This window comes from Chiloscyllium punctatum, chromosome 32 (genome assembly GCF_047496795.1).
Source record: "Chiloscyllium punctatum isolate Juve2018m chromosome 32, sChiPun1.3, whole genome shotgun sequence".
In the NCBI taxonomy this organism is placed as follows: Eukaryota; Metazoa; Chordata; class Chondrichthyes; order Orectolobiformes; family Hemiscylliidae; genus Chiloscyllium; species Chiloscyllium punctatum.
Genome location: NC_092770.1, coordinates 21,685,816 through 21,974,173, shown reverse-complemented (window position 1 = coordinate 21,974,173; position 288,358 = coordinate 21,685,816). Strand labels below are relative to the sequence as shown.

At 44.5% G+C, this 288,358-nt stretch overlaps 1 protein-coding gene and 1 long non-coding RNA gene across 6 annotated transcripts; one reads left to right on the top strand and one right to left on the bottom strand.

Moving 5' to 3' along the window:
• Window positions 1-84,063: 84,063 nt before the first annotated feature.
• Window positions 84,064-284,635, bottom strand: chst11 (carbohydrate (chondroitin 4) sulfotransferase 11). Of its 5 annotated transcripts, none has more exons than XM_072551880.1 (4): window positions 284,346-284,635; window positions 211,273-211,358; window positions 129,247-129,291; window positions 84,064-88,867 (listed from the first exon to the last, which is right to left on the bottom strand). In XM_072551880.1, exons 1-4 carry the CDS (start codon window positions 284,446-284,448, stop codon window positions 88,013-88,015), a joined length of 1,089 nt encoding a protein of 362 aa, XP_072407981.1. In that variant the 5' UTR covers window positions 284,449-284,635; the 3' UTR covers window positions 84,064-88,012. The 5 variants fall into 5 exon arrangements, with proteins under 5 accessions (XP_072407981.1, XP_072407980.1, XP_072407984.1 ...); XM_072551879.1 differs by having other exon boundaries at window positions 284,331-284,634; XM_072551883.1 differs by lacking the exons at window positions 211,273-211,358; window positions 284,346-284,635 and adding an exon at window positions 171,979-172,035.
• Window positions 92,098-96,481, top strand: LOC140458313 (uncharacterized). Its single transcript, XR_011953472.1, has 2 exons — window positions 92,098-92,533; window positions 96,150-96,481. It is a non-coding gene; the product is annotated as an uncharacterized lncRNA (long non-coding RNA).
• Window positions 284,636-288,358: the final 3,723 nt, after the last annotated feature.

Here is a 288,358-nt window from a genome sequence, read left to right as displayed (position 1 = left end):
GAATCATTGGCAGTTTGACTGGTTTATCCTCCCGGGCTGGGATGTTGTGAAACTTGAAAGGGTTCAGAAAAGACTTACAAGGATGTTGCCAGGATTGGAGGATTTGAGCTATAAGGAGGGGCTGAATAGGCTGGGGCTGTTTTCCCTGGAGTATTGGAGGCTGAGGGGTGACCTTATAGAGGTTTATAAAATCATGAGGGGCCTGGATAGAATAAATAGATAAGGTCTTTTTCCCTGGGGTGAGGGAGTCCAGAACTAGAGGGCATAGGTTTAGGGCGAGAGGGGAAATATATAAAAGGGACCCAAGGGGCAACTTTTTCACACAGAGGGTGGTACATGTATGGAATGAGCTGCCAGAGGAAGTGGTGGAGGCTGGTTCAATTACAGCATTTAAAAGGTACTTGGATGGGTATATGAATAGGAAGGGTTTGGAGGGATATGGGCCATGTGCTGGCACATGGGACTAAATTGGGTTGGGATATCTGGTCAGCATGGACGAGTTGGGCCGAAGGGTCTGTTTCCGTGCTGTACATCTCTATGACTCTATGATCAGTGTGGGGATGAGAGGTCTTTTGCAGCCTGGGAAAGGGAGATGGGAGAAGACCACTGGACCTGCTAAGTATAAGGTTCTGCTGCTCAGACTGAGCGGTGCTGTCAGAAACCCACCAAAAAGAAGATCCAGCATTGCTCTGGGCTGTTAGACCCTGAGCGATTGTTCGTTAAGGGGGGGATGGGGGTTGGAGAGGGAGAGGTATTTGCAGGTGGGGTGAAATAGGGGCACCAATTCAGGGATAGTGTAGGTTAAGTGCATTAGTTAGAAGTAAGCATAGGGTAGGGGAATGGGTCTGTGTGGGTATCTCTTCGGAGGGTCAGTGTGGACTTTTTGGGCTGAAGGGCCTGTTTCCATACTGTAGGGAATCTAATTCTAAAAAAATTCAAATGCCTTCTCTTCTGAGGGGAAGCTGAAGGCAATGTTGAGAATGTAGATTCTGAAAATGGAGGGCTAAACAAACAGGCCCTCCTGCTGGATTGATAGATACAGATATGCATCCATTAAGAAGGTCCTGCTCATCTTCCATCACATGGAGGCAGGAGCTGAGGGAAGGAAGGTTCGACTGGATTCCTATACACATTGGGATTCTGATAGTCCCACATGCTACAAAGATCAACCTACTGGCAGCTTGGTGAATAGGGCTCTAACTGGCCACTTATCGTGTCAGCTGAGATGGGGATCTGAAAACTACCCAGCATGGTAACATACCCTGCTCAACCTCATCACTCATGTCACAAGTACCTGAAAGGGCTCAGTCCACCCTGGTTGGAGAAAGCAGCTCGGAAATGTGGAGAACAGGCACAGCTAGCTCTCTCACGCTGCCATCATTGAGAAAATCCACAAATAGTTTCTTTTCCCCACTAACTGCCATGCTCAGATGTCATCTTGAAACAATGAACAGAATGCAAGATTTTACTGGTAGAGGATTCATCTTTCTCTCTCCTTCAATTTGACCTTGGCTGGAGTCTCTGTAATTCTGTAATGGGCTCCTGTGGTCTCGGTAATGGGTCTCCACCACTGCCACAATTATAACTGCTGTGCCCCTAGCTGTAGCCATAGGCCTGGTATGCCCGGGTTCCATCCCTCCTGTTCCCCATCTGACCCTCCAGTCAACAAGGTCCAGTGCTGTCTCTTTCACTGACTCTTCCAGTGCCCAGGCCTAGCTGCAGACTTGGAGCCAGGAAGTCTGGGCCAGGGGAGTCAGCCTAAAGCCTGCTCCTCACTTGCCCGGAGACCCCAGGTATACAAACATATGGCCCAACCAATTAGCTCCCTCTTTTCACGCTTTAGAAACATATATAGGTTTCCCATTCTATCCAAAAGTAGAGTGTTCCTATGAAACCTTTCGTAAGCCCAAATGGCGTAAAGTGGAGAAGCAATCAAACACTATTTTCACTTTTCCCCTTTTCTCATAAAAGCGAAAATCTTCTTTGGGTTTCTTTCAGTTAGTGAAAACAGGTAGAAATGTAGGTCTTTCATAAAAATGAAACAGCATAAAGCGAACTTTCGAAAAGTGGGGGATAACTGTAGTGACTCTTTCTTCAAGTTGGTTTCTTGCTTCCTAATCCTGATCAGTGCAAGACGAAAAGTTTCAACCTCCTACCTCCTTTTGGTAATGTTGAAACCATATCTTTGTAACTGGGATATATACAGTTACCAAATGTTCATCCATGTGCAATTGTATGGGTTCCAGACACACACACACACACGCAGACACACACACACACACACACGCAGACACAAACACACACACACACACACACACACACACACACACACACACACACTCCAGCAGATAAAGCCAAGGGAAGGCACATTGGCATTTCAGAAAGAGACCCTCCCCACACCTGAGATTATGGGACCCTGACCATCAGAGGATGGGCACCAAGGTCAGGGCAGGCAGAGGGTATAGCAGTCAACAGGCTGGATACTGGGGCTACTGCCAGGTACTGTGATAGGAAAAGAAAGATTACAAAGTAGGAGATGCTTGAACATGGTACAGATGTACAGATGACACAGCCTTGTAAATATGTTTTATCTTACTTTATTTGCGTTGTTGCATCTTCACAGATTACTCCAATAGTTAGATGCATTGCAGCTTGATCCTGATCGGTTTTGGATAGTTTGGGCCCATTTATTGAGATACACCATCAATGTTGGCATCTCCAATTTTCCCGCAACTTAGGCATCATGTGCAAAAGCGGGCAACTTGAAATGTAGCTGGGATCCCAGCAGATAGTGTGTGCCCTGTAGCGGGGAACCCAGCAGACAGTGTTCGCCCTGGAGCTGGGAACCCAGCAGACAGTGTTCGCCCTGTAGCTGGGATCCCAGCAGACAGTGTTCGCCCTGTAGCTGGGATCTCAGCAGACAGTGTTTGCCCTGTAGCCGGGAACCCAGCAGACAGTGTTCGCCCTGTAGCTGGGATCCGCAGACAGTGTTCACCCTGTATTTGGCATAGCCACATTTGGTGAGCCATCTTGGTTCCCCCTGCCCCGTCCCGCTCTACATCCTTGAAGCAAAAGTACAGTTTTCCTTGTTGCCCCATCGCTGGCAACCCTGCCCCTACTGGAAGATCCAATCCATTGTCTCGGATTTGAGTCAGGACTGTGTGGACTCTCGGGAACGGCTGGATAGATGCTGCCCACTCAACAACATTGTGGTAAAAACAAGGGGGCCTCTGGGTTCCCACTCTAATCTACACTCAACAACATTGTTGGCCTGTTACGGGGAAAGCTAGCTGCATTTGGGGGTTTTATTCTCTCCAAAAGATGGGAGCCCACTCACATCGAACAGCAACCCCCAGCACCTACTGGTCAAACAGAGGGAGATGGTTGGTATGGGGAAGAGTGTCTCTGATAGGAGAGAATGAGGTCGGCAGATGCTGGAGTGTGGCGTTGGAAAAGCACAGCAGGTCAGGCGGCATCCAAGGAGCAGGAAAATCGACATTTCGGACAAAAGCCCTTCAGAATGACTCCTGATGAAGGGCTTTTGCCCGAAAGGTCGATTTTCCTGCTCCTCGGATGCTGCCTGACCTGCTGTGCTTTTCCAGCATCACTCTAATCTAGACTCTAATCTCCAGCATCTGCAGACCTCATTTTCACCTATATGTAAATATAGTCTTATACAAGTAAAAAACGTTTTTGGTTTGTTTGCTGGATAGAGTCAAAGCCTAATGTTTATTTCTTCATACTCTACTGTACAGAACCGAACTGCTCTCGTGACGATGTATTTAAAAACATTTTTGAGTAAAGGGTAGTTTTGAAATTAAAAGAAAAATCTAGCTGATGATTCTCACTGTATCTAAATTACAATGACTGCACTTTATCAACTGTAAAGCTCCTCCAGATATTCTGTCTAACTGCACATTCCCCTCAAGAGGAGAGGAGAGAGTGAAGTCAGCACCAGGAAGCAGGAACTGGACAATGCAACATTTTTTCTTCAACTTCACACAAGGCACGTGGGAATAGGACTAATGAGGTCAAAAAGCTTTGGGCAGCACAGTGGCTCAGTGGTTAGCATTGCTACCTCACAGTACCAGGGACCCTGGTTCAATTCCCACCTTGGGTAGCACCACCTTGGAGTTTGCATGTTCTCCTTGTGTCTGTGTGGGTTTCCTCTGGGTGCTCCGATTTTGCCCATAGTCCAAAGATGTGCAGGTTAGGGTGAATTGGTCATGCTAAATTGCCCATGAATCTGGGCGCATTAGTCATAGGAAAATATAGGGTAGGCGAATGGGTCTGGGTGGGTTACTCTTCAGAGGGTTGGTGTAGACTTGTTGGGCCAAATGGCCTGTTTCCATACTGGATGGAATCTAATCTAAATCGTTTTTTCTTTGACAAATATATGACATGATGTTAGCAAATAACAGAATTGTTACAACTCAGAAAGTGGGCATTCGGCCCATCAATTCGACGACCTGACTTTACCCAAATATCCCTGCACACCCTTTCTAGCTAAATAAGCCCCCAATCCCCTCTTGAATGCCTGAATTGAACCTGTCTCCACTACATTTCCAGGGAGTGGCATTCCAGATGCTGACTACTCGCTGTGTGAAATAATATTTTCTCACATCACCCTAGATTTCTCCATCTATGCCCCTTATTCTCGTTAATTTTAAAAGAACTTAGACAGCAGCTTCCTATCTACTCTGAGTCAAAACGTGTGGCGCTGGAAAAGCACGGCAGGTCAGGCAGCATCTGAGGAGCAGGAGAGTTGACATTTCAGGCATTAGCTCTTCACCAGGCTTATGCCCGACACATCGACTCTCCTGCTCCTTGGACGCTGCCTGACCTGCCGTGCTTTTCCAGCGCCACACGTTTTGACTCTGATCTCCAGCATCTGCAATCCTCACTCTCTCCTATCCACTCTGTCCACCCTGCTTGTGATTTTCAGAACCTCTCTCAAATTCCTCTCAGCCTTTTGCTCTCCGAGGGGAACAGTCCTAAAGGACAGCAAGATCAAACTTACTTTATTGTGGCCTTCTGCTTTACACCCTCTTTATAAATGAAAATGTCTTTGTGAAGCACTTGTTGAAAGTGACGGTGTCCTCCGAAGAGAGCAAAGGGAACCTTGCAATGTGCAGTCTGTCTTGCTGCATTCCTCAAAACAGCAGCAGCTCACCTCAGAGAGAGTTTATTGACTGTCAGGGCTCCTAAAAAGTTTTGAGGGCTTGAATAGTACAAAACTGAGCTTTTCCATTATCTTCTTGTCAGAAAGGTGATCGAAGTGAAAAAAAAATCCGAAGAACTGTGGGCACTGGAAATCGGGAACAAAAACAGAAATAGCTGGAGAAACTCAAGAGGTCTGGCAGCTTCTGTGGAGAGAAATCAGAGTGAACGTTTTGGGTCCAGTGACCCTTCTACAGAACTGAGATGAGTGAAGTGAAACAGGTTTACATTGACAAAGAAAAATGTCACTGGCCTAAGATAGATTTGAGGGAAAGGGCAAAAGGCCATTCTGCCCATCAAGCTGAGGTCCAGGAGTGAGGTGAGAGTGACTGACTTTGTAGTTGACCAAGGCTGACATCAAGGAGCCCTAGCAAAAGTGGAGCCAATAGGAATCAAGGGGAAAAACGTTCACTGGTTGGGGTCATATTTGGCATGAAGGAAGATAATTGTAGTTGTAGGGAATCAGACATCTCAGCTCCTGACCATCTCTGCAGGAGTTCCTCAGGATAGTGTCCTCAGCCCAACCATCTTCAGCTGCTTCAGCAATGACCTTCCCTCCATCACAAATGGCGATGATCACCAATGATGGCACAATGTTCCGCATCATTCACAACCCCTCAGATACTGAAGCAGTCTGTGTTCAAATGCACCAAGGTCTGGAAAATATCCAGGCTCAGGCTGACAAGTGGCGAGTAACATTCATGACATACAGTGCTAGGCTCTGGTCATCTCCAACAAAAGAGAGGATCTAACCATTGTCCCTTGACATTTAATGGTATCATCATTACTGAATCTCCCACTGTCAACATTGACCAGAAACGGAGTTGGACTAGCTATTTAAGTACTGTGGCTATAAGAGCAGGTCAAAGGTTCAAAATACTGCAATCAGTAACTCACCTCCTGACTCCCCAAAGCCTGTCCATCGTCTTCAGAGCTCAAATCAGGAGTGTGACAGAATTCTCCCAACCTGCCTAGATGGGCGCAGCTCCAACAACACTCAAGAAGCTTGACAACATTCAAGATAAAGCAGCCTACTTGATTGGCACCACATCCATTCCCTCCACCACGGATGTTCTGTAGCATCAGTGTGTATTACCTACAAGATGCACTGCAGCAATTCAATAAGGCTCCTTTGACTCCACCTTCCAAACCCATGAACATTGCCATCCAGTGGGACAAGGGCAGCAGATACATGAGGTCATCACCCCTTACAAATTCCCCTTTAAGGCACTCACTATCCTGACTTGGAAATATATCGCCGTTGCTGCACTATGGTTGGATCTAAGTCAGGGGATTCCCTTCCTAATGGCATCGTGGGTCAACCCACAGCATGTAGACTGCAGTGGTTCAAGAAGGCAGCTCACCCCCACCAAGGGCAATTAGGGATGGGCAATAAATGCTGACCCAGCCAGTGACCTCCCTCACCCAAGTGAACGATTAAAAGAAAAGTAACATTGTGTGAAATAAGGTAGTGCTTCAGAAAATATTTATGTTATCAATGTAAGCAAAAGGGTCTAATTTTAACTCTGGTGGGCTATGACTGAGTTAAAATCTTGGCCACAGAGAACGTCTTGTAAATTCTGCCCCTCTGTCATGTAGCAAGCTATTTATATTCTGCATTGCAATATCTTAATTCAAACAGTAATTTATAAATAATAGTTTCATATTTGTTTTTGATTATATTTGGATTATGTAGATAATTTTGTTTTATTCATTCACATGTTGTAGCCCATTGGCCGGATCACCAATCCTTGGCCATCCTGAAATTCCCTGGAGAGCTGGAGGATGAGCTGCCTTCATAAACTGCTGCAGGGCCATGGGTAGGTAGACACACTCCTGGCTGTTAGGAAGGGATTCCCCCTTGGTGAATAGAACAGAAGAAAAGTTCAAAAGAATATATCTTCAAAACTGAAGGAGTGTCATTCGACCTGAAATGTTAACTCTGCTTTCTGTCTCTTCATGGAAGCTGTCAGACCTGATGAGCTGTTTCAGCAATTTCTGTTCTTGTTTCAGATTTCCAGCATCCACAGTTCTTTGTTTTGAGTAAATTCAGATATTAGTTTGTGACGCAGCAATATAGAAAGCAGTTTGTGTTTTCCATATTCAATCATGTTGCCTGTCATAAACCCTCCACCTCATCTTCTCCTTTCAGAGCCTCTTTAAAGTGCACATCAAGATCAAGCCTTCGAGCGGCCCTCCTTCCACCTCTATCTGTGGCTCTCAATGTCCACTCATTTCTGTGAAGGTAATGATTTAGAAAGAGCAGTTCGATGGACAGACCCTCTACCTAAAGGTGTGATGAGAACACTTACACCACACGGACAGTGATTCAAGAAGGTGGAATGTAGGAATTGGAGTAGGCCCTTCAGCCCATCAAAACTGCCCCACTTTTCAGTACGATCATAGCTGACTGTACATTTCAATGCCTTTCATTCATTGCATCCCCTCAGCCCTGTCCTACACTCGTAATCAGAAATACATAAATCTCTAAAGCATATTCAAAGACTGAGCTTACATCACCTTCTGTGGTAAAGAAATCCAGAGGTTTATACCCTCCGAAGTAAAAACATTGCTTAGTATTTTGCACCTAAAGGGACCTTGCCGTATTTTTTAAATGGTGCCCCCAATTTCTGGACTCCTCCATGAGAGGAAACATCTTCCTTGCATCTGTTCTGTCTACCCATTTAAGTCTTGTGTATTTTTCAATGAGATCACCTGCAGAGTATAGGCTTAGTCTGTCCAATCTCTCTTCATCGGCCAATCCCACCATCCTGGGGATAAACCTGGTGAAGGTGCTCCCTCTTTGGCAATAATGCCTGAGGTAAGGAGACCGAAACTGGACAAAGCACTCCAGGTATGGTCTAACCAAGTTCATACACAGTCGAATACAAAGAACAACAAAGAAGAGCAAAGAAAATTTACAGCCCGGGAACAGCCCTTCGGCCCTCCAAGCCTGAACAGATCCAAATGTACTGTCTAAACCTGTTGGTCAATTCCTAAGCATCTGTATCCCTCTACTCTCCACCGACTCATGCATTTATCCAGACGCATCTTAAATGAATCTACCGTGCCTGCCTCTACCACCTCTGCTGGCAATGCATTCCAAACGCCCACCACCCTCTGTGTGAAGTACTTGCCGCGTGTATCCCCCTTAAACTCCTGCAGTCTTGCGATGAAGACTGACATTCCATTAGCCTTCCTAACAGCTCACGGCACCTGCATGCTAGCCTTCTGTAACTTACCAATAAAGACACCCAAGCCCTTTGGTGCATCTACACTTTCCAACTTTTGCCCATTTAAGAAATACTCTGCACATTTCGCCTGCCATTTCCCCACATTGAGTTAAGATGACAGACTGCCATCTGAAGGACAGTTGGGAATAGACAATAAACACTGCCCACACCAGCAATGCCCCCATCCCATGAAGAAAGTTTTAAATGTCCTTGTATAAGAAAGCAGACAGTTCCTTCACCATAAGTTGCTGGAAATACTCAGCAGGTCAGGCAAAAGTTGTGGAGAAACTGTTGGGTCATACATAACTCTTCAGAACTGTCCCTGAAGAGGAGATTTTTTTTAGATTACTTACAGTGTGGAAACAGGCCCTTCGGCCCAACAAGTCCACACCGAAGCGTAACCCACCCAGACCCATTCCCCTACGGGCAATTTAGCATGGCCAATTCACCTAACCTGCACATTTTTTTTTGGATTGTGGGAGGAAACCGGAGCACACCCACGCAGACACAGGGAGAACGTGCAAACTCCACACAGTCAGTCACCTGAGGCGGGAATTGAACCCAGGTCTCTGGCACTGTGAGGAAACAGTGCTAACCACTGTGCCACCGTGCTGCCCGAAATGTTTGAGAAATGTTATCTGTTTCTCTCTCCATAGTTGCTGCCAGTTCTGCAGACTATTGCCATCACTTTGTTTTTATTCCAGATGTTCAACACTTACCTTTTATTACCCAGTGCATTTGTGATTTCCCTCTACTAAACCATAAAGGGAATTAATTTATTAAGAATTGGACAAAGAATGATGAAGTCTTAAAGGCTGTTAAATCCCAATCACAATTACAAATTCATTACTCATTGAAGAGTCCAGACCTTTTCATATCTTCAGAAGAAAAAAATCTAATTAAGAACTTTTCTGTCAAGGCTTTGGGAGAAGGTAATAGGAGAAAGTAATTATTTTTGAAGCTTTAATTGCCTGACAGTTAATTCACATCAAACACATTTTGAGGTGAGGTTGTAGAAGAGAGATAATAATGATCAATTTTAAGGTTATTTTTATGCATATCTTCCACAGTATTACGATGGCATTGGTGAATTAAGGTTTTAAAATTCTGATCTGGCCAAAGTTGCATATGGCAAAATTGCATATGAACATTTTAGCGTGTTATTTTGCAAAATGCACTCCTGGCAGGCAACAAAGGAACAGCATGAGAAATTGCCCCCACCCCAATCAGATACCCTGCGTGAAGTGTTCCCCCTTTAAACTTTGTACTTTAATCCAGATAACCAAGTGGTGAAGGGTAGAACTGGAACCAATCGATCCACATCTGTCAGCTTTTACTCACAGAGATACAAACTACAAACATGCACCTCTGAACCCAATCAGCACCAGCATCAGTCTGCTCCTGTGGAGTGAAATATAAATGATTCCCCAGTTAATGCACACCATCTGATTAAAATTAAAATGTATAATTAGCTGGAATAAGATTCTCTGGAAAATATTATATTGTGGGCCTTTGCCTGCTGTGAACATTGCCCTTAGGGGCTGAAACGGACTCTGTTATGGTCTTTTGTCTTTGTGGTACCTTTTAAAAGGAGAGTGACTTGTGTGAAAACTGAATGTGTTTTAGGTCATGTTGTTGTTTTGTGAGATTTCAGGCATCTTGTGGTTGCGTCTCTATTGTTACTGTTGTATTGTATTTTGTGTAAATACGAATAATTAAACAAAAGACTTTGGACAGGTTGATCAGAAAATATCTAGCAGGAATAACAGAGGAGCTCTTGTGGCTCGGTGATAATGTCCCAACCTCTGAGCTAGGGGTCCTACATTCAAATCTCACCTGCTCCAGCAGTGCGTAATAACATCTCAAAGCTGTTTGATGTTTAAAAAAAACAATGAGCAACCTAAACCGAGAATGTTGGAAGCACTCAGTAGCTTTGGCAGCATCTTTGGAGACAGGGAATCCGAGTAGATATTTCAGGTCTCTGACCTTTCATCAGAACTGGGTGATGTTTGAAATGTGTTCGATTTTTCTGGGGAGGGTGAGTCAAGGACAAAAGGAAAGTCTGTAACGGAGTGGAAGGCAGGTGTTAAACCTGGGCCAGTGTGAACAGAGACGGGGAAAGAAGAGAAACAAATAATATGTCTAAAACAGGTGTGCAACAAAAAAGGTGTGATGGAATTAACAAATAAATATCAATTGGATTAAAATTAAAAGTTGGCAGCTGCTTAAATAAAGACTTGCTTTATTTACAATTGGACTGAAGCTGAAGGGTGGAATGATGGCTCTATTCCTGATGAAGGGCTTTTGCCTGAAACGTTGATTTTCCTGCTCCTCGGATGGTGCCTGACCGGCTGTGCTTTTCCAGCACCACACTAACCTAGACTCTGATCTCCAGCATCTGCAGTCCTCACTTTCGCCCTGTTGCATCGCAGCACCAGGGACTCAAGTTCAATTCCATGCTCGGGCAACTATCTGTGTGAACTTTGCGCATTCTCCCCGTGTCTGTGTGGGTCCCCTCTGGGTGCTCTGGTTTCCTTCCACAGCCCAAAGATATGCAGGTTATGGTAAATTTCCCATAGTATCCAGGGATGCGTAGGCTAGGTGGATTAGCAATGGGAAATGCAGGGTTATAGGGATGGGGTGAGTCTGGATGGGATGCTCTTTTAATGGGTGGTGTAGACTTGATGGGCTGAATGGCCTGCTTCCACACTATAGGGATTGCCATGTGTCAGTTCACATATGCTGTCAAGGTAGCTATGGTGGATAAAGAGTGGAGCTGGATAAAGCACAGCTGGTCAAGCAGCAGCAGAGGAGAGGCATCGACTTGAAATGTCAACTCCCCTCCTCCTTTGATGCTGCCTGACCAACTGTGCTTTATCCAGCTCCACTCTGACTCTCCAGTACCTGCAGTCCTCACTATCTCCAGGATAGATGTGGTAGCTACAGCTGTGGGAGGACTGTCTGTTGATATGTCCAAGTCGCTGAGACTTCTGGGGTTAATGACTATGATTGGTTTGTGAAACTGGGGGTTTCATCACATAACATGCCCCAGCACCAGCCAGTAGTCAGCCAACATGCCCCACCCTTGAGACACACTGCCTTCTGACACCAATTGGAAAGCAAGATGACTCATTCCCCACTTGATGATGCTCAAATGTGAGTCCAACAACTTTTCCTTTCTCTCTCTCTCTCTCTCTCTCTCCCCTATTCCAAAATCTGGCCAAATGGAATCTTCAAAGAAAAATGAGAAAAATAAAATTTAACATCTCTTTGACTTGTCTTTAAGGTTTTACATAGCAATTTTCCCTGGAGGTGAAGTAAGTTCTTGAAGATTCCAGGCTAATCCCAGTAGGTTAGCAACCCGACTGGTGTGGGTGACCGACAGGAAACAGAGGAGGCAGAAATGGGTCTTTTTCCAAATGGCAGGCAGTGATTAGAGGAGTTCTTCAGGGATGGGGATCAGGCACCAGCTATTCACAACATCCATAGACCACAAGGATGAGAGAACCAAGCACAACATTTCCAAGTTTGCTGACTTCAGAACCGGCTGGGATTGAAAGCAATGTGAGGATGTAGCAAGGAGGCTTCAAGATGATTTCGACAGGTTGAGTGAGTGGACAAACACATGGTAGATGCTGTAAAACGTGGCTCAATGTGAATATATATACTTAAGTGTGACAAACAAAGGAAGTGTATTGTTTAAACAGTGATATATTGGGAAGTGTGAATGTACAATGGGTCCTAGGTGTCTTTGTACACTAGTAAATGAAAATGGACAGGCAGATGCAGAATGTAATTAGGAAGGCCAATGATATATTGGTGTTCATTGCAAGAGGGTTTGAGTTCAGAAGTAAGGACACCTTACTGAATCCCCACAGTGTGGAAGCAGGCCATTCATCCCATTGAGTTCACACCACCCCCTCCAAACAGCATCCCACCCAGACCCACTCCACTATCATATTTCCAATGGCTAATCCTAAGGTTCTTGGTGAGACCAAAGCTGGAGTACTGTATGCAGCCTTTGACTCCCTGCACAAGAGCAGATATACTTGCTGCAGAGGAATGCAGTGGACAGTCACGAGACTGATACCAGGACTGTCCTAGGGGGAGAGATTGGTTTGACTGGGCCTGTATTCACTAGGGTTTTAGAGGGATGGGAGGGGGTTCTGACTGAAACAGGCTAGATACTGGGAGGGCGTTTTCCTTTGTTGAGGAGTCTAGGATTCTGAGGGCCCAGTCTCAGGTAGGACTGAGACGAGGAGTCTCAGAGGGTGATCAAACTGTGGAATTCTCGACCACAGAAGGCTGTTGAAACCACGTCACTGAATATATTGAAGTAACAAATTTAGATATTAAAGGCATCAAGACTATGGAGAGAAAGGGAGAACATGGCATTGAGATAGAGGATTAGCCGTGAATGCTGGAGGAAGCTTGAAGGGCTGAATGGCCTACTCCAGTTCCTAGGTTTACAGTCACTGAGTTCCCCAATGAATCCAAACAGTTATTCAAGTTGAAATATCAATGCCAATCAATTAAGAGACTCACTGGACTCTGTCTCTTGCTTGTCCAACTTTCCAAGTTGTTTTCTAAAGCTAAGTGTTTTACGTAGCAGAGAGAAAATCAAAGTTCCTCAGAGTTCCCAGGCTAGAGCCTGTCAGGGGCAGAAACGTCCAGTGTTTACTGAGTGACATGCTGCACCTTCCAATTCATCGCCTCCTCATAACACTTTAAAAAGGGGAGAGAGTTTATGCTGCAGCTTCAAGGGTTGAAACATTACTGTGATGATTCTGTTAAAATTGGACCCAGTGATCCAGGGATTCCGCAGACCGCTCGGGGAACCAGCGCAATAGCAGTTTTTAACTGTTACAAATTCTGCTGTACAAAGGCTTTCTCCACCTTTTCCTTTCGCTTTCAGATCAATAAATCCTGCTCAGGTTCAACTCCATCAACAAACAGAAGGTGCAGGAGGCTTTAAATCCTTGAACAAATAATTCCGAGCAATGAGGGTACGAATGGAAATGCAGTTTTATACAGCTGAAATGTGTTTGCGCTGCAGAAGAGGAATGTTTAGGTTCACCTCTCCTTTTAATAAATATTTCATTCAAGCGTCCTCTGGCTGTGAATCAGCAGCCCATGACAGAATAGCAAGTGCGAGGCTGTATCAGTCATAGAGAAATACAGCACGGAAATAGACCTTTCAGCCCAACCCCTCCAAAGTTTCCCAAACTAAATTAGTCCCATTTGCCTGCATTTGGCCCTCTATACATTCCCTATTCGTGTACCTGTCCAAATTTAAAAATCGCACAACACCAGGTAAAAGTTCAACAAGTTTAATTGAAAGCACATGAGCCTTCAGAGCGCTGCTCCTTCATCTGATGAAGGAGTGACGCTCCGAAAGCTAGTGTGCTTCCAATTAAACCTGTTAGACTATAACCTGGTGTTGTGCGATTTTTAACTTTGTACACCCCAGTCAAAATTTGATTGACTCCAACTGTAGGAGGTAATGAATTCTGTTCCCAGTCTTGTTAACGAGATCTGTTTGTGTGTTCCTGCACAGAAAGACTATTCCTATTGACCTATGACCTTGGTCCTTGCTGGGATCAATGTTTCTGAGAGGCCAGGTCCTGAGCTTGACTCTTTGGGAGTGACACCTGTCAAACAAGGGTTGAAGGTGTTCAGAGAGGAGGCAGAGAGCTGAGGTAAGATTGAGATCAGTCTTGATCTAACTGAGTATCGGGACTGAAAAATATCCGCCTGTTAACTCTGATGTCCACCAAAGTTTGAAAACTCAACTGCACACCATCTTAGATTCCAGCCTCAGGTGACTGTCTGTGTGAGGTTTGCACACTCTCCCCAGGTCTGTGTTGGTTTCCACCAGGTGTTCTGGTTTCCTCCCACAGTCCAAAGATGTGCAGGTTAGGGTGAATTGGCCATGCTAAATTATCCATAGTGTCCAGGGATGTGTTGGTGAGGTGCATTAGTCAGAGGAAATGTAGAGTAATAGGTTAGGGAAATGGGTTTGGGTAGGATACTCTTCGTAGGGTTGATGTGGACTTGTTGGGGCAAAGGGTATGTTTCCACACTGTAGGGATTCTCTTCTATTGTTAGAGATCTTTTATTTTATTGTCACCTTCACTGGTTTCTTACCAGGCAAGTAAGCCTTATGTTCAGGAATTTGTATACCCTGGACTGTCGAGAGTACTCGCTCAGATGAGGTGAATTGGGGTGCTGCGGAATCTGTGTTGCTGGAAAAGCACAGCAGCTCAATGGTCTGACTGGCTGTGCTTTTCCAGCACCACACTCTCGCCTCTGATCTCCAGCATCTGCAGTCCTCACTTTCTCCTTTGTGCTGTGGAGTCTGTGTGGAACATCAACCCCAGCAAGGCGGGCGGCACGGTGGCACAGTGGTTAGCACTGCTGCCTCACAGCGCCAGAGACCTGGGTTCAATTCCCGCCTCAGGCGACTGACTGTGCGGAGTTTGCACATTCTCCCCGTGTCTGCATGGGTTTCCTCCGGGTGCTCTGGTTTCCTCCCACAGTCCAAAGATGTGCAGGTTAGGTGAATTGGCCATGCTAAATTGCCCATGGTGTTAGGTAAGGGGTAAATGTAGGGGTATGGGTGGGTTGTACTTTGGCGGGTCGGTGTGGATTTGTTGGGCTGAAGGGCCTGTTTCCACACTGTACGTAATCTAATCTAAAGGAGCAGGTCATAGGTCAATACAAATGATCTTTCTGTGCAGGAACACACAAACAGATCTCGTCTCTCCCGTTTGTACTTCACGTTTTATACAAGACCATCTCTTAGGCACCATCCATTATTCATCCTTGTTTTTTTCATTTGATCCGTTCACCTTTCCCTGTCCTCCCACCTCCATGTTCCTCCCCAATCCCCGCTTCATTATAGATGGTTCTTTTGTGAACCCCCTCCATTGCCAGCACATCCTTCCTTAGATAAAGGGCCCAAAACAGCTCACAATATTCCAAATGTGGTCTGACCGCTGCCTTATACAGACTCAGCAGTACATCCCAGCTCTTGTATTTACTTGTGTTTCTTTACTCAGCGTAGTAGGGGTGTGGAACACACCGCCGGCAACTGTAGTAGACTTGCCAACTTTAAGGGCAATTAAATGGGCATTGGTTAAATATATGGATGAAAATGGAATAGTGTAGGTTAGACAGGCTTCAGATTGGTTCCACAGGTCAGTACAACATCGAGGGCTGAAGGGCCTGTACTGCGCTGTAAGGTTCTATGTTCTATGTATTCTAGCCCTCTTGAAATGAATGCTAACATTGCATTGAGAGTGGGAGGGGGGCAGCCTCCTAACGGATTTTGAGAACCTAACATCAAAGCCCCAGCCTCCCATCAGGAAGCTGAATCTTCAGCCTCCTGTCTGACCAGTCCACCCTTAAAAACCCTGTGCAGGTCCAGAACTTTCTGTCGATCGTCTATCTCTGGGAGGACTCGGTTGCCATTTGAAAAACGTTTATCAAGCCACCCCAGCTCTCTCTCTCTTTCCTAGAGGAAAGATCCCCAGCCCGCTCGGTCTTTCAGAATGAATCAGAATATATAACCTAATGATTAACTTAAAAACATAAATAATAATTTACTTAAGCTTAGGCTGGCATAACAAAATGATAATTATATCTCAAAGTTGCTGTCTGCTCGATGTATGGTGTCGGTGCAGCAACATTTAAAAATATTTCCCCAAGCACTTTGCATCCAAGTTTAAAGAAAGGATTGAGTCAGGCACTTGGCACAAAGCCTTGAATGAAAACATACATACATAACTTGTGCTGAATGAAGCAAACCCGTAATTTAATATGCAGCCAGGCTTGTGTCTCTGCCCATATAAATAGTGTAATTTAGACTACACAGTTGCCTATTGATGGAGTGCTGGTGAGTATGTACAATGTGTCTACTTCATGTGTGGATTTTCTTTTTGTATCTTGCATAAATGATCCCTGCAAGAGTTTTGTAACCATTCCCTGCCACTTATTGCACTAAAATCTCCAATTCCAGACAACTTGCTGAATGTATCTCCAAGCTAGTAAGGTCCATTCATTGTTCAATCAACTCTCCATTTCTATCATGTAAAAGTACACGTGACAATAAATTTCTGTTCTATGCTATTCGCTGCCTTGTTTTTTACTGTTGAAAGCTTTCAGAATATAATTTTTAATTAATATATTTTTCATTACTGCTATTGACCATGAGTGCACTTCAGGTTAAGATTTTACGGTCAGTTCTGCTGTAACGCGTGCTTCCTCAACGTGATTGAAGAACTTAGACCGTTATTTGTGGAATGCAAACTTTCCTTACTTGTGTTGGCTTTAATGCGTTTCCAGCCCCAATGGTTTAAATGGTGCTGCTATTATGTGATTTTCTTATAACGCGGGTTTGCACCAGGAACAGAACTATCATGTTGTATCAGAACAGACTGTCCTCAGATTGTGTTCAAATTCAGCTAGTTATTAAGCAGTATTATTCGCTTAATGCTGAACTTTTTGATTAGATTACTTACAGTGTGGAAACAGGCCCTTCGGCCCAACAAGTCCACACCGACCTGCCAAAGCGCGGCCCCTACACCTAACACTACGGGCAATTTAGCATGGCCAATTCACCTAAACCTGCACATGGCCAATTCACCTAAACCTGTAGTTTACTCCTTTATTTTCAAAAACCTATAAGCAAAGCTGTACCTGAGACCCTTGTAGCCAAGATGGTGTTGTAGACGGTGACTTATACACTTTTCACTGTAAAGATTTGAGTAGATGTAACAATAAAGCTAATTGTAATTCTAATATGAAACATCCCAGGAATCCATGCAGTCCAGGCAGCATTTTTGAATACATTTCAAGAAAATATTTGGATTAAATTGATTTTTAAAATATATTTATGAGTGGTATCTCATGTTAAGGATAATGGTCCAACAATCAATGCTTGTCCAGGATAAATTACCTCCATGAGTTAGTTCAAATAGGAAAGCATATTGCAAATGCCATGTAGCAGTCATTAGAGTAAACCAACTGAGGCTGGACGCCTTCTCGCAGAACACTTTGGGGTACATCTCCGGTACACCCACACCAATCAACTCACCGCCAACATTTCAACTCCCCCTCCCACTCCGCCGAGGACATGCAGGTCCTGGACCTCCTCCCTCACCACCCGAGGTCTGGAGGAAGAACGCCTCATCTTCAACCCCAGGGCATCAATGTGCATTTCACCAGTTTCCTCATTTCCCCTCCCCCGACTTTAGCCCAGTTCTTAACTTCCAGCTCAGCACCGCCCTCATGACCTGTCCCACCTGCTAATCCTCCTTCCCACCTATCCACTCCACCCTCCTCTCTGATCTATCCCTTCATCCCCACCCCCATCAACCTATTGTACTCTTTGCTACCTTCTCCCCACCCCTATCCCCCTCCCATTTATCTCTCCACCCTGGAGGCTCCCTGCCTCATTCCTGATGAAGGGCTTTTGCCTGAAACGTCAAGTTTCCTGCTCCTTGGATGCCGCCTGACCTGCTGTGCTTTTCCAGCACCACTCTAATCTAGACTCTGATTTCTTAGTGCTGCAGTTTGCAACCTATAATTATCAGGCAGATTTGCAACAATATATATACACAGCACATAGAGTCCTTAAAATCTTAAAGACAAGGCATACATGCAACTGTAATCTCCTACAGTTTCATTAATGTCATAACTAAGTAAATGTCTGGTGAGTTTCAGTCAACAGCACTCTTGCTGCTGAATTGTTGCATGTTCAAGTTATATTGCAGAGATCTGAGTGCAAGGATTAAGGCAGGGATCCCAGTGTACTGACATCAAGAAATGCTGCCCCTATCACAGATGCTGTCTTTTGTATGAAAAGCACCATCTGTCCCCTCAGTTGGATCCAGGGATTATTACATTAGACTACTTACAGTGTGTAAACAGGCCCTTCGGCCCAACAAGTCCCCACCAACCCAGACCCATTCCCCTACACCTACCAAACACTAGGGGCAATTTAGCATGGCCAATGCACCTAACCTGCACATCTTTGTGACTGTGGGAAGAAACCTGCACAGACACAGGGAGAACGTGCAAACTCCACACAGACAGCCACCTGAGGCAGGAATTGAACCCAGGTCTCTGGCGCTGTGAGACAGCAGTGCTAACCACTGTGCCACCATGCCGCCCACAAATTTTGAAGGTCAGGGGAATTATCCAACACCAGCTTGGCCAATTTTTATCCTAAATCCAACATTTCTGAAGGTAGAAGTTACAGTATCTGGTCAAATGATTGTTGGTGGGAGTTTACTGTGGGTGAATTGGTGCTATGTTCCCCGCCCTTCAACAACAACCTGCTTTCAATGGCATTTCATTGGCTGCAATGTACTTTGGGGTGTCTTGATGTTGTGAACAGTTCTGAATAAATCAAAGTTTTAATTTATTTTATTTACACCTAAAAATTTCCTTGTCACAGACAATGAATGCTTTTAATAAGAATATCTTACCCACTACCTTTGAGTAACCTAATTTTAATGAACTGAAAGTGAAGTCAACAGCAAGGATACAGAATCTTTCAATATTTACACTAGCATTACACTTGTCAGCTTCTGAGTAAATTTGATATTTGCAAGTTAATAAAACGTGTCTATTAATCCATAACAAGACCTTTCATTTTAAGAGCCTCATTGAAGGCCCATAAATGGACACAATTGGTGAAATTAATAGAAATGGGATATGGGCCAGTTTGGTGAGACGTGCCAATTTCCGGACTATCTGACTATCAGAAGGATTAGCATAAATTTAACATGCACTGCATGTGACCTGCACTTGAAATGTTTCGAACTTTCACAGGGAGTGGAGTAATTTTGGGCAAACCTAGTGGAGGCTAGTTTTACCCTTGTTTCTGCTCTATTGCCACCCTCTCCATCACTTCAGTACCTGGTATATGATGGGACCCTCCTTGCTATTGCCACACCCCCCATTGTCCAAGGCAATCTCCCTTATTTATTCATGTGACATAGGTATTGCTGGCCAGGCCAGCATTTATTCCCCATCCCTAATTGCCGAGAGGGCAGTTTAAAGTCAACCATATTGCTGTGGGCCTGGGGACCATACTGGGTGAGGAGAGCAGATTTCCTTCCCTAAAAGACAATCATGAACCCGATGGATTTTTTAAAATGACAATCAACAACAGTTGCACTGTCAGCATTAGACTCTTAACTCTACACATTTGACTTCAACTTCCACCATTTCCATAGAATCCCTTTAGTATGGAAAGGCCATTTGGCCCATCGAGTCCTCCGAAGAGCACCCCACCCTATCATTCCTGATGAAGGACTTTGACCAAACCATTGATTCTCCTGCTCCTCAGATGTTGCCTGACCTGCTGTGCTTTTCCAACGCCACACTTTTCAACTCTGATCTCCAGTCCTCACTTTCTCCTGCATGGCCACTCCACCTGCAAACCTTTGGACTGTGGGAGGAAACTGGAGCACTCAAAGGAAACCCACACAGACATGGGGAGAATATGCAAACTCCACACAGAGAGCTGCCTGAGGCTGGAATCGAACCCACATTCTTGGCACTATAAGGCAGCAATGCTAACCACTGAGCCAATGTGCTGGGACCCCAGAACATTAGATGAATCTCTAGATTTGGATGGTGACGAAATAGACTACAAGCAGGATATGTAAGACCTGGAAAAATGGTGCACTGAGAACAACCTAGCTCTCAATGCTGGTAAAACCAAGGAACTCATTATTGACTTTCGGTGGGATGTTCCTCATGCCCCCCTACACCTTAATAGCACAGAGGTGGAACGAGTGGAGAGTGTCAAGCTCCTGGGAGTGGTCATCCACAACAAACTTTCTTAGACCTTCATGTGGACCCACTGGTTACAAAGGCCCAACAACGTCTCTTCTTCCTCAGGCAGCTGAGGAAATTTGGCATGATGGCGAATACCCTTGCCAACGTTTATAGGTGCACCATCGAGAGCATTCTGTCTGGATGTATCACTACCTGGTATGGCAACTGTACCATTCAAGATCGGAGACAGTTACAGAGAGTGGTGAACTCAGCCCGGACAATCACAAAGGCCAACCTCCCATCTATAGAATCCATCTACCAAGCCCGCTGTCAAGGAAAGGCCGCCAGCATTCTCAAAGATCCATCCCACCCTGGCAATGTTTTTCTACAACCTCTACCATTGGGAAGAAGGTACAGAAGCCTGAAAACACACACCAGCCAGTTTCGAAACAGTTTCTAACCAACTGTTGTTAGAATACTGAATGGACTCACAAACTCTTAACATTTGCCTGTACCTGTGTTTTTGTTTTTGATGCTGTTTACCTATTATTTACTATCTATGCTACTTAACTCTGTGATCTGCCAGTATTGCTCAAGACAAAGATTTTCACTGTGCCTCAGTACACGTGACAATAAATTCAATTCAATTCAATAATGTCTTGCCATCACCTTCCCCGTGTAATGAAGTGCTGATGTTGCTCCCATGATCACCGTTATGCTTTGTCGACCTCACCTGTAATCCTGCAGAGAGTGTGTTTTGGAAAAAGGCGACCAGCTGGGGTGGGGAGGTAGAAGGTGAAACAGATTTGCAACTCCTGTGAAAATTACCACACTTGGGGATTCTAAGCAAATTCGCTCCAGCCACAGAGCAGTTTGAAAATGTCCAGTCGGCAAAACTGGAGAATTGACAGAAATGGGTCTGGGTGGGTTACTCTTTGGAGGGTCAGTGTGGACTGGTTGGGCCGAAGGGTCTGTTTCCACACTGTAGGGAATCTAATCTAATCCAATTATTATAGTTCAATGCAAAGTCAGGAGTTTGTAATGCAGCAAATGAACAAATTCTGGAGTAGAGTGGTGCTGGAAAAGCACAGCAGTTCAGGCAGCATCCGTGGAGCAGGAAAATCGACGCTTCAGGCAAAAGCCCTTATTCAGGACTACAGGCAGAGTGCCTGAAGGGTGGAGAGATAAGTGAACAAATATGAGTTTAATATTAAAATCATTTACTAAGCAACTGCAGTGGGAAATGGATCTGAAGCCAGATGGTGAATTTGGACAGAAAACTTTCTCTTCAGCGTTTATCTGCCATTAGGTCCCAGCAATCTTTTACAAATTTTAAAAAATCAATTTACTGGGACACACCTCTGGAATAGCTGGGATATGAACATGGATCTCCTGGCTCGGAGGGAGGGACACTACCACTGAACAACTGGGGCTCTAATAATTAACTCTGAAGGTCTGACAAGAACTCAAGAACTGTGCAGGGCGAATCAATTATCTTAACCACTCAGCCTTGATCAAAAGGAGTTAATCTCTCTGGATATTCTTTTGATGTTGAAATCAATTGAACCAAGACTGATCAAATTGTCCCAAATCAGCATTATCCTTAAAGGGGCACTGCAACAAAAGCCAAAGCCCAAATGAAACTTAAACTTACAAATTAGATTCCAGTTTGGGAAGCTGATGATGCACCTTAGAGCTGCATACCCATTGGCTGTGGAACTAGTCTCTCATGATGAATGCTCTCAGCAAACAATGCCATTCCCCTATTTTCCCAATATAATGCGCATAACATTAGCACAGTGAGTTGGGTTAAGATCCATTAATTTATAGACAAAGACTTTTCGAAAGAAAGAACTTGCAATTCAGTGACACCTTTCACTGCCCCAGAATGTCCCAGGGCAGCTCACAGCCAATACAGTGTCTTTGCGGAGTATATCACCACCACCAATAAGGAAATTCAACAACAGATTTGTGAACAGCCAGATCCTGCATCAGGCAACATGCTAATAAACAGCTGCTTGGGCAATGTTGTGAGAGGGATAAGTATTGGCCAGGACCCCAGGGAAAACTACCCTGTCCTTCTTTGGGAGGATCGAGTACGTGTCAGATATTATGATTAGTCTGAAATGAGGATGAAATAACGGTTTGTATTCTGGTTATGGGGTGTTAATGATCCTGTGTTGTGTAAGTGCTTTAGGATCCTGGAGCAAGCTTGTAATTAGATTAGATTAGATTAGATTAGATTAGATTAGTTACAGTGTGGAAACAGGCCCTTCGGCCCAATGATGTCCCAGAACTGCTCTCCATGGGGCATAAGTAACAGGGAGGGTGGAGTTAGATAGATCAAAAATGGAAGATCGACAGAGTAATAATACAACAAATAAGATTCGACTCTGGTATAGCTCAGGGGGAGGTGATGGCCCAGTGATATTAATCTGAAACATAACTAATGTTCTGGGGACATGGGTTCAAATCCCACACAGCAGGTGGTGGAAATTGAATTCAATTAAGAATTTACTAATGACCATAAAAACTGTTGTTGATTGTAATAAAAAAACTCTTTGGCTCACTCGTGCCTTTCAGGGAAGGAAATCTGCCATCCTCATCTGGTCTGACCTACAGTGTGACTCCACACCCACAGCAATGTGGTTGACTCTCAGTTGCCCTCTGAAATGGCCTATCAAGCCATTCAGTTGTATCAATTACTACAAAGTCTCAAAGAAATGAAACCAGAAGAATCACCTGGCATCGACCTAGGCACCTGAAAACAGAACAGCAAATATACCCTGGGGCGGCACAGTGGTTAGCACTGCTGCCTCACAGCGCCAGAGACCCAGGTTCAATTCCCGCCTCAGGCGGCTGACTGTGTGGAGTTTGCACATTCTCCCCGTGTTAGTGTGGGTTTCCTCCGGGTGCTCCAGTTTCCTCCCACACTCCAAAAATGTGCAGGTCAAGTGAATTGACCATGCTAAATTGCCTGTAGTGTTAGGTGTAGGGGAATGGGTCTGGGTGGGTTGTGCTTGGGTGGGTTGGTGTGGACTTGTTGAGCGGAAAGGCCTGTTTCCACACTGTAAGTAATCTAAAGTCAGCCTTGTCGGCTTTGCAAAGTCCTCCTTATTAATATCTGGGGGCTAGTGCCAAAATTGGGAGAGCTATCTCACAGACGAGTCAAGCAACAGCCTGACATTAGTTGTAAGTATGATTCCATGCGTGTGACTATGTCCCAGACACCACTATCACTATCTCTGGATATTTTCTCGCCCAGCAGAGGTGGTGGCACAGTGATATACAGTCCTCAATATTGACTCTGAACTCCATGAAGCCTCAAAATTACAATACTATAATTCCAGAAGGCACATGTGACAATTTAATGTTCTTTACTTATCTGAGCATTGGCATTTAGGAGCATTGGAGTAATTTTGTTGATGTGATAGAATGGTGCAGCAGCTTTCGAAGGCTGAATGGCCTCCTGTGGATCCTAATCTGCTATGTTCCTACTCCCAGTCGCTTCCAAGTTTCTACTAATCCAACCACAATGTGCAGAGCCAACGACAATATTACAGCCTTTTCACAGTGGCATATCTATGTTCAGCAACCTAACATTCCAGCTGAACTGAAGCAAAGTCCCCCCTCCTTTCACCTGTTATAATACAGGCAGTGATCCAATTTATTTAGGCAGCTTGTTAACCCTGAATATTCTGGTGCCTCGAGGAACTCCCAGACTGGAACTAGTTTAGGTCATTTATTTTTCACATGTATAACCTAATTCATCCTCCATTGTACGGGTTTAGAGACTCAAGTTTGGTTCAATGGCAATCTCGTTGTTAAGCTTCTGCACAAACAAAATCCCTCAACTGTGCTTTGTTTCACTTGAATAGAAACAGGCTGTTAAGTGTGGAAATCCTGTGGGTAGATTGACACTTACCTCAAAAGCCTGGCATTTGGAAGCGTTGCTGCTATGATATTTTTAGAAGTCAGTCATTAGCTGGAAGAACAATCAGAACACACAATTATTCAGCCCCTGTACATCGCGGAACAGGAATTTTTCACTCCCTATGAGTTTCTGTATGTTTCAGTACTATTTTCATTGCCCTCGGGAATGTTAAGAACTTTCAATGCCCGTGGAGTAAAAGGCATAATTGTGGACTAAATGGCGTGAAGTCAGATTACATATTGGCCTGTTGCTCCCAGGACACAGATTCAGCCCGATTCTGGCCTTGTTGCAGATGGAATTGCATTTCGGAACAGATTCCTTGTGTGAACCAGCTGACGGTGTGAAACTGTGTCTAATTTATCGCCAATCAGCAATCTCACACACTGAGGTCACAGGATGACGGATGTGAGAATTGGAAAATAAAATCTCACCGGGGCCCTCGAGGTTGAGGTGGGGGGAGGGGCAGTTGAGATATTGTTCAGGCGGTGACTTGCACTTATACAGTGTCCTTTACAATCTCAGACCAGACCACCACTGAGATGAATGTGAAGCATTGTTGGAAATGCAATGCTCATATTATGCACAGCGAGATAAAAATGACCAGGTAATCTTCTTTATTGACGTTGGTTGATGGAGAAGTATTGGCCAGGGCATGGATGGAACTCTGTTGTTCAAAGTCTGTTGTGTGATTATTGACACCATTCTGAGAGGGTGGGTGCTGTTTCTGCTCCATGTACCCTGCAAGAGTCCAGCAGTCCTGCACCCCCTCAGTACAACATCAAATAGATTTGTGTTCAACTCTCAGGATTGGACTGGATGTAGGTTTGCTTGCTGAGCTGGAAGGTTCTTTTTCAGATGTTTCGTCACCATACTAGGTAACATCTTCAGTGAGCCTCCGGATGAAGCACTGGTGGTGTAGCCAACTTTCTATTTATGTGTTTGGGTTTCCTTGGGTTGGTGAAGTCATTTCCTAGGGTGGTGTCATTCCCTGTTCTTTTTCTCGGGGGGATGAACATCAGCTAGCCACAAAAAAGACATGACCCTCTCTCACTCGTATCCTTAGATATGGTGAGGAAGGACACCACTTCGACTGGGACAACACATCCATCCTAGGACAAGGCAAACAGAGACACGCACAAGAATTCCTAGAAGCATGGCATTCCAACCTGAACTTTATCAACAAACTTGGACCCCATTTACCACCCCCAATTCTGAAGCAGGGTCACTGCACTTGTTAACTCTGGATGCTACTGGACCTGCTGAAATTCTTCAGCACTCTCTATTTTCATTTCTGATCTCCAGCATCTGCAGTTCGTTAGTTTTTTAGGTAAGGATGGCAGATTTCCTTCCGTAAAGGAAGAAAGGGAGGGTTTTTTTAAAAACTAACAATCAGCAATGTCTAATAGTTGCTATTAATCTTGATCATTATTTCAGATTTTACTGAATTCAAATTTCGCCAGATGCTATTGTAGGATTTGAACCCAGAACATTAACCTCAGGTTCTGGATTACTAGCCCAGAGACATTACCACTACATTACCCCTCTCCCAAGTGAGTTTGTTTTCATCTGTTACTTTTGTCTTTCCCCAGATAGGTGGCATGGTGGCTCAGTGGTTAGCGCTGCTGCCTCGCAGCATCAGGGACCCAGGTTCGATTCCAGCCTCGGGCAACTGTCTGTGTGGAGTTTGTACGTTCTCTCCATTTCTATGTGGGTTTCCTCCGGTTTCCTCCCACAGTCCAAAGATGTGCAGGTCAGGTGAATTGGCCATGCTAAATTGCCCATAGTGATAGGTGCATTAGTAGGGAGTAGGGGAATGGGTCTCGGGGTGGGGGGGTTACTCTTCAGAGGGTCGGTGTGGACTTGTTGGACCGAAGGGCCTGTTTCCACACTGAAGGGAATCTAACCTAATCTACCTGTTCCAGCTCTGTTAGGTGGCTGCATATGAGACCATCTACATGGTTAAACTCTGTGGTAAGTCTGTCCCAGATCCTCTGAAGAAAGGTTTGGGAAGTGAAAGATTTCCCGGCATACAGCAGGTTGCAGAATCCTTGCTGAGCAGCACGTCTTCAGCTGAGACCATCACTTCAAACAAAGTTTGGCGGTGGGGGTGGGGTTCCAAATCTGCACACTCACATACACTTCCTGGTTTGATCAGTCGCACCTGGAAGAATTTCTCAGACAAACCTAGCCAGTTGCAAGCTGTGCTCCATTGTGAGAGAAGGGGACATCTTCCGACAGTGCCAGAGATTCCCTGGAATGTAATGTCCCTTTGGGCAAAGCTTTTTTTTAATTTCAAAAATATACTTTATTCATAAAATATTTTGATGATCTGTACAATTGGTCATGCCATACATATGTAAACATTCCATTTCTTTGCATACAGAGACAGAGTAATCATTCATATATACAGGTCTGTACGATTACTATCCACATATTTAGCTGGGGATCAGCAGAGCCCCCTTACTGCGTCGGCCCCCTGTGCTAAGGCAGGCAGACGTTACACGGTGGTCTTTCCCCCTTTGAGCAAAGCTGCTGATCTGATCAGGATTGGGTGGCCATGTGACTTCAGTCCCACACTAACATAGCCACCTTCTCTTCAGCAGGGACCCCTGTTTTAGCTAAGGGTGATCTAATCTGCATTGTAAATGCTGCTCTCAATAATTCTTGTTTGATGGAGCTCTGGGCTATCATCCTCATCGCTTTACTTTGCAGTGCCCCACAATAGAGCTGCATCACTTTTACACCAAATACAATTCAGAATTCCCTCCCTAATGACATTGTGGGTCTACCGACAGCACAGGGACTGGAGCAGTTCACCACCAGGGCAATTGGGGACACACAATAAATGCTTGCCCAGTTAGCAACACCCATTTATTTTTTTCCTCTATTTGTTATGGGATGAAGGTGTCACTGATCATCATTCAACTCTTAATTCCAGATTTGGTTTTTAATTGAATTCAAATTCCACCATCTACTATGGCAGGATTTGAACCTTGGTCCCCAGGACATCATCTGAGTCACTGGAGTAACAGACCAATGATAATATCGCTAGGCCATTGCCTCTCCTTCAATGTCCCAAGTGAGTGAATACATTGTATAAAAATGTGGACACCTCTGTCTCTCTCTCTCACACACACACACACATGCACACACACAAACACAATGCATATGTTGGAATTGTCTTGATAATGTTTACAACATAATAGTTGAGAGTGTGGTGCTGGAAAAGCACAGCAGGTCAGACAGCATCCGAGGAGCAGGAAAATCGACGTTTCGGGCAAGAGCCCTTCATTAGAGATAAATGGGAGGGGGGGTGGGGCTGGGGGGAAGGAAGCTGGGAATGCGATAGGTAGATAAGGGTGAGGGAGAAGGTGATAGGTCGAAGAGGAGGGTGGAGCCGATAGATGGGATAGGTGATGGACAGGTCAGGAGGGCAGTGCTGAGTTGGAGGCTTGGGACTGGGATAATGTGGAGGGAGGGGAAATGAGGAAGCTGTTGAAATCCACATTTATTCCGAGTAGTTGCAGGGTCCCAAGACGGAATATGAGGCGTTCCATCTCCAGGCGACGGGTGGTAACGGTTTGGCAGTGGAGGAAGCCAGGTCCTGCATGTCCTTGATGGAGTAGGAGGGGGAGTTGAAGTGTTCAGCCACAGGGCAGTGGGGTTGGTGGGTGCGGGTGTCCCAGAGATGTTCTCTGAAACAATCCACATGAAGGCGTCCTGTCTCCCCGATGTAGAGGAGACCACACTGGGTGCAACGGATGCAGCAGATGACATTGGTAGATGTACAGGTGAATTTCTGATGGATATGGAAGGATCCCTTGGGGCCTTGGGGGGGAGGTGAGGAGACTGGTGTGGGCACAGGTTTTGCCCTTCCTGTGGTGGCAGGGAAAGGTGCCAAGAGTGGGGTGTGGGCTGGTGGAGGGCGTGAACCTGATGAGGGAGTCATGGAGGGAATGGTCTCTCTGGAACGCTGGTGGGCTCCAATTGGAGGTGGCGGAAGTGGTGGAGGATGATGTGATGTCTGTGGAGGTGGACAGTGAGGACCGTGGGTGGGGGAGGGGGGGGGGCTCTGTCCTTGTTGCGTTGGGGAGGGGTGGAAATAATAGTGCAAGTGACACTAAATGCTGGGGTTAAATGCTTCTCTGTTTTTGCTATTAATAGGGAATGAGGTTCCTCACAGTACTGCTGAACTCTTGTGGCAGTGCTAGTCCTGAGCCACAAGGTCATTCAGGAGGCTGTTATTGGTGAGCCACAGTTATACCACGAAAGTGAGGATGTTATTCTGAAACCTCTCATTTCTGGTGTATTTTTGAGTTGTGGGTTGCCTTTGTCTGTATCAGTCCTTGTACCCAGTGTTATTTTGGGGAATAGTCTTCCCTTTGACGTCACACTAGCATGGATTACATCAATGGCCACACCAGCACATACATTGTAGAGGTTTGTTTACTTCTCAAATTTGAGGGTTGGACAATTGACCTCCAATTTTACAACCACCTAGTTATCTTCTCGGAAGTTCCCGCTCCCTATCTGACCCTTGCTGAACTCAAGATGACCACGTCCACACACCTGCTTTGAATAATTAAGGCCCTATATTTTGAGTCACTCATATTTTCATTTATAGTTGCTGTGCTTTGTACCCTTTCATTCTCTGACAGCATCCTTGCTCCAGTTCTCTCCCCACTGCTGAAAAGTACATTCCTGCCCTCACACTGTGTCAGAACTGGCTCCTGAAACATTTTGCTTCTGCAGCTTCCTGATTCCGCCATTGACAATCATGATCGGATCCACCTGTTTCACACCCACCTTCCTTCCATAACCCCTTTCCTCATTGGGCTGCACTGACTATCAGAGTTCAAGGGTATCAAGCCTTCTCTCCCTGAAAGATAATTGTCAGTGCACATCACCCCCACCCCTACCCCGGGACTGTCTGTCATGTTCAGTTCTACAATTCTAATTGCCTTTTCAAATGTGTCCTGGAAATCAACATCTTGAGTCAGAGTCAAACCACCTGGAGACGATACCCTCCCCTCCCCTCACCCTATCCCAGTCCCAAGCCACAAACTTGGCACCACTCTCTTGACTTGTCCATCTTTCTTCCCACCTATCTGCTCCGCCTTCCTCTCCGACCTATCACCTTCTCCCCCACCTTAACATTCCCAGCTACCTTCCCCCCCAACCCCACCCCCGTCCCATTTATCTCTCAGCCCCTTTGGCCCACAAGCCTTATTCCTGATGAAGGGTTTATGCCCGATACGTCAATTCTCCTGCTCCTCGGATGCTGCCTGACTGGCCGTGCTTTTCCAGCACTGCACTCTCGACCCATCTTCACCATTCCCCTCAGCCTCTGGTTTCCCTTTCTTTCTGCTTACATTTTATTTGTTCATCATTTTCTGATGGGTAGCATATTGATTATGAGATTGAATGAATAATCTGAGGTCTCACTCTACATCCCTCAAGAGAAGTATTTAAATTCAATCACTTAGTCAATGTAGAGTAAACAAAGCTGCTCTCAATAATGATGACTATGAAACTACTTGATAGTCATGAATAACCCATCTAGTTCACTAATGTCCTTCACGGAGGAAATCTGCCGTCCTGACCTACATATGATTCCAGATCCACTGCAATGTGGATCTTAGCTTCCCTCTGTAAAATCCCAGCAATCCATTCAGTCATATTCAGGAAGGTCACCATTTTCCCAAGGGTATTTAGGGATGGGCAACAAATTCTGACCTTGCCAGTGACACTCAATTCTATGAATGAATAAATAAAAGCAAATGAAGGAATAAGTTTGCACTTAATGGATACTGACTCAACATGGCTTTGTGCGTGGGAAATCATGTCTCACAAAATTGATTGAGTTTTTTGAAGAAGTAACAAAGAGGATTGATGAGGGCAGAGTGGTGGATGTGATCTACATGGACTTCAGTAAGGCGTTTGACAAGGTTCCCCATGGGAGACTGGTTAGCAAGGTTAGACCTCATGGAATACAGGGAGAACTAGTAATTTGGATGCAGACCTGGCTCAAAGGTAGAAGACAGAGGGTAGTGGTGGAGGGTTGTTTTTCAGACTGGAGGCTTGTGAGCAGTGGAGTGCCACAAGGATCGGTGCTGGGTCCATTATTTTTTCTCATTTATATAAATGATATTAGACCATAAGACCATAAGACATAGGAGTGGAAGTAAGGCCATTCGGCCCATCGAGTCCACTCCACCATTCAATCATGGCTGATGGCATTTCAACTCCACTTACCCGCATTCTCCCCGTAGCCCTTAATTCCCCGAGACAACAAGAATCTATCAATCTCTGCCTTGAAGACACTTAGCGTCCCGGCCTCCACTGCACTCTGCGGCAATGAATTCCACAGGCCCACCACTCTTTGGCTGAAGAAATGTCTCCGCATTTCTGTTCTGAATTTACCCCCTCTAGTTCTAAGGTTGTGTCCACGGGTCCTAGTCTCCTCACCTAACGGAAACAATTTCCTAGCATCCACCCTTTCCAAGCCATGTATTATCTTGTACGTCTCTATTAAGTCTCCCCTTAATCTTCTAAACTCCAATGAATACAATCCCAGGATCCTCAGCCGTTCCTCATATGTTAGACCTACCATGCCAGGGATCATCCGTGTGAATCTCTGCTGGACACGTTCCAGTGCCAGTATGTCCTTCCTGAGGTGTGGGGACCAAAACTGGACACAGTACTCCAAATGGGGCCTAACCAGAGCTTTATAAAGTCTCAGTAGCACAATGGTGCTTTTATATTCCAACCCTCTTGAGATAAGTGACAACATTGCATTTGCTTTCTTAATCACAGACTCAACCTGCATGTTGACCTTTAGAGAATCCTCGACTAGCACTCCCAGATCCCTTTGTACTTTGGCTTTATGAATTTTCTCACCGTTTAGAAAGTAGTCTGTGCTTTTATTCTTTTTGCCAAAGTACAAGAACTCGCATTTGTTCACGTTGAATTCCATCAGCCATTTCCTGGACCACTCTCCCAAACTGTCTAGATCCTTCTGCAGCCTCACCACTTCCTCAGTACTACCTGCCTGTCCACCTAACTTCGTATCATCTGCAAACTTTGCTAGAATTTCCCCAGTCCCTTCATCCAGATCATTAATATATAATGCGAACAGCTGTGGCCCCAACACTGAACCCTGTGGGACACCGCTCGTCACCAGCTGCCATTCTGAGAAAGAACCTCTTATCCCAACTCTCTGCCTTCTGTCAGACAGCCAATCCTCAATCCATCCCAGTAGCTCACCTCGAACACTATGGGCCCTCACATTGCTCAGCAGCCTCCCATGCGGCACCTTATCAAAGGCCATTTGGAAGTCTAGATAGACCACATCCACTGGGTTTCCCTGGCCTAACCTACTTGTCACCTCTTCAAAGAATACCAATAGGTTTGTCAGGCATGACCTCCCCTTACTAAATCCATGTTGACTTGTTCTAATCAGACTCTGCTCTTCTAAGAATTTAGAAACCTCATCCTTAATGATGGATTCTAGAATTTTACCAACAACCAAGGTTAGGCTAATTGGCCTATAATTTTCCTTCTTTTGTCTTGATCCTTTCTTGAACAAGGGGGTTACAACAGTGATCTTCCAATCATCCGGGACTTTCCGTGACTCCAGTGACTCTTGAAAGATCTCAACCAATGCCTCCGCTATTTCCTCAGCCACCTCTCTCAGACCTCTAGGATGTATCCCATCGGGGCCAGGAGATTTATCAATTTTAAGACTTTTTAGCTTTTCTAGCACTATCTCTTTTGTAATGACAACCATACTCAACTCAGCTCCCTGACTCCCTTTAATTGTTGGGATATTACTCATGTCTTCCACTGTGAAGACTGACGCAAAGTACTTATTAAGTTCTCCAGCTATTTCCTTATCTCCCATCACTAGGCTTCCTGCATCAGTTTGAAGTGGCCCAATGTCTACTTTTGTCTGTCGTTTGTTTCTTATGTATTGAAAGAAACTTTTACTATCATTTGTAATATTACTGGCTAGCCTACCTTCATATTTGATCCTCTCCTTTCTTATTACTCTCTTTGTTATCCTCTGTTTGTTTTTGTAGCCTTCCCAATCTTCTGATTTCCCAGTACTCTTGGCCACTTTATAGGATCTCTCTTTTTCTTTAATACATTTCCTGACTTCCTTTGTCAGCCATGGCTGTCTAATCCCTCCCTGGATAATCTTTCTTTTCTTGGGGATGAACCTCTGTACAATGTCCTCAATTATACCCACAAACTCCTGCCATTTTTGCTCTACTGTCTTTCCCGCAAGCCTCTGCTTCCAGTCTATTTTTGTCAGTTCCTCTCTCATGCCCTCATAATTACCTTTATTTAACTGTAACACCATTACATCCGATTTTGCCTTCTCTCTTTCAAACTGCAGACTGAACTCTACCATATTATGATCGCTGCTTCCTAAGGGTTCCCTTACTTTAAGATCTTTTATAAAGTCTGATGTGAACATAACAGGTATAGTTAGTAAGTTTGCAGATGACACCAAAATTGGAGGTGTAATAGACAGCGAAGAGGGATACCTCAGATTACAACAGGATCTTGACCAGATGGGCCAATGGACTGAGGAGTAGCAAATGGAGTTTAATTCAGATAAATGCGAGGTCCTGCATTTTGGGAAAGCAAATCTTAACAGGACTTATACACTTAATGGTAAGGTCCTGGGCAGTGGTAGTGAATAAAGAGACCTTGGCGTGCAGGTTCATAGCTTCTTGAAAGTGGAGTCACAGGTAGATAGGATAGTGAAGAAGGTGTTTGGTATGCTTTCCTTTATTGGTCAGAGTATTGAGTACAGGAGTTGGGAGGTCATGTTGCGGCTATACAGGACATTGGTTAGGCCACTGTTGGAATATTGCATGCAAATCTGGTCTCCTTCCTATCGGAAAGATGTTGTGAAACTTGAAAGGGTTCAGAAAAGATTGACAAGGATGTTGCCAGGGTTGGAGGGTTTGAGCTATAGGGAGAGGCTGAACAGGCTGGGGCTGTTTTCCCTGAAGCGTCGGTGGCTGAGGGGTGACCTTATAGAGGTTTATAAAATCACGAAGGGCATGGATAGAGTAAATAGACAAGGTCTTTTCCCTGAGGTGGAGGAGTCCAGAACTAGAGGGCATAGGTTTAGGATGAGAGGGGAAAGATATAAAAGAGACCTAAGGGGCAACGTTTTCATGCAGGGGGTGGTACGTGTATGGAATAAGCTGCCAGAGGAAGTGGTGGAGGCTGGTACATTTGCAACATTTAAGAGGCATTTGGATGTGTATATGAATAGGAAGGATTTGGAGGGATATGGGACAAGTGCTGGCAGGTGGGACTAGATTGGGTTGGGATATCTGGACGGCATGGATGTGTTGGACCAAAGGGTCTGTTTCCGTGTGGTACGTCTCTGTGACTCTATGAGTGGATGTAGTAGAAAATATGAGATGGGCAATAAAAATGATTGAATTTCAGCTCTAATTGCAAAGATAATCAAATCTATTTTCAAAATCGAACCGTTACATACAAATCAATGTTATTTTGTGATCTGCTTTTATAACCCATGCAAAAGTTTTCCTGAAGAAATTAGAGTTATTTAATTTTTTAAGTCTATTTGAGAAACTTTAGTTTCACATGTTATGTCATCAAAGACTAATTAAGACTGTTAATAATGCACCACTGTTTTTGACAGATTCTCACAGGTAGGCATGCGATGTAAACCTGTTCCTGAGTGGTGAGCAGTTGATCTAGATAGCGTTTGGATTTTCCCAGGAATGAAAAGATCTGGTCACAGGATACAGAACCTTGTCCGATGTTAACATTTGCATAGAATGCCTTTTAGCTTAGTACCTTGGTTCAATAGGAATACAAATTGCTTCTTTTGTTGGAGGTTTGTGGATTTAGCTCCTGATGTTTGAATGCATAATCCAGGTTGGCCCAATGGTGTGGTGCTGAGGGAGTGCTGTATTGTCTGAAGCATGGTCTCCCAATTGAAATCGCCATGTGAGGAAGTGAGCCCATGGCAATATTTTGAATAAGAGGCAGGCGAATTCCCTCCGCTATAAAACAAAGAGCCACAGATGTTGAAGGTCTGCTGTTTTCCCAGGAGCGTCAGAGACTAAGGGTGACCTGATAGAAGTTTATAAAATCATGAGGGGCATGGATGGGGTAACTAGCCAAGGTCCTTTCCCTGGGTAAGGGAGCCTAAAACTAGAGGTCATTGGTTTAAGGTGTGAGGGACAAGTTATAAAAGGGACTTTTTTTTCATGCAGAGGGTGGTGCATGGGTGGAAGAAACTCCCAGAAAGTTGGTCTGGTGGGTACGATTCCAACATTTAAAACACATCTGATGGGCAATAGGTAGGGGTTAGAGGGATATGGGTCAATTTCTGGCAAATGGAACTAGATTCATTTCGGATATCCAGTCAGCACAGACGAGTTGGACCGAAGGGTCTGTTTCTGTACTGTACATCTCAATGACTATGACTCTGTGCTGGAAAAACTCAGCAGGTCTGGCAGCATCTGTGCAGAAAAAGCACAGTTAACATGTCGTGTCCAGTGATCCTTCTTCAGAACTGATGGAGGTGAGGAAAAGGTGGGGGAAATAGATTGGGCGGATACAGCTGAGGTGGAGGCAGCCCAGAGAGGGAAGGAAAGGCAGATAGGCGGCAAATGGATGGGCTGATAGAAGGGCTACTGCACTCAAAATGTTAACACTGCTTTCTCTCCACAGATGCTGCCAGACCTGCTGAGTTTCTCCTGCAATTTTTGTTTTTGTTTGAGTGTACAACACATGTCTCACACATCCCCTTGTATTGATAGTCTTCGTCACACCAGATTTGAGTACAAGAGTAGCAAGGTCTTGCTTCAGTTGTGCAGCCATTTGGTTAGACCGTACCTGGTGTGCAGTGTGCATTGTGGTCTCTTTAGCTCAGAAAGTGAGGTGTGACCAAAGTTCACCAGACTTGGTTCTGGGACTGTTCTACGAAGAGATAGCAGGTTCTCTCGAGTTTTGATAAATGAGAGGTGACCTAATCTAGAAAATACTTAAAGAAAGTGACGATCTGACCATTGTAGTTTCAGCAGCAATAATTATTGTAGTGAATCTCAAAGGAGGACTGATTGTGACTTTGATTACACCAATGAGTATTGGAAACCTCAGCTTTGGTTTGAGGAATGCCATTCCGTGTCTGCCTTTCACCAGGCAAGTCCAGGTGATTAGATAAATCATTAATCACAGATACACAAAATAGTGGGCGTGTCACTGAATATTATGGCAAAAGGCTTTGAGAGCAATGAGCTTATACATCCATGAGAGTTTTACAAGGAGAACCAAGATATGTTTCACGTAACACCGCATGTGTATTGCGAAAGACTTCCCTCATTGTTTATCAAACCCTCTCTACCTGAAACACTCTCTCTGCTTCAATACAGTAACTTTACTCCACTAAAATTGTTTCAGTTACGTTTGCACCTAATATAAATCCAGCCAAAGACAGCGATTAGCCAGTTGAGTGAAACTGCAAGGGAGAACTGGCTGCCCCCAAATCCCTAATTGCAGTTAACAATAGGTGGACTGAATGCAGAGAACACACTGTTCACAGTTCTTGTTTTTATCTAATCGAGCTTGCTGTATGCAAGTGAGTATCATTCAGTGGCCCATTCATCCATTTAATCGTGCGCTTGCAAAGATTGGCTTCATTCGAGAGTCTATATCTTCTGGACAGTCTCCCTGAGTGATGGAACTCTGTTTCAAGGCTAATCTAGAGCACATTTATTGTCCTCCACTTTAGTCTGTATGGACTGGGGTTGTTTGCCTTGGAACAGAGGATCCCGAGGGGTGGGGAATATGATTGAGATTTGTCAAATTATAAGGGGCATAGACAGGGTAGACAGGAAGGAACTTTTCCTTGAGGGATCAATGGCCAGGCACACAGATGTCAGGGGGCTGAAGAGGGGATGTGAGGAATTTGTTTATCACCCAGAGGGTAGGGGGAATCTGGAACTCACTTCCTGTAGGAGTGGGAGGGGCAGAAACCCTCATTTCATTTCAGAAATATTTAGAAGTGCCAAGGCTTAAAAGGCTATGGGGCAAGGCATGCAAATGGGATTAAAACATCAGGCTTTTGTTTTTGACCAGCCCAGATTTGATGAGCCAAAGGGCCTTTTTCTGTTCAGTGGGTCTCCATGACTTTAATCCAATGTTGGACTTTTGTTTCACAGCCAGCAATCCATCGACCCCTCCTGTCACCTTGCAAATGTGTTCACTCTGTCTAAAATGGTCTCTGGAATTTTTTGCAATGGAATTCTATGGGCACTGATAGCAGACACCTCACCAATGGAATACTGACACAAAAGAATCTAAATAACTGTGAAGATTTATGATTGATCTACGTGCTTCAATCTCTTGGGAGGTGTTAGGGCTAGTGTTAAAAACAACTTAAATAGATTTCTCTCAGCAAATATCATTTTGGGATCCAGTCATTGGTAATATAACTTGTGGTGAGTGTAACAGGCAGAGGAGGAACAAGTGGCTTGGGATCTGCAGTTTGCAAAATTGTCCATCACATCTCATACCACCTCAGGTCTTATTCTTTTATAGATGAAGGATAGAGATTGATATAGATCAGACCAACCACCTCCAAATATATTAAGAAGCTAGTTTAGTCCCCAATCTTTCTTCTCTTAAAGGTAAATGTCAGGTACTGTATTCCTCATGCAATTCGATTAGTCAAACTACTCAACGTTAGGCAAAACACAATTTATTCAAACACCTGCTTAGACCAATACTGCGTGCAATTCTGGTCTCCCTCCAGTTGGGAGGATAATGTGAAACTTGAAAGGGTTCAGAAAGGATGTTGCCAGGGTTCGAGGGTTTGAGCTACAGGGAGAGGCTGAAAAGGCTGGGGATATTTTCCCTGGAGTGTCGGAGGCTGAGGGGTAACCTTTTTAATGTCTATAAAATCATGAGGGGCATTGATAGGGTAAATAGACAAGGTCTTTTCCCTGGGGTGGGGGAGTCCAGAACTAGATGGAATAGGTTTAGGGTGAGAGGGGAAAGATATAAAAGTGACCTAAGGAGCAACCTTTTCACCCAGAGGGTGGTGGCTATATGCAATAAGCTGCCAGAGGAAGTGGTGAAGGCTGATACAATTGCAACATTTTAAGAGGCATCTGGATGGGCATATGAGTAGGAAGGGATATGGGCCAAATGCTGACAAATGGGACTAGATTAATTTAGGATATCTGGTCAGCATGGATGAGTTGGATCGAAGGATCTATTTCCGTGCTGTATATCTCTAGAACTCTGTGATCGTAGTTAAAATACAACATAAGAAAGAAGAACTTGGAGTAACTTAACTGTATTGGAAAACTTAAGTGAATTGTAGATTATTTTACCTTCAAACTGTAACTGTTCCACTATAGTAACATCTCAGAATCACACCCTTGACAAAAAGGCAAATTCAGAAAACAGATGTCTGTTTGTCTGACATGCAATTCAGTAGTTTAGGAAGAGAACCACCAACTTTTGGCTGTAATCCAGAGGAAAACATAGCTTCCACTTCTTCAAGACTCCAACAGTATCTGCTGAAATCTAAAAATCCCTGGTTCTGTGGATGGGAGCTTGGTCACACCCATTCAGGCTGCTTCTCGTGCTCCAAATTTTTTAAAAAAGCACTCAAGGTTTCACAAGTTGTTTATCTTCCCATCGACTGGAAGGTACCTGCCCTCTATGTGTCTGTAAAAGAAACCAGGACAAAACACATCTCTTGTCACAAGACTGATTGCTGGAATTTTGTTTATTGAGGACTGGTGCAGCACAGTACCTACCTCTCAGCCAGGGGTCCTGGGTTCAACTCCCACTTGCTCCAGAGTTGTGTAATAACATCTTTGACCAGACCAATTAGGAAAACATCAAATCATCATAACTTCTGACTACCAGGATAGGAGATGGTGAACTTGTTGGATCTTCAGGAAGATCTTGTCTTTTGTCTTGCAATCCTCATGTTCCACATTGATACCTTTCATTTCCTAAATCTGACCAATTAGGGATTACAAATTAATGAATGTTGATAAAATGACAAGGCCTGTGTGTATTTATCTGTATCATTGTTGAACTCTCTCACTCTGTCTGCCTCGAGCTCTCTGCACTGACCAACATTAAAAATTTAAACAAAACATTCTTGCATGAAACACACAGGTGGGAACAGAATATATATTTTTATTATCTGGCTGCCCCTCTGTTGGACAAGGGTTTTGCTGCTTAGGATTTCTCTTACACGTTAGAACAGTTTTTACCATCGCCCATTTAACAATCTCACTCAACGAACGCAGCGACTCACATTAATTTTCTTGCACGATTAGCAACAGTTTTCCTGAGATGTGGGCAGTGCTGACAAGGTCAGCCTTTGTTGCCCATCGCTTGGGTTGCCTTCTCAGCCATTTCAGAGACAACCCCATTGCTGTGGTTCTGCAGTCACATGTAGGCCAGTCAAGGTGAGGATGGCAGATTTCCTTCCCTAAAGGACATCAGTAAATCCAACGGGTTTTTGATGTCATGGTCACCATTACTGAGGTTAACTTTTTACTGCAGGTTTGTTAATTGAATTGAAATTCCTCCAACTGCTGTGACAGGATTTGAACTCAGATTTCCAGAGTAAAATCTTTAAAACTAGCCAATCACAGTACCACCACCACCATAGGAAGGATGGTTCAGATAGCTACTGATTGAGTAAATGAGAGATCTCTCTCTCACATACACACACACTCTCAGCGCACACACACACTCATTCTTACACACAGACTTCCTCTCTCTCTTTCAGACATACACAGTCACTCACTCATACATTCTCTCACACACACACACAAACAGACAGGTCTGGTACATTTTCTGTAGAGTCACAACATTGTTGACGAAACAACATAGACAGCTCGGACACAACCTACCTGTCCTGACACCTCTCCTGTCAAAGATGCGTAGGCTTGGCAGCTGATGTATGTGCAATATCTCCCAATAACCGGAATGAGTACAAGACCCAGTGACCTGACAGCATGTGACACTAATCTCAACTCACGCTGGAAGAATAAAACAAAACTCTGAAAATATCAGCTTTGTTGTCTTGTCCTGTGAGTCTACCGAATAACACTGCCATTGAATCTCAAGAGCATCTGGCTTTGGAGCATTTCCAGAGTAAATCCTGCTCAAGTTTGCTTAGAAACTTCTTTCCTCCAAAAGAACTATTTAATTTCAGTGAATCTAGTTGCTAAGAACTTCACTCCCTCTGAACTGATCACTGCTAAATCATTCCTTTCTCTTCTAACACTCTTAAATTCTTCTTGAGAGTAATGTTGCACTAACATCAAGTCTCAGGGTGTCTAGATCTTCCCTGGAGTTTAGAAACATTAATAACCATTTGATCCCTTGAGTTGGTCTAATGCAATGCTTGGCTGATGGGCAGCTCAACTCCAATTAAAAATCCCACCAGTGTGGAAGCAGGCCATTCAGCCCAACAGTCTACACTGAACCTCCAAAGAGCAGTCCATCCACCCTGACCCATCTTATCTCTGTAACACTGCATTTCTCACGGCTAACCTGCACATCTTTGGACTGTGGGAGGAAACCAGAGCACCTGGAGGGAACCCATGCAGACACAGGGGGAATGTGCAGACTCGTGGGCGGCACGGTGGCACAGTGGTTAGCACTGCTGCCTCACAGCGCCTGAGACCCGGGTTCAATTCCCGCCTGACTGTGTGGAGTTTGCACGTTCTCCCCGTGTCTGCGTGGGTTTCCTCCGGGTGCTCCGGTTTCCTCCCACAGTCCAAAGATGTGCAGGCCAGGTGAATTGGCCATGCTAAATTGCCCATAGTGTTAGGTAAGAGGTAAATGTAGATGTAGGGGTATGGGTGGGTTACGCTTTGGCGGGGCGGTGTGGACTTGTTGGGCCGAAGGGCCTGTTTCCACACTGTAAGTAATCTAATCTAATCTAATCCACACAGACAGTGACCTGAGGCTGGAATCGAACCCAGGTCCACTGGCGCTGGGAGGCAGCCGTGCTAACCACTGAGCCACTGTGCCACTCCAAATCGTTCTTGCTCTGTTCATACCCTCAGCTGACAAAAACCTATCAATTTCTGTTTTGAAGTATCTAACAATGGGGGAGTGGATGGTTTGACAGTAATGACTGGAGGAATAAATGCAAATCCCAACAAAGCAGCTAGTAAAGGTTAAACACAATTTTTTTTTAGGAAAATGCTAGAATAGAAAGCTACTCCTGATATTTTTAATCAGCTTGTTCAGATGCATTATAATAAACCTCCAGAGCAAGTGGCACTTGAACCTGGCCCTCTTGGCTCATGATCATTGTGTCACAAGAGCCCTAGAAAGTTGCCCTTAGTAACAATGACCGTGAAAACTATCACTGATTGCTGTAAGAAATAACCACCTGGGTCATTAATGTCCTTTGGAGAAAGGAATCTGTCATCCTCACCCGGACTGACCTTTGTGTGACTCCAGGACCACAGCAGTGTGTTTGGTTTTAGAATGTTCCCGAAAATGCCCACTCACGCTGCTCAAGGACAGTGCCCTCAATCCTGCAGCAAATACAGGTTTTATTGAAAAAACAACAGAGAAGAGAGAGTGCAGAGAGGACAGGGTCAGAGAGGAGAGAGTGCAGATTCCATCTGTCCTGGGTAGGAAAAACACTTCCAAATTTCACTCCGAAATGTTTGGTCCCCGATTTTTGACTATGTCCCCATATTTTTGATTCTTCCAAGAGAAGAACTAATTTCTCTCAATCTACCTTTCTGAATTATTTTAATCCTTCAAAAGGCACGGTGGCACAGTGGTTAGTATTGCTACCTCACAGCGCCAGAGACCTGGATTCAATTCCCGCCTCAGGCGATTGTCTACGTGGAGTTTGCACATTCTCTGCGTGGGTTTCCTCCGGGTGCTCCAGTTTCCTCCCACAGTCCAAAAATGTGCAGGTTAGGTGAATTGACCATGCTAAATTGCCCATAGTGTAGGTGAAGGGGTAAATGTAGAGGAATGGGTCTGGGTGGGTTGCTCTTCGGAGGGTCGGTGTGGACTTGTTGGACCGAAGGGCCTGTTTCCACACTGTGAGTAATCTAATCTCAATCAGATCTCCCCTCAACATCCTATAGTAAAAGAATGACAAACCCTGATCATTTGTGTGTGTATATATCTTATATATATATATCTCAGTGGTTAGCACCACTGCCTCACAGTGCCAGGGACCTGGGTTCCATTCCAGCCTACAGCAATTGTCTGTGAAGTTCACACATTCTCCCCGTGTCTGCGAGGGTTTGCTCCAGTTTCCTCCCACAGTCCAAAGATGTGCAGGTTAGGTGGATTGGCCATGTTATAGTGCCCAGGGATGTGCAGGCTGGGTGGATTAGCCAAAGGAAATGCAAGGGTGCAGGGTTAGGGTAGGTCTGGGTGGGATGCTCTTCAGAGGATCAGTGTGGAGATGGCCTGCTTCCACAGTGTAGGGATTCTATCCCCTAAGCTTTGTATATAGAGGCAAATCAGCTGAGGATTAGTGTGACTTACAATGCATACTGAGAAGGGTTTTTGTCTGTTGTTCTTCTATAATTTACAACAATGACTGGGCAGCTGCTGTTAAGAGCTTATGTGTTCACTACCTTAGGGTCAGGATGAGGGAAACCTGCTAACCCTCAATTTCTCAGTACTAATCCTGGTTTCAATATTTCTAGGAGCATCTTGTGCTGTCCTGAAGGACGAGTGAAAGTATAAAAAAAGCGAAATACTTTGGATGCTGGAGATCGTAAATGCAAATTGGAGAAACTCAGCAGGTCTGACAGCATCTGTGGAGAGAGAGAGAGAGAGAGAGAAAAAAACAGAGTTAACATTTTGAGTCCACTCTGACTCATCTTTGGGACACTCCTTCAGGACACTTCTTCCAGACAAGTCACACCTTATTCCTCACTCCCTACTTTTTGAAAGGAAGAGGAGCTAGTACAGAGGAACTTTGATTAACTTTGATAATTGAATGTCGGATAATCAAATGCCAGATAATACAGTTCAGCCAAGCATCGGGACCTCGCGATCCTGTTCAGATAATCTGAAATTCAGATAATTGATGTTCAGATAATCGAGGTTCCTCTGTATTTCTGTAGCACCCTTCAGGAGGTTACCCAAATCACTTCACATCCAACGAATTGTTTTTGCGATGTTGTCTCTGTTGTCGTATATGAATTGCAGCAGGACATTTGGACACAGTAAGCTCTCATTTTCAAAATAAATTCATTGAGATATTATTAACTAAATGATCTGACATGGGCAAAGCCAATACTGGAACCAACCCTACAAGGAACTATTGGTTAGAAATGTTGGCACCTTTCCTGCAGTGGTTTGTGGCTCAACTAAACATCTTTCTAAATATGGCAGAGGTGGGTGCCACTTCAATTCTGATGAAGGGCTTTTTCCCAAAACGTCGATTCTCCTGTTCCTCGAGTGTTGCCTGACCTGCTGTGTTTTTCCAGCATGACTTTAATCTTAACATCTTTCTAAATATTCTGAGTCACTTTGCACTGAAGAATTAACTAAACCTCCACACAAAGAATAGCTCCTGAGCACGTACCATAAGACCATAAGACCATAAGACATAGGAGTGGAAGTAAGGCCATTCGGCCCATCGAGTCCACTCCGCCATTCAATCATGGCTGATGCGCATTTCAGCTCCACTTGCCAGCGTTCTCCCCGTAGCCCTTAATTCCACGTAAGGAGTTATGTCAGAGTAAAGCCTGGGACCTGACTCTGCAGGTTCCAATGGAGTCATCTCTTATTATTCCCCACCTTCTGTTCTTTAAAGGTCTATTATCATTCATTTCCCTGAGTGAAGACCTGACTGAACTACAGTCAACTTTCCACAATCAAATCTTCGAAACAGTCAGCTTGTGTCTTTCGGATCAATCCGAAAATTTTAAAACAACTGCTTTTCATTTAGAATGGCTGCTCGCCTGACTACATACCACGAATTCTACATTCACCACCCCCCCCGAATGCTATTGGTTTACAATCCTGTGTAGCTGTATCAAAAAGCAGTCATTGTTATGCTTTAACCTTTATGATGGTGTTTATTTCCCACCCGATCCAATGGGATAACCATCTCATCAGAAACCTAGCACCACCAATAGTGTAGCTCTCCTCCTGCACTGCAGGTTTTGCGTACAAGGTTCTAGAGTGGCAAGGCAAGATGGCTGCCACTGCTCCGTGGCTAATGCTGGGCCATACATCTTGTCTTGGTGGGCTCTTTTCTTTAAATATGTTTTCACCTTGCTCCAGAGGTGTGACATAAAATCTCTGAACAGGTTGGTTAGGAAATAAAAAGCAGACCCAAACATCTTGCTGAGATATTTGTATCATCGATAGTCACAGGTGAGGTGCTGGAAGACTGGAGGCTGGCTAACATGGTGCCACTGTTTAAGAAGCGTGGTAAGGACAAGCCAGGGAACTATAGACCAGTGAGCCTGATGTCGGTGGTGGGCAAGTTGTTGGAGGGAATCCTGAGGGACAGGATGTACATGTATTTCGAAAGGCAAGGACTGATTAGGGATAGTTAACATGGCTTTGTGCATGGGAAATCATGTCTCACAAACTTGATTGAGTTTTTTGAAGAAGTAACAAAGAGGATTGATGAGGGCAGAGCAGTAGATGTGATCTACATGGACTTCAGTAAGGCGTTCAACAAGGTTCCCCATGGGAGACTGGTTAGCAAGGTTAGATCTCATGGAATACAGGGAGAACTATCCATTTGGATACAGAACTGGCTCAAAGGTAGAAGACAGAGGGTGGTGGTGGAGGGTGGTTGTTCAGACTGGAGGCCTGTGACCAGTGGAGTGCCACAAGGATCGGTGCTGGGTCCTCTACTTTTTGTCATTTACATAAATGATTTGGATGCGAGCATAAGAGGTACAGTTAGCAAGTTTGCAGATGACACCAAAATTGGAGGTGTAGTGGACAGCGAAGAGGGTTACCTCAGATTACAACAGGATCTTGATCAGGTGAGCCAATGGGCTGAGAAGTGGCAGATGGAGTTTAATTCAGATAAATGCGAGGTGCTGCATTGTGGGAAAGCAAATCTTAGCAGGACTTATACACTTAATGGTAAGGTCCTAGGGAGTGTTGCTGAACAAAGAGACCTTGGAGTGCAGGTTCATAGCTCCTTGAAAGTGGAGTTGCAGGTAGATAGGATAGTGAAGAAGGTGTTTGGTATGCTTTCCTTTATTGGTTAGAGTATTGAGTACAGGAGTTGGGGGGTCATGTTGTGGCTGTACAAGACATTGGTTAGGCCAGTGATTGGTGGTGGGAAAGCCATTGTATGTAAGGGCATGTCCACTTCTCAGCCCATTGGCTCACCTGATCAAGATCCTGTTGTAATCTGAGGTAACCCTCTTCCCAGGGTGGGTTGATAGTTAAAACATGTCATGGTGATTTGGTGGCTGAAAAGCACCATTTGGTTGTGGGTGACAGCACCTCCCAGATATAAAGAGGAAAGATGAAGCAGACCCAGGATTTTTGTGCAGGCTGCTGCTGCCCACCCATTCACTTCTACTCTTTTAGAATATAGAACACAGAACATGGAACAGTACAGCACAGTACAGGCCCTTCAGCCCCTCGATGTTGTGCCAGCCTTTTATCCTACTCTAAAATCAGACTAATCTCCATACCCTAAATTGCCTATCCAAGAGTAGCTTAAATGTCCCAAATGTATCTGACTCTAATAGCACTGCTGGCAGTGCATTCCACACACCAACCACTCTCTGAGTAAAGAACCTATCTCTGACATCTCCCCCGAGACCTTCCTCCAATCACCTTAACATTATGCCCCCTTGTGATAGATATTTCCGCCCTGGGAAAAAAATCACTGGCTATCCACTCTGTCTAGGCCCCTCATCATCTTGTACACCTCTATCAAGTCACCACTCATCCTTCTTCACTCCTTCTGAGCTCCATCAACCTTTCTTCATAAGACATGCCCTCCAGTCCAGGTAGCATCCTGATAAACCTTCTCTGCACCCTGTCTAAAGCTTTTACATAATAAGGTAGCCAGAAGTGAACACAATATTCCAAGTGTGGTCTATAGAGCAGCAGCTTAACCTCACGGTTCTTGAATTCAATTCCCCTGCTAATGAAAGCCAACACACCATACACTTTCTTAACAACCCTATCAATTTGGGTGGCAGATTTGAGGGATCTATGGACATGGACCCAAGGTACCTCTGTTCTTCCACACTGCCAACAATCCTGCTTTTAACCCTCTATTCTGCATTCAAATTTGACCTTCCAAAGTGAATCAATTCACACTTTTCCAGGTTGAACTCCACCTGCCACTTATCAGCCCAGTTCTGCATCTTTTGTCCTGTGTCTGGACATACCTTGATGTGCTTATTTACCGCCAAGTGCTAGGGATCCCCGGTGGAGGGCTCTGAACATGGGAGTGCTCCCTCTTTCTATCAGGAACCTGGGTTGGAGGGTGTTGCACCCAGCAGTCCCTTACGCTCACAAATTGTGGTGGTTTGTGAACTCCCAGCTGTGGAGTCCATGGACTATGGTAATATTGGTCGGGGGTGATTTCCTTCCCTTTTCGGTCATCCATAAAATCATTTGTTGTGTTTTAGATTAGATTAGATTACTTACAGTGTGGAAACAGGCCCTTTGGCCCAACACGTCCACACCAACCCGCCAAAGCGCAACCCACCCAGACCCATTCCCCGACATTTACCCCTGCACCTAACACTACGGGCAATTTAGGATGGCCAATTCACCTGACCTGCAAATTTTTGGACAGTGGAAGGAAACCAGAGCACCCACGCTGACACAGAGAGAACATGCAAACTCCACACAGTCAGTCGCCTAAAGCGGGAATTGAACCCGGGTCTCTGGCGCTGTGAGGCAGCAGTGCTAACCACTGTGCCACTGTTGCGCTTCACCACCACACTTGTGATCTTTGGGCACCTGGTGCAGAGGGTGTGGGCAGGTTGGAAGACCTCCATGTTGGTCTGCTCAAAACTACAAGGCTGGCTATAAACATGTCCAGGCTGTGGACGGGGTCGTCTCTGCTAACTGCCTGCTCCTCTTCTGTGGTTATGTTCATGCGCAGAGCAAGAGCATACGGTGTCCATTGATGCTCTCGATGAGTTTAGAGGGCACCGCAGAGGAAACAGCGCTTTATCTCCTACTCCAACTTCACTTTGATTTTGTCTTTTTGCTCTCCCCTTCAGTTTTGATGGTTCACACTGCCCATAAAGGGATTTGCATGTAATTATCCAATTAGCTACACAGGTGATTTAACTGGAGGCAGAAAATAGTTTGAAACAAAACAAAAGGTCACGGTGAGTTTGTGGTGGGAAGGAAATATTCAATTGAATGTGATATATAAAAAAAACAGGGATGGATCTGGACAGGTGTTTGTTCCCATTCAGACTAACCAAGTAGTGGCTCTATAAATGATGCTCCTTTCCAGGTTTTTGGCTAAGTTATGACAATAACTTAGCCAAAAACTAACAATTTCATATTCATGTCACTTTAGCAGAACACAGAAGAATATCAAGTCTTTTCCCTGGGGTGGGGGAGTCCAGAACCAGAGGACATAGGTATAGGGTGAGAGGGGAAAGATATAAAAGGGTCCTAAGGGGCAATTTTTTCATGCAGAGGATGGTGTGTGTATGGAATAAGCTGCCAGAGGATGTGGTGGAGGCAGGTACAATTGCAATATTTAAAAGGCATCTGGATGGGTATATAAATAGGAAGGGTTTGGAGGGATATGGGCCGGGTGCTGGCAGTTGGGATATCTAGTCAGCATGGACAAGTTGGACCAAAGGGTCTGTTTCCATGCTGTACATCTCTATGACTCTAACTGAATTAATATCTACATTCTAAGCCTAATCTGCTTTGAATCTAGAACCTCCACTGACACACTGACAGACATATGGTTAAGGGATAAAAGAGGAAAAAATAAAATAGTTGTGATTTTCCAGTTTGAAACCCATTTCAATGATGGATACCAGGCTTTCACAAAGTCTTCTGAGGATGGGTTGTATTACATGTATATAGGTCATTTGCTTAAATTCTGAAGTGACCAGTCAGTGCAAACGGCTTCCACGACCTGCTGAGACTGCTACTTATTTCTTACAGACTGGAGTTCTTTTCCCAGAACTTTCAGCAAGTTGGTGACTAGAGAATAACTAGACAGCAAAAGCCAAAAACAGCTTCCAACAACTTCTCATGTAAACCTAGAATCCAATTCCCTCTGAGGCTTCTCTTCATTTCTCAACTTCTGTGTCATCACCCAGCCAGCACCAGTCCTCCAATGATTGACTGATTCACCATCCAATCAGCTGCCAGTCTCTGAGCATGACAACATCTTGGTGCTGAATCATCTACAGAGTTCTTAAATCGCATTACCTTTCCAGGCTGGTTACCAACAGTGAGCATCTCTCTTTTGTTCTCTCTTCTTTCTTTTAAAACACACTGTTGTTGAAAGTTCAATTCTTAACTGCAACTCACAGTTCCAGCCTGAAAAATAAAAGAAAAATAACAATGGTCTCAACTTTTAGTTTCAGTCATAGCTCAGATGGTAGCCATCTTATCTAGGAGTTACCTGTTCAGGAGTTCAGGTCCTACTCCATAAACCTGGGCATAAAATCAAAGCTGATGTTACACTGAAGTACTGAGGGGGTGTTGCATTGTCACAGGTGTGATATTAAACTGGGATCCTGTCTTTCCTCCCAGGTGGGTTCAAAAGCTTCCATGATATTATTGGTAAAAAGAGTGGAGTGGTATCCTTGGCAATATTTATTCCTCACTCAACAGGGAGGAATCTAATTGAGAAGTACATGGACCTGGAGAGCCAGTGAAAAATTAAAACTACCCTTTCCGTGGCCCTCCAAACCAATCAGAGACAGGTTGGATGTTTTTTTTTGTGCTCAATAGCACCACTGGGAAGGTGGTGGCTGCTGTAGGAAGGACAAGCATGGGGTGCCAAGGCTCACTGAACATCACCGAGCAAGTCATTTGGGGAGGAGGCTTATTGGGTTGGGTTGTGCAGAGGGGGCATCACCAGCAAGGTGACTTTCGATAACCTCCATATTCCCTCCCATCCTGATCCTCAGTTCCTTGATCAAGCACTGAGTACCTTTGAGCAAATGATTTCTCACACTGGAGGTGACAAGATGGCCGTAAGGTTTGAGCTGCTGTGCACATTAGATGGCAATGGGCTAGCCTGCAGCTGAGCTACTACCAACCATGGTAGGATGACATCTTTAAGTGGTCATAAATTGATCACTAAAGAGGGTCAACTGGCAGTGGGAGGGCAGGTCAACCATGGGATTTTCCCAGCCCAAAGTTAACCCTGATGAGCCGAGAACACAGTGGGGTTAAGATACAAACACCATCCCACTCCATGACAAGCCCTTCCCACCTCCAAGCATACCAGGTGACAGAGCAGAAAATTCCACCCAACTTCACAAAATGTGTTACCTGGTCTTGATCACATTGCTGATATTACTGGGAGCTTGCTGTGTTCAAATTGACTACCATGTTTCCTGGATTCGAAACGAGGAGATGAACACCAGTAAGGGATGGTCTTTTGTTGTAAAAGTTGGTAAAGAAATGAAAATCGTTTCTTTTATTTCTGCTGGAAGCAAAAGCCGTCTCTGTCTCTTTGGAACAATAATCGAGTCATTTCTCTACATTTGTAGAAATCGTCTGAACCAATAGGTGGTGCTCATGGTAAATGGTACCCTATCCTTCCCCCGCCCCACCCCCCTCCCATGGATACCCCCCACTTTAATTTAGAGAAATGTCATAATTTACTAGCAATTTCATTAGCTATCCCAGCAGCCTAATATTCAACACAATGAGAAAATAATTGCAATCCCAGGAAATATTGACACACGCTCAAAAGATTCCTTTTGTGTAAACCTCCTGAGTTTCCAATGTCAAGATGACTTAATGTAATAATATATTTTAAAAGCATGCAATTAACACACTTATTAAAACCCAAACAAATTGCTCTTTGGTGCTCAAACAGGAAGTGATTGAAAGGAAGTAGAGTTGCAAAAATAAACTCTCTGGGAAAGGAATCCTTTAAAAACATACTGAAAATAAACAATTCTCTGTTAGGATTGGTGGAGGGTGATAGATTGTCTATTTTAATTTTGAAGATGACAGCAATTGTAAGTCAGGCTGGGCTTGAATGTGTAAAGCTATCAGACTGCTGAGGATACAAAATTGTTCAAGTAACATAATCTGTTGAACGCATGCAGACCAGGGAACAAGACATATTAGAATTAGATAGCTCTTTCCTATGAGCTTTTTAAAAGAGAAAACCCTGTTGAAAGAAGAGACATCCAGCTGAGTAACCTGGAGTTGCAGTAATGATTCATGCAACTGAACAAGCTTCTGGGACACACATACAAGTTGACATTTTGTGTCTTCTTATATGCCTCAGGTTTTCAGCTCATTATGTAGGGTGCTTTGTGGACCGTTTGGTTAGCGGTACTTTGGTGCCTTGGTCCTTGTAGGGTGGTGGAGTCAACAAAAGCGGACTTATCGATTAATTACCTGCTTGAATCAACTCCCATTAAAAGAAATACTTAAAACCATTCATGAGTATCATTGGCTCTGCTAAGTTGTCTAACAAAGGCATCAGTTATTGCCCAACCCCAGTGAACTTTGAGAAGGTTGAGTGGAATGGCCCACAGTGTTCGGGGATGTGCAGGCGAGGTGAATTAGCCATGGGAAGTGCAAGGTTATAGGGATAAGGGGGTGGGTCGGAATGGGATGCTGTTTGGAGGCTCTTTGTGGACTTGATGGGTCAAATGGCCTGCTTCCAAGCTGTAGGGATTATATGATTCTAAAGTGGTTGATCCCCTGCAGTCTATATTGTGAAGTTATTCCCACATTGTTGTTGCTAGTGAGTTTTGAGAAGATTTGTAGCTCAGGTTGAGGTTCTGGATGTAGGTTTGCTTGCTGAGCTGGAAAGTTTAATTTCAGACATTTCATCACCATACTAGGTAACGTCATCATAAAAACAAGCAATACTAATGTCATCTATAAAATACCTTGCAAGAACAGTAATAAACACTACATTGGACAAACAAGCAGAAAACTAGCCACCAGGATACATGAACATCAACCAGCCACAAAATGACATATCCTACTCTCACTAGCGTCTTTACAACAGATGAGGAAGGACACCACTTCAACTGGAACAACACATCCATGCTAGGACAAGCCAAACAGAGACACACATGAGAATTCCTAGAAGCATGGCAGTCCAACAGGAACTCTATCAACAAACATATTGACTTGGATCCCATTTACCACCCCCTGAGAAAAATAACAGGAGATGTCATTGCCACCAGAAGTGACATCACCAACCCAAGGAAACCTAAACATATAAATAAAAAGTGGGCCATACCACCAGTGCTTCACTGGAGGCTCACTGATGATGTTACCTAGTATGGTGACGAAACATCTGAAAAGAGACCTTCCAGCTCAGCGAGCAAACTTACATCCAGATTGTTATTGCTATTGATACCTCCTGGATTCAATAACATCAGCTTGCTGTTTATATGAAGGTATGTATAAACCCATGAAAAAGAAGCAGCAGTCAACTATTCAGCCCCTCAAAACCGCTCTGCTGTTCAATACAATCGTGGCTAATCTGTTTGCGTTTTGAATTCCACATTCCTATGTATTGCTGACACCCCTCCTGAACAAGATTCTCTTTTAAAATTATTCAATCACCCATCTCCACTGCCTCCTGAGAGAAAAGAAAATTCTGCTCCCCATCTTAACTAAAAAAAGTCTCTGTGTGAAGGGTTGGCAAGGTAAGGATGTTTTTTTGTTTTTATTCATTTCTTCAATCTCTCCTGGTAATTTAGAGTAGAGGGGCTGGAGGCTAGTGCAGCCGCGTGCTCTTCTTGCAGGATGTGGGAGGTAAGGGTCACCACTGGGGTCCCTGCTGACTTCGCCTATGAGAAGTGCACCCAACACCAACTCCTTACAGACCGTGCTAGGGAACTGGAGCTGGAGCTGGATGAACTTTGGATCATTCGGGAGGCTGAGGGGGTGATAGAGACAAGTTATAGGGAGGTAGTCACGCCTTCATTACAGGACATAGGTAGCTAGGTGACTGTCAGGAGAGGGAAAGGGAATAGGCAGACAGTGCAGGGATCCCCCTTAGCCATTCTTCTCACAATTAAGTGTACCCTTTTGGAAACTGCTGTGGGGGGAATGATCTACCAGGGTAAAGCCACAATGGCAGGTCTCTGGAACTGAGCATGGCTCTGTGACTCAGAAGGGAAGGAGGAAGCATCGGAGAGTGATTATGATAGGAGATTTAATCATGAGAGGAGACTCTGTGGCCACAAACGAGACTTCCAGATGGTGTGTTGCCTCCCAGGTGCCAGGGTCAGGGATGTCTTGCATTGAGTCTACAGGATTTTTAAGGAGGAGGGATAGCAGCTAGAAATTGTGGTACACGTCGGTACCAATGACATCGGTAGGGAAAGGGAGGAGGACCTGAAAAGTGAGTATAGGGAGTTAGGTTGGAAGCTAGAAGGCAGGACGAACAGAGTAGTAATCTCAGGACTGGTACCAGTGCCGCGGGCTAGTGAGGGTAGGAATAGAGAGCGAGTGCAGATGAACATGTGGCTGCAGAGCTAATGTAGGAGGGAGGGCTTCAGATATGTGGATCATTGGGATACCTTCTGGAGAATGTGGGACCTGTACAAGGAGGATGGGTTGCACCTGAACTGGAGGGGCATCAACACCCTGGGTGGGAGGTTTGCTGAGCTCTTCAGGAGGGTTTAAACTAGATTGGCAGCGGGGGGTGGGAACCTGAGCTATATCAGATGAAGGAGTAGGTAGTGAACAGGCAGATACAGCATGCATAGAGTCAGTGGGGAAGGACAGGCACTTGATAAGGCAAAGGTGCAGTCAGTGAGATGGGTTGAAGTGTGTTCTTTTTTAATGCAAGATGTATTGGGAATAAGGATGATGAATTCAGAGCATGGATCAGTACTTGGAACTATGATGTTCTGGCCATTACAGAGACTTGGATATTGTAGGGGCAGGAATGATTGTTGGATGTTTCAGGGTTTAGATGTTTCAAAAGGAATGGGGGTCAGGTAAAAGAGGTAGATGAGTGGCATTACTAATCAGTGATCATATCACAGCTGCAGAAAGGGAGATCATCGAGGAGGGTCTGTCTACAGAGTCAGTATGAGGGGAAGTCAGAAACAGGAGGGGAGCAGTCACTTTATTGGGAATTTTCTGCAGGCCCCCCCAATAGCAACAGAGACATGGAGGAGCAGATAGGAAGGGAGATTTTGGAAATGAGTAGAAGTAACAGGGATAGGAAGTTAACTTCCCTAACATTGATTGGAACCTCTTTAATTCAAATAGTTTTTGTCAGGTATATCCAGGAAGGGTTTGTGACACAATATGTAGATAGGCCGACTAGAGAGGAGGCCATACTGGATTTGGAGCTTGGCAGCGAACCATGTCAGGTGTCAGATCACTCGCCGGGAGAGCATTTCGGTGATAGCGATCACAACTCCCTGACCTTTACTATACTTATGGAGAGGGATAGGAGTAGATGGTATGGGAAACTATTTAACTGGGGTGGGGGAATTATAATACTATTAGGCAGGAACTGGGGCCCCCACATTGGGAACAGATGTTTTCAGGGAAATGTATGGAGATTGTTTAGGGAGCAGGTGTTGGATTGTGTTGGACAGGTTTGCCCCACTGAGGCAAGGAAGGGATGAGAGGGTGAAGGAACCTTGGGTGATAAGGGACGTGGAACATCTATCTAGTCAAGAGGAAGAAGGAAGCTTACTTAAGGTTGAGGAGACAAGGATCAGACAGGGCTCTAGGGGGTTACAAGGTAGCCAGGAAGGAACTGAAGAATGGACTTAGGAGAGCTAGAAGGAGGCACGATAAAGCTTTAACAGGTAGGATTAAGGAAAACCCTTAGTGTGAAACAGGCTGATATGCTCAAACAGGTTGATGTTAAGAAGCATGGTGTTCTGAAAATTTAGAAAAATGTAAGGATAGATAAATCCCCTGGGCCAGATGAGATATACCCAAGGTTGCTTTAGGAAGTGAGGGAAGAAATTGCTGCACTTTTGGTGATGATCTTTGCATCCTACTATGAACTGGGGTAGTATCAGATGATTGGAGGGTGGCAAATGATATCCCCTTGTTCAAGAAAGGGAATAGGGATAGCCATGGGAATTACAGACTATTGGTTTTACATCTGTGGTGTGCAAAGTATTGGAGAGGATTCTGAGAGACAGGATTTATGATTACTTGGAAAACCATAGTTCGATTAGAGGTAGTCAGCATGGCTTTGTGAGGAGCAGTTCATGCCTCACAAACCTTATTGAATTCTTTGAGGATGTGACAAAACACGTCGATGAAGGTCGAGCAGTGGATGCGGTATACATGGATTTTAGCAAGGTGTTTGATAAGGATCCCCATGGTAGGCTCATTCAGAAAGTAAGGAGGCATGGGATATAGGAAACTTGTCTGTCTGGATACAGAATTGGCTGGCCCATAGAAGACAGAGGGTGGTAGTAAATGGAAAATATTCAGCAGAGAGCTTGGTGACCAGTGGTGTTCCACAGGGATCTGTTCAGGGACCTCTGCTCTTTCTGATTAAAAAGTGACTTGGATGAGGAAGTGGGAGGGTAGCTTAGTAAGTTTGCCGATGACACGAAGGTTGGTGGAGTTGTGGATAATGCGAAGGGCTATTGTAGATTGCAACGAGACATTGACAGGATGCAGAACTGGGCTGATAAGTAGCGGGGATGGAGGTCAACCTGGAAAAGTGTGAAGTGATTCACTTTGGAAGGTCAAATTTGAATGCAGATTACTGAGTTAAAGGCAGGAGTCTTGACAGTGTGGAGGAACAGAGGGATCTTGGGGCCCATGTCCAATCATCAAAGTTGCCATTCAAGTTGATCGGGTTGTTAAGAAGGCATATGGTGTTCGTTTTTATGAGCAGGGCATTGAGTTTAAGAGCTGCGAGATCATGCTACAGCTCTATAGAGTCTTGATTAGTCCACACTTGGAATATTATGTTCAGTTCTGGTCACCTCATTATAGAAAAGATGTGGAAGCTTTAGAGATGGTGCAGAGGAGATTTCCCATGATAGAGTAGGATAGAAGGCCGGCACGACATTGAGGGCTGAAGGGCCTGTACTCTGCTCTGCCTGTACTCTAAGTTCTATGTTCTTTCTTAGGACATCCCCTAATGTTTAAGCCCATGAGCCATGAAAGATGAGTACACAAGGACAGCACATAATTGCAAAGGCGAATGGAATGTTAGGTATGTTTAATCAACATATCTAGGGATGCTATAACACATCCTAGGGGCAGAGTGGGACTTGAACCCAGGCTTCCCTGGCTCAAAAGGGACACTACCACAAAAGCACTTCCTAATGGAATGCTGTCCGTTATAGTGAGATGAATTGAAACCGAAGCAGTAAGAATGCCATGCTTCAATTATATACATTGGTGAGGCTACATCTCAAATACTGTCTGCAGTTTTGGTCTCCTAATTTAAGAAAGGATGTAAATGCATTAGACACAATTCAGAGAAGCATTCCTAAATTGAAATGAATGGATTGTCTTATGAAGAAAGATTGGACAGACGAGGCTTTGTTTGGCTCAGAGTATGGAAGGGTGAGAAGTGATTGCACTGTACGAGATTCCGATCTTGATCAGATGACAGTACCAGGGATATTTCCTGGTGGTGAGACCACTTTAGGACAGAGGTGAGGACAATTTCTTTCTGTCAAAGTTTTTGTAATTTGGGAACTTTAGGAAAGAAAGTTTTTAAGGTGGAAAAATAGATTCTTTTGAGTCAGAAGGATGAAAGCTTATTGGGGATAAATGGAAATGCAGAATTTGACCATGACCTTCCAGAAGCTGGTCATTTTAGCACAGTGTCCTGCTCACATTCCCACCTCTCTGTCTGTTTCTGTGAAGCACAAACTGGAGGAACAGCATCTCATGTTCAGACTAGGCACTTAACAACGTTCAGGGCTCAACATTGAGTTCAACACATTCAGATTGTAAACTTACTGCCATTTCTTCTCTGTTAGCTTTGTTTGTTACACTCTCTATCACCATGGCCGCTCTCCCCTCCCCATCCCAGTGGGACTGTCTGTTCTTTCCCGTCTAGCAATTAGATACATCACTGTTCTGCCATTCCCACATTCCAATTACTTAATCCGACTATCAACATACTTCCTCTGCCAGCACTCTACTCTCCACCACTCCTACACCCCAAACTATATCATAAATGCTGTCCCCTCCGCATATTTCTTCAGCTCTGATGAAGACTCATCCAGACTCGAAACGTTAGCTTGCTCTCTCTCCATGGATGCTGTTTGACCCACTGTGATCTCCACCATTTGCTGTTTTCAGCACAAATAGATCAGCCTTGACTTTAATGAATCAAATTGAAATTTTACATTCGGTTTGAGGGTCAGAGGAATGGGTCCAAGACTAGTGTTTTAAACGTAACTAAGGGTAATTATGAGGGCATGAAAACAGGGCTGGGGAAGTGAACTGGCAAATTAGATTATGGGATAGGTCAATAGAGATGCAGAGGGCGTGCAATTCAAGATGGTGCCAACATGGGCAGACTCTTTGTGAGCTCTCTGTAGCAGATCTTATTCTCACATTTCTTACAACCATTCTGCACTTTTAAACCTAAATTGACCTTGCTAATGTTGATCTTGCTTTGCGTACCTCCTGTGCAGCTGTAATCCTGTCTGCCTTGTTCTGTCTAAACACCCTATGACTTTTATGTCATTGTTTGCTATGATCCACCTGTACTGGTCACAAAACAAAGCTTTTCACTGAACTCAGGTGCATGTGACTACAATTAATCAAATCAAATCAAATCAGGTAAATAATTTAAGGGGATATTTCAGACTACATAGAGTAAATACATTCCAATGAGAAAAAAAAGTCCAAGGGAGAATCCAACATCCATAGTTAACTAAAGATGTTAGAGACTGCATCAGACTGAAAGAAAAAGCATATATTTGCTCACAGATAGGTTGCAGGTTAGAAGATTGAATAACATATTGAAAAGAAATAGCAAAAGATTAATAAGTTGAGAAAAATTAGAGTATGAGAGAAAGGTAGCCAGAAATATCAAAACAGATAATAAGTTTTCTGTAGATATTTAGAAAAGAAACAGTTTAAAAAGTTAGTATTGAGATAAAGCAAATGTCGGATTAATAGAAATTGAGTCTGAGGATTTGATGGTGGAGAATATGGGGATGACAGTTAGATCATAGCACAGTACAGCAGAGGAATAGACCCTTTTCCCCACAATGTTATGCCAAACATGACATCAAATTAAACTAATCCCTTCAGCCTGCCCTTAGCCCATCTCCCTCCATTCCTTGCATATTCATGTGTTTATCTAAAATGAATTGAAAGGATATTTATATTAATCTTCACCATTGAGGACACAACAGACACTCTGGAAATTGCTGTAATTCAGGAAATGGAAAGGAGGGAGGAACTCCAGAACCTTACAATGACCAAGGAAGTGGTGCTGAGCAAATTGTTGGAGCTGTGCTCTGACAGGTCAAACAGGTTCTGATGGAGTTCAACCGAGGGTCTTGGAAGAAGTGGCTAGTGAGGTAGTTGATGCATTGAGTCTAACTTTCAAAAACTCCACAGACTGAGGAATAGAATGGGATAGAGTATCTTTTATTGTTACCTGTATTCAAGTTCAGAAGTACAGAAAAATTTACAATGTTGTCTCTTATGGCACAACCTTAGGTACAATGTAGCTAGGTACAAATCCGATATACAAAAGAGGAATTAAAAAAGAAAAGTAGTTGCATTACTTTACAGTGATTCCATTAAAATGGAAGATTGCAAACGTACCTCCTCACTAAAATAAAAGGGAGGGAGGCAGAAAGCAGGGAACTACAGGCTTAACAGCTCTCATAAGGAAATTATGGAGGTTATTATGAAGATTATTAGGTTTGAAGAAATTACTAACAGTGTTATTTATATAAGGTACTTGGAAACAATCGAGTTAATCAGGCAGAGTCAACAAAGTTTTGTGGAAGGAAAGTTATGTTTATTGGACTTGTTTGAGGAAGTAACGCGTGCTGTGGATAGAGGGACGTACTTTCCTTAAATTTCCAGGAGACATTTGATTAGGTGCCATATTAATTTTATTGTGGAAAATAAAAGCTCAGGGTATAGGGGATAACTTATTGGCCAGGTTAAAAGATTGGCTAGCTAACAACAGAAACAGAGTCACTTTAATTTTGTTTGGCAAGGTTTTATAAGTGGGATCACTGATCCACAGCGATCAGTATTGGGCCCTCAACGTTTTACAATTTATACAAAGGACTTAAATGAAGAGATAAAAAGTTTGGTTGCTAAATTGCTGATTACACATATTGGCAGGTAAGGAAGTTGTGGAGAGTATATAAGGAAGTTATACAAAGATATGGAAAAGTTAAATAAATGGGCAAAGGTCTGGTGCATGGTGCCAAATAATATATGAAAGTTTGAAATTGTGTGTTAGGCCCAGGAGGAATGAAAGAGGCATTTATCTAAATAGAGAGAGATTGCAGCGATCTAAGGTACAGACAGATTTGGGTATCCAAATGCAAGAACCACAATAAGCCAATGTACAAGTGCAGCAGATAGTCAGAAAAGCAAATAGAATTGTTACAATGGGAATTAATGCAAAAATAGAGAGGTTTCGCATCAGTTATACACGGTATGGGTGAGACTGCACCTGGAGTACTGTGACCAGTATTGGCTTCCTGATTTAAGGTTCAATCTAAATGCATCGGAAATAGTTCAGAGAAGGTTTACTAGACCAATACCCAGAATGAGCATGTTTTCTTATGAAGAAAACTTGCAGAAGCTAGGCTTGCATTCATTGCAAATAAAAACCGAAAGAACTGTGGATGCTGTTAATCAGAAACAGAAACAAAAAGCTCAGTAGGTCTGGCAGCATCTGTAAAGAGAAGTCAAAATTAACGTTTCGGGTCTGGTGACCCTTCCTCAGAATTGGATGGCACGGTGGCTCAGTGGTTAGCACTGCTGCCTCACAGCGCCAGGGACCTGGGTTCGATTCCACCTTGGGTGATTGTCTGTGTGGAGTTTGCACATTCTCCCCGTGTCTGCGTGGGTTTCCTCCAGGTGCTCCAGTTTCCTCCCATAGTCCAAAGATGTGCAGGTCAGGTGAATTGGCCATGCTCAATTGCCCAGAGTGTTAGGTGTATCAGGCAAGGGCAAATATAGGGTCTAGGTGGGTTACTCTTCAGAGGGTCGGTGTGGACTTGTTGGGCTGAAGGGCCTGTTTCCATACTGTAGGGAATCTAATCTAATCTGGTGTGTGTTTGTGGCATTCAATGCAATTTAGAAGAATATTGAACATGTGATTGAACACTTAATGGTAAGGTCCAAGAGAGTGTTGCTGAACAAAGAGACCTTGGAGTGCAGGTTCATAGCTCCTTGAAAGTTGAGTCGCAGGTAGATAGGATAGTGAGGAAGGTGTTTGGTATGCTTTCCTTTATTGGTCAGAGTATTGAGCACAGGAATTGGGAGGTCATGTTGCGGCTGTACAGGACATTGGTTAGGCCACTGTTGGAATATTGTGTGCAATTCTGGTCTCCTTCCTATCGGAAAGATGTTGTGAAACTTGAAAGGATTCAGAAAAGATTTACAAGGATGTTGCCAGGGTTGGAGGATCTAAGCTACAGGGAGGCTGAACAGGCTGGGACTGTTTTCCCTGGAGCGACAGAGGCTGAGGGGTGACCTTATAGAGGTTTACAAAATTATGAGGGGCATGGATAGGATAAATAGACAAAGTCTTATGCCTGGGGTCGGGGAGTCCAGAACTAGAGGGCATAGGTTTAGGGTGAGAGGGGAAAGATATAAAAGAGACCTAAGGGACAACTTTTTCACATAGAGGGTGGTACGTGTATGGAATGAGCTGCCAGAGGATGTGGTGGAGGCTGGTACAATTGCAACATTCAAGAGGCATTTGGATGGGTATATGAATAAGAAGGGTTTGGAGGGATATGGGCCGGCTGCTGGCAGGTGGGACTATACTGGGTTGGAATACCTGGTCGGCATGGACAGGTTGGACCGAAGGGTCTGTTTCCATGCTGTACGTCTCTATGACTCTATGACTCTATGTAAAATCCTGAGCGGTTTTGACAGGGTGGACATGGAAAGGATATTTCCTCTGTCAGGGATTCTAGAACTAGGGGCCACAGTTAATTATAAGGGCTTGCTTGTTTGAGACAAAGTTGAGGAGAAATTGTTTTCTCTCAGAGACCCATCAGTATTGAATCACACTTCTTTGAAAGGCAGTGGAAACCGAGTCTTTGGATATACTTAAGTAAGAAATCACGAAGCAAGAGGTTATTGGAGGTAGGCAGGGATGTAAAGATGAGGTGACAATCAGATTAGCCATGATCTTTACTTAAAAGGATAGCTCAATGGGCCAAATAGTTTATTCCTGCACCTCACTTCTTTGTTTATATGTACATATAATTATCTCACTCCCATCTGAAAGTTGCATCTGAATCTGCCTCCATCACACCATAGAATCATTGAAGTTGAAGAGTGTGGTGCTGGATGAACCTAACCTGATGAAGGGCTTTTGCCCGAAATGTCAATTCTTCTGCTCCTCGGATGCTGCCTGACCAGCTGTGTCTTTCCACCCTTACTGCTCATCCGTGGACACTCTGAAGCAATTTAGCACAGCCAATCCACCCTAACCTGCTTATCTCTGGACACTACGGGGCAAATTAGCATGGTGAGCCTCCCTCACCTGCCCATCCTTGGACACTACGGGGTAATTTAGCATGGCCACTCCACCCTAACCTGCCCATCATTGGACACTACGGGGTAATTTAACATGGTCACTCCACCCTAACTTGCCCATCCTTGGAGCACCCACAGGCAATGCACTCCAGTTCCTAACAATTTGCTGCATAAAAATGATTTATTTTTATCAAACTGAGGCTGTGGGTTTTTGGCAATTGCTACTCAGAGTCATAGAGTCATAGAGATGTACAGCACGGAAACAGACCCTTCGGTCCAACCCGTCCATGCCGACCAGATAGCCCAACCCAGTATAGTCCCACCTGCCAGTACCTGGCTAATACCCCTCTAAACCCTTCCTATTCATATACCCATCCAGATGCCTTTTAAATGTTGCAGTTGTACCAGCCTCCACCACTTCCACACGCAGCCCATTCCATACACGTACCACCCTCTGTGTAAAAAAGTAGCCCCTTAGGTCTCCTTTATATCTTTCCCCTCTCACCTTAAACCTATGCCCTCTAGTTCTGGACTCCCCCACCCCAGGGAAAAGACCTTGTTTATTTACTCTATCCATGTCCCTCATGATTTTATAAACCTCTATAAGGTCACCCCTCAGCCTCCGATGCCCCAAGGAAAATATCCCCAGCCTATTCAGCCTCTCCCTATAGCTCAAATCCTCCAACCCTGGCAACATCCTTGTAAATCTTTTCTGAACCCTTTCAAGGTTCACAACATCCTTCCAATAAAAAGGAGACCAGAATTGCGCGCAATATTCCAAAAGTGGCCTAACCAATGTCTTACACAGCCGCAACATGACCTCCCAACTCCTGTACTCAATACTTTGACCAATAAAAGAAAGCATACCAAACGCCTTCTTCACTATCCTATCTATCCATGACTCTACTTTCAAAGAGCTATGAACCTGCACTCCAAGGTCTCTTTGTTCAGCAACACTCCCTAGGACCTTACCATTAAATTATAAGTCCTGCTAAGATTTGCTTTCCCAAAATGCAGAACCTTGCATTTATCTAAAATAAACTCAATCTGCCACTCCTCAGCCCATTGGCCAATCTGATCAAGATCCCATTGTAATCTGAGGTAACCTTCTTCACTGTCCACTACACCTCCAATTTTGGTGTCATCTGCAAACTTACTAACTGTACCTCTTATGCTCGCATCCAAATCATTTACGTAAATGATGAAAAGTAGTGGACCCAGCACCGATCCTTGTGGCACTCCACTGGTCACAAGCCTCCAATCTGAAAAACAACCCTCCACCACCAACTCTGTCTTCTACCTTTGAGCCAGTTCTCTATTCAAATGTCTAGTTCTCCATGTATTCCATGAGATCTAACCTTGCTATCCAGTCTCCCATAGGGAACCTTGTTGAACGCCTTAATGAAGTCCATAAAGATCACATCTACTGCTCTGCCATCATCAATCCTCTTTGTTACTTCTTCAAAAAGCTTAATCAAGTTTGTGAGACATGATTTTCCACACACAAAGCCATGTTGACTATCCCTAATCAGTTGCTGGAAAAGCGCAGCAGGTCAGGCAGCATCCAAGGAACAGGAGAATCGACGTTTCGGGCATAAGCCTTTCTTCCTGAAGAAGGGCTTATCCACGAAACATCGATTCTCCTGTTCCTTGGATGCAACCTGACCTGCTGCGCTTTTCCAGCAACACATTTTCAGCTCTGATCTCCAGCATCTGCAGTCCTCACTTTCTCCTCGAAGATTATCCCTAATCAGTCCTTGCCTTTCCAAATACATGTACATCCTGTCCCTCAGGATTCCCTCCAACAACTTGCCCAACCACCAATGTCAGGCTCACCAGTCTATAGTTCCCTGGCTTGTCCTTACCACTGTTCTTAAACAATGGCACCACGTTAGCCAACCTTCAGTCTTCCGGCACCTCACCTGTGACTATCGATGATACAAATATCTCAGCAAGGGGCCCCACAATCACTTCCCTAGCTTCCCACAAAGTTCTAGGATACACCTGATCAAGTCCTGGGGATTTATCCTATTTTATACATTTCAAGACATCCAACACTTCCTTCTCTGTAATATGGACATTTTTCAAGATGTCACCATCTATTTCCCTACATTCTATATCTTCCATGTCCTTACTGATGCAAAATACTTGTTTGGTATCTCCCCACCTCCTGCAGTTCCACACAAAAGCCGCCTTGCTGATCTTTGAGGGGACCTATTCTCTCCCTTGTTACCCTTTTGTCCTTAATATATTTGTAAAATCCCTTTGGATTCTCCTTAATTCTATTTGCCAAAGCTATCTCATGCCCCCTTTTTGCCCTCCTGATTTCCCTCTTAAGTATACTCCTGCTGCTTTTATATTCTTCTAAGGATTCACTCGATCTATCCTGTCTATACCTGACATATGCTTCCTTCTTTTTCTTAACATAACCCTCAATTTCTCTAGTCATCCAGCATTCCCTACACCTACCAGCCTTTCCTTTCACCCTGACAGGAATATACTTTCACTGGATTCTCGTTATCTCATTTCTGAAGGCTTCCCGTTTTCCACCTGTCCCTTTATCTGCGAAAATCTGCCCCCAGTCAGCTTTTTCAAGTTCTTGCCTAATACCGTCAAAATTGGCCTTTCTCCGATTTAGAACTTTAACTTTTAGATCTGGTCTATCCTTTTCCATCACTATTTTAAAACCAATAGAATTATGGTCGCTGGCCCCAAAGTGCTCCCCCACTGGCACCTCAGTCACCTGCCCTGCCTTATTTCCCAAAGTAGGTCAAGTTTTGTACTTTGCCCTTTGCACCTTGACCTTTTCACCAAAGGGAACGGCATTCTTCTGATCTATGCCGTCTGGACCTTTCATGGTTTTGAAAAGCTCTATCAAAATCTCCTCTGCACCTTTTCTTCTGCACTAACTTCAGGTCTACGTTGTTAATAGAAGGTAGTCATGTCACACTCATGTCAGTAAACATCAGCTAATTTTATAAACTATAACCATAAACAGGAGATACTAAGATGGGACACTTCTAGAATCCAATAGGCCCAGCTCCTCCATCCAAGTAATCAAACATCATCATGGTCTTCATGCACATGCTCAGTAGCAATTCTGAGACTCAAGGTATGGTTAACCTTTTACGGTACATCTTCTCCAAGGAGCAAAGCCCAGGCATCTTCTAATAACAGTAAGGCATTTCTACCTCTATTCTTCATTCTCAGGGATTCAGAGTCTCTGGCTGTTGCCCATCCCTCATTGGCTCAGGGGCAGTTAAGAGTCAACCATATTGGTGTAGGTCTGAGCTCACATATAACCCAGACCAGGTAAGAACAGCAGATTTCCTTTCCTGAAAGGCATTAGTGAACCCCTTTTTTTCAACAATTGACAATGGTTATATGGTTGCTATTAAGCCTACTATTTCACTATCTTCTGCAGTGGGATTCAGACACGTGTCCCCAAAACATGGGCCTGGAGTTCTCAATTACCAGTCCAGTGACATTGCCACCACGTTACTACTTCCACTGTGGGTGCTGGACGATCTGAAATAAAAGCAGGAAATACAGGAGAAACAGGAGTTCTGAAGAAGAGCAATATTGGTCTTAAAATGTTATCCTGGTTTCTCTCTCGCTCTCTCTCTCAGTCTCTGCATAAAAGCTTCCAGACAGGCTGAGTTTCTCTAACACTTTCTATGTTCATTTCACCCCCTTCCTATCTACTCAATTAACTGACCTCTGCAATCACACTCAGAAATCATTGCTGAATGCTCTCGAAAGCCTTCAAATCCTTCCAAAAGTGTGCTTCCCGGGATGAGACACAATACCTCAGTTCAGGTTGACGATAGATTTTAAAGGAACTCCAAACAGGAGTCTTCAAAGAGACTTGAAATTATTAACTCTGTTCCTCTCTTTACAGGTGGTGCTGGGTCAGCTGATAAGTTCCAGTACATTCCGTTTGTATTTCAGATGTTCAGTGTCTGTGGTATTTTGCTTGTCCTTGCCAAATCGTCCACGTAGAATCATAGAGATGTGCAGCACGGAAACAATTTGTGAAAGCCAAGTTTCTCAAAAGCCTGTATGAGCACTTTCTGAGTGTGCGATGCAGTTTAGATAACTTGAGCACATATTTCCCAGGTTCCTGCACCCCCTTTTAAAATAAGTACATTTAGAATTTATTCTCTGCAACGTAAAACATTTTGTGATATTTAGACCAATCGGAGCAGAAGTAGCCCATTCAGTCCATTGGGCCTGCTATTCTGTGAGATCATGGCTGATCTGATAAACCTTAACTCCACCTTCCTGCCTTATCCCCATAGCCCTTGATTCCCTGATTAATTAAAAATCTCTCCATCTCAGCCTTAAATACACCTAAAGACCCAGACTCGACAGCTCTTTTGTAAAGAATTCCGCAGATCCCCCAACCTCACAAAAGAAATTCCTCCACGTCTCTGTTTAAATGTGCATCCCTTAATCTGAGATTACATCCTCTGACCCAAAGCTCTCCCACAGAGGGAAACCACTTTTCCACATCTAGCCTGTCAAGTCCTCTAAGAATATTGCATCATTCAATAAGACTATCAAGTTTTGAGAAGGTTTGTAGCTCAGGTTGAGGTTCTGGCTGTAAGTTTGCTCGCTGAGCTGGAAGGTTTGTTTTCAGATGTTTCGTCACCATACTGGGTAACATCATCAGTGAGCCTCCAGTGAAGCTTTCTGGAGACTCTCACTGATGATGTTGCCTAGTATGGTGATGAAACATCTGAAAACGAGCCTGCTAGCTCAGCAAGCAAACCTACATCCAATTCAATAAGAGTTTTCTATATTCCAATGAGTATCGGCCCAACTGACCCAACCTTTCCCCATAAGACAGTCCCTCCTTAACTGTAGACAATCCAGTGAACCTTCTCTGGATTGCTTCCAATGTTTCCTTAGATAATATTCTAAGAAGTATGACAAGGTGCTACATAAATTTAAGTTTTGCTTTTTTTTTCCCCTTTATGCTGCTACAGGATTGTTTCATAAAGACTCTGCCCATGGTTGAGTTACCAATTTACAAATTGCTGGAGATTTCTTTGTTTGATCTCCTGCCTCCTATCAACCTGCCCAGTCAAACAGTTATCTTTTACAACCTCCAGTACCTAGCAAAGAAATCAATGAAAGCCTTCAAAGAAAATTGGAAAACAACATCTAATCACAGTATCCCGAAGATCAATCTTTCATTCCTGCAGACTCGAGAGTAATCCTGGAGTGCTGACGACCCTACAACAACAACATTTTAGCATTTATACAGCATATCTCAAGGTAAGATTTTCCCAGGTATTTTTCACAGTGGTGCTATACAATGAACAGAATGGGTTACATAGGGAGTAATTAGGAGACAGGTGACTGATCGCTTGTCCAAAGAGGTTGGTTTTCAGGAGTGTCCTGAGCATTAAGTGGTACAGATGTGGAGAGGTTCAGGGATGGGTTTCCGGAGCTTCGGGGCTCAGGACAGCTAAAGGGAAGGCTGGCAATCCTCATTGTGGGGGAGTGGGCAGGTCATTCGTCATTGTCGCCTTAGAATCAATACAGGACAGAAAAGGCCCTTTGGCCCATCAGGTCTGTACTTCCAAAAGTCCACTCCTAGTCTCACTTTCCCTCAGCAGATTTGTTTTTTAGACTTAACTGTTATTGTCAGCAGGCCCATAACCTTTTGATGGTTAGGACATTCCAAGTGGTCATCCAAGTACTTCTTCAAGGTTATGAGGTCTCTCACTTCAACTACCCTCCTAGGTCCAGGTCACCCTCTGGGTGAGAAGCTTCACCCTCAAATCCCTCAAAACGTTTCGCTGTATAAGTGTGTCTCTTGTTACTTTCCACTTCAACAAAGGGTAATGGCTGCTTTCTATCCACTTTGCCCGTGACCCTCGTAGTCCTGTACACCTCTGTCAGGCTCACCCTTCTCTGCTCCAAGGTAAACAACCCGAGCTTATCCAGCCTCTCTGGGTTTTTATTTACAAGGTAGCTCTGTTGTGCACAACCCTGGAACGTCTTACAGGCGTGACTCCTGCAGTAAGTTCTCTGACCTGTCAACAGGAGGGGAACGCCTGTCGCACATTTCCGATGTGGAGTGGGCTGGAGGGGGTGCCAGTGAAATCGGAGGGATTGCTTGCTTCCATTCGCTGTTTGAAAACGGCTGCATGCGACATGGCGTACTGACAGAGTGCAGACAATGTTTATTAGCTGCCTGCTCTCAATATCCCGGGTGACTTTTAAATGTGTGCACAGTTCCTGTTGAACAACACTGTACAAAATGGGTGTTCTGTGAACTTCTAAATGCTGAACATTGTAGTTGGAATTAACATCACAGAGCAGAGCTCTGTTAGTACTGCTCTCTGAATAAATGCACCCGTTTATTGCAACTTTCATAACCAGGGCGGTTGGGGGCTGTTGGCAGTGCAGGTAGCTGCTTCTACAAAAGTTAAATTGAACTATTCACAGGGCCCCTAGGCCAAAGAAAATTAAACTGATTGCGCCTAATTGTCAGCGTGTCCTGAATACGTGGCCCAGCAACAACAACAGAACCGTTTCGGAATTAATCCTTTGCCACCATTTTGGCTAATCTCCTCGGCAACTCACTGGTTGACAGGCCTGCCCCTCAGGTGCCAGCTGGTGTAAAGGGTAGGGGAGGCTGAGATCTCCAGGGTGGCAGAGGGCCAGCCAGTACCCAGAGGAATACTCATGCTTCTGTTACCCTTCAAAGACGTAGAGTCATAGAGATGTACAGCACAGAAACGGACTTTGGTCCAACTTGTCCACATCAACCAGATATCCCAATCCAATCCAGTCCCACCTGCCAGCACCCGGCTCATATCCCTCCAAATCCTTTCTCTTCATATACCCATCCAAATGCCTTTTAAATACTGTAGTTGTACCAGCAGCTCATTCCATACACATATTACACTCTGAGTGAAAACGTTGCCCAGTAGGTCTCTTTTATATCTTTCCCCTCTCACTCTAAACCTATGCCCTCTAGTTCTGGACTCCCCCAGGAAAGAGACTTTGTATATTTATCCTATCCATGCCCCTGATGATTTTATAAACCTCTATAAGGTCACCCTTCAGCCTCCAACAGGGAAAACAGCCCCAGTCTGTTCAGCCTCTCCCTGTAGCTCAAATTCTCCAACCCTGGCAACATCCTTGTAAATCTTTTCTGAATCCTTTCAAGTTTCACAACATCCTTCTGATAGGAAGGAGACCAGAATTGCATGCAGTATTCCAACAGTGGCCTAACCAATGTCCTGTACAGCTGCAGCATGACCTTTCAACTCCTGTACTCAATACTCTGACCAATAAAGGAAAGTATACCAAACACCTTCTTCACTATCCTATCTACCTGTGACTCCACTTTCAAGGAACTATGAACCTGCACTCCAAGGTCTCTTTGTTCAGCAACACTCCCTCGGACCTTACCATTAAGTACATAAGTCCTGCGAAGATTTGTTTTCCCAAAATGCAGCACTCACATTTATCTAAATTAAAATCCATCTGCCACTCCTCAACCTATTGGTCCATCTGATCAAGATGTCATAATCTGAGGTAACCTTCTTCACTGTCCACTACACCTCCAATTTTGGTGTCATCTGCAAACTTAACTCTACCTCTTAGACTCGCATCCAAATCATTTATATAAATGACGAAAAGTAGAGGACCCAGCACCGATCCTTATGGCACACCACTGGTCACAGGCCTCCAGTCTGAAAAACAATCTTGGATGTCCTTGATAGAGGCTCTGAAGATGGGTCATACAGGACTCAAACTGTTAACTCTGTCTGTCTGTCTGTCTGTCTGTCTCTCTCTCTCTCTCTATCTCTCGCTCTACTTACACTGCCAGGCCTGCTGAGTTTCTTCAACATTCTCTGTGTTTGTTTCAGATTTCCAGCATCTGCAGTATTTCGCCTTGGGAAAAGGTTGGCCCATCAGAATCTCAAGTGATCCACCCTATGTGGCCATGTCACCTTCTCAACCATCAACGCTCTTAATCATCCCACTTCCACTATCCCACTGGGTCTGACTGCTCCGATGTATGTCCATTCTGAACAGCCTCATCGTAGCTAGAGTTATCGGTGACAATTGTTTCTCTCCCTACTTCCAAACTGGTCCCCCTGGAGATCATCCTGAAGATCCATCCTTGGCCCCCTCCTAATTTTCATTGATGTATTGACCCTTGGTGCATCTCAAAGCACCACGTTAGTCTTTGTACGTACACTGATGATTCGAAGGGCGCCCACATGTCCCGCTGTTTCTCTCGACTCCTCTGCTGTTGCTAAATTATCAGGCTGCTATTCTGACATCCAGTCCTGGATGAGCTGAGGTTTCCTCCAGACAAGTATTGTGAACCCTAAAGCCCTTGTTTTCAGTCTCCTCTTCAAATTCTGATCCCTAGTGTCTAACTTCACCCTGACCCTTGTCAACAGTCTGAGGCTAAACGAGGCTGTTCACAACCTCGTAGTGTGATATTTTGCTGTGAGTTGAGCTTCTAACCTCTTATTCGTGTTCTCACTAAGATGGTCTATGTCCACCCCATTGCTCGATTGCTCTGTCGCACCTCCTCTCCTGCAGTAACCTTCATTCATGTTTTTATTGCCTCTGGATTTGACTATTGTAATGCTCTCCTGACTGTCCACCACGTTCTGTATTCAATAAGCTCAAGGTCATCCTTCTACTGCCCATGTCTTAACCCCCACAAAGTCCTGTTCGCCAATCAGCCCTGTGTTCACTGACCTATATTGGCTCCTGATCGAGCAATGTGTTGATTTTAAAATTCCACCAACACTGGGGAATTAAAAGCCAACCTCAAAGTGTCAGTTCTCTGGCAGCTCAAAGACGTTCAGAGGTATTCAACTAAACAGGGAAAGGATTTACTTTAATCAATTGATGAAGCTTGTTCTATTTATTCATTTATGAGATGTGGGCACCGCTGGCTGAGCCAGCATTTATCGCTCGTCCCTAGTTGCACCTTGAGAAAGTGGTGGGGAGCTGCCTTCTTGAACCACTGCAGTCCATGTCCTGTGGGTTAACCCACAATGCCCTTGGGGAGGGAATTCCAGGATTTTGATCCAACGACAGTGAAGGAATGGCGATATGCTTCCAAGTCAGGATGGTGAGTGGCTTGGAGGGGAACTTGCAAGTGGTGCCCTTGTCCTTCTCGATGGAAATAGGTGTGGGTTTGGAAGGTGCTGTCTAAAGACCTTTGTTGAATTTCTGCAGTGCATCTTGTAGATTGTACACGCTGCTCCTACTGAGCGTTGGTGGTGGAGTGAGTGGATGCTCATGGATATGGTACCAATCAAGTGGTGCTGCTTTGTCCTGGTTGGTGTCAAGTTTCTTGAGTGTTGTTGGAGCTGCACCCATCCAGGCAAGTGGGGAGCATTCCATCACACTTCTTGTAGATAGTGAACAGGCTTTAGGGAGTTATGAGGTAAATTACTCGCCACAGTATTCCTAGCCTCTGACCTGTTCATATAGCTGTTGTGTTTATGCAATAAGTCCATGTTAGCCAGTGACTCAATGTTAACTCCCAGGATGTTGGGTAGTGGGGGATTCGGTGATGGTAATACCTCTGAATATTAAGGGATGGTGGTTAGATTGTCCCTTATTGGAGGTGGTCATTGCTTGGCATTTATGTGGCATAAATGTCCCTTGTCAATTGTTTGCCAAAGCCTGGATCTTGTCCACATCTTGCATTTGTACATGGACTGCTTCAGTATCTGAGGAGTTGTGAATGGTACTGAACATTGTGCAATCATCAGCGAACATCCCCACTCCTGATTTTATGATGGAGGGAAGGTCATGATAAAGCAGCCGATGATGATTGGACCAAGGACACTACCCTGAGGAACTCCTGCAGAGATATCCTGGAGCTGAGATGACTGACTTCCAACAACTGCGACCATCTTCCTTCATGCCAGGTATGATTCCAACCAGCAGAGAGTTTGCCCCCTGATTCCCATTGATTCCAACTTTGTTAGGGCTCCAGGATGCCACATTTTGTCCAATGCAGCCTTGATTTCACTTCCATCTCACCTCTGGAATTCATCTCTTTGTCCATGTTTGGGACAAGGCTGTAATGAGGTCAAGGAGCTGAGTGGCCTTAGCAGAACCCAAACTGAGCGTCGCTGAGCAGGTAATTACTGAGCAGGTGCTGCTTGACAGCATTATTGATAACACTGTCCATCACTTCTTTAATGATTGAGAGTAGACTGACGGGGCAGTAATTGGCTGTTCTGACAAAGTGTTCAACAGGTTAACTCTGTTTCTTTCTCTACAGTTGCTGCCAGACCTGTTGAGTTTCTCCAGCACATTCTGTTTTTCAGTAACTAGTTCTTCTGCTTTTTGTGCACAGGCTTAACTGGACAATTTTCCACGCTGCTGGATTGATGCCAGTGTTGTAGCTGTACGGGAACAGGAGAAAGTGAGGACTGCAGGTGTTGGAGATCAGAGTTCAAGTGTGTGGTGTTGGAAAAGCACAGCCGGTCAGGCAGCATCTGAGGAGCAGCAGAGTCGACGTTTCGAGCATCAGCTTTTTATTCCTGATGACGAGCTTATGTTCGAAGCATCCACTCTCCTCCTCCTCGGATGCTTCCTGACCAGCTGTGCTTTTCCAGCACCAAACGTTTTGACTCTGTACTGGAACAGCTTGGCTGGGGGAGCAGCAGGTTCATGAGCACACACCGTCATTACTGTGGCAGAATGTTGTCAGGGCCTCTAGCCTTTGCAGTATCCAGGGTCCCCAACTGTTTCTTGACATCACGTGGAATTAATCAAATTGGCTGAAGACTGGTATCTGTGATGTTGAGGACCACTGGAGATGCAATCCTCCTACTAGCTTCCACCATCCCATCCTCTGTGATTTTGTTCTCATGGTATCGGCCGTGGTCCATTATTGGTTTTCTCAGGTTGTCTTGATCATTTACTTCAGAGTAGCTTCAAACCATAGCCATGTAGCCTCGACTGGAGTCTCCTAAGGGACTGGATGGATCAATTTTTTTGGAAACCATTTCACAGTCGTAGTTCAATGTTTTTAACAAATCTATGCCAAGAATACATGGGATTACATGGAATACAGCAGCAAGTAACTCACCTCCTGACTCCCCAAAGCCTGTCCACCATCTACAACACTCAACTCAGGAGTATGATGGAATACTCCCCACTTGCCTGGATGGGTGCAGCTCCAACAACACTCACAAAGCTTGACACAATCCAGGACAAAGAAGCCCACTTGATTGGCACCACATCCACATGCATTCACTTCTTCCACCATCAACACTCAGTAGCAGCAGTGTGTACTATCGACAAGATGCACTGCAGAAATTCACTAAAGATTTTCAGACAGCACCTTCCAAACCCACGGTCACATCCATCTTGTAGGACAAGGGCAGCAGATCATTGTCCGCCATTTCTGCCACCTTCAAACAGACCCCACCATTAAGGATATATTTCCCTCCCCATCCCTATCTGCGTTCCAAAGAGACCATTCCCTCCGCGACTCCCTTGTTAGATCCACGCCCACCCACCAACCTTCCCTCCTCTCCCAGCACTTTTCCCTGATACCACAATAGGTATAAAACCTACACCCATACCTCCCCCTTCACCTTCAGCCAAGGTCCCAAAGGATCCTTCCAAATCCAACAGAGATTTTCTTGCATCTCCATATATATCATCTACTGTGTCTGTTGCTCCCGATGTGGTGTCCTGTACATTGGGGAGACAGGACGTCAACTTGCAGAACATTTCAGAGAATATCTCTGGGACACACGCACTAAACAACCGCATCACCCTGTGCCGAACACTTCAACTCCCCCTCCTATTCTGCCGAGGACATGCAAATCCTGGGCCTCCTCCACCGGCAGATTCTAGCCTCATCTTCTGCAGGATCAGTCGATTTCACAAGTTTCCTCATTTCCCCTCCTCCCACCTTATCCCAGATCCAACCTTTCAAATTAGCATCGCGCTCTTGACCTTTCCTACCTGTCCATCTTCCTTCCCACCTATCCGCTCCACCCTCCATTCTGACCTATCACCATCAGCCTCCTCCCTACCTATCACATTCCCAGATACCTTTTCCCAGCCCCATCTCCATCCTAATGATCTCTCAGCCCCCTTGGGCCTCCCCCACATTCCTGACGAAGAGCTTATGCTCCAAACGTCAACTCTCCTGCTCCTCAGATGCTGCCTGACCGGCTGTGCTTTTCCAGCACCACATTTTGACTCTGATCTTCAGCATCTGCAGTCCTCACTTTCTCCTCATTAAACATCTGTCAACCTTCCCCTTAAATTTACTCAATGTGCCAGCATCTACCACACTCTGGGATTGTGAATTCCACAGATTCACGACACATAGAGAGAAGTAATTTCACCTCATCTCTGTTTTAAACCTGCTATCCTTTATCCTAAGACTATGACTTCTCCGCAATTCCATGAGGAAAATTCCATTCTACACCAACGTCGTCAATCCCCTTTAGCATCATATATACCTCAGTTAGATCTCCTCTCATTCCCGTCCACACTGGAGAGTATTGGCCAAAACAGCTCAATCTCTCTTTGTAAGGCAAGCTCTTCATCCCTGGAATCAATCTAGTGAATTACCCACCTCATTTAAGGGACCAGATTTCTCCCAATTGACTTTCAGCTGCTTAGGTATACCAAAGTTGAAACTGGAGTTGGGGTTCAACTAAGTAACCATTTCATATTCACAACTTATACTTCACAAATTCCCCACAAGCAGAAGTATATTTTCTCACTATTGAGACTCTTACTAACACCAGAGACGTTTAGAGTCATGAAGTCACAGAGATGTACAGCATGGAAATAGACCCTTCGGTCCATGCCTACCAGGTATCCTAACTAATCTAGTCCCATTTGCCAGCAGTTGGCCCACATCCCTCTAAAACTTTCCTATTCACATACCCACCCAGATGCCTTTTAAATTTTTTTTACCAGCCTTCACCACTTCCTCTGGCAGCTCATTCCATACATGTACCACCCTCTGCGTGAAAACATTACTCCTTGGGTCCCTTTTATATCTTTCCCCTCTCATCCTAAACCTATGCCCTCTAGTTCTGGACTCCCCCAACCCCAGGGAAAAGTCCTTGTCTATTTACCTAATCCATGCCCCTCATGATTTTATAAACCTCTATCAGGTGACCTCTGATGCTCCAGGGAAAACACCATTTTCTCTCTACTAGAGAAAATAATTCCAATCTGTTCATCCTTTTCTTTTAGTTGTTTTCATACAAGTTCCTTGCCAGTTTTTTCCTGCAACTCCTATAATGTTTCTAAGTCATTTAACAGGGAGAACAGATCCAGATGAATGAGACTCCTGCTAGATCACTGAACTTGATGATACAAGACCATAACACTATAAGAAAGAGGAACAGGAGAAAGCCCTTTGACCCTTAGAGCCTGCTCTTTTCAATAGATCATGGCTGATCCTTTCCTGCCCTATCTCTATCACCCTTGATTCCCAACTGATCAAGAATCTATTTCAGCCTTGAGTATACGCCTTGAATATAAGAGAGTCAATCAACTCAATTGTATTTTATAGCACAATTAATGGTCGACCAACCAACTTGGATCATTAACAGGAACTGGATTTCGGAAGATTGTACTATTTACACGAAAACCTTGCAATGCAAGTGATTACCAGGTGAGCAATGTTCATCCATCCAGAATTACTCTGAAGTCCTTACATTGTTCCACTACTCTGTCTGGGAATCCATTCCATCTGTTTGCCATTTCTTATTTGAAGCAACACTTCATTTCAGCCTTAAATTTGTTAATAGTTTGAATTGCGAACCCCTTGTCCAATTTTGACAATTTAATTCATTTCTCATAACTCTTCCGATCTCTACCATAAAGCTCCAAATGATCACTTTTCAAATACTTTCTTTCCAATTGTCTTCAGTGTTTTATCATATTTAGAAGAGGAGCAATGATCTTGTGACTTTTCTCTGTATTGTCTTTCTTCTTCTTAGAGATATCTACCTTATGTTTATTCTGAACTCATGCTCATCCCTGATCTTAATCCCTCTTACTCACCAATGCATCAAGTACCTTGCTCTTCAACTCTGGACATTATTCCCTGAATTACATTGTTATACATTTGATTTATTTGATTGGTTTAAAGTAATGCAGGGATTACAATGGCTTCTAAGAATGCAGTTGCTTTATTTACAGAGTTCCGTACAGTTTTAAAATTTCTACATCATGCTGCAGCTACTTTCTGTGTGACTGTTTGCTTAACTCGGAGTTAACACCCAGACTTAAACAATCAAACACTGTGAGTACAGATCAACTACCCAGACTAATGTAATCAAAGACAGAATAATTGAACATTACGCTCACCACTTCTCCTACTCTTTTCTCCTCTAAGATGCCCCTCGAAATGTTTTGCAAAACCTCTGGGACTTCTCTTTGACCATACTTGCGGTCACCCATTCCCAATATCACCTTATTTCTGGCCTGGGTCAGATTTCGTTCGATGACATTCACACAAAGTATTTTGAGATGTTTTTACATGTTCGAGGCGTGGTAAATGTAACTTATTCTGTCTCAGCTGATCTATGATGCCACACTTTCCCTGCTTTTCCTTCCTCATCTGAGACTAGAAACAATTTACCAAAAATATATCCATGAGGAAAGCAGCGCTTTAAAAAGATGTGGCCAACAGGGCATTCTTTTAAAATTTCTCCAATAAAACAGAATTATTAGTAGAGTTGAAAATGTTCCCGTAGCCTCTTGTGTGTTGGTGACAGTTTGATAAATGGGGCGATTTTATTAGGAGTCCCAATTAGCCATGTCTTAAATCATTTTTGTCCTCATCTCTTCAGCGTGTTTATTTTTTTAACGGAAATTTAAAAATTAAAACCTAGTCTCCAAATCTGAAAGCCTGGGGTGGTTTGGGAGTTGCAAAAGACTTCAGGGAAAAGGTAGTGTGTTAACAAAGAGGTTTACTTTCCTTTTCTGTGCGACCAGTGTAACACTGGAAAGTTCCAGCTCTTTTTTTTTAAAGCAATGGAAAATTACAGTAACTCTTTAGTGTGTAGATCATTGGTATATACAGAACCCCTTTATAGTATGATACCTGAGACTTGCTGTTCTATGCCTAGTTTGTTTGTCTTCTGGTGTAAAGATTTTCTTGAGGTCTCATGTAACCTAAGATATATTATGTGCTTGCACCTAAGGTTATTGCTCTGCAGTCAAAATATCATTCCCGCTTGGCATGGTGTGTGAAATGTTTTGTGTAATTTTATGTACGGCTGCCCACATTGGAGCAAATATCCGCTGAAACATTCACCTTTGACAAAAAGTCTATTCAAGAGGCTGTCTTCTTAGAGACCTGTTCAATTCAGCCAGTGGGGCAAAAGGGTTAATCCGGGATTGAACATCTCAATGTCAGAACAGGTCCTTTGAGTAGCATCTGAAATGCTGGCATCACCCAAAGCCGAGGGGTCCCTGAAAGGGCTACTTAATTAATCCCCAGCCCCCATCCCAAACCCCGGACGATCCCTGTGCTCCTGCAAGTAGATCGCTGGCTGACTATACATCTGATCTGTTTTAGATCATTAGTGTTGAATATGCATCTAGCACCCTTTCTGGCAGATTCAAACAAGTGTTGAAAACAACTCAATCATCTCTTAAACCTATATATTGTTGGCAATGCAGTAAACCCTCTGGTTCCTGATCCTCCTGCATGTGGAAGCAGTTTCTCTCTACCTTGGATGAAAATGGTTCAGTAACATAGAATCAGCTTAATAAATCATATGTTTCCTATTTGGCCTTTGTGTCCTCCGCATCAGCAAATACAACATTGACCAACCCTTCTCCCACAACCTGGAAGGGATTAAAGCCCTGTTGCAACTACATTTTAAAGGTAGCACCAGATCTATTTGGATGGATTTATCTGATCCTGTACAGTTCTGTGACACTGCTTTCTTAGAAAATGCCATTTATTTAATGGTACCTTCTGCAGTTGTGCATCTCTCATTGGTCTGAATGAACAAGTTTAACACAACAGAATAAAAATTTGAGCACTTCCCATTAAAATCATTGCTAGGACAACTGTTATCCCTGATGCCCACGTGGTACTTATTATCCATTGAGTTGAGAACAAAGAACAATACAGCACAGGAACAGGCCCTTCTGCCTCTAACCCCTGCCTCCCTCCCCTTTACCTGCAGCTCCCCCCACACCCACCCCCAGTCCTGAAGAAGGGTTACACCTGAAACAATGACCTCTCCACCTCCTGATGCTCCCTGGCTTGCTGTGTTCTTCCAGCCTCCTGCTTGTCTACCTTGGTTTCCAGCATCTACAGTTTTATGACTCCTTCAGCCCTCCAAGTCTGCGCCAATGACATTCTGCCCTGACATATGAAAACTGTCTTCATTTGCAGACAAGTGATATGTACTTCACTAATGAAGCACAATGGCTGATTTAGGCCATCCTTTATCAAAGAGGCTTATAAAACTGGCATCATCCTGCTTCATCAAGTAGTCAGTGCTTCAGAGGCATGTTTGGATGCTTTGGAGGGCAGCTTTCGAAGAGGTAGGGCTTTACTGCAGGGCCTCCACAGTGAATTACCCTCAGCTCTATCATCAATGACCTGCCTTCCTTTATCTGACCTTCTGGTTAGAAGGTCACTGGACCAAGTTCCACTCCATAGATTTTATCACAAATTCCAGGCAGACATTCCAACACAGAACTTATGGAGTGCTGTACCTTTAAGCAATGCCATCTTTCAGATAAGGTGTTAAAAACGTTGCCCTTTGTCTCCTATTCCAAGTGTGCTGGAATGTTGGAGCCCAGCAGGGTAGTACTCTCTGGTAGTACTCTCGACCAAGGTTTATTCCTCAGCTGCCGTCACTAAAAAAATCACATTCTGGTCATAATCACATTGCTGTTTATAGGTGCTGTTTATTGTGTGCAAATTGGCTGCAACACTTCCTACATTACAACAGTGGCTACGTCTCAAAAGTGCAACTTTGGTTGTAGAGTACGCTAGAACATTCTGAAGTTGTGAGAGGTGCAATTGTCACTATCCCCTCTGACAAACCTCTGGGCAATGAGAGATGGGCAATAAATGTTGATTTAGCCTGTGATGTCCATAACCTACGAATGGACAAAAAAAAACTCAAAATAGCCCGATTTACCTGAAATAAAGAAATTACAACAAGGTTTTCACTTTTTGTAACTTTTACTTTAATCATGAATCAGAACCGATGGAAATTAAACATGAAGTTACAGGCAAATTATACTTCAAATATAAAGGTAATTTTCACTGTAAATAGGCAATACAACAAAGATAAGTCTTCGATCACAAGAGCCTGCATCTCTCCTCACAGACACATAGATCCATGGCTCAGAACTCAGTGTCGATTGTAAGTTGCAGATGGAACAAGTTTGGGAGTTCCACCTCCTGGCTGATAGGAGGCTGGAGAATTGGAAAGGTTATGGTTCAGTGGCAGTACCTCAGCTGCAAGGTGGAAACAAACAGGAGTGTCTCATCATTTAGAGGTTCAGATTAGGGTGGTTTTGGGGGGGAAAATGCATTTGCCAGAACACTTGTCATAGCATATTTCAAGGGAGTGCAGGAAAGTTCTCCCTGGCATTTTGGCCTGTATTTGTCCGTCCAACATCACACACACTGTGCATTATCTGGGCATATTCCCACTGCAGGCAGTGCAAGCTAGCTGTGTGTGAATTGATTTGGAGATGCCAGTGTTGAACTGGGGTGTACAAAGTTAAAAATCACACAACTGTGAATTGACTACCGACATGTCAAAATGACTTCACTTAAAAAAGTAGCCCATGAGCAGCAAAGCACTTGGGGGCACGCTGGGATTGTGAAATATTCCTCTAGCGGTGATTTTGTTCCATTGTCTGAAACTTAAGCTTTAAAACATTTGCATTATTAGCAAGGCTATGTTGCATTTCGGAATTTGATGGAACGCTGTTTAGTTGTGGCACGTATAGAATCATAGGGCTGGAGTTTGACAACTCAGGCAGGTAGCGTGGGTTGAGAAATTTCCCCAGGCACCAGACGTGCCTCAGTAAAGATTATTTCAATTAGAGTCAGCCCTGCCAGCCCCAGAAGCAGGGAGTAGGCTCTAGTTCAAAGGCTTGCCTAAGTTCGCTAGGTATTTGTCTCAGTTGTTTTGGAAATTGTTCTAAGGTAGCTCAGACACTCATAACCTCTCACCCACATCTCCGTGGCCCCACATACCCTCCATGTCACCCAATCATTGCCAGGGATCCTTATTCCCTCAATGCCAACTCAATGCCAAATCATGTTTCCCACCATCCTGCATGGCACCTCACAGATTCAAATATACCTCTGTACTGGCACGGTGGCACAGTGGTTAGCACTGCTACCTCACAGTGCCAGGGACCCAGGTTCAATTCCTGCCTCAGCCGACTGTCTGTGTGGTGTTTGTACATTGTCTGCGTGGGTGTGCTCCGGTTTCTTCCCACAGTCCAAAAACGTGCAGGTTAGGTGAATTGGCCATGGTAAATTGCCTGTAGTGTTAGGTGAAAGGGTAAATGTAGGGGAATGGATCTGGGTGGGTTGCACTTTGGCAGGTTGGTGTGGACTTGTTGGGCCGAAGAGCCTGTTTCCACACTGTAAATAATCTAGTCTAATCTAAAATACCATTTACCCAGTCCATGCCATGAGTGGACCTTAATTGCCATTTGGAGTTTTAAAAATAACTTTTAACAACTTAATGCAGCAAATGACAAATCCCAGAGGACCCATTTAAAACTTTTAAATCTCCTCAAACAGCTAATGTATTACAAAAGACAAATTTCCACAATATTCTCCATCTCCCTCATCATCCAAGGATTCTTGACTTTGGTTTGTTGACCCTCCACTTTTATTAGAATGTATCCAGCCTGGGCCTCAAATCTCTCATTAAAAATTGTTCCATTACAGATTTTCCTGTCAGTCTTTGCTTTAACTTATCCTGGCCAGATGTCCTCTCATCCTACTGGAGTTAAAAATCACCCAACACCAGGCTAGAGTCCAACAGGTTTATTTGGAAGCACTAGCTTTCGGAGCGCTGCTCCTTCATCAGGTGTTGGGTGATTTTTAACTTTGTCCACCCCAGTCTAATACCGGCATCTCCACGTCATCTGACTGAAGTTAGCTTTCCTCCAATCTAGACGTTCGGTTTTAGATTCTTCCTTGCTCTTCTCCATTATAAGACAACATATTGATTAAGGAAATTCTTCTGTGCACATTTCAAAAGTTCCATCATTTGTGGGCAATGATGATGTAGTGGTTATGTCACTAGGTTAGTAATTCAGACACCCAGGCTAATGGTCATGGGATCATGGGTTGAAATCCTATCACAGCAGCTAAAACTTAATTAATAATTAAAGGTGACCATGTAACTTTCACTGATTGTCATAAAAATATCCAACTAGTTCATCAATGTCCATTAAGGGAAGGAAATCTGCTGCCTTTACCTGGTCTGACGTACATGTAACCTCAGATCCACAGCAATGTGACTGACTTCCAACTGCCCTCTGAGATGGTTTAGTAAGCTACTCAATTCAAGGGCAATTAGGGAGGGATAGGCAGCAAATGTTAGTCTTACCAGCAAGTCCTCCATCTGGAAAAAAAATCTTAACAATATTCCAATTGATATTTGGGCAATTAAAGACCCTCGCTATCACCAAACTTACACATATCTTACACATCCCTCACACCCCTCTCTCATTCATGATTTAGAAGCACTTTAAATCACCACAGTAATGACTCCTCTTGTTTCTCAACTCGAACTAAATGGACTTTGTCCTGATACCTGTTGAATTCTCAGTTTTCAATGCAATGATATCTCTGTTTATTTATAAATGATATAATTTCTCTCAATAGGTATCACAAAAACAGCTGGTCTAGTTATGTTTGAGGGTTCTTGCTGTTTGTTAACTATGTGTCATGTTTCTAACACTATAACAATGACCAATCAATAACCATGAAGCATTTTGGAAGCTCATGAGTTTATGAAAGCTCCAAAACAATACAAATTCATCTTTCTTTCTGCTCTGTAATTATTTTGTACCCATTCTCAATCTTCAGTGATTGATATTTCCAAGATGAATTTGTAGTAAGTACAATAAAAGCTGCACTGTTTCACATTAGTAACACTTCTCTTTAATACCAATCAAACAAATTCAAGGGAAAACAATTGGATAATTGTCACTTGCAAACAGTGTTTAAATAAATTCTTTTAGAATCCCTACAGTGTGGAAACAGGCCATTTGGCCCAACAACACCACACCAACCCTCTGAAGAGTAACCCACCCAGACCCATTCCCCTACCCTAATACTCTACATTTCCTCTTGACTAATGCACCTAACCTACATATCCCTGAACACAATGGACAATTTAGTATGACCAATTCACCTAACCTGGTGCTGTGAGGCAGCAGTGCTAACCACTGAGCCACCGTGCCACCCAGTTTAATTCGAGACTGGGTGATTGATGTCAATACTCATTCTTTATAAGGTAGAACAATATTAGAGACTTAGAGATCGAGAAGACAGAAAAAGGCTCTTCGGACCATCGCATTTGTGCCAGTCAAAACCACCACCAGACTATTCTTGTTCCATCTTCCAACTCTTGGCCCGTAGCCCTGTGTGCTTTGGCATTGCAAGTGCACATCTAAATACTTCTTAACCTTTATGAGGGTTTCTGTCTAGCCCACTCCTACAGGCAGTGAGTAACAGATTCCCACCTCTGCGATCGTGTTTTCTACGATTATCTTTCATACCCTCAACACATTCCAACGGACACAAAGCCAACAAAGTGCTTTTGAAGTGTAGTCACTGATGTAATAACATTTTCCAAATGTTTTTGAAATGGGACTTGAACTCACAATCCTCTGACTCAGAGTGTGGATCTGCCAGAAGTGATTCCTTTGCCAGTAGTCCGTGTTGCAAATTGAAGCAGTGAAGCTCCATTAGGACAGGATCATGTTCAACGGTGATACTTTCACAGTGAACAGCCTTTTGACACCAACTCTGCAGGCTCAGAAGTGAATAGTGGATGCCAGGCTCTGTTGACTCCTGTTGACTGAAGCTGAAGTGGAAAAGTAGGGTGGGCCATTTGCAAGATCGAGTAGTTATCCGAAATGAAACCTCAGTGTCACAGACAGAGTATTGCGGATGTTAGGTTGAATTCTGTGGGCTGCGTTGGATCCCAACACAGACCTTAATTCAAGCTCAGGAACCCCGGAAGTGGCCATGGTGAAGTGTCAGTTGTGATCTTCCCAGAATTGGCCAATTAAGAAGTTGCTTCTGGGCGCCCCGTTCAGTTAAGAATGCGGTGGAGGTTTTGGGGTGGAGGTGTGGGGTGGGGGCGAGGTGTATCAGTGAAGTAGGAGACCCAAGAGGATGGCATGCAATGGGACAGTTGGACACTGCCAAAGCAACAAGGTGACCAGAAGGGCACTTCATAATGGAGTCTTCCTCTGTTTCATTTAGGAAAAAAAAACAAAGAAAAACACTTGTGGCCCAGGTTCCCAGGCCACTCTGTGGAGGGGGAACCCCATGCTATGATGGCTGCGGCTGTCATATCCTGTCCTCCAATGGAATGGCTGCTTCAGCCTGTTGCTGGGAGGCCCCAGCCTTTTTCTAATTAGTCTACCCAGCTACCCGTAGGTCAAGGAATCCTCCTCTGTGTTCCTAACTCCGGAACGATCCCTCATCACATCTCAGAAGCCACCTCAGCAGGAGCCAATGAAAATCCAACTGTGGTCAATCGTACTAAATATTTAGTCGCAGCTACACCTATTTATTCTGGTGGATGTTAATGATTCCAAACAGTGCTCAAACAAGCTCCACATTGAGCTCTGGTCAACACTTATTTTTCAACCAAGGGCAGATCATTCATTCTACCCATTTTGTTGGAGTCTTGCTGTGCACACACCGGCTGCTGCATATCTCTAGAACAGAACAGTAACCACACTTCTCAACAAAATATTTGATGGTGAAGCACATCAGAAAATCCCACAGATGTGAAGAGAACTGTGTAAATCATGGAATTACTCAACACAGGAAGAGGCCATTTGTTCCATTGGGTTTCTGCTGTTCTTTAAAGGAGTTATCCACTTCTCCCCATTGACCTACTCTTTTGGCACAACCCTGAAATGGTATTTTTAATCCAAGAGTGCGTGTGGTTTTGGGTTTTCCTGACACAGATCGTGCAATAGCATCTTCCAAAATTGAGACCCGCCCTTCTCAAAGGACGAGGGCAGCAAATGGATGGAGATTGCAGGGTGGCATTTTCACGGGTGACCACTACTAGCATCTCGTGGTGTTTGTCCACCTCTGCCAGCTGATGGTTGAGAGTTGTTCGAGGTAGTTTGCCACAATCGTCCATTTATTAGAATCATGGAATCCAAAGTAAGGTGGCATAGTGTATCCCACATTGGCTGAGAGGCGGGAAGCAGAGAGGAATGGGAGGAGCTTGTCTCTGTGACCGGAAGTCTGTTTCCAATGCTCAATGAATTGGCCCTTGCAATCTGTGTTGTACATTAATGATTTTCACTTAAACGTAGAGGGTATGATCATGAACTTTGCAGCTGGTATGAAAAAGGGATGAGAAGGGTAATAATAGACTGCAGGAGGCAGATAGCTTCCTGCAATGGCAAATGGAATTTAACTCAGAAAAGTGTGAGGTGACACACTTGGTGAGGATTAATGAGGCAAAGGATTACACAATGAATGTTAGGACCTGGAAAGTACTGAAGACCACAGGGACACTCATGAACATATCCACAGATAGAGAAGATAGGAAGTAGCAGGGCAGGTAGATGAGCAACCAACTGGGCACTTGTCTTTGTGCACTGAGGGATACAATCTAGTGGGAGAAAGTGAGGACTGCAGATGCTGGAGATCAGAGTCAAAGGGTGTGGTGCTGGAAAAGCTCAGCAGGTCAGGCAGCATCCGAGAAACAAGAACATCGACGTTTCGGGCATAAGCTCTTAATCAGGAACATTAAGAGCCAAACTTTTTGACAATAGAATTCAAGTGCAAAGAAGTTATGCTGAAACTTTACAAAATGCTGGTCAAGGTCACAACTAGAGTACTGTGTGTGGTTCTGGTCGCCACATTACAGGAGGCATGTGACTGCACTGGAGAGGGTGCAAAAGAGATTTATCGGCATGTTGCCTGGGCTGGAGGGTCTGAGCAGTGAGTAAAGTTTAGAGTAATGGCTGGGGGTTGTTTCCTAGGGACTAGTGGTAGCAGTTAACACACTTTAGAAAATGTACAAAACAGGCATATTAACTAACATGAAAAGTTATTGCATGATATTGATAAATATTAGTCAGGCATAATTGCTAGAATCTTCGGATCTGGTACAGAAAAAGCAGCTCTCACTCAAAGCTAGAATAAAATTCCTCATCACCTCCCACAGGCAGTGTCAGACATCAGCAGAATGGGTGGAGCCAATGCAACATTGACATTAACTCCTTCAGAACCATTACCTTATACAACAACCACCACCTGCCATTTATCCTCCAGGATACACACCATCCTGACTCGGACTTATATCACCATTCCTTCACTGTCACTTGGTCAAAATCCTAGAATTCCCTCCCTAACAACATTGTGAGTGTACCTTTCTCCCCATGGACTGCTGCAGTTCATGAAGGCAGTTCACCACTACCTTCTCCAGGGCAACTAGTGATGGGCAAGAAATACTGACTCTAATACTGTGAAAGATTTAAAGAGACACAGTTAGGATAACAATTAATTAGCTCTAAGGTAAAAACAATGACTGCAGATGCTGGAAATCAGATTCTGGATTAGTGGTGCTGGAAGAGCACAGCAGTTCAGGCAGCATCCAAGTAGCTTCGAAATCGACGTTTCGGGCAAAAGCCCTTGAAGGGCTTTTGCCCGAAACGTCGATTTCAAAGCTACTTGGATGCTGCCTGAACTGCTGTGCTCTTCCAGCACCACTAATCCAGAATTAATTAGCTCTATCCAGCCTCTGAATCAAGACTTGGCCTGAACTTTATTTCCAGAATAAAACCATATTGTTGTACTGAATCCTCATCAATCAAAGATTAACATAGCCCCTACAGTCATGAATATGTTACTTAACTATTCTGTGTTTGTTTGGTTCCACAATAACTGTGTATCTCCAGTCAAAGCTTTACCTTGATTCTTCTCTCCACTGGAGCCGACTAACCTGCTGAATATTTCCAGCATTTTCTGTATTTGATTTGGTATTTATGAGCATTTGTTTAAACGTTTATGTTTTTGACCTTTTCACTGCCTGTGCAGTAACACACTGTAATCTTAGCATGTTATAATCTCTCAGACCGAACTTCAATGAAACTGTTTCTAAGAAAGAAAAGAGCTTACATTTGTACAGCACCTTTCAGCAGTTCAGGACATCTCAAAGGTAGTGACTGAGGTGTTGCCTTACTAGGAAATGCGGTAGCCAATTTGTACACAGCAAACTCCTTCAAACCACAGTGAAGTAATAATCAGATAATAGTTTTTATGTGTTGTTAATTGAGAGATAAATATTGACCAGGATATCAGTGAGAAATTCCCTGATCTTCTTTTAAATAGTGCTGTGGAAACTTTTACATCCATCTGAGATTCTCTTGGTTTAAAATCTCTGACCACATAGCACTCTCTGAGTCTTACGTTAGGGTGTCCATAGGACCACACCAGCTGGAATTATCTGTTTGGGTCTTGGGAGAGGGTCTTGAATCCACAAGCTTCTACGATGCAGTTGAGAGGATTACCACTGAGCCATGATTGACTCCCCCCCCCCCCCAAATTTCTTTGAGCAGGTTAATCTTCAGAATAAACACGCAAAGCAATTATTTTCATCCCACATTTTAATGAAAGTTATTTAGAAAAAATAATTAATCAGTCTTGATGGAACTTTCATGAGTGACTAAACCAATATGGCACAACAGTTAATAACACACTGTTGGAACCCAGTAAACAAAATCCAGACAAAATAGGCAGGGAGAGATAGACATATAAACAGAAAGATGGATAGGCAGACTGGCCAGATAGAAAGATAAATATACATAAAATGGTAGAGAGATAGGTAGAAAATTAGATAGACAAGCAGATAAAGAGACAGACATAAATGGACTAACAGAGAGAGAAAGAGATACATGGATTAGTTAGATGGATAGATGGATAGATAGATAGATAGATAGATAGATAGATAGATAGATAGATAGATAGATAGATAGATAGATAGATAGATAGATAGATAGATAGATAGATAGATAGATAGATAGATAGACAGACAGACAGACAGATAGATAGATTAGATGGATAGATAGATTAGATTAGATAGAATGAGCAAATTTTAGTCAAGCCTTCTACTATGTCCAAAGCATAAAAGCACTGAAATGCGAAAGAATGATGTCAAGTTACTTGTCCGCATAATGTTTTGTGCATGCAGGTAAGAAAATAGCACTCTATTATAAGAGTAATATCACAAATACTCTTTAAGTTACCTAAAAGCACTGAAGACTCTCTTTGTTAAGCAGGAATATCCAATGACTGTTCTAGATCCCACTGAAGTTCCTTACTTATTATGTCTGCATAAATCCAATAAAAGTCTCAGTGTATAAATACATTACGGCACATGTAGGAGTATCCAACACTTGGCAACCAGGAAGACAAGATTGAAGAAACGAAAAAGAGTGAAGAGAAATGAAAGGAAGTGGAGAGAAAGAGTGCAAATAAGACCAGCCAGAAAATCACCTGCAACAAAATAGGCTCCTGTATGAACCAGTGACTGGAGCCCAAAGCCCATCATCACTCAACATTCTCATTGAAATAGACACACCACAAAATCTTTTCCTAACATAAATAACCAACCAGTTATTAGTGCCATTCTTAACTTAGAGCACCTAAAAATGTTGACGTTAATGAAAAACTACTCAACATACTCATACTGAACTGTACAGTTTGGAACGACAGAACTACAGACGGAGAAGAAAATAAAATAAGTTCACATCACTTTCATTGCAACTCTGCTACTGCTAGTACGTTGTATAACCCTATTGGTCTAAATTTAATATAGTTAAAAGGGGCAGGGGGAGGTGGTGAGGGCCACAAATGTGCAAATGTAACTCTTTGGGGCTTTTCTCCCTATTTCCAGTGATAGCTTCAGTTAAGAAGATTGGCAGATCTCCAGAAGAGCAGTTTAGAGATGTCTTACTGCAAAGATGAAATCACAGTGGGAGTTTGGAAGTTCCGATAATTTATTGAATGGGCAATGAATGCTGGCCTAGCCAGCAATGCCCTCATCATGTGAAAGAGGAAGAAAACTTAGAAAAGCTGCATTAAGGCGCAACGTATAAATCGGCGTTTGCAATTACTAAGTGAGTTATTCTCCCTTCAGTAGGAGATGGATGGAATGGTGAGGTGCAACCGATTTTCTCTGTTGGCAGAACAAAGGGAGATTTTCACAGAAACCCTGGAACTTGAATTTTGAGCTCTGTTTCTCTGTGCAGTCTGCAGTTTGAGAACTGGGACAACTTCCCGATGTTGCGACCTCCACCATTGAAGGAGAGTGCACACCAAGTTCACGGAAACACCAGCACCTCCAAGTTAGAAACCATCCTCATTGGATACATAACTGCCATTCCTCCATTGGCATGGGGTCAAAGTTTGGGAAAGCTGCTCTGAGGGAGCACCATACCCCACATGGACTGCAATGGCTCAGCAGCACTGTCCGCTGCCAAGTCAGATCGAAACGGTCAACAAAGACAGGCCTCGCCCACATCCCCCAAATTAAAAGACACATTAGTACCATCCTTAACACCTGTATGTTTGGTTTCTTTAAATAGATCCAGTGGCTGAGAGAGTTTTAATCGATGGCAGAACCCTTAATGGGACACCATTTTGACAGTTCACTGGGGTAGCAGTGCTGAGTTGTGGGACGATGGAGACAGTTTGTGAATAAAAGGCAACAACTCATCTGAATCTTTCGCGCTTCTTCCCCAGGATTCTTCCGTACGTTTGTAAATCATGCTTCACAGTTTGAAGGAAAGATTGTTTAAATTTTAACACTCACGGATCCTCAACTAGCATTCGAATGTAACAACATAACACACCCACTTGAGCACCGGCGTTGACAACAGCACAACGTGATGCTTGACTCCTTTTGTTTTCCCACAATGCCCTCTTGCACCGCCCCCTCCACCCCTCCCCCAGTGTCACCACGGGAGGGGACTGAGGAGTGTTGGCTGGTGGAAGGGGAGGTTTGGCTGCCCATGGCCATAGTGATAAATCACCTTGCCCTCTGTTTAACTCTCAAACTGGAAGCAACTATTGGCCCTGGGCAACTGGTGGAGATATTCTTGTGGAAAGGGGTAACACAGAAGTGACCCAATGACTGTAGCGAGATCAGCCCCGGGGCTTGGCATCAGAAACCTGGTGTAAGCTTTCTTAAAAGAAAACTAAGCTACAATAGCAGTTTAAATCGCTGAAGTCCCTGCAGCAAGTTTGAAAACATTGGTCAGACAGTGATGGTAACTACCCATTTCTGATTCACATTCAACTCATTAACAACTCAGTCACATCAGAGGGTGCTTGTGTTTTTGAGAGTGAGATATTACGGGTTCCCAGACTGAATCCTGGACAGTTAGGAGTTTCCAGGTTACAAACCACATCCTGATAGGAGATGGCGAAGCCTCTGACACATATGATTTACACACCTATTCAGTGTCTCAGGAAGGGAATCTTTAAACCAGCCATGGTTCCATTTCCCGGCCAAGAGAGCCGTCCTTTCTTACAAAGTTACTTAAATAAATTCCAATTCTTGCTGCTCGCAGCAATGGTGAACATCTTCACTAAAATTACAAAATAAAACAAAAAAAAATGCAATTACAACCAATAAGGACTTAAATAAATCAACAGGCATTCTCATGCCAACTTCAGGTAGCTTGGCATGGAATAGTTAAACATTACAAAATCTAATTTGTAGAGATTGAACAGTTTAGTCTGGAAGGCAGCGCTGATGTTTTGGAAAAACTGAGCTGTCATTTCGTCTGTAGTTCTGGTGGATTTGGCATAGGTGGGGAATTTGATATAGTCTCCCACCCCGGCCAGGTGCAGGATATAGCTTGCATCCTCCTGCAGAGTTTCGTATTTCCCGATAAGGTTGTAGTGGATGTGGCAAGGATGGCACAGTGAGGAGACAGTCTCCCAGTGCTCATTGAAGGGCTCCTCTCTCTGCGTGTACGGGTCAACAAGATAGGCCACAAACTCCTCGAACTTCACGTCGTCGCCCTTGAGCAGGGCCTCCTGGGTTGCGTTCTTCCTCTGCCTCCGGACGATTTTGGTTCCGTACCGTTTGTGGAAGGAGGTGTTGTACCTTCTGGTGAACTTGTTCCTGTACGCTGACACCAGGCGCTCGAAGGGCTCGCGGACAAACATGAACTTCAGGTAGTTTTTCAAGCGGTGGTTAATCTCTGGGATGCTGTACTGGTTGAGCGTCTTCAGGTTAGACGAGACGTGGGCTTCGTTGGCAGGGATTTCCATGGGGTCAGTGTATTTGCCCCTTCCCGTGAGCACCATCATGACCCTCTTCCAGTTTGTACAGGCCACCTTAGGCACGTAGCAGTAGATCATCTCATGGTCCTCATCTACGACCAAGTGTTTCAGGTCATCAGAGGTCAACACTCGCCGTTTCCGACTTCTGGCGCTGTTTGCTTGACATGTCTGAGCAATCTGGTTTCTCCTGATCTGGTGCGTGAGCTCCGTGTTTGAGAATTGATACTGAAATAAAGGAGATTAAACAATTAGCACCAAGTAAGCTCGTGGGCAACACAACATCATTAAGCCATTTTGCAGTCAGTCCTATCATGAGTTTAGAAGCGCAACACACAGGAAAATGTTACTTCACCGAATTGAGATGGCACCAGGTACCTCTCTTTGTTATTCAGACCCTTCTCTTTGACGTAGTGAACAACTGAAATGAACGTTCCATACAGCAGTTCGGGATGAGAATGGGAATCCAACACTGAGGGAGTGGGAGCAGGAGGAGACCAGATCAAAAACAGAGAGCGATGGAGAAATTGAGCAGCATCTGCAGAGGGAGAAACTGAGTTAATCCGTCGCATCCAGAGAGCCTTGCCCAGGACAGATGCTGCTGGATTTCCTGAGTTTCTCCAACATGTGAAAGCTTTTTGGCTCTTCGATTCAAAGCAGAATACTGCAGATGCTGGAAATCTGAAACAAATCCAGAGAATGTCAGAGAAGCTCAACATTAACATCTGAGGAGAGAGAAACTGCATCAGCATTTCGAGTCTAGTAAGAGCCTTTGTCAGTCCCCAGAGCTAACTCTTGCTTCTCTCTTCTTGCCTCCTGCTTTGCTACCTGGGCAGATTCCTCTGAAGAACATCGCACTGTGCTCTGCCCCTGGTATGTGGAGGTTTCAGGGCAGAACAGAATGGGACCACGTTCTTCTTTCTAAAACATCCAGCAAGGTGCGACCTCTGAATTTCCTCACTGTCCTGTTGCTGCGTTTTCATGTTCATTCCCCTTGGCTGGGTCTAGGTTTTGTTGGATTGTGGCTTGTGCCTGGGATGAGTTAACTACATACACTCACACACTAATACACACACACACACACACACACACACACACACACACACACACACACACACACAGGCAGCACAATAGTTAGTTCTGTTTCCTCACACCGCCAGAGACCCGGGTTCAATTCCCACTTCAAGCAATTGTCTGTGTGGAGTTTGCACATTCTCCCTGTCAGTGCGTGGGTTTCCTCTGGGTGCTCTAGTTTCCTCACATAGTCCAAAAACATGCAGGTTAGGTGAATTGGCCATGCTAAATTCCCCATTAGGTGAAGGGGTAAATGTAGGGTCTGGGTGGGTTGCTCTTCGGAGGGTCGGTGTGGACTTGTTGGGCCGAAGGGCCTATTTCCACACTAAGTAATCTAATCTACCCACTCACACACACTTTCACACACAAATACTCATGCACACACAGACATATTCATACAATACACACTCACACACACAGACACATTCATACAACACACACATTCACACAAATACTCACACTCGTGCACTAATACACACACTCACGCACAAATACACTCACACTCATGCACAAATACTCACACACCCACTAATACTCACACTCACACACACTCATGCACTAATACTCACACACACAGACACATTCATACAACACACACACACTCTCATACACACAGAGACACACTTACACAACACACCCAGTCACACTCTCATACACACACACACTCACACGCACATAGATATGATCATTCACTTCGGCACATTCATACAACACACACTCACTCACGCTCTCATACACAGAGACACACTTATGCAACACACAATCACACTTTCATACACATAGACACTCATACAACACACTCACACTCTCATCTACACATACACACTCATACAGAAGCATACTGTCACATGCACTTTTATGTATACACAATGCATTCACATACACACACACTGACACTTTCATCCACACAAACATACTCATACTCATACACACACACACACAAACTCTCATATTAAGACACACACACACACACACAAACTCTCATATTAAGACACACACACATACACTCACACAGACACAAACATATGCACACACATACATACACATAGACACACACACATTCACTAACGCAGTGTGGAGGCGAGGGGATGGAGGTAAGGCAAAGGATCTCAGAGGAGGCAGCAGCTGAGGACACAGCTGCCCATGTTAAGGGTGAGACAGAGAGAAGAGCAGTGTGGGGAGGGAATGGAAGGCATTGCTGGTAAAGTTCTGTGGGATCAGCTGAGGACAGGACCATTGCGCTGGACACTGAAAGAGGGATGGATAGTGTGAGTGACAGGTATAGCAATGTCAAGGAAAACACGTTTGGTGATTTGATTTCAGTTCAGGGTGCGAATGAAATCCTCACTGGAGGCTTTTACAGAAGATAGGATTATGAGCAAGAAATAAGAGGGGAAGCAACCAAGGGACGAATAAGGTTGAGGAAAATCTTTTTCCACTCTCTGCTCAAAGGTGTGTCTGACTCAGCACCATTTATAGGGGGCAAGTCCCAGGTCTGCCCGAACCAGAACCAGGGCTCGACCCCACGTTGTTGGGCATCCATCTAATCTAGACCACACATCTATTCAATCAAGTCAACATCAATGTAACAGGACAGAAAGAAAACAGCTCTGAATATGAGAGATCTTGGATTGGAAAGTATTAATTCTTTACCATATGAAGCTGTTGAGGCTGTTTCATTACGTTCAAGGCTGAGATGGACAGGTTTTTGATCAAACAGGGAATCAAGGATAATGGGGGAAAAGGCAGGGAGGTAGAGTCGAAGGTTTTCTGATCAACCATGATCTCACTGAATGGCAGAGGAGACTCGATGGGCTAAATGGTCTATTTCTTCTCCTATGTCTAATGGTTTTCTGGTTCTCTCGGTCTCTGTTGCTGACAGACCTGTCACGTTTGTCCACCACATTCTGACTTAGTTTCCGTATTAGGGCAGGAATGTTTCTCATCTGGAAAACAGCAGCTTTAACAGACAGCACTCCTTCAGGGGTGTGTTTGCCTGGATAATGCCCTCAAGCTGCGGCAGTTACCTTTGAACGCAGCTCTTCTGACTCGGATGAACCACAGTTGACCCTTATCTTACCAAGGCTCTTTACTAATTGAAAATGGATGAATATCCAGTGAAACATTCATTAATTAGTGCAGAGGAAAGCACAGCAAATGCAGCAGGCAGTGCCTTGTGTATCTGTTTCCAGTGTACACATGTGGCGCTCTCTGGGTTCCTGCTCTGGTGTCAAACGGCGAACCCAGTCGCAATTCCCTACTTGTTGAGAATATTGTTGCTATTGTCCCAGCAGGTAGTTGCAATGTAAAGTCAGCAGGAACCAATTTCCATTTGATTTCCTTTCATGCTGAACAGGGGTTGCCACAAGACTCATTATAAGGCCAGGAGACGGAACTGCACCATGTTAACAACCTCCAGATGTGGCACCTTGCACTGATAGATCAGGCTGTTCGGAGAGTGCAAGTAAAAACGTACACAAAATCAAAATAATTACTTCAAACGTGGCAACACTTTGTTTCAAGCAACTCTTTTGCCTGCCAAAAAGTTTGGACTTTTGAAAAATGGAATCATGTCATTTGACTTTACACCGAGGTTAGAAGGTAGTTTGGAAAATAAAGTGGATTGACGAGAAGGATAATCTCAGCAAAACTGGGTATAATAATAGCTATCCAACAACCTAACAACATCAAACAATCTATATCCAGATCCAGCTGGTTAGATGGAGAGCTGAGGATGTATGTGACTAATGCAGGATGTGAAAGGAGGCTGAATGGAAGGGCTCAAATGGAACATTTTCCCAAAAAACCAAAATCACTTTTGTGAGTATGCAAGTCTTTCCTTGTGCCTTTTTCAGAGCATTCCCAAGGTTCTAACCTCTGTCTAACAATATCCCTAATGAAGGGTGCATCTGCCTGCTCCTTTGTGGTGTTACTAACATGGGATTATTGGAAACATCGCTGTTGGATATGTGGAATAAAATGAAACCGTGCAATATGGCTTCAATCAATTTTGCTTTGTGCAGATGAAGACTGAAGTCAGATATTTGGGCTTAACTGGCAGTCATCAGCATCAATGTGGGCAGCACCGTGGCACAGTGGTTAGCACTGCTGCCTCACAGCGCCAGAGACCCAGGTGGAGTTTGCACATTCTCCCAGTGTCTGTGTGGGTTTCCTCCGGGTGCTCCGGTTTCCTCCCACAATCCAAAAATGTGCAGGTTAGGTGAATTGGCCATACTAAATTGCCTGTAGTGTTAGGTGAAGGGGCGAATGTAGGGGAATGGTTCTGGGTGGGTTGTGCTTCGGTGGGTCAGTGTGGACTAGTTGGGCCGAAGGGCCTGTTTCCACACTGTAAGTAATCTAATATAGTAATCTAATTGCCTCAATATATCCAGTCTTACTCATTTCAGAATTCAATACTGAAATCAAAACACATATCTCAGGATTCTGAACAGGTTGCCACAAAATATAAAGAATTAAAGGCCATCTTAGTTAGGGAATCAGTTCATCAGTTACTTAAGGCTGATGCCCAGAAGTACAGCTTAAAATGCCCTCTCTATTCATGTCAATGTTGGTAACTCTTGATCAAGTTATTATCTTTGTACTCCCTCTGGACATTAATGAATTTGTACAAATACATCAAAGGTGCTGTGCTGTACACCTCTAAACTGCTACCTTTGACCAATTGCCAGTTTTCAGAACCAAAAACAGAAGTTGCTGGAAAAGCTCAGCAGGTCTGACAGCACCAGTGAAGAGAAATCAAAGTTAACATTCTGGGTCCGGTGACCCTTCCGCAGATTGACAGCATCCGCAGTTTTTATTTTGCCAGTTTTCAGGACCGGTTATGAATCATTTTGATTCTGATTAAATGCCGAGGTCACATAACCAATGGAAGCTGGTCACTTGTTTCTGAAGACACAATAGTCCTGATTATCTAACTTCTTTTAAAGAATGAACTTTATCGTGTCTGTAAGCCTGAAGCTCATATCGCCAAGTTATTGCTAAACAATTCTTTTAAAAAAGCAATATTTTTGGGAAAAAACCCTGCTTTACTAAGGAGGTGCCGGTGTTGGACTGGGGTGGACAAAGTTAAAAATCATACAACACCAGGTTATAGTCCAACAGGTTTATTTGGAAGCACTAACTTTTGGAGCGCTGCTCCTTCATCAGGTAGCTGTGGAGCAGGACCATAAGACACAGAATTTATAGCAAAATATTACAGTGTCATGCAACTGAAATGATATATTGAACAAGCTAGATTGCTATTAAGTCTTTCATCTTTTAGAATGGGTTGCAGGTTTCAGTTCATTAATATGTAAATCCCAGAACTTAAAATAAACTTGTTGGACTGAAACCTGGTGTTGTGTAATTTTTAACTTGGTTGAGATTGGCATTCAATTAATTCTTCTTTAATTTACTGAAATTTGTTGTTTCCCTGGAGAGTTGGATGCTGAGGGGTGACCTTATAGAGATTTATAAAATCATGAGGGGCATGTGTAGGGTAAATAGACAAGGAATTTTCACTGGATGGGGGAGTCCAGAACTAGAGGGCACAGGTTTAGGGTGAGAGGGGAAAAATTTAAAAGGGACTTAAGGGGCAACTTTTCCACGCAAAGGGTGGTGCGTGTGTGGAATGAGCTGCCAGAGGAAGTGGTGGAGGCTGGTTCAATTGCAACATTTAAAAGGCATCTGGATGGGTATATGAATAGGAAGGGTTTGGAGGGATATGGGCCGGGTGCTGGAAAATGGGACTAGATTGGGTTGGGATATCTGGTCAGCATGGACTAGTTGGACTGAAGGGTTGTTTCTGTGCTGTACATCTCTCTGACTTTATTTTCCAAACACATGAACAAAGAACAGGTGAACACCACATAGAGCTGGAGGACACCATATAGGCCCCGCCAGGCTGTTCTGCCATTCAATAAGACCCGATTGTAAACTCTACTCTACTTTCCAGCTTGCCCAAAATAACCTCTCACCCCCTTACTTCCGAAGTATCTATCCAACTTTGCCTTAGCAATATTCAAGCACTCTGCTTCCTCTACCAAGAGAAAGGCAAAAAGAAAGTTCTAAAGAATTATGGTTCTCCTTGAGAAAAAAAAGCTTCAAATCTGCCTTGGTAGATGATCCCTTATTCTTAAACAGTGAACCTGAGCTCTCAATTCTTCTACAAGGAGAAACATGGTCTCATACACAGCTTGTCTGGATCCCTCTGGGTCTGAGGTCTATCTTAAAACACACCTCTGATCTTCAGTGAGTCGCAGAAATCATATCAGAAATGGGTGCAGAATTATATTTTGAGACAAAGTGATTCTGTTGATACTGCAACTCTTGTACTAAATCTGTAGGGGGCTAAGTTAGGACATCCGATATTTGATAGTATGGCAACTGATTCTGTTAGGTGTCGCTATCTTAGGTTCTGCCAGTAATCATTACCCTGAACTACCCTGAAAATCAAGATCAATTCAGGAAGACACACTGATCCCTTTTAACAGACAGGGCCATGCTGTCAAGGCAGTGGGAATGGTCAGACTAAAGTTGCACTTGATTGACCGTTAACTTTAATTTTAATAAGAGGCCCCAAACTGCAGTTTAACCTGGTTAACCTCGGTGAAGGGAGAGTTTGATATGATGGTTTGCAGCGTGTCAAGACTGTTATTAAGTTATAACTCATGGTCACAGGATGCAGGGTGTGTACAATAAATCTCTGAGCACAAAAAAGCTTTCAGCTGCACACTCTTTTCTGCTGCTGAGTGGCTCCTCCAAAGTTGTCAGCTGTAGCCCAAAAAAACCGCAGATGCTGGAACCCAAGGTAGACAGGCAGGAGGCTGGAAGAACACAACAAGCCAGGCAGCATCAGGAGGTGGAGAAGTCGATGTTTCGGGTCTAACCTTTCTTCAACAGGACTGAAGAAGGGTTAGACCCAAAATGTGGCCCAGTTGGTAGCACTCTTATCCCTCAATTTCTGGGTTCAAGTCCGACTCCAGGCTTGAATCTAGCTTCAGTCTCTCATGACCAGACTGTGCAACAATTTCATCCCCTGGGCCATCAGACTCCTTAACATTGTATGATCAGACACTATTCCATCTTCGCACAAGTTTGAATTGCTGCTAGAACAATGTTCTATGAATTATCATTCTTTTATTACACTGTAATTTGTACAACACTGTGCCTATTGTTTTGAGGTATCAGGAATTACTATGCCGTCTTGCACTTCTTATGCATTTTATGCTGTGTACGAGTGTTTAGTTTGTGCTGTCTGTGTAGCACCCTTGGTCCTGGAGGAACACTGTCTCATGTCTTTACTGGATCAGTCGTATATGGTAGAAATGACAAATAAAATTTACTCCTGAGTCTTGAGTACTGAGGGAGTGCTACACTGCCAGAGGAGTTGTCTTTCAGATGTGACATTAAACCAAAACCTCGTCTGCCTTTTCAGGTGAACATAAGAGATCCCAAGACATTAGTTTGAAGACAAGCCGAGGAATTCTCTCCACTATCCTGGCCAATATTTCATCCATCCCACAATGAGATCACAAGAACAGATAATCTGGCTACTATCACACTGCTCCTTGTGGGAGCCTGCTGCGTACAAATTATGCTGCACTTTTTACCTTATAACAGCGACTGCACTTCAAAGAAATACAACATTGCCTGCAAAGTCCACAGATCATGAAAGGTGCCATATAAATGTAAGTCTTTCTCTTTGAACTTGAAAACATGTTTTTGCCTCAGTTGTTGGGCTGAAAATAAAGTTTTTTTTTCTTCTGACATTGGCACTGATTCTTTTTATGGTAACAATAATATAAAGGATTACTGGCCAGGCACACCCAGGGAGGAAGACTCTAGTTCACATGGAAGATTCCACCAACAACAATCTGCTTTTATGTGACACCTTTAACATCCTGAAGTGTTTTCTGGGAGTGTTATCAAACAAAACTGACCCCAAGACACACAATGATATTTTATGACTGGTGGCTAACAGCTTTATCACAAAGATAGATTTTACAGAGTGACTGAAGAAGGATAGAGAAACGCAGTTGGGTTTTAGGGAGGGAATTCCAGGACCTGGGACAATTGAATGGCAAGGCCTCGAACGGACACTGGGGGAATACACAGAAGGACAGAATCGCAGCAACACCATGATTTCAGGAGGTTGTGGGGCTACAGAGACGGGGAGGGAATTCAAACACAACAATGAGAATTTTAAGATGACCAAAGTCCTGATGCCCTCCATGGAACTGGACTTGTTTTGTACTTTACATTCGGACCAAAGCTGACTAAATCACATCCTAGAAAAGGCATGCATAGCGCGGCTCTGCTCTCGGCTCAATGAAGCAACTTGTAACTGTTCTATTAGTGAAGGGTGATTAAGCGGTTGGTGATCTTTATAATGAACTTCTCGCTGATGATTAGATTTTAGTGAGAAATAACTTTGTGGCTCCATTAGTGACTCATTGGTTAATGGTGCTTGAATTCTTTGATCTAATATTCATGTTTATTCTAAAATACTGTGGGAAGCACTTCTGTCCTTTAGTGTTGTATTGTTGGATGTAACTTTTGCTCATTCAGAGGATTCTCACACCCATAAAGAACTAATGGTGAGCTGCCCCTTTAATCACTTCAGTCTGTATGCTGTATGTCCACAGTTCAGGAGGGAGGGCCCAGATACCCCCTTGGTGCTGTTAGAGGGAAGGCCCAGATACCCCCTTGGTGCTGTTAGAGGGAGGGCCCAGATACTCCTTGGTGCTGTTAGAGGGAGGGCCCAGATACCCCCTTGGTGCTGTTAGAGGGAGGGCCCAGATACCCCCCTTGGTGCTGTTAGTGGGAGGGCCCAGATACCCCCCTTGGTGCTGTTAGAGGGAAGGCCCAGATACCCCCTTGGTGCTGTTAGAGGGAGGGCCCAGATACTCCTTGGTGCTGTTAGAGGGAGGGCCCAGATACCCCCTTGGTGCTGTTAGAGGGAGGGCCCAGATACCCCCCTTGGTGCTGCTAGTGGGAGGGCCCAGATACCCCCCTTGGTGCTGTTAGAGGGAGGGCCCAGATACCCCCTTGGTGCTGTTAGAGGGAGGGCCCAGATACCCCCCTTGGTGCTGTTACAGGGAGGGCCCAGATACCCCCCTTGGTGCTGTTACAGGGAGTGCCCAGATACCCCCCTTGGTGCTGTTACAGGGAGTGCCCAGATACCCCCCTTGGTGCTGTTACAGGGAGGGCCCAGATACCCCCCTTGGTGCTGTTACAGGGAGGGCCCAGATACCCCCCTTGGTGCTGTTAGTGGGAGGGCCCAGATACCCCCCTTGGTGCTGTTAGAGGGAGGGCCCAGATACCCCCTTGGTGCTGTTAGAGGGAGGGCCCAGATACCCCCCTTGGTGCTGTTACAGGGAGGGCCCAGATACCCCCCTTGGTGCTGTTACAGGGAGTGCCCAGATACCCCCCTTGGTGCTGTTACAGGGAGGGCCCAGATACCCCCCTTGGTGCTGTTACAGGGAGTGCCCAGATACCCCCTTCTTGCTGTTACAGGGAGTGCCCAGATACCCCCCTTGGTGCTGTTACAGGGAGGGCCCAGATACCCCTCTTGGTGCTGTTACAGGGAGTGCCCAGATACCCCCATTGGTGCTGTTACAGGGAGTGCCCAGATACCCCCCTTGGTGCTGTTACAGGGAGTGCCCAGATACCCCCTTCTTGCTGTTACAGGGAGTGCCCAGATACCCCCATTGGTGCTGTTACAGGGAGTGCCCAGATACCCCCCTTGGAGCTGTTACATGGAGTGCCCAGATACCCCCTTCTTGCTGTTACAGGGAGTGCCCAGATACCCCCATTGGTGCTGTTACAGGGAGGGCCCAGATACCCCCCTTGATGCTGTTACAGGGAGTGCCCAGATACCCCCCTTGGTGCTGTTACAGGGAGTGCCCAGATACCCCCTTGGTGCTGTTACAGGGAATGCCCAGATACCCCCCTTGGTGCTGTTACAGGGAGTGCCCAGATACCCCCTTGGTGCTGTTACAGGGAGTGCCCAGATACCCCCATTGGTGCTGTTACAGGGAGGGCCCAGATACCCCCCTTGATGCTGTTACAGGGAGTGCCCAGATACCCCCCTTGGTGCTGTTACAGGGAGTGCCCAGATACCCCCTTGGTGCTGTTACAGGGAGTGCCCAGATACCCCCTTCTTGCTGTTACAGGGAGGGCCCAGATACCCCCTTGGTGCTGTTACAGGGAGGGCCCAGATACCCCCTTGGTGCTGTTACAGGGAGTGCCCAAATACCCCCGTTGGTGCTGTCACAGGGAGTGCCCAGATACCCCCTTGGTGCTGTTACAGGGAGTGCCCAAATACCCCCCTTGGTGATATTACAGGGAGTGCCCAGATACCCCCCTTGGTGATATTACAGGGAGTGCCCAGATACCCCCCTTGGTGATATTACAGGGAGTGCCCAGATACCCCCCTTGGTGATATTACAGGGAGTGCCCAGATACCCCCCTTGGTGATATTACAGGGAGTGCCCAGATACCCCCCTTGGTGATATTACAGGGAGGGCCCAAATACCCCCCTTGGTGCTGTTACAGGGAGGGCCCAGATACCCCCTTGGTGCTGTTACAGGGAATGCCCAGATACCCCCCTTGGTGATATTACAGGGAGGGCCCAAATACCCCCCTTGGTGCTGTTACAGGGAGGGCCCAGATACCCCTGCAGTGCTGTTAAGGAGGGTGCTCCAGGATTTTGACCAGCAACAGCAAAATGCAAATAACTTCCAAGTCAGAATGTGGTATGTCCTTGTTTGCACGTCCTGTGTCCCGTATCTCTCAGTGAGAATGGTCACAGGTTTGGAAGCTGCTGCCAGTGTTCCACTGCAGCTGATCTTATCGATGTACACACCGCGACCATGGTGTTGGGAGTGAAAATATGTATGGCAATCAAGAGGAGTTATTCTGGATCCTTAATTCCAGCCTTCCCTTGAATTGGTAAATGAATATATTCTTCATTCCTTAATTCGATGTTCTTTACTGTCTTTTAAAGCCATGGAGTCATGAGGAGGCTGTTCAGCCCATCAAGTCTGCACTGACCTATATTAACCCCACTTTCCAGCACTTGCTGCATAGCCTTGACTGTAGTGACATTTCAAGGGCTCATCTATGTACTTTTTAAAGATTGTGAGATTTCCAACCTCAATGAAATGTTTGTCTGTTTGTACCCCCTGTTCGTTATTTTTAAAACTAATGAGCAGAAATTTATGCATAAAACTTTTAAATATATAGTTTTCAATGCCTCTATTATTTTTCTATTCAGTCACCAGGACATGGATATTCCATGCAACTTGGAAAACCATCACTGAATCTGCTTTAATCAAGTAGTGCATTACAGAACTTAACAATTCACTGCGTTAAAAATAAAATCTGTTCCCCTCATGTTCTTTAGCCAATTCCTGTACCGGAAATGTGTCTCCTGGTTGCTAATCTTCTTGCTACTGGAAATTCACTTGTTCAATCTTTCTTTCAGACAATGTTTGTTGCCTGCCCCAGTTGCCTTTGAACTGAGTGGCTTTGCTCAATAATTTCAGACATTTTCTCAATGATGACAGGTCGGAATCAACCACATTGCCATGGGTCTGGAGTTACCTATTGATCAGGCCACTGCATCCCCTTCCTTAAAGGACATCAGGGAACCAGATGGATTTTTGTAAGCAATTGACAGCAGTTATTTCGACCCTCATTAGGGAGATTAGCTTTACCACCCCGTGTTCAATTTAATTTCACGGCGAGATTTTAATCCATTAGCCAAGACACTGGAACACTCACCCAGTGACGTTAACCATTAGGACGCCATCTCTTTTTGCTTTAATTATTCTAATCTTCAACCTTTGTTGATTTTGAAAACTTCAATTACATCGTCCCTGGGCTTGTTGTGTGAACAACAGGATGCCAAAGTCAGGATGTCAAGTTGAACTTCACTGTCCCCTCAGAGTTGGAGCTAGGAATATTTATGAGGCTTCACGCAGGGACCTTCTGTGCCCCAGATTGAGGTCATTAACCCACCTCCAGCTTACCTTCCCCTAGGTCATATTCCTGCCTCCTGCAGAGACACTTGTGACATGTAGCAGGGGAATTATTACCCAGGGGGAGATCATAAACATAACTTGTTCAGTCCTCTCCCACAATCTGGTTTTAATGTCTCTCATAAAGTCTTTATTGAAGTCTACCAGAATATATCAAAGTGGGATGGAATGTAATGAAGGTAACATAACAAGGAGGAATCAATCAGATAAAAATTAACTCAATGTGAGCTGTAATATTTCCTCATGGATCTTCGAAATGCTGCAAATGCCTTTTTATTTATCCTCTCATGGCACACTGGCTACAGCTGCTTTTGTTACCCATCCCTAGATGCCCTTGACAAAATGGTGAAGGGTTTGAATTTTGAATTTGGTGGATGTGGTGCCAATCAAGCTTTGTCCTGGATGGTGTCAATCCTCTTGAGGCGAAAGTGGGTGCTGCAGATTAGAGTCGAGGTTAGAGTGGTGCTGGAAAAGCACAGCAGGTCAGGCAGCATCCGAGGAGCAGGAAAATCGACGTTTCAGGCATAAGCCCTTTATGTCAACTATGAATACTAGGGGTTTATAGTAGGCTAAATGTGCCCTTACATTGGCTGGTTAGCTGGAGACAAAGTGGTGATTATACTAAGGAGGATTTGGTCACCCCACCCAACCTTTCATCTGACGATATGTCAGCCAATTAAAATATTCACCTTTCTGCGGGACGTCTGTAAATTCTACTTTAATATGGATTTTTATTTCTCACCGACCCTCAGTGAAGAATCGAGTGGAACTCACATCCAGCAAAAAAATGAGCTGGTGCTTTCCATTGAATGATTGCTACGTGTTTAGCCCGGATTTGGCAGCTGCATAGGGAATACTGTACTATCATCACTGAATAGGTCCAACATTTGGTGTCCAAACTTAATTGACCTTCAAATGCCACAACAGTTCGGTGTGTAGGTGAGCGTTCACATTGCTGTGAATGTGTGGGCCGATCCAGGTAGGAATGGCAGATTCACTTCCCGAATGGACTTCAGTGAACCAGATGGATTTTTGCAACAATCAATGGTAGTTTCAATTCCAGATTTATTAACTGAATAAAAATTCCCACTGACTGATGTGGACAAACTTGAATCAACGCTCCCAAAGCGTTATCTTGATTCTCTAGGTTTCTAGCCAACTGGCATTGCCCTAATGCCCTCTCCCCATCTTACAGGGGTAAGGACTTAGGGGGAGTAAAGGTGAGGTCAGGCAGCATCCGGGGAGCAGGAAAATCGATGTTTCGGGCAGGAGCCCTTCATCCTGATGAAGGGCTCCCGCCCGAAACATCGATTTTCCTGCTCCTTGGATGCTGCCTGACCTGCTGTACTTTTCCAGCACCATTTTAATCAATCCTCTTGAGTGTTGTTGGAGCTGCACCCATCCAGGCAAGTGGGGAGTACTCCGTCACTCTCCTGAATTGTGCCCTTTAGTGCCCAGCTTTAATCGGCCATGAACCTACTGGATGGTGCAGCAAGGTTCTGAATGCCCCGCTCCAATTTCTTTTCTATGTTTCATGACTGTTCAGGATTTCAGCTTTTTAGGTTCTAAGCTCTAGAGTACCTGCCCTAAACTCGTGCAGAAAGCTGGTACAGCCACAATGGTCTGAATGGCCTCGTTCTGTGCTGAAAGAATTCCATGCAATTCTCCCACCCCTCACTCTCCTCCTTCAAGATCCTGAAATCCTACCACATTGACACAGCTTCTGGTTAGCTTCACTAATATCTCATCTGTGGCTCGGTGCCATAGTTTGTTTGATTATGACCTAGCAAAGCACCTTGGGATACTTCATTCAGGGTTAAGGGTTTCATACAAATGCAGGTTGTTGTTATGGTTAAGTTGTAAAATGGGGTGGCCACTTGCCATCGCTGGTTTTATTCTGACATGAAAAGTCAAAGTTTAACAAGCTTTGATTTCAGAAGGTCCCTCATTACCATCCGTGTGTGTGTGTGTGTGTGTGTGTGTGTGTGTGTGTGTGTGTCAGAGTTAGAAAAGGTGCTCTACCCAATTCTGACATAAGACCCAAGAATTGGCACTGTCCTTAGGTTTCAGCAAGATCAGTGTCGCAGCTTGAAAACGCAAAGGAATTAGTGTGAAGGTCATAACGCTGGATGCAGAGAGCAATTAAATATTAAAATGCATCTTAGCAATAACAATCATTTCTACACTAACATCTCAGTCGTGAAACTCAAGTTGAAAAACATCCAGGTCAATTCATCAGTGATTAACTCTGCCTCAAGAATGGGAGGAAAAGGAGGCCATTCAGCCCCATTGGCATGTTCTATCATTTAATTAGATCATAGAACATTGTTTCCACAACCCTTAACATCCCCAATGAACCTCATAATCAAGCTCATTTTTGACATTTTCAACTGACTCCCACTTAGCTGTTGGGAGAGAGGGAGAAAGAAAGAGAGGGAGAGAGAGAGGGAGAGGGAGAGAGAGAGAGGGAGAGAGTTGCAGATTTTGGCCTCCTCTTTATGTGAAGAATTGCTTCCTGACTTCACCCCCTGATGGGCCAGGCTTTGGGGTTAAGGTAAAATCCCCCATTTTTGGGCCTTTCCAACTGGATTAATTTTAAACATCTGAAAATCGCTACCTTTAACATTAAACAGAGAAAGACGTGCACGCTAAATGATGGCAATGCCAGGGAGTGGGGGCTTTACTCCCTGCTCTCAGTGCCAGCATAAAACATTATCAAGTTGGCTTTAAGTTTTAATAATTCAATTTTGGAATGTTAACGTCGCTGCCTGGGCCAGCATTTAATTGATTAAACTACTTACAGTGTGGAAACAGGCCCTTCGGCCCAACAAGTCCACACCAACCCGCTGAAGCGCAACCCACCCAGACCCATTCCCCTACATTTACCCCTTCACCTAATACTACGGGCAATTTAGCATGGCCAATTCACCTAACCTGCACATTTTTGGACAGTGGGAGGAAACCGGAGCACCCGGAGGGGACCCACGCAGACACGGGGAGAATGTGCAAACTCCACACAGTCAGTTGCCTGAGGTGGGAATTGAACCTGGGCCTCTGGCACTGTGAGGCAGCAGTGCTAACCACTGTGCCACCTTGCTGCCCAATTTATTACCCATCCCTAGTTGCCCTTGGGAAGGTGGCCTAGTAAGTGGAGAAGATGGCTACCCCGATAGCACCCTAATTCAGAGGAGTTCTCCCGACTCACTACGCCATCTCTACAGGGGCAATGGTGGTAATGTCTTTGGACTAGCAATCCAGTGGTTCAATTGTTTAGGGATGTGTAGGTTAGGCACATTAGTCGGGTAAATGTAGGATAATAGGGGAGGGGGTGGATGGGTTACTCTTTGGAGGGTTGGTGTGGACTTGTTGGGCCGAAGGGCCTGTTTCCACACTGTAGGAATTCTATGATTCTATGATACTCCGCCCAAATGGGTGCAAATCCCACCACAGCAGTAGCGGGATTTAAACGCAACAACTAAGTTTGGGATATAAAACTTGTTGTCAGTGATGGTGGCCAATATCAATTGTTTTTAAAAGTCTACATGTTCACTAATGCTGGCCATATACATGACTCCAGACCTACAGCAATGAGGCTGTGTTTGAAATAGCCCAAGCTAGCCAAACAGTTCTGCCAGTTACGCTGGGTGACAAATGCTGGCTTTGCCAGTGATGACAATGTTTGCAAGAAAGGATAAAAGCCATTGGACCTTGGAGTGGTGTTAACCCCTTATTCTAATAACTGCTCCTTTGCCCCCCCCTCCCCAATCCTATCCTCTTATCTCTCCTTGATCCTCTCTCTCTCTCAGATCTATCAAGCCCCAGTTGAGATGTGATTTTGTACACATGAATTGAAAGTAGATAGAATAGTGAAGAAGGCATTTGGTATGCTTTCCTTTATTGGTCAGGGGTATTGAGTACAAGAGTTGGCAGGTTATGTTGTGACTGTGCAGGACATTGGTTTGGCCACTGTTGGAATATTGCGTGCAATTCTGATCTCTTTTCTATCGGAAGGATCTTGTGAAACTTGAAAAGGTTCAGAAAAGATTTATAAGGATGTTGCCTGGGTTGGAGGATTTGAGCTATAGGGAGAGGTTGAATAGGCTGGGGCTGTTTTCCCTGGAGTGTCAGAGGCTGAGGGGTGACCTTATAGAGGTTCATAAAATCGTGAGGATAGGGTAGATAGACAAAGTCTTTCCCCTGGGGTGGGGGAGTCCAGAGCTATAGGGCATAGGTTTAGGGTGAGAGGGGAAAGGTATAAAAGAGACCTAAGAGGCAACTTTTTCACGCAGAGGGTGCTGCGTGTGTGGAATGGGCTGCCAGAGGAAGTGGTGGAGGCTGGTACAATTACAGCATTTAAAAGGCATCTGGATGGGTATATGAATAGGAAGGGTTTGGAGGGATATGGGCCGGGTGCTGGCAGGTGGGACTAGATTGGGTTGGGATATCTGGTCGGCGTGGACGGGTTGGACCAAAGGGTCTGTTTCCGTGCTGTATATCTCTATGACTCTATAATTGGTTCCTGGAGCCTGTTCTGCCATTCAATAAGATCCCGACCGGTCTAAGTGGGACTAGTTCAATTGTGAAAACTGGGCAGCATTGGCTGAAGGGCCTGTTCCCATGCTGTAGACATCAACATCTTTAATTGTAACCTCAAATCCAGACCTTTCACCGCCTTGCTTAACTACCAACTCATCTTCAAAATGTTCAACAGCACTGCTTCCACCATCTATTCAGGAAGAGAAAATATTTTATCTCATCTCTGTTCCACATGGGCAAAGCGCTGAGTGTTAAACATTCTCGACTTTGCCATTAGGGGAAACACTCTCTGCACATGTTCCCTGTTGAGACCCTGCACGATCTTGTCTGCATCAATCAAGTCACCTCTTCCTCCTCTAAACTCCAGTAGAATCAGGCTTAGCCAGTCCAGCCTCTCCTGCAAACAAATCAAATTAGCTCCAACACATTGGACTAAGCCAAACATTTCAGATCCAAGCTATTGTTCCCCATTTACACTTATAGAGTCAGAGACAGATATGGCATGGACACAGACCCTTCGATCCAACTTGTCCATGCTGACCAGATACTCTAATCCCATATGCTAGCACTTGGTCCATATCCCTCTAAACCCTTCCTATTCAGTCTGGCTTAAATGCTTTGAAACATAGCTTCAGAGACTAAACATCACACTCAGCTATTCCCTTACTGTTTTATCATAGAATCCCTATGGCGTCGAAACAGACCATTCCACCCATCGCATCCAAACTGACCCTCCGAAGAAGATCCTACGTAGATCCATCCCCCCCAGCCCCTATAACCCTGCATTTCCCACGTCCAATCCAGCTAACTGGCATACCTTTGGACTGTGGGAGGAAACCCACGCAGACACGGGGGGAATGTGCAAACTCCACAGAGACAGTTGCCCAAGGCTGGAATCGAACCTGGGACCCTGGCGCTGTGAGGCAGCAGATGCTAACCACTGAGCCACTGTGAAGGTAGCTGCAGATTACTGAGCTCCATACACGTGCAAAGAGCAGTTTAACTGTGGCCGGTCATTCACAGATGGGCACTTCCTTGAAAGGGAAGTCTCACTATCTGGGCTGATTTTTATTCTAGTCTTCACAGATGATCTGCAGTGAAAACTGTAGCCAGAGAGCTTGTGAGAGAGAGGGAAAGCATTCCCCCATTTGTATTAGTGTGGAGACAGCACTGTTAATGGCCCAACTTCTTTCATTGTGTTGCCTGGTCATGACGTCCTATGAAGTATTGCATAATATCTACTGGTTAGAAACATGCCATTTAACTCAACTGGTCCATTCTAGTTTGACACAGGTCTTCCCCACTGGACCCCATCCATGTCACCTTCCAGCTCTTTCTTTCTGAAGTGTTTACCGAGCAAATACACCTTTCTGTCGGGGAGGATGAAATCACAGGCCCCTCCTGAATTCAGATCCTCACCGTGCCATGTTTACTGTGTTAGTTCCCCCCCCCCGTGAAGACCAGGTGGGTTGATGTGATGATGCCACTGTCACGGTGTTCCATTACTTCCACAGCAACACGTTGACCACCCCCAGCAAGACCAGGTAGAAAATCCCTGCTCTTTAAAAAGCTGGCTACCTCGCTTTGACATTACACGATGTACAGATGTCCCGATGAGCATATCAGGTATTGGGGAAGACGCAGGTGAGGATCAAAATCAAAGCAGCAGCAGGATTTGAGCATTCAATGAGGCTGAGAATGGGGACAGGAAGTCCAGGGTGGCACGGTGGCTCAACGGTTAACACTGCTGCCTCACAGTGCCAGGGACCTGGTTTGATTCCAGCCTGATGTGATTGTGTGGAGTTTGCATGCCCTCCCTGTGTCTGTGTGGGTTTCCTCTGAGTTCTCCGGTTTCCTCCCACAGTCCAAAGATGTGCAGGTCAGGTGAATTGGCCATGCTAAATTGCCCATAGCTTTCAGGGATGTGTAGGCTAGATGCATTAGTCAGGGGGAAGTGTAGAGTAGTAGGAGAATAGGTCTGGGTGGATACTCTTCAGAGGGTCAGTGTGGAATTGTTGGGCCTAATGGCCTCTTTCCACACTGTAGGGATTCTATACATTCCATGTCTGGTATGCAGATCACAGGCAAACCATTGAAAATTATAGTAAGTGCAATAAAATTAAACTTTTCTGCATATACCATGAGTTACTTCAACACGATTTCATCTCCAGAGAGACTCCTTGATCTGCTGAGTATTTCCAGCATTTTCTGCTGTATTCTGCTCCTGTACTGCTTCTTTTTTCTCTGTCAGGTTATCCTCGCCAGTTTGCAATACTTTGTCCTTGGGAAGTTTTAGTAAAAATTCAGTGTGACCATGGGACTCTCAGCCTGATTCACACAGTTGACATTCCTCAGAGAATTGACCTTGACTTATGTAATTGAAGGTTTACTGACATAAGTTGTGCCATATCTTTCCAGATACCCACATGTTCCTTTGTCTAAAGCTGGAAGAAATATTCATTCCGATTGAAGTTGGGAGGCAGAGGGAACGTCCTTGGATTTTATTGGTATTGAACAAGAGCAATCAGTGTAAGTTAATGATTGGAATGAATTTTCACAGAATCCCTACAGTGTGGTAAGCAGCCATTTGGCCCATTTAGTCCCTACTGACCTCTAAAGAGCATATCATCTTGACCCTGCTGCCTACTATATCCCCATTACCTCACATTTCCCATGGCTAACCCACCTAGCCTGGACACTATGGGCAGTTTAGAATGACCAATCCACTGAAACTGCACATCTTTGGACTTTGGGAGGGATTTCTGCAGACACGGGGAGAACGTGTAAACTCCACACAGACAGTCGCCCAAGGCTGGAATCAAACCCGGGTCTCTGGCGCTATGAGGCGGCAGTGCTAACCACTGAGCCGCTGTGCCACCCATGCCATATCAAGAGTGTGACAATTTCACAGAGGCACCAAAGATCTGTGCATGTTGCATGGATCATCATTGAATTGAGTCATAGATTCATACAGTACAGGAGAGGCCTTTCAGCTCAGTTATGTAAGGTTGCAAAGGGATCTTGAGCAATTGGGTCAAAAGGCTGAGGAGTGACAGATGGCTTTTAATTTGGATAAGTGTGCAGTATTGCATTTTGGTAAAACAAACAAGAGCAATATTTATATAGTTAATGGTAGGGCCCTGTGTAGTGTTGTAGAACTGAGAGACCTAGGGATTCAGGTACATAATACTTTGAAATTTGCATCACAGTAGACAGCGTGGTTATGAAGGTGTTTATCACACTTGCCTTCATTGCTCAGATCTTTGAGAATAGTAGCTGGGACGTCATGTTGAGGTTGTACAGGACATGTTACAGTATGCTGAGGACAGTGTGTACTCAGACAAATTAACAACTCACCCTTTCGATCTACTTCTATGGTGCTGATTCATTGGTTTAGGTTTAACTTTCTCTGATTGCACCTATTTGCAATGTAAGTTTAGAATTATGAATTCACAGCTGCTCTGAATTTAAACTGTCACACGTGACTGTGATGCAAACATAAATAAACAGAAACACTGGTGTAAATATTCACAGATCACAGTACTGTTGCTTTCTTCAATGATTCTTTTCCTGGGATATGGATACCACTCCAACTCTAGTTGCCCTTGACAAGGTAGTGGTGAACTGTCTTCTCCCTACAGTCCATTTATTCTAGGTGGATCTGCAATACAGTTAATGAAGGAGTTTCAGGATTTCAACCCAGTGACACTAAAGTAATGGCGATATACTTCCAAGTCAGGATGGTGGATGGCTTGGAGGGGAACTTGCAGGGGGTAGATTCCTATGTATCGGCTACCCTTGTCTTTCCAAGTAGAGGTCACAGGTTTGGAAAGTTTGGTTAAAGAGGCTTGACAGGTTGCTGCAGTGCTCCTTGTAACTGGTACAACTGCTGCTACTGAGTATGGGGTGGTGGAGGGAGTGGATGTGGTCTGAGCTGAATGTGTTGCTGGAAAGGCGCAGCAGGTCAGGCAGCGTCCAAGGAGCAGGAGAATCGACGTTTCGGGCATAAGCCCTTCTTCACTTTCTCCTCAGAGCGGATGTGGTGCCAAGCAAGCAGCTGCCAATGAGAATCGGTGGTGGAGGCTGGTGGTAGAGCCAGACCTGTGAGAGCAGGGGGCGAGCTGGGGAGGCCTGTGAAAGTGGGGAGACTTTGTTCGAGAGCGAGGGCAGCTCACTCTGTCAGAGCCCAACCATGGCAATCCTACCTGGGGTCCCAAACCCTGCTTTGGGTAACCCTAAGTGACATTTACTGACCAAAACTGCAACTGAACTCAGGCCAAGTACGAGGGAAAGTGATGAGTTCAAATAGACAAACAGAGACATTCCTGATGAAGGGCTTATGCCCGAAACGCTGACTCTCCTGCCCCTCAGATGCTGCACGACCTGCTGTGCTTTTCCAGCGCCACACTTTTTGACCCTGACTCTCCAGCATCTGCAGTCCACACTTTTTCCCAAACTGAGACAAGTCACTTAGTATCGTTTATGTTGTCCCACCGGATAGAAAATTCGACAGAAAGAGAAAGATATCCCTTAATAGAGTGCGTGCAACTTTACAGACAATCCAAAACTGTCAGCTTCCTGGCCCACAGCCAAGATGAAAGCAACCCCAATGAGAGTTCCACCTGTACAACACACACATAGTGGAATAGACAAGTGAAATTACACATCAGCCTGATGTACCTGAGCTCAGCACACCCTCAAAAGAAAAGAGCTTTGGGTTTATCTAGCACCTTCCCTGCTCTCAGGAGATCCTGAAGCACTTTCCAGGCAGTGAAATGCCTTTGAAATCTGCTCACTGTTATATTGTAGGAAACACAGCAGCCATTTTGTGCACAGCAAGCTCCCACAAATAGCAGCTGGATAACAAAGAGCTCACTTTGTTTTCTGGGATGTTAATTGAGGGTTGGAGCACAGTGGATAACTCCACATATTCTTCTGTGAAATAGTGCAATGGGATTCTTTTTTGTCCACCCAACAGCTAAGGCAAATTTTAGTCTCACATATGTCTGGACGACAGCACATCTGACAAAGCTTTACTTCTTCAGTATTGTCTTCAGCTCTTTTTAGATTAGATTCCCTACTGTATGGAAACAGGCCTTTCGGCCCAACAAGCCCATACCAACTCTCCAAAAAGTAACCCACCCAGACCCATTCCCCATATTCACCCCCTGAACACTATGGTGTAATTTAGCATGACCAACTCACCTGACCTGCACATCTTTGTGATTGTGGGAGGAAACTTGAGCATCCTGAGGAAACCCATGTAGACACAGAGAGAATGTGCAAATTCCACACACAGTCACCCAAGGCAGGGATTGAACTTGGGTCCCTGGTGCTGTGAGGAAGTAGTGCTACCCACTGAGCCACCGTGCCACCCACAGACCTGGAGTGGGCATTGAATCAATGACCACTACAATAGGAATGGACACAGGGGACAATGAAGCCAAAGGCTAACTCAGAGATGTTGAGACTGCCTTTCTTACTGCCTTTATGTTTTGTAAAATGTCTTCTGCTTCCAAAGCTAACCAAACAATTTCGCTGCCAGTTTGAGTAGATTTTAATCTGGCTTTAATTGTAAAACTGAGCCACTTGAGGGAGAAACTGAATGGCGAGTCAGTCTCACAACTAATCTGACCAAACCCGGAATGGAATCATTCCCAACTTTTTGCTAACCACCACTGCTGGAGGGAGGAAAATGAGAACCATTTCATTGTGCCTGTGTGGATGGAACACAAAGCCCCTTTGCACCAATGATAACTCGAACTTGCTATTTGAGCAAACGACACACAGAACAAAACCAGCTTTCCCCAGTATTCTGAATGCGGTTCCAATCCCACAGGGTCTGAGCATTTTGTGGAATTGTTGAATTGGCATGGATTTTCCTGATGGTTGGGCCCCTAATACTGACAGACCTATTTTGGAGGGATTGAATGTCAGTTGTACCTCTTTGTAGTACAGGCCTTCCTGCAGACGTTGCTGGCTAAATCCTGATTTTGCGCGAAAATGTCAAGCACAGCCTGTTTTACTTCTGTCAATTATCATTTCCATTAAAGTCAGTAGCCTGTCTCACACGATTACGCAAAATCAAGATCCATCTGTCTGATTGGTTAATGTGTGAAATCGGATAAAGGATTTGTGGCTCCAAAGTAGCTCAGACTGGGTAAAGAAGAGGAGATTCCTTGGAAATTTCATAGAATGGAAACTATAGTCCACACCTATCCTCTGAAGAGCTTACCACCCAGACCCAACTCCCTACCCTATCCCTGTAGCCCTGCATTTCCCATGGCTAATCCATCTAGCCTGTATATCCATGGATACTATGGGCAATTTAGCATGGCCAATCCACCCTGACCTGCACATCTTTGGACTGTGGGAATAAACCAGAGCACCTGGAGGAAACCCATGGGGAGAATGTGCAAACTCCCCACAGTTAAAGGATGGAATTAAACCTGGGTCCCTGGTGCTGTGAGGCAGCAGTGCTAACCACGGAGCCACCATGCCACCCCATATCCATCAATTAGATTGCATGCAATCCCCATCTCAACTCCAATGGGGTGCATTGATTAAGCATCCTCAAATTCTTAAGTAAAATAACATCTGTCACAGCAGAAAGTGAGGGCTGCAGATGCTGGAGGTCAGAGTCGGGAGTGTGTTGCTGGAAAAGCACAGCAGGTCAGGCAGCATCCGAGGAGCAGGAGAATTGACGTTTCAGGCATCCTGATGAAGGGCTTACCCTGAAACGTCGATTCTCCTTCTCCTGCTGTGCTTTTCCAGCACCACATTCTCGACATGTATCACAGCTTCACGATTTTCAATTGTCCCCCTGTCCCCCAGTCTCCATTGTCTCTGGGGAGAGAATTTCAGAACTTCACTATTGTTCTTCTTGCTTCACCTTAACAGCCTGTCTCTAATATCAAGATGAACACCACCATGTTCTGGACACTGCCACTCCAGTAAATAGTATTTGTTCTCAAATCAAGTGTGCTCATCCCAATAAACAGCTCTACCACAACAACCCTTGACCTACAAGACTCAGGGGAACCCAACCCTAATCTGAGCAACCTGTCTTTAGAATTTTAAGAAATAAAAAGCAAAATACTGAGGATGCAGGAAATCTGAAATAAAAACAGAGAATGCTGGAGAAACTCAGCAGGTCTGGAGGCAGCTGCGGAGAGAGACAGACAGAAACAGAGTTAATATTTCAGAACTTTGAACACAAGTCATATCGGACTTGAAGCATTAACTCTGCTTCTCTCTCCACAGATACGGACAAATCTGCTGAGTTTCTCCAACACTTTCTGTACATATTTATAGTTTTAATCCTCGACTGAGATTTTGTTCATTTCAGTTGAGCTTCAGAATGTGTTGAGAGTGTGGTGCTGGAAAAGCACAGCAGGTTAGGCAGCATCCGAGGAGCAGGAGAATCGACAAAAGCTTTGCCGGAATGTCAATTCTCCTCCTCCTCGGGTGTGCCTAACCTGCTGTGCTTTTCCAGCACAACACTCTTGACTCTAATCTTGGACATGCGCAGTCCTTACTTTCGCCCTTCAGAATGTGTTGTCAATGCAATGTGCTCCAATAATGTTTTGTAAAGTAACAACTCTTAACATAGTTGCCCACATTGGGTTAATATCGCCCTGTTCCACGTTATACTCATAGACTAATGGGATACATTTATTTCCACTTCTCTCCTGATATATTCTTGGGGATCAGATTCAGGGAACAGGTTATTTCAGGGACAGGAACCCCTTGGTTTTAAAGGGTGTGGTGGATACCAATGGGTCCAGCCAATGATCTGATTTGCACGGAAATTGGTAAGAGTATGGTGAAACCAAGCCAGGAGTGTTTGCACATTAGGAGAAACTTGTGTTTGGTTAGCTAGTTATTCATCAAATTCACTTATCAAGAATGGCTACAGAGATTCGGTCTTTATTTTTTAGGTTAGATTAACTATGAATGCATAGAATAGCAGGCTAGGCTTGAGGGGCAGAGTGGCCTATAGTGCTCCTATTTCTTATTCTTTAAGTTCCTTCATTCCCCTCAGCGCATTCCAACAGAGAATCAGGCAAGACCGGAAGAAAGCTCCCTAGATAGGAAACTCAAATCTGTTTTTGGAGGCGGGGAATTGAGTGAAGAGCTACATTTGTAGGTATTTCTAACTATCCTCTTTGGAGATGTTACAACACACCTCTGAAGCGGATAGGAGCTGAAGACAGGCCTCCTGGCTCAGAGGTGGGGGCACTACAATTGCACCACATGATCTGTTATGGGTGCATTCCTACAAGACTCTGGTCCCTTTCATAACATGGCCAAGATGGTTCTCCTAATCTCCTGTTGTGATGTCCGAGGGGCTGGAACTCTGGGAGAGTGGTACCTCGGAGTCGCTTCAGGGGATCCTGCAACAGTGCCAGCAGCAGAGTCAGAGTTTTCAGGGGACTCGTTTATTTTGCATTGCAAAACAAGAACCTACTTCCTTTTTATGCCAGGCTGAATGCAAAATCGGGTCATTGAGATATAAATCTTTACTGGCAATGCCTATTGGCTGGAAATCAGTTCCCCGGACATTCCTGAATGCAGGCCGTTCTGTGTTCTCACTGCATCCCTCCAACATCAGTGTAGATCTAAACTGTCAAGAGAGGTGCCATCTTTCTGATGAGATGTTAAACTGAGGTTCCTCTCTGATGGATGTAAGAGATGCCAAAACACTATTCCAGAAAACACCACGAGGACTCTCGTTGCTGGCGTCCTGGCCCTTAAACAACATGACAGAAACAGGAAATCTGTACAGGATTACATTGCTAATTGTGGGATCTTACTGTGCACAACCTTGGCTGTTGAGCTTCCTCAACTTAAAAAGTGACTGCACTTCAAAACATTGGCTGTTTGTGTTTTGGGATGTCGTCAGGCCATGTAATAATAGCCAATCTTTTCTGTTTTATTAGTCAAGCAACCCAAAGGGAAGGTGATTGCCTTCGCAGCTTGCTTTAACAATACAAGTGTGATTAGGTTAATGTAGCAGTCATACCATTGCCTTATAAATGTAGTTATTGAGACTATGATCTGCAGCTGGGTATGGTTCACCTTCATTACTGTGAACAGCTCCAAAATCTGATAGCTGTCAAATCACCATGTCTCCACACACACTGACATCGCATTCCTTGCCATTTCTGTAATTACATGTGGAAATTCTGAATGCTTACTGCCAGCTCCTCAATACAACAGGAACTCCAGCACATCAGTTCTGATTTTGCAATTATTCCCCAGTGCGCAATGAAAAACACAGTCCATTCCAAACCACTGCCCTGATGAGATATTAATTTGAACAATTACCCCACACACCCCCACCACTGTCTTACACTGCACCTCCCTTGCACGCACCACTGCAATCCCAAGGCTATATGCACTAAAGCGCTTTACTGTTGATCGCACGAATCACACCTCATTTCTCCAGCGTTGTGAGGGATTTTTACTGACCAGTTACCAGCGTTACAGTGCTACCATTGCAGAGATGGAATAACCGAGTGGTCAACTGGATAACAATGAGACACATGGGCAGAAGTAGGCCATTCAGCCCATTTGGGGGTGTACCAGCCCCAAATTTACTGAACAGAGGAGCCTACTGGAGTGACCTATTTCTGCTGCTCAGAGGTAGGAACACTGGAAAGGAAGCCTTGTCCTGGCAATAATAGAAGAATACATTGTGAAGAAGAAACAGAAAACAAATCAGAATGCTGGATAACTTTAAGATGTGGATTGTTGGAGGTCTGAAGAAAGTCAGGGAAGAAACAAGACAATGTCAAGTGCCCCATGAAAGCTGCGGTGACAATGAACGAACAAATCCTTTGATCCTTTTGGTCTTTGGTTCTGGAATTGCCTTCCTCTCTGCCACTTCCCAACCCACATCCGTAAAACATACTTCTTGGATAAAGCAATGATTCCTTCGGTAATGGCTCAGTGTCAAATTGTGTGTGATGATGTCCTTATGAGGTGTTTTTTCCTGCAATCAGAGACGTTCCCACATGAAGTAAGGGGCACACATTTTAGATGCATTGTGAAGACATGAAGAAAATTGTGTCTTTAAAATTTGTACCACTCATTGGTTTGTGAGTGAGCTGCAAGCTTACTGTGACTCAGGCACAGTGTGCAATTATCAGGATCACTTTGAAGTCCACCGATATACTGCATGTAATAATAGACTCAATTCTTCTTTTGGAGAGGTTACATAATGCCTGATTAAAGTTGGCCTTCCATTCCAGCAGGCCAGTGATAATATTTTGCACAGTCTTACAACAGTAACACACTCTCGGAGCTGGGAAAGTGCCAGTGGGGTGACATAAGACACAAGATTACATAAAACACTGGAGCAACATCAAAAATCGTTTGCCCTAGATTGGCACTAATTGAATGACATCTGATATTGCTGGTCACTGCCAGTCTGTGCTATTTTAATGTGGGAAATGTTTCTCTTTTGTGCCGTGGATGTTTATCAGAGGACAGAAGGTGCTCATCCAGCCCAATGTTCCTAGCATGGCTCTTTGAAGAAAACCACCCAATTAATCACAATCCCCTCCCCTTTCTCGATGTGAATACACTTTGCAGATGTTCCTTCAGACAACTTCAGAGCTACTTCATTAGACATTCTGGTTACCAATGACTCCCAATCACTCCATCCCAGAATTCATGGGATGTCAGGCGACATCAGTTTGTGACAGTCTCTAGAAAAGTAAGACAAAGCTAAAGAGAAAGATTTGCATTTTTATAGCACCTTTCATGACCACCAGATGTCCCAGCAGCTGCAGTATTTTTTGAAGTCTAGTCACCGTTGGAATAGAGGAAACTGCAGCAGCCAAGTTGCACACAGCAAGCTCCCAAACAGCAATGAGATAACGACCACTCTATGACCAGGTCACGTTTTGGTTTTGTGATGCTGATTGAGGGATAAAATTAAGCCAGGACAAAACAGTGGACATGACTCCCTTGATCTTCTTTGCTGTATGTGTATGTGTGTGTGTGTGGGAGTGAGTGTGTTTATGAGAATGAGTGTTGTGCATGAGTATGTGTGTGTTTAAGTGTGTGTATATGAATATGAGTGTGAGTGCATGAGAGTGTGTGTGTATGAATATGAGTGTTGTGCATGGGTGTGTGTGTGAGTGAGTGTGTGTTTGAGCATGTGTATGACAGTGAGCGTGTGTATGAGTGTGTGTGTGTGTATGAGAGCGAGTGTATGTATAAGTGTGTGTGTACGTGTATGAGAATGAGTATGTGTGTGCATGTAAGAGTGTTTCGCCTTACGAAAGATTTCATAGGAACGCTCGACTTTAAGATAGCGGGGGAATACCTGGAGTCAAGTTACTAGCTATCACCAATTTACAGTTTACCTGGGATGTCACTCGTTTGTGCTGCAGCCCTGATTCTGAGCTTCAATTTAGAATAGATTAGATTAGATTCCCTACAGTGTAGAAACAGGCCCTTCGACCCAACCAGTCCACATTGACTCTCTGAAGAGTAACCCACCCAGACCTATCTCCCCTTGATTAATGCACCTAACCCTATGGGCAATTTAGCATGACCAATTCACCTCACCTGCATATTTTTGGACTGTAGGAGGAAACCGGAGCACCTGGAGGAAACCCGCACAGACACGGGGAGAATGTGCAAACTCCACACAGACAGTCGATCGAGGCTGGAATTGAACCTGAGACCCTGGTGCTGTGAGGCAGCACTGCTAACCACTGAGCCACAGTGCTGACCCAATTGCTTGTAAGGATTATGTTTATCCTGTTAAAAATAATCCTTGCAAACAATGAGTCCCAAAACAAAACCAAGTAAGAAGCATCTCTTCCCATATTCCCTCCAAATTCCCGGAAGTCTTGGGCTGTCTCACTCTAAGCTGTGAACCCTCCTTCCGAACCTTACTGTTTGTAGATACTGCAAGGATGTAACTTTGTGTGAGAGATACTTGAACCAGCGGGCACAGTTTAGAAAGAAGGAGTGAATGAGGGGAGCTGAGTAGAAATGTGAGTGTAGCGACTCTGTGGGATTGAGCCTAATTTTCAAACCAAACTCTAAGAACATTGTTAAACTGTATATAAGTTGCAGATCTCCAGCACCGCACAAGAGCTGATGAGAAATCACTTTCTCTAGCAGAAGAGTTAAAGCCAGCGGCTTTCGTTTGAAAGTCATTGGCAGAGATTCTGGAGGTGGGGTCAGGCTGTTGTGGTGGAAGCGAGCTGCACAGATTTCTTTAGCAAGTTGTTAAAATCTGGAACGCACTGCCTGAGAGGAAGCAGGTGTCAGCAGACTCACTGGTGACTTCCAAAAGTAAATTGAAGAAGTATTTCAGGAAGGGAAATCTGGAAGGCCATGAGGATAAATCAATGGATAACTGTTTCAAAAAGCCATCAGAAATTGATGAGCCAAATAGCCACACTTTGTTTCATGCAAGTTTCCACTTTGGCTCTTCGGGTCAGCGTCATAGAGATGTGCAGCACGGAAACAGACCCATCAATCCAACTCGTCCATGCCGACCAGATATCCTAACCTAATCTAGTCCCATTTGCCAGCACTGGCCCGTATCTCTCTAAACCCTTTCTATTCATATACCCATCCAGATGCCTTTTAAATATTGTCATTGTACCAGCCTCCACTTCCTCTAGCAGCTCATTCCATACACGCATCATCCTCTGCATGAAAAAGTTGCCCCTTTGGTCTCTTTTATATCTTTCCCCTCTCACCCTAAATCTATGCCCTCTAGTTCTGGACTCCCCCATCCTAGAGGAAAAAACCTTGCCTATTTACCCCATCCATGCCCCTCATAATTTTATAAACCTCTATAAGGTCACCCCTCAGCCTCTGACGCTCCAGGGAAAACAGCCCCAGCCTATTCAGCTTCTCCCTATCACTCAAACCCTCCAACCCTGGCAACAAGTCTTGTACAGTCTTCAGGACATGAACACTATCTTCCATTTTGCATTCCAGCTGCATACCCACCCCCCACCCTGTGTCTCATTGACTTTGCTGTCAGCAGAGTAGAGCCATTATCTCTTATTCACAACTACCATTTACACCCATTTTGCACCTCAGTCTCTCCTTTATCACCATTAGCAATCCCTTTGTCCTTTGCTCCGGACACCCGCCCAATCTCTTCCTCTTCCCTCCTCCCCCAAAGTCAACAGCATAAAAAACATTATTTTCCAGCCCCTTTCAGTTCTGAAGACGTCATATCAGGCTTGAAGTGTTTACTCTGTTTTGCTCTCCACAAATGCTGCTGGATCTGCTGTGGTTGTCCAGTGTTTTATTTCAACCTTCCTCTGTGAGTCAGATTCCTGGTTTCAATCCACTTGTTACTACACTAATTGGATTGAATTTCAAAGCTTAGCAGGGAGTGTTCTAATCACAATCTGTGGTTTGCAAGTCCAATACTATGATCTCTCCGATGTCAGGGACTTGAATCTTTCTGATCCAAACCAAAGCTAATTGCTAGGTTCCCACTATTATCTAAAGCTAGCTGTGACTTGGCTATGGTCATTGTTTGAGATAGCAACCCATTCGAGGGCAACTTTACACAGTCGAGCTCCTGACCTACTTGGTGATTTTTGATTCCCTCTTCTTTCTTATTTCCTGGCACCTTGAATCACCCAGAAACTGGGTGGCCTTGCTTAGCCATTTCAGAGAGAGTCAACCACAATGCCATGGGCCTGGAGTCACACGTAGGCCAGACCAGGTAAGGATGGCAGATTTCCTTCCCCTTATGGCATGTCACTGTCACACTAGACTGGAACCATTTGGATCAATCCTCCAGTGACTTTACCACCATGGCATCATCCTTTTCCCATGTTTGGGAATTCTGTTGGGAGTTAATGCTGGAAGGACAATTTTGCACAATTCCTCCTCACATCACTGCTCAGAACAAGAGGTTCGAAAGGTACTGGAGTTGTATATTTCATTACCATACTACATAGAAGATTTAGAAAGAAGTGAAAAGAACTGTATTTACGACTCAAGGAAATTCTAAAATGTTTTACGACTAGATATCCTAAATTTATCCTATATTAATGGGGGTGGCACGGTGGCACAGTGGTTAGCACGGCTGCCTCACAGCACCAGAGACGTGGGTTCAATTCCCGCCTCAGGCGAATGACTGTGTGGAATTTGCACATTCTCCCTGTGTCTGCGTGGGTTTCCTCCGGGTGCTCCGGTTTCCTCCCACAGTCCAAAGATGTGCAGGTCAGGGTGAATTGGCCATGCTAAATTGCCCCTAGTGTTAGGTAAGGGGTAGGTGTAGGGGTATGGGTGGGTTGCGCTTCGGCGGGGCGGTGTGGACTTGTTGGGCCGAAGGGCCTGTTACGACACTGTAAGTAATCTAATCTAGTCCCATTTATCAACATTTGGCCCATATCGCTCCAATTCCTTCCTATTCATACACCAATCCAGATGCTTTTTAAATGTTGTTATTGTACCAGCCTCCACCACTTCCTCTGACAGCTTATTCCATAGTTGCCTCTTAGGTCCCTTTTAAATCTTTCCCCTCTCACCTTAAATATGCCCTCTAGTTCTGGACTCCCCCATCCTAGGAAAAAGACCTTTGCTATTCATCCTGTCCATGCCCCTTATGATTTTATACATGATTTCGAGGTGCCAGTGTTGGGACTGGGGTGTACAAAGTTAAAAATCACACAACACCAGGTTATAGTCCAACAGGTCTATTCGGAAGCACTAGCTTTCAGAGTGCTGCTCCTTCATCAGATGGTTGTGGAGGATAAGATTGTAAGGCACAGAATTTATAGCAAAAGTTTACAGAGTGATGCAACCGAAACTTAAAATTTCATTCTAAAAGATGAGAAACAAACAATCCAGGTCTTTTTCAATATATAATTTCAGTTATATCACACTGTAAACTTTTGCTATAAATTCTGTGCCTTACGATCTCATATCTCATACTCCACAACCACCTGATGAAGGAGCAGCGAAGAGGGTTATCTCAGATTACAACAGGATCTGGACCAGATGGGCCAATAGACTGAGAAGTGGCAGATGGAGTTTAATTCAGATAAATGCAAGGTGCTGCATTTTGGAAGAGCAAATCTTAGCAGGACTTATACACTTAATGGTAAGGTCCTAGGGAGTGTTGCTGAACAAAGAGACCTTGGAGTGCAGGTTCATAGCTCCTTGAAAGTGAAGTCGCAGGTAGATAGGATAGTGAAGAAGGTGTTTGGTATGCTTTCCTTTATTGGTCAGAGTATTGAGTACAGGAATTGAGAGGTCATGTTGCGTCTGTACAGGACATTGGTTAGGCCACTGTTGGAATATTGCATGCAATTCTGGTCTCTTTCCTATCGGAAAGATGTTGTGAAACTTGAAAGGGTTCAGAAAAGATTTACAAGGATGTTGTCAGGGATGATGGATCTGAGCTACAGGGAGAGGCTGTACAGGCTGGGGCTGTAGGGTCGCAGGTAGACAGGATAGTGAAGAAGGCGTTTGGTATGCTTTCCTTTATTGGTCAGAGTATTGAGGCTGAACAGGCTGGGGCTGTTTTCCCTGGAGCGTCGGAAGCTGAGGGGTGACCTTATAAAGGTTTACAAAAGTATGAGGGGCATGGATAGGATAAATAGACTAAGTCTTTTCCCTGGGGTCGGGGAGTCCAGAACTAGAGGGCATAGGTTTAGGGTGAGAGCGGAAAGATATAAAAGAGACCTAAGAGGCAACTTTTTCACGCAGAGGGTGGTACGTGTATGGAATGAGCTGCCAGAGGAAGTGGTGGAGGCTAGTACAATTGCAAATTTAAGAGGCATTTGGATGGGTATATGAATAGGAAGGGTTTGGAGGGATATGGGCCGGGTGCTGGTAGGTGGGATTAGATTGGGTTGGGATATCTGGTCGGCATGGATGGGTTGGACCAAAGGATCTGTTTCCATGCTGTACATCTTTATGACTCTTTGACTCTATGACTATAACCTGGTGGTGTGTGGTTTTTAACCATGATTTTATAAACCGCTTTAAGATCTCCTCTCAGCCTCCGACACTCCAGGGAAAATAGGCTCAGCCTATTCAGCCTCTCCCGGTAGCTCAAACCCTCCAACTAGCAACATCTTTGCAAATCTTTTCTCAACCCTTTTAAGCTTATCATCTTTCCTAAAGCAGGTTCTCTTTAGTGATGTTAGCTGGGGGATATATTTTGGCCAGAACTTTTCTTGTTTTGCAATAATGTTACGGGGTCTTTTATGTGAACCTGAGAGGGCAGATGGGAATTCAGTTCAATGCTTTATTGAGAGATGGCACACGGTGCAGTACAGTACTGTCCCTGTGCTGCACCAGAATATCAGCCTCAAGTTTGGGCTCGAGTCAACAAGTTGGGATGATAACCCTGCCCAAGACGGGGGGGCCCCACTTACGCACAGATGGCTGGAGGTGGCAATGTGAGCCGTGGACCCCCAAAGACCAGTAATGTCCACCTGGAGAGCAGGGAAACGGAGACTGGTGGCACCCAGAAAGAAGAACAGGCTGGAGTGGAGGAGGCGGCAGCTCGCGGAGAGACACAGCAGCTGATCCTAGCTCTAGCCGGGCAGATGGAAGAAATGGAGGAGGAGGAGGTAATCAAGCAGGCAGAGGAGTGGATACCTGTTAAAAACAGGAAGAGGAAATCTTGCCAAGCCCCCAAAGCCTCCCAGCAAAAGGGGAAAAGACAGCTGCATGAGGGAGGGACGGCCAGCCCTTCGGAGGGGGAAGATGGACGCAAAGAAGGCCATCACCACCAGAAGAAGAGACAGAGCGCCGTCGGTAAAGAGGAGGGCATTTCCTCCCAACCAGGAAACAACGGACCCCCCGAAGTCCACCCTCCACCCAGTGAGAACCAGGAGGTACCCACTGCCCCACAACTACAGGCAACCGAGAGCTGTGATCCTCTGACAGTCCCATTGTCAGACACAGAACTGGACAGGGAGGACCCTTGCCTTGGCTCAATGACACCAGAGCGGGTAAATGACCCTAGTGAGGAGCTGGATAGCTACCTCAGCCCAGCGAAGGTCCAGCAGTTCGTGCTTACCTTGGGGATGTAGACAGCCACCCCAGAGACAGGACAGTCAAATGGACAATGGTAACCCCATAAACTGGGGATTAAAGAAGTTGCATTTGCTTTCATATAACAGGGCACCCACTCAGTAGGTGGGTTCTGCTGAAGCCACAGCCAAATACCAAGAGACTGGATAGTTAATAAAGGTAACTGTTAATAGGATAACTGTGAATTCGATTAATTCAATTTGTTCTTTGTAATGTTAAGACATGCAAGGTATATAACTATGAACGACATGGAAAATTGTACAAGTACCAGAGATTTATTTACATGAATAAAGTATATTTTGAAATAAAAATAAGTGGACTGCAGCATGTTGAGGAAGCAGCTCACGCCTACCTCCTCAAGGGCAACTAGGGATGGAGCGGCGCCAACATCCCAGGAGAAGAATCATTTGAAAAACAATAGTACTGCAGTTTATGAATATTTACGTCAGTGTTTCTGTTTATTTATGTTTGCATCATATTTATGTGCGACAGTTTAAATTCTGGTCTCCCTGCTAACCGCAAGATTTTATTAAACTTGAGCAGTATCAGAAAAGATTTACAAGGGTGTTGCCAGGGTTGGAGGGTTTGAGCTATAGGGAGAGGTTGAATAGGCTGGGACTGTTTTCCCTGGGGTGTCAGAGGCTGAGAGATTGATAAAAACATGAGGGGCTTGGATAAAGTCTTTTCCTGGGTTAGGAGAGCCCAAACTAAAAGGGCATAGGTTTAAGGTGAGAGAGGAAAGATCTAAAAGGGATTTAAGGGACAAGTCTTTCACGCAGAGGGTGGTGTGTGCATGGAATGAACTGCCAGAGGAAGTGGTGGAGGCTGGTACAATCACGACATTTAAAGGTATCTGGATGGGTATATAAATAGGAAGGGTTTGGAGCGATATGTGCCAAGTGCTGGCAAATGGGACTAGGTTGGGTTGGGATATCTGGTTGGCATCGACAAGTTGGACCGAAGGGTCTGTTTCTGTGCTGTACATCTCTATGTCCCAATGATGAACCGCAGGGTTACTTGGTCGGCTGCTAAGTTATGTATCTGAGGATTGTATCAAAAACTGTACATGTTGCAAAATGGTTAATGATTGCAAAATTCTCTGATAAGTATTCTTCTCTTCCTTCACCTCAACCGCTTTTTCTAAAGAGAAAGGGGTACCCAGAAAACTATCTTCACAGCCACACTCAACTGAACATCAAACTTTATCACACCCACTTGAGGCAAGCACACAGCACAGACAGATGTACACGTTGTACCTAATGTCTCTCACAGCTATGCGGGTAATACTGGTTTCTGTGTGCCACAGGCCTAGGTACAAGAGCTTTAAAATAGCTCTGCACCATCATTATACCAGCTTTAACTCCAGTAGCTTCTGAAGGTGCTATCTCTTTTAACTCAGAGTCCATGCCCAGATGTAACCAATTAATCACAGTATACATAGATTAGTTCCCAGACTTTCATAATCAAACACAGAATGACAGACCATTGCAATGCGAGGGTCTTGTTGTGCAGTGTAGTGTCTAAGTGGTCCAGGTGGTTGTACTAAATATGATTGGGGATGTTCAAAATGTTACCAAGTTCCCACCTTCTCAAGGGCAACTAAGGATGAGCAATAAATGTTGACACAGGCAACAACAGCCACATCCTGAATGAACAGAAAAAGGTGAGGAGGTTCTGAGGAAAGGTCACTCAACCCCAAACGTTAACTCTGATTTCTCTCCACTGATGCTGAGCTTCTCCAGCAATTACAGTTTTTGTAAGAAAAAGGTGAAATTGTGGAATTTTTTACCTCAGTAGAGACAGGGGCAATTGGTCATTTTAAGGCAGAGGTAGATGTATTCTTCACCAACAAGGAAGCTCCAAGGGCATTGGGTTTAGATGGGAAAGCTAGGCCCCAGTTAGAACGGTCTCGAGGAGCTGAATGGTTTAACTCCTGCTCCTCATTCATAAGTTTGCACTTTGATGGAGATTACAGAAAAAACTCCAGGTGAGGCCAAAAACAGACATTTAAAGCTGCGTGCATCTCGACCAGTGTGGATCAGTGTGCAGAGAGGGGAAGCTGAATGGGGCACGGGATGGGATGAGGACACAGCCAGCAGAGCCATGCATGACCACAGGTCAAGTCTATATTGAAAAGTACTTTGACAAACCACTCACAGCGATGCAAGGTAATTCCAGGACATTCATTCCCTCTTTGGCGAAAGTTACATCTGGATTGGGATTGGGGACGAATCAAATATTGGGCACTTAATCCTTTGACAGCCTGATATTGAAGGGGTAATGTGAGTCACCTCTTATGACAGAAATTACTGCAATTACTGTGGTGTGTATCACAAGAAATGGAACGTTAATGATTCAGTGGGTTGTGAAAGTGCAGCCACTTGTGTGCGTAAACCTCATGCGTTATGCAAATGCCATTATATAACAGAACATCCCACCTGTCACATCACTTCCTGTTACACCAATACTTTCTTGACAGTTAAGAAACAAGTTTGCTATCCAACCAACCAAGGTTAACCACCTTCCTGTTGACAAATCTTTCTTAAACTGATTCAAATGGGAGTTGGTAACTCCGTTTTCTTATTGCGATAGACTGGCCTTATCTTCTGTTTCCCCTTCTCAAGGCATTACATTCTTTGTTTCAGCTTTGTGGTTAGGTGCAGCTTCCGACAGTGAAAATGATCTCCGCCTCCACTCTAACTTTTAACTCATTCTCATGCAAAAGAATGACAAAGAATTTATGACACAGAGTTGGGCCTTTGCCAGTGTTAATGGGCAGAACTCCAGGGGGGTCTACGCGGTTTCCATCATAGTTGGCAGGGACTGTATCCCGCCCAATCACAAGAACCCACAACTATTTAATACTCCATCCTTTGTTCTTTTGTTGTTGGTGTGCACTTATAAAACTTATAAGCCTCTAGTAAACTTGAGACTTTATATAAAAACACAACAATAGAACTGTCCAGACCACAGTAGGAAACAAGGGCCCAGAGCAATTTGGCCCTTCAAGCCTGCTCCACCATTCAATATGATCATGGCTGATCATCCAACTCAGTCACCTGTTCCCATTTTCTCCCCCAACCCCTTTGATCCCGTTAGCCCCGAGAACTGTATCTAACTCCTTCTTGAAAACATTCAACATTTTGGTCTCAATTATTTTCTGTGGTAGAGGCTCCAGCTCTCTGGCTGAAGGCATTTATCCTGAACTGTGTGGGTTTCCTCCGGGTGCTCCGGTTTCCTCCCACAATCCAAAGATGTGCAGGTCAGGTGAATTGGCCATGCTAAGTTGCCCGTAGAGTTAGGTACATTAGTCAGAGGGAAATGGGTCTGGGTGGGTTACTCTTTGGAGGGTCAGTGTGGACTTGTTGGGCTGAAGGGCCTGTTTCCACACTGTAGGGAATCTAATCTAATCATTACTAAGCACTGAGGCACTGTGAGCCTATTTTATAGGATGATTAGGGTGGCGAAGAGGAAAGTTTTGAAGAGAGCAATAATAAGGTGATGCCAACAGGAGAAACACTGAGAGCCAACACTCAGTGGGAGTGGGTGACCTTCCTTGCTATATGCAGGTGATGGTTACAATTTACATTGTAAACTCTGTGTTTGTCTTGGTATGGGCCAGTGGTTAACTCAGTGCTCAGTCGGTGCCGAGAAATAAATTAATGCCTCAGGTAAGAGGTCATTTAGTTCATTATACCTAACCTGATGGTCTTCATTGATTGAGGAGTATGGAAAGCTGTTCAATGGGATCATTAATGACAGTGGAGCCTTTCTTAGAAAAGTGGAACACTGTTTTGATCTCCATGCATTGCGCTTCAGCCAAAAGAGCACTTCCACCGTTTGCTTGCATACCCACAACCTGACAGTTCTGCCTCATTGGAGTTCCACTGCACCGTAACTTGTTAACTGATTGTAGTGAGCTAGGCAAGTGTTGGTATTCACTCATCGGGGCTGGCGGTGGGGAAGGTTATCTAAATAATCGACTGTGAGCTAAGAAGCTATCACCTACACTGGTACAAGGCACCACAGACTCTGCCTGCAGCTAAAACCCTGTTTAAATAGGGAAGGGGTTCCGTTAGGATTATCGCAAGGGAAGTCCTAGTGCATCACTGGTAAATTCTGTCGGGCCAAAGGTTGGGACAGTATGCATTGCTTGATAGTGGATTAGAAACTTATTTTACATCACTATTGATCTTGATTTATATTTTAAGCCAATGGAACAGTAGGAACGCATTTTGAATTATTTCACAATTTTAGGATCTACATTGATATAACTGACAATGTGACAGTGGTAAATGCCATGAGCTATTCGATAATATCATTACATGTGACTCCACAAAGTAGGCAATTAGTATGTTGGCCTTCATAGTGAAAGGATATATGTACAGAAGCAGATGGGCCGAATGTCCTAATTTCTGCTCCTGTGTCTTATGGTCCAGAGATGGCTTGCTGCAATTGTACAGGGCCTTGGTGAGACCACCTCTGGAGTATTGTGTGTGGTTTGGGTTCCTAATCTGAGAAGGGATGTTCTAGCTAAGGAGGGAGAGCAACAAAGGTTAACCAGACTGATTCCTGGGATGACAGTGCTAATGTATGAAGAGAGTTTAGATCGGTTAGGACAGTATTCTCCTGAGTTTAGAAGAATATGGGGAGATCTCATAGAAACCTGGAAAATTCTAACAGGATTAGACAGAGTAAACACAGGAAGGATGTTCCCAATAACTGGGGGTCACAGTTCAAGGATATGGGGTAGGCCATTTTGGGGAGAGTGAACCAACTCAGAATGGCACATCCCCCAAAGAAATGGAAGATTGATAAACCATTAGGAGGATTATAGGCCAAATGCAGGCAGGTGGGACTAGTTGAGTTTGAGATTATGGTTGGCACTGACTGGTTGGACCGAAGGGTCTGTTTCTGTGCTGTATGACTCTATGATTGAATAAGACCCAAGGAAGAAATCACATGTCTGCAATCGAAAATCATTGATGTATATCATATATGGGACTAGTGGAGACAATTAGGATGTAAATGACCTTCACAGCTCATACAAAGGCGGCAGGGATTCCATGGATTAGGAATTACAGAATGATGATGCACAGAAGGAGGCTATTTTTGCCAATTGCCCCATACCAAGACTTCTGGTAGATTCTGCTGCATCCCACTCCCCTCTTCATTCTCCCAAGTCCTGCATTTGTGGCCCTGTTTGGCCAGGGTGTCTCAGGATAACAACCATGAGGGTAGAAGTGATCTGAGAATTGATTGAGATTTTCTTGAAGATGTCTTATTATAGGGTGAGAAACAGAATGTGATTTGCCTGTTGTGCCGTATAGCATTCCAGCTGAGGTTTGAGGAGATAGGTCACCATGATCTCGACGGATGGCAGAACAGGCTTGAGGGGCAGAACAGGCTTGAGGGGCTGAATGGCTGACTCCAACTTCTATTTTCTTCATTTAGTAAACAGAGGCAGACAGTTGGAGTAACGCTTGATCTCAAGAATTTAGTATTCACACACATAATAGAACAGAGTGAAGAATATCATGTGACAGCCGTAAAGAAGCTGCACAAAGAGCAGGAGCAACTTTCAACTTGGAATTTGAGAGGCCCAATCAGAAATCTACAGCGGGGAAGAAGCTTATCTTGAATCTGTTGGTTTGTGTGTTTAAACCTTTGTCGTGTCTGTCCCATGGAAGAGGTTGAAAGAGATTAGAACTGGGGTGGGAGAGGTTCTTTGATTACGTTGGCTGTCTTCTTGAGTCATTGAGAAGTATAGATGGAGCCAGTGGATTTGAGTTTGGCTTGTCTGATGGACTAGGCTGTGTTTACAATTCTCTGTACTTTCTTACAGCCCTGGGCAGAGCAGTTGGCCTACCAGGCTGCAATGCATCCAGAAAGAATGCTTTCCACAGTGCATCTGTAAAAATGGTGGTCATGTCATTGGACTAACAATGTTACAGAGTCATGCTCTGGGAACATGGGCTCAAATCCAAACATCGAGCCCTAGAAATCTCACTTCAATCAATAAATCTGGGATTTAAGGTTAGATTCAGTCATGGTGACTGTGGGCTATCATTGATTGTCACAAAGACCAAAATCATTCACCAATATCCTTTAGGGAAGGAAATCCGCTGACCTGACTCAGACTGGTCTACGTACGAGTGTCCAGATCCACAACAATGTGGTTGACTCTGAACTCACCTCTAAAATGGCCTAGTTCAGGCGAAATTAAGGATGAACGTGTCCTACCCTTGCCAGTGACGTCCACTCACCACCAAAGAATAAAACGTCTCCCTCAACTAAAGCTAGCAGACAGGTGGTTAATGTGTTGTCCACCTCACTGCGGCTCGTAGCTTTATGGCTTGCTCTTCTGCATCACGACCAGAAGTGACACCACAATGTCATGCATTCTCAATGAACTGTTGCAGGGGTGTCACTGAGAGATGAACTGAGATATGAATTTTTAATAGAAGAACATGGAGATACAGTAGAGCTGGAATGTTACCTGAAGAGACAGTGGAGGTAGATTCAACAGCAACCTTCAAAAGTAAACCAAATGAACACCAGTTAGCTCGATCCTTGCTGGGAAAATGTTTTGTAAGAGTCTGGAGGAGAGGGTATGACTTTTGAAGTTCTTGCGAAGAGTTAGTAAAGGGACTGCATGGCCTCCTTCTGTGCTGCGTGATTGTGTAAATGCAAGCTCTTAGACTGAATATTTTGTTTAAAAAAGGCAGGAGGAGGACAAGAAGGTATAAATGCTTCTGATTCTGATCTGCATTACCCTGGTCGATACATGTATTTTAATGTTGGACATGGTTGCTGAAGCCAGTATTGGTTTCTATGCTGTGCAGCAGACACTGGAATAGCATAACAGAAAGAAGCAAAACTTAAAATCAAACTCACTGCTCCCACTGGGTCCCCCGCTTTCTCGCTTTGAGCACCAACCACCTGAAATGCACAAAGACACTTTTATTTCTCCCTTGTCCCTGGAAATGACCCCAATTCAACTTCTAAAGGTAGAAGATATTGGTTTTGTTTAGAAGTTGTTTCCACTTAATAACCAATGTTAATAAACACACTCCTGTGCATTGTCTCCTTGGAGGGCTCACTGTCAGTTGAGCACATTACTGGCTGCTTATACTTAAACAGACAGCCTTTGATGAATTATTTCTTAAAGGAGAACCTACCACGTCACTTGGAGCTTTACGATTTGTGCCAAGAGTAAACACACACACATACTTTCTCTCATATAGACACACACTCATACATAAACACACAGATGCAGACTCACATTCTCTTGCACACACTCACACATTTTCACACACACACATGCTCACACATACACACTCATACATACACCCTCTCAAGCACACACTCATATGCCCACACTGTATCACACACATACTGACATGCACACAAACTCACACACAGCCATGTGCACACATCCACTCAAGCACAGACACACCTGTACTCCCATGTAGACACTCATACATACACACACACACTCACACGTACACTCGTTCATAAAGACGTACACACTCTTGTACACACAGACTCACCCATGTATGTACATTTTCTCACACTCTCACATACACTCGTTCAAATGCACACTCACACATACACACACACACTCTCTCTCTCTCTCACACACACACACAAAGTGAAGCAGAAATCGATAAGGCTGTATAAAGCTCCTGTACAGATCCTGAAGTTAGTCCTTCTCAGCTGAGTTGTGCTCCCCTAACCCTTTAAGTCTGTGTATATGGGCTTACTAACTGGGTCCCAAGCCAGAACATACGTAATGTCCCAAAATGATTCTTATACTAATGCGCTTAGTTGACACAACCATTTATTTATCTAAGATCCCCTGCCAGTTCCCAGCATGAGTAACAGCTAAAGGAGACTATGTTTGAGCTCCCACTCCTTGCTGTTGGTTTAAGAGCACTTCAAGGGGGTGAATGTCAGCACAGGATGGAAGTTCATTTCCCCACAAAATGACTCAGCTGAGTCTCTTCAATCAGCTTCGAACCCATGGCCTAAATCCTGAAGCGTCACTGTCTCCGATGTCTGCTTCACCAGAAAGATTAGGGGATGGGGGTGATGGTGAGAGAGACACACAATTCAGGCCAAACTGACTCAGAGCTGAGCCAGGGCTCTGTCTTGACACAAGGTCACAGCTCGCGAGCCAAGTTAAACTTCAGCAGATATTGGATCCTGAATGAGCAGAGGCTGTGCAAGAGGCATTCTGGTACGAATTGTTGCTCAGGGACTCGTGTTCACAGTAAGGATATCCTCTACCATATTATGTGGCACTACCACCGTGCGAAATGGGGACAGACTGCAGGCAGATCTAGCAACGCCAGATTGGGCATCCGTGAGGTGCTGTGGGCCACCAACAGCAGCAGAACTGTAGTCCAGCACAATCTGTAACCTCATGGCCCAGCATATCCCCCACTCAACTGTTCTCACCAAGCCAGGGGATCGATCCTGGTTCAATGGAGAGTGCAATAGGGCATGCAGGAGTAGCAACAGGCATGTTTAAAAATGAGGAGAATGTAAGGACTGCAGATGCTGGAGATCAGAGTCGAGAGTGTGGTGCTGGAAAAGCACAGCAGGTCAGGCAGCATCCCAGGGGCAGGGGGATCCCACCCGAAACGTCGATTCTCCTGCTCCTCAGATGCTGCCTGACCTGCTGTGCTTTTCCAGCACCACACTCTCGACATATTTAAAAATGAAGTAAATGAGACCTGCAGATGTTGTAAATCAGGAACAAAAACTAACATTGCTGGAAAAACTCAGCAGGTCTGGCAGCATCTGTGGAGAGAAATCAGAGTTAACGTTTCAGGTTGAGTGACCCATTCTGAGGAAGGGTCACCCAACCCAAAAGGTTAACTCTGATTTCTCCCCACAGATGCTGCCAGACCTGCTGAGTTTTTCCAGCAATTTCAGTTTTTGTTTGAAAATGTGGTGTCAGCCTATTGAAAGCTATAACTGACGGCTATGTGTGTGCTATAGGCAAGACAAAGCAATTCTAAAACCAATGGATCAGATCCAAGTCCTGCAAGTCCTGTCACATCCAGTTGGGAGTAGAGCTGGACAATTAACCAATTCACTGGAGGAGGAAACTCCACAAATATCCCCATCCTCCATGTACAGGAAGGCCAGCACATTGGCACACAAATACATGGTCGAAGCAATTGCATCCATTTTTAGCCTGAAGTAGCGAGTCGTTGATCCATCTTGGCCTCCTGCAGACCGTGCTTTGGAATTCCAACTCCGGGGTAGAAGAAGAAGTCTCACTGGATTCGAAACGTTAACTCTGTTTCTGTCTCCACAGATGCTGCCAGACCTGCTGAGTTTCTCCAGCAACTTCTGTGTTTGTTTCAGATATCTGCTTTTATAGTATTCTACCCGGATGCATCATAGCAGTTTAGCAACACGTTACGGCAACTGCTCTGCCCAACCCCGCAAGAAATTACAGAAAGTTCTGAACACAGCCCAGTCCATCACACAAACCAGCCTTCCACCCATTGACTCTGTCTACATTTCCCGCTACTTCGGGGAAGCAGCCAACATCATTAAAGATACCTCCCACCCTCTCTTCCAACCTCTTCTCTCAGGTTAAAAGATACAAACGTTTGGATACATGTACCAATAGATTCAAGGACAGCTTCTTTCCCATTGTTATCAGACTCATGAACGGACCACTCATCTATCATAGTTGATCTTTCTCCGCACCTTCCCTGTAGCTGTAACACTATATTCTGCATTCTGTTTTCTTACACTGATATGTACGATATGGTGTGTCTGGGTAGCACGCAAAACAATACTTTCCACTGTATCTTGGTCCATGTGACAATAATAAATCAAATCAAAATATTGTTACCAGATACAGGTACAGTGTGGGAAGATGGATACAGTCACTATCCTAAGGACAGTGTTTGTAAATAATGTATAGTTTTGATACTCTGATCTGACTCGGCCTAAACCTCATGGTTAAGATCAAAATCCAGGTGAAAGCAGAGTGAGACAGAGGGAGCAAGCAGCAGCCATTTTGTCCAATTAACTTGAACTGCCATCTGTATTAAGGTTCCCCTCAGTCTGTTCCTCATAACGTGGCTGGAACAGCTCAGGCACTGTGTGAAAAGAACGATTTGGTTTAACGTAGAAGTGCTGCATTTCCCACACTAAAAATAAGGTCTTATTGTTGAAAGAGATATGTGTACAACTGGTCCTTGCTGTTGCCTGGCAGAACCCTTGGGAAAGTCAGACCTCATGGTGCATTTGGTTAAATAAGCTCCAGCTGCATTACACTAAACAGATGTACACACATACACACACACTCACTCTCTCACACACACACACATTCTCACTCACTCTCTCACACACACTCACTCTCTCTCACTTTCTCACACACACTCTCTCATTCACTCTCTCACTCACACACACACTCTCACTCACTCTCTCACACACACACTCTCACTCATACACACACACTTTCTCATTCACGTATACACACAGACACACACACTCACTCACTCTCTCTCACACACTCACTCTCTCTCACTTGCACACACTCTCACTCACTTTCTCACACACACTCTCTCATTCACTCTCTCACTCACACACACACTCTCACTCACTCTCTCACACACACACTCTCACTCATACACACACACTTTCTCATTCACGTATACACACAGACACACACACTCACTCACTCTCTCTCACACACTCACTCTCTCTCACTTGCACACACTCTCACTCACTTTCTCACACACACTCTCTCATTCACTCTCTCACTCACACACACACTCTCACTCACTCTCTCACACACACACTCTCACTCATACACACACACTTTCTCATTCACGTATACACACAGACACACACACTCACTCACTCTCTCTCACACACACACTCTCACTCACTCTCTCACTCACACACACACTCTCACTCACTCTCTCAATCACACACACTCTCACTCACTCTCTCACTCACACACACTCACTCACTCACACACACACACTCACTCTCTCACTCACACACACACTCTCACTCACACACACACTCTCACTCACAGTCTCACACACACACACACTCTCATTCACACTCACTCACTCTCTCACGCACACACACTCTCACTCACACACACTCTCACTCACTCACACTCTCTCACTATCTCACTCACACACACACTCTCACTCACACACACACTCTCACTCACTCATACACACACTTTCTCACTCACGTATACACACAGACACACACTCTCACTCACTCTCTCACACACACATTCTCACTCACTCTCTCACTCACACACACACTCTCACTCTCACTCGCACACCCTCACTCACTCTCACACACACACACTCTCACTCACCCTCTCACATACTCATTCTCACTCACTCTCTCACACACACTCTCACACTCTCTCACTCGCACACACACTCTCACTCACTCTCTCTCACACACACATTCTCATTCACTCTCTCACACACACTCTCACTCACTCACACACACACACTCTCACTCACACACACTCTCACTCACTCTCTCACTCACACACACACACTCTCACTCACACACACTCTCACTCACTCTCTCACTCACACACACTCTCTCACACACACACACTCTCACACACACACACTCTCACTCACTCATACACACACACTTTTTCACTCATACACACACACTTTCTCACTCATGTATACACACAGACACACACACACACACTCACTCATACACACACACAGACACAGGCACACACCCTCACTCACTCACTCAGACACACACACACACACACACACACAGTCAAAAGCTTTCGTTCATGATATAAATATCCACAGTCCATTACCACATATTATTTCAATGGTTATGTAATCCCCAGCTGCCCTGGTTCATCTGTGGCTGAGCCATCATACATGCCTTTGTTACCTTCAAATCTGACTTATCGAACCCTCGCCTGGGCAGCCTTCCACCTCTCGCCTTCTCTAAACTCGAGCTCATTCCTAAACTGAGGCCCATACCCCAGATTGCACCAAGTCCCATGCACTTACCAACTCCACCTGAGAGCCTGAATGAGCCCTTGTCTGGTCATGCATTCTCAGCCCTGCTTTGGAAATTCCTCCCCCTCCCTCTGGCTGCAACCTGCTCCTGCTCTCCGAGACCTCTTCAATTCCAGCCTCTGGGGCATCCCTCATGTTAACTGGTCGTCCAGCTGGAGTTTCCTCCTCCACCCATGGACTCCAGCAATCCTACTTTCTCAAGGGCAATTAGGGATGGGAAATACATGCTGGTCTCACCAGCAATCCCACAAATGGATATATAAAATAACACTCGCCTCCCCCCCGTCAACTCGCTTTCCTCCTTTAAGATGCTTCTTAAAGGCCAGCTTTTGCTTACCAGACCCAGTAGGATATGATATATAAATCTTGGTTGATAACACACCTGCAAAGCACCTTGAGGCATTTTACTGTATTATAGCTGCCATATAAATACAAGTTGTTGTTGCATCATAATGCTCAGCTATTGTCTTGTACAATTTATTAAGCGACCTGGTGCATTTGTTTCGTTGGAGACAATAGCTGATTGGACATCAGTGTGAGGTAACCATAGCGGGCTCTTACACAGTAATGGCTCGATGTTGGAGGTCCATCTTTATCATGAGACCTTTAACTGGCTTTGGATAAACAAGCTCATGTTTCCAACACATCCCCAGCCCAATAATTCCTTCGCTGTACCTCTGGGGCGCAGTGTTCCCCAAATTACCACTGCTGGTACCTCGTGGTACATGGTACTGGGTGAGGGTTTATTGCCACAAATTCTCCATTGCCTTGGGCCCATCTCGTGATGAGCAGTAGAGCCTCAACAATCACAGACTCAGAGAGACGTACACACGGAAACAGCCCCTTTGGTCCAACTTATCCATCAGGCGAAAGTGAGGACTGCAGATGCTGGAGATTAGAGTCAAGAGTGTGATGCTGGAAAAACACAGCGGTTAGGCAGCATCCGACAAGCAGGAGAGTCGACGTTTTGGGCAAAAGCCCTTCATCAGGAATACGGCTGGGAGCCTCATTGGTGGAGAGATAAATGGGGAGGGGGGTGGGGCTGGGGGGAAGGTGACTGAGAGTGCAATAGGTGGATGGAGGTGGAGGTAATGGTAATAGGTCTGAGGGGTGGGTGGAGCAGATAGATGGGAAGGAAGCTGGATAGGTAGGACAGGTCATGAGGGCGGTGCTGAGCTGGAAGGTTGGAACTGGGGGGACGGGAAATGAGGAAACTTGTGAAGTCCACATTGATGCCCTGGGGTTGAAGTGTTCCGAGGCGGAAGATGAGGCATTCTTCCTCCAGGTAGTGGGTGGTTAGTGAGTGGCGATGGAGGAGGCCCTGGACCTGCATGTCCTCGGCAGAGTGGGAGGGGGAGTTGAAGTGTTCCACCACGGGGCAGTGGGGTTGGTTGGTGTGGGTGTCCCCGGAGATGTTCTCTGAAGGACCTATCCATTACCGACCAGATATCCTAAATTAATCTAATCCCATTTGCCAGCACTTGGCCCATATTCCTAGACACCTCTCCTGTTCATGTACCCAACCAGATGCCTTTTAAATGTTGTAATTGTACTAGCCTCCACCAATTCCTCTCGCAGCTCATTCCACACACACCACCTTCTGTGTATAAACATTGTCCCTTAGGTCCCTTTTATATCTTTTCCCCTCTCACGTTAGATCTATGCTCTCTAGTTCTGGACACCCCCAATACATGGGAAAAGACCTTGACTCTATCCATGCCCCTCATTACTTTATAAAGCTCTATAAGGTCACCCCTCAGCCTCCAACGCTCCAGGGAAAATAGCTGCAACCTTGTAATGAGAACGTTTTTGACAAGATAGCAATAAGTCTGGTCAGGTATAAATCCCAGCTCCTTAGGGAGCTGATACAGATACATGTGCTGCTCCTGAAAGCCAGAATAGAACTTCTCACCACCATCCACAGACTGAGGGAGATCTCAGTAGGATGGGTGGAATCAATGTAACATGAACATTAACCTCTTCAGACAACAGGAAGCTGAGGACCCAGGCTGTCAAATTCCCTCCCTTAATCTCTCTCTCTTTTTCTCTCACTCTCTCTCTCATCTTTTCAGAGAAGTGGCCATCTTAAGTGTTCCCACATGCAGTGTTCAGATACAATCACTGTCATGACGTCCAAACCAGACAAAATAGCTAGAAATTAAGGGCAGAACCTTCCTGCCTCTGAAAGTTTCTGTCATCAGGAACAAATACAGGTTTCGCTTGCCTGAGTCATGTTATGATGTTCCCAGAAGCAGTCACTTAAAAGGACACTCCACAAACACTGTCTAGGTATGGAGTTCTGCAGACCATGTGAAGGGGCCCTCACACACATGCACACACTATCACACCCTCACACAGACACTCTCACACACTCACACAGACACTCTCACACCCTCACACACATGCACATACTTTCACACCCTCACAGAGACACTCTCACACACTCACACAGACACTCTCACACCCTCACACAGACACTCTCACACCCTCACACACATGCACATACTCTCACACGCTCATACTGTCACACAGACACTCTCACACTCTCACACACATGCACACACTCTCACACCCTCACACTCACACTCTCACACAGACACTCTCACACACTCACACAGACACTCTCACACCCTCACACACATGCACATACTCTCACACCCTCACACAGACACTCTCATACCCTCACACTCTCACACAGACACTCTCACACTCTTACACACATGCACACACTCTCACACCCTCACACTCACACTCACACTCTCACACAGACACTCTCACACCCTCACACAGGCGCTCTCACACACTCACACACATGCACACACTATCACACTCTCACACTCACACTCTCACACCCTCACACACATGCACATACTCTCACACCCCCACTCAGACACTCTCACACCCTCACACTCACACTCTCACACACTCACACACTCACACAGATACTCTCACACCCTCACACACCTGCACGCACTATCACACACTCACACTCTCACACACATGCACATACTCTCACACCCTCACACACATGCAAACACTATCACACACTCACACTCTCACACACATGCATATACTATCACACACTCACAGTCTCACACTCACGCTCATGCACATGCACACACTATCACACACTCTCACACCGTCACACACACTCACACTCTCACACACAATCACACACTCACACTCACACTCTCACACACATGCACACACTCACACTCTCACACACATGCACACACTCACACTCTCACACACATGCACATACTCTCACACCCTCACACAGATACATTCACACTCTCACACACTCACACTTTCACACACACATACACTCTCACACTCTCTCACACACTGTCTCACACACACACTCTCACACACACATACATTCTCACACACATACACACGCTGCCACAAACTCACACTCTCATACGCACACTCACTCTCATACACAAGCACACACTTACACACACAGATACACTCATACTTTTACACAAATGTACACACACTTTCACAAACACACAGGCGAACACTCACACACACACACACACTCTCATGCACGCACACACACTCTTTCACATGTACATACTCTGATTCACACACACTTAAATTCTCATACTCACACACGTGCACACACTCACACACACGCACACACTTTCACACGTTCTCACATGTACACACTCTCACACAGGCACACACACTCTGCCAAGCTCCTGGTAAATATGGAGTTCTGTGTTGGCTCAGGGTAAGGTACTGCAGTAGCTTGCCATTGCCTTCTGGAGATGTTTGATCAGGAGTGTCTTGCTCCGACCATTGTGTTATGTTACTGAGGTTGATCCTGAGCCTCACTGACAGACAGACTGCATGATGGGCACACTTTCTTTGGCCATCAAGTCCTGGAGTGGGACTTGCACTGAGACCCTCTAGCTTTGAAACACGTTTATCATCCTACCTGACCTCCTAGTATTATTGACACTACCTTTACAAGGATTACTGATTACACTTAAATTCCACCATCCCTGTAGTGGGAATCAAACTCCTATCCCTGGAATATTACAGTGAGGCCACTAGCTGAATTATTTGTCCAGTATCATTCCCACTCTGCTGCAGCTTCTAGCACCTGTGATGATATGTTAGGTGCTCAACACTTTGGAGTGCTACTTGAGACTACAACATCTGGTTCAGAGACTTAGCTTTGGCTAAAATACTGAGAGGGTCTGGATAGAGTGAATTTGGAGAAGATGTTTCCACTATTGGTAGAGTCTAGGACCCAAGGACACAGCCTCAGAATGAAGGGGCAACCCTTTAGAACTGAACTGAGGAGGAATTTCTTCAGCCAGAAAGTGGTGAATCTGTGGAACTCATCGCTGTAGTGAGCTGTGGAGGCCAAGTCATTGAATGTATTTAAGACAGAGGCTGTTGATTAGGAAGGGGATCACAGGTTACAGGGAGTAGACAGAAGAATGAAGCAGCACGGTGGCTCAGTGGTTTGCACGGCTACCTCCCAGCGCCAGGGACCTGGGTTCAATTCCAACCTCAGGTGACTCTGTGTGGAGTTTGCATCTTCTCCCTGTGGCTGTGTGGGTTTCCTCCAGGTACTTCGGTTTTCTCCCACAATCCAAAGATGCACAGGTTAGGTGGCGGGGCCAAGCTAAATTGCTCACAGTGCCCAGGGGTGTGCAGGTTAGCCATGGGAAATGCAGGGTTACAGAGATGGGGGAATCTGAGAGGGATGCTGTCTGGAGGAGGGTTGATATGGCCCGCTTCCACACTGTAGGGATTCTATGAATGGGGTTGAGAAATATATCAGCCATGAGTGAATAGTGGAGTGGACTCGATGGGTGAAATGGATAATTCTGCTCTTATATCTCATGGTCTTACAGCTGACACCTTCAAAATGGGGTCGAGAGGGCAGCAATGTAAGGCATTTATGGCACTAAAGGGAAAGCCACATGGACAATGAACCACTCGGCAAAAATACCAACAAGAGCCAAGAGCCAAAGTTAAAGTTGACACAGATGGGCTGATGACTGAAAAAAGTACACCCATCATGACGATGCTTTCTGTTAAAATAAGCAGTGCTTATTTCCATCCTAACTCAGCGCTGCTCACTCAATTACATTCCTCGAAAGAATGCTCGCCTTTCAGCTCCAGAGCACAAGTTATTCCTTTCATTGGCCGATTGTTTTAATGTCTCGTTCAGCAGGACTGAGAGAGTTCTCCGGCACCTCTTCTACAAATAATCGGACAGAAATGTAAAACATTCTGGTGTAAACTCTTTGGCAGAAAGCACGAGGAGGGGTCATTGGGGTTACAGCTGCCCTGCCTCCCCCTCACTCCACTCAGTGGCATCCCAATCACACTTGGCTTTTGGAACACAATAAGGAACCCACTCAACTACAATGGCAAGAAAAAATATCCAACTTTGAGCATCCCTCTGGGAATCTGTGTGTGAGTGTGTTTGTGAGAGTGTATGTATCTGTGTGTATATGTCTGTGTGTGTGTTTGTACCTGTGTGTATATGTGTATATATGTATCTGCAAGTGTGTGTGTGTATATGTGTGTACGTATCTGTGTGTATACTAATCTGCAAGTGTCTGTGTACATATCTGTGTTTATGTGTGTGTATATGTGTGTGTGTATGTATCTGTGTATATATGTATCTACAAATGTGTATGTATCTGCATACGTATGTATGTGTGTGTATGTATCTGTGTTTGTGTGTCTGCGTATACATATTTATGTGTGTGTCCGTGTATGTATCTGTGTATACGCGCGCGCATGCGCGTGTGTGTATGTGTATGAGAGAGTATATGAATGCTTTTGTAATTCATTTTTATTGGGCATGAATGTCATTGACTGGACCCAGCAGTTATTGCCTGTTCCTGGTTGCCCTGGAGAAGGTGGGGGTGAGCTACCTTCTTGAACCGCTGTTGTTCATGTGCTGTAGGTCATTCCACAATGCTCTTAGGGAGGGAATTCCAGGGTTTTAACCTAGCAACAATGAAGGAATGATGATATATTTCCAAGTCAGGATGGTGAGTGGCTGGGAGGGGAACTTGAAGGTGGTGGTGTTTTCATTTATCTGCTGTCTAGACAGAAGTGGGTGTGGGTTCAGAAGATGCTGTCCGAGGATTTTCAGTGAATTTCTAAGTGCATCTTATAGATAGTACACACTGCTATTACTGAGCATCAGTGTTGGAGGGAGTGGATGTTTGTGAATGTGGAGCCAATCAAGCGGCTGCTTTGTGCTGGATGGAGTCAAGTTCCTTGAGTGTTGGTGGAGCTGCACCCATTCAGGCAAGTGGGGAGTGGATGGTGGACAGGCTTTGGGGGGTCAGGGGATGACTTAGCACATTTTCCAGCCTCTGACTTGCTCTTGTCACCACTGTGTTTACATGGCAAATCCAGTTGAGTTTCTGGTCAATGGTAACCCCCAGGATGTTGACGGTCAGGGATTCAGTGATAGTAGTGCAGTGGTTAGATTGTTTCCTATTGGTGACGTTCATAGCCTTGCATTTTTGTGACGTGAACTTTTCTTACTAGTTGTCAGTCCAAGCCTGGATATTGTCCAGATCGTGTTGTTTCTGAGTACAGTCTGCTTCAGTGTCTGAGGAGTCACGGACGGTGCTGAACTTTGTGCAATCATCAGTGAAATCCCCGCTTCTGACCTTGTGATGGAGGGAAGGTCATTGATGAAGCAGCTGAAGATGGTTGGGCCTGGGACACTACCCTGAGGAACTCCTGCAGAGATGTTCAGGAGCTGACATGACTGACCTCAACAACCACAACTATCTTCCAATGTCTCAGGTATGACTCTAACCAGTCGAGAATTTGTCCCCTAATACCCATGGATTCCAGTTTTGCTAGGGGCTCCATGAGGCCACACTAGGTTGAATACAGCCTTGAGTTCAAGGGCTTTCACTCTCACTTCACCTCTGGAGTTCAGCTATTTTATCCATGTTTGTACCGAAGCTATAATGAGGGTGTGTGTGTGCACGCATATCTGTATGAGTGTGATGCGTGTGTATGAATGAATGTGTGTCTGAGTGCATATGTTTGTCTGTGTGAGAGATGTGTGCAAGTGCACATGATTGTGTATGTGTATGAATATATTTGAGAGATTGTGTGTGTGTGTGTTTTCTATTCCCTTTATTATAACATATTCAGAGTATTTGTTCAGGTAGTTAGAGATAAACTAATTCCTTGATGGGGAGATCATGACTGAGGGTACAAAATCCTAAGATTTTAGTTCAGTATTTAGGAGGGAAATTAACAAACAGTTTTCCACCAAATGTTGGTGGAAATATGGTCATGATTCCTTAAAATGTGTGGATGCTGGGGGAAGTGTGGGGGAAGCAATGACAGATATCAAGAGATATATTCCTAATAACCTGTTATTGGATAAGGGTTTAGATTGATATGAAGCTACGGGAGGTAACTGGAGTTACGGTTAAATCATTGAGTGCCAGCTGAGGCTCAATGGGATAAATAGGCTCCTCATGTTGTTAGATGTGATTTTCCAATTAGCAATGCATGTCAGAATTTCCAGTTTGCATTGCAAGGTGACCGATCAGAAGTAGTAAGGGATTGGAAGAATGAGACCGCATGTTCGTTTTCTCAAAATTTGCTGGACACAAAATTTATGGTGATTTATATCAAATAAAGAATCATGGGATTTCTTGGTTGATCGTGCACTCAGCTCCCTCTCACCTCTGGAATTCAGCTCTATTATAGCCTTGGTTCAAACATGGATAATGAGGTGTGTGTGTGTGTGTGTGTGTGTGTGTGTGTGTGTGTGTGTGTGTGTGTGTGTGTGTGTGTGTGTGTGTGTGTGTGCGAGATGTTTTGAAATAAAAAAAAGTATGCAACTTCATCCTCCGCCATCTTCATCCTAACCCAAACCAAATCTCCTTTATTCATCATCCCCCCTCAGCTCCCTAACCTACATTTGTACCAGGTCTGGAAGCAAATCTATTATAAAGTTCTTCACCTTTGTTTCAATGTCCTGCATGCACTCATTCTTCCCAGCTCTGTAATTCTCTCCAACCCAGGATCCTCAAAGATATCTATCTCCTCCTAGGCAGGCCTTATGCACATCCCAGATTCCATTGTCATAGTTGGCTAGACCTTCAATTCTAGAATTCCCTTCTAAATCTCTCTGCCTTGTTCTCCCTAAAACCTCTTTAATCAACCTTTAGGTTTTGTACCCACGGATCTCCTTGTGTTGCTCAAACATAATGTTTCTGCGGAGCACTTTGACATGTTACAGGTGCTATAAAAATGCAACTTCTTGTTGCTATCCGCTACATCTTCAATTCCAATGTCGCAGTGAGTTCTCCTTCAGTCACACAAGATGCTACTATGCAGTGCTCAGGTCATCTCTCCAGACTCACCGTGTTTGATGTTACATGATAAAACTAGTGAAAGATGAGGGGGGGGGGATCTGACTGAAGCTTTCAGAATACTGAATGTCCTGGGCAGAGTGGACGTTGGGAAGATGTTTCCATTGATGGGAGAGGTGAAGACCAGAGGGCATAGCTTTAGAGCAAAGGGAAGACTCTGTAGAGTGGAGATAAGGAGAAACTCTGGATTAGTGGTGCTGGAAGAGCACAGCAGTTCAGGCAGCATCCAACGAGCAGCGAAATCAACGTTTCGGGCAAAAGCCCTTCATCAGGAAAGGAGAAACTCCTTTAGCCACAGAATGATGAATCTATGGAATTCATTGCCACAGAAGGCTGTGGAGCCCAGGTCATTGAGTAGATTTAAAACAGAGAGAGATAGGTTCTTGATTGGCAAAGGGATCAAAGATTACAGGGACAAAGCAGGAAAATGGGGCTGAGAAACGTATCAGCCATGATTGAATGGCAGAGCAGGTTTGATAGGCCGAATGGCCTAATTTCTGCTCCTATATCTTATGGCCATATGATCTTATAGTGAAGCACTTTGAAAGTTAAACATTCCACTCAACTCATGCCTGCGTCTCTCTCTCTCCCCATTCCTCTGATCTCAAAATCCAACATGCTGCTTTTATAGAAAATGTCTTGTTCAGGCTGAGAGCCAAAATAAAATCCCAAATTCAAAGAGAGTTTGCGAGGTGTAATTATTAGCACGGATCAGGTTTCAAGATTAGGGATCATGTGGAGCAGTTTGATGACAGGAACTAGGTCAACTTCCAGAACATTCTCAGAAAATTGGAATGATTACTTTGTGCTTCCACACAATTCAGCGGCTTATCATTCATCTTGGACGATCCCTGGTGCTCCAATCCTGTCATGATGACACATCGACATAACAGCCAATTCTAGACGGGCAACAATACAATCTATAAACCTAATCCCAGTGGGAATGGTATGGCAGCAGAAAGGCAATTCAACCATCTCCATTCCTGGGATGTGGACATCACTAACAAAACTGTTATATTTGGCCATCTCTAGTCATCCACAGTAAATGTTTCTATCTCTGTCGACAAACGAATATAATGACAGGATTATTAATGAAGGCTATTCAGCCCTTTGGGATCTGTCCAGCATTTAACTGACTGAACTTCTATACAGACATGCTTTTCCTGAACTATGCCAGAGTGCCTCAATGCCATTCCATAAGACATAGGAGCAGAAGTAAGTCACTGTCACTATGGTTACATGGTCACCAATAGTCTAGCTTTGTAATTCCAGATTTTTATTGAATTCAACTATCACCATCTGCCACAATTAGATTTGATGTCACCAGAGTATTAACCTGGGCCTCTGGATAACTAGGCTTAAGACAATGCCACTAGGCCTCCACTTGGTATCCAACATTATAATCAACGTGACAATGTCAACTAGCATTGATTGATATAAAAAGCTATCTGATTCGCTAATGTCCATCAGAAAAGGAAATCCGCCATCCTTACCTGGTCTGGCCTACACATGACTCCAGACCCACAACAATGGGGTTGACTTTCAGCTAGCCTTTGAAATGGCCTGGTGAGCCACTTAGTTCAAGGGAAACTAAGGGTAGACAACAAATGCCAGCAGCACCCAGATCCCACGGAAGAACAAAGAGTAATCCTCTCCTATTACAATGGTCAAAAACTCTTGCTCTGCCAACATGGTTGAGTGAGTGAATGGTGTGAGCTCTTGGCTCACCCAGGAAAATTCCCAGGGCTGAGATCCTAGGCAGAGGGGGATGCTAGAATCCGGGGATAGGTGGGCTAGAAACTGGGTCAGTTATGACAGTCAACCATAACCTTACAGGAGACTACTATGTGGACATAGTCACGAAGTGTACAAACTTGGCAGGATGCTGGAACATTAGCATTGAACACTGCTTCATCAATGACCTTCCCTCTATCATAAGGCCAGAAGTGGGGATGTTCACCAATGATTGCACAATGTTCAGCACCATTCACTGAAGCAGTATATTCACAAATGCAACAAGATCTGGACAATATCCAGGCTTGGGCTGACAAGTGGCAAGTAACATTTGTGCCACACAAATGCCAGGCAATAATCATCTAACAAAGACAATCTAATGGTCACCTCTTGACATTCAACGGTTTTACCATCACTGAATCCCCCACCACAACATCCTGGGGTTTACGACTGACCAGAAACACACACTTTATCCATCATAAAACACAAGGGTTACAAGTCCAGGTCAGAGTCTAAGAATACGTTGTTGTGGTTCTGTTCGCCGAGCTGGGAATTTGTGTTGCAGACGTTTCGTCCCCTGTCTAGGTGACATCCTCAGTGCTTGGGAGCCTCCTGTGAAGTGCTTCTGTGATCTTTCCTCCAGCATTTGTAGTGGTTTGAATCTGCCGCTTCCGGTTGTCAGTTCCAGCTGTCCGTTGCAGTGGTCGGTATATTGGGTCCAGGTCGATGTGTTTATTGATTGAATCTGTGGATGAGTGCCATGCCTCTAGGAATTCCCTGGCTGTTCTCTGTTTGGCCTGTCCTATAATAGTAGTGTTGTCCCAGTCAAATTCATTTGTAATCATTAAAAACACAGAAATAGGGAACACACACCAAATCATCAACGCCAACTCACATAGGAATCCGATTCACTAGAGAGGAAGAAAAAGACAACCAACTCCCATTCCTAGACGTGATGGTACAGAGAACACCGAACGGAGAATTCACCACAAAGGTTTACAGGAAAGCCACACACACAGACCAAGTCCTGAACTATGAAAGCAACCACTCCAACACACACAAAAGAAGTTGCATCAAGACACTATTCAAAAGGGCCACAACACACTGCAGTACACCAGAACTACAAAAAGAGGAAGAAGAACACCTATACAATGTATTCGCCAAAAACAGATACCCACGCAATTTCATCAACAGATGCCTAAGGGAAAGACAACAGAACGAGGACATGCCACAACCCAAAGGACTAGCCACACTACCATACATCAGGAGCATTTCTGAACTGACAGCCAGACTACTACGACCACTAGGACTCATAACAGCACACAAACCAACAGCCATTCTCAGACAACAACTCATCAGGACGAAGGACCTGATACCAGCATAAGCAAAATCAATGTAGTGTACAAAATCCCATGCAAGGACTGCACAAAACACTACATAGGATAAACAGGAAGACAGCTAACGATCCGCATCCATGAACACCAACTAGCCACGAAACGACACGACCAGCTATCCTTAGTAGCCACATGCAGATGACAAGCAACATGAATTCGACTGGGACAACACTACTACAAATCTTCTCACAAACTTTGAACATCTAGGAATACGTGGCAAGTTACAATACGTGGGGTGGTATGGTGGCTCACCGGTTAGCACAGCTGCCTCACAGCGCCAGGGACCCAGGTTTGATTCCAGCCTCGGTCGACTAACTGTGTGGAGTTTGCACGTTCTCCCCGTGTCTGTGTGGGTTTCCTCTGGGTGCTCTGGTTTCTTCCCACAGTCCAAAGATGTGCATGCTAAATTGCTCATAACGTTAGTTGCATTAGTCAGAGGGAAATGGGTCAGCGTGGACTTGTTGGGCCAAAGGGCCTGTTTCCACACTTTAGGGAATCTAATCTAACTCACTTTCTGGCTCCTCAAAACCTGTCCACCATCTACAAGGCACAAGTCAGGAGTGTGATGGAATACTCCCCACTTGCCTGGATGGGTGCAGCTCCAACAACACTCAAGAAGCTCAACACCATCCAGGACAAAGCAACCCACTTGACTGGCATGACATCCACAACATCCATTCTCTCCACAACTGACGCTCAGCAGTGTGTACTATCTCCAAGATGCGCTGCAAAAATTCATCAAAGATCCTCAGACAGCACCTTCCAAAGACACAACCACTTATAGAGATATGGGAACATCACCCTCTGCAAGTTCCCCTCCAAGCCACTCAACCATCTTGACTTGGAAATATATCCCCATTCCTTCACAGACACGGGGTCAAAGTCTTGAAATGTCCGATCGAATGGTATTGTGGGTCAACAGACAGCAAATGGGCTGCAGCTGTTCGAGAAGGCAGCTCACCACCGCCTTCTCAAGGACAATAAATGCTGGCTAGCCAACTACACCCATGTCCCGCCAGTGAATAAAAACAGATTTTATTTGCACATGAAATGCTGATATAACTTAAAATAGACTTTACTCAAGTGAGCATCAAATTAAACTGTGCAGAGCAGCCTCTCTCTCTGGCCCCATTCACAAACCAAAATAACATTCACAGGGAATTCCAACAGTGGAAGCAGTGTATCCGATTAGTCAACTTCAAAACACACACACACCACAGACGAATGAATCATCATCTTGCTGTACATTTTCACCATGAGGACTGAGTGCTGCAGCAAGCTGGACGTTTAAAGCTCTCCAATAAAATCCACCAGTTCAGATCAATTCACCAAAAAAGGTGCTTTCCCCCTTTCTTTGCCAGCATGAGACGATTTCAGTAATTTGCAAGGGGAGAATGCTGCTTTATTTTTGGATTTCAGTCCACTTTCCTGACAAGATGCTGTTAAATAAACTTGCTGTTTGGAACCTAAGGATAGTTTGGATATGTTCACAGGATGTGAAATTACGAACTAGGCCAGAGTTATTGCCATCCCTTTTTGCCCTGGAGAACCTAATGTAGAGAAGGTTATTAAACTGGTCAGTTCTGACCCAGCTTGGACTCCTCCAGATACTTCATTGCAACTCCAACATTACAACTTCAGAGTAGGATTTGGTTATGAGGAAGGGTCACTGGACCCGAAACTTTAACTCTGTTTTTCTCTCTCTCTCTCAGCCAAACTTGCTGATTTTCTCCAGCATGGTGTTTTTATTTCAGATTTCCAGCATCCATGGGTGCTGTAAGGGTGAGAACACATGTCCTGGCTGCATCCTTGAGCAGCCAAATGCTCACCTTAAGCTAGTGGTCACTTGTTATGGGGTTTAGATCAGTGTGGTACTGGAAAAGCACAGCAGGTCAGGCAGTATTTGAGGAGCAAGGAAATCGACCTTTTGGGCAAAAGCCCTTCAACAGGAATGGAGGCAGGGAACCTCCAGGGTAGAGAGATAAGTGTGTGTGTGTGTGTGTTTGTGTGTTGGGGGGTGGGGGGCGGGGGGGGTGTGGCTGCGGAGAAGGTCGTAAAGAGTACAGTAGGTGACCTGTCCCACCTGCCAATCTCCCTTCCCACCTATCCGCTCCATCCTCCCCTCTGACCTATCACCTCCATCCCCACCCCCATCCACCTATTGTACTCTTTGCTACCTTCTCCCCAGCTACCCCCCCCCCCCCCCCCCCCCACCCCACCCACTTATCTCTCCACTCTGCAGGCTCCCTGCCTCCATTCCCAATGAGGGGCTTCGGCCCGAAACATCGATTTACCTGCTCCTCAGATGCTGCCTGACCTGCTGTGCTTTTCCAGCACCACTTTGATCTAAACTCTGGTTTCCAGCATCTGTAGTCCTCACTTTTGCCTTTGTTATGGGGTTCCAAACCAGAGGAATAATTCTGTAGCTACTGTAGAAGATCCCCCCTTCATTACAAACCTCACTCAATCTTCTGCACACAAGTTGAGTCTGTGCAACCTGTCCTCATAATTAAACCCTTGTACCCAAATAATATTTTCATTGATAAATTTGCATTTATAGATTATTGTATTCCTATTGCACTCATCTACCAACAACGCAGTGAACAGGAATTTTAAATTCATATCCTGAAATAACTTCATAAGGGTCAGTATCCTGTCACCAAAGCATTCTTTATTTATTTGTGCATAGTACATGATACTGACCCAGCACCGGCTTCTACAGTGTATAGAACCTCTGACATGCCTGTATATATCTGTCAGCCAGGACTCCCTGATTAGACCAGGTCAACAGCCCCAATCGGGGAACTCATACTCTGACCTCGTTACAATCATTACATATCCCATGATCACTTTCTTTTCAAACCCAGTCATCGTTGCCATGTGCATGAATTCAGGAACTCTCTTGCCAAATGGCTGGTGACATCATGCTTCTTTTGCTGTTGACTGAGTGAGGAAGGCAGGGAGCTAACTGGACTTGGATCTTCCTCGATGAATGTGGTAGGATCTCATTGCTTGAAAATACAAAGAAAGGAGAGCCTTTGCTTCACTAATCCATCTGAAAGATAATGGCTGCACAATATTGCAGATGGGGGCAGCACAGTGGCTCAGTGGTGCCTCAAAGCACTAGGGCCCCAGGTTCGATTCCAGCCTCGGGCGACTGTCTGTGTAGAGTTTGCACATTCTCCCCGTGTCTACAGGGTTTCCTCGGGGTGCTCTGGTTTACTCCCACAGTCCAAAGATGGGCAGGCCAGGTGAATTGGCCATGCCAAATTGCCCATGGTGTTAGGTGCATTAGTCAGAGTCTGGGTGGGTTATTCTTCAGAGGGTTGGTGTGGACGTATTGGGCTGAATGGCCTGTTTCCAAACTGTAGGGAATCTAATAATAAATAATATAATGCTGCAAGCTGTGCCACTTTAGTAAGAACACAGTCAATGACAGGTAGAACTACTGGAGACTGCCAATTAAACTTCCTACATGTGACTCTTAAAAAAGGCAAGAAAAATGACCAATTCAAGAAGGAGGTTAACTGTCAAAAGTGATCCCTGTTAGAATCTGTGGAAATTATTTTGCCTCAGGTAACTGGGCAGAAACAACTACTATGAAAAACAATTTGGCACAAAGATTTGACTTGACAAGTATTTGGCAAAACTATTTTAACTGCAACATTCCAATCCTTGCATTAGCAGTCTACTGTGCATTTAATGTCTGGCCCAAGATTCAAATTCTGCACACAAAGGAGAAATTTAAACTCTGTCGTGTGTTGGAAATAGCCTGAAGACTTAATTGACTTTGAATAGAATTGTGTACCAAAAGATTCAAGGACAGCTTCTTCCTCACTGTCATCAGACTCATGGATGTATCTCACATATATCAGAGTTGATCTTTCTCCGCACCTTCCCTGTAGCTGTAATACTATATTCTGCTTTCTGTTCTATTATCCTGATGTACTTATGTAAGGTACGACTTGTCTGGGTAGCATGTAAAACAATACTTTCCACTGTATCTCGGTCCATGTGACAGTAATAGGGGCAGCAAGGTGGCTCAGTGGTTAGCACTACTGCCTCACAGCACCAGGGTCCCAGGTTCAATTCCAGCCTCGGGTGACTGTCTGTGTGGAGTTTGCATGTTCTCCCTGTGTCTGCATGGGTTTCCTCCAGGTGCTCCGGTTCCCTCCCACAGTCCAAAGATGTGCAGGTCAGGTGAATTGGCCATGCTAAATTGCCCACAGTGTAAGGTGCATTAGTCAGAGGGAAGTGGGTCTGGGTGGATTACTCTTCGGAGGGTCGGTGTGGATTGGTTGGGCCGAAGGGCCTGTTTCCACACTGTAAGGAATCTAATCGAATAATAATCAAATCAAAATATTGTTGCTGGGTACAGTGTGTGAGGATGGATACAGTCACTATCCTAAGGAGAGTGTTTGTAAATCCTGCATAGATTTGATACTCTGATCTGACTCGGCCTAAACCTCACTGAGAAGATCAAAATCCAAGCGAAAGCAGAGCAAGAGAGAGGGAGCAAGCCACAGCCATTTTGTCCAATTAGACAAACTTTTGTTCAAGATAAATCCAACCACAGTCGGAGGCCATTCAGCCTGTTGTATTCTTGTCTGCTCACAGCAAGAGCAACTCTGCTGGTCTCACTCCTCTTGTCTAGCCCTGCAAATGTCTTTTCTTTCTTCAGGTGTTTATCCCACTCCCTTTAAAAGCTGTGATTCACCCTCCTACACCCTGAGGCTGTACATTCAGGATTCTCACCATTTGATGTGGAAAACAAACTTTTCCACAAGTTGACTTGATTCTTTTGCCAATCTCCTCAAATTCCAGTTCTATGTCCTGAACATTAGTTTTGAACAAATCAGAGGGATCATTAGAAAGAATAAAGATCGCTTCTATTCCAAAATCATTAGTGGAAGATAAAATAAAGATATCACTTGCCACAATCATGATTATAATGAGATCAACCAGCTAAAGCTCATAGAATATGAGTTCCCTGGTTAGGGCTGTTAATCTGGTCCAATCAGGGAGCCCTGGCTGACAGATTTAAACAGGAGTGTCTGGGTCTGCTCCTGGGCCTGGCCAAATTGGCCATCAACAGGTCCAGGCAGTGGGCCGTGGAGGGGGTCGTTAGGGCCGACTGCCTGCCCCTCTTCCGCGGTTACGTTAGAGCCCGGGTGTCCTTGGAGAAGGAGCACGAGGTGTCCACCAACACCCTGGAGTTGTTCAGGGAGAGGTGGGCGCCGCAGGGAGTGGAGTGCATTATTTCCCCTTCCAACTCTACTTTGATTTAGTCCCTACCCTCCCCTTCACTGTTTTGATCACACAGCATTGCCCTTTGATGTGAAGGGCAGTGCTTGTCACCGGCCACTCGGATGTTTTCCTAAAAAAAAGGGGAAAAAAAATAAACATGGGAAAAAAATTTTTAAAAATAAACAGGAGTGTCAGAGGCGATGTTCACTCTGAGATCTGCCTCTGAGGGAGCTGGATCAGTGCCATGTACAATATAAAGGGTGATTTGGTGATGGGATATCGGCCTCTGTAGAGTTATTTCATACTCAAACTGAATTCTCTCTTAAATCCCTTTTCAGATCAATCTGTGCTATTCAACATTAGTCAAAAAATCAGATTTGCACAGAGATTTTATAAAATGCACAATAGAAATTCAATATGAGCCAGCAATTTCACGTCTAATATCATGGGGCATATCCACAAGGAGTCAGCTGCAGCTCAGGTAGTAGCATTCCTGCCTTAGAACCAGGAGGTTACAGGATAAAGCCGTTCCAAAGGCATGAGCACAAAGTCTATCCTGACACGCAGAATGCTGCATTGCATGAGGTGGTGTCTTTCAGGCTGTGTGTTCAACTGGGTACTTTGCTGGTGAGTATCATCAATCCCACCACAAGCTGTTGTATCTAGCTACTAAGTCTGATATCTCATCCCTCTGATCATGGAATCCCTACAGTGTGAAAACAAGCCCTTTGACGCAACAAGTCCACACCAACTCCCCAAAGAGTAACCCACCCAGACCCATTCCCCTACATTTAACCCCTGACTAATGCACCCAACCTACACATCCCTGCACACTGTGGACAATTCAGCACGGCCAATCCACTTAAACTGCACATCTTTGGACTGTGGGAGGAAACCCACGCAGGCACAGGAAGAAGGTGTAAACTCTGTACAGATAGTCGCCTGAGGCTGGAATCGAACCCGGATCCCTAACCCGGGCAATTGTGCTAATCACTGAGCCACCGTGCCACCCCAGTGTTAGCTGTTTACCCTGCCCTTGTGATTGTCATACTCAGCCATTTGATCTTTGTGGTAAAGAATACTACCAGCAGCCCTCTCTCCTTGATTCAGATATATTTGGTTTACAGAGGTAGAGGAACAACTACTAGACAGTCTTTGCAAGAAGAGGCGTTAGTCTAAACAAGATAGAGTTTACTGCATGACTGTAATTAAATATAAGTTACTTAGTCTTTAAGATATTGTTAGTGAGATTATAAGGAGAGCTGTAGATATTGGCTTGACCCCCACGATATTCTGTCTTGTTCTGCTTTATCCTCAACCAAGCCTGTATTATGGCATCAGAGTGGGTGGAGCTTAATGCAGTCTGTAACATTAATTCTTTTAGAACCATTAATATAGATGAGAGGCCCCGGTCTGTTCAAACCTTGGGTTTTCAGATTTTCAAACACCTCTATTGTCTTGCTCCTCCTACTTCTGTAACCTCCTTAAATCCTACCCCTTTGGCCCTTTTTGTTTGTCTGAGGTGCTATATAAATATAAATTGTTGTTATGGGGAGGAGTCTCTATTTTGAACTAATGCAGTCCATTTGGTGATGGCAATCCCAGTCTTTGTCCTTCTGAGTATAGACTCGTGTGGCCAAGATAAAGGAGAATGAACACTGGGTGTTGCAGGATGGATGCCAGTCTCCATGGAAACCACCATGAATGGTGTCAACACAAAGCAGCTCTGGAGATGGCTTGGAGATGCTGAGGGAATCTCAGTTGCTGTGACAACATTTATTTTTTACGCTCACAGAGTACGGAGCCATGGACAGTGATTGTAGAAATTCCAACTTCCTTTCCATCACATGACTGAGCAAGAATCTCTCCTGCTCTTTCTATCTGCCATTGTCATCCTCCATGGGAAGGATTCACAGATTGATACCCATCCTCGTTGGCTACTAAGTCATGGGGTGGGATTTGAGTCCAGAGTTTTGGAGTCAGAAGCAAAGACTTTACCAATTTTGCCACAAGACTTCCAGAGACAGTGTGGACACCCTGTTAATGTATAAATGAAGTTTACATATTGTCCTGATGTCAACTCAATGCCCTTAGAGAATCATGGAATCTCCACAGTGTGGAATCAGGGCATTCATCAAATACACACCACCCTTCTGAAGAACATCCTACCCAGATCCACTCCTATCCCTATAACCCTGCATTCCCTTGGCTAACCCACCTAACCTGCACACTATAGCATGGCCAATCCTCCCACCCTGTATATCTGTGGGAGGAAACCAGAGAGCGCAGAGGAAACCCGCGCAGACACATGGAGAATGTGCAAACACCACACACAGTCGCCCGGGGGTGGAATCAAACCCAGGTCCCTGGCGCTGTGAGGCAGCAGTGCAAACCACTGAGCCATCATGCCATCCTCATATGTATCTGGCATGAACAACCCGTGAAGTCAGTCACAATCCTAATGGAGTAACAAAACCCCAGAACACAGAGACAGCTAAAGAAAATGGAGATTTCTTTTCTCAAGTGAGGAACAAGTGTTTGTACAGGCAGGAATCATTATGATGTAAGATGTGTAGAAATAGTTTCTCAATTAGAACCAAAGTGATATTTTGATCATAACCGCTATCTGACTTCAGTTAGTTAGTCAATCTACACGTTCCCCTGAGTTTTATGTCCTTCCACATTCTGTGTTTGTAATTATTTATCAAAGAAGAAAAAAATACATTCATAAAAATAAATTAATTATTGAAGTAGGATTGCTGAGGGTGCTGACTGCTGCAGCGGATTCAAGTGAAGTGTCACACTTGCTGTGATCATTTGAAGCTACAGTTTACAAAGCAAAAGAATCACAGACACCTGCACAGAAGGAGGCTAGTCAGCCCATCTTATCTGTGCCAGCCATAGAAATGAGCCATTCCACCTAAAATCGGTGGGAAGGCAAGTTGAAGAGGGTGACCCTAAGAGTCTATCAGGGGATACAGACAGGTTACATGAGTGGGCAAACACAAGGCAGAGGGAATGTAATGTAGGAAAATGAGACAGGAAGAACACACCAGAGCTGAATATTTATTTCAGTGGAGAATTCTGTAGCTCAGAAGGATTTGGGGGCTCCCCCAGCACAAAAAGCTAGTATTCATCTTTATTGGGTAATAGAGAAGGCCAATGGCACGTTAACCAATATTTCAAAGGTATTGGAGTATAAAAGTAGGAAAGACTTGCAAAATCTATATAAGGTACTTGTTAGACCACACCTAGAATACTGTGAAGAGTTTGGATCCCATTATCCAAGGAAAGATATAGTTCCATTGGAGGCAATCCGAAGAAAGCTCACGAGGGTGATGGCGAGATTGTCTTATGAGGCGAGGTTGAGTAGATTGGGCCTATTCTCATTAGAGAATCTTACAATGGAGTCCTATTATAAGAATGAGAACCGGCGTTATTGAAATATTCAAGATCTTGATTGGGCTTGTCAGGGTAGATATGGAAAGGTTGTTAGCCCTTGTGGCAGTCTTGGACCAGAGGGCAGAATCTCAGAGTAAGGACTTGCTCAGTTAGAAGTCAGATGGTGCCAATTAGAGGGTGTGGGATAGTGAATCATGGGTAATGGGGAAAAGACAGGAAAGTGGAATTGAGGATTATCAGACCATTAATGATTTCACTGAATGTTGGAACAGACTGAACGGGCTGAATGGCTTACTCCTGCTCCTCTGTAGAGCACAATATCAGAATAAGGGGCTGGGCACTGAAATGGGTTGTTGAATCTTGGGAATTCTCTGTTCCAAAGGACTATGGAAACACATAACTTAAACACTTTTAAGGCTGAGCAAGACAGATGTTTGGTCTCTCAGGGATTCAAGGGATTTGGGGAGGGGGCAGGAAGATTGGCCATTACCATACTGAATGCCAGAGCAGGTTAGCATAGTCAACTCATTCCTGCATCTGGTCTTCTGGTCCATAGCCCTGTGTTCTCAACACATCAAGTATATATACAGGTGCTTTTTAAATGCAATGAGAGTTTTTTTCTGCTCTGACCACCCTAATAGGCAGGGAGTTCCAGATCCTCACCACCATTTAGGAGGGAAAATTACTCCTCAGTTCCCCTCTAACCCTTATTTCAATGACCCTAAATGTATGTACCCATCACTATACTCCTTCCCTCACCCTGTTACTGACCTCTCTGATAGCGGAAAGGTCCTTCCTACCCATACTATTAAGGTCTCTCACAATTTAATCCACCTCAATCAACCACAACTTTTCTTTGAATCATTACTTATTCTTACATTTACTCTACTGGAAATAATTGAATCCTATAATGGAAGGAGGCTACTCAGCCCATCCTGGTTTCTCGAAAGATCGATCCAATTACTAACCCTCCACTGTCCTTCATAGCCCCATCACTCTCTTTTTCAGGCACTTGACTAATTGTACCCACTTTTCAGGCACTGCATTCCTGCTCACAAGTTGTTGTTACCTAAAAATAAATCTCCTCAACTCTCTTCAGGAATTTACATGACAAAAAATAGACAGATCAAAGACATAGTCGGTGGCACAGTGGCACCGGGGACCCCGGTTCGGTTCCACTCTCGGACAACTGTCTGTGTGGAGTGCGCACATTCTCCCTGTGTCTGTGTGGGATTCCTCTGGGTGCTCTGGATTCCTCCCACAGTCCAAAATGTGCAGATTAAGTGGACTGGCCATGGGGAAATGCAGGGTTACAGGGATAGGGTGGGTCTGGTTGGGATGGTCTTCGCAGGGCTATCGTAGATTTGAAGGGCCAAATGGCCTGCTTCCACATTGTAGGCATTCGATGACACAAGGCCCCTGAGTCAGAGTACAATTGTTAGCTGGATTCAAGAGAGTGTTCAGAGTTTACATTAAAAATTTGGACTTTGGAATCTAAAGTAGCCATTTCCCATTTTGTGGATGACCCCCACCAACTGGAGGGTGTCGGTCAGTAGGTGCAGTTAGTACAGTGTTATGGACCAGGCCAGACCACTCAAAATATTTTAAGAAGGAAACAAGTGTAAGTTGTTTCTACAGGGGGTGGAATTGTAAAAAAGGGAAATAGGGATATGGGCCTGGTTCTGGCAGGTGGGACTAGATTAATTTAGGATATCTGGTTGGCATGGACAAGTTGGACCAAAGGGTCTGTTTCTGTACTGTACATCTCTCTGACTCTAATGCCGCTGAATCATGGCTTGACCTCATTCTGTGTGGTCCTGGTTGGGGTGTAAGATAATGAAATGGATATAGAGGTACTGGAGAGAAGATTGACACGGATGATGCTGTGGGTAGATCCAACGGGAAAAGGTTGATGCTCTGTGGTCTCTCCTGTCTTGCTGACCTAATGGAGCACTCTAAAGTTGATGTTGGGGATTTGGAGAGAATGCTTCCACTTGTGAGCAAATGTGTAACTGGAGGCCATCTGCGTGGGATAGGCCAACAAGGAATTGAGGAGCAAACTTTTTATCCAGCAAGTGTGGAAAGGTGGGAGGAGTGCCAGGTGGAGCATAAACACTAACATGGGCTGGTTGGGCCAAATGGCCTCATATCCCATGTAATACTGATATTCTATGAAACCAGCAAAGTGACATCAGGACTCTGACAGAGATGATGACTTTCAAAAAGCTTAGACTTTGTAAGGGTCACGTGGGATCTCTGCATGACCTGAAAGAGCCTCAGTTAAGGAGACATGGGTTTGCACAGCAGGCTGCAAGGGGTTAGCCCTGGATGAGAATCAGTCCGGTTCCCCCAGTCCACAGAGGCTGTGGTCATCCTTATGTAACCACAGATCCAAACAACCATTTCAGCTGAATCGCTGTTGCAAAGTTGGATGAGTCCCAGTGAGTTTCTTTGTGAAGGCTCGCTCCCAGTCAGTGTCAGGATGTACAAAGGCTGGTATGGAGGTGGAGATTTCCGCTAGTGTGGAAAACGTCAGGTCCAAGGAAAACTAAATACTGGCAAAAGAACGTGTAAATATTGATCTTTATCAGCACAGTTTCTCTGTTCTGTAGGACCAGGAGATTACATGCACAAATCGAGCAAGGACTTACAACTGGATGCATTGGTGAAAATTGCCTGTGAACATTATTTTGGGTCCACGCTGATATTTATGTCTCGGAACAAGCAGCGATAGAGACCACATGGCAATGAGAGGGTCAGCTCTCAAGAGGCCAACTTTCACTCCACAGAAGTGATGAGAGAAGACTGTTACATTGATGCAGCACCTCTCAGAACCACTGGGCATCTCAAAGCACTTAAGGGCCAGAGAGGTACTTTTGGAGTGTTGTCTTGGTGGTAAAGCAGGGAACACGAAGGGATGGTGCTGTAGTAGTAACATTACGCAGGTTAATGCTCGGGTGATGTAGCTCGGGTGGTGGTACCTGTGAACTCTGAGGCTTTGAAGAAGTCACAGCAGACGTGAAACATTAACTCTGTTTTCTCTCCACAGATGCTCCCACACCAGCTGAGTTTCTCCAGCACTCAAAGAACCATACATTACAGAAGGGGCCCTTCAGTCTGCACCATTACACCTACACTAACACTACACCCGTCCCATTTTAAATGTTCTTCCAAGTACCTTTTTACAGCTTATGAGGTTATCCTCTTCAACTACTCTCCCAGGCAATACATTCTAGACCCCACCGCTCCTCCAGATGAAAAAATAGGCCTTAACTCTCCTCTAAACCTCTGGCCTTTCACCTTAAAAAATGTGCCCCTCATTATCGACCCTTCAACTCACTGTGTTTGTTTCAGATTTACAGCAAACACAGTACCCAGGCTTGGGCTGACAGAAGGGCTTGTGACCGAAACGTCGATTCTCCTGCTCCTTGGATGCTGCCTGACCTGCTGCGCTTTTCCAGCAACACATTTTTCAGCTCTGATCCCCAGCATCTGCAGTCCTCACTTTCTCCTTGTGGCAAGAAACACTCAGGGCCACACAAATTCCAGGTAATGACAATAAAAGACACGAAGACACAACCCACCGCCCCTTGACATTCATTACCATCACTGAATCCCCCACCGTCAACATCCTCAGGGTTACCATTGATCAGAAACTCAAATGAACTCACCACATAAACATTGTGACTCCAAGACCAGGTCAGAGGCTAGGAATATTTCAGTGGGTAACTCACTTCCTGACTCCTCAAGCCTGTCTACAAGGCCCAAGTCAGGAGTGTGATGGAATCTTCCCCATTTGCCTGGATGGCTGCGGCCCCAACAACACTCAAGGAGTTTGCCTCCATCCAGCACAAAGCAGCCCCACTTGATTGGTACCACACCCACAAACATCTACCCCCTCCAACACTGATGCTCAGTATCAGCAGTGTGTACTATCTACAAGATGCACTGCAGAAATTCATCAAAGATCCTTCATCAAAGGATTCATCAAAGTGGGTGGCATGGTGGCACAGTGGTTAGCACCGCTGCCTCACAGTGCCAGAGACCCGGGTTCAATTCCCGCCTCAGGCGACTGACTGTGGAGTTTGCACGTTCTCCCCGTGTCTGAGTGGGTTTCCTCTGGGTGCTCCGGTTTCCTCCCACAATCCAAAGATGTGCAGGTCAGGTGAATTGGCCATGCTAAATTGCCCGTAGTGTTAGGTGTTCGGTGTAGGGGTCTGGGTGAGTTGCGCTTCGGCAGGTCGGTGCGGACTTGTTGGGCCAAAGGGCCTGTTTCCACACTGTAAGCAATCTAATCCTCAGACAGCACCTTCCAAATCCACAACCATTTCCATCTAGAAGGACAAGAGCAGCAGATGCGTGGAAATTCCACCACCTGCAAGTTCCCCTCCAAGCCGCTCACCATCCTGACTTGGAACTATATATCACTGTTCCTTCACTGTCGGTCTGTGTGCCACCTGCAAAATGCACTACAGCAGCTCATCAAAGCTCCTTGATCAGCCCTTTCCAAATCTGTGACCTCTAGTACCCACAAGGACAGGGCGGCAGGCACTTGGGAACACCACTGACTGTAAGTTCCCCTTGAAGGCATGCAGCATCTGGAGTGGGAACAAAATCTTCCCAATCAGCACCACAGACACCCTTACATCTCATGGAGTACAAACTTCAAGAAAGTAATTTCGGGGACAATTGACAATAGGTAATATGTGCCAGCAACACCCACATCACAAACAGAATAAAGAATGAAGTAAATATGCCCTTTGCTATAGCATCAGACCCAAAAATATGCATCTCCGACAGTGCAACACACCCTCAGTGTCTTCACTCAGATTACATTCTCGATAGGCCCTCGACAGGCCCCATCCCTAGAAATTTCATTGACTGACCTCTCACCTACAACTCCCTCTCCCCCCCAAAAAGGTTTCTCTCCTTTGCTTTTATACTTAATAAACAATAGTGTTAGAATTGCCATAACATTAACAAGATTAAGTCTCAGTGAATAGGAGTGTGCATGTCAGTTTGGCTTAGAAAATGGCTTAAGGACGGAAACAGTGAGTTGTACTCTTTCTTAGATTGAAGGAATGAAGACAGTAGTGTCTCCCATAGTCAGAACACTGCATTGTTTTGCTCTCTGTAAACAATGTGGATTTTAGAATACCATTTCAACATTTGCCGTGTGACACCTCTCCTGGAGATCTGGTAACCAGTGAGCATGGCAAAGGTTCACCATACAGGGCCATGGATAGGCCTAGGAGCACGGACAGATAAGTGGCAGATGGAGTTTAATACAGGGACATGTGCGCTAATACATCTCTACAGAAGGGCCGGGGAGAGGCAATATGGACTAAATGACGCAGTTTGAAAGACAGGGCCAGAGGGACCTGGGGTTCAGGTGCATCGATCTCTGAAGGTATCAGGGCAGATTGAGAGAGGAATTAGCAAAGCAACAGGATCATATGGCTTCCCGTAGAGATGGATTAAGTCCATAAGAAGGGAAGCTATGCTTAATGTTTATAAATTTCACTGATAGGTCACGATTCCGGGAATCTTTCTTCTTGCTGTCGGCTTCCCAGAATCCCTGCATGTCTGTGGCTTTATGCCTTGACCCCTCTGATCGTAACAACAGCCTTGCAGCCATCGCATGTGAGGAAGCCTCGATGGTCTTTGAGAGGCTGCAGATAGCATTTACCAAAATGACCAGGCTCCCGGGACAAGGAATTTTATTTAGAAACCAGGTCGGAAAGACTGAGCTCGTTCTGTTTTTGGTAAAGCCAGTCTTCGGGGAGACTGGATAGAGGGCTACAAGATTATGGCAGGTTTAGATTTAACATTTAGGGGAGGATATATGGGGCGGGGGGGAGGGGGTGTGTCAGGAGGAAATGGAGAGGAAAGGAGTGTGTCCGGAGGGAAGTGTGGGGGCAGGGAAGTTGTGTCTGGAGGAAATTGTTTCCATGATGGCCTACAACTTGCTGCCCATGAGCAACGTTCCCTCTGAGATATGCCACACAGGTTCGGTGCACGGCACATTGGCACATTGACTTCTAGTTCCACGAGTGGCTGCAGAAAAAGAAAATGAGTTGGAATGTTGCCCTTGTGGATGATCAAAGCAGAAACATAGTGATTTCTAGCGGAAAATGGAATGAGTACAGAAGCTACGTGCAACAGTGGTTCCAGGAATGAGAAACTTCAGCAATGAGGATAGATTGAACAGTTTGGGACTGTCTCTCCCCAGAGAGAAGGATGCCAACAGGAGATCTGATAGATGTTGTCTAAATTACCAGTAGGGTGGACAGAGAGGACAAGGAGGAGCTGTTCCTGTTCATAAAAGAGAAAAGGAAAGAGAGGACATGGATTTAAAATGAAGTGTAAATGAAATGAGGGCGGAATGAAATCAGGAGGAAATGGGGAGGGGGTGTGTCAGGAGGAAATAGGGGAGGGGGGTGTCAGGAGGAAATGGGTGGGAGGGGGTGTTTCAGGTGGAAAGGGGAGGCGTGTGTCAGGAGGAAATGGGGGAGGGGTGTGTCAGGAGGAAATGAGGGGGAGGGGGCGTGTCAAGAGGAAATGGGGTGAGAGGGTGTGATGGGAGGAAATGGGGGAGGGGGTGTGTCAGGAGGAAAAATGGGGCGGGGTGTGTCAGGAGGAAATGGGGGTAGGGGGTATGTCAGGAGGACATGGGGGGAGGGGGTATGTCAGGAGGACATGGGGGGAGAGGTTGTGATGGGCGGAAATGGGCAGAGGGGGTGTGTCAGGAGGAAATGGGGGGAGGGGGTGTGTCAGGAGGAAAAAGGGGGAGGGGGTGTGTCAGGAGGAAATGGGTGGGAGGGGGTGTGATGGGAGGAAATGGGGAGGGGGTGTGTCAAGTGGAAATGGGGAGGGGGTGTGTCAGGAGGAAATGGGGGAGGGGGTATGTCAGGAGGAAAAAGGGGGCGGGGTGTGTCATGAGGAAATGGGGAGACGGGGTGTGTCAGGAGGAAATGGGGAGGGGGGTGTGTCAGGAGGAAAAAGGGGGTGGGGGTGTGTCAAGAGGAAATGGGGGGTGTGTCAGGAGGAAAAAGGGGGTGAGAGGTTGTGATGGGAGGAAATGGGGCAAGGGTGTGTGTCAGGAAGAAATGGGGTGAGAGGGTGTGATGGGAGGAAATGGGGAGGGGGATATGTCAGGAGGAAAAAGGGGGTGGGGGTATGTCATGAGGAAACGGGGGGAGGGGGTGTGTCAGGAGGAAATGGGGCAGGCTAATGTGAGAAAAACATATTTTCTCAGCGAGTAATTAAGGTGTGGAAAACATGTGGTGGAGGGAGATTCAACTGAGGCATTCAAGACGGTATTGGGTGATTATTTGGATAGAAAGGATATGCAGGGATAAGGGGAAAAGCCAGGGAATTGGCATGAGGGAATAGAACCCATGCAGCACGATGGGCTGAATGGCCTCCTTCTAAGCTGTAACAATTCCTGATTCCATGACTTCCAACCTAACGATGGGGAGGTAGGCATTGATGAAGCAGCTGAAGATGGTTGGGTATAGGACACTACCCTGAGGAACTCCTGCAGAGATACTCTGGAGCTGAGATGACTGACCTCCAACAATTACAACTGTCGTCTTATCTGCCACCTCTTACTCCAACCAGAGAGTTTGCCCCAATACCAGATTTACTGGGGCTTTTTGAAGACACACCCAATCAAATGCCACCTGAATGTCAAGGAAAGTCACTCTTACCTCATTTCACCATGGTTTCTTTGTCCCGGAATTAATTTTAATTTACTCAGATATTGGTACGCCTGCTGTAACCAGCTCTCTGCAGTGTTCCTGTAAGTACCTTATGACCTGGAGTGGACACCACCACCACACGACAACAGAGCTCCCCCCACTGAATAGTAAGTCACACCTGGTTGAAATACTGCAAGGGATGCACCTACATCTTTTGTGCTGATTGTCGCTGCCCGGAGAGAGTTTTGTCACACCTGGAGCACTCCCAGCCACCCTCCCCCACCCCCACACTCCACCACCTTCCCCCTCCTCATCACCCGCTGCTTCATACATTACAGGCACCTTTCTGTCTTCAGGCAGGCGATAAAAAAACACAGCAGTTCAAACAGTTTGAGTATTCATTTTTTCAAAATATATATTTTAACAAGCACTTCAGTCACTGTTAGCTCGTAAAATTAAAGGGCCGGCCTTTTTTTTTTACATTTTCAATTCCTTTCCTGCTCAAAGTCATTAGAATGTCGAGTACATTATGCTGTTCAAGGTGCTGTAAGCTCACAGTCTAGACAGAGTGTCCTTCCCCATCCACCCAGGCAGCATCTGTATCAGTCCTGCTGCCAAGACTTGGGGAATGCTGCACTGCCGAGCTTTGTTAGATAAGGGACGTCAGAAAAATGTTAGAGTAAATAGGAACCTGTCTCCGCAGGTCCTTTATTTGAAGTGCACATTCCAGTCTTTAATAATGATTACTCTTTGAGAACTTAGAACCGTATTCCAACATGCAGTCAGACAATTACTTCGCAGAGGGTCATGATTTGGAGATGCCGGTGTTGGACTGGGGTGTACAAAGTTAAAAATCACACAACACCGGGTTATAGTCCAACAGGTTTAATTGGAAGCACACTAGCTTTCGGAGCGACGCTCCTTCATCAGGTGATAGTGGAGGGATCGATCGTAACACAGAATTTATAGCAAAAATTTGCAGTGTGATGTAACTGAAATTATATATTGAAAAATTGATTGTCTGTTAAGCCATTGTTAACAGCTAACCCGAGAATGCAACTTTAAAAAAAAGGTTTTGTGATTTACACATGAAAGAAGTAAAACTATCACTGTATTCTAACAGATGAAAGGCTTAACAGACAATCAATTTTTCAATGTATAATTTCAGTTACATCACACTGCAAATTTTTGCTATAAATTCTGTGTTACGATCGAGCCCTCCACAATCACCTGATGAAGGAGCGTCGCTCCAAAAGCTAGTGTGCTTCCAATTAAACCTGTTGGACTATAACCTGGTGTTGTGTGATCTTTAATTTTGCAGGGAGTGGTCGCAGTCTTGCTCCTGAGTCAGGAGATTGTGGACTTGAAGCCCTTACTTAGACTGAGCAGCCATGATTTGGTGGTGCCAGTGTTGGACTGGGCCGGACAAGGTCAGAAGTCACATGACACCACCTTACAGGTTTATTTAAAATCGCAAGCTTTCATAGCGCTGCTCCTTTATTTGGTGACGAAGCAGCAGCGCTCCGAAGATTCTAACCAAACCTTAGAACTCTAACCTGGTGTCATTGAGACTTCTGACTTTGATTGAGTACATCGTGGGTGCTGCAGTACTGAGGGAGTGCTGCATTATCGGCAACGCTCACTTTCAGATAAGACGTGAAATCAAGCCACAGTCAGAGGGAGTTGTTAAACACCCCATGATGCAATGCAGGGAAGATGCCCCCATTGTCAGGTCCATCATTCATCGATAAACATAGAACAGATTCTCACCCACCATTAATGACAGTTTAAAAATAAGAGGATTCCCATTTTAGATGGCGATTTAGATGATGAGAAATTATTTTTCTTGCTGGGGACTGGGAGTCTTTAAAACCCTTTCCCTCAGACAGTGGTGGAGGTGCAATTATTGAATATATTTAAGGCAGGAGCAGACTCTTGATCTACAATATGTGGCACGGTGGCTCAGTGGTTAGCACTGCTGCCTCACAGGGACCCGGTTCGATTCCAGCCTCAGGTGACTGTCTGTGTGGAGTTTGCACATTCTCCCTGTGTCTGCGTGGGATTCCTCCGGGTGCTCTGGTTTCCTCCCACAGTCACAAAGGTGTGCAGGTTAGATGGATTGGCCATGCTAAATTGTCCACAATGTGTAGGGATGTGTAGGTTGGGTGCATTGGTCAGGGGTTAAATGTAGGGGAATGGGTCTGGGTGGGATACTCTTTGGAGGGTTGGTGTGGACTTGTTGGGCCAAATGGCCTGTTTCCATGCTGTAAGGATTCTATGATTCTGAGGGGGTCAAAGGTGATTAGGAGAGGTGTGAATGTGAATCAGTCATCGTTCTAAAGATTCTGCAACAGGCTCAAGCAGCTGAATGCTCCACTCCTACTCCGAATTCCAAAAACCTCTAAAAGAAAAACAAAGCTGCTGGGAAAACTTGCAGCATCTGTGGAGAGAAATCAGAGTTAACATTTCAGGTCCAGTGACCCTTCTTCAGAACTGGGTAGCTCTGGAAAGGTTGGTATTTATTGTCGTGAATGGGGTTGGGGGAGAGTGGGGGAACCAAATTCAACTAAAAAACTTGCCCTATTATCAATTGATCTTTTATGAAAGAAAACCTACATGTGACTCCCGACCCACAGTAATGGGGCTGACTCTGAGCTGCTCTCTGAAATGGCCCAGCGAACCATTCAATTCAAGGACAGTTAGAGATGGGCAACAAACACCGGCCTTGCCTTTGGCACCTGCATCCCACGGAAGAATAAAGAAATTGCCAATTTGCCACCATCCCCTGTAGCTTTTGTAGCCAGTTGTCTTACAATGTCACATAGCCATACTGGTCAACTCAGTTAACCAGAACCCGGCCATCTTGTCAATCATCCGAAAAGATATGGCCACATTTCCAAAATCTCCAACTAAAGGGACAAACTGCATTTCAGCAGAAATTGATAACTCACACATAAACACAGCTTCAGAATAAATACCTGACCAAGTATTATTTAATCTTCTGGTTAGTGGTGTGTAGGAAGGAGAGCGCTGCCTATGAACAGAAACAATTGCCTTATTCACAAGCTTGCACAAGGGAATTATTGTCCCAGGGTGCACCTCTTTACATGGGCTTGCCACACTGGAGATATCCATCAACGCCTGGGTTTTCAGCCAGTTCCCATTTTTCAGTTTGGAAGATACATTTCTGGTCAGGAAAAACTGCCATGATCATATTCCGATGATCACACGCCACTTCTCCACTCTCCTCACGCCTCTATCTCTCCCTTACAAACTCTTCCCTGATCTTGAGGTTGTGGGTATGTTCACCGAGCTAGGACGCTGATTTGCAGATGTTTTGTCCCCTGCCGAGGTGACACCTTCAGTGCATGGGACCCTCCTGTGAAGAGCTGCTATACTGCGTCTTCTAGAATTTATATGGTTCAGTTTCTGCTCCTTCCGGTTGCTGGTTCCAGTTGTTTGTTGTAGTGGCCGGTATATTGGGTTGAGGCCAAGGTACTTATTGATACAGTCCGTCAATGAGTGCCATGTTTCTAGGAATTCTCTGGCTGTCCTCTGTATAGCTTTGTCCCAGTCAAATTTGTGATCCCTGTCGTTGGTGTGTATGGCTACTAGGGACTTCCCTGATCTTAGAGAAAGTGAGGACTGCAGATGCTGAAGATCAGAGTCAAGAGTGTGGTGCTGGAAAAACACAGCTGGTCAGACAGCATCTGAGGGGCAGGAGAATTGACGTTTCGGTCATAAGTCATTTCTGATGAAGGGCTTATACCCAAAGCATTGATTCTCCTGCTCCTCGGATGCTGCCTAACTGGCTGTGTCTTTTTAGCACCACACTTGTGACTTCCCAGATCTTGTCAGACTAAGTGGTAACAATATTCCAGAGGCAATTCCCATGTTTGTTAGGCCTTCCCTGTAAAATTCACATTACAGCATAACACCGAACTTTAATTCCATCCACCACTTTCCAAAAAAGTGAAACATGCATCTTAACCCTGGTGTCAATGCTTGGTCAGACAATCACATTCAATAATATTACATTTCCTGCAGTTTTTGTCTGAGACAAGTGAGGTAGTTCTAATAGAAACACTATGAAAAGGATTAAACCATTCAGCTTTTTAAGGGTGTTCCCTCATTTCTGTGAAAAATGGCTGTTCCATATCTTAACTTCATCTACCCACATTGGATCCAGACCCCTTCACCTTTATACCAAAGAACAATCAATGAATCTCAGATCTGTAAGTTTCAATTTATCGCTAGCTCAGTTTGTTTTCGATACAAGTATCATGAAGAAGTGTTTCCTGACTTCACCCCCTGACCAACCTGGATCTATTTCTAAGATTATGTCTCCCTCCACTTGCTGTGGACTTTCCTGCTTGAAGAACTAATTCCTTTCTAACTACCCCATTCAAACAATCAATCATATTAAATATCACAATAAGGTCACCTCTTTGTCTATACTCAGGCAAATGCAAATTGAGGTTATACATCCTGACTCCTGATTAACCCTTTAGTCCCTTTGTTATTTTGCTGAATTTGCACTCTGCACCCTTCAAAGTCAATACACCTTTGCTGAGGTATGAACCTAAAACTAGCTACAGTACTCCATATACACTTTAACCAGGTTAAAAATCACACAACACCAGGTTGTAGTCCAACAGGTTTAATTGGAAGCACTAGCTTTGTACACCCCAGTCCAACACTGGCATCTCCAAATCATTTTAACCAGAGCTTTATACAACTGTAACATAATGTGCACCAATTGTATTCCTCCCCCCTTTCAGAGAAAGACTAACATTGCATTGGCTCTTTAGTTATTTTCTGTACCTGCTGACCAGATGTGTGATCTTTCTGTGCCTAAATCCGCATCATCTAGACACTGCACTTATCTGTCTTCCGTGGATCCGATATGAATGATTGTTTATTATCCTCACTCTGAACCCTTTCCTGCACAGCTTCACTCACTCATCTCATCTATCAATGTCTCTTTCCATTTTAGAATTCACAGAACTACCCTAACGGTGTGTATAGAGTCACAGACTCATACAGCATGGAAACAAGCCCTTTGGACCAATGCTTCCACAATCACCAGGTTTCCCAAACAGAACCAATGTCATAGAATTATAGAGATGTACAACACAGAAACAGACACTTTGGTCCAACTCAGCCACGCCAACCAGACATCCTAAATCAATCTAATCCCATTTGCCAACATTTGGCCCATATCCTTCTAAACCCATACTATTCACATACCCATCCAGATGCCATTTAAAATGTCGTTATTGTATCAGCCCCCACCACTTCCTCTGGCAGCTCCTTCCATACCCGCATTAGCCTCTGTGTGAAAAATTTGCCCCTTGGCTCCATTTTATATCTTTCCCCTCTCACCTTAAATCTATGCCCTGTAGTTTTGGATTCCCCTACCCTTGGGAAAGATCTTGATTATTTACCCTATCCATTCACCCTATCCCTATCTAACTAGTCCCATTTGCCTGTATATGGCTCATATCCCTCTAAACCTTCTCTATCCATGTATCTAAATGATTTTGTCATCTTTGGCTCAATATTTGAGGATACTATTAAAAGACTAGACCCTGCTTTAGACTGCATATCAAACCTTAATTTGAAAGTCAAACCAGACAAGTCCCAACTATTTTGGATAAAGCTACCATATTTTAGGCACCTAATTATCAAAAAGGTCCTGATGAGGAAAAACAAGTGGTAAAGCAGTGGCCCTGACCAAAGACGGGCAGGAAAGTGAGTTTGTGAACAGTCATCCAGACATGAAACATTAGCTTGTTCACTCTGCATAGATGCTGTCTGACCTGTCATCTGCCACATTTGTTGCTTTCGGTATAGATTCCAGCATCTGCAGTAATTTGATCCTATGTTTTGTTCCTGGGGATAACTGGTTACTATAAGAGGTTAGCACACATTTGGGCACCCCATTCCATGACTTGATCAGGAAATCTGACAATGCTCAAGCAAGCGCTGGGAAAGGATGTACAAGGGAATGATGCTTTATGGAACATCGCAGGGAGTCTGCACTTTGGACGTGGGACTCTACCTTCCATCCAAGCCATTGGTATAAAAAGGTAAGAGCTCATTAAGGCCAAAAGACAGAGTCCTGGGGAGCTTTCCACATCCAGCCAATGGGAGCCTGGTTTACTAAGTGGTGGGCCATGAGCATCCGTTGGATTGGTCCACGGTTATGGGTAACAAACTGCAGTGGTTTGACATGGCATTCTGCAGCATGGCTGATCAGGAAGCTCTCCCACTCCCCTGGCCCTCTATCAAGAAGGCTGACAAGCAACATGCTTGGCCATGTCCAGAACACTCTCTCCTTGACCAACAAGTCTGAGTGTGAGACACAACTCTGGATCTTCTGGCCGAATGGTGGGGAAATCTGCCAGTGTGCTACATGCCGTCATGCCAAGTGAACAACATACGACTTACTCCTGTCTTCCACCTTTAGCCCAGCTCCCAAATGCCTCAGTAAAGTGGGGTATGAAGGAATCGGAAAGAGTAGGCGTAAAGTAGATGTTTCGACGTGTAGGGAATTGAAAAGTTTTTAAAATTCTAAAGTACAAGATTGTCACTAATAAACCCAATTATTTTATTGATTACTTTATCCTTTACCCAGAAAGCTGTTAGAAACTGAAACTTACTTCCACAAGGAGTAACTGAAACAAGAGATGGGGTAAGCACATTCTGGAGTCAGGAGAAGAGGAATACGCTGACAGGGTTACAAGATGGGAGCAAGTTCATTCAGGCCATCAATACCACTACAAAGGAATTGGGCTGAATGGCCTGAGTCTGTGCTATGGTATCGATATAACTCACTGAAGCAGTGGTAAATCAAGTCAGGTTCACAACCATTCTGTATCTTTGAAATGGTTTTGATTACAATTCATTATTGTGGACAGATACAAGAAGCCTGGGGGGTAAAGCCCTTATTGTACAAGCTTCCCATCTTACAATGTTAAAGCCCAAGTGGCAACCAACAGAGAAACATAGAAAACATAGAAACGTAGAAAATAGGAGCAGGAGTAGGTCATTTAGCCATAGCTCTGCCATTCAATATGATCACAGCTGATCATGCAACTCAGTCCCCATGTTTGACACATTCCTTTTGATCCCTTTAGCCCTAAGAACTATATCTAACTCCTTCTTGAAAACATTCAGTGTTTTGACATCAAACCCCTTCTGTGACAAACAATTCCACAGGCTCAACACCCTCTCTCGTGGTGAAGACATTTCTCTTCATCTCAGTCTTAAATGGCCTATCCCATATTCCTAAACTGTGACCCCCGCCCCGATACCTCACTACTGAAACCCAAATTAAAATTGTTTGTGTTCTGTGTTGGATCGGGGAATGGAAAATGGGATGTACTTCATTACGGACACAAATGTTTTAGCCTAACTTTCTTTTCTGCCCTGCTGGCTACTTAGAAAATTTAAAGGGGAATGATTGGATATGGAGGAAACTTCCGGTTTTGGCTTATCCTGAAGATTCCATTGGAGCCATGAGACTAGTAATTGGGAACATTAGCATGAGCTGTTCTGATTTCTATTTACTCCTGAGTTGTGGGCATCACTGGCTGGGCCAGCATTAATTGCCTTTGAGAAAATGGTGGTGTGCTGCCTTCTTAAACCACTACAGTCAACGGACTGTAGAGCCATTCAAAATGCTGGTGAAAAAGCAGTTTCAAGATTTTGACCTAGCGACACTGAAAGAACAGTGATATATTTCCAAGTCAGAATGCTAAATGGCTTGAAATGGAACTTGCAGTTGGCAGGGTATTCTGATATATCTTTCTACATGGTATGGGTGAAGGTTAGGAAGGTGCTTCTTAAAGAGCCTTGGGGAATTTTAGTGGTACATCTTGTAGGTGGTGCAGACTGCAGCTACTGACCACCAGTGGTGCAGAGACTGGATGCTTGTGGACGTGGTGCTAACCAAATGGGAGTGCTTTGTCCTGATGGTGTCAAGCACCCATCCAGGGATGTGGAGAATATTTCATCACACTCCTGACTTGCACCTTGTAGATGGTAAAAACAGAATTTTGGGGATTTAGGAGGTGAGTTACTCAGCGTAGTATTCCTAGCCTCTGACCTGCTCTTGTAGCCAGTGTGTTTACATGCTTCAGTACCTTAGGTACTCGTGTACCTAAGATGGCACCGAAAGTGGCGACTTGTAAACTTTTCACTGTACTCATGTGAGCAGATGTGACAAAAAACCTAATTCAATTCAGTTGCTGGTCAATAGTAATCTCCCTCCCGGACCCCCGCCCCCCACCCCCCACCCCCCCCCCCCCCCCCCCCTCCCCCTTAGCAAACATAGTCAGCAATATTTAAGCATATGCCACTAAGATGAGTGGCAGAGCAAAGTGCGCAGAGGACTGTGAAATTTTGCAGAGGAAGATAGATACTTTAAGTAAGTGGAAAGTGAGGACTGCAGATGCTGGAGATCAGAGCTGAAAATGTGTTGCTGGAAAAGCGCAGCAGGTCAGGCAGCATCCAAGGAGCAGGAGAATCGACATTTCGGGCATGAGCCCTTCTTTCCTGAAACATCGATTCTCCTGCTCCTTGGATGCTGCCTGACCTGCTGCGCTTTTCCAGCAACACATTTTCAACTTTACGTAAGTGGGCAAAGTTCTGGCAGATGGAATACAATGTCAATAAACATGAAGTCATCCGTTTTGGTAGAAATAACAGTTAAAAGGACTATTAATTGAATGGTAAACAATTGCAGCGTGCTGCTGTGCAGAGGGACCTGGGTGTCCTTGTGCATGTATCACAGAAGGTTCGTTTGCAGGTGCAACAGGTAATTAAAAAGGCAAATGGAATTTTGTCCTTCATTGCTAAAGGGATTGAGTTTAAAAACAAGGAGGTTATGTTGCAGCTGGACAGGGAGCTGGTGAGGCCATACCTGGAGTACTGGGTGCAGTTTTGGTCTCCTTACTTGAGAAAGGATGTACTGGCACTAAAGGGGGTGCAGAGGAGGTTCACTAGGTTGATTCTGGATTTAAAGGGGTTGGTTTATGAGGCAGGACTGAGCTGTCTGGGATTATATTCATTGGAATTTTGAAGATTGAGGAGGGATCTTATAGAAACATATACAATTATGAAGGGAATAGATAAGATAGGAGCAGAGAGGGTGTTTCCACTTACAGGTGAAACTAGAACAAGAGGGCATAGCCTCCAAATTAGGGGTGAGCAGATTTAGGACTGAATTGAGAAGGAACTTCTTTACCCAGGGAGTTGTGAATCTATGGAATTCCCTGCCTAGTGAAATGGTTGACCCTACTTCAGTAAATGTTTTTAAAGCTATGGTAGATATTTTTTGAACAGTAAAGGAATTTAGGGTTATGGTGTGAGGGGGGTAGGTGGAGCTGAGGCCAGGGAAAGATTAGCCATGACCTTGTTGAATGGCGGAGCAGGCTCAAGATGCCAGATGGTCTACTCCTGATCCTATTCCTGGTTCTTATATTCTTATATAGCCCTTGAGTTCCAACTGATAGCATTTTTAGTTTTACTGCAGCTCTCTTCGGAACCGAGATTGATCTGACACTTGAAACAAAGGAATTAACACATTCATATAACAGTCTTCCATTCCAATAAAAACACTGTACCCTTTTATTAAATGTTACTGACATTACACTTTCCCTATTATGATTTCATCCCCTACCTTTTGAAATAAGGGGGAAATAAAAGTTTCCAACAGACGCATCCACAGGAAAAGGAAACATTACGTCAGCCATTTTGTCGTGATAATGATCCCCCTTTGAAAACATCTGCCCAGCACCTTTAATAACCAAACACTGTGCAAGTCTCTGCGTATCTAATGTTTATTTCATCCTCATAAAGCTTCTAAAACATTAGAAGATCTGGCTTGAATTACTGCCCAAGGAGCCCTACAGAAACGGCCAGCTCTTATGTCACGATGCTTTACTGTTCATTATGTACTGTCAGGCGTCATACTGTGAAGTCCCATTAGTCAGAAGGTCTGCACAGTTAGCCAGCATATCACACACTTTGGCACAAATGTTTGCAATAAGGCAACATGAGCAGATGTTGACAGTTCTCAGGGTCATATAATAGTTTCAGACAATGATCGTCTTTTACAACTTTGCTTTAAGACTCTGCGTGTAGTTTAATGCAAGTTTTAGGACCTGTAAGACAGTAAACAAAGTGTGTCACTGCAGTGTAAAGCAAGGTGTAACTTTATGTGCAATTAAGAAATACATGCAACAGAAGGCATTTGGGGTCAATTATTGAAAGATCTTGGTTTGAACTTGGCACAGCACAGTACCAGAAACACAACAAAATGAACAGATGGATAATCTTTTCTTGGTACTGATGTTTGAGGGATAACTATTGTCGGTTTTGTATTCACTTGAATGGTTTACTAACAACACCTCAGGCAGCACAACTCTCTTACAGAACTACCCTTAAATGTCAAGCAATTCGGAAGGCAAGTTGACTTTTCTTGCCAAGACATTGGAGTATTAGAATTCAAAAGCCTTGCTACCGTTGTGCAGAGCTGAGGTGAGACCACACCTGGAAGGTTTTGCATATTTTGAACCCCATATTTCAGGAAAGATATATTTACATTAGCGATGGAACAGCAAAAATGATGACTGGTTGTGTCGAAGAAAGACAAGTGATCACTTTGTTATATCAAGGATTCGTGAGGGATTTGACAAGGCAGACAGTGAGAGGGTGTTGTCCCAACAACACAGCAGCACAGCCTTAGGTTAAAAGACTATTCCTTTAGGGCTGAGAGGAGGAAAAACATCTTCACTTAAAGAGTATGAATCTTTGGAATTGACCAACCCAGGAGTTTGGAACTGCACCATCATTGGATATACTAAAGGCTGATGATAGAGACATATTTGGTCTCTCAGGGAATCAAACGATATCAGGAGCAGGAGAGAAAATAGAATCAAGCCAGAGGATTTGCCAGGATCATTGTGAAGAGCAGAACATGCTTTATGGGCCAAATGGTCTACTCTATGGCAGCCCAGATAATACTTGGAATAACTCCATAGAGGTCAGTATCGCATCACCAAGTCACGCTTTTTTCACACATGGAGAGTCCTTTACTCTCCCTCAGAGCCAGCTATCGGAGTGAGCAAAACCTCTGAGACTCCTGTTTTTCTCTGTTAGTCAGGGCTCCGTGATTGGACCTGGTTAACAGCCCCAATCAGGGAACTCATACTCTATGAGGTCCACCTGGCTGATCTCGTTACAGTCACTACAACACATATACAAGTCTTTGAAATCAACCTTGGGCTTATGACTCAAAAGGTGAATGTGCCATCTCTGAGTCTGAGCTTTAACTCATGTTGTAGAGCCACTGGAACCAGATAGCTTACACCTGAAGCAAACATGCAGTACAGAAGCATTAACCCCACAACTGAGGAGCTCGCTGATGCCTATGTGCCAGCCTGTGTTTGGAGAGCTGGTGATACACTGCTTATACCCCTGGAGTAATGACCTAGAGTTACGGGTTTAAATCCTACAATGGCAGATGGTAAAACTTGAATTCGATAAAATCTGGCATTAAAATAAAAGCCAGCCTAGTGACAACTACCGTTAATTGTGTTATCGATTGGCACATCTGGTTCATTCATGGCCTTCAGGGAAGGAAATCTGCCATCCCAGACTCCAGACTCTCAGCAATGGGGTTGACTCTTAACAGCTGTCAGAAATGGCCGAGCAAGACACTCAGCTCAAGGGCAGCTAGGCATGGGCAATAAATGCTGACCATCCAACAACATCCATGTCCCACAAGTAACATTTTAAAAAATGTCTTACACAGATAGTCTGGGTTCTGAACTTGCTGATGCTAACACACTAGCTGACACACTGAAGTCATTACACTGATTGCCTTACACAAAGACAGTGATTGAAGGTGAGGTAGGTAGATTTATATTGGAATTTCATTTGTCATGAATCTATGCCCTAACACAACACTCACTCGACATTAGCTTGAGTCAATAGTGTCACATTGTAGAGTCATAGAGTCATAGAGACATACAGAACAGAAACAGACTCTTTGGTCCAACTCATCCATGCTGATAGATATCCATTTGCCAGCATTTGGCCCGTATCCCACTAAACCTTTCCTATTCATGTCCCCATCCAAATACCTTTTAAATGTTGCATTTGTACCAGCCTCCACCGCTTCCTCTGGCAGCTCATTCCATACAGACATCACCTTCTTTATAAAAAAGTTGCCCTTTAGGTCATTTTAAATCTTTCCCCTCTCACCCTAAACCTATGCCCTCTAGTTTTAGACTTCCACATTAGAGGAGACATGCAAGATAATTGCTGGCGCTCAGTAGGAATCATTGTAATGGAAAGGGAAGCAACTATAGACTCACCACTACACCATTGTGGCATCTCCTCTTGAGAGAAACTTAAAGAGTAAGGTGAGGCTGGATAAGCTGAGACTTTTCTCATTGGAGCTTAGAGGGTTGAGATATGCCCTTGTAGAGGTTTATAAAATCATAGTGGGGGGGGGGGGGGGTACAGATAAAGTGAATGGCAGGTGTCTTTTCTCTTGGGTGGGAGATATTAAGACTATTTTTAAGGTGAGAGGAGAAAGATTTATAAAAGACATGAAGGGCAACTCTTTTACACAGAGAGTGATTCATGTGTGGAATGAACTTCCAGAGGAAGTGGTGGATGCAGGTACGGTCACAATGTTTAAAGGACATTTAGATAAGTAAATGAATAAGAAATGTTTGGAGGGATATGGGCCAAGCGCAAGCAGGTGGGATTAGTTTAGACTGGGATTATGGTCGGCATGGACTGGTTGGACCAAAGGGTCTGTTTCTGCATTGTATGACTCTGTGACTTTTAAGTATTGACCCTTATTAGCCACTCAGAATCTCATATGCCTTACTAAAGCCATTGAAAGAAGAACTGAAGGATAAAATAGAGAGGGGTGGGGGTGGGGTTAGGGTAATTAATCCTCTCCAAAAGGTTCTCTGTAACTATTACAAACTGAGCATTTATTTTTTTAAAAAGTCTACATTAAAGAGATGAATGGATCACCAGGTGGATCTGACCCATAGGATTTTAAGGTAATGTGGGTTAAACTGATCTACACGAGCAGCATGAAATAGGCTGAGGATGGAATTTCGACCACGCCCTATCCTCTTTCCAAACAAGTTCATAGAATGAATGGTTCAAGCTCTTCATCCTTGCTGAAAAAAAGACATTCACCACTCATCAGAACAATTTGCAAGAAATGCCCTTTATTTTGGCAAGTCTTGCAAATTGTCCGGATGAGTGCTAGACAGTTTTGACAAAAATGTGTCTTTCTTTTTTCATCTATTTGCCAAGGATGGTCTCTCTGGGTCACTCAGTTAGTCATCACACTGTCATTTTCACTGGCTTTGAATTTAATTTGAATTTGGCAGTGTTTTCCAGGTCAATGGTGCAGTATACAACAGCTGCTGATTCACCGCAACAAGCCTGTTCTGTGCACTGCCTCCCAACAATTTCACTCCTAAATTGCATGGAAAGTGTAACTCAGCTCTCATATGGAAACATAAGGGTGAAAATTACTGCAGTGTCTCATCAGGCACCCGGTGTCTGCCTCTCGTGCAGGAGTGTCTGGTTTATACTGAAGTATTTCTTGCATAGTATTTGAACAGCAGTTTTTCCTGTGGCTCACAATCTCCCATCTTAATGTACTCTCAGCTCAGAAGTCTATTTCTCCCAACTATGAAGCCCAACCAGACCATTCATACTTGTCCATACACTGGGACCTGGTTTTAGTCTGGTTAAAGTACTGGAAACAATGTGTGGTTTCGTATTTCTTTGCACTAAATCATTAGGATACGTAATTTCTGGTCTTTGGACTGTCATTGGACTGCATTGAAGTTTCCACGGGAATTCAATATAACTATTTAACCTCCTGAAATAAAGAATAATATGATCCTCTCACAGAGGAACTTGAGTCTACAGGACTATCTTGCTCAAAAGGCCACAAAAACAAGGTATCTGAATACTATTATGGCCGAGTTTGGATTGATCCTTGATTAGCAAGGGGTGAAAGGTCATTGGGGATAGGTGAGAATGTGGAGCAATACGATGTTATTGGATGGTGGAGCAGGCTCAATGGGCTGAATGGCCTATGTCTGGTCCTGATTTGCATTTTCCGAAGATATATTTTCCCTTTTGCTGTTTACCTTTATTGAGAGGATCCCAGATCCAGACACATTCCAGAAAGAATGATGTCATACGATCGTAACAACAGGTTCATTTTCGGGTCGATTATAGACCAGGTGGATATTATCTATTTGCTCATGAGACGTGGACGTCGTTAGCAAAGCCAGCATTCATTGCCCTTCCCTAATTGCCCGGGGTGCAGTTAAAAGTCAAGCTCATTACTGCCGGGTCTGGAGTTACATGTAAACCAGACCAGGTTTCCTTCCCTGAAGGCACTCATTGATATGCTTCGTTCACATTAGCTTAAAACATCGGAGGTGTTACTAGATGCATGAGCTAAGGCAGAGAGGAACAGAAGGTTACATTGAGATGAAAAGGAATGAGAGGATGTGTGTGTGCAGTGTGTTGGGCCTCTGTTTCTGTGCTGTACATCTTTTCTTATTCACTCAGGGGATGTGGACATCACTGGCTGGCTCAGCATTTATTGCCCGTCCCTAGTTGCTCTTGAGGTAGTGGTGGTGGTGAGCTACCTTCTTGTAATACTACAATCCATGTCATTCAATCCAACAACTCCATTCCTGTTGTACCATGTGACTATCAGAACAGCAATAGACAAATAAGATCATTTTCCGTGCCTATGTTCAGAAACCAATCCTCTTTCAGGCTCCACTGTCCCCTCTCCCCGCACAGTTTCTGTACCACCATTTGTCATTCATTGCCCAAACATGAAATGTGTGGTGAGGGGATTGTGTACATGGTAAAAGTTAGCTCAGTTGTCTAAACAGCTGTTGAGTGATGCCAACAGTAGGGTCAATCCCTGCACTGGCTAAAGTCAACATGACGGACACTCATCCCCAATCTCTCCCCTGCCAGGACTATGGTGACTTTACCTTCACAACCATACAGCAATGTACTATCAATAGACCAATCATTCAGAATCCCAGGCTGATGCTCTGGGGACATCCTGCTGTAGTAAATGGTGAAACTTGAATTCAGTAAAAGTCTCGAATAAGGAACTAACCAATTGGCATGGAGTCACTGTTGTTTGTCTCAAAATCTGGTTCACTCGTGCTCTTAAGGGAAGGAAATCTGTTTTCTTTCCCTGGTCTGGCCGACCTGTGACTCCAGACCTACAGCAATGTCATTGACTATTAGCTGCCCTTTGGGCAATTAAGGATGTCCACATCCCATGAACGAATAAGCTAAAAGAAGACAGCCCTTTGACCCATTCTGCTCTGCTGGCTTTCTGGAAGAATTATTGCTCCTTTGGTTCTTTGCCCAAGTGCTGAAAAATGTGTTGCTGGAAAAGCGCAGCAGGTCAGGCAGCATCCAAGGAGCAGGAGTGGTCAAAGATGCAATAGATTTGGGATCGGTACAGAGTCAATGATCTTTTGACCAATCAATATTGAATCTGTTGCCAACACACTTTGAGGCATGACTTTTCAAATAAAGTCATAGAGTCAGAGAGATGTACAGCATGGAAATAGACCCTTCGGTCCAACCTATCCATGCCGACCAGATATCCCAACCCAATCTAGTCCCACCTGCCAGCACCCGGCCCATATCCCTCCAAACCCTTCCTATCCATACACTCATCCAAATGCCTCTTAAATGTTGCAATTGTACCCGCCTCCACCACTTCCTCTGGCAGCTCATTCCATACACGTACCACCCTCTGCGTGAAAAGGATACGTCTTAGGTCTCTTTTATACCTTTCCCCTCTCACCCTAAACATATGCCCTCTAGTTCTGGACTCCCCCACCCCAGGGAAAAAACTTTGCCTATTTATCCTATCCATGCCCCTCATAATTTTGTAAACCTCTATAAGGTCGCCCCTCAGCCTCCGACGCTCCAGGCAAAACAGCCCCAGCCTGTTCAGCCTCTCCCTGTAGCTCAGATCCTCCAACCCTGGCAACATCCTTGTAAATCTTTTCTGAACCCTTTCAAGTTCCACAACATCTTTCTGATAGGAAGGAGACCAGAATTGCACGCAATATTCCAACAGTGGCCTAACCAATGTCCTGTACAGCCGCAACATGACCTCCCAACTCCTGTACTCAATACTCTGACCAATAAAGGAAAGCATACCAAACACCTTCTTCACTATCCTATCTACCTGCAACTCCACTTTCAAGGAGCTATGAACCCGCACTCCAAGGTCTCTTTGTTCAGCAACACTCCCTAGGACCTTACCATTAAGTGTATAAGTCCTGCTAAGACTTGCTTTCCCAAAATGCAGCACCTCGTATTTATCTGAATTAAACTCCATCTGCCACTTCTCAGCCCATTGGCCCAACTGGTCCAGATCCTGTTGTAATCTGAGGTAACCCTCTTCGCTGTCCACAACACCTCCAATTTTGGTGTCATCTGCAAACTTACTAACTGTACCTCTTATGCTCGCATCCAAATCATTTATGTAAATGACAAAAAGTAGAGGGCCTAGCACCGATCCTTGTGGCACTCCACTGGTCACAGGCCTCCAGTCTGAATAACAACCCTCCACCACCACCCTCTGTCTTCTACCTTTGAGCCAGTTCTGTATCCAAATGGATAGTTCTCCCTGTATTCCATGAGATCTAACCTTGCTAATCAGTCTCCCATGGAGAACCTTGTTGAACACCTTACTGAAGTCCATATAGATCACATCTACTGCTCTGCCCTCATCAATCTTCTTTTTGTTACTTCATCAAAAAACTCAATCATAAGAACTCACTAAGGTAAGGTCAGAATTCTCTCCTCCTCTTTGCCCTGGCTTCTTTTGCCCAATGATTTCAACATTATAGCAAAGCTGGAAAATTTCTGAAACGAAAATTTGCAAAGCCCTCAAGTAAGGTTAATGACAGTGGGAAAACCATGGGCTGTGTGTGTTAGGTTTCCAGATTTGAGCTCCTAAGGGCAACCTTCCTTGTCACAGTCGCTCTTTCAGACTGTGGGTAGGCCCTTCAGGACTGAGACGTGGGGAAATTTGTTCACCCAGAGAGTGGTGAGCCTGTGGAATTCTCTGCCACAGAAATGGTTCAGGCCAAAACATTCAAGGGGGAGTTAAATATAGCTCATAGGGCTAAAGGGATCAAAGGGTAGGGGGAGAAAGCGGGTACAGGGGACTGTGTTGAATGAACAGCTTGGATCATATTGAATGCTGCAGCAACCTCGATGGGCCGAATGGCCTATTCCTGCTGCTACTTTTTAAGTTTCTATGTTTGTCAAGGGCATAAGGGCAGGAAAATTACCCTTCTGAATCTGGGGTGAAGGATTAACTCATAGGTCTGGTGACACTTAACACATCCCAGCAATTAAACCCTTGCTTCTAAATTGTACACACTGGAAAGATTTTGCAGAAAAGTAACTTTTCTTTCCTTTTGCGCCACTAAAAATGAAGAGCCTGGCTAAAGTTGCATCTCATTTGCATGTTTGAGGCTCGGTGGAATTTTCCCCTCGGAAATTCCTCTTACAATAATCTTCTTCAGCTGTTATAAAGTGAGGCTTTTGAGGCGCCATTTCTGGTCGAGATCCAACGTCACTGTTTTTTTCTCTCGTGGTGGAACACCAAAAAGTCAGTCAGATCTCAGGACAAACTCAAAGATGTACCATTCATGTGGGCTCTTCACAAGTTGCCAAAACTGGTGTTGGCCAGTCTCCATGTAACAGAGAGCACACTGAGGCAGTGTGTAGGAGCTGCTGAAAGGAGCAGCCTCCACTACAGTGACACTGTGTTTAAATACCCAACGAGCCATCAGATTCCACAATGATTCAATTGGGATGGGAAAGAGAAAGATTCCATGCTAAAGCTTCTGCCAGGAGACACATGTCAACAAGATAGATCATTTGAAAAAAAAACTGAAAGAAGTGTGGCACAGGTTTCGGGATCTATGGAGAGTCCTCAATCATTGACCGTGAGTGAAGGAGGTTGTTTTGTAATAAGCCACTGTAACAGTCCAGGCATTTTGTCAATTCAATAAACACAGCACCTCAGTGGACAGCATGCAAAAAAAAAGCTTTTGCAATCATCGTCAGCCAGAAGGGCCAAGTAGACAATTCTTCCTGGCCTCTCCCGGAGCCACCAGCAGCACATAGGCCAGGCTCCAACCTATTTCACAGACTCATAGAGAGGTACAGCACAGAAACAGACCCTTCGGTCCAACACGTCCAACATTTAAAAGGCATCTGGATGGGTATATGAATAGGAAGAGTTTGGAGGGATACGGGTAAGGTGCTGGCAGGTGGGACTAGATTGGGTTGGGATATCTGGTCAGCATGGACGAGTTGGACCAAAGGGTCTGTTTCCAAGCTGTACATCTCTTTGACTCTATGCCTCTAATCTAGTCCCATTTGCCAGCACTTGGCCCATATCCCTCCAAACCTTTCCTATTCATATACCCATCCCGATGCCTCTTAAATGTTGCAATCGTACCAGCCTCTACCACTTCCTCTGCAGCTCATTACACACACGTACCACCCTCTGTGTGAAAAAGTTGGCCCTTAGGTCTCTTTTATATCTTTCCCCTCTCACCCTAAACCTATGCCCTCTAGTTCTGGACTCCCCCACCCCAGGGAAAAGACCTTGTCTATTTACCCTATCCATGCCCCTCATGATTTTATAAACCTCCACAAGGTCATCCCTCAGCCTCCGACACTCCAGGGAAAATAGCCCCAGCCTCTCTCTATAGCTCAAACCCTCCACAACCCCGACAACATCCCTGTTGATCTTCTCTGAGCTCTTTTCTAAATTTAATTCACTCTGTTCTATCAACATAAATAGAAACCTAAGAAATAGGAGCAGGAGAAGGCCATTCTGAACAATGAACGTACTCCACTATTCAACATGGTCATGGCTGATCCTATATCTAAATGCCAGGAAGCAGTCGAATGCAATGGATCATAGCAAAGGCTGAGAGTTCCAAAATCACCCGAGCTACATTGCGCCTCCTGCCAAGCTGTACCAGTCCAGCTGTAACACTGGTGCCCGTTGAAAATTGCCCAGGTCTGTTCTGTCCACGAAAATCCAGCCAAATCTAATCCAGCCAACTGCCATTCAATTGTCCAACTCCCAACCATCAGCAAACTGATGGAGATGGTCGTTGACACTGTAATTAATCACCGGTATCTTTCCACTGACGCTCAGTGTGGGTTCCACAGGACCATGCCCTTCCAAACCACATTAAAGCTTTGGTCCGATCATGGATGAAGGAGCAGAAGACCAGAGATGTGCTGGGAATGACGCCCCCTTGACACTGGGCTGTGAATAAGCTTTAGTGTAGTTCAAGGAGAAAGTGAGGACTGCAGATGCTGGAGATCAGAGCTGAAAATATGTTGCTGGAAAAGCGCAGCAGGTCAGGCAGCATCCAAGGAGCATCCAACATCGATTCTCCTGCTCCTTGGATGCTGCCTTAGTGTAGTTCAAGTCAATGGGAATCGGGGGACAGTCCTTATTGGTTGCTGTCATACATAACATGAAAAAGATATTTGTAAACTGTTGGGAACTCATTTATCATAACAGCAGACGTCCCCACAGGAATTCCTCAGGGTAGTGCCCTATGTCCAATTATCTTTAGCTAGTTCAGTTATGACCTGCCCTCAACATAAAGTCAAAAGAGACGTTTGCACAGTATTCAGTACTGGCCTAAGTCTAGTCAACATTCAGGATTGGGCTTCTAATGGCAAATAGCAATCACACAGCACGAGGCAATGACCATCTTGAATAAGAGAATATCTAGCCATTGTCCCTCGAGATTCAATTGTATTATTGAACACCCACCATAAACATCCTGGGGTCACCATTGACGAGATACCAAACTGGAATAGCCGCATAAATTTTCTGGCTACAAGGGTAGGTCAGAGGCTTGGAATTTTACAGCAAATAACTCACCTCCAATAAGGCCTAAGTCTTTAGTGTGATAGATCTGCTGGAACAGTACAGTTTCAGCAACACTTAAAAAAATGTGACACCATCCAGGATGAAGCACCTTCAGAATTCACTCCCACCTTCACCAGAGCACTATTTCTGCATTGTCTGCCATCCACAAGATGTACTACAGCAACTTGCTAAGTCCCTTTCAGCAAAACTTCCCAATCCAGTGATCTGCACCACCTAGTAGGGCAAGGGGAGCAGATACATGGGAACAATACCACCTACAAGTTCCCTTCCAAGTCACATGCCTTCCTGACTCAGAAACATATCTCTATTGCTCCCCTGTCACTGAGTGACAATCCTGGATCTCCCTCCCTAATGGCACTATGGGTGTCCCAGTAATTAAAAGACAATCGCTCACCACACACCTCCTCCAGGGCAAGTAGGGATGGACAAAAAAAATGCTGGTGTCACTACAGTTCCAACTAATGAATCAACTATGAACACTAGTGGTTTATAGTAGGCTAAATGTGCCCTTACATTGACTGGTTAGCTGGAGAGAAAGTGGTGATTGTACTAAAGAGGATTTGGTCACCCCACCCAATCTTTCATCTGACGATACGTCAGCCAATTAAAATATTCACCTTTCTGCGGGACGTCTGTAAATTCTACTTTAATATGGATTTTTATTTCTCACCGACCCTCAGTGAAGAATCGAGTGGAACTCACATCCAGCAAAAAAATGAGCTGGTGCTTTCCATTGAATGATTGCTACGTGTTTAGCCCAGATTTGGCAGCTGCATAGGGAATACTGTACTATCATCACTGAATAGGTCCAACATTTGGTGTCCAAACTTAATTGACCTTCAAATGCCACAACAGTTCGGTGTGTAGGTGAGCGTTCACATTGCTGTGAATGTGTGGGCCGATCCAGGTAGGAATGGCAGATTCCCTTCCCGAATGGACTTCAGTGAACTAGATGGATTTTTGCAACAATCAATGATAGTTTCAATTCCAGATTTATTAACTGAATAAAAATTCCCACCAACTGACGTGGACAAACTTGAATCCACACTCCCAAATCATTATCCTGATTCTTTAGATTTCTAGCCAAGTGACATTGCCCTAATGCCCTCTCCCCATCTTACAGGGGTAAGGACTTGGGAGGAGTAAAGGTGAGTTAACTGAAGGGCTTAATGACAACCATAACGCTGTCCATTTTGAGCTTGAGAGGTGGAAGGAGCAAAGAGGAAAGCATGGTGGCTCAGTGGTTAGCACTGCTGCCCCACAGCAACTGGGACCCAGGCTCGATTCTAGCCTCAGGCGACTGTCTACGTGGGTTTACTTCGGGTGCTCTGGTTTCCTTCCACAGTCCAAAGACGTGCAGGTTAGGTGAATTGGCCATGCTAAATTGCCCATAATGTTAGGTGCATTAGTCAGAGGGAAATGAGTCTGGGTGGGTTACTCTTCGGAGGGTCAGTGCCGACTTGTTGGGCCGAAGGGCCTGTTTCCACACTGTAGCGAATCGAACCAAAAAGGAAGGAGGTTAGAGAGATAAGGTGGGAGGGACTTGAATTTGAATCTGATAAGTACTGAAGAATGGAAGTCAAAGAAGTGAGATCGGAAGGAGATCTTGTTCTGAGAAAAGACCCATTCCATTTATCGAATAGTTGATCTGAGCGACATGTGCACAAACTCTAAACTGTCACAAGCATTGTTCACCCAGCTAGGAATCTGGAACGTGGGATTACAGGGTAAGGTGCCAGTCACTCGGGGCTGAGGTGAGGAGAGATTTCTTCACCCAGAGGGCTATGAATCTTTGGAATTCCCCTGTCCAAGAGATGTGGATGATTAAGGCAGGCATCAAAGATGTTAGGTGTATCGTGGGATCGAGGGATATGGGGAGGAGATGGGAGAATGCAACGTCGACAGAATTCAGCCACGATCGTGCGGAATGGTGGAGCTGGCTCCTTCCTTATGTTTCTTCCAGACCTTGCTTTCATATTCAAGGGGCTACATCTGCCACAGTAGGTTCACCAATTGAGACTCTTTATTGATGAGAAATAATAATTTCCTTCTTAAAAAAACCAAAAGAACTGCGGATGCTATAAATCAGAAAGGAAAACGGAAATTCTCAGAGAAGGGTCACTCAACCTGAAACGTTAACTCTCACTTCTCTCTGCGGATGCTGCCAGACCTACTGAGCTTTTCCAGCAACGTCTGTTTTTGTTCAAGAATTTCCTTGTTTTCCCTAACCTGCTATCAATGGGTTTTTAAAACACTCAGATGAAACACGGACTGTGACACCACTTGAATGTTGTAGTTTAAGTGTACTGATTTTAGCATTTGGTAAGCTTACAAGGAAAACTATAGGCAGAGAGAACCCCACACATAAATAAACCTCACTCTTTCATCAGATTCTTCACTCTGTATATATGTAGGAAGAGAGGAGGTGGGATATACTTGGCAGAAGCACTCAGTGTTGAATGGTATGGATACAGAATTCAGTACTGTACTGAATCAGGCTTTGTACATGTACTCAAATCTATCAACACCATCAGTGTGGACTGGCAAGAACCATGGGACATTGACTTAACCCTTTCTGTACTCCCACTGCCTGAACAAACTCCAGAAACCTTTGAAACATTTTGGCTAATTTGGAAAGGAAGAGACGACGGTGATTAAATCCTATCGTGTCCCTTTCACCTTCTCAAAGTGAAAGAAAAATCGACCAGTGTTTGTCACTAACTGAAAGGAACTGCCACTCGTCACAAGTAGTATAGAGCAGAGCCCAGAGCCAAGTTCCGTGACCTGCATTCGCAATTTCCCTGATAGATTTCCATCAAGTGTGCGCCTTGCTAAATAATAAGCCCAGCTGCTCAGAATGCACTGGCAGCAGCACAGGGCTGACTTCCTTTCTCTGTCTCTGCCAGGCACCAGCAGAGATAGGTGTCACTGAGTTGCAGGGTGAGATCTGCTCGACATTTCTACAGAAGCCAACAGTTTGACAATCACACAATCCTGGGAGGCTGCACGAACCCAGTGGCTGATGAAAGCAAGACTGGGATTAATCTCACTCCTTCAGGATGTCTCAAAGCACTTTATAGGCAATCAAGCGCAGTCAGTGTAGGACGTGCGCTCACCAGTGAGACAGGTTAATAGGGTCATTAAGCAAGCATACGGGATGCCTGCCTTTATCAGTTACGGCACAGATTATGAGAGCAGGAAGGTCATGAAGGAGCTGTATATAATGTTAGTTAAGGCACAGATGGAGTACTGTATGCAGCTCTGACCGCCTCACGACAGGAAGAATGTGATTGCACTGGAGGGGGTGCAGAGGAGATTCACCAGGATGTTGCCTAGGCTGGAGCATTTCAGTGATGAGGAGAGACAGGATAAGCTCAGGTTGCTTTTTTATAGAGCAGGGAGGGCTGAGGGGGCGGAATCTGATCAAGTTCCAAAAGATTACGCACAGGGGTGGATAGGAAGCAGCTTTAATTGAAGGGTTAATAACAAAGAGCAAAGAAAATTTACAGCCCAGGAACAGGCCCTTCGGCCCTCCAAGCCTGAGCAGATCCAAATGTACTGCTAAACCTGTCGGTCAATTCCTAAGCATCTGTATCCCTCTGCTCCCCACCTACTCATGCATCTGTTCAGACGCATCTTAAATGAATCTACTATGCCTGCCTCTACCACCTCTGCTGGCAACGTATTCCAGACGCCCACCACCCTCTGTGTGAAGTACTTGCCGCGTGTATCCCCCTTAAACTTTCCACCTCTCACCTTGAAAGCGTGACCTCTCGTTATTGAATCCTTCACCCTGGGAAAAAGCTTATCTCTATCCACCCTGTCTGTACCCTTCATGATTTTGTAAACCTCAATCAGGTCCCCTCTCAATCTCCTTTTTTCTGATGAAAATAAACTTAACCTACTCAACTTCTCTTCATAACAAAGGGCATCATTTTAAAGTGAAAGGCAGGAGGTTTGGAAGGGATTTCAGAGGAAGTATTTTCACGGAAGGTGGTAGTGGGGGTCAGGAATGCGCTGATGGGAAGGTAGCGGAGCTAGGAAACCTCACAAGCTTTAAAAACGTACCTGGATAAGCCCTTAACATGTCATAACATTCAAGGCTATGGGCAAAGTGCTGGAAAGCAGGATTAGTGTAGATAGGTCAGCACGGAATCAATGGACCAAAGGGCCTTTTCTGTGCTGTATGAGTCGAGGACTCGATGAGCTAGATCCTATAAATAGCAGACTTGATTGTGAACAGATTAGAAGCTTTTGTGAGGTTGAGTGAACGAGGGTGACATAAGTGACCAGGACACCAGGGAGAACTCTCCTACCCTCCTTCAGTGTAGTGCCCTGGGGGAATCAGTTTAGCTCAGCTTGGAGCTATATTGGTTTACAGAGCTGCGTGATGCCAACAGTGTGGGTTCAATTCTCATCACCGGTTTGAGGTTACCATGAAGGGCTCTTCTTCTCAACCACTTTCCTCGCCTGAGGTTAAATCACCACCAGTCGCTTCTCTCTCTCTAATGAGAGAGCAATCCCTATAGTCTGGTAAGACCATGGCGACACAACCAACCAATAGTGCCCTGGGTTATTGCACTTCGGCCAGCTGTGGCTTGATCCAATCTCTCATCTGATTGACAGTACCTCCAACAGTGCAGCACTCCCTCATTACTGGGGTCTCAGCCCTGGTTTAGACACTCTCCTCCTTGGTCCTGAACCCAGAACCTTGCGATTGAGATATGAGAGCGCTCCCAACTGAACCATGGCTAATAGATCATGCCTGAATTTAGCATCAACACTTTTCCATGCCACCGCCAAGTTTGCTTCATTCTCTGACCCTTTTTCGGGATAAAGCAGTTTCCCGTCAGTGACCTGTACCCTTCAACATTCGTGAGAATTTATGAAGCTGAGCAGGGAAATGGGCCAGTCGCTGTTACAAACTGGACAAGGGAAACGTGAACTTCGGGGAACCACCGATTCACAACTGGGAGCTTTTTGTAAGTAACGAACATCATCCAAAAAGCTTAAATCCAAAACAGAATTGCCTGTGACAAGGGACTTTCAAAACGCCATGTCTAATATTATTCAACACAGGGAATAGCAAGACAGCTCCCAAGCATCATTTTCAAGTTCAAAGGAGAGCAGGATTAGTGTAGATAGGTCAGCGCGGAATCAATGGACCAAAGGGCCATTGCTATTTATAGGATCTAGCTCATCGAGTCCTCGACTCATACAGCACAGAAAAGGCCCTTTGGTCCATTGATTCCGCGCTGACCTATCTACACTAATCCTGCTCTCCTTTGAACTTGAAAATGATGCTTGGGAGCTGTCTTGCTATTCCCTGTGTTGAATAATATTAGACATGGCGTTTTGAAAGTCCCTTGTCACAGCCTCAAAAATGCAGTCTCTCTCTCTCTCTCTCTCTCAAACACATTGTACACATATTCCTATCTGCTTTGAAAACTATTTAACAGTAACAAAAATCTCTATTCAAAATGTCTCCTGTCAGTGCTTTTCCATTCTAATTCCATACAACTCATGGGGGTTGCATTTATTAATATTAAGAACTTCCAACACCCTCAGAATTACAGATTTTAATAAGCCTGGAGAGGTAAATTATAGTAAATTGAAATGTCAACATGTGCGGCATGATGATATTTTGGCTTTCATCATAAATGTGCAAATCTCTCCAATCTCCACATTTTGAGTTCAGTAAGGGCTTCCCTTCAGAGAATGAGTGCTGGCATAATCGCATACACAAGGTCACATACTCCTTCAAATAAATAACTGACCTTTAAATAGCAGAGAGCAGAAGGCCATTTGGCCCCTCTAGCCTGTTCTGCCATTTTAATAGGATCATAACTGGAACCACAAATCTGCATTCCTGCCTATCCTCCAAAACCTCTTATGCATCAGGATTTGTTCACTTCCACCATAAAGATATTCAAAGACTCTGCTTCCACCACCATTTTGAGAACAGGGTTCCAGACGCAACCGTCTATGGGAAAAACATTTGCATAGTCTCTGCGTTAAGTGGTGACCCTATATGTTTAAACAATGACACCCCCCGCCTAATATAGGTTCTCCTGTAAGAAGAAACATCTTTTGTACATCTTCTCTGTCAGGACTCCTCCAGATCATATACATTTCAGCATCTTACTCTCTTAAATTCCAACGGATACAAGCCTGGCCTGTCTAACCTCACCTCATGAAACAATCTGCCAAATCTGAGTTTTAGTCCGGGAAGCCATCTCTGAACTGCTTCCAAAGTGCTCACATCCTTCCTTAAATAAGGTGACCTGTACTGTACACAGCACTCCACACGCAGTCACACTCGTATCCTGTATATCTGAAGCATAACCACTATATTTTTGACTTAATTGGTCCCCTCACCTCAGGAAGGACATACTGGCACTGGAACGCGTCCAGCGGAGATTCACACGGATGATCCCTGGAATGGTAGGTCTAACATATGAGGAACGGCTGAGGATCCTGGGATTGTATTCATTGGAGTTTAGAAGATTAAGGGGAGACTTAATAGAGACGTACAAGATAATACATGGCTTGGAAAGGGTAGATGCTAGGAAATTGTTTCCATTAGGTGAGGAGACTAGGACTCGTGGACACAGCCTTAGAATTAGAGGGGGTAAATTCAGAACAGAAATGCAGAGACATTTCTTCAGCCAAAGAGTGGTGGGCCTGTGGAATTCATTGCCACGGAGTGCAGTGGAGGCTGGGACGTTAAATGTCTTCAAGGCAGAAATTGATAGATTCTTGTTGTCTCGAGGAATTAAGGGCTACGGGGAGAATGCAGGTAAGTGGAGTTGAAGTGCCCAGCAGCCATGATTGAATGGCGGAGTGGACTCGATGGGCCGAATGGCCTTACTTCCACTCCTATGTCTTATGGTCTTATGGTCTTAATTCCCCTCTCAATAAATGATAACACTCTATATCAGCTTTCCTAATTACTTGCTGTACCTGCACACTCGCCTTCTGTGGCGCATGCACACGGACATCCAGATCCTTCTGCATCTTGGAGCTCTCAATATTTGGGCAATATGCTTCTTTTTAATTCTTCCTGTCAAAATAGCCAATCCCACATTTCCTCACATTTTACTCCATTTGTCAGATCTTTGCTCACTCACTGCCTGTCCCAATCTTTCTGAAGTCCGCCTGGGTGGTCTTTACAGCTTTCTGTTCTACCCACCTTTGTGTCATCAGCAACTCTGGCCAACGTACCTTCTGTCCTGTCATCCAAGTCTTTTATAAAAATTGGAAATGGTTAAGCTCTCGACATGGATCCCTGTGTCACGTGACATGTATCATCTTGCTAATCATAAAAGGACCCATCTATGCCTACTTCTGTTTCCTGTCAGCCAATCCTTCTTATAGAAATGGCCACACACACCTACCCCTCTCAAGCCTTCACTGTGGGGTGTCAATTCGCTCAATTGGCTGCGTAGCTTGTTTGCAAAGCAGACTGACACCAACAGTGTCGGTTCAATCCCTGCCCGGCTGAGGTCACCATGAAGCACTGTCCTTCACAATCTTCTCCCCATGCCTGAGCCATGGTGACCCTCAGGTTAAGCCGCCACCAATTGTCTCTCTCTAATGAGAGAGTGGCCCTCTGGGACTATGCTCACTTTACCTTACACACTGAACTTCAATTTTGCCACAATCTTTGAAGTATCACATTATCAAATACCCTTTGGAAATCAAATACAGTATATCCACCGACTCCCCGTTATCCGTAGCATATGGATAAAGTGCTGTAACTTATTTATTATTAGCTGCTAATATCTTCCCTATGGCAGATGTTAGATAAATGGCCTATAGTTTCCTGTTTTCTGTCTCCCTCCATTTTTAAATAAAAGGAGTTACATTTCCTATCTTCTCATCCAATGGGATCTTTCCCAGCTCTAGGAAGTTTTGGAAAATTAACACCAATGAATCAGCTATCTCACTAGCCACTTCTTTTAAGAACATAGAGTGAAATCCACCAGACCTGAGCTGCTCTGACCGTTTACTTAGTAGCACTTTTCCGATGACTAGAATTTTCCAGAGTTTCTCCCTTCCTTCCATTTCCTGATTTATTACTGCTTCTGGAATGTTCCTGCATTCTTTATCATGAAAACCGATGCAAAATGCCTTTTCAATTCTTCTGCTATCTCCTTATTTTTCATGATCAATTTTCAGACTAAATTTCTAGAGGATCAGCACTCAATTACTCATCTCTGTTTTTAAAACATTTATAGAAATTCTTATTATCTGCTTTTGTATTTCTGGATAGTTTTCTCTTATAATATTTCCCTCTTTATTAATCTTTTAGTCACTCTGAGCTTTTTTGATAGTCTATGGGTCCATTACTTTGAGTTTCTCTTATTGATTGTAATGTACTTACTCAGTGTGTTCTGAAATGTCCCCTTAAATGTATTCTTATTGACACTCCTTTCAACCTAATTTTTCAATTCAGTTTAGCACTGCTTTCATACCATCATAATTGGTCATACTTAAGTTGGAAACAAGTCTCAGACTCACTCCTGTCTCCCTCAAACTGAATATATCATCAATTATAATATGGTTGCTGCTACATAGGGGTTGCTTCTCACAGAGGTCATTAATTAATCCTATGCTGTTGTTCAGTTGCTTGTGTGTAAATGTGTGTGTGTGTGTGTGTGTGTGTGTCAGAAATTTGTCTTCAGTGTTTGATTTAGGAATGTCTAACCTGAATAGAACTTAGCCCAATGATCCAATGGCTTATTAAAGTATCAGTCATTCAGTAAAGTTGAACAGTGTAAGATTGGTTTGGGGAGGAAAGAGGTCCACATGTGAGAGGAAGTTTTGGAAAACCACATGAGAAGAAGGAATGTTTGTTCTGATGGATATAACAAGCTTTGTTAACTTAAGGCCGAATGCCATACAAAGCTTGCAAGGTTAAATCAATCAGCACAGAGTTTATTTGTACATCAAAGCACAGACAGGGCTTTCTCATCTTGTAACATCTTCAGAAGAACATAAACAAAATATAACAAGGAATAAAAAGTTTGAGTTCTAAAATCTCCAGTTTGGTTCAAAGTTAAAAGGCGATGTCTGTAGAATGTTTGCACTCCAGCATTTTAGAGTTTGTAGTGAAGTCAATGATGTGTGGAGATGCTTGGCAACATACAAATTAAAAGGCATTGGAAAAGATGGCAAGAGCTTTACTGAGGTGTTTGTGAAAGATCTGCACAATGATACCCTTCCAAAAGAACAGCCCTGCCTGCGGATCAATGGAAAAATAATAGGCAATAAATTAAAACGGCACATCATGATTGGAAGGCAAGATATTCACAATATTATAGGGTAGAATTCCAGATTGGTTGGTGGAATATGAACTGGCAACATCACACTCACCAGTGAAACACACTCCTTGCCAAAATACTTTCAGCTCCATCGAAACCCAAGTTTGGAAGGGGAATTATGGTCCATACAGATAATACAAATGTTATTTCACCACCCAAACCTTTGTCCACCCAGTATCTTCCTGAACCCTACCTTCCCCTGGCTACTAACAGGCTAGGTTTTGTTGTTTCAGTTCTTCCTAAAGAGGGTCTTTGTTCAACATGCATCCCACTGCCGTTAGAAGAACATTCAACATACCAGTGTCAGTGACCCTTTCAATCTTCACCCCTGCTTCCTCATTCAATAAAGTCACACTGACCCACCACCACAACACCAGCTTCCCTATCTATCCTCATTGCAGAGTTTCCTTCTTACTAAAAATACCCCTCCCTCTCATCTTGAGGAGCTGTTGTCTCCCTTAGCTTAGGGTGTGACTAATGAAAACAGGAAAGTGGATCAAATGTAAGCTTTTTTCTTTGTTGCCAGCTTGCATTTTCTTGTTGTTAACACATCACTAAATGACTTGTGACTTTTTTATCTTCTTCTTCAAACTTCTGCATCACATCTGCAACTGTCCATTACCATTTATCCATCTGTATGTGTCTGACATCCTCTGAGGGCTTAGTTAGCTCAGTTAGTTGGTCAGCCAGTTTGTGATGCACTGTAACAGTGTGGGTTCAATGCCTGAACTGGCTGAGGTTACTGTGAAGGACTCCCCTTCTCAACTGAGGTGTAGTGACCACAACCACCTGTCATCTTCCTCCAATAAGAGGGGTCCTATCACTTGGTAAAACAATGGTGACTTTTTCTTTTCCAATACCCTCACTTTAATCTTCACCCTAGTCCCTCCAAAGTATTCCTTTGATCTCTGATTGCTTTTGACTCTTTGATGTTCATACACAATGCATATTCTGAACTTCTAGATTTTAATTGATCAACGATATTTTGTAGGGCTTCTACTGATTCTATAGGTGAATCTGTGTCATTAGTGTTCTACACTTCTGTTACATTTTTGCCTACAACTGTTCACCTCAGAAGTACATCTACATCTGTGAATATTTCTGAAATACTCAGCCCGAATAGTTCATAGCACAGAGTCCTATAGTATGGCTCCCTTCACTTGAGACAGGCCATTTTGTCCCTTTTTTAACCTAATTCTTGCTGTCTGGCTCCAAAACAGGCTCTGGACCAATTTCAGGAGAAAGTGGGGACTGCAGGTACTGGAGGTCAGAGTCGAGAGTGTGGTGCTGGAAAAACACAGCAGGTCAGGCAACATCTGAGGAGCAGGAGAATGGACGTTTCAGGCAAGAGTTCTGATGAAGGGTTTATACCCGAAACATCGATTCTCCTGCTCCACTGTTGCTGCCTGACCTGCTATGTTTTTCCAGCACCACACTCTCAATTCTGGACTAATTTCACATCTTTACTCTTGGGCTATCAATGTTACAGGGAAGAAAACTCATCTGAAGCTAAACTCTATCACGTTTCTACAAGCCTCAGAAACATGGACAATAAGCAAAGATCTGTCGAAGAAAATAGAGGCCTTGGAAAAGTGGATGCTAAGACATTTGCTGAAAGTTCCATATCACGACCTTAAGGCTAATGGAGAGGTTCTTGAGATTGCAAGAGCAAAAGGAACTCTAATGACAGCCAGAAAGGAAAATGACAATATATTCTGCCAGTTGATTGGAGCTGAAGTGTTGCAAAGATCACATTGAAAGGACAAAGCAGAAAGAGGGGATTGATCTCAACATGATGTGGAATGATGGATATCACAGCACATTAGCAAACAAAGTCCAGTGGCTATGTGAAGATGCTGCAAGAGTATACTGTACACCTTCGAGTAGGAGTAGTTACAAATAGCATTAGTTTAAGGGTGCAGATTTTTGTACAGCTAAAAACAAAATTACTCAGATAAACGTTTTGGAAATTAGAAGAAATATTGGAATGTGAGTTGACCTTTCAACTCCTTGATTGCTCCATCTTTCAGTTGGAGCCTGACTGCCTTGCAGGTTAATTCTATCAACCTACCATCAGCCATCCCTTGATTTGAAGATGTTGCCTACTCAGAAGTTGCGAGATTCTACCTTGGTGGTTCCTGTGACTGAATGGACCGCGTGTCATCTTTTAGGTCTTTGGGTATTGTACTGTGAAGAGTAAATACTAATTTGTGAATAAAACAGTCCACATCATCAGTGTTATAAGATCTCAAGAGTCCCAGAATTATTGGCAGACGGTTCCTGGTACAAGGCAAGAGTGTGGTGCTGGAAAAGCACAGCAGGTCAGGCAACATCCGAGGAGCAGGAAAATCGACGTTTTTGGCCAGAGCACTTCATCAGGAATGAGGCTGGGAGCCTTGGGGGTGGAGAGATAAGTGGGAGGAGGGTGGGGCTGAAGGGAAGGTAGCTGAGAGTGCAATAGGTCGATGGAGGTGGGGGTAAAGGTGATAGGTCAGAGGGGAAGGTGGGAAGGAAGATGGGCAGATGGGACAGGTCATGAGGATAGTGCTGAGCTGGAAGTTTGGAACTGGGGTAAGGTGGGGGGAGGTGAAATGAGGAAACTGGTGAAGTCCACATTGATGCCCTGGGGTTGGAGGGTCCCGAGGCAGAAGATGAGGCGTTCTTTCTCCAGGTGTCGGTGGTAAGGGAGTGGCGATGGAGGAGGCCCAGGATCTGCATGTCCTCGGCAGAGTGGGAGGGAGAGTTAAAGTGTTCGGTCAGGGGGCGGTGGGGGTAATTGGTGCCGGTGTCCCGGTTCCTGGTAGAAACTTTGTGTAAAGTCTTGTCTTGTGCATAGTTAAAAGACAGAGGTCAATAAAATGTAAGATTTACTAAACCAAGCCTCTGACAGTTTCCATCAACCTTGATCCTGAATATGACTCAGCAACAATCACAGATGGTACTAACAGACACGAGGCAGTGTGTCCTGTGACGTAATGGGAAGCAAAGTGCGGGATCTGCTTCCTTTCTCTACTGCCACTTCACCTCATCAGTAAGACATTGAGTGGCTGAAAGCATCATGCAGCTTAAAGGACAAACCATCACCCCCTATTGAATGATTGGCACCAAGCTCCTCCCAGGCTGTAAGGTCAATGCTGCTGCACTTCAAGCAGTGATGCAGAGTGTCACTGTATCATTTGTTTTGTGTTCTCCCTGAAATGCTCGCAATTTGGGAGTTTAGAAACACCAGCTGCGTGGAGAATCGCGCTGCAATCCTCTGGAGTCTAAGTTCATTTGGCAAACATTTTCCAAGAACGCTTTAGAGCCGGCTTCAAGAAGGATGCTAACGTTTGTTCAATGGTCCTCCCATTGAACCTGGAGGGTGCGGCAGAGATATTGTTGGTGGGATCTCTCTAGGTGCCCTCAATTTCTGTTTAATTCTTTATCTTGATCAGATGGGCCAATGGGCTGAGAAGTGGCAGATGGAGTTTAATTTAGATAAATGCGTGGTGCTGCATTTTGGGAAAACATATCTTAGCAGGACTTCTACACTTAATGGTAAGGTCCGAGGAAGTATTGCTGAACAAAGAAACCTTGGAGTGCAGGTTCATAGCTCCTTCAAAGTGGAGTCGCAGGTAGATAGGATAGTGAAGAAGGCTTTTGGTATGCTTTGCTTTATTGGGCAGAGTATTGAGTACAGGAATTGGGAGGTTATGTTGCGGCTGTACAGTACATTGGTTAGGCCACTGTTGGAATATTGCGTGCAATTCTGGTCTCCTTTCTATTGGAAAGATGTTGTGAAACTTGAAAGGGTTCAGAAAAGATTTACAAGGATGTTGCCAGGGTTGGAGGGTTTGAGCTGTAGGGGGAGGCTGAACAGGCTGGGGCTTTCTTCCCTGGAGCGTCGGAGTCTGAGGGGTGACCTTTTAGAGGTTTATAAAATCATGAGGAGCATAGACAGGATTAATAGACAAAGTATTTTCCTTGGGGTCAGGGGAGTCCAGAACCAGAGGGCATAGGTTTAGGGTGAGAGGGGAAAGATATAAAAGAGACCTAAGGGGCAACCTTTTCACGCAGAGAATGGTACGTGTATGGTATGAGCTGCCAGAGGATGTGGTGGAGGCTGGTACAATTGCAACATTTAAAAGGCATCTGGCCCTGTCGGGTTGGCGGAAGATTGTTATGGAGCATATTCCCCTGGATTTTCTCACAAATATGGCACACCACAAAACTGAGAATTTTTACAAGATATGGCAGTCCTTTTTGAAATACCTGGACACAGATTTATCTGCCACACTAACAAGGGCTTTTATATAGCCGTAACGATTGTGTTTCACGAGTCCAATATCCAGGGAGGAGGAACTGTGAATGTATGAGTGTTTTGTTTGGCTGGGCTGAGTTATTACTATTTATTTGTTGTCGGTTATTTATTTATTTAGTTAAATAGCTGGTTTAGGTTTTTAATAATTCTATATTTTTCTATATATGTTTATACATTTGTACATGAGGGTGGATTGGGTTTTTTATTATTTGGATTTTTTTGTACTGTTTTGAATTGCATTGTTTTGTACTTGTTGTAATATTAAAAAAATCTATTTTTTCTCAATATAAATATATTATTTTAAAAAAAGGCATCTGGATGGGTATATGAATAGGAAGGGTTTGGAGGGATATGGGCCAGGTGCTTGCAAATGGGACTAGATTGGGTTGGGATATCTGATCGGCATGGACGAGTTGAACCTAAGGGTCTGTTTCTGTGCTGTACATCTCTGTGACTCTGTGCCTCTATGATATCGCCAACACACAGTCCAATTCTCACTGTGATACAGGAGTGTGGTGACAACACTGCTGTGTGTACTGGGGAGGTGTTTGTTGTCAATCATTGCATCATTTCAGATCCATTAACAGCCTTACAGAACAAAAACTTACCAACCTAAGGTATGAAATTTTCAACCGATCCTCAGATTGAACAGCAAGTGAGCCGAGATAATCTTCTCCCTGCCCTTTGTGTGAAGAATTATTTTCTATCATCACCTCAGAATCACCTGGAACTTGTGCCCTCTTTTTCAAAACTCCCCCGCAACAGAGAAAAGAGCTTTTCTCCATCTTTACCCGATCAAATCCTTTAATTATCAATGAGATCATCAAGAAAAATCTTCAAGGGTTAATAATCTAACATCTTCTGTGCGGCCTGTATAAGTGGATGACTAGCTAATGCAAATTACATTCAATATAAATGACTTAAGGCTTGGGGGATTTCCACTGAAGATTCGAGTTAATCTCCTGCTGAACTATGAATGTCCCAAAAAGCAATAAACAGAACAGGGAGGTTACTGATTAGCAGTTTACAGTGTGAGAAGGCATATTATCAAACAAACTGAAGGTCAGCAGCAATTAAAAAGGTACTGTATGTGATTGACTATGTAAGCAAACAGTCAGTGAACCGCTCCACTGGGAATGCATTCAGCCACTTAATAAAGACTGCACTATCGCGTCAGACATAAGGTCAAGTAGCATCATTTTAGGTCTATTAAACCCGATTACCAGGCATGGGACTTTGCTTCGGAAACCAAGTGCTATAGTGCATTGTTTCATTGCTGTATATGTTTGCATGCCTATACTACCCCTGTGCACCACCACAGAACACAATATCTCCACATTTCAATCATATTTTGACCTAGCCATAGCATCCCTACAGTATGGGAGCAGGCCATTCAGCCCATCGGGTCCACACCGACCCTATGAAGAGCATCCCACTCAACCCCTACCTCTATCCCCGTAACCCCTGCAGTTCCCACGGCTAATCCACCTAGCCTGAACATCCCTAGAACTCTGAGCAATTTAGCATGGCTAATCCAACTAACCGGCACATCTTCCAACAGTGGGAGGAAACCGGAGCACCTGGAGGAAACCCACGCAGGCATGGAGAGAATTTGCAAATGCCACTCAGAGAGACAGTTACCTGGAATCGATCCCCAGTCCTTGGTGATGTGAGGCAGCAGTGCTAACCACTGAGCCACTGTGCTGCAGTAACATATTGTCAGGTTTGCTGTCTGACACCATAACAAAGGTGGGGAAAGGCTACCTCTCCAATACAGCTGGCTTAACTAATACCAAAAAGGATGTGGTATTAAAATGGATGAGAGGTACTTCAAGTTAATCCATCACCATATCCAAGCACACTTATGGATATCTGCAAGAACACAGGTTCTGACCACAGCTTTTTTCAATTCTTTGGCGGATAATCAAAACTCAAGTAATTATAGACCAATCATATGAACATTTTGGAACTTGCTCGAAATTATAAAAATCATATTAATGAGCATTTTAAAATGTGGGGAGGTTATACACTCTGTTTGACTGAAATGTGGAGCTATTGTGTTCTGTGATGGTGCACAAGGATAGTGTGGGCATGCGAACATATATAGCAATGGACAGTGCACTATCGTGCTTGGTTCTCCAAGAAATAGGGTAATATTGTCCATTCTTTAAGCAAATCATGCAGCATATTGCTCAAGAGAATATGAAATCAATGTAGTCTTTCCACCTTCTTAAACTATTCCATGATTCAGTGAGCTCATGGCTGAGCTGAAACTCAATTTTATTTATCCACTTGGAGACAGTAATTGGAGACTTTAATTGCCCACTACTCATCCATGTCTCTTGGTGCTATCACAAGGATCTGTCGAAATCAGCCCAAAAATTTGACCTGACCTGAATCCACAGTCTTTTGAACATCATGGACTTAATGTCTCCAGTCCCATTGAGGTGGGTTAGGAGACAAGACCAGGAACACTGTTGGGAAAGATCACACTGGATCAGGCTGGGCCTGTACTCATTGGAATGCAGATGAATGATGGGAGACATTATGAAATATTATTGGTGGAGTCTAGGACCAGACGGCATAATCTCAGAGTAAGGACTCACTCTCTGAAGACAGAGATGGAGACAATTTTTTTCTCTCAGAGGGGAGTGAGTCTGTGAAATCGTTTACCTCAGAGGGCTGTCGAGACTGGGTCATTAAGAATATTCAAAACTGAGATGTACCGATCTTTAATCAGAAAGTGGGGTTGAGGATTGTGAAATCAGCCATGGTTTCATTGAACAGCAGGGCAGACTCGATAGGCTGAATGGCCTCATTATGCGTCTTCTGGTCCAAAGGGATACCTGACATATTGTTGCTTGTCTGCACCCTTTAAAAGGCTAGATGGGGAAGGTTATGGGCGCTGATTGGTATCATTATGATGCCCTTGTACTGACGCTGGAGGCTACCATATAAATGGAGGGCTGAAAGCCCATCGTGGGGCAAGGCATGTGCAAATATGAGATTTCTCCTCACTCAACATGGCATGGACCTCTGGCATGTACTAGTAACAGCCTCTGCCACTGTCCATCCCGACTATATAGGGAGCTTCCCCCTCGACAATGGTGGCCTGACAGCAGGCATAATCCTGCTCGATAGTACAGAGGCCCCTGGCCTGGGAAAGTTGTTGTTAAAATATTATAATGTTGCTCACTCAGGACCAGCAGCACTGAAATCCTGGTGGCAAATTGAAAATCTACCTGATCGGGTCAACAGCCCAACTTTAAACAGTACCACAGCAGAAAAAAATTTTATTATTGTCCAGTAATAGTAAATTGTGCTAGTGAGGCAACATACAGAAATCCTTTGATATACAGTCTGACGCAAAAGGGTCTCAGGAACAGCCAGTAGCCCTCTTAGCAAGGCCAGTGTGGGAAGTGATTGATGGCTACTGCTTTCAAAACTGGAGAACACTTACCCTCAGCAATCTGTTTGTCAGCACTAAATCACTGTCATTGACAATTTGATTTTCTTCCTGAACTCTAATCTTTCTTGTTAGCAATAAAGATATTGTAGTCTGCACTTGTATAAATTGGCATTGAATTAGCTTAGACTACTGTGACTTGGGTGTGGCAAAGACAGACCTCAGATACACTGAGGAAAGCTTCTCTCTGTCGCTGTGCTTTTCCTCCTGGTCTGCATTTCCAAGGTTTTGTTAATTCTTTTTCCCTTACATCTGTAGCTCTCTCTCCTCTTTACAGTCAACAGCAAGTAAACACGGCTTAAACACAGCTTAGTTTGTCAAAGTGATTTCATCCAAATTGCCAAAGTAAATTCTCCAGTCAAATGAGAAGACACGACTATTGAATAATCTACCTGGCAATGAATCCTGTGTTAAATGTGCAGAATATTAAACATTAACAATAACATTAATTTACCAAGCTCTCATGATGTGAATTTGAGCCCAAGTATAGTTTTTCCAATGATTTGGGCATTTGAGGATAGGACACAATTTGACACAACATGCAGCTATCACTCCTGATTAAACTATGATACAGTTCTCACACTGACATTAACACTTCCTTCATTCCTCTTGTCATTGGGCATTGTTCACTCTTTCATGGGATGTGGGTGCCCAGTGTTTTTTGCCCATCCCTGATTTTCCATTGAATTGAGTGGCTTTCTAGGCCAGATCAGGAGGAAGTCTTCACTTCCTCCCAGATCAGGAGGTGGTTAAGAGTCAACCACCCATTGCTGTCGATCTGAAGCAAGTTCAACTAAGGCCAGCAGATTTCTTTCCCGAAAGGACATTAGTGAACCTAATATGTTCTTACAATAATCACTGATAGTTTCATGGTCATCATTACTGAGACAGGTTTTCAATTCCAAAATTTAAAATGCACCAGATGTCACAGGGAGACTTGAACATTGGTCTCACAGCATTAGCCTGGCCTTCTGGACTACTCTTACATTATCATCAAGTCACCACCTTCACTGAATAGAGGTATAAGAGGGACCTACCCAGAACAAACAGTGCAATGTAAAGTTACACATCACACATTTGACATTGTACCTGGTCATCAGGTGTGAGGTACTCTCAGTATTGCTATATGTGGCACAGGTCTGGCCTATCCCCAGGACCTGTGCCGCCGCAGTCACCCGGGCCATCTTCCAATTCATTTGGAGATCAAAGATGGACCGGGTCCGAAGAGACTCTATGTACAAAGACCGGTGCAATGGGGGAAAAAACACGCCCAATGCCACCCTCACCCTGATGGCCACCTTTGTGTGTGGCTGCATCAAGCTGTGCGTGGATCCCCGGTACGCAAACACCAAGTGTCACTACGTACTGAGGTTCTACCTGTCCCCGGTGTTGCGAAGGATGGGCCTGGCCTCGCTGCCGCGGAACGCTCCGAGTAGTTGGACCGTTCCGTATCACCTGTCCTTCGTGGAGAAATTTATGAGGAAAAACACCTTTGACCACAAGTCCATCAGGAAGTGGTCAGCACGTAGCGTCCTTGAGACCCTTCGGGAAAAAGAGAGGGCGGATCCTGTCGAGCGGTTCCCTGAGCAGACTGTCAAAGCCATTTGGCAGAATGCCTCATCGCCAGAACTTTCCAACAAGCACCAAGACGTGGCTTGGCTGGTGGTGAGAAGGGCTCTGCCTGTGAGATCCTTTATGCACGCCCGGACTCTCTGCCGCACCGCACGCTGCCCTCGAAGTGGCTGCGGGGGGGACGAGACTGTCACACACCTCCTTCTGGAATGTGCCTATGCAGAGGAAGTCTGGAGAGGAATGCAGTGGTGCTTGTCGAGGTTTGTCCCGAGCAGCGCCGTGACGCGGGACTCCGTGCTCTACGGCCTGTTCCCCGGGACTCACACCGAGACGAACATTAACTGCGCCTGGAGGATCATCAACTCGGTGAAGGACGCTCTCTGGGCGGTCCGAAACCTGTTGATCTTCCAGCTGAAGGAGTTGACCCCGACCGAGTGTTGCAGACTGGCACATTCCAAGGTCCAAGACTACGTGTTGAGGGACGCGCTGAAGCTTGGGGCAGCTGCCGCCAAGGCGCGGTGGGGAAAGACCACCGTGTAAGATCGGCCTGCCGAAAGAAGAACAGGGGGCCCATACAGACGTTTTTTTGGGCTCTGCTGATGCCTCAGCCAAATATATGTATATGTACAAGATTGAAAAAATGCACAGGATTGTAAAGGACAAGAATAAAGTCGAATCTGTGTTTGTAAATATGGACATATGTATGGCATGATCCAATGTACAGACCATCAAATCATTTATGAATAAAGTATATTTTTGAAATAAAAAAAAAGACAGCCTGGCATAAAAGATGTCACCTCTACCAACCGATTAAAGGAAATATCCCACATTGCTGCTTTGGATGAATTCTACTCAGTATTTCCAATCAGAAGTGAAAGCAATGCTGATGACTACTTACATGACCCCTACATAAATCAGAGCAATGTAGAGAAAATATAACAACCACGTGCATTGATGTAGCACTTTCAATGTAGCGAAACGTCTCAAGATACTTTGAATAAGTGTCACCAAGTAAAATCTGACACCGAGCCACGTAAACAGATGTTGAGATCGATGACCAAGAGCTTGTTCAAAGACTAAGGTTTTAAGGTGACTTAATGCAAACCCGAGGGCTTTTGCCCGTAACGTCGATTTCGAAGCTACTTGGATGCTGCCTGAACTGCTGTGCTCTTCCAGCACCACTAATCCAGAATCTGGTTTCCAGCATCTGCAGTCATTGTTTTTATCTCTAGAATCAGACAAGTTCAAATCAGAGAAAGAAGAGTTGCCAAACTTATTCCATCTGTACAGAGCACAGATATTCCGAGAATTAGATATACTTCCAGGCGTAAAAACTGGGGGCAAGAACATAAGTGTTACACTGACAATACAGCAATACTTGCAAAATCAGAAGAGAACCTATAAGGTTTTATTGATCAATTAAAACCTAGTTTAGAATATGAGTTTTGAAAATCAAAAAGTGAAAAAAAATGGTAGATGGAAGGAATCCTCTAGAGAGAATGAAGTAGATGGTGTCTCACTGGAACGAGTGTTTTGGAACAAGGTTTGTCTCTTTAGGGCAAATGATAATAGAATTTGGAAGATGTAATGTAATAGTTCACCTCCAACAAATGAAGAGATTGACAAGCAGTTTTACAGGAAAGACCATAGAATCTGAGGTGTGCTTGGCTAATCTAGTTTAGCATTGTTGCTGATTCTTCGATAGGGTTGATCACTAGTTTATGACTTATTAAGGGATTATATGCAGCTTTACAGAAAATGGCCAACAGGTTTGAAACCATGACATTTCTCTCTGAATTCCCATCGTGCGTGATCCCTTACATCATCACACGGGAGGTGTTACTCCCACTGCTCCAGACATCAACCCTTTCAAACCCTTGTGCTATAGGATCAGGCACAGAGCAGCCAGGATTTAAAAATGTGAAACAAAGATGACAATGGAGATCTTGGAGTTGATTAACACTCTCCCTGCCTGACACAGAGCCTAGGACTTCCCTTGTCTCAGGATGTGCATAAGCCTCCAACCAGTGGCTGTCAGGGATCATTTCACCCAGACCCCCACTAAGTTCCAACCTCCTCCTGCACCCCTCTGTTATGGAGCAGGCTAGGTCTGGATAGGAGGCTCCGAGAAAATTCACTGTAACTGGGTGGTTAATACATCCAGAATTCCTGATCAGGGCGGCCCTGTCTGTCTGATTAATGGTAATGGTCTAATAACCAGTCGCTCATTAGGGATCGGTTTACTCTGTGAGTTAAACTATTTAAAACAGTAAGGCACATTATAAGTTTCATAGCAGACATTACAGCAAAACAATGTACCTGTGTGCGTGGGTGTGTGTACGCCAGTTCTACATACAAAATATTATCCTCTTTGAGAGCTTCGCTACCCCACTCCCCAACTCTAGACACCATCTTAAAATCAAACTCACTTTTCAAAAAGGGACGATGTAAATAACTACAGATGACAACACCTCTCCAAAAATGATTAGATTATTTATTATTCTTCGTTGTCATATATCAACCGAGAAACTTGTTGAAGAGAGCTCACTGGGGAGAGGCTGTTACTGGTAAAAGGCAGCCTATAATTTGAGCTATTAGACTAAGGTGTGTGGTGGCTCAGTTATGTTGAAGATTTCCTACAGTGCATTGCAAAAAACATGATTTAGAGGGAATGAGGGGAATGTTGCTTCCCATCATACTCAGGATGTTTGAGGGCCGACAGCATGGGTGACTCACATAGCTGGAACTTCCAGCCAGTGTTAATCATTCCTTCTCAGCTTCCAGACTGGAGGATTGGGTGATGGAAAGAGACCAGATCCTGGAAAAGCAAATCATGCCAGTGAGACAGCCCGGGAGAATGGGGAGAATCTGCACTGGTGCTAACATGGACAGTGAGGAATATTAGATTTGCTAACATTTACTAGAGGCAATGAAGGATACAGCAAGAGTGATATTGGCTTGTTTACTGCAGATAGAGATCTACGTGTAGAACATTTTATAGAAGAATGTGAGGACTGCAGATGCTGGAGATCAGAGTCGAGACTGTGGTGCTGGAAAAGCACAGCAGGTCAGGCAGCATCCGAGAAGCAGGAGAGTCAACGTTTCAGGTATCATATACCTCACGTTACTTCTCAGACTCAATCCACTTCTGTGCTGCTTATGGGCAAAAAATTTAGTTCAAACAATTCTTATGCAGTTAGTCCAATGCTTCCTAAAGAGCAGTCCTGCCGGCACAGTGAGGAGTGTCCATTCCTCAGAGATAGTAGCTCTGGGTGCAAGTTCCATTCCAGGATGGAATGACCAAGGAGGATGTATTCTTGACACAGCCATGCTGAGTAATTATTGACTTTTTGGGCTGTGGAATCCGCTGGACTGTAAGGATGGCATGGTAACTGCAATGGCACGGTCTCCACAGATTCCACGTGCAGCTTCAGGCCATGGTCTCCACTACTGTGGGAAGCATCCCCCTCATAAAATCATAGGATCCCTACAGTGCAGAAAGAGGCCATTCAGCCCATCGAGTCTGTGCTTACCCTCTGAAGACCATCCCACCCAGACCCAGAACTCCTCACACTATCCCCATCATCCTGCATTTCCCATGGCTAATCCACCCAGGCTGCACATCCCTGGACACTACGAGATAATTCAACATGGCCAATCCACCTGATCCTCCCACTGAGGGGTTGCTAAACACAGAGAGAGAGGGAGAGAGAGAGAGAGACTCCATTCCTCACACAAAGTTAATGCTGGCAATGATTAAGAAGGCAACTGCGCAAAGACCGAATTCTCGGCACACCAGTGTTTATGTTTCACACAGCCCTCCATCCACCCCTCTGCATCCAAACCCTTCAGAAATGGGTCGAGAGTGTGGTGCTCGAAAAGCACAGCAGGTTAGACAGCATCCGAGGAGCAGGAGATTGACATTTCGGGCATAAGCCCTTCATCAGGAAACATAGATCCTCCTGCTTCTCAGATGCTGCCTGACCTGCTGTGCTTTTCCAGCACTACACTCTTGACTCTGATCTCCAGCATCTGCAGTCCTCACTTTCACCCGTTAGAAATGGCCCAAGGTTCAGGTTTGGCACCTTTTGTCTCGCACATTATGTTCTCTGTCCCTGGCCCCTAACCCACGTGCCCTGAGTAGCTGACGGCAACGCCAGGGTGAACTTGCCAAGTGGCGAAGTGTTTCAACAGAGAGAATAGACTCCAGCTTCCGTGAATCTACCAAGTGCACATCGCAGCTTGCTATCAAACGCCAGACCCAGGAGTGCTGGCTTTCACACTGCAGACAGACCAGTGCAAAATTCAACTGCAAAACTCCACAGCAAGTCTTTAAAAATGCAGCGAGACAAAACAAGCTGTAACCTCATGTAACCTTTCGAACACTGCAGTATGTTTCATTCAGGAGGATTAAAAGAAAAGTCTTCGTCACCGATAAGACAATAGGAATAATTTTGCAGAACAACAGACTGGAATTGACATTCCAAACACGACGTTGTAGCAAAGTTCGGACAAACTTACTGAAATGCTGAAGGCTTGTTCCAATTAAAAGTCCTGACACCAACCTAACAACAACTTGAATGGTATGTGGCCAGCACTTGGAATGTAAGCTGCTGCTGTTCAGTAGAATGCACAGTGCCTAAACAGCACCTTCCAATGAACACCATATTGCTAGACCATCCATTTAAATCGCCACCCACACTATTGTCCATCATTACTAACCCTTGTGTTTACATTTTTAATTGTGCAAAAGCACTTGGCAACCCACAAGTATGGAAAAGGAAATGTAGCCATAAAAACCTTGAGCTATTTCTGATACTTTTAGAAGCAAATTGCTCACAATCTGGGGCCATATCTAGGTTTTGTACAATGACGTAAAACTGATAATGAGTCAGACCCTCGTTCTACATCTTCCCAATGTCCCATTACCATTGAGGAGAAAGTGAGGACTGCAGATGCTGGAGATCAGAGTTGAGAGTACGGTGCTGGAAAAGCACAGCATCAGGAACTTATGAAGGGCTTCTGCCTGAAACATCAATTCTCCTGCTGCTCAGATGCTGACTGACCTACTATACTCTTGCAGCACCACGCTCTTGACTCATTCCCATTGAGGTCCATTGGGAGATGAGGAATAGGCTACTTATTCAGTGTGTGTGTGTTTCTGTGTGTGTGTGAGAGAGAGAGCGTGTGCGCGTGTGTGTATGTGTGCATGTGCGAGGGAGTGTGTGTGAGTATGTGTGTGTGTGAGAGAGAAAGCATGTGCACACGTGTGTGTGTTTGTGTACGTGTGAATATGTGTGTGTGTGAGAGAGAGCATGCGCACGTGTTTGCGTGTGAGAGTGTGTGTGTGTGTGTGTGTGTGTGAATATGTGTGTGTCTGTATGTGAGAGAGAGAGAGAGAGAGAGAGCATGCGCGCGTGTATGTGTGAGTGTGTGTGAATATGTGTGTATCTGTGTGTGTGAGAGAGAGAGAGTGTGCGTGTGTGTGTTTGTGTTTGTGAGAGTGTGTGTGTGTGAATATGTGTGTGTCTGTGTGCGTGAGAGAGAGAGCGTGTGTGTGTGTGAATATGTGTGTGTGTGAGAGTGTGCATGTGTGTGTGTCTGTGTGTGTGAGAGAGAGCATGTGTGCGTGTGTGTGAGAGTGTGCATGTGTGAGAGAGTGTGCGTGTGTGTGTGAATAAGTGTGTGTGTTGGTGTGAGTGTGTGTGCGTCTGTGTGTATGTGAACATTTCCCTCTTGTGGTGCTTGATTCCCCTTTAGCCCTCTCCGTGAAGTCCCAGAACATAGTGAAATAATCCTGCCCAAAAAGAAGATCATTTAGACAACGGGCAACAATGTGAAACGCTATCCAATTGGCTGCCTCTTATAAAGTCGCCATAGTCTTCCCAGACCATATGGCTGCACTCTCATTAGAGAGAGATGACTGGTGATGGTTTTAAAACTGAGGGTCACCACACATCAGGGGTGAGGAGAAGTTGAGAAGGAGACTCCTTCAAGGGAACCTCAGACGGTGTGGGAATCGAAACCATGCTGTTGGCAATTGCAAACCAGCCATCCAGCTATCTGCAACTCCCCCCACCCTCTGTGAATTAATGAATGAATGATTTACTCTATTACAGTACCGCATGTTGCAAAGATTTACTTTCATGTTTCATTCAGAAGTCTTCCTGATGATCAGATTGTACAAAAGATATCCAGGTTTGGGCTAACAAGTGACTAAATAACACTTACACCACCATAGGTGCCAGGCAATGATCATCTCCGACAAGAATCCAAACATCAACCCTTGACATTCAATGACATTAATGTCACTGAATTCTCATAGCCTCAGAGTGAAGGGACGACCCTTTAGAACAGAGATGAGGAAGAATTTCTTCATCAGAGGGTGGCTAACGTCATTGCTGCAGAAGGCTGTGGAGTCATTGGGTGTATTTAAGATAGAGAAAGACAGGTTCTTGATTAGTTAGGGGATCAAGGGTTAGAGGAAAGCAAGAGAATAGGGCTGAGAAACATATGAGCCATGGCCAAATGGTAAAGCAAACTTTATGGGCTGAACGGCCTAATTCTGCTCTTATATCTTATGGTCTTATCTTGGGTGATACCATTAACCAGGAACTGAACTGGACTAGCCAAGCAAAAACAGTGGTTACAAGAGCATGGCTGAGTATCCTGTAGTGAGTAACTCATCTCCTGATTCCACAAAGTGCATCCACCATCAACAAGGCACAAGTCAGTAGTCTGATGGAATGCTCCACTTACATGGATGAGTGCAGTTCTAACACTCTTGCACAGTGCAATGAGGAACAGTCAATAGAGTCTTCTACTGTATTTGGTGATTGGATGGGAGCAGTTCTGGGCACTGGGGCATGGTTTGATGCTGAATTACAATTGGAGTTGAAGCAAGCAATACGGGCTAACACAGCCGTTTATATCGTGGTACAAGGACACATTCTCTCAATGACATGATCTTGCTCCTAATGCTTGCTACATTTCTGCCAATTGCACCACTTCCATATTGGCTTCATCCCATCTTCATTAAAACTTGAACAGACGTGAATTCAGTATTTGCCTAATCAATGGTCACAGCATGACACCAACATATAACCAGGTCCTACCATCTTGAGGGGTGGCATGGTGGCTAGGAGGTTAGCACTGCTGCCTGACAGCACCAGGGCCCCAGGTTCGATTCCAGCCTCGGTGACTGGCTGTGTGGAGCTTGCACATTGTCTGAGTGGATTTCCTCAGGGTTCTCTGGTTTCCTCCCACAATCCAAAGATGGGCAGGTCAGGTGAATTGGCAGTGCTAAATTGCCCATAGGGTCAGGTGCATTAGTCAGAGGGAGATAGGTCAGGGTGGGTTACTCTTTGGAGGGGCAGTGTGGACTGGCTTGGCCGAAGGGCCTGTTTCCAAACTGTAGGGAATCTCATCTAATAAGGGCAGCAGATACATGGGGGGCATCACTACCTGTATGCTCCCCTCCCAGTCACCTTCCTGAATTGGATTTTATCAGTCAAAATCCACAGCCATGTGGGTCTCCCTACACCCCATGGACAGCAGTAATTCAAGAAGGAGTTTATCACCAGCTCCTGAGTAATGAAAGCTGGATAGGCAATAAATGCTGGCCTTACCAGTGATGCTCATATCTCATAAAGTGGTAAATGTTAACATTAATATAGTCAAGGTCTTGCGCATGGCATGTAATTCGACCAAGTGTATGCATACTTCCTGTAACAATTGCCTTGTCAGGCTTTCCCTGCCAACGATGAGCAATGCCATGGAAGATATACCATTTGTGCAGTAAAGACTCCATATTGTACTGATGGTTCTGTTAACAGGTAACTTTATCATTCTCTCATAACCTTTCATACAGTAATTACATCAACTGCTAAAAGCCAAGTGTATAATATATCAGAAAAAAAAAGGAAGTGCATCATGTTATCTTTTCCGGTGAGACTCTGATTAGATTACTGACTGAACTGGTTGCTGATAAATGCAGCAGGATGTGGTCAGGCTAATCGAGGAAATAACGAGTTCCTCATCTTTAAAGTAGTGAAAAATGGTACAAAACTTTCCCGGTCATTTTAATATGATGTGATATGTCTAAATATAACTTACATCATGTGTGTTCTACCCAAAGTCAGAAACTCTTGTTAGCCGATGCCATTTCTCCAGCCAATTTTTTGGCAATGATGGATTATCACTGCCTTCCACTCTTGGGGCAATGTGAGTAGACAGTGCTCAAGGCTACCTGAAATTTTGATTTGATTTATTGCAGTCACATATACTGAGTTGCAGTGAAAAGTATTGTCTTCCATGCTGTACAGGGATCAGGGTAACAGAGCAGAGTGCAGGATACAGTGCTACAGCAGCTAAGAAGGTGCAGAGGGAGATCAACATTAACATTAATGGCACGGTGGATCAGTGATTAGCCCTGCTGCCTCACATCACCAGGGTCCCAGGTTCGATTCCTACCTCGGGCAACTGTCTTTGTGGAGTGTGTACATTCTCCCTGTGTCTGCGTGGGTTTTCTCTGGGTGCTCCGGTTTCCTCCCACAGTCCAAAAATGTGCAGGTTAGGTGAATTGGCCAAGCTAAATTGCCCACAGTGTTAGGTACATTAGTCAGAGGGAAATGGGTATGGATGGGTTACTCTTCAGAGGGTCGGTGTGGACTGGTTGGGCCGAAGGGCCTGTTTCCACACTATAGGGAAACTAATCTGATTAAAGAGGTCTATTCAAAAATCTGATAACAGTAGGGAAGAAGCTGCTCTTAAATTTGAGCTCAAACAGGAACTAAACCCATGCTATTGGTATTACTCTGAACAATAGGTCAGTCAGGGTAACTGAACCAACTAGCTCCCTCTTCAAATGTCCTGGGTATGTTTGATGGGGTTAGTGTGGAGCGAGTTAGACTTTGCCCTGTCCTGGGTATGTTTGATGGGGATAGTGTGGAGTGAACTATACTCTGTATCTAATCCCATTCTATCCCGGTCCTGGAAGTGTTTAATGAGACAGTGCAGAGAGAGTTTTACCCTGTATCTTACCCTGTTCTATTCCTCCCTTGGAGTGTTTGATGTGGACAGTATGGAGTAAGCTATACTCTGTTTCTACTAGGTGCTGTCCCTGTCCTGCGAATGTTTGACAGGGACAGTATGAAGGGAACTTTACACTGTGTCTAGCTCTGTCTATCCCTCTCATGGGAGTGTTTAATGGGACTGTGAAGGGGGTACTTTAAGTTTCTGTTTGACAGGATAGAGGTAGCTTTACTTTCAGTTTAAAAGAGTAGACAGTGTTACTATGTATCCGAAACCATGCTGTATCTGTCCCAGGAGTGTTTGATGGGGACAGTGTAGGGTGAGCTTTTCTTAGTGTAAGACAGAAGTGTGCAATAAGCAGTCAAACAGTGCAAGCTGTACTCCAACAAGATAACTAATAATTAGCAAGTCTCATTGTAGGTGTTGCGAATTTTGTCGATGAAAGGGATTTGGAATCGAATCTACGCTCACAAGGACAATGCATCTTTGTGTATCAGTCAGATGCTGTTTTTTTCTTGGTCATTTTTCAAGTTTTAAAGTTTGCAGTCAGTTTCAAAATCCTTTCTCTTTACCTCGTGAAAGCTCCCTGATGGCAAAGTGCACATTGGCCCCGGAGTGATTCAAAACCTAACACCTAACAGTGAGCCAAACAAGTGTGAGCTTGTGAGTTAACGAGGTTTATTCTGTTGCTTAAATCCTATTACCAAAGCAAGCATTCCCTTCGATAAAACACATCTTGGGTCTCTGTGGGGCATTAATCAGGGGAGATCAGTTAGACTTCCAAATTGAGATAACAAAATAATCTCACACCCTGCTGAGCTACATCAATGCTCATTGCATATTTCAGATTTTGCAGAGCACAGTGTAACAAAACAACACATACATTGCGGTGATCAAGAACTGCATGCTTTCCTCAATTTGTGAAACTCCCTCCATGTGGATTCATTAGAGCACAAACATTTACAACAGAAGGAAATCAATCCTGATTCCATCTTCCTCAATCCCCACCTCCTCCACACCACCCCCCCCAACCCCCCCCCCCCCCGCCCCCCAACACGAACCTGAGCATAATCCCAGGAGCTAGATCAAAGCAGTCAGAGCCTGGTCTTTTCTGGCACTTTGCCACCTTTCCCCCTGAGGTCTTTCTCAATGGATAGGAGGTTACAGCTGGTACATGCCATTGGAGTGAATTGCACAACACACGCAGTTCAGAGGGGACTCACCTGGGTTGGGTTCTGGAGCTCTTGCAATGGAGTCCGCGATCCTTTCCTGCAGCAGATGTTCACCCCGAACGGGGCCCGCCGTATCCCTGCAACACGAGAGGGAACACAAGGAAGTCTCAGTCAAGTGGTCTACCTTATTGGGTCCAGTCATATGTCTGAGGTAGGGCTGGGGGGGGTTGTGGGTAATGTTAGTATCACTGCACTGTCACAGCCAGTTTATTGATCTGAAATCCCAGTTGATGGAATCCAAATTCAATCTGTAAACCTGAAATAGTCTCAGCAATGGTAGCCATGAAAGAATCGACAACTGTTGCAAAATCCCAGCTGATCCACTCATGCCCTTTAAAGAGGGAACTATGCCATCCTTACCCGGTGCAGTTTATATGCACACAGCAATGTGGTGATCTTAAATGACCTCTGAAATGGCCTAGAAAGCCCCTCAATTCAAGGGCAATTAAGGATGGAGAGCCAATGTTGATCTTGCCAGTCACGCCTACATTCCCAGCAAGAATAAAGAAAAAGGAACCAATGGCTTCTAGCCCATCACTTGAAACTTCAGCACAAATTCTAGGCTGGTTTGTCAGTGCAGTACTGTGGGAGTGCTACACTGGTTGGGGGTGCTGTCTGTCAGTGCAGTACTGAGGGAGTGCTACACTGGTTGGGGGTGCTGTCTGTCAGTGCGGTACTGAGGGAGTGCTACACTGTTGGGGGGTGCTGTCTGTCAGTGCAGTACTGAGGGAGTGCTACACTGGTAGGGGTTGCTGTCTGTCAGTGCAGTACTGAGGGTGTGCTGCACTGGTAGGAGGTGCTGTCTGTCAGTGCAGTACTGAGGATGTGCTGCACTGGTAGGGGTGCTGTCTGTGGGATGAGACGTTAAACCATGGCCTTCTGTACTTGCTGGGGATGGTGGAATTTTGAAGACTAGCAGGGGTGCTCTCTAGGTGCAATGGCTCATAATTATCCTTCCATTCACATGACAAAAACAGCAATTAGGCTTTTATCTCATTGATGCTTGTGGGGTCTTGCTGTGCAGAGAATTGGCTGCCATGTTGCCTGCATCCCCACAGCAACCACACATTAAAAGTACATCACTGACTGTACAGTGTTTTGGGGCATTTAAAAGTGTTATGTAGAAATGCCAGTCTTCTTCCATTGATACAATTACTGAAAAATATCAGCATATCTTTACAGTACTGCAAGAGGGAGTGTTACCAGCTTTCATAGGGTAGGCAGTGGCCTCAAGTGCTGCTAGATTCTAATGTGAGATGCTGTCAGCAAATAAACACAGATTTTCTAGGTGATCCTTAGTCTGGCACATGTTGAGAGCCATCTTGTGTCTCCCTCAGACTTCATGGTGATCATCTTCTCTTTAAGATATTTTTAATCAACGTGTTCCGACACGATACATCTCAGGAACAGTTGGTACTTGAACCCAGGCCTTCAGGCACAGAGATAAGGACACTAAAACAGTGCCTCATCTTTTCAGCACACTGAATCATGAAGCTTTCAGGGTGCTGCTCCTTCGTCAGGTGAAGGAGGGGACAGTGCTCTGAAAGCTTGTGATTTCAAATAAACCTGTTGGACTATAACCTGGTGTCGTGTGACTTCTGGCTTTGTTAGGAAGGGTGTTCCAGGATTTTGACCCAGCCACACCAACAGGACATTATATACTGTCCCTGAATCAGGATGGTGTGTAACACGGAGTGGAAATTGCAGGTGCTGGTGTTCCCCATGCATCAGCTGCCCTTAGTCTTTCCTGATATTAGGAAACGATTTACTAAGGCCTGTCACATTCACTCTGGGTCCGTATAGAGAGCTTGACAATCACCCGTCTCTTTCCAAATCCAGCAATATTCCAGAATGCTTCCAACTGCGGGTGTGGTAATATCGACATTCTGTGGGATACAGACGGGGAGCGACAATGCCAACCTGCATTTATGTAGCACCTTTAGCACAGTAAGATATCCCAGGATATTTGGCAGGGATATTAACAAAGTGAAGACGGAAGACATTCAGGCTGGTGGTACCTTGGTCAAATTAGTAGCAACTAAGAGTTTTCAAAAAAAGAAGAGAGACGTAGAGACATGGACGGATCTAAAAAGGACATTCCAGAATTCGGGCCATCGCAATTGAAAGCATGCCCACCAATGGTGAAGTGATTAGAATCAGGATTGCACTGGAGCCCAGAAGTGGACGACATTTCAGAGCAGTATTCAAGCTAGAGAGGCAAGGAGAGATTGGGACGGGGGCTGCGCACATAGTAACTGAGGGTACGTTATCATTACAACTGTTGACCTACGTCAGAAATCTAATCAAAGGCAAGAGTTAATCAGGTTGCCCTCTAGGCTGCTATCTACACAACGTTATTGATTTTTCCTCACATTGTAAAAAGGTTAACCTTTACCCTATGCCTGTTAAGAAGGGAAGTTAACATCAAATTAAAATACCAGTGGGCTGCTGAACCAGGACTGACCTTAAAGTAATGGCTAGTTACTTCAGCAAGCCTAATTAAAAGACAAGCCAATGTATACTGATGTTTAATCAGTCGATAACAAGCAAGGAAAATGTTAATTCAGCAAAAGATAAGTATCTAAATAAGGAGGCATCATTGGTCATGGAAACAGGAAATTGGTACAAAATGGTTCTAAATCAAAGACAAGCTTACCATAAAGCATTCCACTTTCTGGAATAGTAATTATGTATAACTAGAGTGAAACTACCAATGAGATAATAAAACAAAGTATTACCAGCTTACAGAAAAATGTATCAATTAAAAATAATTAACAAAATCCTTAAAATTCACCTTAGAGGGACACATTAATTAACTTCATATCATTTGTAATTCAGAATGGTGGAGATTGTCACATGAAATAAAAAAAGCATTAAAAATTGGAAGGTGGTTCGGATTTAGCCTGATTCACCCATCATACACCAGCACCGTCTGCAGGTTGTAATCTCTACAAGACTGGTGCAACCCTTTAAGCCTCCTTCAGCAGCACCTTCCAAACCCATGACTGCAACCTAGAAAGACCGTGGCAGCAGACACATGGGAGCACCACCACTTATAAATTCCCCTCAGAGTCACACATCATCCTGGCTTGGAACGATAGGCAGTTCCTGGATTGGGAACGGGTTCCATTCTGGAGTGAGTTCCCAAGTCAATGTGTAGGCAAGTTGGAACATGATGCAGGACAATTTGATGCAGCTGTTTGGAAGTATGGGAAATGTTCATCTGTCAGGTTTTTAAAGTTACACCCCTGTAAGGGATCCTGTTCTTAAGTATGGGTGTTCGTAAGTTGAGTGTTGTTAAATCGTGGACCCCCTGTAGAATTACTAAGACCATAAGGCATAGGAGCAGAAATTAGGTCATTCAGCCCATCAAGTCTGCTCCACCATTCAATCATGGCAGATAAGTTTCTCATCCCCATTCTCCCACTTTCTCCCTGTAATCCTTGATCCACTTGATACTCAGGAACCTGTCTATCTCCGTCTTAAAATATACTCAATGACCTGGCCTCCAAGACTTCCGTGGCAGTGAATTCCATAGATTCACCACTCTCTAGCTGAAGAAGTTCCTCCTTATCTCTGCTCTATAAAGTCTTCCCTTTACTATAAGGCGGTGCTCTCGGATCCTTGTCTCTGCTAGCAATGGAAACATGTTCCCAATGTAGAATCATAGAGATGTTCAATGCAAAAACAAGGCTTCGTCTGGAGGCTCACTGAAGATGTTACCTAGTTTGGTGACAAAACGTCTGAAAATGAACCTTCCAGCTCAGCGAGCAAACCTACATCCAGAACTTCAACCTGAGCTACAAACCTTTCCAAAACTTGCCAGACCCTTCCTATTCATATACCCATCCAGATGCCTTTTAAATGCTTTAATTGTACCAGCCTCCACCATTTCCTCTGCAGCTCATTCCATACACGTTCCATCCTCTACATAAAAAATATTGCCCCTTAGGTCCCTTTTATATTTTTTCCCTCTCACCCTAAACTTATGTCCTGTAGTTCTGGACTCCCCCACCCTAGGGAAAAGACCTGAAGATGTTACCTAGTAGGGTAACAAAACATCTGGAAATGAACCTTCCAGCTCACCTGAGTTACAAATCTTCTCAAAACTTGAAAAAACCTTGTCTATTTATCCTATCCATGCCCCTAATGATTTTATAAACCTCTATAAGGTCACCCCTCAGTCTCGGCTGCTCCAGGGAAAACCGCCCCAGCTGGGTGGCATAGTGGCTCAGTGGTTAGCACTGCTGCCTCACAGCGCCAGGGACCTGGGTTCAATTCCACATCTCCTTCTGTCTATGTGGACTTCCTCTGGATGCTCTGGTTTCCTCCCACAATCCAAAGATGTGCAGATTAGGTGAAGTGGCCAGGTTAAATTGCCTATAGTGTTCAGGAATGTGCAGGTTAGGTGCATTTGTCAGGGGTAAATACAGAGGAATGGGTCTGGGTGGCTTACTCTTCGGACAATCAATGTGTTGGGTCAAAGGGCCTGTTTGCACTCTGTAGGGATTCTATTCAGCCTCGCCCTATAGCTCCAACCCTGGCAACATCCTGGTAAATCTTTTCTGAAACCTTTCAAGTTTCACAACATCCTTCCGAAAGGAGGGTGACCAGAATTGCACACAATATTCCAACATACTCTGTCCAGGCCATTCAGTATTCTGTATGTTTCAATTAAATCCCCCTCATCCGTCTAAACTCCATCGAGTATAGACCCTTCACTGTTGCTGGACCAAAGTCCTGGAGCTCTCTTCTTCACAGTACAGTGTGTGAACAGCACAAAGGGGACTGCAGTGATTCACCACCACCCTCCTGAGGGCAACTAGGGATGCAGCAAAAAAATCCAGCAAAATGCATACCCCAGGAATAAATAACAAAAGTGAAGAAATGGAGCTTGGAATTGTATATGTGCTGACGTATTGCTGCATGTATCATATGATTAATAAATGCTCAGAATCTTATTGATTTGAGGAGTGTCTCACAATGGTGATAAATGTGGAGTATTGATTTTTAACTTCAAAGGCTATGGGGCAATGGCAGGGAAGTGGAGTTGAGGATGATCAGATCAGCCACAATCTCATTGAGTGTCAGAGCAGACTTGATGGGCAGAATGGCCTATTTCTGTTCCTGTCACTTCTGGTCTGATGATCTAAGCCATTGCTGTGTTATTTGTAACGAGATGGGAACTAATTGTTTTGTGAATATAAATCCCAGGGTGCCACATTCACTGGCACACGGCAGTCATGTACTTAGTAACGATGAATGTCTCTCAGTCTGTCAGCCACATGGAGAACTCAGCAAGCCTTCAGCACTTTTTTTATTATTGAGTATTTTTAATGTCGGGGATGCTATGTCTTCTAGCTCCCATAACACTTCTCAGTGGCTGTATCAAACAAAACATGGCAGCAGTTCACATAGGAAAACGGTAGGACATAAGTTTGGTCAAAGACAGGATTTAAGGATTAAAGGTGCAATGAGAGGCATTGCAAGGCAGAGAGCTGTTGGGGAATTTTTATCTGAATATTCATTTTTGAGAATGTTGTGCCATTGACTGGCCAGCATTTATTACCTGTCCCCAGTTGCCCTTGAAGAGACTTTGTCAGGCCATTTCAGGGGGCAATTGTGAGTCAACCACATTGCTGTAGGTTTGCAGTCACATGTCGGCCAGATCTGGTGAGGATGGCAGATTTCCTTCCCTAGGAGAAAGTGAGGACTGCAGATGCTGGAAATCAGAGTCAAGAGTGTGGTGCTGGAAAAGCACAGCAGGTCAGGTCAGGAATTCCTGATCAATGCCGAAACATCAATTCTCCTGCTCCTCGGATGCTGCCTGACCTGCTGTGCTTTTCCAGCACCACACTCTTGATTCTGATTTTCCATCCCTGAAGGACATTAATGAACCAAATATCAAAGTGTTTCAAATAAACTGCCATATTCCAAATCAGCCAGCACAGTTGGCATTATGAGGGGAACTAAACTGAGCAAAAGGGATCAGGAAGAGCTGCAATGATAGTATTGCTGAGCAGAGAATCACTGTATCTCTGCTGCTATCAAATCTTCACACACAGTGACTCACTAATCCTCTCAAACCTTTCTGTGCCAATGTTACCACAAAAATCTCTGTCTGAACATGACACTTTGTTAAGAGAACCCGACAGAAGTGTGAATAAAAACATATGTTAATAAATCATAATCTTGTAACTGTGTTTTTAAAGAGTCCCATATGTCTAGATTGGCTTCTGGACCAACTGATGTTAATGCCGTTCTTGCTTGGAAGCACATGGAGTAGTTTATAAAGAAGGCTGAGGACATTAGATAGTTTGGAAAGTTCATTCGCTAAGCAGGGCTTCTTGTGCAGTGGTACTGTCACCACCTCTGACTCAGAAGGTCTGAGTTCAAATTCTAAATAAAACAAATCAAAAAACTGCAGACATTGGAAATTAGCAGAAATTTCTGGGAAAATTCAGCATCTGTGGAGAGAAAGCAGAGTTAACCAAACTTACGGCCTACCGTTTTCCTATGTGAACTGCTGCCATGTTTTGTCTAGGATCCAGTGACCCTGCTTCAGAATGCTGCTCTTTAAAGCAATTTTATTATAATTAGGTTTTGAAATGGGGGAAAGGAAAGTGAAAAAAATTCAGACCCCTTTCTGTTGTTAATCACACAGTCAGAGAGATGTACAGCACAGAAACAGATCCTTTGATCCAACTTGTTCATGCTGACCAGATATCCTAACCTAATCTTTTCCCATTTGCCCCGTACTAGACCCAAACCCTTCCTATTCATATACTCATTCAGATGCCTTTTAAATGTTGTAATTGTACCAGCCTCCATCACTTCCTCTGGCAGCTCATTCCATACGCACTCCACCCTCTGTCTGAAAAAGTTGCCCCTTAGGTCTCTTTTATATCTTTCCCCTCTCACCCTAAACCTATGCCCTATAGTTCTGGACTCCCTTAATCCAGAGAAAAGACCATGTCTATTCAGCCTACCCAAGCCCCTCATAATTTTGTAAACCTCTATAAGGTCATACCACAGCCTCCGACACTCCAGGGAAAACAGCCCCAGCCTGTTCAGTCTCTCCCTATAGCTCAAATCCTCCAACCCTGGCAACATCCTTGTAAATCTTTTCTGAACCCTGTCAAGTTTCACAACATCTTCCCAATAGGAAGGAGACCTGAATTGCACATAGTATTTCAACAGTGTCCTGTATTGCCACAACATGACCTCCCAACTCCTGTACTTAATACTCTGACCAATAAAGGAAAGCATACCAAACGCCTTCTTCACTATCCTATCTACCTGTGACTCTACTTTCAAAGAGCTGTGAACCTGCACTCCAAGGTCTCTTTGTTCAGCAATACTCCCCAGGACCCTACCATTAAGTGTATAAGTCCTGCTAAGATTTGCTTTCCCAAAATGCAGCACCTTGCATTTATCTGAATTAAACTCCATCTGCCACTTCTCAGCTCCCTGGCCCATCTGATCAAGATCCTGTTGTAATCTGAGGAAACTGTCTTCGCTGTCCACTACACCTCCAATTTTGGTGTCATCTGCAAACTTACTAACTGTACCTCTTATGCTCGCATCCAAATAATTTATGTAAATGACAAAAAGTAATGGACCCTTGTGGCACTCCACTGGTCACAGGCGTCCAGTCTGAAAAACAACCCTCCACCACCACCCTCTGTCTTGTACCTTTGAGCCAGTTCTGTATCCAAATGGCTAGTTCTCCCTGTATTCCATGAGATCTAACCTTGCTAACCAGTCTCCCATGGGAAATCTTGTCAAACGCCTTACTGAAGTCCACCGCTCTGCCCTCATCAATCTTCTTTGTTACTGCTTCAAAAAACTCAATCAAGTTTGTGAGACATGATTTCCCAAGCACAAACCATGTTGATTATCCCTAATCAGTTTTGCCTTTCCAAATACATTGTACATCCTGTCCCTCAGGATTCTCTCCAACAACTTGCCCACCACCAACATCAGGCTCACCGGTTGATAATTCCCTGGTTTGTTCTTACCACCCTTCTTAAACAATGGCACCACGTTAGCCAACCTCCAGTCTTCCGGCACCTCACCTGTGAGTATTGATGATACAAATATCTCAGCAAGAGGCCCAGCAATCACTTCCCTAGCTTCCCACAGAGTTCTCGGGTACACCTGATCAGGGCCTGGGGATTTATCCACTTTCATACGTTTCAAGACATCCAGCACTTCCTCCTCTGTAATATGGACATTTTTCACGATGTCACCATCTATTTCCCCACATTCTATATATTCCATGTCCTTTTCCTCAGTAAATACTGATGCAAAAACTCATTTATTATCACCCCCATCTCCTGCAGTTCCATACAAAGGCCGCCTTGCTGATCTTTGAGGGGCCCTATTCTCTCCCTAGTTACCCTTTTGTCCTTAATGTATTTGTAAAAACCCTTTGGATTCTCCTTAACTCTATTTGCCAAAGCTATCTCATGTCCCCTTTCTGCCCTCCTGATTTCCCTCTTAAGTATACTCCTACTGCCTTTACACTCTTCTAAGGATTCACTCGATCTATCCTGTCTATACCGGATATATGATTCCTTCTTTTTCTTAACTAAACCCTCAATTTCTTTAGTCATCCAGCATTCCCTATACCTACCAGTCTTCCCTTTCACCCTGACAGGAATATACTTTCTCTGGACTCTCGTTATCTCATTTCTGAAGGCTTCCCATTTTCCAGCCGTCCCTTTGCCTGCGAACATCTGCCCTCAATCAGGTTTTGAAAGTTCTTGCCTAATACCGTCAAAATTGGCCTTTCTCCAAATTAGAACTTCAACTTTTAGATCTGATCATAGAGTCATAGAGATATACAGCATGGAAACAGACCCTTCGGTCCAACCTGTCCATACTGACCATATATCCCAACCTTATCTAGTCCACCTGCCAGCACCCAGCCCATATCCCTCCAAACCCTTCCTATTCATATACCCATCCAGATTCCTTTTAAATGTTGCAATTGTACCAGCCTCCACCACATCCTCTGGCAGCTCATTCCATACACATACCACCCTCTATGTGAAAAGGTTGCCCCTTAGGTCTCTTTTATATCTTTTCCCTCTCACCCTAAACATATGCCCTCTAGTTCTGGACTCCCCCACCCCAGGGAAAAGATTTTATAAACCTCTATAAGGTCATCCCTCAGACTCACAGTGCTCCAGGGAAAACAGCCCCAGCTTATTCAACTTCTCCCTATAGCTCAAATCCTGGTCTATCCTTTTCCATCATTATTTTAAAGCTAATAGAATTATAGTCACTGGCCCCAAAGTGCTCCCCCACTGACACCTTAGTCACCTGCCCTGCCTTATTTCTCAAGAGTAGGTCAAGTTTTGCACTTTCTCTAGTAGGTACACCCACATGTTGAATCAGAAAATTTTTTTGTACACACTTAACAAATTCCTCTCCATCTGAACCCTTACCACTATGGCATGTAACACTGCAGAGTGAGATGTTTGAGACAACAAAGATAACAACCAGATTGCAATAGTCAAAACTACTTTGGGATGGCAATTGTTTTATTTTCTCTCATAGAACGCGTGGCAGCAGGAGAATAAGAAGCAGAAAAATATGTTATTCTCTTCAGAGATGGGGGAGATTTAATAGGGGTGTTTAAAATCATAAAGGGGTGACGTGTGAATAACTAAGGAGAAAACTAGCCCCAGATTTTCCAGTTACTACTTACCTGAAGACAATGGTTCGAGCCAGAATTCAGAGTTTGGCCAATCCCAGAGGAATCCTGGGAGAAATGCGCTCGTGCTGAATTACCACGTCACTCCAAGACATGTCATGTTTTTGTTCGATATTGCAGGAGTTAAAGGCCCCAAAGTGGCTGAGGAGAGGTAAGTGTGTGAGGTGGTGTGCCAGGTGGTAGTTTAGTGGGTAATGCGTCAAATGGGTAGACAACCAGCTGGTGCCTATGTGAGTAGAGCCAGAAAAGGGTATGTTGCCAAGTGGTTTGGGTGATGGATGGGTGAGTGGGCAGGGTGGAAGGTGGGTGAGATGCGTAGGGAGTCACACGTGTGAGGGGTAGGGTCCAGAGCACGCGGTCGATGAGGAGCTGGGTTCCAGGTGGGTAGGAGCCAGGTGAGTAGGTGACTGCTTAAAATGGGTTGGGAGTGGGGGTTAAACAATCAGTGTTGGGTCCAGCGGGGTGGGGGGAAATAGGTGGGAGGGTATCAGGTTTGAGGATTTGGTCAGTGATCATGCTGGAATGGGGAAGGGGAGAGTGGTGATAGTGGGTTGGGAGATGGGTGCCAGGTCTAACAATGTCAGACATTGAGAGGATGCCTCAGGTCGGGGAGGTTGGACATTAGCCTCCAGTTGATATGGAGGGGGTGGTTCTGCTGAGAGAGATGTAGTTTTCAGGACTCAAAGGTGAGTTGAAGATTGATTAATAGTTACCCAGACGTTAGAACAGGTTTTCAATCCTCTCACCTATCCCAGGTAACTATTAAGCTAATGTATGTTAGAAACCTTGGAAATAAATCTTTAGCTTTGAGAAGCTTTGTCAAAGGCTCAAAATGAAGGGGAATGGCCCATTGGAATGTTCAATTTCCTGAGTAGTTCACTCAGAGTTAGGAATACCTCACAATCCGTTGGGAGCCGTTGGGAAGTAGTGACCATAATACAATAAGCTTCAATCTGCAATTTGAGAGGGAGTGGGTACAATCTGAAGTGACAATATTCCAGTTGAATAAAGGGAAATATGGAGCTATGAGGGAGCAACTGGCCAAAGTTCAATGGTATAATACCTTAACAGGGAAGACCGTGGAGGAACAATGGCAGATATTTCTGTGTATAATGCAGAAGATGCAGGATCAGTTCATTCCTAAAAGGAAGAAAGATCCCAGGAGGAGACATGGGCGGCCGTGGCTGACAAGGGAAGTAAAGAAGCATATAAGGTTAAAAGAGAAAAAGTATAACTTAGCGAAGATAAGCGGGAAAACGGAGGACTGGGAAGCTTTTAAAGAACAACAGAGGATTAGTAAGAAGGAAATACGCAGAGAAAAAATGAGGTACGAAGGTAAACTGGCCAAGAATATAAAGGAGGATAGTAAAAGCTTTTTTAGGTATGTCCAAGGCAAAAAAATGGTTAGGACAAAAATTGGGCCCTTGAAGACAGAAGCAGGGGAATATATTACTGGGAACGAAGAAATGGCAGAGGAATTAAATGAGTACTTCAGATCTGTGTTCACTGGGGAAGACACAAGCAATCTCCCTGAGGTAACAGTGGCTGAAGGACCTGAACTTAAGGGAATTTCTATTTGCCAGGATTTGGTGTTGGAGAGACTGTTAGGTCTGAAGGTTGATAAGTCTCCGGGACCTGATGGCCTGCATCCCAGGGTACTGAAGGAGGTGGCTCGGGAAATCGTGGATGCGCTGGTGATTATTTTCCAGAGTTCAATAGAATCGGGGTTGGTTCCTGAGGATTGGAGGGCGGCTAATGTTGTGCCACTTTTTAAGAAGGGTGGGCGGGAGAAAGCAGGAAATTATAGACCAGTTAGTCTGACCTCAGTGGTGGGAAAGATGCTGGAGTCTATTATAAAGGATGAAATTACGGCACATCTGGATAATAGTAACAGGATAGGACAGAGTCAGCATGGATTTATGAAGGGGAAATCATGCTTGACTAATCTTCTTGAATTTTTTGAGGATGTAACTCGGAAGATGGACGAGGGAGATCCAGTGGATGTAGTGTACCTGGACTTTCAGAAAGCTTTTGATAAAGTCCCACACAAGAGGTTAGTGAGTAAAATTAGGGCGCACGGGATTGGGGGCAAAGTACTAGATTGGATAGAGAATTGGTTGGCTAATAGGAAACAAAGGGTAGTGATTAACGGCTCCATTTCGAAATGGCAGGCAGTGACCAGTGGGGTACCGCAGGGATCCGTGCTGGGACCGCAGCTTTTTACAATATATGTAAATGATATAGAAGATGGTATCAGCAATAACATTAGCAAATTTGCTGATGACACAAAGCTAGGTGGTAGGGTAAGATGTGATGAGGATGTTAGGGGATTACAGGGTGACCTGGACAAGTTAGGTGAGTGGGCAGATGCATGGCAGATGCAGTTTAATGTGGATAAATGTCTGGTTATCCACTTTGGTGGCAAGAACAGGAAGGCAGATTACTACCTCAATGGTATCAAATTAGGTAAAGGGGCTGTTCAGAGAGATCTGGGTGTTCTTGTCCACCAGTCAATGAAGGCAAGCATGCAGGTACAGCAGGTTGTGAACAAGGCTAATAGCATGCTGGCCTTCATAACAAGAGGGATTGAGTATAGAAGCAAAGAGGTGCTTCTGCAGCTGTACAGGGCCCTGGTGAGACCACACCTGGAGTACTGTGTACAGTTCTGGTCTCCAAATTTGAGGAAAGACATTCTGGCTATTGAGGGAGTGCAGCGTAGGTTCACGAGGTCAATTCCTGGAATGGCAGGATTGCCTTACACGGAAAGACTGAAGCGACTGGGCTTGTATACCCTTGAGTTTAGAAGACTGAGAGGGGATCTGATTGAAACGTATAGGCTTATGAAAGGATTGGACACTCTGGCAGGAGGGAACATATTTCCGTTGATGGGGGAGTGCCGAACCAGAGGACACAACTTAAAAATACGGGGTAGACCATTTAGGACAGAGATGAGGAGAAACTACTTCACCCAGAGAGTGGTGGCTGTGTGGAATGCTCTGCCCCAGAGGGCAGTGGAGGCCCAGTCTCTGGATTCTTTTAAGAAAGAATTGGATAGAGCTCTTAAAGATAGTGGAGTCAAGGGGTACGGAGATAAGGCTGGAACAGGATACTAATTAGGAATGATCAGCCATGATCATATTGAATGGCGGTGCAGGCTCGAAGGGCAGAATGGCCTACTCCTGCATCTATTGTCTATTGTCTATTGTCTATTGTCTATTGTCTAATCCCAATGTGCAACTCAAGTCCACATTGCTCCAACAATTCTCCGAAAATCGGAATGTCCGGGCTATGGTTTACTCTGACAGGATGTCAGAGATTTGATGTTGTGCCATTAGATGTAGCCCATGAAGGACTGCTCTCTCTGCTGGGAGAGACAAGTGGCCACCTGCTTGAAGGCACCGCTCTGCACCAAGTCTGGGGCAGCTCACAAAGGCACCACGGTCGGCATGAGAATTTAACCCACACCATTCTGCATCACAGTCCAGCTGACTGAGCAAACCTCACACACACAGGTCCTAGATGACAGATAAAATCACCAAACCCAAGCGGAGAATTATTTCTTGTGTAATGAGCTGTTATGACCATGAACGCACTGCTGGATTGGATGGTGGAGACAGATTCCAGTTGTAACTGTCAATATGGATGACTATTGGGAATTATAAACCTGCAGGTCGAATGGGAGACTGTGCCTATTTCGACGTCTCTTTCAAAGAGGCAGCAACATTGTAATGGGCCAAATCTGTGATTTTCCTAATCAATCTGTTTAGAGATGTTACTACAGACCTGTGGAGTGAGTGGAATACGTGCCCAGGTCTCCTGGCTCAGAGATAAGGATACTGCCACAAGGGCACTTGTCCTCTATGGTTTTTTTTTCGTTTTGTTAAAATAACCCATTTTTCCTAATCAACCTGTTCAGAAATGATATTTCACACCTCTGGAGCAGGGGGTGGGACTTGGGTTTGGACCACTACCGGTGTACAACAACAGGGTACCAAATGCACTCACACACCTCTGGAGCAGGTGGGACTTGAACCCAGGTCTCCTCCCTCAGAGGTAGGGACACTACCAATGCGGACAAGAGCCCTTCTCCTCTTTGTTGTATGATGCTAGAAGCAGAAACCACACGTGACATTTTCTTCATAAAAATGTGACTGTGTAATTGTTCTGATTGAAAGGACAGGAAACATGATTGCTGTCCCAAGGACTTTGAATGTGAATCAACTGACCAGACTGGTATTTGCATATCCTGAACTCTGATCTGTGACCTGACCTCCCCCATCAACCCAGCATTACTGAGGCAGACTCAAGAACTCTATATTGTGTTCATCCTTTGAGAGAGATAGCCTGGAACAAAGTGAGAGAGATTACATTATTCTGCAACTAGTCCCTAAGCAAGCAAGCCTAATGCCTGAAATATCTTCAAAAGAAAACATTAAATCCTTTTGAATTCTGTGATGTTGCAAGATGTGAAGACATTCCTAATGAAGAGATTATGCTTGAAATGTCGATTCTCCTGCTCCTCAGACCTGCCTGCCCGGCTGTGCTTTTCCAGCACCACACTTTTTGACTCTGATCTCCAGCATCTGCAGTCCTCACTTTCGCCTAATCTTCACTTTCCTGATGAAGGGCTTTTGCCCAAAACGTCGACTCTCCCGTTCCTCGGATGCTGCCTGACCTGCTATGCTTTACCAGCAGCACATTCTCAACTCTGATCTCCAGCATCTGTAGTCCTCTCTTTTGCCTAGTCCTCACTTTCTCCTAACATCTGAAAGTGAGTATTTAGGCAAAATTACCTGTTCACTTAAGGAAACCTCATTGTGAACAATTCTGATTGCAATATTCCATCTCTATAGTCTCTATTTTATAGAATCATACAACACAGAAGAAGATCTTTCAGTTCAACTCGTCCATGCCAACCAGATATCCTAACTTAGTCTTGTTTGCTTGCTGTTAGTGATGAAGTTGACATAGCATGGTCAAGATTCAAGACAGGGGCTACAGGGGGGAAAGATGTAATTTTTTCCATGTTTTGCATACAGTCGGGCTTTTATTCATGAAATCATCTGGGATAACTACAGGTAGTTGTCTTGCAGCAGTCTCTCCAGTTTCCCTGACAGGGAATGACTAGCTGCATCTAAAAGCATATTTGATCGTCCAACACATAAAGTCACTCTAACGCACTTTAAAGCTGGTGTCAATACTTCCGTGGAGTGCAAACTGTGAATCTCGAAGGGAGAGAGGGAAAGCGACAGGAACGAATTCCTGAGGCAGTGCATTCAATTTCGAGAAAGTAAATTGGGAGATAAAGGAGAATGAGGAAGATGTGTAAAATCAGCAATGGCAGGTGAAGCAAGGCTTTCTGGGGAAAACATCATTAAACCAGGCAGACAGCTGCAAGAAATTGCACTGCAAGGCATTAAAAAACAAATGCTCACCAGTTTGTGAGAAAAAAAACCTCAGCAACCCATTCCAGGGACTCAGGGCAGACTTAACTTGCTGTTCCACCTTCATTAAACCCAGCTTTGCATTTTACTGTCATCGCATCACAATTAAAATGTTTATGTAACCTAAAAAATCGTATTTGGTCCCGTGTGGTTTCAAACTCTCTTCTACAAGTGGCACTTGTAAATTTTACATCTGGGATTTCCTTTAATTTTCTTGTAGCAACATGGGTGTTGCTGGCTGGATCGGTATTTATTGCCCGTCAGTAACTGCCCTTGAGAAGGTGAGGTTGAGCTGCTTTCTCGAACCTCTGCAGTCTCTGTACTGTAGTTGGGCCTGCGATGTTGTTCGGGAATTCATCAAAGATCCTCAGGTAACACCTTCCATCCGGATTGGACATGGGAACACCACCACTTGTAAGTTCCCCTCCAAAACACACACCATCCTGACTTGGAGAAAGTGAGAACTATAGATGCTGGAGATGCAGATTCCTGATGAAGGGCTTGTGCTCAAAACGTTGGCTTTCCTGCTCCTCGGATGCTGCCTACCTTCTGTGCTTTTCCAGCACCACACTCTTTACCACCATCCTGACTTGGAAATATATCACCATTCCTTCAGTGTATCCTGGTCAAAATCTTGGAATTCCCTCCATCATAGCATTGTGGGTCAACCTATAGCAGCTGGACTGCAGCAGTTCAAGAAGGCAGCTCACCCCCACCATCTCACTAGAAAGGGTAATGGAGAAGGTGTATGGTATGCTTGCCTTTATTGGTCAGTGCATTGAGTTTAGGAGTTGGGAGGTCATGTTACGGCTGAACAGGACATTGGTTAGGTCACTTTTGGAATACTCTGTTCAATCCTGGTCTCCATGCTACAGGGACGAAGTTGTTAAACTTGAAAGGGTTCAGGAAATATTTACAATGATGTTGCCAGGGTTGGAGGGTTTGAGCTATAGGGAGAGGCTGAATAGGCTGGGGTTGTTTTCCCTGGAGCGCGGAGACTGAGGGGTGATGTGATAGAGGTTTATAAAATCATGAGGGGCATGGATAGGGTGAATAGACAAGGTCTTTTCCCCTGCCTAGGGGAGTCCAAAACTAGAGGGCACAGGTTTAGGGTGAGAGGGGAAAGATTTAAAAGGGACCTAAGGGGCAACTTTTTCACACAGAGGGTGGTGTGTGGATGGAATGAGCTGTCAGAGGAAGTGGTGAGGGCTGGTTCAATTACAACATTTATAAAGTTAAAAATCACACAACACCAGGTTATAGTCCAACAGGTTTAATTGGAAGCACACTAGCTTTCGGAGCGACGCTCCTTCATCAGGTGATCAGGCGACAATCACCTGATGAAGGAGCGTCGCTCCGAAAGCTAGTGCTTCCAATTAAACCTGTTGGACTATAACCTGGTGTTGTGTGCTTTTTAACTTTGTACACCCCAGTCCAACACCGGCATCTCCGAATCAGAACATTTATAAAGGCATCTGAATGGGTATATGAATAGGAAGAGTTTAGAGGGATATGGGCCAAGTGTTGGCAGATGGGACTAGATTAATTTAGAATATCTGGTTGGCGTGGATGAGTTGAACTGAAGGGCCTGTTTCCATGCTGTACATATCTATAACTCTGTGACTCCATAAATAGGGACAGGCAATAAATGCTGGCCCAGCCTGCGATGCCCTTGTCCCCTGAGTTAATATAACAAAGTACAGCACCAAATTTCAAAGACAACAACAATTTATATGCATTTGAAAAGAGTGCTGATTGGTCCTTTCTCATGCTGTATAAATTGTAACACCTGTTAGAGTCATAGAGTCATAGAGATAAACAGACCCTTTGGTCCAACTTGTCCATGCCGACCAGATATCCCAACCCAATCTAGTCCCACCTGCCAGCACCCGGCACATATCCCTCCAAACCCTTCTTATTCATATACCCATCCAAATGCCTCTTAAATGTGGCAATTGTACCAGCCTCCACCACATCCTCTGGCAGCTCATTCCATACACGTACCACGCTCTGCATGTAAATGTTGCCCCTTAGGTTTCTTTTATGTCTTTCCCCTCTCACCCTAAACCTATGCCCTCTAGTTCTGGACTCCCCGACCCCAGGGAAAAGATTTTGTCTATTTATCCCATCCATGCCCCTCATAATTTTGTAAACCTCTATAAGGTCACCCCTCAGCCTCTGATGCTCCAGGGAAAACAACCCCAGCCTGTTCAGCCTCTCCCTACAGCTCAGATTCTCCAACCCTGGCAACATCCTTGTAAATCTTTTCTGAACCCTTTCAAGTTTCACAACATCTCTGCAATAGGAAAGAGACCAGAATTGCACGCAATATTCCAACAGTGGCCTAACCAATGTCCTGTACATCCGCAAATGACCTCCCAACTCCTGTACTCAATACTCTGACCAATAAAGGAAAACATACCAAACGCCTTCTTCACTATCCTATCTACCTGCGACTCCACTTTCAAGGAGTAATGAACCTGTACTCCAAGGTCTCTTTGTTCAGCAACACTCCCTAGGACCTTACTATTAAGTGTATAAGTCCTGCTAAGATTTGCTTTCCCAAAATGCAGCACCTCGCATTTATCTGAATTAAACTCCAACTGCCACTTCTTAGCCCATTGGCCCATCTGGTCCAGATCCTGTTGTAATCTGAGGTAACCCTCTTCGCTGTCCACTACACCTCCAATTTTGGTGTCATCTGCAAACTTACTAACTGTACCTCTTATGCTCACATCCAAATCATGTTTGTAAATGACAAAAAGTAGAGGACCCAGCACCGATCCTTGTGGCACTCCACTGGTCACAGGCGTCCAGTCTGAAAAACAAACCTCCACCACCACCCTCTGTCTTCTACCTTTGAGCCAGTTCTGTATCCAAATGGCTAGTTCTCCTTGTATTGGAAGAAACATTTGATAATAGGTCTCCTCTTTTCAAAATATTCAATTCTGTAAAAGAACTTTTGACACAGTATCACTTCTATACCCAAAGGAAGCACGGCAACCAATCTGTGCACACACAACTCCCACAAACAACAATATGGTAATGACTGGACCATCTGTCCCAGTCATATTGGCCAAGACGCCAGGGAGAATTCCCCTGGCCTTCTTCAAAATAAAGCCATGGAACCTTACACATCCACCTGAGAGGGCAGAGAGCCTTGCTTTAATGTCTCCTCTGAAAGACAGGCACCTCTGCCAGTAGAGCACTCCGTCAGTGCTACAGAGGAGCATCGACGCAGATTCTGCACCCATGATTCTGGAGCACTGCTGATTAATTCATGGCGTAATCATACTCACTCTGTGGAATGTAATGAATTTAATTTGGCAGTCCTGCCGCACAAACTCCTTAATCACATCAGACTATTCCTAGACGATTCTATATGTTCTACGAGAACCTTGGGAATTTAAACAGGCTGTGTCCTGTCATACAGAAAAGCTAAATCCCTTGTCTACCATGTTTGAAGCTTGAGAGTCTTATTATTCTGTAATGAACCTTTGTCTCAGTGCCTGAATGTGTACAGGGATTATCTGCAAAAATTACTTCAAGGACTAACAGAACAGTGCACTCAGAACAAAGTCTCTTGGCAGCGTTATAGTGGATTCTTTGCCAGTCACACCAGCCCTTGAAAGTCATGCTTCAACCCAGGATGTGTTGTGCAACTTATGCAATTTGCGAGAATTCTAAAGAAAAATGAATCATAAAAGATTTATAGCTTGGCCTCACATGTACAAGCAAAGCTATGTGGTGTCAAAGATATTTCTTCAAGTTAAAATGTATTTTTTAATCTCTTCCCTGGTTTGTGGGGCCAACATTTATTGCACATCCTTAACTGCCCTTGAACTGAGTGGCTTCCTCAGCCATTTCAGAGGGCAGTTAAGAGTCAATCACATTGCTGTGGGTCTGGAGTTCACATGCAGGCCAGACCGGGTAAGGATGGCGGATTTCCTTCTTTATGTTAGTGAACCAGATGGATTTCGACAACAATTGACCACAGTTGCTGTGGTTACCATCACTGAGCCTGGTTTTCAATTCCAAATTCATTAATTTAATTTAAATTCTACCAGCTCCTGTGCTGGGTTTTGAACCCATGTCCCAAAAAAAAGTGCACTAATCTGGGCCACTGAACCACTAACCCAGTGACTAACCATTGAAACTACAATTATCTCTGGTTTGTGGCTAATGGGTGAGGCAATGGATGGTCATTATTTACAGATTTGACCTACACTCGCTCATGAACAGAAACACCATATCATACTTCCATAAACAGTAGGTGGCCATTTGATGAGGGTCTTTCAAACAAAGATCTGCATTTATACAGTGCCTCTCTCAACTTTGTCAGAAGTCACATGATACCAGCCTTGTTCCAATAGGTTTATTTGAAGTCATAAGCTTTCAGAGCACTGATCCTTCATCAAGTGACTTCTCCTGACAAAGAAGCAGTGCTCTGAAAGCTTGTGATTTCAAATAAACCTGTTGGACTATAACCTGGTGTCGTGTGACTTATGACCTTGTCCACTCCAGTCCAACACCAGCATGTGCAGCACATGACTTCAGAACACCTCAAAGTCCTTTTACATCTCACTGAGAACTCCTGAAATATAGTCACTATTTTCATAATAGAATTTGCAAGTGCCCAGATACAGCAAATGTGATAATGACCAGTTCATATATTTTGGTTGATGCTGATGAAGGGATAATCATTGGTTAGGGCACATACCGTCTGCTCTTCTTCCAAATAGTGTCATGAATTAATTTACACTCGCCTGAGGTGGCTGATTAATGGGCATTGTAAAGGACATCACCTCCATCCATACAGAATTCCAGAGGCTCTACACTGGTCTGTCAGTCTGGTTTTCCAAATTCAAACTCTTTGCTGTGCCTCAAACTTCCCATCTTCTAAGGTGGATATCAGCATTCAGCCTCAGAATGCTATTTACCTACTTGAGTATGAGTCTGTTGGCAGAAATGTTCCTTTGTCCCCACATCCCTCCTCCTCTGTGTTTAAGAATCATGCAAAAATGAAAATGCACACAGAATATCATACCCGGGAAGAGACCACTTGGCTCACAGAGTTTCTGTTGGCACTTCTCTCCTTTGTGAGTCTCTTGACTAATTTCACTCCCCAGCTCACGTTCCATTCCTTTTAATATGCCCTTGTATTAAAAAAAAGCCTCATGGAAACTAGCAGTGAATTTGCACATTATAGTGAGTTTAAATATTTTTTCTAATTTGTTTGTCATTTTGCAAGAGGGTTAAATACAGGCACTCAACATCGTGAGAGGATTGGAGGGAGTAGAAAGGGAGTAATTGATCCCATTGGTGGAAGGGTGAAGAATCAGGGGGAAAAGTGAAAGGTGACTAGTAAAAGAAGTAAAAGGAAACCTCACAGTGCAGATGGTATCAAATGATATAATGGCAACATTACAGGGTGAAGGTGGGGGAATACCACAAGATTAGCGTTGGCAATGGCCTAGTTGTACTAGTTAGACTAACCCTGGACTACAACTCAGGTAAAGTTTTGGGACCTGGTTCAAATGCTGCCGTGGTGGAACTTGAATTCAATAATAATCCGGAATTAAGAGTTTAATGATGACCATGAAACCATTGCTAGGAGAAAGTGAGGACAGCAGATGCTGGAGATCAGAGTCAAGAGTGTGGTGCTGGAAAAGCACAGCAGCTCAGGCAGCATCCGAGGAGCAGGAGAGTCAACATTTCGGGCATAAGCCCTTCAGCAGGACTAATGCCCGAAACGTTGACTCTGCTGCTCCTCAGATGCTGCCTGACCTGCTGTGCTTTTCCAGCACCACACTGTTTGACCATGAAACCATTGCGGATTGCCAGGAATAAAAACTCACTCATACCCTTTAGGGAAGGAAATCCTCCATTCTTGCCTGGTCTGGCCTACATATTAATCCTTACTCACAGCAATGTGGTTGGCTCTTAACTGCCCTCTGGGTGATAGGGCACGACATATGCAGGTGCAGCAAGTGACACCCACATCTCATGAAGGAATAAACAAAAGCTGATTTTGCCCGTTCAGAGGGCCAGTATAGAAACAATGAGCTGAATATCCTCATTTACGCTGCAATAATTCTGTGATTCTGTCCCTTCAAGTTGTGTTTGTTCTTTGCCATCTACCAAACACCGAAAACCATCCGGCACTCGCCGTCACATAACCTAACCAGCTCTCTTTTCAGGGACACTAATGTAAAGTTAACTTATAAAAAAACTCTTCACAGAATGTAGAGCTGGGATAATCAGGGGTACTGCTGGCCACCACTCTGTCCTTTCTGTAACATCCGGGGGGAATTAGCCCAAGCTAATTCACATCAACAACTTGTACTTATAAAGCACTTTTCACACATTAGAAAGTGTTGCTTAAAAACAATCAGGCTTTCACAAGTTTTTCATAGAATCCATAGAATCCCTATAGTATGGAAACAGGCCCTTCAGCTCAACAAGTCCACACCGACCCTCTGAAGAGAAATCTACCCAGACCCATTCCCCTAACCTATTACTCCGCAAGGGGAGGCACTGTAGCTCAGTGGTTAGTACCGCTGTCTCACACGCCAGGGACCCAGGTTCGATTCCCGCCTCGTCCATGTGGAGTTTGCACATTCTCCCCATGTCTGCGTGGGTTTCCTTCCACAGTCACAAAGATATGCAGGTTACGTGAGTTGGTTATACTAAATTGCCCATAGTGTTCAGGGATGTGTAGGTTAGGGGCATTAGTCAGGAGTAAATATAGGATAATAGGAAAGGGGAATGGGTCTGGGTGGATTACTCTTCAGAGGGTCAGTGTGGACTTGTTTGGCCAAAAGGCCTGCTTCCACACTGTAGGGATTCTATAAATTTACCCCTGACTAATGCACCTAAACCTACATGGCCAATACATCTTCCACTCATCAAGACCTATGCAAGAATGTCCAAGTTCAAAGGGAACAACCACTTATATTGCATGTGAAAAGGGCTCTGATTGGTTGGGCAAGTCAACTCTGATTAGTGAAGGCAGGTTAGGTGAATTGACCACGCTAAATTGCCCGTAGTGTTAGGTGAAGGGGTAAATGTAGGAGAATGGGTCTGGGTGGGTTGCGCTTCGGCGGGTCGGTGTGGACTTGTTGGGCCGAAGGGCCTGTTTCCACACTGTAAGTAATCTAATCTAATCACATTGCCGGGTACCACAGTGTGGTAAAACCACACAACTCATCAATAAAAGAAAGGCTCACATTCACTCAGTGCTTCTTGTGACTACATGTGACTACATGTGGATGTCCTAAAGCTCTTTGCAGTTAATTAGGTACTCTCCAGAAGTGCAATTCCTGTTTTAGGGTGGGTAATGTGGCATCCAATATCAGAACAGCAAACACCATAATAAACAGCAGGATGTTAATGACCAGAATTTGTGCATGATGTTGGTTGATAGGTTAGCCAGGACAACAAGGATATCTCTCCCACTCTCTTCAAAATAGTGTCCTGGGGTCCTTTACAAATACAGAGCCTGAACATCTCAACTGAAAGGCAACATTTCCAAAATTGCAGCACTCCCTCTGTGCTGCAGTGCAGGTTCAGCACCCAAGTCCTGGAGGGGGATCTTGAACCCAAGACTTGAAATTCCAAGTGCTGGCAGCTGAACTGACACAAACTAACTCAATATTAACTTTTACCAACAAGTGAAGCAAGTTCAAATTCACCCCCACTCACCCAGGGGAAACCTACCTGAGATTCAATGCACTGTTTTTTCAAGCTGCCAAAGTAAACATTCAGTTGATCGTACCGAGGTTAATTCATTCGGAGAGAAGGGATATATTGCTGAAGCTTTGCATCTTGCATTCATCAGGACAAATGCAAGAATGCCAGATTTCAAATAATCACAGCAGTTTATTCTACAGGAGAAAATGGTGTTGATTGGTTGACAGGTTACTTCTGATTGGCTGATGTGTTTCCATGGAGAGTGCAATGGGGAACTATAGCCTCCCCAAGTTCCTCAGGTAATTCAAAGAAGGCATAAGGCTTAAACATGTTTGATTTATTTGCAGGGAAGTGTTAAATAATCCAACAGACATTTATTAAAGAAAACTATTACCGTATATACTCGAGTAAAAGTCAATCTCATGTATAAGTCAACCCCTATTTTTGGCCAGAAAATCTGGAACTTTCCATCTATCTCATGTAAAAGGCAACTCTAGTTCTTCACAGATAACAGATCAACATTTTTTTCTTTACTCGTTTAGGGATCAATTGGGCGTCTGCTAATGATACAGTAATTTGAACTGTAACGTGAGTTTCAACCTCTCAAACGCAATAGTTGACCCCCATAAATTTAACCTTAAAAAGTAGTCTAAAAAAACTCAACTTTTACAAAAGTATATATGGTATGTACAAACATCGCATTCTCGGTTTTCAGGGCTAATATTAAGCGATTTGGTTACAAGAGAGTAAACCAGTACAGAGTCATGCTTCAAGAGATCTGAGGTAAGATCAACTCGGAGCATCGTTGAAAACACTCTATGAGAGGCAACCTCACACCATCAAACCAATCGGGAGAGTTTTGTCCTGTGCTATAAATTGTTATGATCATTTGAAATTTGCATTTGTCCTGAAGTATACAAGATTAAAAAAAACTTCGTCACCATGACTTTGTTTATCAATACCTCAAAAGCATTTAATCGACTGTAAAGTGCTTTTGAGGCCTCAGATGGTTGTGAAAAGTGACATATAAATCCAAGTCTTACTTTCTTTCTTCCGAATGAAAGGAAGGTCATCGAAGTTCTATAAGGGTCAGTGGTTCCCTTCCCCCACCAGTGAGGACAAGAGTCTACTCCACTCAGGCACTCAGTGAGATTGGAATCTTATTGCGAGTTGCACAAACAATATGAAAAGAAAAGATTTTCCAAATATTTAATCACAAACATGATGGCTCTTTAAATGCAGATTAATATTCAACTAGGAAAGTAATTTTGTACCCTTGCAGCTCATTAACACACAGTCAGGAAGCTGCTGGTATCTTGATTGAGGAACTTAATGCAGATGTCAATAAACATCAAGGCTGGAAAGGCAATTAAGCCCAAGGCATTTTATGTTGAGAATAAAATAACGATCGTGTCATTCTTTACATGACGAAGCTCTGGTTTTGAAACTTGGGATTAATGTGTGATCATTTGACTGCAGGGTAATTCATGACAGGGCCACACATGAGAAGGTTGGGATAATTGAATCACTTTTTAAAAAAAAATCAAATGCAAAGATATTAAAACAAGGTCCACTGATATTCAACATGTTCTTAAGGCCATGACCATTTATTCTTGATTCTGTTAAACCTCACCCAGCCTCCCTTAACAAGTCCTTCTCAACCCCCTTCCACCCTCAAAGACAAGGAAGGGGAGTATGGTGTAAGAAACACCGTATGTCCCTCTCCCATCCACACATCACCCTGACTGGGAAATAAACCTAAAAATCACACATCACCAAGTTATAGTCCAACAGGTTTATTTGGAAGCACTAGCTTTTGGAGCACCTCCCCTTCAAGAAGCAACGCTCTGAAAGCTTGTACTTCCAAATAAACCCATTGGACTATAACCTGGTGTTGCGTGACTTTTAACTTTGTCCACACCGGTCCAACACCGGTCCCTCCACATCAAGGAAATAAATTGTCATTCCTCCAGTGTCATTCGGTCAAAATCCTGGAACCACCCTTCCCCGCAAACCCTAAACAGCGCCATGTGTGTTCCTACACCCCATGAAAGGCTCAATTTACCATCTTAGGGGCAATTATAAGGCTGGCCATCGATGGTTCTTCCTATTAACATGCAAAAAAAAGTGTTATTCCGTGTTGTCAGACCGTAAGGCCATCGAGCCATTGATATGACCTTGTAGGCATTTGGGTTTTACTTCCAGAATTTGTAACTAAAGGTTACAAATCACCAACAGTATCCAGTTAGGATTTACTGTAAACAAAGCAGACAACCTTGTGCAGTGAGCCGCAGTTAAGTGATGTTTGGTTGTTTCTAAAGATGATTTGAAACTGGAGAATTTCAGTCTCTGCCAAACACTGAGTGTCAGGTAATGACAGCAGTGTGAACAGAGAGCAGTGCTCACTAAAGATTTGCAGCTTACACTTGAACGCAGTTTATATCTGATGAATTCTTTCATTAGTCCCTCCAAGTTTCTACCGGTCTGTATCCTTAGTCATCTTCTGATTCTTTTGAGGAAAATGACCTTTTAATAGTTCTGAAGATTAGATTATTTCGGAAACTATTAGTCATCCTTTGTAGACCAGTTCTAACTGCAAATTTAACGTCGCTTAGTCATATTACTGAAGGGATTTGATAAGATGAACGAGCAGTGGATCATGTTTTTGTGGTTGTCAGAGAACATCAAATTGTTGCAAAGACATTCAGATTAGGGGCTTAGGGGCAAATCCTTTGTGTAAAAGACTGTTGGGCCATGTGATCAACACAGACACGATGGGCTGATGGGCCTTTTCCTGTGTTGTACAGCCCCGTGATTCCATGACTCAGTGACATATGATGTCTCGCTATAGGGTGTGGTTGAGGCAGATACAGAAGCATGGAAAACTAATTTTGAGCAGTGGGCTTGTGTTAGGCGATGTGGAGAAGCGAGTAAGTGGGACTGATTTTGGATCACTTCAGCAAACATCCAGTACAGGCTTGATGGGCCAAATGGCCTCCTTCTATGCAGTATATATCTATGGACCAACCCTGCATTTCACCACAGTGTTTTTCAATTTACTTGGAGTTTCTTCCAAAGGTCTAGCTTGAAATAGCTGCAAAACATAATCAAGGAAAAGTTACAGTGTGGAAGGAGGTAATTCAGCTTATTGTTTCTGTACAGGACCTTTGAACAGGCATCATTACCTAACGTCAATCTAATGCTTTTCTCCCACATCCTTGCATGCTATTTCTATCCAAATAATCATCCAATACTCTCCTGAATGCCTCAATTAAACCTGCCTCCACCACATGTGCAGGCAGTGAATTCCAAACCCTAACTACTCAGTGTGTGAAAAAGTACATGCTCATATCACATTTGCTCCTTTTACAAATCAGTTTAAACAGTTTCTCTTCATCTAATCTATCAAGCGAGCTCATGCTTTTGATTTCGGAGTCAACAGATGTGAGGCTGGAAAAGCACACAGACATCGTCTGATCAGCAGGGTGAAGAATTTCAGCCCAAAACATTGCCTTCCCTACTCCTCGCAGGCTGCTGTGCTTTTCCAGTCTCACATCTATTGACTCTGACCTTCAGTATCTGCAGTCTTCACTGTCTCCAAGTCAGGGTTTTGATCTATCAGATCATGTCTGAGTCTTTGCCTCTCCAGGGAGAACAGTCCCAGTTTCTTCAATCTATCCTTATTACAGAAATGTCTCATCCCTGGGACCATTCCTCTAAACTGCATCTGCACTTTATACAATGGGTTCATATTCCTCCTGTAACGTGGCACTCAGATATCTAAATTCCCTGTGCTTCATTTATATGTGTGATGTAGTAACAGCCCTGATCCTCCTAATTTTAGGTTGATCCAGCTTTGTATGCGAAAAGGAAAATGCACATTAATATCGCACTGTTCATGCTGTGGGCAGTTTTTAGAGTATAGGTGCACTGCTAATGTACATCAAAGAATACTAAGTATAATCCAAGTTAGTGCTTAGACCTATACCCCAACAGTTCCTGCCTACAATGCATGAACAAGCTCTGATTTAATAACACCGTGAGTATATGAGTACTCAGCCCTGTAAAGTCTCATATATGTCAGAAACATTGGGAGAAATACCTATTAAACAATATATTTGGTTCACTTATAAGTGGCTACTGGTCAAAACAGACACACACATACCCCGAGTGATATTTAACCAATATACTCAAATGGAAAGCCAGCCTTCTTACCTTACATTTCAAGACACAGAATTTAACAAAAAATAACATATTGGAAAATGGTTCACCATTGTGGTCGTCATGAATGTTATAGTTGTTACTGAGTTTGTGGAGTGTTATGTCAAATACTGATGCCCTCTACACCTGCTGCAGAAGCTGCATAGTGTCTAAATGTAACATTCCTGATGAAGGCTTTTGCCCAAAATGTTGATTTTCCTGCTCCTCGGATGCTGCCTGAGCTGCTGTGCTTTTTCAGCACTTCTTTAATCTTGAATCTAATCTCCAACATCTGCAGTACTCACTTTGGCCTAGTTTAAATGTAACATCCCCAGGACTATTTTCTCAATGGTAACCAGCTAAACAGGGCTCAGGCTCGATTAGACTGTTGGTACTGCTTGACCACTGGTACTTTCTAATGCATCCGTTTGCTCCTTTCAAGGCGTTCCTGCGTACATCTCTGACCTTGAGAAATAAATTTGTTCTGGGCAAGTTGCACTTTATGCAAGAACGCAAAAGCTTTTCACTTCAAGCAGCATTTGCCACACAGGGGAGGTTTCGTTTGCAGGTTCACCCTCTCCTACCCTTTCCTTTTCTGAGTTGACAAGCTGACAAATGTGCCAGCTGGTGTGAATTGAGAGGAAGAACAGCACCTCTTCAGCTCAGAAATGGAGCTGGCAACAGGTTTAATCAGACTTCTGCCATTTCCAATTTGTCACAAGGAGTTCATCATTGCAGGAGGGACACTGCAGCATGTCTATTTTCTGAATCCTCACCCCTCTTAAAGGAAATGTACACCATAGTTTGTGCGAATTACTATTGTACACCAAAGATGCTGAGCCTTCTGAATGCTCGGATACTGAATAATCTGTGACGGGTGTCGTACGTTCAAAGAGAATGATGGCAGCAATGAACTGAAGATGAATTTTTAATTCCCGTTTGCAATTTTCTGATTTTGTATAGATTGGAGTTAAATTAGAAGCTCCAAATTTTTTCAATCTCCTCTACTCCCCATTACACTGGCACCATTCATCAACTTAAGCACCTACTTAGTTCACTAATGTGCCATTTCCATTATTCACTACACCAGGCTGCAACACTTGTGTTACAATGAAGTCGTTCTAATCGACCTGCTCAGACGTTTTAGCACACCCATGCATGGCAGGTGAAACTTGAATTTTTATTTGTTCTTGGGATGTTGTATCACTGGCTGGAGCATTGTTTATTGCCCATCTTTAATTGCCCAGAAGGCAGTTAAGAGTCAACTATAATGGAGTGTACTGGATTAGTGGTGCTGGAAGAGCACAGCAGTTCAGGCAGCATCCAACGAGCAGCGAAATCAACGTTTCGGGCAAAAGCCCTTCATCAGGAATAAAGGCAGTGAGCCTGAAGCGTGGAGAGATAAGCTAGAGGAGGGTGGGGGTGGGGAGAGAGTAGCATAGAGTACAATGGGTGAGTGGGGGAGGAGATGAAGGTGATAGGTCAAGGAGGAGAGGGTGGAGTGAATAGGTGGAAAAGAAGATAGGCAGGTCAGACAAGTCAAGGAGACAGTAACTGAGCTGCAAGTTTGAAACTAGGATGAGGTGGGGGAAGGGGAAATGAGGAAGCTGTTGAAGTCCACATTGATGCCCTGGGGTTGAAGTGTTCCGAGGCGGAAGATGAGGCGTTCTTCCTCCAGGCGTCGGGTGGTGAGGGAGCGGCGGTGAAGGAGGCCCAGGACCTCCATGTCCTCGGCAGAGTGGGAGGGGGAGTTGAAATGTTGGGCCACGGGGCGGTTTGGTTGATTGGTGCCTGGAATCACACATAGACCAAGAATGGTACGAATGGATGATTTCCTTCCCTGAAGGAGGCAAGAGAGGAAGGGGAGTGGCATTTTTGAGAAGGGATAGCATTATAGCTGTGCTGAGGGAGGATATTCCAGGAAATACATCCAGGGAAGTTATTTGGATGGAACTGAGAAATAAGAAAGGGATGATCACCTTATTGGGATTGGATTATAGACCCCCTAATAGTCAGAGGGAAATTGAGAAACAAACTTATAAGGAGATCTCAGCTATCTGTAAGAATAATAGGGTGGTTATGGTAGGGGATTTTAACTTTCCAAACATTGACTGGGATTGCCATAGTGTTAAGCGTTTAGATGGAGAGGAATTTGTTAAGTGTGTACAAGGCAATTTTCTGATTCAGTATGTGGATGTACCTACCAGATAAGGTGCAAAACTTGACCTACTCTTGGGAAATAAGGCAGGGCAGGTGACTGAGGTGTCAGTGGGGGAGCATTTTGGGGCCAGCGACCATAATTCTGTTAGATTTAAAATAATGATGGAAAAGGACAGACCAGATCTAAAAGTTGAAGTTCTAAACTGCAGAAAGGTCAATTTTGACGGTATTAGGCAAGATCTTTCGAAAGCTGATTGGGGGCAGATGTTCGCAGGTAAAGGGATGGCTGGACAATGGGAAGAGAAGTGGCAGATGGAGTTTAATTTAGATAAATGCAAGGTGCAGCATTTTGGGAAAGAAAACCTTAGCAGGACTTATATGCTTAATCGTAAAGTCCTAGGGAGTGTTACTGAACAAAGAGACCTTGGAGTGTAGGTTCATAGCTCCTTGAAAGTGGAGTTGCAAGTAGATAGGATAGCAAAGAAGGCGTTTGGTATGCTTTCCTTTGTTGGTCAGAGTATTGAGTACAGGAGTTGGGAGGTCATGTTGCAGCTGTACAGGACATTGGTTAGGCCACTGTTGGAATATTGCATGCAATTCTGGTCTCCTTCCTATCGGAAAGATGTTATGAAACCTGAAAGGATTCAGAAAAGATTTAAAAAGATGTTGCCAGAGTTGAAGGATTTGAGTTGTAGGGAGAGGCTGAACAGGCTGGGGCTGTTTTCCCTGGAGTGTCGGAGGCTGATGGGTGACCTTATAGAGGTTTACAAATGTATGAGGGGCATGGATAGGGTAAATAGGCAAAGTCTTTTCCCTGGGGTCGGGGAGTCCAGAACTAGAGGGCATAGGTTCAGGGTGAGAGGGGAAAGATATAAAAGAGACCTACAGGGCAACTTTTTCACGCAGAGGGTGGTATGTGTATTGAATGAGCAGCCAGAGGAAATGGTGGAGGCTGGTACAATTGCAACATTTAAGAGGCATTTGGATGGGTATATGAATAGGAAGGGTTTGGAGGGATATGGGCTGGGTGCTGGGAGGTGGGACTAGATTAGGTTGGGATATCTGGTCAGCACGGACGGGTTGGACCGAAGGGTCTGTTTCCATGCTGTACATCTCTATGACTCTATGACTCTAAATGAGATAACAAGAATCCAGAGAAAGTATATTCCTGTCAGGGTGAAAGGAAAGGCTGGTAGGTATAGGGAATGCTGGATGACTAAAGAAATTGAGGGTCTGGTTAAGAAAAAGAAGGAAGCATATTTAAGGTATAGACAGGATAGATCGAGTGAATCCTTAGAAGAGTATAAAGGAAGTAGGACTATATTTAAGAGGGAAATCAGGAGGGCAAAACGGGGACATGAGATAGCTTTGGCAAATAGAATTAAGGAGAATCCAAAGGGTTTTTACAAGTACATTAAGGACAAAAGGGTAACTAGGAAGAGAATAGGGCCCCTCAAATGTCAGCAAGGCGGCCTTTGTGTGGAGCCACAGAAAATTTACTGTGGAAAAGGATATGGAAGATATAGACTGTAGGGAAAATGGGGGAGATACTAAATGAATATTTTGCATCAGTATTTACTATGGAAAAGGATATGGAAGATATAGACTGTCGGGAAATAGATGGTGACATCTTGCAAAATGTCCATATTACAGAGGAGGAAGTGCTGGATGTCTTGAAACGGGTAAAGGTGGATAAATCCCCAGGACCTGATCAGGTGTACCCGAGAACTCTGTGGGAAGCTAGAGAAGTAATTGCTGGGCCTCTTGCTGAGATATTTGTATCATCGATAGTCACAGGTGAGGTGCCGGAAGACTGGAAGTTGGCTAACGTGGTGCCACTGTTTAAGAAGGGCGGTAAAGACAAGCCAGAGAACTATAGACCAGTGAGCCCGACGTCGGCAAGTTGTTGGAGGGAATTCTGAGGGACAGGATGTATATGTATTTGGAAAGGCAAGGACTGATTAGGGATAGTCAGCATGGCTTTGTGCGTGGGGATTCATGTCTCACAAACGTGATTGAGTTTTTTGAGCAGTAACAAAGAAGATTGATGAGGGCAGAGCGGTAGATGTGAGCTGTATGGACTTCAGTAAGGCGTTCGACAAGGTTCCCCATGATAGACTGATTAGCAAGGTTAGATCTCATGGAATACAGGGAGAACTAGCCATTTGGATACAGAACTGGCTCAAAGGTAGAAGACAGAGGGTGGTGGTGGAGGGTTGTTTTTCAGACTGGAGGCCTGTGATCAGTGGAGTGCCACAAGGATCAGTGCTGGGCCCTCTACTTTTTGTCATTTACATAAATGATTTGGATGCGAGCATAAGAGGTACAGTTATTAAGTTTGCAGATGACACCAAAATTGGAGATGTAGTGGACAGTGAAGAGGGTTACCTCAGATTACAGCGGGGTCTTGACCAGATGGGCCAATGGGCTGAGAAGTGGCAGATGGTGTTTAATTCAGATAAATGCGAGGTGCTGCATTTTGGGAAAGCAAATCTTAGCAGGACTTATACACTTAATGGTAAGGTCCTAGGGAGTGTTGCTGAACAAAGAGACCTTGGAGTGCAGGTTCATAGCTCCTTGAAAGTGGAGACGCAGGTAGATAGGATAGTGAAGAAGGCATTTGGTATGTTTTCCTTTATTGGTCAGAGTATTGAGTACAGGAGTTGGGAGGTCATGTTGCGGCTGTACAGGAAATTGGTTAGGCCACTGTTGGAATATTGCATGCAATTCTGGTCTCCTTCCTATCGGAAAGATGTTGTGAAACTTGAAAGGGTTCAGAAAAGATTTACAAGGATGTTGTCAGGGTTGATGGATCTGAGCTACAGGGAGAGGCTGAACAAGCTGGGGCTGTAGGGTCGCAGGTAGACAGGATAGTGAAGAAGGCGTTTGGTATGCTTTCCTTTATTGGTCAGGGTATTGAGGCTGAATAGGCTGGGGCTGTTTTCCCTGGAGCGTCGGAAGCTGAGGGGTGACCTTATAGAGGTTTATAAAATCATGAGGGGCATGGATAGGATAAATAGGCAAATCTTTTCCCTGGGGTCCAGGAGTCCAGAACTAGAGGGCATAGGTTTAGAGTGAGAGGGGAAAGATATAAAAGAGACCTACTGGGCAACATTTTCACACAGAGGGTGGTACATGTATGGAATGAGCTGCCAGAGGAAGTGGTGGAGGCTGGTACAATTGCAACATTTAAGAGGCATTTGAATGGGTATATGAATAGAGAGGGTTTGGAGGGATATGGGCCAGGGGCTGGCAGGTGGGACTAGATTGGGTTAGAATATCTGGTCAGCATGGACGGGTTGGACTGAAGGGTCTGTTTCCATGTTGTCCATCTCTATGACTCTATAATGGACCAGATAGATTCTTACGACCATAGTTGCCATTACACCAGTTTATATTGAATTCAAATGTCACTATCTGGTATGGTGGCATTCAATGGAATGGAGTTCTGGATTAACACTCCATCACCACCTCTCAAACCTGGACATCTGAGCCCAGAGGTAGGGTACTACCTCTGTGCCGCAACGCTCAATTACCTGATAATGAAATGATTTTTAATTGACGTTTTTTGACACGCCTTCCAGGACAGGTGAAACTTGAACCTGCACTTGCTGGCCCGGGGGGAGGGGGGGGGGGGGGAAAGGTATGATTAATCATCCTGATCAGATATGTTATCACCATCATCTGGGGGAAGAGTAGGTGTTGAACCTGGGACCCCGGTTCAGAGATGGGGACACTACCACTGTGCAACCAGAGCCCGATGTTAGGGTGAAGCGCAGACACTGTTGGGATAGGCTTGAGTAGAGACTGATTCAATCCTACTGTCTTATCATTAGCTGAACCAGCCTTGGCCAGACAAAGACATTCTATCCATTGGATTATAGATGAAACAAATGAACATATGGAAGGATGAAGGCCAATCAGCCCGTCAAGCCTGTCCCACTATTCCACTGGCGGATCCGTGTCATAACTCCAGCTTTATTTTAAAATAACAAAGGATATTCTACTGAACAGCAGCCCCTCCTAATTGTTGGCTGACTTTGTTAGTGCACTATGATGAAAATAAAATGTCATATTTGACTGCCCTAATACTCAAGGAGAAAGTGAGGACTGCGGATGCTGGAGATCAGAGCTGAAAATGTGTTGCTGGAAAAGCGCAGCAGGTCAGGCAGCATCCAAGGAGCAGGAAGAAGGGCTGATGCCCGAAACGTCGATTCTCCTGTTCCTTGGATGCTGCCTGACCTGCTGCGCTTTTCCAGCAACACATTTCTGCCCTAATACTCACCCAACACCTTACTGGAAGATGAATTTTTAAAATTCACTCCCGAATGTGGGTGTCACTGGCTAGGCTAGCATTTATAGCCAGAGGAGCTGACTCGGATGAATTGCATTTTCTCAATGTCAGCCTCAATGTTTGTTGCCCACATGAGCAGATGGATGTTTAACGTGTTTGCAAAACAGCCTTTCTGCTTGCTTAGTGGTATTGCTAACTCATGGCAAGGGCATGAGTAAATATCTGTTTTGTATTAGTAGAGAGAGGAATTTCATCCAAATTTCTTATTACAACCTAATCTCACCAACTCACAGAATTCCGACAATGTGGAAGCCAGCCATTCGGCCCATTGAGTTTGCACCAACCCTCCAGAAGAGCATCCTACTCTATCCCAATAACCTTGCATTTCCCACAGCTAATCACCTAGGCTATGCATGCCTGGACACTATGGACAATTTAGCCAATTCGCCTGACCTGCACATCTATAGATTGTGGGAGGAAACCAGGGCACCCAAAGGAAACCAACACAGTCACAGGGAGCACGTGCAGACTCCACACAGACAGTCACCCAAGGGTGGAATCGAACCCAGGTCGATGCCGCTGTGAGGCAGTAGTGCTAACCACTGAGCCACCATGCCATCCCTGTAATCATTTCAGTTTTATTTCTTTCAGCTGTATTAGATGGATCAGTCTCAATGTGACTATTTCAGAGGAGAACGTGGGAGCCTGAACAGTCCTAGACTCTCCCACAAGCAGAAACAACCTCTGTGCATCTACCCTGTCCTCTCCCCCAGTACCCAGACCAACACTTATCTGTCAATCGGTAAAACAGAAATATTTGGTCTCTATCTCATGACTGTTTGTCGATGGTATACAAAACTTGACTTCTTTGTTTGCTACTAAACAATAAGGACTCCCCCAGTGTGCAGCGACTGTAGGCTATAGAAGGGCAATAATATTTATCTTTTAATTTTATTTGTTTATTTTCTGATATTATGAAGAACTGTAATGTAGAACTTTTAGCTTTTTTCTTTATTTCCCTATTTTTATACCTAATCTATTTTAGTACCTAAAATTTGTACCTAATATAGCATCATGTACACTTTCAACTGCACTCCTATACTTGAGTACATGTGACAATAAACCCTAATTCTAAAAAGCACCAAATTGTCTGTAAACTACTTTGAGATGTCCAATGGTCATGAAAGGTGCTGTATATGTGTGAGTCGTTTCTTTCATAACATGGCCATCTGCCATGATCAGGGTCATTAGCTCATTTGTGGACAGGCTAGAACTCTAAATATTGGGGTTTAGATCAGAGTGGTGCTGGAAAAGCACAGCAGGTCAGGCAGCATCTGAGGAGCAGGAAAATCGACGTTTCGGGCATAAGCCCTTCCATCAGGTATTCCTGATGAAGGGCTTTTGCCCGAAATGTCAATTTTCCTGCTCCTCGGATACTGCCTGACCTGCTTTGCTTTTCCAGCACCACTCTGATCTAAACTCTGGATTCCAGCATCTGCAGTCCTCACTTTTGCCCAGAACTTTAAATACTTCATCTTTGAAGGTTTCAATAAACCATCCAGCTCAATGCAGATGGCCCTCAATCCTCAGTACTTAGGAACATTTTGGAATATTGTTTTGGATGGCTAGCTTTTACTTTCCTCACTGTACTTTTGGAAATGCTGCAGCAGAGATTATTTTCTGGGTTTTGTTTTCCAGGAGGCTGCGCCGAGTGGAATGTTGCCTGCATCCTGTTGGCATTCCTGAAGTCTACCATCGCTTCAACATTTCCATTAGCCTTTGGCAGTGAGGAACAATGGTCCTGTGGAGACTCAGAACATTGCAAACCTCCTTCAGGGTGGAGCTTTGCAACATGAGCAAGTGTTTTCTGAAATATCTCCCTGAGTCACAGCCCTGATTTCTAAACTCTGGTTTCCATTCACCCCTTCAGTATCTGTCAGGGATTAACGACAGGAAGAGGCTGGTTTTAACTTCCCGGGATTTACCTTGAGCCTGCTGCATGGACACGATGGCCCACTGTAGACAGAGATCACAAAGATAAAATAGCACTCCAACATGTGTACAATGCACACTCATACTGGAATACTGACAGCCCAAAGATTGGAGTAACTGAAACCAATCTCTGCACCTCCTTCTCCAAATGTTCCCCCACTGCCCAAATAATGTCATTTTTCCTTGGCCTCAAATGGGACTGAAACTAGATCCATGTCAGAGGAACACAAGGGCTAGGGGTGGTACAGTGGCTCGGTGGTCAGCACTGCAGCCTCACACCTCCAGCGACCCAGGTTCGATTCCCGCCTCAGGTGATTGTTTGCAAATTCTCCCTATGTCTGCCTGGGTTTCCTCCCACAGATGTACAGGTTAGGGTGGATTGGCCACGCTAAATTGCCAATAGTGTCCAGGGATATGCAGACAAGGTGAATTAACCATGGGAAATGTAAGGTAGGGTGTCGGTCTGGGCGAGATGCTCTTCGGAGGGTCGGTGTAGACTCAATGGGCCAAATGTCCTGTTTCCACACTGTAGGGATTCTAAACAGGAAGTTTCTGGTATTACCCTGATGTCTGAGTAGTCAGTTGAAGGTGCGAGAGAGAAGATTGTCTGTTGCTACATTTTATTGAAAGCAAAGTTGCATTATAATTTAAGTAACAAATGATGTAAGTAAAATATAACAGTAATATTATACTTTCTTTACATTTCCCCTTCCCCCCACCTTATCTTAGATTCAACCTTCCAACTTGGCACTGCCCTCATGACTGTCCTAGCTGTCCATCTTCCTTCCCACTTATCTGCTCCACCCTCCTCTCCAACCTATCACCTTCTTCCCCACCTTCATCTACCTATTGCATTTTCAGCTACCTTCCCCCAGCCCCACCCCCTTCCCATTTATCTCTCTACCCCCTTGCCTCACAGCCTCATTCCTGGTGAAGGGCTTATGCCCAAAACATCAATTCTCCTGCTCCTGGGATGCTGCCTGGCCTGCTGTGCTTTTCCAGCACCACACTCTCCACTATAACAGTGATGTGTAAACCCCCAGCATTACATTTCTATTACGTAGTATGTGTTTTCACACTGATTAAAAGGACGTCTCGATCAACTGGAACATTTGATCAGGTGGCACACTCCTGGTCACACGGGTTAATAAAAAGTTTTCAGAATCCACTTTCATTAGAAACAGCATCACCTTGAGATGTCCTGAGCTTGTGATGTTGCTATATAAATGCAAGAATCCCAAGGTTGAAAGAGAGGGCTGGTTGAAAACACCAGGAACATCAAAATTGTAGCATCAACAGGGTGGACTATGAGCATCGACAGGGTGGGCTATGACAATCAACAGGGTGGGGTATGAGCATCGACAGGGGGGGCTATGACAATCAACAGGGTGGGGTATGAGCGTCGACGGGGTGGGGTATGAGCATCGACGGGGTGGGCTATGAGCATCAACAGGGTGGGGTATGAGCATCGACAGGGTGGGGTATGAGCATCGACGGGGGGGCTATGACAATCAACAGGGTGGGGTATGAGCGTCGACGGGGTGGGGTATGAGCATCGACGGGGTGGGCTATGAGCATCAACAGGGTGGGGTATGAGCATCGACAGGGTGGGGTATGAGCATCGACAGGGTGGGGTATGAGCATCAACAGGGTGGGGTTTGAGCATCGACAGGGTGGGGTATGAGCATCGACGGGGTGGGGTATGAGCATCGACAGGGTGGGGTTTGAGCATCGACAGGGTGGGGTATGAGCATCGACAGGGTGGGGTATGAGCATCGACAGGGTGGGGTATGAGCATCAACAGGGTGGGGTATGAGCATCGACGGGGTGGGGTATGAGCATCAACAGGGTGGGGTATGAGCATCGACGGGGTGGGGTATGAGCATCGCCAGGGTGGGCTATGAGCATTAACAGGGTGGGGTATGAGCATCAACAGGGTGGGGTATGAGCATCGACAGGGTGGGGTATGAGCATCGACAGGGTGTGGAATGAATCAGTTCAGGAACAGAAAGAGATTAAGGGGGCCGGTGGGGTCCACTGTAGAGTTTGGCCTGACCAAGGAAAGCCTCTGACTCAAAGCAGCAGTCTTTCCATCAGGAACAAAGACCATCAGAATGTCACCACAGTCCTAATGCCACAATCACAATCTCTTAAAAGAGTTAAAAAATCACACAACACCAAGGTATAGTCCAACAGGTATATTTGAAGGTACAAGCTCGTACTTTCAAATACACTTGGACTATAACCTGGAGTTGTGTGATTTTTAAATTTATTCACCCCGGTCCAACACCTCTACATCCTAAAAGAAAAGCAAAGTATGGTAAAAACAAATGGTGCCCAGTGAGAATTGGGGTGGAATGGGTCGGCAAATACTTCTGAGCCACGTTTTTTCAACATCTGCTTGATCTCTCTCAGGCCAGGGGCTAAAGCTTCGACTGAAGGAACAGCAAAGCTACAGATTCACAATTTAATCCAGTCCATTAATGTAGAACCATGAACTTGCCAGGACTCGAAAGTAGTCGAGAGCAACAGAATTATTAGAAGAATGTCTAATTTAAGGACCATCTGTGATAAAATCAAATACTAGATTGGGGAAGACCGAATCTGAATCAGGCCCACAATTATATCTGACCCAATTTTAGAATCAAACACATCACACCCATGTGTCAGAGCCATAAACTAACTATATAATTACTTGGTAAAGCATTCTTCCATTTATTAGGAATCATCCTGAACTCTCATATGTGACATTATGCTGACCAAGCCTTGTAATCACATTCAGTGGTTTTCATTTCTAACCTTTACCCTGCCAGCTCACTGAACCTAGTTATTATTGTAGGCAAGGATAAGGTAATTAGAATCTGAGTGGGATGGGTTGTGTGCAGCGTTTACAGAAGCTGTAACAGCATTCACCAGAAAGGACTCCGTAAAACAGTCACTGAAATAGCCACTTTCGCCCACATGTTCCCACCCAATCCAAATGACTTCCATCCATCTCCCTCAACCCTGGTCACACCCTGGAGAGACGAGGAACCTTCTTTGGGATGACCACTTTAAACAGAGACCTAACCTGCCCAGGCAAATGTGAAAGACTCCAATGCACTACTTGAAAGAGTAGCAGGGGAGTTAACCTCAGCGTCCAGGCCAGTATTTATCCCTAACCAACATCACAGAAACGGGCTTTTGGAATGTTCAGTTCTGGGCTCCCTGCTACAGGAAAGATGTTGCGAAACTTGAAAGGGTTCAGAAAAGATTTACAAGGATGTTGCCAGGGTTGGAGGGTTTGAGCTATGGGGAGAGGTTGAACAGGCTGGGGCTGTTTTCCCTGGAGCGTCGGAGGCTGAGGGGTGACCTTATAGAGGTTTATAAAATCATGAGAGGCATGAAAAGAGTAAATTGACAAGGTCTTTTCCCTGGGTTGGGGGAGTCCAAAACTAGAAGGCATTGGTTTAAGGTGAGAGGGAAAAGATTTAAAAGGGACCTAAGGGGCAACCTTTTCACACAGAAGGTGGTACGTGTATGGAATGAGCTGCCAGAGGAAGTGATGGAGGCTGTTACAATTACAACATTGAAAATACATCTGGATGGGTATACGAATAGGAAGGGTTTAGAGGAATATGGACCAGGTGCTGGCAAAGGGGACTAGATTAGGTTAGGATATCTGGTCGGCATGGACGAGTTGGACCGAATGGCCTGTTTCCGGGCTGTACATCTCTATGACTCTGTGAGATTCTCTTTGAGCGTTTCCTGTGCACAATTGGCTGCAACATTTTGATCATTACAACTGCGACTGCTTTTCAAAAAAATCCCCTCATTGGCTGCACAGCACACTGAGATGGCCTGATAGATCTGAAAATCTTAGTTTGTCAGTCTGACACCCAACAAAGGTTGCTGGGTAACAATGGAAAACAAGAACTGGTTTTTAAAAATTTCCTTAAACAATATAGTTTACAAAACCATTAACATTAACAGCTGTACACAGAGAAACAGCAATTTTACAAGGGAGAGGAGCAGCAAAGCTAAGCCCCAAACCCCACCGTTCAACTAGTTTTCAGGAAAATGCGGACATGCCTCAAATCCCACCTTCAGTCATCACAAAACAGTAACAAATACATATAAGACAGTCCAATTAGATAAGAAACAGTGTGTAAAATACAGACACCCCCAGCAATGCAGCAAGGCACCCCCATCCCTCCTCCCTTCCGGCCACTCTGAGGCAGCCCGAACCTGCACCCCTTCTGGCTCATGGTCTGCCCCATACCACTTCCAGTTCTCGGTCCGCATTGGCACACCTTCTGACCACCTCTAGGACCTGTTTCCCCAACCCCCCCAGGACAACAGTAGTCAGGACGGTCTACCCACCTTCCGGCCGCCTCTAGGACAGCCTGCCCCATTACCTGCCCAGGGTAACATCGCTGACGATGGCTCACCCACCTTCCAGCTCTCGGTCTGCCCCTATGTACCATCCCCAATGCACCAACCGGCCTGTGGACTGCCCTGACACACCTTCCGGCCACCTCTAGGACAGCCCGGTCCCTTCCCTGGGATGACAGGGCAGCCCACAAGCCTTCCGGATCTCGGCCTTCCCCTCGGCACCTTCTGACACACCTGATTGTCACAAGGACAGCCCGTCCCGATTACCCCTTCTTTGGGCGACAGCGTTCAGAACAGCCTACCCACTTTCCGGTTCTCGGGGCGATTGGTATCGGGATTGCCTACCCACCTAGCAAGCACTGTTCATTGTTCCTGGAATGCTGTGGAATGGAGTTTAATTAATGCAGCCTCTTGCAGGGAACAATCATGGCACCTCCGAACAACAATGAGCTCATTAGATCACCATACAAATACATTTAGACACCAGAAATATGGAGGAACCTCAATTATCCAGCATTCCATTAACTAAACTTTGGATCATCCAAACAAGATCACAAAGTCCCGACGCATGGCTAACTATGCTATCCGGCATTGATTATCCGTCACTCGATTAACCAAACAAAATATTCGCCACCTGTGTCCTTCAGATAATTGAGTTCCCTCTGAAATAAAAATGAACTTTACAATTGCCTTGCAAGCTCATTAATTTCACTCCTACTCCCCCAGCAGTTACCCAATGTAAGCCCTGACAACATGTTCTTATTAAAAAGGAGGTAGATGGATTTTTTGAAATATTAGGAAGTTGAAAGCTGTAAGGACCTCACACAAAACAGGAGTTGAGATTTGGGACAAATGTACTATGATCTTATTGAATGGAGGGGCTGAATGGCCTTCTATTTCCTGTGCCCTGACACAAAGAATCGAACAGGGAGCACATTTACAATGCAGTGGAAGCTAAAAAAGACTTGGAGGTCCATGTACCTAGATCATTTAAACAGAAAATAATCAAAAAGGTTAATGCACTACTGCCCTATATAATTAGCAAACTAAATTACAAGGGGTTAGGCTGCATTGTTTAATCTGGCTATATCACATCTCGAGAACTGTGAGCAGTTGTGGACACCACACCCCAGGGAGGATATACAAGCCTTGGAGGGAATTCTTTGAAGATTTGTGGTGATGGCTGAACTCCAACTGTGAAACTACGAGAGCACAATTACACGCAATCTGCAAGATGCACTGCAGAAACTCAGCAAGGCTCCACCTTAGACAGCACTTTCAAAGACCACGACCACTTCCATCTAAAAGGACAATGGCAGCAGGGACATGGAAAGACCACTCACTGCAAGTTCCCCTCCAAACCCCTCACTATCCTGACTCCTGATTCCTTCAGTGTCGCTGGGTCAGAATCCTGGAAAAGGCATTGTGGATCTACCTGGGTCAAATGTACTCAATTAAAAAAATACACAGAAACAACAGCTCATAATCCAAGATAATTGTACTTTTCATTCTTATTTCAACACTGCCCACCCTTAATTGATCTCTGCCATTTCAGGGTATCTAACACCTTTTGAAAACTACTGGGGGAGTCCAAAACTAGATGGCATAGGTTTAAGGTGGGAGGGGCAAGACTTAAAAGGGACCGAAGGGACAACTTGCTCACTTAGATGGTGGTGGATGTTTGGAATGAGCTACCAGAGGAAGTGGTGGAGTGTTGTACAATGACAGCTGCTTCATCAAATTTTTTTTTAAAACTCTTCATTGGATGTGTGTGCCAACATTTATCACCCATCCCTAGTTGGAGACGATGGTGGTGAGCTGCCTTCATGAACCGCTGCAGTGCATTTAGTCCAGATCAACCCACTATACTGTCATGGAGGGAGTTCAACATTAAATGTCCTGGCCAGGAAGGAATTTTCCAACATGAGTAATGGTCAAAGATTAACTGGGATATCACACCTTTTGCTCTTACCATGATACAGAAGCAATAACAGTAATGCAAAGGGCAACGAAAGAGGAAAATCATTAACCTTTGTGATTTGACCCACCTGGGGTTTTGGCAAAGTGATAAAAGTACATGACATTTTATATCCCTGTCAGTGATTAAAATCCAAAGCAAAGGGCAGCTTGAAAAATATGACTCCCTTATCCTTTCCTGATGAATCATAATGAGCTTGCAAAGAGTAAGATTGCAATTCTCATCATGATTTTGTCCTTATTTGTCAGGGTTGAGGACATGGTTCTTGGCTCCCTCTTCCGATTCTTGGGTCTATTAGTTTGAGGAATTGAATAATTTGCCTGTGGATTTATCTCAGAGACGAAATTGTAAATAAATCTCAAGCATTTACATTCCAAGTTCTTAATCATAAGAATCATAGAACGATTACTACACAGGGAGGTCTTTTAGCCGGTTAAGTCCATGTTGGCTGTCTGCTAGAGCAAATCAGCTAAATCCCATTGCCTAGCCCTTTCCATATTGGCTTACAAATATTTTCTCTTATTATCCAATTCTCTTTTGGAAGCCACATTTAACTCTGCCCTCCCACCACACTCTTAAGCAGTGCATTCCAGACTCTCAGTGGTCAATGCAAAATTAAGATTCTGGCATACTCTAGTCGTAGACTCTTTGTTTGGTCATGGGATATGGACACCACTGGCTGGGTCAGGAATTATTGTCCATTCCTAATTATCCTGGAGAAGTGATGGTAAGCTGCCTCTTGAACTGCAGCAATCCATCTGAGGTAGGTAGACCCACTTTGCCCTTGGAGAGGGAATTACTGGAATTTGACACTGAAGGAATGGCAATAATTTTCCAAGTCAGGATTGTGAATAACTTAGAGGAGAACTTTCAGCTGATGGTGGTGTTCCCATGTATATGCTGTCCTGGTCCTTCTCGGAGATAGTGTCTAGAAATTAGGCTTGGAAGATGGTGTCTAAGGAGCTTTGATGAATTTATGCAGTGCCCGTTGTCGATGGTACACTCGCTGTTACTGAGTGTGGTGGAGGGACTGAATTGTTTGTAGATGTGATGCCGATCAAGCGGGTTGCTTTGTCATGGATGGTGTCAATCCTCTTGAGTGTTGTTGGAGCTGCACCCGTCCAGGCAAGTGGGGAGTGTTCCATCATACTCCTGGCTTGTGCTTTGTAGATCCTGGACAGGCTTTGGGGAGTCAGGAGGTGAGTTATTGGTGCAAATTTAGGGGAGATGGTGGTGTAGTGCTTTTGTCACTGAACTAGTAATCTAGGGACCTGCATAGTGTTCTGGAAGGCAGGTTCAAATCCCACCATGGCAGACCATGGAATCTGAATACAATAACATCTGGAGTTAAAAGTCTAATAATGACTGTGATACTACTGTCGTAAAACTGGTTCACTCATGTCTTTCGGGAAGGAAATCTGCCGTCCTCACCCAGTCTGAATCCAGACCCACAACAATGTGGTTGACTCTTAACTGGCCTCAGGTAATGGCCCTAGCAGGACACGCTGTTTCATCAGGCAGTCTGTCTGAGTATTGGAGACTGGAATGTTGCTGGAGGTGGACTCCAACCTCACTGCACCAACCTCCCGTGGCCAAGGCCCCCTTCCTTTCACCTCCTGACAGCAGGAGGATTCCTGATGAACTGCCAGCAGGAGGCAGCACTGCCAGCAATGGTCAGATATCCCTGTCTCTACTTGACTATAGAGGTTGGCACATGTAGAGTCTTTAATCCGAAGGAAGGGCCCAACACTGGAACTGTTTAGTGTCCAGGAGGGACTACATTTTGTTTGGCTTCCCAGCAAAGCTTGAGCTTTATGGAAACGACGCACTTGGAAACAGCATTTTTTCATTCTTTCATGAAATGTCGGCATTGCTGAGAAGGCCAGGATTTATTGGTTACCCCTAGGCTGTTTTAGAGGGCAGTAAAGAGCTAACCATGCAGCTGTGGGTTTGGAGTCACATGTAGGCCAGACCAGGTAATTATGGCAGATCTCCCACCCTAAAGGACATTAGTGAAGCATTCACTGGTATAACTTTGAGGGGATTACAACAGCAGAGGGAAGGATCTCAGGGTCCAATGCATAATACTCTGACGGTGGCCAAGCAAGTTGCAACAGTTGTTAAGAAGGCTTATAGGTTCATTGTGTTTATAGACAAAGTATAAAAGCATGGAAGGGATGCGACACCTCTCCAAAGCATTGGTCAGTCCACATCTGGAGTATTGTGTTCTCTTCTGGGCACTTTATTTAAGGAAGGATGTTAAAGCTCTGGGGAGAGCGCAAAGGGGATTTACTCGCATGATACCAGGACTGGGGGACTTTACATACAAGGAGAGATTAGAGGATTTTAGCTTCCAGCAGAGAGGTGACCTTAACTGAGGTGTCCAAAAGTATGAACACACTAGGGGGTCACAATTTCAAGACGGTCAGCAAGAGAGATAGGAGTGAGATAAGGCAAAACCTCTTTACTCAGAGAGTTGTTAGGATTTGGAATGTCCTCCCTGGGAGAGTAGTGAAGGCGGATTTCATACAAGGTTTCAAAAGAGAGCTGGATATATATTTGAAAGGGATGAAGGTAGAGGGCTACAGAAATAAGGCTGGAGAATAGAACAGGATGGGTAGCTCTTTCAGGAGTCAGTAGACACAATGGGTTGAATAACCTCCTTCTGTACTGTAAAATTCTAAGACTGTAGCTTTGAGGTTGCTATCACTGAAGCTAGTTTTCATTTCTGGACATACTAATTGAATCTAAATTTCACCATCTTGATCTTATAAGTCAATAATAACATACGGGAAAACTCTACTTAGTGAAAAAACATGAATTTAAACCTCTCACAAATGCAGAATTATCAGGAATACTTCCATCTAGAAGGACAAGGACAGCAGATACATGGGGACACACCACTTTCAATTCCCCTCCACTCACCATCCCAACTTGGAAATATATTGCCGTTCCTTCACTGTCACTGAGTCAAGATCCTGGGATTCTTTCCCTACTGACATTGTGGGTCAACCCACAGCAGAAGTTCAAGAAGGCAGCTCACCACCACCTTCTCAAGGGGCAACTAGGGACAGGCAATAAATACTGGCACACATCCCACTAATGAATGGAACAAAAAATGCTGCAGTTCCAGAGTGTTTTGACAGACTACATGTCGACAGCCTGTTTCCACTGGCTTGCAGAGGAGAATCAAAGGACAAATTAAAGATGAAAGAACCAAGCAGAAGGTGAGGAGTTTTTTTTGTAAAATAGCAAATAGTAATGATCTGCAATGTGCTGCTTGAAAGGATGGTGAAGCAGTTTCAAAGATAACTTTCAAAAGGGAATTTGTTACACACTTAAAGAGAGAAAAGTAGCAGGGCTGTGGTAAAAGAGATAGGAGCAGTGAGCAGAAATAGCCAGATTTGCAGTGAACTGGGGCAGGGTAGATGGGCTGAATGACCTCATGTGCTGTCTCATTCTATGATTTTGCTAAATTCTGGTTAGAAAGACATTCCAGTCGCATACAGATGAAATTTCTGCCTCTCTCTCTCATGGAAATCCTGCCAATGTCTGCTTGATGATTTCATAGACAGTACAGTAACCCATTACTCAGCAATTGTGCCTCACAGATGTATTACTGGCTTTATGGCTTCCTTCCAACTGCAATACATCACCCTGCACTCCATCAGCCAACATTAGATTTCATTACAAGACTAATATGTAAAGTATATCTTCATATAAAAAGTAATTGAAAGCATTTCTAAATGGGTAAACTATTCTTATAGTGTGACACTTCAGTCTGTAGCCCTCCGAATTACACTTTATCCCCTAATCATGCCCAGTCACCGATATCCTGTTATGAAGGACTGCAGTCTAACCACAGCTCTCAATAAGCCTCATGGTTCATTGTCTAGAACTGTCCATCAAAAATAAAACTGATGAGAAGCACATTGAATGACACCTTTCACAACCTCAGGATGCCCTGAAAACTGGGTGTATGATGGAACCTATGACTCTGAGTTGGAAAGTTCCAGGTTCCAGTTCCTGTCACAAAAACCCAACTGAAACCACAATGCCTCGGATGTGTGCTGCACAGTCCACAGTGCGGTCTCTCCGAAGAGACACAGAGGCCCATTGGCCTGTTCAGACGGATTTTGAAGTTCCCATGGCAACATTTCGAGATGTCTCTGACATCCTGAACAATATATATATATATCTCAGTCACCAGCACAAAATGCAGATTGTCTGGTTCTTATAGCTTTGCAGTTTGTGGGAGCTCACTATATACAATTAATTATCACATATCCTACTTAGAGCAATGACTACATTTCACTACATACTTCACTGGCTTTGAGATATCTAGTGCTTGTGAAAACTGTGGAACAAATGCGAGTCTTTCTTTCGAAGAATGCCACAGCTTCTGAAACAGGTTTCCAAAGCAGAAGACACAATATTCAGACAAACTGCAAAGGGTTAATGGCCAGATCCTCTTGTGTTTTTAAGTGATGTTGGTTGAGGAATGAATAGTGACCAGGACTGTAACAGAGCTCCCCTGCTCCTGAACAAAACAGTGTCTGGGTATCTCTGGACAGCATCTGAGAAGGCAGACTGGGCCTCGGCTTAACATCTCAGCTCCGACAGTGCAGCATTCCCTCAGTACTACACTGGGAGTGTGAACTGAAACAACCCTTCAGAGGCCTTTGACAATAGTGCTACCTCTCACTGAGTCAGGCATTCAGGGGCTCAATATCCCTGACTTTCACCCTCTTATGTCAGCCAGGGCTTCCTGATTGGACCAGGTTAACAGCGACTAGGAAAAATGTGAGGACTGCAGATGCTGGAGATCAGAGTCGAAAAGATGTGGCGCTGGAAAAGCACAGCAGGTCAGGCAGCATCAGAGGAACAGGAGAGTCGATGCTTTGGGTATAAACCCTTCATCCAAAATGTTGACTCTCCTGCTTCTCGGATGTTGCCTGACCTGCTGTGTTTTTCCAGCGCGACGCCTTTTGACACAGGTACCAGCCCCAATCAGAGAACTTATATTCTATGAGGTCCAGCTGGCTGCCCTCGTTACAATCACTACATTAACGTGGACTTGTACTTCAATCTCAGAATACTTCCCGTCTATGTTCATGAGATATGGGTATCACTGACCATAACTGACTTTATTGCCCATTGTTCATGGGCCTGGAGAAAATAGGCTCTCAGAAGTAACGCCTTGAGATTTCCATCAAAAATGTTTTTTTAAAAATTTATTTCCATGAACAAAACATTTCCCTTTCTCATGTAATACAGTATGAAAACATACGTTTTAGTTTTGGATTATTCCACAGGAATCTTTAAAATTCATTGTCTGAAGCAGGGCAGGTTGAGATAGTGGTTAAGTAGGCATTATACATCCTGGCATTTATAAAAGGATGCAAAGGCTGCAAGGAAGTTGTGATGAATGTTTGACAAAACCTTTGTCTCAACTGGAGGATTGTCCAGGGCTGAATTAATCGCAGCTTTGAAAAGGATAACTCTGTCATAAGGTGATGTTGTGTGATAATGTCACTGAGTGCCCGAGAGGCCCTGGTTAATGATCTGGGACAGAGTTCCACATTCCATCTTGGAAACTGGTGGAACTTCAATTCAAACAATTAAAGCTAATCTCAGTAATGGTGACCATGAAGCTATCGAGGAGAAAGTGAGGACTGCAGATGCTGGAGATCAGAGCTGGAAATGTGTTGCTGGAAAAGCGCAGCAGGTCAGGCAGCATCCAAGGAACAGGAGAATCGACGTTTCGGGCATAAGCCCTTCTTCAGGAATGAGGAAAGTGTGTCCAGCAGGCTAAGATAAAAGTAGGGAGGAGGGACTTGGGGGAGGGGCGTTGGAAATGCGATAGGTGGAAGGAGGTCAAGGTGAGGGTGATAGGCCGGAGTGGGGCGGGGACGGAGAGGTCAGGAAGAAGATTGCAGGTTAGGAAGGCGGTGCTGAGTTCAAGGGATTTGACTGAGACAAGGTGGGGGGAGGGGAAACGAGGAAACTGGAGAGATCTGAGTTCATCCCTTGTGGTTGGAGGATTCCTAGGCGGAAGATGAGGCACTCTTCTTCCAACTGTCGTGTTGCTATGGTCTGGCGATGGAGGGGTCCAAGGACCAGCATGTCCTTGGTGGCGTGGGAGGGGGTGTTGAAGTGTTGAGCTACGGGGTGGTTGGGTTGGTTGGTCCGGGTGTCCCATGAAGCTATCATCAATTGTCATCTGGTTCACTCAAGCTCCTTAGGGAAGACATTCTGCTGTCTTTAACAGGGTAGGTCAATGTGTGACTCCATACCCACTGCAATGTGGTTGACTCTTAACTACCCAACATCCAATCATAAATGGGCAATAAATGCTTGCCTTGGCTTGAACGCCCACATCCCATAAAAGAATATATTTTTAAAAATAAGCACCTGAAGAGAGAGTTGCATGGATCGAGGGAATGGATGGGAAAGTAGGTCTTGCTAAATTGCTCTTTCAGGCAGCCATTACAGACACGATGGGCTGAAAGGTTTTCCTCAGTAGTGTAACCCCATATGGGTGTTGTAGTCAAGATCAGTATTTACTGATGTTGAGAAAGCTGTTGAGCCCCTTTCTTGAAGAACCAACAGGTCTTAAATACAACAAAGAGAAGTTCATAGTCAATAATGTTGCTGTAGGTCTGGAGTCACATAGAGGTGAGATCACATTGACAGATTTCTGCCCTAAACGCGCATGAACCAGGTCAGTTTTAAAGACAATCCAGTCATTTCATGGTCAACCTTGTTGCTACTGCATTTTTATTCAAGATTTATTAAGTAAACTATGGTTGGATTCAATCACATTAATTTAGAAATTAACCCAATTAGACATCAATAATGGCCTTTCATTTCACTTGTTGAGAGCTGAATATCTCAACAAGGCACAAGCCCTCGTGGTTTCCTCATCTGAACAAAGCCATTTCTTGACCAAAGTAAACACGTTACACAACAGAAAACAGGCTTAGGTACGTACAGGAATCTCCAAAACTAAAGCACAGCAATTATTCAAAGTGTGTAGATTTGCCCAATTAATTATTATGACTACCTGGATGACAATAGTGAAGGCCACTTGATAACACAAACCCACATGTTTGCTTTTCCAACTTTTTGAGATGGCGAGAGAGAGAGATGAGCAATTGCCATCTCTTTGGTCTTATCTTGGTGAGCACAGTTCCAGACGAAGATGGAGTATTGATATTACAGCAGAACAGAATAAAACAGCCACGACATGATTAGAAAATAGGTGAAGAATGGCAGAAAGACCTCTTGGCAGCTTTTATCATTGTGCTGGCATAGTGGACTAATCATCCAATGGTGCAGGGGAATCTGGGGCTCTGGGTTCAAATCCCTGGTAGAATTTAAATTCAATCGTTAATATAATATGGAACCGAAAGCTGGTTGCAGTGACGATGGACACAATACTAACAGTGATTATCACAAAGACCTATGTGAGTTGCATTCAGGTGAAAGGAATCCGCCATCTTTACCAAAGTCAGGCCCACATGGCCTTCTGGGCCCACCACCGCGTTCAGTGACTCTGCAATGGCCAAACAAACTAACAGCAATACGGCCAACAAGTGCAGCGCCTGCCCAGACACTCAGATCCCATCAAAGCAATGAGATTTTGAGTGGGTTTTTAATGAAAAACTGCTTGCAATGTGAAATACAACAATATTTTAATTCCACCGACAAAAAAGGTGCAGTGAGTTGAAGAGCAAATGAGTACTGACACCTGAAATAAAAAGCTTCACTTGAATTTATAACGTTACATTAACCTTGTCACTACCATTTATCTGAGTACTGCCTACGGATAGACTTGTCCTGTCAAATAAACTGTACTGATTTTAATCTATTTGAATGCAGAATGGCAATAGATACATTCATATACTTACCTGCTAATATCACTTGTTTATATGGACAATATACTATGGAGGGACTGTCTAATGAGAAGATTGGGCCAGTGCTCGTTCAAATACAGAAGAATATGAGGTGACCTTATTGTCACAAACAAGATTCTTAGAGGACTTGACAGGGTAAATGTGGAAAGGTTCCTTCCCCCTTGTGGGAGAGTGTAGGTCCAGAGGGTGTAATCTCAGAGTAAGGGGTCATCCATTTAAGACAGAGATGAAGAGGAATTTCTTCCCTCAGAGAGTTGTGAATCTGTGGAATTCTTTGCTGCAGAGGGCTCTCGAGGCTGGGTCATCAAGTATATCCAAGGCTGAGAGAGACGGTAAAGGAAATGAGACAACGAGGAAATGGGGAAATCAAGGCAGGAATATAGAGCTATGTCTTATCAGATCAGTCACAATCGCATTAAATTACGGTGCCCTTCAAAAGGCTGAATAGCCTACTATTGTCTGTCTGTTTGTCTGTCTTGTGGTCTTATGTTGATCCAACAAATCTCAGTGTGCCGTCTACCCTGTGTGTGTGTGCCTTCATGTGCAGTGGTGAGTGTTAGTGTGTGTAAGAGTGCACAAGGGAAGATGGATGTGCAATATACATGTGAATGGAGGGCTGGGGGGATCCATGTCAAATGTAGAAAGCCTGCAAGGGACCTCACTTTGGGAAGACCTGCTGAACCACACTCCAACCAAGCAGCAGCGTGGCCAGTGGTAGGTGTCACCCCTCGGAATTGAGGCCCCCAAAAGCACAACTGACCATCTGAGAGGTGCTGACCGGCGGTCAGTGTGTCTGCTCAGCAGCACCACTGGGAGGCAGTGGTTGATTCTGGAAGGACAGTCACTGGAGTCTCAGAATTGTGCAGTGACCCAGCTCACAGTCAACTTGATTTGAGGATGATGGTTTTGTGGTTGGGGCTCACAGGGAGCAGGAGGGGTAGGTTCACAGCTACCATCCCCCCCCCCCCCCCCCCCATCCTGCTCCTCTTAATGTCCAGTCCCTCGTGCAGACACTGAGTGTGTTTGAATGAAGATTTGTGTTGTATACCCAAGCCCAGAGGGGACCCAACACAATGAACAGGATGTAGCTGGGTTAATAGGAGTGACAGCTGGATGAAACCTTTTAATGCGCATTAAATGGCCAATACGGTTCTCAACCTGTGCAGGGTACGTCTGTCATAGAGTCATAGAGATGTACAGCACGGAAACAGACCCTTCGGTCCAACTCGTCCATGCCAACCAGATATCCCAACCCAATCTAGTCCCACCTGCCAACACCTGGCCCATATCCCTCCAAACCCTTCCCATTCACATACCCATCCAGATGCCTTCTAAATGTTGCAATTGTACCAGCTTCCATGCAGCTCATTCCATGCACACACCATCCTCTGCGTGAAAAGGATGCCCCTCGGGTCTCTTTTATATCTTTCCCCTCTCACCCTAAACCTATGCCCTCTAGTTCTAGCATCCTCCATCCCAGGGAAAAGACTTTGCCTATTTACCCTATCCACGCCCCTCATGATTTTATAAACCTCTATAAGGTCATTCCACAGCCTCTGATGCACCAGGGGAAACAGCCCCAGCCTGTTCATCCTCTCCCTGTAGCTCAAATCCTCCAACCCTGACAATATCCTTGTAAATCTTTTCTGAACCCTTTCAAGTTCCACAACATCCTTCCGATAGGAAGTGGACCAGAATTGCACACTATATTCCAACAGTGGCCTAACCAATGTCCTGTACAGCTGCAACATGACTTCCCAACTCTTGTACTCAATACTCTGACCAATAAAGGAAAGCATACCAAATGTCTTCTTCACTATCCTATCTACCTGCAACTCCACTTTCAAGGCGCTATGAACTTGCATTCCAAGGTCTCCTTGTTCAGCGACACTCCCGAAGACCTTAACATTAAGTGTATAAGTCCTGCTAAGATTTGCTTTCCCAAAATGCAGCACCTCCCATTTATCTAAATTTAACTCCATTTGCCACTCCTCAGCCCATTGGCTCATCTGATCAAGATCCTGTTGTAATCTGAGGTAATCTTCCTCGCTGTCCAATGCACCTCCAATTTTGGTGTCATCTGCAAACTTACTAAGTGTAGCTCTTAAGCTCACATCCAAATCATTTATATAAATGATGAAAAGTAGTGGACCCAGCACCGATCCTTGTGGCACTCCACTGGTCACAGGCCTCCAGTCTGAAAAACAACCTTCCACCACCACCCTCTGTCTTCTACCTTTGAGCCAGATCTGTATCCAAATGCTAGTCCTCCCTGTATTCAATGAGATCTAACCTTGCTAAATAGTCTCCCATGGGGAACCTTGTCGAACGCCTTACTGAAGTCCATATAGATCATGTCTACCACACAGCCCTCATCAATCCTCTTTGTTACATCTTCAAAAATGTGTGTTTGTATGGTGTCTATCAGATAGGTGTGTGTGTGTGTGTAGTACACGTGACAGAGAATATGTGTTTTGTAGATCAGAGTGTATGTGTGCTGTTTGTGAGTCTGAATGCAGTGTATTGGAAGATACAGGCAGTGTATGTTTGAGAGTGTGTGGTGCATGTGTGAAAGTGTATGTGGGGTGTATGCCGGAGAACGTATGTGTTTTGTATGAGACAGCATACGTGTATTATATGTGAAAGTGTGTATGCGCTTTATGCTTCAGTGTGTCTGTGTGGTGCATGTGGGAAAATGTATGTCAGACAGTGTATGTGTGCTGTGTGTGAGACAGCATACGTGTGGTGCATGTTTAAGAGTGTGTGGTGCATGAGAGAAAGAGTACATCTGGTATGTGTCAGAGTGTATGTGTTCTGTGTGTTATGTAAGGTGCATGTGAGTGTATGTGTGGCGTTTGCTATTTGCAGTTCAGTCAGAAATCACAGCATTGCTGAAATACTGGGCCAGGGTTTCTACTGAGGATGTGAAGTTTGAAAAAAAAAAGCAAAGGCAGCAGTCTCGTTGCACTGGAGATTGGAATGAAGGTCTGGTAGGTAAGACCAATATCAGAGATAAGCTTCAAAAATAGCTTTCAAACACCTCTTCAATGGGCATTCAGAGATACCAAAAGGATTATTGAGATGACGTTTAAAACAAGTTATGCAGTGAAGCAGAAATACCTGAGACTGGCAGTTCCAACAAAAAGCCTCGCAGCAAAGTATAGCCAATTATTGTACAATTCCATGGCTCAGCTGAAGAATTTGCAAGTCACAAAACAGGGTGTATGGTTTTACTAAATATGGGAAGTAGTCCAGTGTTGAGTGCTTACCCACAGAGTTCCAGGGTAGTTCCAATCCCATCCAACCCTATGTGGACAGCTCACAGGAAGGAAGTCAATCCTGACTAACGTACCAAGAGAGTCTTAGATCCAAACAGTCATGTTTAAATTTAATCCAACCTATCAGCTTTGGTCAGCCATGCGTGCAATCAAACATTTATCCAAAACGCTGGCTGGAAACAGTAATGCGAACAAGACCCAAGTAAACATTGTAAAATTAACCATGTTCACCACCTTGCCAACTCTGCCAAAGTGTTTACAAAGGTTCACTGAACATCAAGTGATGACCAAATCCTCGATCTCTTTAGCGTGGTCACTTTGAGCACCTGTGATTACTGTATGCAGTCAGGGAGGAATCTTCCCTGAGCTTTTCCTGAAATGGGGATTTGGGGATTTTCTTTCTCTCTCTCTGGGCAGCTCGCTCACTGGGTTACTGCATCAGCAACGGAGACTGTGTGAAGATGCACTGTTTGGACAGGGCCCAGGGACCACTGTTAAATCTGACCGGCTTTTCCAGCACAAGAAACACAGAAAAAAAGTGCAGGAGTCGGCCATTCAGTCCCTCGAGCTTGCTCGGCCATTCACTAATATCATGGCTGATCTGATTGCTCCAGATTCCTGCCAGATTCCTGCCTGAAAGGTATCCTTTCAAACCCCTTGTTCATCGAGAATCTATTTGCTTCTGCCTTAAAAATATTAAAAGACTCTGCTGCAGAGCCTTTTCCTCTCTGATCCCTTATTTTTAAACAGTGAACCCCCAGTTCTAGATTCTCAAACCGGAGGAAACACCCTTTCCGCATTGACCCTGTCAACACCCCTCACGATCTTACACGTTTCAATCAAGTCCCCTCTATCTCTTCTGAACTGCAGCACGATACAAGACAAATCTTCCCTGATTACAGCAAACTTTACTTTAACTGGATCCTTCCATCACTCGGCACTCTTGATAAACCGGCAGAAAGTTATACCTCAACTACGGTGATATCTTAAGTACTTAAGCTGTAAATAGAATGATCTGTATACCCCCTGCATTACATTTCTATTACTTACAGTGTGTTTTAGATTGGTTTTAGGAGGCGTGTTGATGTTTTTACTGAGATTTTTCTGGGGGAAGTTGATCAATGTTTACTGCCGTTGTGGTACCACTTGACTATCCAAAATTATTGACCGACCAGCACAATCCTGACCCCTGAGGGGCCGGTTAATAAAATGTTTGCTATACTGACCTTTAGTGATGAGGATACCCAGGTTTGATCCTAGTTTCTGACATGATGCAAGATTCGTGCGGCAAGGAAAGAGGCCATTCAGCCCTTGGTGCCTGTGCTGTTTTATTGATAGAGTTGCTTCATTCTGTTACTAGCCCTACACTTTTACTGCCTGCTTTTCACGGACCAACCAATTGCTTTTTGAAAGATATTTTTGAACGTGTCACTGGCAGCCTTCGAGGAAGGACATTTCAGATTGTGTCGCTGTGTTAAAACCTCTTCATCTCCCCTCTGGTTCTTTGGCCAAAGCTGTGCTCTCTAGTTTCCAAACAATTGACCAATGCACACAGCTACTCCTTAGTTTCTTTACCAAAACCTCTCAGAATTTTCGTTTGTCATTAGCTCGGGGTAACTTGTAATTCAAACCAATTTCTGAGTAGCATTTTCTAAAAATATGCTTCTGGGTTTTGACATTGTGATTAGTAAACCATGAACATACTCCCCGCAGCTGTTTAAAATACCCATTGCCGTTGACTTTTTTCTTTATTCCAACCTGCTCTTTAATTGAGGTTATCCAGTGTATACTTTACTATCCAAATTGTCACAGTGTGCTTGGCTTTAAGGTTTTGGGGACTTCAGATATTGCAAACTGGTGGTAAGGCTTGTTTATATTCTTGTTCAGCAATGACCTTAGAGTCATAGAGTCATACAGCACGGAATCACACCCTTCGATCCAACCAGTCCACGCTGCCCACGTTCCCAAACAAAATTAATCCCACGTATCTGCATTTGGCCCACATCCTTCTAAACCTTTCCCATTCATGAACTTACCCAAATACCTTTTAAATGTTGTACCTAGACCTGCATCCACCACTGCCTCTTCCAGTCCATTCCACACACGAGCCACCCTCTGTTTAAAAAATGTTGCCCCTCATGTCCTTTTTAAATCTTTCTCCTCTCACCTTAAAAATGTACTCCCTAGTTTTGAACTCTCCCCAATCTAAGCAATCCCTTGCCCTTCTATGCCCCTCATGATTTTATGTTTTGCCCCATTGAAGGGAAGGGTGCGGGTCATGTTGTGACCCCATTTACATTTCCCAGCATGCAAAGTGGCCCATTTTCAGAAATGTAGACTGTGGTCCCTCCATGGAACCTTCCCAGACCAGGGTGTCTCCCAGATTCAGTTAGGGCAGAGTTCGGATTGTTAATGCGTGGCCTCCACACATGTTAACTTTTTGGATCCTTTAATGACCTCTTTCAGAGGCCGACAAATTCACTGGACCTGATGGGTTGCACCCTAAGTTATTAAAGGAGGTAGTGCATGAACTGCTGGTAGTCTTCTAAGGGCAGTGAGCATGCGAGCAATGTGCTGTTGTCATGGTGACCACAGGATCTGCCCCAGCTCAATTTTAAATCTAAACCGTTGAACACAAGGTGGCACGTGCGGGTAATCAGGTAGTTGGAGCCACGGAGAGGTCGTCACGAGAGGGACATGACCTTGAAATCTATTTTCCGAGACAGCCTGGAGGCTGGGTCAATCGAAGCAGGAGAGAGTCAGAAATGTAATCAGTTTTAAAGATGAGAAAGTGCAAAAGGTCAGAAGACAACAAGTGAGTTTTTGTGACCTTGATCAATTGGGTCAATGGGCCTAGGCGTGGCAGATGGAGGTTAATTTGGATAAATGTGAGGTGTTGCATTTTGGTAAAACAAACAAGGACAAAACTTATACAATTAATGGTAGGGCCTTGGGTAGTGTTGTAGAACAGAGAGACCTCAGGGTTCAGGTACATAATTCTTTGAAGCTTGTGTCACATATAGGCAAGCTGGTTAAGAGGTTATTTAGCATGCTTGCCTGCATTGCTCAGACCTTTTGAGTGGGATGTCATGTTGAGATTGTACATTGCTGAGGCCTCTTCTGGAGTACTGTGTACAGTTCCAGTCGTCCTGCTATAGGAAGGATATTATTAAATTGGACAGGGTTCAGAAAACATTTGGCAGAACTGGAGGGTTTGAGTTATAAGGAGAGGCTGGATCAGCTGGGACTTTATTCATTGAAGTGTTAAATAGAATGCAACACATACCTGATGTGATGTTATCATTCACTGATTCTCTGTAACTCCTAAAGTCTACACGGAGACAATGCATCAAATGCTAACTCTTCCTTTCCAAGGCAATATGTCTCGGTCACTTACGTTTCAATTACGTCACTGCTGTCATTTATTTTTAGTGTGATACAAATGAACAGAGGAACACGTGCTGTTTCTTTAGCAGCTTGCGGGACACATATCAATCTGGAGACTGCACCATGTTTCTGATGAAGATTGCATTTGAAGGTCAGGCAATTGTTCTTTCTTTGCACACAAAGAAAGCAACGAAAAACAGGGGAATGGTTCACATTGACATAGCACCTTTCATGGCCTCTGGATGTCTCACAGCCACCGAAGGACAGTGCACTCACTGCCACAATGTAGGAAACACAGCAGGCCACAGGTACACACTGCAAGACCCCACAACAAGGAATGTGATGATGACCAGCTAATCTAACATTACTGGGGAACAAGCATTGCCCTCTATGCCAGGGAGAGCTCCTCAGATGCTGCCAGGCCTGTTCTTGGTTTTTAATTTCTGATTTCCAACATTCACGGGTTTTTTGCTGTTTTATCAGGGGTAATTCCACTGCTCCTCCTCAATACAATAGATCTCTTGTGTCTATTGTAACATCTGAATTAATAAGTGGGCGTTCTTGGCAGAAGAGAGTCTTCGTGAAAGCTAACGCACTTAAGCAAGACATCTCTAGAACCTCCAACACTCAGGTTCCAGTTCCATGTGACCACAATGTCTACTTAAGAGGTCAGCTGAGACCTCATTTATCCTCCGACAGTGCAGCACTACATGAGAATGTCGGACTTGGCTTTTACACTGAGACTTGAACCCCAATATTTTGAAGCAAGAATGCTTAAGGCACAGGTGACACAAGTTTTAAAGTAGTCTATTCTTACAGAACCAAAACAGACATTTATGACAGTAAAAAAAGTACTGATATTCTAAATGCCTTTCAGACTTGTTGTCTGATCATTATATTCACTTCAGAAGTGAAATCTAGTCTGCAAGTTACATTTCTTGAACTTTTGCTCACCTTGAACTACAACCTCTCTAAACCACGTTCTTCTCAAGAGCTGCAAATACACAACCTGCACGCTGACTTCCCCTGTGCTGACTGTACCATCTCTTCCTTTAAAATTGTTCACACCATGAGGCCTAAAGCATGGTCTTCCAGTCATGGGGAGGGGGGGGGGGGGGGGTCGGTGGTGTTATGATAATGCTACTGGCCTAGAGGCTCAGGTTAATGCTTCTGGCACGTAGATTCAAATCTCCACCATAGCAGCTGATGGAATTTGAACTCAATTCATGAAATCTGGAATTATAAGTTGATTTCCACTGTGCAATCATAATTAGTCCTGCCATTTACAAGGGAATATTCCCAGGGCAGACTGCAGACACAGTACAAGTCACATGTGTAGGGTACATACTCTTCTCCAGGAAGTATGTTTTCCCTTTTCATCATTCTTCCTTAAAACCATTGATAAAACAAGATTATAATAGCAGTGGCCGCACAGTAATTTGGTGTGGATATGTAACTTCACAAAGGGCAGATACATGAATGGTGAGACTTAGTGTCACCATTGATTGGTAAAAAACCCCATCTGGTTCACTGGTACATTTAGGGAAGGAAATCTGCCGTCCTTACCTGGTCTGGCCTATGTGTGACTCCAGACCCACCGTACCGTCAATGACATGGCCTAGCAAAGCTGTCTCAGTTCAAGGGCAACGGGGAATGGACCACAAATGCTGGCCTTGCCACTGACACGCACATTCAATCAAAACCTTAAAGAAAACGTTCCTCCTTCAAACGTTCCAACTTTGGTGTCGAGCAACCATCCGCAAAACTTTTGTTTCTGCAGAGGGAGGAGGGTGTCTGGAATTCGCTGCCTGAGTTGGTGGCAGAGGCAAGGACCCTAAACTATTTTAAGAAGTAGCTGGATCTGCACCTTTGGTGGTGTAAGCTGCAGGAGTTTGGGATTAGAAAGAGATTTTGGGTGTCTTTGTTTCAACACAAGCCTAATTTTATTTTGTTCATTCTTGGGATGAGGGCGTCGCTGTCTAGGCCAGCATTTATCACCCCTCCACAACAGGCAGTTCAGGACCAATCACATTGCTGTGGGTCTGGAGTCACATGTAGACCTAACCAGACAAGAATGGCAGCTTCCTTCCCGAAAGAACATTAGTGAACCAGATGGGTTTTTCCTCACAATGGTTTCAAGGGCATCATTAGAACCTTAATTCCAGAATTATATTGAATTCAAATTCCACTATCCTCCATGGCAGGTTTCGAAACCAGGTCCCTAGAACGTTACCTGGAACATCTCTGGATTAATAGCCCAGCAATAATACCACCAGGCCGTAATCCCACCCCAAATGATACTCTTAGGTGCTGCATCATTTCTATGGTTCTATGGTAACCACCAATGCATAATCTATCTCATCTTCCCTCGAGACTTATTCCATCCTCGATGCCCACTGGAGGATGGGTGCCTTGACCTTTCAAAAGAAAAGCTCAAAAAGCTTGTGAAAGGTGTCAAAATCCAGAGACTGGAAATTCCCAACTCCTAGCAGTGCTACTGTTTGCTGATCTGGAAATGACCAAGTTGAGTATACACTTTCAGTAGTCCCCTCTGCTCTTGCGAGGAAGTCTTGGCGTAATGACAGTTTGATTTTAGCAAAAGCCCCACATCCAGTGACCGAGCAAAGCAGTTTCCAAGAATAAACATTACATCAGTCCCCTCCAATGAAAACCCAGAATATGACCTTAAACACATAGGTGGCTAAATGAATGGCTCAATAGTGGAGGGCTGACTCACTGAAATGATTAGACGATGCCTTGTAACCATGAAGGGTGGTGTGTTTATTCTTCTTTGCAATGAACAATCTAAAGACTGTCTGAGCTGAGACGTCACTTTTCATTCGAGAATCTGCTGTATCACTTGGATGAATCTGCATTTGTACTTTTGCCCAAGATCTTGGACAAGGCAGACATGACGTGGGAACACCAGGGTTAATCACAAGAGAAAGAAAATGAATCTAACCTTCAGATACAAATGAAAACTTAAATGGAGGGGAACACAATTATTGGAATGTACCCCCACTCTGATTTTCATTCAGCAGACATGGAACAGGTTTTGCTTAGAGTTTTTTGCGCTGTATTTCAACTACAAAAGCAGAAATAAAATTCAGTTAGTTACAGATGAGAGCACACTTTCAGTAAATGCTGCTCTCTCTCTCTCTCTCTCTCTTTTTCCTTGACCTCAGAGGTCTGCCCTCGGAGACAGCCGCTCCGACCTGAACTGCTGATTAGCTCAGTAAACCCTGCGAAGCTCCTAAGAAATTCTTTGTCGCAACAAGGCGACCTCTTGACCCGAGCAAGAAGGGAAAGAGAATGCCATCTGCCACTTCCAGTGATTTATGCCGGTGATCCGGCATTGGAGACAAGTCAAAGATTCCAACCAGCTTCCAGCAACTCAGCCAGAATTAAGCCCTATAATTTCCTCAAGCTGCAGCCTAGATCGTGATTCTTCGGAGACTCTCTACAATTTCCACTGGAAATCAAAGAGCTCTTGCTTCCTGATCCATCTGGTTAGTTTTAGTTCAATCACCATTTAACATAAAACCATCAGAAATTGTCTAAAACTGGCTACAGAATGTCAGCACCAATAAGGATTGTTTCTATTTCTGGAATAAAGGGAGGCCATTCAGCCTCTTTTGAAGGAGCTTTCTGATTGGTCCAGGTCCCCTATGCAATCCCTCCGCAGCCCTTCAAATTTTGCCTCTTCAAAACTGAACAAATTTCATTTTATTTTCCATTTTGTAAGTTATTATTGAACCTGTTGCCACCATTTTTTGAAACAGTATATTCAACATCACAAAAACTCACTATTAATAAATGGAGCCAGGCCGTAGCCCAGTGGTTAGCACTGCTGCCTCGCACCATTAGGGGCCTGGGTTTGATCCTGGCCTTGGGTGACTGTGTTTGTGGGTTTCCTCCCATAATCCAAAGATGTGTCGGTTAAGTGGATTGGCCATGGGAAATGCTGGGTTAAGGGGATGGAGTGGAGCCTTGTGGGATGCTCTTCAGAAGGTTAGTTTTGACTTGACGGTTTGAATGGCCTGCTTCCACACGGTAGGGATGCCCTTTTGGATGTTTTGCCAAATACCGAAAGTCAGTGTCTTCTGGTTACTCAACGCTGGCACCTTTGTTACTTTATTGCAGCCCTTCATAATTTTTAATTCAGCTGGTTTGTCACACTTCAGTTGCTCAGAAGCCTTATTTGCAATGAACAATCTAAAGATTGTCTGAGCTGAGATGTCACCTTTTCTTAATAAAACCTTATGTTATCTCGTGAATGTGACTGAAAAGAAGTTCTGGGATTTACATATTAATGAACCAAAACCTGCAGCCCATTCTAAAAGATGAAAGACTTAACAGCAATCCAGGTTTGTTCGATATATCATTTCATGACACTGTAATCTTTTGCTTTAAATTCTGTGTCTTATGGTCCTGTCCCACAGCTACCTGATGAAGGAGCAGCGCTCCAAAAGCTAGTGCTTCCAAATAAACCTGTTAGACTATAACCTGGTGTTGTATGATTTTTAACTTAATCTAAAGATCGTCAGTCTTTCTTGTGCTGAGAATCACTTATCACTGCACAGTACCAAGAATTTTTTTTTTGTATTACAGAGGAGGTTTGAATTTACCCCACCTATCAGAGAACATACAGCATGGGACTCAACACTGGCGTTAGATCTACCCAGCTCCTGATTCACATCCCCATTTGGGCTGGGAGTTCCACCCAATCTCATGGGCTACTCACCCAGTGATTTAGACTAAAATTGCTCCCAATTAAGTAGGACATGAAAATGTTGTGGAGAAGATTTTGTTTAATTTGTGGTGTGCACTGCATTACGTAAACTCAGCCAAGGCAGAAACGGAAGGAATGCTAAAGCTGGATTTAGTACAATTGGACGGAGCAATAAAGAGTTCCTGATGCCACATTTGTGACCCACTGATTGTAATTGTGAGTGCAGGCATTAGGTAAGGCCAGGATATCTCACCATCGAATAATCTTGTGCAGCGCTCCCCCAAACCCCACCCCACTCTGCCCATGCAGCTTGTTTTCAGAGGTGAGGGCATAAAATACCAGGGATGCCTATCCCGTTAGTTTTCCTCCCAACAGGAAGCAATATAGCAAATGCCAAAACCGGTCACCCACATTTCATTTTTAAATTAATAAATAATGGCCAACTGGGTTGGTGACCAAGGCAATTGCCTGGGGGTTGCACCCCAGTATGATTGGCTGTGACAGACGGCCTCCCTCCTCCCTGCTTTCAGTCCAGGAGCTCCTGAGGCTGTAACTGGAATTGTCTTCAGAGTGAGACTTCCATCTTTTGAGAGGGAGCCAGAGTCCTGCTTCTCCCCTCACTTCCCCCTCTAGACAGAGCCCAGAGGCTGCAGCCTGTGACTCTTCCAGGTATGTCAGCACTTTCCTGTATGTCAAGAGGAGGTGATAATGTCACTGGGACTGATAATGCCGAACCCCAGGCTAATGTTCCAGAGATACCCATTCAAATCCCACTACGGCAGATAGAGTCATAGAGATGTACAGCATGGAACTAGATCATTCGGTCCAACTAGTCCATGCGAACCACATATCCCAACCCAATCTAGTTCCATTTGCCAGCTCTTGGTCCATATATCATCTGAATCACTCCTTTTCATATATCCATCCAGATGTCTTTAAAATGTTGTAAATTGTACCAAATTCCAGCACTTAGATTAGATTCCCTACAGTGTGGAAACAGGCCCTTCGGCCCAACAAGTCCACACCAACCCTCCAAAGAGTAACCCACCCAGTCCCATTTCCCTCTGGCTAATGCATCTAACCTATGGGCAATTTAGCATGGCCAATTCATCTAACCTGCACATCTTTGGACCTGTGGGAGGAAATCGGAGCACCCAGAGGAAACCCACGCAGGCACGGGGAGAATGTGCAAACTCCACACAGTCAGTCGCCCAAGGCTGGAATCAAACCTGGGACCCTGGTCTTGTGAGGTAGCAGTGCTAACCAATGAGCCACCGTGCCATAATCTGGCAGCTCATTCCATGGTGAAATTCAAGAAACGTCTGGAATTAAATGCAAGCCTAAAGATAACTATGTCAATTATTATTTTTAAAAACCCACTTGGCTCACTAATGTCCTAAAGGGAAGGAAACCATCTTGACCCAATCTGGCTTACATGTGACTCCAGGTAGGAGAAAGTGAGGACTGCAGATACTGGAGATCAGAGTCAAGAGTGTGGTGCTGGAAAAGCACAGTTGGTCAGGCAGCATCCAAGAAGCAGAAGAATCCTGATGAAGGGCTTATGCCTGAAACATCGACCCTCCTGCTCCTCAGATGCTGCTTGACCTGCTGTGCTTTTCCAGCACCACAGTCTTGACTAACATGTGACTCCAGTCTCACAACAATGTAGTTGGTGCTTATTTGTCCTCTGGGAAATTAGGGATGGGCAATAAATGTTGGTCCAGCTCGTGACACTTTAACATCCCACAACAAATGAACATTTATCCAGTGTCCCCTTTTAATGCATCTGTGTTACTTTTATTGTAGCTAGCTCTAAATTCTAACCAAAATAAAAGCCAAAAGAACTGCAGATGCTGTAAATCAGAACCAAAAACTGAAAATTGCAAAAACAGAACACTGAGGAAGGCTCACTGGACTCGAAACATTAACTCTGATTTCTCTGCACAGATGCTGCCAGAACCTGCTGAGCTTTTCCAGCAATTTTTGGTTTTGTTTCCAAATTCTAACCATTCACTGAGTGAAGAGGTATATCTTGAGGAGTTTTATCAATGAGTGCCTCATAGTTACAGATCTCTTGTTTTGGAATTGTCCACAAGTGGAAACATCTCTTTCTTATATCTAGCCCATTCATAACTTTACATCTCGATGTGGTTACCTCTCAGCGTTTTCTTTTCTGGAGTTGTTCCACCCTCTCAGAACTTAGTGTGATCATTCTTGCTGATCCTTTACGACATAACTTTATTTTCTTTTGGCTTGCACTGTGCCTGTAATTGCTGCTTTGGGTGGGACGTCTGCCCACGAGTTCTATCTTGTTTTCCATTCTGAACAGAGCACCAACTGCATACCTCAAGTTATTAAACTTTCTCTCTCTGGCGTGTGTAATTAGAATAAAAAAAGAAGAGTCTGGCATTTATATAGCACTTTTAATGGCCTCCAGGCACTCACAGCACTTAACATTCACTGAAGGGTTTCTGAAGTATTGTCACTGTTGTAATGTAGGAAATGTGGCAGCCAACATGTACACAATTATCCCAACAAACAGCAATTCAATAAATGACTAGATCACTTGTCTATAGTCTAGTGTGAGGAATAAATGTGGACTGAAACTCCAGGGTGGAAATCATCTCCTCATCTTCAAAATGCCATTAGGGATCGCAACATTATTCAGAGAGAGCACAGAGCTCCAGGGTTTCACATCTCATCTAACAGGCACCTCCATCAGTGCAGCAGTTCCACTTACTTACTGTATATGCTGCTATGTAAGTCTTTCAAGACTAGCTATTGCAAGCTCTATGGTGTTAAAGGAAGTGAAGAAGACAAATGGTGTGTTGGCCTTCATAGTGAGAGTACAAGAGCCCTTGCTGCAATTGTACAGAGCCTTGGTGAGACCACATGTAGGATACTGTGTACAATTCTGGTCTCCATGTCTGAGGAAGGATGGTCTGGCTACGGAGGGTGTGCAGTGATGATTTATCAGACCGATTCCTGGGATGGCACGACTGATGTACGAAGAGAGACTGGATTGATTCATTGAAGTTTAGAAGAATGAGAAGGGTTCTCATAGAAACCTATAAAATTCTAACAGGGCTAGACAGGATAAATGCAGGAAGGATGTTCCGGATAACTGGGAGTCCAGGGGTCACAAATTAAGGATGCAGGATATGAACACATATTGTTTCTGAATTACAGCATCCGCGGTTGTACTGGTTTTTATTAAGAATGTAGGATAGAGCATTTAGGATGAAATGAGGAGAAATGTCTTCATCCAGGGAGTGGTGAGCCTGTGGAATTTTCTGCCACAGTTGAGGCAAAATGTTTTCAAGGAGGGTTTAGGTATAATTCTAACATGGCCAACTGGTCAAAAGGTATGGAGAGAAGGTGGGGACAGGGTATTGAGTTGGATAATCAACCACCATCATATTGAATATTGGAGCAGGTTCTAAGGATCAAATTGTATAACCCTGTTCCTATTTTCTACATCTCTATCATATTAAAGGGTCATTACCACATAGAAAAGGACAATATGGACACTATGTCCATGGTGGTCATGGCCAGTTATCTCAGGATACTAATCAGACCAAAGTGGTTGTAAAATATTGTCCCATATTGCATCAAATAGCTAGATCTGCAGTCACTTCTCAACCTCACCCCGAGAGGCCTTGAGGAGTTTTGTCCATGGTACACACTAAGCTGCTGTGTTTTCCTCTGCTTCCTCACTGATAGTGTATACAGGTACAGCAAGCAAAACCAAAGTTATGTGAAAGTAAAGTCGCCCCCATTTCAGCAGCATCATGGATCCCAGAAGGCAGGAAGGAAAATAGAACATCCGAGGAAATTATTGCCCTCCCAACCCTCCCCACGCCCCATTACTTAGCATTCTGCCAGTTTTAAATGGACACAAAAAAAATTCAATCTGTCTAATTTTATACAGCACCGTAGCATCTTTGTGCAGCTCATTTCAAAGCACTCTCCCTATGAATCTGAAGGCTGTGGGTTCGAGCCTCACTCTGGGACTTGTTTATCCAAACCAAGGCTGACAAAGCAACAGAGCGTTGCAGGAGCACTGTATTATCAAAGCTGCTGTCTTTCCAATTAAATGTCAAACTGAGTTCTTGTTGCCCTCTCCAATAGACAATTAGGGATCAGCAATAAACATCAGTGGGATTCACATCAACTGAATGAAGTTTTTTTAAAATTCCCAGGCACCACTTTGAAGATGTACTATCTGTGGTGTCCTTTCCAATATTTATTCCTTAATTAATCTTACAAGAGCAGATGAGCTACAGCTTATCACATTGCTGCTTGTGGGAGCTCTTTGTGTGCTGTCTGTCCTATAGTATAATGTTGGCTGTTGTGTAATTTAAAACATTGGTGGTCATGGAAGACAACTAGATCTAAGGAAGTTCTTTTCCTTTCATATGGGCTTACCTCATGGCACTTTCCTGTGCTCCTAAAGGTGAGTGTAATGCTGGCAATATCAAATGCCTCCTAATTATGACAATGTAAATCGGAATCTTCTCTCTGCAAAAGTGAAGGCTGTGTGGTGATCTGATAAAGGTTTTTAAAATTAAGTGACTACTACAGAAGCCCAAAAAACTCATGAAGGAACTACACATCAAAACCTGTTGTGTCTGCACCAACTCTCCAAATCAGCAATTCACTCGGCGGCATTCTCTGTAACCCTGCACAGTCTTCTGTTTCAGATTGAGTCTAATTCTATTTTGAATGCTTCAGTTAAACTAGTCTCCAGATCCTCACAACTCCCTGATTGAAAAGGCTTTACCTCGTGTCACTTTGGTCTCTTCTACCAATTATTTTTAATCAGTTCCTGATCATCCCTTCTGACATGGTCAGAGCTTCTCCCCACCTCCTCTGTCCAGACCCTCAGGATTTTGAATACTTCAACCGAGCACTCTCAGGCACTGCTGTCTCACAGCGCCAGGGACCCAGGTTTGATTCCAGCCTTGGGCAACTGTCTGTGTGGAGTTTGCACATTCTCCCCGTGTCTGTGTGGGTTTCCTCCGGGTGCTCCGGTTTCCTCCCACAGTCCAAAGATGTGCGGGTTAGGTGAATTGGCCATGCTAAATTGCCCACAGTGTTCACGAATGTGTAGGTTAGGCGCATTAGTCAGGGGTAAATGTAGTGTAGGAGAAAGTGGAGACTGCAGATGCTGGAGATCAGAGCTGAAAATGTGTTGCTGGAAAAGTGCAGCAGGTCAGGCAGCATCCAAGGAGCAGGAGAATCGACATTTCGGGCATGAACCCTTCTTCAGGAATGACTGAAGAAGGGCTCATGCCCGAAACGTCGATTCTCCTGCTCCTTGGATGCTGCCTGACCTAAATGTAGTGTAGTAGGGGAATGGGTTTGGGTGGGATTTTCTTTAGAGGGTTGGTGTGGACTTGGTGGGCTGAAGGGCCTGTTTCAACACTGTAGGGATTCTGTGATCTATGATCAAATTTCCTCTCAGCCTTCTTTGTTCCATAAAAAACAGTCTTAACCTCTACAACCTATTTTCATAACCAAAGTATCTCCCACCTGTAAGAGTTCTCATGAAGAGCTGAAATCTAGGGGTAAGGTGAGAGAAACTGCCCTCAACATCATGGTATTATTTGACCAAGGGTAGCATCGAGGAACTTAGCCAAACCAGAGTCAACAAAAACTCAAAGGAAGATGGTCGTGGCTGTTGGAGGTCTTTCATCTCAAGTTTCAGCATATCGCTGCAGACACTCCTCAGGATCCTATTCCCAAACAGCTTCAGCTGCTGCATTAATGACCTTTGTCCCATCGTAAGGTCAGAAGTGGGGATGATCACTGATGATTGTGCAATGTTCAACACCATTCATGATTCCTGAAGAAGACCGTGCCTATACACAGTTAAGACCTGGGCAACATCCAACCGTGGGCTAATAAGTGAAAATTAACATTTGCATCACACAAGAGAGATGCTAATCTGTAAAAGAAGCCGTGGTACCGTGGAAAGAAGAGGTGGGATTTTGTGCCTAGTGTGCTGAGTGGCATTTTATCCTCAGCCAACATCAATAGTGATGAGAGTCACTAGATTTGAAGCTGATGAAACACAGCAGGTCAAGACAGCATCTGAGGAGCTGGAAGGTCAACGTTACAGACCAGAGACGTTGATATTCCTGCTCCTCAGATACTGTCCGATCTGCTGTGCTTTTCTACCTACACTTCTACTGACTCTGGCTTCCAGCATCTGCAGTCCTTACTGTCTCCAAATCAACACTGATTATCTAGTCGTCATCAAAGGTGTGCACATGGGATCTTGCTGTGCATGCAATTGCCCTATCCCGTTTCCTAAACTGCAACAGCAAGTAGATTTCCAAACAATTCCATTGGTCGCAAAGTGTTTTGGGGTGTGCAGAGGCTATGAAAGGCACTACATAAATGAAATTGTTCTTTTGAAAGCAATATCATTTTTTCTGCAACGGAGTGCAGAGGCCAGTAAACACAATCTGAACACAAATCACTTTGTATTCTGATGCTAAAGGTAGCTCCAGAGAATGTGCTATGACCTCTACTGTAGGTCAGAGAGACAGAGAGCCCTCTCCCCACACATATCTGGAATGCAAAGAATTGAAGAGAAGACAGATTGCCTTATTGCAGATTGCGGGGCAGCATGCCACATATGTAGCTCACTGTTTGTCCTGCTGTCTGGACACTGGCAACGGAATTAAGTCTGTATTCCTGTGAACTGTTCGACTCACAACACAACGAGAAATTCTGTCTGAGCGAGTTATTTGAATTATTCCCTTCTTCCAGCAGCTCAGTGCTGGGACCCTACAGCCACGTGTGAAGCAGCAGCGCATCTGTGATTAATGATCAAACGACCTGAAGGAGTTGGATTCATCGCTCAGCTCTCTCCTAAATTGTCAGAGACGCGAGCAATACTAACAAGAAACAAGTACGCTGCCACCCAAGCCACTTAAAAGGTTAACTCCTTCTGGTGCTGTGGTATAGTTAAGGCACGGCTGATATATATTTGATTCCCCTTGTGGCTGCCCAGAAATGAAAGGCCAGAATTTTCAGAAACTTCTTCTGGGGAAACAAGTTGATTTCAAAAACCAATTTTGATATTAATGACACTGACCCAGCGTTTATTTAATTGAAACCAGCTGTCTCTTGGAACAACGCTCAATGTCCTGTTGCAGAGCTCAAGTTCTCACAGCTCATCAATATTAGATGCAAGGACAATGCAAATTGAATGTGGTTTCTATTTCCTCTCTCTGCTCAGATTCCTTGAGTTTCACCAATATTTAAGCACATCGTTTCGACAGTAACATTTGCCAGGATTTAAGTCCTCAGCCCAGCCCAGAAAGAATTTCAGTGATCACATCCAGAAAGGAATTGGACATAAACTTTCAAAAGCCGCAGGGTTACCAGGTAGGAGCAGGAAGGCGAACAGAACAAACTGGATAAATCTGTTTTCTGGAATTCTGGAGCGTCAGGAATTCAGTGCATTGTTAATCCAGAGACCCGGGTCATGTTCTGGGGACCCAGGTTTATCCCTCCACAGCAGATGGTGAAATTTGAATTCAATTTTTTAAAATCTGGAAGTCAGATGACCATGAAACCACTGTTGATTGGTGGGAAAACCCATCTGGTTCACTAATGCCCTTTAGGGAAGGAAACTGCTATCCTTACATGGTCTGGCCTAAAGTGACTCCAGACCCACAGTAATATGGTTGACTCTTAACTGCCCTCTGTGTAATTTGGGATGGCAATAAATGCTGGCTTAGCCAGCAACGCTGTCATCCTGTGAATGAATATTTTTTAAGAAGTCAGTAGGGGCATGATGGACTAAGTGATTCCCTACACTCTGAAAAGGTCTTTTTTGTATCGCAGCACGTGAACACACACACACACACACACACACTCTCTCTCTCTTTCTCTGGACTGGAATCTCCCATTTGTGACGGGAAAGTGGGCAATTGAATTGGCGCCAATGGTCAAAATGATCTTGTCCAACCTTGGACTTGCCGTAATATCATAACTGAGAAAAATCCCAATTTACCCACAACAGTCAAAAGGAGGTAAGATGACTAATTTCTGAATGGGGAAACTCAAACCATAACGGGAAGTTTTTCCAGACAAATAATTTGCTCATTGTTCACCAATCAGACGACATACTCAACATTCTATATCAACACTAAATAGACCAATGTAAACAGCTTCCAGCGATAGCAGGATAAAAGTTAAACTAATAGTGTTGTACAGGATTACAAGTTCATTATAGTTGATGCTTATGAAAACACACATGTTTCCATCTGCTCTCAAAACTATGAGGTCAGTCTGATTATAATCTATGCACAGGTTAGAAACCAACTAAGCAGAAACACAATTAAAATTTCTCTTGTCATGTAGGATCATATTGCAAGAATGCACTTTTTAACAGACTGCTTATTACAACAAGTTTAACAAAATTGACACTTATGAAAACACAGCTTGTCCATATGTGTCTTTGGGAGAGCTTTACTGCTTTAAATTGAGGATCTAAAGCACAATGTAAACTTCAGCAGCTGCATGTTTCGAGACGAGCAATTAAGATGGAAATTGTTACGTTATAGCCCCCTGACCTCCCTGTTACTCTGACTCAGCTCACTTATGGATCAAATCCACCCCTCAGCCCCATCATGAGAGCTGATCCCACGCAAAAAAAAAACCCTCTGCTTCTCTATACCTTGTTCCACCTTTAAGACTGACGTCTTGAACAAATCTTTCCTTATTTCAGTCAGTGTCCATTTTTTTCCCCATGTCACTAGGCAGCAGTTCATAGTTTATAAATTCCTGCGTGATACGAACTCAGGGTGCCACTCCTGTTCAGGAGCCTTGTTTATTCTGCATCACACAGCCCTCATTCTCTGAAGGATACACCAGATGCAGTACTGAGGGAGTGCTGCGTTGGTAGAGGTGCTGTCTTTTGATCAGACATTAAAGGAGACCTGCCTGCTCTCTCCAGTGGATTTACACCAGGATTTTGAGAAAGAGTGAACCACATCTTGTTCAGCATCCCGTCACCAGAGTTAATGAAAACAAACAACCTGGTCACTGTCAGATCACGGCCTGTCTGAAAATGTTATGTTCAAGGTGCTGCATTTTCACGACAACTCTTCAAAAAGTACTTTATTGGTCGGATGAGAACTTACTGAGGGTGTGAAAGATGGTATCAAAATGCAGCTCCTTCTTTAAGTTTCTTTTCCTTTTGAGAGCATTGATTAAGCAGAGTGGAACACCAGATCTTGAATGGCTGTTAATGTTTGAGTGGGCCTGCCCTCCAGCTCTCATCACTCATACATAACTGAAGAGACGGCTCTTGACTGAGTCTTAATGAAGATTCGGAATGGTAAAGGCAGTCTGATTTCTCTTTACCTGTTGCCCAGATTTCATTTTGGATCAAGCAGCACAAGATCATGAACAGGCAAATAGCTTCCTAATCTGTTCAATCAATAAAACTAACTCACTGTGTATGTCTGCTTTTCCTTTAAAATCAGTCATTGCAAGTTACAGCTCAAGATTAAAATAGACAATGCTCGGGAAACCCAGCAGTCTTTGTAGCAAATGTGGAGGGAGAAACAGAGTTAATATTTCGAGTTTGACATGTTTCGGCTTAAACTCAAAATATTAGCCCTACTTCTGTCTCCACAGGTGTTGCCAGATCGGCTGAGTTTCTCCAGCACTTCTTGTTTTTGTTTCAGTGCTCCAGCATCCACAGTATTTTGTGTTTATCAGAAAATTATAGCCCCGAAGTACATCTCAACATAAATTTATCACTTGATGAAAATCTTTAACAGGTACTGTAGTTTAGGAAGGAATTTAAGGGCAGTTCTTATGAACAATGACTTCAGCCCAAGACAAGCTATTCTAGGAGTCATCTGTTCCTATATAAAAATGCAGAAGACTTGCCTGTAAGTGTCAAGCTGTGTCATCACTCCCAAGTGTCCAATCCTCTTCCCCTGGGCCATGTCATCACAGACAAATAGCTGAGGAATATTTAATGCCTACAACTTCCATCACCCCCATGTCAAAATGTAAAGGAGTCAAATCTTATTTTTCCTGTTCAAATCCCTCCATGGTCCTTATCTCCTTATCTCTGTGATCTTGTTCAGTCTGCAATGCTGGTATGGTGGCTCAATGGTTAGCACTGCTGCCTCCCAGCTCCAGGGACCTGGGTTCGATTCCACCCTTGGGTGATTGCCTGTGTGGAGTTTGCATATTCTCCCTGTGTCTGAGTGGGTTTCCTCTGGGTGCTCCTGTTTCCTCTCACGGTCCCAGGATGTGCAGGTCAGGTGGATTGGCCTTGTTAAATTGCCCATAGTGTCCCAGGATGTGCAAGATAGATGGATTAGCCCTGGGAAATGCAGGGCTATAGGACTGGGGGCGGCTCTGGGTGGGATGGTCTTCAGAGCAGTTGGTGTGGGCTGAATGGCCTGCTTTCACACTGTAGGGATTCTATGTAAAGCTCTGAGACCTCTATGTTGCCTCCTATGAAATCCAAACCGCCCCCCACCCCCCAACCCTGTATCTCTTTGCCCTACCTTCATTGTCTGTACCTTCATCCATCTAGACCCTGAGCAGTAAAATCCCTACCCCCCCCCCCCAATCCTGGTCTCTTGTCTCTCCTTGAAGACACACATTATAGCTGACATTTTTGCACAGTCATTTCGAATTGGCCACCGCAAACAGTTGACTATCGGTGTCAAGTTCTGTCCAAGGACACAAGGGGTTAATGACCAACACTTCTTTAATGGGAGAACAGATTAAAATATAAAGTATTAGCCAACTGCACCACAGCTTCTACATATTGTAGACAGCGCTGCTGTTTGCTTGACTCATGTAAAATGCACCCTGGCATAAGACAAGGAGATCTCAGCTAACCTTCCAGAGCCAGCTCTCTCGAACTCCCTGTTACTCCTGGCCAGTCTGTGCGGGGGTATAAAATCTTGCCAGGTCTGGGAACAGTCAATGAGCAGAAGCTGTTAACTCTGTCCACAGATGCTGTCAGACCCACTTCAGCATTTCCAGCACTTTATATTCACACATCAGAGAGCAGGCATTTCAGAGTGATCCCTAACTACCCCTGATTTACTGTGCCCTGCGTAAATGCTTTGTAGTGAGGGGGTCCTCCTGCCTCTTCTCAGCTGCTTCCCTCATTTTCATGGGAGAACAGGGAAACCCCCAGGTTAAAACAAACTGCTGCCTCTGAAGGAAATACAACATCCATTCGCCAAGGGGAAAAAGTGACTGGACTTGCAGCTAAACAAGCGTTCTCTGAAAACTTTGGAACACACAGGCACAAATTCGCACAAAGAGAAAGATTGCAGTGTTCTGGCGACAGTAGGAGAAGGTGTTGCTTGTTTTTTTGTTGTGGGTGGGGGGGGGGCAGAGAAAAAGGAGTTGACAACAGAGAGGGACAATGATAGCGAGGCAATCAACTTCATGCTAAGCGCTTGTCAACTCAGACACAGTGACCCTCTCGTGTTAGCGAGAGATAAAAGCATTTCTACAGACAATTAACCGAGAAGGGTCAGTCCCTCTCAGACATGCCTCGTCTGTGATCACCTCCACTGTATCCACATTGTAAAACAGGAAAGGGGGTGGGGGGGGGGGCGAGCTTTTCCCCTTCGTTGCTACAATACAATCCCTCAACAACCCTTCCTCCCCCCCCCCCCCCACCCCCCCCCACCCCCACCCCCCCACTTCCCCATGTCAAGGGCTGGGAGAGAAGCAAAAAGACATTGTCAGTGGAGAAACCCCTTTTGTTTTAGAGAGACAAGAGAGGGAGAGAGGGAGAGAGGGAAAAAGGGTCGAGGCAGCTGCAAAAGGGGAAGACACACAACGGAGTAGCAACATGACCTACCTGGGTGTAACATACTTTGGAAATAAAAGATGACCAGGGCGAAGGAGCCAAGACAAGTGACCAGCACCATGCGGCATTTCCTACTCATCCTCAGAATATCAGGGAGAGCCTGTTTCATGGCTGGGCTAGTGGATGGAGATGCTGATGCTGGGAGTCCGCTGTTCTCTCTCTCTCTCTCTCTCTCTCTCTGTGTATGTGTGTGTCTGAGTCAGTCCAGAGGCAGCTGCAGACACCGGCAGCCCTTTACCATCCTCCTTTCCCGTTCCCCTCCCCTCTCAGAGCTCCGGGCAGTGCCAGCCTCTCTCAGCACTGGGGGCGGTCCCTCCTGCCTGCCTCGCTGGCAGTACAGCACCCAGCTCGGTCCTAGCGCTCCCTACCGCTCTCTCCGCCACTCAACGGGGTTAGCCCCCCCCCCCCCCCCCAAAAAAAACACACAACCAATCCGGCTGCAGCAAACCTCACTTCCCAATCTTCCTGATTCGAGCAAAAAAAAGAGTTTCAGCTTCAAGGGGCTGCTGATACCGTGCTGCCTTCTGTTTCAGAGGGAAAAAATGAATTCTGTCCCCTCATTCCCCATGAAATCAAGACGCTCACCTGCTCAGTTCTATTGATGTGGAGATGCCGGTGTTGGACTGGGCTGTACAAAGTTAAAAATCACACAACACCAGGTTATAGTCCAACAGGTTTAAAACCAAAAGAGAAAATGCTGGAAAATCTCAGCAGGTCTGGCAGCATCTGTAAGGAGAGACAAGAGCTGATGTTCCGAGTCAAAGCTTTGACAAAGGGTCACTTAGACTCGAAACGTCAGCTCTTTTCTCTCCTTACCGATGCTGCCAGACCTGCTGAGATTTTCCAGCATTTTCTCTTTTGGTTTCAGATTCCAGCATCCGCAGTAATTTGCTTTTCTCCAACAGGTTTATTTGGAAGCACTAGCTTTCGGGAGCACTGCTCCTTCATCAGGTGGTTGTGGAGAATACAATTATAAGACAAAACTTTTGCTATAAATTCTGTGTTTTACAATCTTATTCTCCACAACCACCTGATGAAGGAGCAGTGCTCTGAAAGCTAGTGCTTCCAGTTAAACCTGTTGGACTATAACTTGGTGTTGTGTGATTTTTAACATCATTTTTATTGGTGTGTGTGTGTGGCGGGCAAGTTCAGAAGTCACACAACACCAGGTTATGGTCCCCTTCATCAGGAGACCAAGGAGCAGTGTTATGAAAACTTGTGATTTTAAATAAACCTCTGAACTCTAACCTGGTGCCATGAGATTTCTGACTTTGATTGAGTACATTGTGGGTGCTGAGATTTAAAAGGTTTTTGAGGTGTTCCAAGTCATGAGATGGAGGTGCCAGTGTTGGACTGGAGTGGACAAGGTCAGAGGTCACATGACACCAGGTTATAGTCCAACAGGTTTAGTTGAAATCACAAGGTCTCAGAGCGCAATTTCAAACAAACCTGTTGGACTCCAGCCTGGTGTGGTGTCAATTCTGAACTTACTCTCATTTTAGGGGGGCAGCTTGCTGTGCGTGATTTGACAGACTTGTTTCCTACATCACCTACGCTTCAAAACGGCCCAACTGGTTCTGGGAAGGCCTGGCTGTCGTGAAGGGTGCCACACAAATGCAGGAAATTGTTGCAAAATCTCAGCAGGTCCGACAACATCTGTGGAGAAAATCAAGAGCTAACGTTTCGGGTCGAGGGAACTGACGGAGGGACACTTGACTGGAAACGGTTAATTTTGACTTCTCTCTGCAGATGCTGCCAGACATGCTGAGCTTTTTCAGCAATTTTGGTGTTGTTCCTGATTTACAGCATCTGCAGTTCTTTCGGGTTTTTTAACATAAATGCAAGTTTGCCTTTTATTCAGTGTTTGGTGTGAAAGGGCGTTCTCACCATGTTACTTTGGAAAATTCAGGAATTTGGTACTTTTGTGGATAACTACTAGGACCAGTACTTCACAAATTATTTCTCAGTGTGACTCCATGTGAATGATCCATGTTTGGTGTGACCCTGGATTTGGGAGATAGCAACATTGTTACATGGGGCTGGGGAACTCGGTAAATAGCCAACAGTTCCAAATTCCTGAAATCTGTGGAAACAATATTTCTATCAGCAAGTGAGTCTTTGGAACCATCTCAGTTGATTGACAGTGGAAACAATTCCTTTTGAAAGCAGCACCTTCAACATCCACCCCCTCCATCACTGACGCTCACCAACTGCTGTGTGCACCATCTACAAGATGCACTGCAGAAATTCACCAAGGCTCCTTAGACAGCACCTTCCTAACCCATGATTTGAGGTAAATTGCCACGTAGGAGGACAAGGGCAGCATATCGAGGTCATGGGCTTGGAAAATGCTGCCTAAAGAGCCTGTTCAGTTGCTGAACTGTGTATAGCAAACACTGCTGCCACTGGGGATGGAAGAAGGTTCCAGGTAATAGTATTTTTATGAAATAGGGTTGGATAGGCCAGTTATTATTCATTGGAGTACAGAAGACTAAGAGGCAACTTGACTAGATGTACCCGTGGGGTCTTGACAAGATCAGCATGGAAAGGATGTTACCTCTTGTGGGAGAATCTAGAACCAGTGGTAACGTTTAATGAAGAGGTGGATAAATTCATGATTATCCACCTTAGCTATCATCTTATTGAACAGCACAGCAACCTCAAGGGGCCAAGTGGCCGACTGCTGCACTTCAAGCCACACACACTGTCAGACTTGGAAATAGATCACCATTCTTTCATAGTCAATGGGTCAAACTCCTGGTACTCCCTTGCTCAAAGCACTGAGGGGGTCCCTACAACACACAGACCACAACAATTCAAGAAAGCATAGGAAAGTGGGGACTGCAGATGCTGGAGATCAGAGTCGAGAGTGTGGAGCTGGAAAAGCACAGCAGGTCAGGCAGTATCCGAGGAGCAGGAGAATCGCGTTTCGGGCATAAGCCTTTCATCAGGAATTCAAGAAAGCAGTTCACCAGCAGCTCCTCAAGGGTATGATGGATGGGCAATAAACATTGAGCTAACCAGCGATGCCCACATCCCATAAACGTATAAACAAGAAACATTTGAATGCAAACGCAGATAAGAGTTATATCAGAAAATAACCTTTTGGGACATTGTTTCTGAATCATTTGAGACGTGACATGTGGTAAACCCAGCAATGGGAGGAACAAGTCACTTTGGGAGCTGTGATTTTCCAAAGCTCTGCATTTCTGGGAGTTTTCCTTCTGTCACTTCTTGGTTTTTGTGGTGACTAATTGTTAGAAATTGACAGTTCTCACAGGTCACCAACTCTGCTTGCATTGTGTATGTGACTGTCAGCATGACAGAGGGACTAACCAGAACCTCGGAATCATTTATTTTTAAAATGTAGGGTTTCCTAAGTTCACACTGTCACCTCATGATACTCCAGAATGATTGGAGATGGGGCTGTGACAGTATTGACACAATCTATTCCATCCTTGAAGATCATTTGGCATTGACAATAGAGCCATACTCTTTCATGATTAACGCTTGGGAATCTCAATATCTCAATTATAGTTGAAACCATCCCCACTTTTACCCCCCACTCCAAACCCCACCCCACCTCCCCCCCCACATGCAAAGTCGACAAATTCTACCATATAGAGAGCTCACCTATTGCAACACAAAGAACTCAAGCTCCAAACGGTGTCCAGTTCTGGTTATCCCATTATAGGAAGGATATTATTAAGCTGCACCGGGTTCATTTACCAGAATATTTCCAGAAATGCGGGGTTTGAGAGAGACAGGATAGGCTGGGACTTCTAACACTGGAGCGTGGGGGGGCAGAGGGGTGACCTTAGTGAGATGTATAGAGTGAATCCTTAGAAGAGTATAAAGGCAGTAGGAGTATACTTAAGAGGGGAATCAGAAGGGCAAAAAGGGGACATGAGATAGCTGTGGCAAATAGAATTAAGGAGAATCCAAAGGATTTTTACAAATACATTAAGGACAAAAGGGTAACTGGGGAGAAAATAGGGCCCCTCAAAGATCAGCAAGGC

Coding starts and splice junctions, on each gene's coding strand:
- chst11 (XM_072551879.1), bottom strand. CDS start 284,448: ATGAAACAGGCTCTCCCTGATATTCTGAGGATGAGTAGGAAATGCCGC. Junction 129,292..211,272: donor AGCTCCAGAACCCAACCCAG/GTGAGTCCCCTC, acceptor TGTGCATTTCAG/GTGGTTGGTGCTCAAAGCGA. Junction 88,868..129,246: donor CGGGGGACCCAGTGGGAGCA/GTGAGTTTGATT, acceptor CCTTTATTTCAG/TATCAATTCTCAAACACGGA.